At 46.4% G+C, this 288,358-nt stretch overlaps 1 protein-coding gene across 1 annotated transcript; it reads right to left on the reverse strand.

The window, feature by feature from the left end:
* Positions 1 to 16,270: 16,270 nt before the first annotated feature.
* ANOS1 (anosmin 1) lies at positions 16,271 to 237,793 on the reverse strand. Its single transcript, XM_052663363.1, has 15 exons — positions 237,587 to 237,793; positions 194,954 to 195,001; positions 106,827 to 106,889; positions 82,623 to 82,845; positions 69,142 to 69,326; positions 62,137 to 62,266; positions 52,798 to 53,003; positions 49,231 to 49,375; positions 40,296 to 40,442; positions 27,731 to 27,825; positions 25,166 to 25,340; positions 23,830 to 24,056; positions 22,462 to 22,588; positions 18,971 to 19,216; positions 16,271 to 17,181 (listed from the first exon to the last, which is right to left on the reverse strand). The coding sequence occupies exons 1-14, from the start codon at positions 237,791 to 237,793 to the stop codon at positions 19,158 to 19,160; spliced, it is 2,037 nt and encodes a 678-aa protein (XP_052519323.1). The 3' UTR covers positions 16,271 to 17,181; positions 18,971 to 19,157.
* Between the last annotated feature and the right edge of the window lie 50,565 nt (positions 237,794 to 288,358).

Below are 288,358 nucleotides of genomic sequence, written 5' to 3' on the forward strand. Positions count from 1 at the left end.
TTACAATATACACTTAAACTCAACACAGAAATGTACCAGATCTTCATTTGCTAAATGATGTTTCCGTGTTGCTCTCCGGGATCGAAACCACACAATCTGTGTAACAGACATGTTCTTAGGGTCTTAAGCATGCTGGGGGCATAGCGGACGGTTTGGCTGACATCTAGCATAGGTCCACGTCAACTCGCTAAACAGCATCAGAATACTCTGTGAGGCTGTGTTGCATCAGAACTCATGAGGATTGACTAGTCTTATGTTCTAAGTAGGAAAAAGAAATGTGTTCACGACCTAGCAGAGGGGACAGTTAAAACACCTGCCATAATTAGGATGGGAAAGATCGCCCCCCTCTAAGGAAGACGTCTGACTCTGCCACGTGTGGCTAGAGTTTTCCTTCGATCATTAATTAATCAATTTTTTTTAATGACTATACTGGGTCTTTATTGCTGCCAGTGGGATTTCTCTAGTTGCCAAGGAGGGTGGGGGAGCTACTCTTTGTTGGGGCGTTGTGAGCTTCTCACTTCAGTGGCTTCTGTTGTGGTGGAGCATGGGCCCTAAGGCCGTGTGGGTTTCTTTCAGTCGTTTCGGTACTCAGGCTCAAAAGTTGCGGCTCCGAGGCTCTAGATCACGACTTCGGTAGTTGTGGCAGGCAGGCTTAAGTTGCTCCAAGGCATATTGGAATCGAACCCATGTCCCTTGTGTCGCAAGGCAAGATTCTTAATCGCCGGACCACCAGGGAAGTCCCTTTGATTATTCCCGGTGCGTTGACCTGATGGCTGTAAATTACCGGTCCCCCGAAGATTTTGCAGCAAGATGAAAGGTAATATCCTCATCACCGGGCTTCCGTCCACAGAGCACTGGGGCGGGCATCAGGGCTTCTAGTTACTGCTAGAAGGACTTCTAGTTACGGTTGAATCAAGGATTGCTTAAAGCAGGAAAACTGCTGAAACAACAAGACTTCTTTCCGAGGCGAGGGCTTGCAGTGCACCTCGGACAGCAGCCTCGTGGGTTCATCTCCCAGCAGGCTGGGATTGTTTCCACACCCCGGCTGTCTCTGTCTCGTCTGACATCGCCTGCAAAGCACTGTAAACGTTGTCCCCGTGCAGAAGTTAAGAGCTGAGAGGTGAGATGCATGTGGGTTGTGTCAGCTTGCATTGGTAGGGGTGCTGCTGTGAGAAATTCAACTGAACTTGGCAGGAGCCTAGACTAAGTCAGCATTCTCCTTTCTTAAAAGCTGGAGGACGAGCGTTGTTGTTTGGGAGGTTTGTTTTCGGCTGTAAATTGACTTGGCATGTAATTCCAAGCTTTGAGTTTTGTTGCATAGTTCGCAACCAGCTCTGTTGCTGCTTCAAAAATATCTATAGTTAAGCCCTAAAGCACATTCAGGGGAAAAGTAACTAGAATTTATTCCCGCTTAAGACAAGTAACAACCATGTCTAAAGACATTTCAAAACTTTCCTTGGGTTTCCAGTGCTAAATGGAAAACATGGAGTCCTTCATTCAACCCGTGGTGGATTCATGTCAACGTATGGCAAAACCAATACAGTATTGTAAAGTAAAATAAAGTAAAAATAAAAATTAAAAAACAAAACAAAACAAAAACAGGTATCAACACTGCTTCTTTTTTTTCCTCAACAGTGGATGTAAAAACTTACTGGGATAAACAGATAACACTTGAATAAACATGCCCCTGATGGAGAGGGCACATTTTCCCAAAGAACCAACATTTTCCCTCCCTCCATTTTTATCTAGCATTGGTCAAAACCTTCCCCTGCCAAATTTAATTGTGTTAAAAAAAAAAATGTGGTCTTTCTCTGCTCCTTTATGAACAATGGGAAAAAAAGGAAGTCATCCTCTGTGGTTCAGAGTCAGCTCCCTTCAGTTTTCCCCGTGGTGTGTCTCTTGATCTTCGGCTGGACCTCGCAAACACGTTTCATGCCCCTCCAAGGTAGTGTGACTTTTGTTCGAGGCTTCCTGTGGCGTTCCTAGGTTCCGGTGAGAATTAGAGTCTTGCAGCTGTTGTTTAGTACACTTAGCACACTTGGTACCAGTTCCACACTGGCCAGGTCAGTGTTGGTTTCCATCCTTCATTGTTTTTTTCTTTTTTTTCTTAATGTATTTTTTACATTTTGCCTGCACTCCATGGAATATGGGAGCGTAGTCCCCCAACAAAGGATCAAAGCCGTGCCCCATGCACTGAAAGGCAAAGTCTCAACCACTGGACTGCCAGGGAAGTCCCCCTCTCATCCTTCACTCTCTGTTTGTTGTTCTTTAGTCACTCAATCCTGTCTCTTTGCGACCCCCGGGACTGCAGCATGCCAGGCCTGCCTGTCCATCACCAACTCCCGGAGTTCACCCAAACTCATGTCCATTGAGTCGGTGGTGCCATTCAGCCATCTCATCCTCTGTCGTCCCCTTCTCCTCCTGCCCTCAATCTTTCCCAGCATCAGGGTCTTTTCCAGTGAGTCAGCTCTTCGCATGAGGTGGCCAAAGTATTGGAGTTTCAGCTTCAGCATCAGCCTTTCCCATGAACACCCAGGACTCATCTCCCTTAGGATGATCAGTCAGTCAGTTCAGTCGCTCAGTCGTGTCCGACTCTTTGCGACCCCATGAATCGCAGCATGCCAGGCCTCCCTATCCATCACCAACTCCCGGAGTTCACTCAGACTCACGTCCATCGAGTCTGTGATGCCATCCAGCCATCTCATCCTCAGTCGTCCCCTTCTCCTCCTGCCCCCAATCCCTCCCAGCATCAGGGTCTTTTCCAACGAGTCAACTCTTTGCATGAGATGGCCAAAGTACTGGAGTTTCAGCTTTAGCATCGTTCCTTCCAAAGAAATCCCAGGGTTGATCTCCTTCAGAATGGACTGATTGGATCTCCATGTAGTCCAAGGGACCCTCAAGAGTCTTCTCCAACACCACAGTTCAAGAGCATCAATTCTTCGGCGCTCAGCCTTCTTCACAGTCCGACTCTCGCCCATGATCACCAGACAAGGGCAAATGTGGGTGGCCACCATCTTGAAACCTGGACTGCCTCATTCAGGTTCTGGAAGAATTTGCGTGACACTTTTTATCTGTTTGGGAGTCATTGGTTCATTGTTTTCATTCATTCACTCATTATGCAATTGCATCTATCTTTCTTTCTTAATTAGTGGCTGCGCTGCATCTTGGTTGCTGTGTGAGGGCTTTCTCCAGCTGCAGTGGGCGGGGGCCACTCTCCTCTGGGTTGCAAGGCATGGACTTCTCATTGCAGTGGCCTCTCCTGTTGTAGGACACAGGCCCTTAGGTGCTTGCCCTTCTGCACTTGCAGCTCGTAGGCTCAGTGCTTGTGACGTGTCGGCTTAGTTGCTCCGTGGCCTGTGGGATATTCCCAGACCAGGGGTCAAACCCATGTCCCCTGCACTGGCAGGCAGGTTCTTCACCACCAGACCACCAGGGAAGTCCCCACAAATGTTTCTTAAAATGCTAAATTTCCTTGGAGAAAGGGCTCGAGGATTGGGTAAGCAGAATGTGGGCAGCCCTGGACAGCATTCGTGTCCTCATGCCAGAGTTGGTATAGTCTGTGGAAATGGAGATGCCACCCTCAGGCACTTCCTTTCTCTGTACCCCAAGAAGTGCCCTTCCCCCACAGGCCGGAACTGATGCACGAAATGAACTGGAAAATGCTAAAGAGCTTTTTTAAAAGCTCCCCCTGGGGTCATTCCACCAGCAGTCCCAGTTTGGCTGAACTCCAGTGGTGTTATCTAACATAGGGTGAAGTTCATAAGATAATTAATTTGGGTGTAGAAAGTACTAGAACGTCCTTTTATTAATGTTTTATTTCTACCTAACAAGTTAAGAAGAGAAGGCAATGACAACCCACTCCAGTACTCTTGCCTGGAAAACCCCATGGATGGAGGAGCCTGGTGGGCTGCAGTCCATGGGGTCGCTAAGAGTCGGGCATGACTTGAGAGACTTCACTTTCACTTTTCACTTTCATGCATTGGAGAAGGCGATGGCAACCCACTCCAGTATTCTTGCCTGGAGAATCCCAGGGATGGAGGAGCCTGGTGGGCTGCCGTCTATGGGGTCGCACAGAGTCGGACACAACTGAAGCAACTTAGCAGCAGCAGCAGCAATGAGTTAAGAGGGTGACTAAGAAGGAGTGAGTGGTTTTCTTTTTTAGATTCCACGTATAAGCACCATCGGATGATATGTGTCTTTTGACTTACTTCACTTAGTATCAGTCTCTGAGTCCATCGCTGTTGCTGTGAATGGCATGATGTCATTCTTATTTATGGCTGAGTAGCATTCCACTGTGTGTGTGTGTGTGTGTGTGTGTGTGTGTGTGTGTGATTTCTTTATCCATTCATCTGTCAATAGACAAAGTTTTCTTCCATGTGCTGACTATTATAAATACCACGGCAGTGTACTGTGGGGGTACATGTATCTTTTCAAGTTATGGTTTTCTCCAGACACACGCCCAGGAGTGGGATTGCAGAATCAAGACGCAAATGAGCTTATTTACAAAAGAGAGTGAGACTCACAGACAGAGAAAACAAACTTGCAGTTACCAGAGGGAGAAGGTTGGGGGCAGGGAGAGGGATGAAACAGGAGGTGAGGATTAGCACATTTCCCTGGTGGCTCAGACAGTACAGAATCTGCCTGCAACTGCAGGAGGCCTGGGTTCGATCCCTGGGTCAGGAAGATCCTCTGGAGAAGGGACTGCCCGCTCACCCCAGTATTCTCACCTGGAGAGTCCCATGGACAGAGGAGCCTGGTGGGCTACAGTCCATGGGGTCACAGAGAGTCGGACAGGACTGAGCGGTCTGTAGCCCACCAGGCTCCTCTGTCCATGGGTATTCTCCAGGCAAGAATACTGGAGTGGGTTGCCATTTATGTAAAATAAACACCAAGGACCTACCACATAGCAGGGGCGACTATGCTCAGTAATTTTTAATAACCTGTAAGGGAAAGGAGATCAGCCCTGGGATTTCTTTGGAAGGAATGATGCTAAAGTTGAAGCTCCAGTACTTTGGCCACCTCATGTGAAGAGTTGACTCATTAGAAAAGACTCTGATGCTGGGAGGGATTGAGGGCAGGAAGAAAAGGGGACAACAGAGGATGAGATGGCTGGATGGCGTCACCGACTCGATGGACGTCTGAGTGAACTCCGGGAGTTGGTGATGGACAGGGAGGCCTGGTGTGCTGTGATTCATGGGGTTGCAGAGTTGGACACGACTGAGCGACTGAACTGAACTGAACTGAACTGAAGGGGAAAGAATCTGAAAAAGAACCTAAAGACAGCTGAGTAACTCTACACCAGAGTCTAAAGCAGTACTGTACACATAAAAGGTGTATTGATTCATAACATTCAGCCTTATATTGAGCCCTCACTGAGTGCCAAGAAGATGAGGTGTGCCCTTTCCCAGGTATGTGAGATGTCCTGAGGGTTGGTTAGGATTTTGTGCCAGCTGCTGTGGAGTCCGTGCAGATTCCAGCTGACCTCATGTCACAGAGGGGCTGCAGTTGCCCAGTTCACGCTGCCCAGTCCATGGGCAGAACAGAGACCCTGCACCCTGTGTGACTCCCACACGCCCTGTCTGCCCCCCAGCCTGCAGGGCTTGCTTTTGCTTTTTACAGGTACTGGCTTGTCAGCAACTGGGTGAACACCCATGTTTGGCTGCAGAGGACAGCCCAGAACCCATGAACACATGGGGACAAAGGTCCCTGGTGGCTCTGCAGGGGGCCAAAATGCGCCTTTCCTGCCATGGGAACAGAACCGGGCCAGGGCATGGGTCTAGAACAGTTCCCGGAATCCCTGGGAGAGGCTGAGGTACAGGCTGATAGATGGGGCTGTGGTGGCGTTGGGGGGACAGTGTGTGATCACCTCCTGACACCAAGAAGCAGCGTCATGCCCTGACATTTAGGAGGGAGGCAGTGGAGGCGACTGTGACGATTAAGAGGGCACAGGTATGCTTCCTGTCACTGGTCAGTGGTTCCCGGGGCATCTTGCAGCGGCTACCTCTGAGCATCTCTGCTGCCTGGCGAGGAGGCTGCCTTGATGTTGGAGGCGTGACTTCATTTTCAGACTCTGGGGTTCCCTCACTACCTGATCTGAGCCACTGACTTGGTTTCTCACTTGTTCTTCTGAGCTGTAAGATGCTCCCTGCTCCCCTCGCCCCCGCCCCCAGGGATGCTGGCAGAAATGAATGAGTTAATACAAACAGCACCTTTAGCCAAACACAGTATCATTGGTGCTGTCTTAGCTCTGGGGTTGATTCCATGAGCTGTGTCTCTAAAATGCAAGAGCTTCCCAGGTGGCACTAGTGGTCAAGAACCTATATGCCAATGCAGGAGACTTAATGAGACGCGGGTTCGATCCCTAGTTCAGGACGATATCCCGGAGGAGGGCGTGGTAACCCACTCCAGTATTCTTGCCTGGACAATCCCCGTGGACAGAGGAGCCTGGTGAGCTGCAGTCCCTGGGGTTGCAAAAGAGTCAGACACGACTGAAGCGACTTAGCCCGCACACGAAAATACAAAGCCGGGAGGGGGAGGGGGTGGTCTTCGGATCACGCCAGGGCAATTCCAGGCGGGTTGAATCAACACAGGAATGAAGCATGGTTTCCATTATACATAATGAACCTAATTGCCTGTGATGGGATGTTGTTTGAGATGGGGAGGGCGATACTGGGGTTGGAAAGGTCACTCAGCATCCAGTCAGGGTCACACACGAGCTGGTGCTGTAGGTAGGCCCCCCCGGCTCCATCCTAATTGGCTCCCGAGATTGCGTTTAAATCACTCCAAGCTGCCTGTCTGAAAGCTCTTTCACAGCAGCTAGGAAAAACATGCAGTTTCTCCTAACTCACACCCTGTTGCTGTTTAGCTGCTAAGTTGTGTCGGACTCTTGCGACCCCGTGAGCTGTATGTGGCCCGCCAGGCTCCTCTGTCCATGGGATTTCTCCAGGCCAGAATGCTGGAGTGGGTTGCCATTTCCTCCTCCAGGGGATCTTCCCAACCCAGGGATGGAACCCAGGTCTCCCACATGGCAGGTGGGTTCTTTACCGCTGAGCCACTTGGGAAGCCCATACACCCTAGAATATCCCGAACTGTATCTGACTACCCCGTGTTTTATTAGTGTTTCCCACAGTAAATTCACAGTGACGCCCCAAACACAGAATGGGAGATGTCTGCATATAGGAATGCCCACATCCATCTACGCAGCTATACAGCTGCACCCACGCTGAGGTGGGCAGCTGTGTCTTTGTGCATAATTTACTCTGGCATAAAAGTGGGGCAAGAAAGTAGCTCGGGTGCAGTCCCAGTATAGTGCCTTTTCCTGAGACTTTTAACTTCTTCAGCTCCACGAGCAGGATGTTTGTAACAGGTAACAGGGTCTGCAGGACAGGTTCTCACTGTGGGTCCATCTTAGAATTATCCAGGGACGCTTAATTTACTTATTCATTTATTTACATTTGGACTTCCCTGGTGGCTCAGACGGTAAAGCGTCTGTCTACAATGTGGGAGACCTGGGTTCGATCCCTGGGTCGGGAAGATCCCCTGGAGAAGGAAATGGCAAACCAGTCCAGTACTATTGCCTGGAAAATCCCATGGACAGAGGAGCCTGGTAGGCTACAGTCCATGGGGTCGCAAAGAGTCGGACACGACTGAGCGACTTCACTTACTTACATCTTGTGTGGAAGGCGGGGATCTTAGTTCCCTGACCAGGGATCAAACCCGTGTGCCCTGCAGTGTGGAAGCCTGGAGTCTTAACCACTGGACCCCCAGGCAAGGCCCCCGGGGACCCTTGAGCACAGCTCTGATGTCCACGCTTTCACTCTAGCCCTGAAGGTGCTGGAGGACTCTAGCGAGGTCTCCCCTAGAATCTAACCGGCAGCAAGTTTTGAAAGCATCTGGACTGAACTGAGGTTGATATCAACTGGAGGCTGTTGTTCAAAACTCATCTCTTGGAATTATGTTAATCTGAAACAACAGTGTGTTTACTACTTTGGGCAAGGTCTGACCTTCTAAACAGGAATGAACCTCACTTGTTTCCTTTTTTTTTTTTAACTCTCCGTAAAACCCACATCTCAACCATAAATATGCACATACATTCCTCTCAATCCGTGAAATGAGTTTTCAGATCTGTGGATTTTATTTACACAGAGGTTTAGTTTCATTGGACAAGACAGAGCTTTATCGGCAGAACTGGTGGTAGGCATGCAGCTTTAGGAAAACAAGTCATGGCCTGTCACTCAAGACACTGTCAAATGCGTAATGAGCCGATCGTTTTGATAGCATTGAAGTTAACATTGCCCTGAAACAAATGGCATCCAGCTTGAGGGAAACTGCAAAAATACACAATACTTCCTTAAAGTGAATTTAACTAAGTGTGGTTTAGATGTTCTTTTGCTTAGAAAACAGTGCTGTTCAGTTGATTAGCCGTGTCCAACTCTTTGTGACCCCATGGACTGCAGCACGCCAGGCTTCCCTGTCCACCACCATCTCCCAGAGCTTGCTTAAACTCATGTCCCCTGAGTCAGTGATGCCATCCAACCATCTCATCTTCTGTCATCCCCTTCTCCTCCTACTTTCGATCTTTCCCAGCATCGGGGTCTTTTCCAGTGAAGTTGGTTCTTTGCATCAGGTGGCCAAAGGATTGGAGTTTCAGCTTCAGCATCAGTCCGTCAGGATGGACTGGTTGGATCTCTTCGTTGTCCAAGGGACTCTCAAGTCTTCTCCAGCACCACCGTTCAAAAACATCAGTTCTTCGTCACTCAGCCTTCTTTATGGTCCAACTCTCACACCTATACCCGGCTACTGGAAAAAAACCATAGTTTTGACTATATGGACCTTTGTCGGCAAAGTGGTATCTCTGCTGTTTAATGACGCTGTCTAGGTTGGTCATAGTTTTTCTTCCAAGGAGCAACCCCATGCACAGTATGAAAAGATAAAAAGAAACAGTGGCATGTACATACATGTAGTAAAATCACATAGAACTAAATAGACACACACGCACGTGCATGTAAATCCAGAGACATCTGAGTCATCTGACTAAGTTCTCTGGGTGGTGTCGATGGCACCTTTCCGGTTATGACTCTGTCCTGTAGTTTGTTTGAACGACGTTACCGCTGGGGGGAAACCCGGATGAGGTTCTTGGGCAGTGACCTGTTTTGACTATTTTTTCTTACTGTTGAACTGTAGTCGATTTTCAATACTGTGTTAGTTCCAGGGGTACATCAAGGTAATTTCATATCTATGTATATATGTTGTTTCAGATTAATTAGCATTGCAGATGATTCCAACAAATTATCGTTCCCTGCTGTTGTTGGGTCCGTCGTGTCCGACTCTTTGTGACCTCACGGACTATAGCATGTCAGGCCTCCCTGTCCCTCACTATCTCCTGGAGTTTGCCCAAGTGTGCTATACAGTAACTCCTTGCTGCTTGTCTATTTTATATACTGTACTTACCAAAGGGAGAAGGTATCTGTTAAAGCCTTTGACTGTGTGGATCACAACAAACTGTGGAAAAATTCTGAAAGAGATGGGCATACCAGATCACCTGACCTGCCTCTTGAGAAACCTGTATGCAAGTCAGGAAGCAACAGTTAGAACTGACATGGAACAACAGACTGGATTGAAATAGGAAAAGGAGTACATCAAGGCTGTATCTTGTCACCCTGCTTATTTAACTTATATGCAGAGTACATCATGAGAAACGCTGGGCTGGAGGAAGCACAAGCTGGAATCAAGATTTCCAGGAGAAATATGAATAACCTCAGATATGCAGATGACACCACCCTTATGGCAGAAAGTGAAGAGGAACTAAAAAGCCTCTTGATGAAATTGAAAGAGGTGAGTGAAAAAATTGGCTTAAAGCTCAACATTCAGCAAACAAAGATCATGGCATCTGGTCCCATCACTTCGTGGGAAATAGATGGGGAAACAGTGGAAACAGTGTCAGACTTTATTTTTCTGGGTTCCAAAATCACTGCAGATGGTGATTGCAGCCATGAAATTAAAAGACGCTTACTCCTTGGAAGGAAAGGTATGACCAACCTAGATAGCATATTCAAAAGCAGAGACATTACTTTGCCAAGCAAGGAGATCCAAGCGATCCATCGTAAAGGAAATCAACTCTGAGTATTCATTGAAAGTACTGATGCTGAAGCTCCAATACTTTGGCCACCTCATGCGAAGAGTTGACTCTTTGGAAAAGACTCTGATGTTGGGAGGGATTGGGGACAGGAGGAGAAGGGGATGACCGAGGATGAGATGGCTGGATGGCATCACTGACTCGATGGACGTGAGTCTGAGTGAACTCCAGGAGTTGGTGATGGACAAGGAGGCCTGGCGTGCTGCAGTTCATGGGGTCGCAAAGAGTCGGACACGACTGAGCGACTGAACTCAACTGAACTGAATCCCATACTCCTGATCTGTCCCCTTCACTTTCCCCTTTGGTGATCATGAGTTTGTTTTCTATGTCTGTGGGTCTGATGTATATGTTCCTTTGTATCACTGTTTAGATTTCACAGAGAAACGATATCATATAACATTTGTCTTTGACTTAGTTCACTTACTATGATCGTCTCTGGGTTCATCCACGCTGACGTACGTGGCAATATTTGATTCTTTTTATGGCTGAGTAATATTCCAGATTATCTGTGTATGTACACATATATACGCAGAACTGATTCATTAGAAAAGACGCTGATGCTGGGAAAGATCGAGGGTAGGAGGAGAAGGGGGCGTTGCAGGATGAGATGGTTGCATTGCATCACTGACTCAATGGACATGAGTTTGAGTAAACTCCAGGAGTTGCTGATGGACAGGCAAGCCTGGCGTGCTGCAGTCCATGGGGTCACAAAGAGTCAGACAGGACTGAGCGACTGAACTGAACCGAACTGAACATGCATGTATTGACACGTTACACATCTTCTTAAATCAGTTGTCTGCCGACGGGCACTTGGATTGTTTCTGTGTCTTGACTGTTGTAAACAGTGCTGCTGTGAACATTGAGATCCATGTATCTTTTTGAATTCGAGGTTTCATTTCTTTCCAGACACTTGCCCAGCCGTGTGATTGCTGGATCCCATGGTAGCTCCATTTTTATTTTTTTTAAGAAACTTCCATACTGTTCTCCATAATGGCTAGACCAACTTGCATTCCCACCAACAGTGTAGGAGGGTTCCCTTTTCTCCACATTATCTCCAGTATTTATTTGTAGACTTTTTAATGCTGGCCATTCTGAGCTGTTGGAGGTGGTCTTTCATTGTAGGTTTGGAGGTGGTCTTTCATTGTAGGTTTTATTTGCAATTCTCTAATAAATAGTGAGTCTGAGCATCTTTTTACGTGCCTATTGTATGGCCATCTGTATGGCCGACGGACATTTTGGAGAAACATCTGTTCAGGTGTTTTACCCATTGTTTTAATTGGGTATTTTTGTTCCTTGTTGAATCGTGAGCTGTTGTGTATTTTGGAGATTAATCCCTTGTCAGTCTCATTGTTTACGAATATTTCCTCCCGTTGTGTAGCTTGTCTTTTCATTTTATTTGTGGTTTCCTCAGGTGTGCAAAATTTGGTTTGATTAGGTCCCATTTGCGTATCATTGCTTTTACTTCTTTTACCTTGGAAGACTGACCTAAGAACGTACTTCTGTGACTTATGTATGAGAATGTTTTGCCTATGGTCTTTATATTTAGGTCTTTAAAGCATTTTGAGTTTATCTTTGTGTATGACGCGAGGAGGGCTTCCCAGGTGGTGCTGGTGGTAAAGAATCGACCTGCAATGCAGGAACCTCAGGTTCGATCCCTGGGTCTGGAAGATCCCCTGGAGGAGGAAATGGCAACCCACTCCAGTAATCTTGCCTGGAGAAATCCCATGGACAGTGGAGCCTGGCAGGCTATAACCCATGGGGTCGCAAAGAGTCGAACACGACTGAAGCGACTTAGCACACAGCACATGATGTGAGCGAGTGTTCTAACTTCTTTGATTTACGTGCATCTGTCTGGCTTTCCCAGCACCACTGGCTGAAGAGACTGTCTTTCCTCCTTCGTATACTCTATGCAGTGGCTTATTTAGGTGACCATCATGCCTTTCTCGTGTGTTTGCTTTCCCTACTGTTGATTTTTCTCTTTCCTATGGATTCTTGCTTCCTTTTTCTATGTAGAGAAGAACTTTCAATTTGTTTTCCTTTTAGGATAGGCTGAGTATTGCTGTCTTCTTGGAGTTTTTTCTTTTCTCTACTGAGAAATTCTTTTCTCTCTCTCCCATTCTGAATGATAATCTTGCTGGGTAGACTATCCTAGTTTGCAGATGTTTTCCCTTTCTCAGGACTGTGAATAGATCTTGCTGCCCACTGCCCCCGGCCCCACCTTGTGGCCTGTGGGGTTTCTGAGAGACATCAGCTGAATGTCTTGGGCCTGAGCTCTGAGCCCACAGTCACCTCTGAGCTGAGTGCACAGTCCCTCTGATCTTGGCGGGAGTGGCTGGAAGCATGGAGGGTGGAGACCACACAGAGGGGCAATGCAGCTGCCGGCACGTGGAGCTCAGGGCCAGTGTGGACAATGGGTCTAGGGAATGGTGGCCTCGTGGACCGGAGGACCCGATAGGGTTGACGTGGGGTTCCTTGGGGGTGAAGCCTCAATGTTGAGAGTGACTCAGGCAGCTGGTGCAGGGGCTCAGGGGCAGGGCTGCCGTCAGAAGGGGCACTGCCTGAGCCTGGATTCGGGATACCAGGAGTGGGACTCAGAACCAGCACACCCTCCTGGTTAAGATCATGGCCAGGGACATTATTCCTTCAGTGGGATTTCTGCTTGCTTTTCACTTGAAAGGCAGATGGCTAATTCTTTCTGCAAATAAGTTGTATTTGTACTCACACTGGGTTATGATATGTAACCTGTGTTTGTATTTGGAAATTACGTGGTGTTGCTCATATGTTTTTCCTAGTGAAGTTAAGGCTTGCATCGGATAAACTGGACCATTTTAAGAGTATAATTCAGTGGCATTTAGTTCCTGTTGAAAACGCACAACCATCCCCTCTATAAAGTTGCAAAACCTTGTCATCACTTTCAGACATGAACGCTGTCCCCATGAGCACTTACCACCCGGTCCCTCTCCAGTCCCTGGCAGCTAACCCAGGTGTTTTCTGCTTCCATGGACTTTACTGTTCTAGAAAGTTCACAAAAACAGAGTCAGGCAACAGCAGACCTTGTGTGTCGAGATTCTTAGGTGTGGCTCATATTTTTTTTTTAAAGAGTCCATTACCATTGTTTGAGAATTTACTGGGCCAATGACCAGCACAGTCTCTCTAGATGCAGCCGCTTCTGATTATAAAGAAACACAACACAAACGTGTGAGTTTTTTTTGTCAGGAAAATCCCATCATTTTTTCAAGGAGATTAGAAAACAACAGAAGGAAAGGTAGCTGGCTCTGGAGGTCACTCAGGAAGCCCAGGCTCACACCTCAGAGGTCTCGTGTCTCCCTGTCGGTGCCCCACGTCCATCCCTTGGGTAGCCGCCAGCTTCTTCACCATGGGGGTCTCAGCCCAGAGTGATCCTGCCTAAGAACACGGAAGTCAGGACCACACAGCCTCTCCCTCACCCAACGCTCTGCTTTCGTTTCCTCCTTGGGTTTCTCCCACTCTCCAGTTCTGTCTAGTTGCTTTCTCCCAGAAGGATCAGCCCTTGAAGCCCTGGGACCTGCCCTCATAGCCAATATTCCGCCCATATAGCAGGACCACGAAGCAGCAGAAACTTGAAGGACATTCCTGCCGGGTGAACGCGTAGAGAAATAAGTAGGTGATTTGATGGAGACAGAACTCATCTTGGCTTTCGCATGGACCGCCTTCTTCAGGTGGTTTATGGAGTAGCATCCTCCTGAGTCATGGATGGAGATGCCCGTGGGCACAGCAGCCACCCGGTGTGGGGGTCTGCACGGGTGGGAGGGGACCCCCCCTTCTCCGGCCTGCAGGGACTGTGCTGTTGAGAACCAAGGGCTGTGGCTGAAAGCTTATGAGTACAACGCATATCTAGTGACATTTTATGGACAGCACCTGGGGTCGGGAGTGGTAGGGGGGGACAGTTGTTTAAGCCTGTGGACCAATGGATGGAAAATGCCACCCAAACCACTGAGTCATGCTTGTAAATCGCGTGAAAACCGTGACGCACTGATCTGTCAATGGTCCAGAACGCTGTTCGGGACGACGAGCTGCCTTGTGGCATTTTTGGTCACTGTTGTTGTTCAGTTGCACAGTTGTGTCTGTCTGTGACACCGTGGACTGCAGCACCCCGGGCCTCCCTGTCCTTCACCATCTCCTGGAGTTTACTCAGACTCATGTCCATCGAGTCGATGATGCCATGCAACCATCCCATCCTCTGTCGCCCCCTTCGCCTCCTAACCTCCAATCTTTCACCAGACCTTGAGTTCCATTCATACTGACAGGAGAATGAGGCTGTTTCAGTCTCCCCAGCTTCATAGGAAACTGCTCATTTTTCTTTCTAAATAAAAATAAAATGTGCGTGTGTGTTTTCAGGAACATAAGGAGTCCAGTCCACTGGGCAGGTTTAAAGGTCCTTTATTACGGAATCAGTCAGTATGTACAAACTCTACCGTTAAAATAATGAGTGACAGGGATCAGACTATTTACAATGCTTTTGTGTGTGTGTGTGTTTTTTTTACATTTCTCTACAAGATTATTTCTCTCTAAATAACATGAGACACAAACAAAATCATTTTTTATTACATACATACATAGACTTTTAAATGACCTAAGGGACGTGGTTTGCATGAGAGGGTAGCCATTCTGTTATCTGCGCACTACAGTTATGTCAAGAAGTCCTACCAGTTTTGCAGAGAGACCTGTGTGAGTCACTCTGTGAATCGTGTAACTTGCCAAGTGTCCAAGAGAGCTGAGAAGCTGAGTTTGGCCATGCAAAACCATAGACACCATAGGTCACCGGCTTTGTGCATTTTTATCGTAAATGAACGTACAACGCAACGGGTATTTAGCCACTGTGTTCTGGTGACGATGGGCACGTGTGCATAAGCTTAGATTGAGATATTCGCAGTCACAGGACTGAACATGACGAACCCCACGACACGTGGTGTAAGGGCGTTAAGACTGCCATCATCGTGAATGATGCTGCCTGGTCAGTAGGACAAAATGAATATTTGCACTCACATGATAGACAAACTCAGCCTTTTATTCAGGTTCTTCAGTAGAGATAAAAGATACTGCTGAGGTGGTGATGGACAGGGAGGCCTGGCGTGCTGCGATTCATGGGGTCGCAAAGAGTCGGACACGACTGAGCGACTGAACTGAACTGAAGGGCTTTGAGGTCCAGCGTAAGCACTTCCCAGGTATGCCTACTCCACTTGACTCAGTTCCGCTTTGCAGAGGGCAGTTTTCCTCTATTCAGTGAACATTATTACGATGCAGTGATTCTCACCGGGGGCGACTCTGTACCCTAAGACGGTGTGGACCGTGATGACAGAGCGTGTGGTCATCACACCCAGGGTGGGGTGCTCCTTGCCTCTGGTGGGTGGAGACCAGGGGTGCCCCACGCCCCACAGTGCAGAGGGCAGGTCCCGCCCGCTGACAGAGAGCTGTGCGGCCCCAAGTCTCAGCAGTGCTGAGCTGGAGTATGGGTTCTGCTCTCTAGATGGGTTCTGGGTTCTTCCAGGTCTTTCTAGGACAGAGATCTGTTTGTAAACTTTGGATTCTGGAAATTTTACCTGTCATAAACATTATTGTCTCTTGAAGAAAATTTTATTGGGAGTGTAACTGCTTTATAATGTTGTTAGTCTCTGCTCAGACCTAAGTGCACATTTATCCCCTCGTTTCTGGATTTCCTTCCCATTTATGTATATTAAAACAACACTGGCTGATGCGGAGGGCACTCATTCATTTATAAAGATTGCTCCCTGAGCCCACTTACAACAAGAGGATAGCCCAGATAAATAAACCCATCACTGAGGAGTGAATATTCTCAGTAAAAAGACGCACATAGCCTTGATGTGTATCGGGTTACACACCTGTATTTGATGACTTCATGTTTGATGAGCTTGGCTTTTTTAAAGAGTAAATGCTGTCACTGAATATACTTTTTCTCATAGGAGAGAAGTGCATCTAATTTCAATAAAACAGAGAATCAGCTATGAAACTGGTTTTAAAACTAAACAACATAAATTTTTAGACCTTTATTAGGGCAAATTTTTAAAAATTCAAAAAACTAATTATATTTCTGCTCATTTCAGTATTATTGAAATTTATAAAGGAAACTCAGCTTTCTCTTATTGCCTAGTCTTCTCTTCCAATAATACTAATAAAATTTATCAAATGTTATAGCAGGATGAAATGCTCAGAAGACCTACTTCAGGTATTTCAAGGAAGATAGAAGCTTCAGAACCTTGATCCGAACTAAAAATGTATTTGCTCAACGTCTATGACCCAGGCAAAAGAAACGTCATTAAATTATACAAAATTAAGTGTATTTAATAATTTAATAATATTTCGCATCTATGTATATACTCCCGCGTTTTAAACTATACAACAGTACAAAGATGGGCTGGCACAAAGACTTACTGATATCTTTAGGACCAATGAAGGCAGACGATAAACACACAGCCAATAACAATTTGAAGCCTTCCCTTTTGAGATTCTGAGGGTTTGAAAATCCAGATGCTGGGAACGGCGTCTAGGGAAAACCCATGGTTTCAGAGATGAGCTCTGTGTTTGCGCATGCGTCCTCCGTGAAGACTGTCCCTCCCGTCTCCGTGCAGAAGGGGAACCCGCTGACTCTGCAGGGACACTCTGTTGCAGAGTCCACCCCAAACCACGTTAAGAAGCTGCAGAGAAACAGCCCGAAGCCCCGTGAGCTGGCTGCACCCTTGAGATCCCCCCGTAGCCCCTCCTTCAGGCTGCAATGCACCGCCTGCCTGCTCAAGCTTCCAAGCTCATCGAAGACGCAGGAAGTTTTTTTTTCCCATCTGTTCCGTCGGAGATCCATGCGTACCGGCTCCGGGGTTCTCCGGGGAGAGAGGCGTGCGTGTGATAACAGGGGTCGTCTCTCTGTCTGGTGTCCGCACTTAAGAGCTTAGGCCTCCCAGGAGGAGTCGACACCCTCACGTTCTCGGCCTGCGCCGCTCGTTCAACCCCTCGCCGCTCACTGAACCCCCGGCAACCAGGGCGCCCACCGCAGGCTTTCGGAAAGAAAGGAAAACGGCAGGCTCCCAGGCGCACAAGAGCTTTCACTGTGTTCCTCGTGTACATAAAGAGATGGGGACGCCCTTCCTTGTTAAATTTGGAGAGATCGCTGTTTTCTCATAGAATAGACACCGATGGGGAAAAGAGATTACTTGAATGATGTTTAGAGTTGCATCCATCACGGGTGAGCTGGTTAAATAATTATTGCAGCGACTTGTACTCAAGCTACCCACGTGTATATGTGTGCGTCTGTGTGTATGTACTTACACGTATGTATATATTGTATGCTGCTGCTGCTGCTGCTAAGTCACTTCAGTCGTGCCCGACTCTGTTAGACCTCATAGACGGCAGCCCACCAGGCTCCTCTGTCCCTGGGATTCTCCAGGCAAGAATACTGGAGTGGGTTGCCATTGCCTTCTCCATATATATTGTATACCTACCTGGAAATATACAGACACACATACATACATGTATATACACATGGGTGTTCCTTCAAGCAAAAAATATATTAAAACATCTCTAGTTTAAGGGTGCCCCAACATTCCCCTCAACCCTATATACTAACACCGTGTCTTCACTTGAGTTCATGCTATGAGGCATTAGCATGGCGCCTCATAATTTTTCAATTAAAATTTTCATAAAATTTTCAAATAAGATGTACTAGATTTGAAGGCGTAGAGAAAGGTTTCCTGTTTAGTTGCTAAACTGTGTCTGACTCTTTGCAGTCCCACGGACTGTAGCCCACCAGGCTTCTCTGTCCATGGGATTTTCTCCAGGCAAGAATACTGGAGTGGGTTGCCATTTCCTCCTCCAGGGCATCTTTGCAACCCAGGGACTGAACCCATCGCTGCATCTCCTGCATTGGGAGGCAGACTCTTTACCACTGAGCCACCTGGAAAGCAAAGGCAGGTTAGTCCAAGGCAAACAGCCGTCCTTCTCTACCTTCCAGAGTCCCCCTCTGCCTTTTCTACAGTATGGAGAATATTCTACCAAACAAAGAGCTTGCTTTGATTAAGGAAAGGGGAAAGATTTGAAAACGTTCGATAGTTGGGTTTCTTTCAGTTCGAGCAAGAGGTTTTGTAGCGTGTTAAGACACGGGAAAGTGGCCGAAGAAAGCACAGCAGCAGGTGTCTTCCCCATCAAGGAAAAAAGGAAAATATCAATAAAGTATCAGGAAACCTTCTTGTAGGATGAAATATTAAAGCCCCAGGAAACAGTTTTAATTTCTCCAGGGCAGACTCTGGGTAGCAGTGTTGACTCCTGGCTGGGAATGTCTTAACAGAAACTGTCCTTTCAAGGCCAAACTCATCTATGTCTTTGTATAAAATGAAGCTTGAGTGCTTGAAGCTGGAGCATTTTAGATTTAAACTAATGGGCAATATTTCGGGTTTACAGATTTTTCAGTTGAAAAAAAAAAAAAACCCACAGGGGATTAAAAAACATTCATCTTCAGAAATCTCTGAATCAATATTAGGACGTAAAAATCTGGATACTTTTCCATTGACCTGGCAAATCCAATCAATAATGTAATCTCCAAGTGTTCAGTGAGTAACTGTATGCTTACTACGGGCAGGCCTATTATGTGTGTAAATTGCTTCTTTGGAGAATCTGTTGATGTAAATTCGGGCACAACTCAGACCTGCATTGGGAGGACCTTTACCACACAGGCAGGCAAGAATTAGAAGTGGAACAGGGCTGGGCTGCGTGTTGTCTGTTGTCATGGGAACCTGTCCCAACCCCCCAACCCCCCAACCCCCCCTCCACCCCCGCCTTCGCTAGGCTCACTTCGGGTCCTTGGTTTTGGGGGCACGTTTTCCAGGGCAGACAGAGCGTTGAGCGCCCTGCGGTTATTACGCAGGGGCAGGCGGTCTTCCGGGAAGGGCCTGATGCCTCCCAGTGGGCGCTGCCAGTCCTTGGGGGGTTGTGCCAGCTTCCACACTTGCTCAGGGTTCAGACGGGCTCTCAGAGCAGCTCAGTACCTTTCTGCAGGACGCTTGTAGTGGTGGGGATGGCGGTGTTTCAGATGGGGGCCTAGAGACAGAACGGACGTGTCAGTCTGGCCACCATCCCCGGCTAGACCGACTGGAGGAACAGGTGTGTGACTGTGCCCTGCCCTGCCTGGGTCCATGCCACCCAGGTCCGCCCGGACCTGACTCTGAACTTGCAGACACACATCCACCCTGCCTCTCTTTTCTCTCTGCCTTCCCCAGCTCTCTGGTTCGCTCCATAAAACCTTCAAGATCGCAAGAGAAAGAAGACAAGCCCCTTTCTTTATAATAATGTAAGCTGGGCAGAACCCTTTGTATTTCCTTGGAAAAGTTTAGAAATTAACACATCCTTTCATGACACACACACTTTCGGTGGAGGGACATTGTAAGTGATGGGTGGACATGGTCCCAACTTGGACAGGGCGTCACACAGGGCCCTCCCAATGGGGTGGTTTTTATTTGTCTTTAAACTTCTAAGTGCAGAAAGCTGCTGGGGCAAATTTGATCCATCGTTTAAAAATTAAAATAAACCCAGGATCATTACTTCTTATCAACACATAAGCCGTTGACGTGGCTTTTTAAAGTTTAAGCTGAGAAAGCAATGTACATAATCTGAAACCCAACAGGATGCTCTCTTTGTTTTAAATACACAATTGTTACCATTTAGTTTTGCTAATAACTACTTTTTGTAAATACACAATTATTGCCATTTAGTTTTGCTAATAACTAATCTTTGTAAATACACAATTGTTGCCGATCAGTTTTGCTAATAACTAAAATTAGCTTCCGTATGTTTTTACTAATAGAGCAGAGGCTTAAGTGTGTAACAGTGGCGGGGATGGATGTCTACTCTTTCTAGCACATCGCTTACATGCAGAATTTAAAGTGATGGAAGAATTGAAGCAAAAAGAAAGAATCTGATATTTTAAATGATCTGCTTAAAATCAGGAACAGAAATGAAAGCATTGCTCCTAAGATATAGCTGTTGAAATGACTATTAAAAAAAAAATTGGTATTTAGCCACAAGAATTTGGGAAGACATAGACTATTCTCCATGTAGTTTCTTCACACAGCACTTCCCCTGGTCTTGTCCAAGCCTAATTCTCCTCACCTTCCTGATCGCCAGTACACAGCCCCACGTTCAATTACTACCCACATGCCAATGACCTTCAAAGCTTTCAGCACTGGACCCTGCAGTCCCGAAGGCCTTCAGGAAGTCTCCGTCTCACTATCCCACAGGTGACTCAGATGCAGTCGTCTCTACGTTAATCTGACCATCCTCCGTCTCACACCCCAACCTGGGCCTCAAGCACCTTGGACCACGGTTCCAGCAAACCCTATCCTCTTGCACTAAATGACTCTTGGCTTCCTCCCGCACTTATTCCTCTGTGCATACTTTTTGTTTCCAAACACATACGTTTTTAAATTTTATTAGAGTATAGTTGATTTACAATGTTGTGTTTAATTTCTGCTGTAGACCAAAGTGATTCAATTTTATATATACAGTGTGTGTGTGTGTATATACATGGAGAGTACAGTTTTATATATTGTTTTTATACGTATGTACACACTGTATATATTCTTTTCCATCATGGTTCCCTGGTGGCTCAGATGGTAAAGCCCGCAATGCAAGAGACCCAGGTTCGATCCTGGGGTGGGAAGATTCCCTGGAGAAGGAAATGGCAACCGTACTCCAGTACTCTTGCCTAGAAAATTCCATGGAGGGAGGAGGCTGGTGGGTTACAGTCCATGGGGTCGCAAAGAGTTGGACATGACTAAGCAACTTCACTTTCTTTCTTTCTTATCACAGAATATGGAATGCAGTTCCCTTGCTCCATGGAAGGACCTTGGTGTTTATGCATCCTGTGTATACTGGGTTCTATCTGCTGATCCCACACTCCCACAAGTCTGTTCTGTCTGTCTGTGAGTCTGCTTCTGCTTCGTAGGCAAGTTCCTTTGTGCTGTAGTTTAGACCCCACGCGAGTGACATCTATGAAACAAGAACAGACTAACAGACATAGAGAACAGGCTTGTGGCTGCGGAGGGTGGAAGGGAGGGTGGGGCTGGGGGTGGACCAGGAGTTTAGGGTTAACAGACCCAGCAGGTATTCAATCACTGCCAAAGCTAACAGTTCCGGCCCCTGAAGACATCACTAGATATTCCTTCCCGTTTTTTCAGTATCAGCAAACACAGTAGGATGAGGACTCCTTTATGGTCAATAACTGCGACCACTCCCCGGCGTATGTCCTTAGTGTTGCCCGGGAGGCTCTTTGTTTTGAAACAATAGGTGGAAATCATTTTTAATCTACGTGATTTAGCAGGAAGTCAAGTAGACTGATTTGGATCATATCGTGAAGAAAATTTATGTAATATAGACAGTGAAAATGAAAGTTGGCTCAGTGGTGTCCGACTCTCTGTAACCTCAAGGACTATACAGTCCATGGAATTCTCCAGGCTGGGATACTGGAGTGGGTAGCCTTTCCCTTCTCCAGGGGGATCTTCCCAATCCAGGGATTGAACCCAGGTCTCCCGCATTGCAGATGATTCTTTACCAGCTGACCCACCAGGGAAGCCCAAGGATACTGGAGTGGGTAGGCTATCCCTTCTCCAGGGGGTCTTCCTGACCCAGGAATTGAACCAGGGTCTCCTGCATTGCAGGCGGATTCAGGGAAGCCAATAGATTATATACAGTAGAAATACACGTAATAAGCTGCACAGCAAAGTGGTATTTCCTATACAGTTATATTTGAACGTCTTAATTTTTTAAAAAATTTCAGAATGATGAGATGATGGAGATTTTTTTCCCCCTTGTGTGGGCGCATGCTAAGTCACCTCAGACGTGTCTGATTCTGTGCGACCCCATGGAACATAGCCTGTCCAGGTTCCTCTGTCCGTGGGATTCTCCAGGCAAGAAACCTGGAGTGGGTTGCCATGCCCTCCTCCAGGGGATCTTCCCGACCCAGGGATCGACCCTTACGTCTCTAATGTCTACCTGCATTAGAAGCCCTACCTCTTGGGTATTTAAGGTTAGAAGATAGGAAAAAAAGCATGCCTTCTATAGAGCAAAAAAGTAACAGAAGGGGAGGAGGAGGTGCATGGGAGGGAAAAAGGGAGCGTGTCAGGTCGGCTGGGAGGAAGCATGTACAAAGGGGAGGGGGCGCTTCGGGTTCAGAGAACACCCTGTGGGTAGGACCCTGCAATGTTGGATCTATAGATTTCCGTTTTTCACCAAGACTTTCTGTGTGTCTGCAAGCTGGGCGGGACCCCCGCCCCCTGGCCAGGACTCACCGTGCACGTCGGGGGTCCGGAAGGTCCTGATGGTGGCGGGCCCCTCCCCGCCCGCAGTCAGCACCTGCACCTCCAGGCGGTAGAGGGTGGCAGGCCGCAGACCTGGGACCGAGAGCTCAGGGTGATCCTGGGGAAGGGGAGGGAAGGCGTTGGGGCACATGGGTCCGTCAGCTGCTGCCTCTGACCACGACCCATGTCTGGACTCTCCTCCAGAGACTACGCCTCCCTCGCGACATCACCGTGATACGCGCAGTTGCGGTTTGCTTGTTTCCACTCCACCGTGTCCAGGAACCTGAAATCTGTCCATGTTCGCTGGAGACCCCTTACCCCCCCCGACCCCCGGGTGGTCTGGGCAGCAAGGAGACCCCGGCTCTTGGCAGCCAAGAGCTCACATGAGTCAGGCCAGTTCTTGCCGCTCACCCCCACCCCCTCCAGGGGACTGTATTTTCCATTCCTGAATCTAAGACTTTCCCAGGCTTTAAAAGTTTTCATATGCACATCTTGTGATGTGAATTCTTGATAATCCACGTCTCGGGGAAATGCGCCAACTTGCGCTCCTTAAAAGACAGTATCTGTCAGTGCCGGCAGCCAAAAAATGTTTCTTTTTATGCCAACACTTTTTTCTTTTGTTTTTGGTCTTAGAACTCAATAGAACCTAACGCACATACACAGAATAATTACTGTCCAATTCCATGGAATTTTTTTTCCTTCCGGGATTTAAGGTGTTTTTTTTTTTTTTTTCTTCTCTTTTTGGAGCAAGAATTGCATATTCTAAGGGCATTTTGAGAGTTGGTAAAAGCCCACACATGCTTTTTTTTTTCTCCCCCCAAACCAAGGAATTAAGTTGGCCTGGAAGGCACTCCAGCTCATTAAGTGCTCTGGCCAGATTTGAAGGGGAAAATGAAGAGAAAAAACAAGGTTCTTTTTAGCTCTTTTCCCCCCAAAATTTAGCACTTCAAATGGGGCACGTCCGCTTGGCCCAGAAGGACAGGGATTCAAAAGAACAGAAAATGGTGAAACCTTTGCGTTCCATGTGGACAGGAGAGGCCTCCTTAAGAGCTGGTCCTGATCATCACGTTTAGCTAGATGGCAGTTTCTCGGAAGTTTATGGTAATGATAGTTATCTACAGGAACCCTGATGGTGTGCTCCGATTTTTACAAAAGAATTTACTGGGGGCCCACAGGAACCCTATTGGTATGTTCTGATTCTTGCAAAAGAATTCACACAGGAGAAGAAAGCCTACATGTGAGTCTCAACACGTTGCCCCTGCAGTGGGGGTTTGGGGTGCCCGAGTGCCTCCCCCAGGGATGCTCCCTCTGGGTTGGGGGGAACCCACCCTGAGATGGGGCAGGTGGGCGGGCACTCACCGCGGGCAGAATCTGGGACTGAGAGATGATGCTGTTCGGGAGGCTGTTGGGCCGGCTCTCAGTGGTGACCTCGGCCCAGGTCACCTGGAAGCCGGTGGCCGGCCGCGGCAAGCCCGCCTGGTTCACCTTCCAGGAGAAGTGCCCCGTGATGTTGGCATCGCGTACCACGAAGGAGGCGGACAGGTTCTCAGGTTTGGCCTGCACTTTGGGGCGCACGTGACTGTAACCTGCGGGCGCAGGAAGGGGAACCGTGCAGCGGTTAGAGGGGTGGAGAGAGGGCAGCCCCAGAGGACATGGTGTTCAGACTGCCATTCTCTGGGACCCGGGGTCAGCAACCTGACCTCCCTTAGCGGGTGGGGGCGGGGGGAGGTCCCATGGCTGCCTGGCAGATGACATCTGAGCTGGACCCTGATCTCTGCAGCTCTGTGCCCAGTGGCTGCTGATGGCTCGGGGTCATTTGCGACTCCAGCTTGCAGATGGGAGTGGACGATGCAGAAAAGAGTGCTGTGATCTCAGAGGACCCAGCCACTGAGAGGGCAGGAGCGGGTGCTTCGGGAGGGGGTGGGTGGGGAAGGCTGGGGTCGCGGTGAGAGCCGTTGGCAGTGACCAGAACCAGCTCCCGGGTGGGGCCTCTGAGGATAAGTGTCCCTCGATGTGGGCCAGGGCTGCGGAAGGTGGAGATGGGGGATGGAAGGGCTGTGAAGGGTAACGCCCCTGGGGCCGGGCTGAACACGAGTCAAGTGAGGCACCCCAGAGCACCCGCAGAAAGATACCGGCCCCCCATCTAAGGGCTTGGGCTTCCAAGGTTGGGCTTCCCTGTTGGCTCAGCTGGTAAAGAATCTGCCTGCAATGGAGGAGACCCTGGATCAATTCCTGGGTTGGGACGATCTGCTGGAGAAGGGAAAGGCTACCCACTCCAGTATTCTTGGGCTTCCCTGGTGTCTCAGCTGGTAAACAATCTGTCTGCAAGGCGGGAGACCTGGGATCCATGCCTGGGTTGGGAAGATCCCCCTGGAGAAGGAAAAGGCTACCCACTCCAGTATTCTGGCCTGGAGAATTCCACGGACTATACCGTCCATGGGGTCTCAAAGAGTCGGACACCACTGAGTGACTTTCACTTTCACTTCTAAGGGCTAATCCTTCAGCAAAGCCTGTCACTAAGTGCGGCTGGACTTCAGAGGCTAGGCGAGGGTTCGTATACACACGTTCTCTTCAGACAGGGCTGTCCTAGGGCCATCTAGAAAGGGGTGATCCTTGTGGGTTTCAGGGCCTTGTGAATCGCACTTTGGAGCTGTGCCCAGCGACGCGCCTCCTGGGGATTCCAGGCGACACGTACCCTCTTCCGTGCCAGGGCAGCTGAAGTGCTTGTGGGTCTTGCCCTTGAGCGCAGAGCATGGCGGGGTCGTGAAGGACGCGCTCTCCGCCTTCCAGCGGCCCTGGGGCCGCGCGGCTTGCACAATCACCTTGTATTTGCAGGAGAATGACAGGTCTGGAAGAATCATGTAGTTCTCCTAGAGCGAGACGGAGACAGAGAACACGCCAGCTGTAAAAATCTCACGAGGGAATGGACTTGGCAGGAGATGCGATGATGTCCCAGGAGGTTGTCTTCTTGTATGTGGTGGGGGTGGGTGTGTTTGTGCGTGTGTGATATGGCCTTTACACAAAGCACACAGGGTCCTTGCCGAGATGATTTACAACCATGACCTGCTCCTGCGGTGAAGAGGGTCACCCAGGCTCTAGAACAACCGGGTGGAAGTGTTCAGTCCACGGCAGCGCTGTTCTGACTGTCACGACCCACTGTGGGGAGCTGGCTGGACAGGGAGGGTGAGAAGCTGTGAATATCAACCCGAATTGTTATTAAAAAAAAAAGCTGACTCGGGCTTCCTCCCAGACACAGGCTCAGTTTAGACCTGAGTCTTTCCTGAAGGCAGAGAAGACATTCTGGAGGCGTGTCTCTTCTCCCCTTTCTGGAGGGCTCTCTCTGTTGCTTCCGGCCAGAGTGTGATGATTAAACAGAATTACGAGGCCAGACTCAACCGTGGAGGGCTGAGGGGCTGGGAATGTCACCTTACAGGAAGAGGAAGCTGACGGTGATGGTTGTAACAAGCTACTGTACCGTTTCTTTCTCTTTGTGTGTGAGCGTGTGCGTGTCCCCTGTAGGGTGGCGTTGTCGCGGCCTCCTGCACACATATATAACCTTACGGGAACAGGAAAGCTGACTGTGACATTTGTAACAAGCTGGTGCGAGGTTTATCTCCCTTGTGTGTTTGTCAGGATGTGTGTGTCCATTCTAGGTGCTGTCAAGGCCCTGGGTGCACTTGTATAACCTTATACCGACGTGAAGCATGACAGTGATGTTCGTGACAAGCTAGTGCGATGCTTCCTTCCCTTGGTGTGTTAGGGTGTGTGTGTGTGTCCCTTCTAGGGTGTTGTTTTCAGGGCCTTGTATACACGTAAATAACCTGGGGAAAGCTGACGGTGATGGTTGTTAACAAGCTAGTGTGACGTCTCCTTCCCTTGGTGTGTTAGGGTATGTGTGTCCCTTCTAGGGTGTCGTTGTCAGGACCCTGTGTATACTACATATATAACCTTACAGGAACAGGAAAGCTGACGGTGATGGTTGTAACAAGCCAGTGTGATATCTCCTTTCCTTGGTGTGTTAGGGTGTGTGTGTCAATTCTAAGCCAGCAGTTGTCTTAGGGTGTGTGTGTCAATTGTAGGTGAGTTGTGTTAGGGTGTGTGTCAATTCTAGGCAAGCAGTTGTGTTAGGGTGTGTGTGTCAATTGTAGGTGAGTTGTGTTAGGGTGTGTGTCAGTTCTAGACAAGCGGTTGTATTAGGGTGTGTCAGTTCTAGACAAGCAGCTGTATTAGGGTGTGTGTGTCAATTGTAGGTGAGTTGTGTTAGGGTGTGTGTGTCTAGACAAGCAGTTGTATTAGGGTGTGTGTGTCAATTGTAGGTGAGTTGTGTTAGGGTGTATGTGTGTCAATTCTAGACAAGCAGTTGTATTAGGGTGTGTGTGTCAATTCTAGACAAGCGGTTATATTAGAGTATGTGTGTCAATTCTAGGCCAGCGGTTGTATTAGGGTGTGTGTGTCAATTGTAGGTGAGTTGTGTTAGGGTGTATGTGTGTCAATTCTAGACAAGCAGTTGTGTTAGGGTGTGTGTGTCAACTGTAGGTGAGTTGTGTTAGGGTGTGTGTGTCACTTCTAGACAAGTGGTTGTATTAGGGTGTGTGGGTCAATTCTAGACAAGCGGTTGTATTAGGGTGTGTGTGTCAACTGTAGGTGAGTTGTGTTAGGGTGTGTGTGGGTCAATTCTAGGCATGTAGTTGTCAGGGCCACCTGCCCCCATACAAGAGCTGCAGCTGGGAGCGTGTCTGGGACCCTTAACGTCAGAAGAGCACGTGCTGGGGCCGAAGACGGGCGGGTCTTCCACCCCCAGCACAAGCTGGCACAAGGTAGGGTTGTAGCTAAAGGTGAGGCTGAGGGACAGGGTTGCAGAGAAACCCCGGGAAATTTTCCCACTTGCCCTGGGAAAACAAGGCTTTCAGGTCATGGGGCATTCTGACTCAGAATGGAGAAGAGAATTCCGAACTTCTGTGTGATTAAGAGGAAACACTCCCAGGCTGACGCTGTATGCCCTGGGAGTTCCCTGTGAGTTGTGTCTGGAATCTCCGCATCTCAGGGTCCCCCCCCTCAAGCTGACAACGTGCAGGGATGAGGGGTGAGGGAACACGTGACCCTGTGTCTCCTCCCCGCCTGTCCCAAAGGTAACGGGTCGGTGACTGAGTCACCCACAGCACGTTCAGCCTGCACCTCTTCCCGTCCAGCTGCACCCACAGGGCGGGTGTGTCTAAGAGCCCCCAAGCACCCCCATTTCAAGCCTCTTCCTCCTCCTCACCTGGGTCACGGCCGAGGACGCCTCCAGCCTGGCGGATTTGTTGTGGGCGCAGACTTCCGGAAACCACTCCACGTGATATGGTCCGATGCTGGGATCTGTAAGGTGAATGCAATTAAGCAAAAAAAAAAAAAACAACAGTCCGCAAGCGAGAGGGCTCGCGGCCCGACGTTCCTGAAGCTGGAGAGAACAGGAAGGGGGCGGAGGACCCTGCAGGCAATGCAGACGGGCACCCGCCAGGCCGAGGATGGAGGTCTCCCCAAATTCTGCGTGCTGTTTCCTCAAGAGAAAATCAGCTCAGGACTTCCCCGATGGTCCAGTGGTTGGGACTCTACCTTCCCATGCAGGGGGTGTCGGTTCCATCCCTGTCTGGGGATCTAAGATCCCACACGCCTCATGGCCAAAGAACCAAAGTGTAAAACGGAAGTGAACTGCTTCACACGTTCCGTTAAGGCTTTAAAAATGGCCCGTATCAAAGAAATCTTCAAGAACGGAGTCGGGGAAGAGAATGAAGTCGGGGGGAACGTAATAGAGCATAAAAGGAGAAGTAATCTGAGATACGAGAACCAGATAGGAAAAAAAACAATCATGAGGAAAGTGGCAGTGTGACGCGTCTGCAGAGGTCTTGAGCCCAGCCCAGCCATGGCGCCCATGGTAAGGAAACCCGAGGAGAATGGGGGATGCTCAGCGTCCCTCCTCTTGTTTCCTAGGTGATGAGAGAGATTCCACAGGAGTCTCTGAATCCTGCATGTTTCTGAGAAAGCTGGTGGAAGAAATCCTGAAGCCGGGCAGGAGTAAACACCTGGCCCTTCCTCACCCTGAAGGCCTGGCTGCCCCAGTGTGCTCCGTGTGGACTTGGTGTGGACTCTGTGTGTGCTCCACGTGGACTCCGTATGTGCACCATGTGTGCTCTATGTGTGCGCCATGCGGACTATGCGTGTGCTCTGTGTGGACTCTGCATGTGCTTGGTGTGTGCTGTGTGGACTCCGTGTGGACTGTGTGTTCCATGTGTACTGTGTGGACTCCGTGTGGACTCTGCATGTGCTCTGTGTGGACTCCATGTCTGCTCCATGTGTGCTCTGTGTGGACTCCGTGTGTGCTCTGTGTGTATTCAGCATGTGCTGTGTGTGTGCTCTGTGGACTCCATGTGGACTCTGAGTGTGCTCTGTGTGGACTCCATGTCTGCTCCATGTGGCCTCTGTGTGTGCTCCGTGTGGACTCCGTATGTGCACCGTGTGTGCTCTGTGCTCCATGCAGACTGTGGGTGTGCTCTGTGTGGACTCTGCATGTGCTTGGTGTGTGCTGTGTGGACGCCGTGTGTGCTCTGTGTGTGCTGTGTGGATTCCATGTGTGCTCCGTGTGGACTCTGCATGTGCTCCATGTGTGCTCTGTATGGACTCCACGTGTGCTCTGTGTGTATTCAGCATGTGCTGTGTGTGTGCTCTGTGGACTCCACGTGTGCTCCATGTGGACTCTGCATGTGCTCCGTGTGGACTCCATGTCTGCTCTGCGTGTGTTCCATGTGTGCCGTGTGGACTCCATGTGGACTCTGTGTATGCTCCGTGTGGACTCTGCATGTGCTCTGTGTGGACTACATGTCTGCTCCGTGTGTGCTCCGTGTGTGCCATGTGGACTCTGCGTGTGCTCCATGTGTGCCATGTGGACTCTGCGTGTGCTCCGTGTGTTCTCCATGTGCACAGGGTCTCCTCCTCAGGAGACGAGGGTGAGAACAGTGTGCAGTGAGTGCGCCCCAGCCTCGCCGGCTGTGTGAACCCTGCAGAATCAGACCTGCTGCCCCAGCACCCAGAGAACAGGGCCGCTTACGTAACGTCTCCACCTCCAGCCCGAGCGGCGCATTTTCTGTCCGTGTCTTTTCTTTGGGAGATCGACCGAGTGGAAAAAAAGACAAAAGTGCTGCAGAGCCAGACCTGAGTGTGGGAACAGAGGCTGGCAGGGTTTATCAATCACCCAGTGAGTTCCTGGGCAGGCGTGAAAGGCATCGCCCCCTACCCACACCACCCCCACCCCTGCGGTGATTAGCCTCGCATCCCGGCCGCACTCAAACCAAGCGTTTAAACGGAGGTTTTCAGAGCACAGACCCAGAGTGCTGGGTCTGCTGGGAACTTGCTCTGGAGCACTTTGGGAATCAAGAAGAGGACGACTTTTCCACCAGAAAGTAAAGAGATACCAAGCAGGCATCAATGCTGTTTAGCTAAAAAGGGTTGAGGTAACTTCTTACACGGCAGACATCAAGAGCTATGGGTTGACTGGAGAAGAACCGTACATTATACGCAAAGTATGAAGTCAACTGATGAGCGAATTCATACCCTTTCTTTCAACAGGTGCTGCGGCTCAACGCATCGTGCTGAAATGACCTCCCAGAGGCAGCTGGACTTGTGGACTCGAAACCCGGAGGCCTCTGGGTAAGTAGCAGAGTGCCTGGGTGACATCACGTTAGTTTGGACGGAGGTGGGACACAGGTGAATACAGAACGACCTTGACAGAAGCTCAGCGTACTGACAAGACGGTGACGGCGATAACTCGGCGTGGGCACAGCTCACAGAAGGGGTGGGCAGAGCCCTGAGCAGGGCAGGTAGTGGCGGGCAGGGTGCCACCCGGCGCCCCTGTGTGCCCCGATGCAAACTCACTTCTGTACGTGGTGAACCCCTGCGTCCCTCAAGCCCACAAAGCAAATGGAAGCATTTGCTGCTGCTGCTGAAGGGATCAGACTCTTCCTCTTAATGTAAAATCCCACTGGACAGGTGGGTGCCCCACCCCCCCATCAGAGAGCGTGATTCACACCACAGAGAACAGGCCAGTTCCTGCCACGTCCCGAGCCGGGCACAGAGTTCTCACAGTCCCCGGTGCGGAGCAGCCAAGTGGACCCTACTTTGCCACGCTACAGCTGGGTGATGCGCAATTACTACCCATAGCTCCCCCAGGAACCCATGGGTTCCTACAGCACGGTTCACAGGAGCACATACACACATCCCACGGCCCCTCCCACCCTTTAGCTCTGCAAGCTGCCGGCTCTGAGTGCACGACCTGGGTCTCTGGAGACAGACCCCCACCTTGGTGAGGATCTCCGTGCAAACCCAAGGCTTTCCAATCACTTCCCATGGCTGGCTCAGCAGACTCCACATCCTAGATTCCTGCCCCCCGCCCCCCCACATTCCCTCTGCCTTTATTTACCGATGCCTTTGGTTTCCTGTATCTGTGAGGCTCTGACCTCCTGGGGCCTGGCGGGACAGCCCTCCCCAAGATGGCCTTATGTCCAGAGAGCAGATGGCTCACCTGCAGGCATCCGTGTTCTGTGCAGGCCGGCCAACCCAGAGCCTGCACCCCAGCATCCCCTCAGAGGGGGGACCCTCACCCTCGGGGCCACCAGGTCCACCCTCATCAGCCCCCCAGGGCCAGGGAACTGGGGCAGCCTGTGTCCAGAGCCTGAGCTTCCCTGGTGGCTCAGATGGTAAAGAATCCACCTTCAATTCAGGAGACCCGGGTTCCATCCCTGGGTTGGGAAGATCCCCTGGAGGAGGGCAAGGCAACCCACTCCGGTATTCTTCCCTGGAGAATCCACATGGACAGAGGAGCCTGGCGGGCTACAGACTCGCAAAGAGTCGGACACGACTGAGTGACTAAATCACCACCACTTCCCAGAGCCCACTTTGATGATCCAGACCCATCAACCCTGAGAACGACCAGTGTTTCCTGTCCCCTGTCCACAGAAAGCATGGTCAAGGCTCCTGAGCACTGTTTCTGCCTCCTGCCTGACCCTGGAGTCCGCCCGAGAGGCATGGAGGGCCCCCACGTTGGCCGCCAAGAGTCACAAACCATCTTCTCAACGGCAGGTCTCTGTTGATCAGTTGCCTTCCACCACACACAGTTTACACGAACTGCCTGTCTTTCCCACAGTCCTTGATGGAGTGTTTTCTGACACAACTCGCGGTCCAAGCTTTTCCGAGGCGGGTCAAACAGTGGCCTGCATCTCACATCAAGCCTGCAGCCGTCTTGTAACTCGCACAAGTTAGGGTTTTGAAAGTCACCGTGAACACACCATAGCAAATCCTGGGTGGCTGCTCCTTGGCAGAAATGCAGGGTTACTGGATTCTTGTGATGACAGGTATCGTCCGCCCATCAGTAAGTAACCTGTTTCAATGTGTTTGTTTTTTTAAAAAACGTACTATATCTCTCTTAAAAGCATTAGTCGTCCCAGTCATGTCTGACTCTTTGAGATCTCCATGGGTTCACTGTAGCCCGCCAGGTTCCTCTGTCTTGTCTGAGCTTCTCCAGGCAAGAGCACTGGAGTGGGTTGCCATTTCCTTCTCCAGGGGAATCTTCTCCACTCCAGGACGGAACCCACGTCTCCCGCATTGCAGGGGGATTCTTTACCATCTGAGCCACCAGGGAAACCCAAATCTAATCTAAGAGATATTACAATTATTTATGAACTGAAAGAACTCTAGGGAATGGCCATCTGCTCCACCTGGAGAATTCCATGGACAGCCTGGTGGGTTACAGTCCGTGGGGTTGCAAAGAGTCACACGACTGAGCCACACACACACACACACACACACACACACACCCACCCACCCACCCACCCACCCACCCACACACACACACACACCTACCTCTCTAGTTGAAAACATCTTCACAATCCCGGATAGAAGGACAGCAAATGTCTTTTGCCTCCAGCCCCACGGTACTTTAATCCATCGTCATCTCAGAACCCACAAACTTAACCCCTTTTTTACCTTTTTTTGGGCTTCCCTGGTGGCTCAGCTGGTAAAGAATCCACCTGCAATGTGGGAGACCTGGGTTCGATCCCTGGGTTGGGAAGATCCCCTGGAGAAGGGAAAGGCTACTCACTCCAGTATTCTGGCCTGGAGAATCCCATGGGCTGTATAAGCCATGGGGTCGTAGAGAGTTGGACACGACTGAGCGACTTGCAGTGTTACTTTCTGCCCCCTTTTCAGAGCATCCTCACGGGCTCTCAGTGTGACCCCAGCCCCTGACACGTAACCGCAAGCCTGAATCAGGGGCTCTCCTCTCGCTGTTTCTGGACACAGCTCCAGGTTACTACCTCCCTCTCGCTGAGCTCACGGTGCCACAGGCCACACCTGCAGGGAGACGGGCCCGCCGCCCACCTCCATTGCCAGGTGGGGCGTCACCTTCCTCCTGGGGAGCCCTAGGGGGCAGCTCTGCACTCTGGGCCACTTTCACACAGAACAGAACGAGACACACATGGCGTCCACGGTAGGAAAGCAGACCATGCCGACGGTGTGTTCCCGGTTCGAGGGCGGAACCGAGAGGGCAGCGGCGGGTGGGAACGTGGACGCAGGGTCCCTTCCAGCCCAGCACCACGCTCTGCACGAGCATCTCCACCAAGGACCACAAGCACCCCAGGACTGGCGTGTAAACCCCAGTGACTCCACGAATCTGCAAGGACACAGTCCCGTGGGCACACACGATCCACAGCCTGTCTTTCCTTTTCAAACCAGTAGCGTAAGGTAGAGCTTTAAAGACACACAGTCCACAGCACATTCATTAAGCCACTGCGTGCTCAGTCGCTCAGTCGTGTCCAGCTCTTTGCCACCTCATGGACTGCAGCCCGTCAGGCTCCTCTGTCCAGGGAATTCTCCAGGCAAGAATACTGGAGTGGGTTGCCATGCCCTCCTCCAGGGGATCTTCCCGACCCAGCGATGGAACCTGCACCTCTTACGACTCTTGCATTGGCAGGCGGGTTCTTTACCACTAGCACCACGGGGAAGGCCTCCTTTGAACCAGTCTTCACCTCTTGCTGCAAAGATACTGACTCAGCTGATTCCAGAGCCATCACTCGGTGTGCGTAATGACCACATGCCGGACCACGACTCCAGCACCTCACATGCCGTCTTGGGGGGTTCTGACCTCACTTACCCCTTCCCTCTCTGGAAGCCACCCTGGCTCCGCTGGGCCTCTGCCTCAGCACTCCCCAGGGTTCTCCAGTTCCTCTGGGCACTCAGTGTTGGGGTCCTTGGCTGCCTCACCCCGCTTTGTGGGGCTGTTGAGACGGGTCTCGATTCCTCTTCCCTCCGCAGCAGTGGTCCCCGACTTTCATGGTAGTATCAGAGACCCATTTCGTCCACGGATAGGGGTCGGGGGTGGAGGTGGATGGTTTTAGAGATGATTCAAGTGCATTCCTGCAGAAGGAAGTGGCCACCTACTCCAATACTCTTGCCTGGAAAAATCCCATGGACAGAGGAGCCTGGTAGGCTACAAGTCTATGGGGTCACAAAGAGTTGGGCATGACTGAGCGACTTCACTTTCTTAAGTGGCGCTCCATTTATTGGGTGCTTTCTCTTATTTATTCCATCAGCTCCACTTCCGAGCATCAAGCATTAGATCAGAGGTTCGGGACCGCTGCTCTAGGGGATCTTAAGTTCTTCCCTTACTTAAGAACGTATTCTTAAACTCCGACTTACTCCGGTCCAAGTACAAGTGAACCGTGTTTTACATACAATGGTTGCTTGGAGATACTCAACTGCAGGGATTTCTCTTACTTATAAATAATACTACTACCTGTTTCCATATTACTAGTGGAACCGTGAGACCTGTTTTCTAATTACTGGTAAATTGATCACGGAACCTAGAAGAAAGCAAAGAAAAAAGTGCTTCTGACTGATTCTTATTTTGAATAAACAGAAATGAAAGAGGCAGAAAGGAATTTCAAGCAAACATGGTGTCTATAACCATCACTTTCAGTCAACATTGTACTCAAAGTCTCAGCCAGCATTAAGACAGGGCAAAGAAGCAACAATGCGCAAAGCCTGGAAAGGAAAATGTGATTTTCTTATGATTTACTGACAACACGATGATTTTCATAGAAAATGGCAGAGAACAACTATGCTTCAATTGAAAAAATTCTTTCTTTTGGGAGAAAAAAAGAGGGAAAGAAAAATAAAGGAACACGGATGCCCTAGGCTGGATCCTTATGACAGAAATGAAATCCAAACAAAAGCCAGCTGAGAAGCAAAGATGGAGCAATGCCACTCCTGGGATGTAAGGAGGGCACCTGACTGACCCTGTGTGAGGAGAGCGCTCACACAACACACGGAGCCCAGTGAACCTGAAGGAAACAAAACGATGAACTGATCATCTCTTAAAGGAAGAACTATTAAGAAACTGAAAAAAAAAGTAGAGAAAGACTTAGATAAAACCAGGAAAGACCTGGATAAAACTAGCATAGCCAGCTCCCTTCTCCAGGGGCTCTTCCCAACCCAGGGATCGAACCTGGGTCTCCCGCATTGCAGGCACGTTGTTTACCATCTGAGCCAGTAGTGAAGCCCCAAGTGAAAGTGAAAGTCACTCAGTTGTGTCCAACTCTTTGTGACCCCATGGACTATACAGTCTATGGAATTCTCCAGGCCAGAATACTGGAGTGAGCAGCCTTTCCCTTCTCCAGGGCATCTTCCCAACCCAGGGATCGAACCAGGGTCTCCTGCATTGCAGGCGGATTCTTTACCAGCAGAGCCACAGGGGCAGACCAAGAATGCTGGAGTGGGTAGCCTATCCCTTCTCCAGTGGATCTTCCCTACCCAGGAATCAAACCGGGGTCTCCTGCACTGCAGGCAGATTCTTTACCAACTGAGCCACCAGGCAAGCCCAGTGAAGCCCCAAAGTAAGAACTATCAGGAAAGTGAAAGAAATAAAAGTAGAAAGAAACTGAGATGAAACCAGCACAGGACTCGAATACTCCATACATAAAGGACTCTTGCAGGACAGACTGGCTAAACCACCTGGACCGTGTTTTGGAAAAGAGGAGCCCCATCGCCAATAAACTCACGATGAGCTGTTCAACCCCTGGACGAGCAGCAACATGCTAACACAAACAGCAGCGAGCCACCACAACACACGTTCCAGAAGGGCTGAGCTGAGAAAAAGATGGATTCTCCACTTGGGGAGACTGTGTGAAGAAGATCTAAGCCTCCTGGTGGGAGGGTGCATGGTCCAAGCACTGTGCAAGACTCTGCTAGGGCTCAATATCCTCTGACCTAAGAGTCTCACCTCTGGGTGTGGGGAATATGTACGCACATGTGTGACTCAGCAAGTGTGTTCACAGGATGTTCACAACGGTGCTGTTCTTTTCCATCTTTAAGATTCTTTGATGCGGATCCTTTGAAAAGTATCGAATTTGCTACAACATCATTTCTGTTTTATGTTTAGTTTTGCTTTTGGCCCCAAGGCATGTGTGATCCTAGCTTCCTGCTCAAGGACAGAACCTGCAACTCCTGCGTTGGAAGGTGATGTCTTGACCACTGGACCGCCAGGGAAGTCCTCCTTACCAGCCCATCACTGGGGCCAACCAAATCTCCAGCCGCTGTTGACAAGAAGCTTCACAGCTGGAGGTGTCCCGGAGACAAAACGGTGCAGCAAGATGAGTGGATGAATCAGTGCTTCCTGCAGGAGACTCAGTGAGTGTCCCCCATGTACTGTTCACTGCGGGAAGCCAGATGCAGAGCGTTAAGATCCCATCTGGATAAACTCAAGTACAGGGACAACACATGTGCATGCTCAGAAGTCAGGATGTTGGCGGTTTACCCCTCTGTGCCTGAAATGCTTTCATCTCCCGTATGTTCACCTTTTCGTTAGTTGAGATGCTTACATGTTCGATAATAAAACGTGTTATTTCATTAATACTAATGTCATATGGACGCACAATGCTAATTTTAAATTGGTAAGGACAGTCATCCTCCGATACCCACTGGAGCTTGGGACCGGACCCAACCTCCAGTGGGTATTCAAGAATCGGACCCCCGCCTTGAATACCAAATTCCAAGCATGGATGCTGGAGTCCCACAGTGAGCTCTTCATACCTGTGGGCTCTGCGTCCTCGGGTTCAACCAGCTGCTGACCGTAGACAAGAGTACAGGACTCACAGGCCAGTGAATCCGCAGACACAGAACCCGCAGATACGGAGAGTTGACTGTACAAGAGATTAAATAAATTCTATCATTTAATGTTAACTTAATATGAATATTAAAACTAATAAATTAATATTAATTTAAATGTTGCAACATGTATACATAATGTTACTTTAGTAATATTGAATAAATTTAAATTAACATACAATAGTAATAAAATACTAAACCTTATTGGTAATGTTATTTTAGCTACAGAATGAATTTGAGCAGCTTAGAAGAAAATTCCAGAATAAGAGCTCCAGCACCAATATCCCCAAATGGCACATGAGCTAATACACTGAGTAAATAGTGCCTCAGAAAAGTTAAGAATTTTGAAAACTAATTCACGAAACAGTTTGCCTAAAATAGATTTTGTGTCTTAAAATGCATAGAAGTGATAATGTGTACGTCAATTATCTCTAAAAGCAGTATTTCAGTAATGCAAAACAAATTCTCTTAGGAAACAAAACAAAGGAATGAAAGCAATTTGTCTCAAAGATAAAAAGAAAACAGAATCTATTCTAAGGATGAACGTTCACTGTAGTATTAACGATAAAACAAATTCTGAAGGAAGCTTAATGTTTGGCTACAGTGCAATTAGCACAACACACCATCAAGGTAACCATTTCAAAATGTTATTAAAAATACTAACAGGATGTCAAATGCAAATATATTATTTGAAAGTGTGTTCATTTTACACACACACACACACACACACACACACACACACAAATGGCTTCCCTGGCGGCTCAGCCTGCAATCCAAGAGACCTGGGTTAGATCCCTGGGTCAGGAAGATCCCCTGGGGAAGGGAATGGCAACCCACTCCAGCATTCTTGCCTGGAGAATCCCATGGACACAGGAGCCTGGTGGGCTGCAGTCCATGGGGTCAGAAAAGAGTTGGACCCCACTGAGACTACAGTTCAGTTCAGTTCAGTCACTCAGCCATGTCTGACTCTTTGCAACCCCATGAATCGCAGCATGCCAGGCCTCCCTGTCCATCACCAACTCCCAGAGTTCACCCAAACTCATGTGCATCAAGTCGGTGATGCCATCCAGCCATCTCATCCTCTGTCGTCCCCTTCTCTTCCTGCCCTCAATCCCTCCCAGCATCAGGGTCTTTTCCAGTGAGTCAACTGTTCGCGTCAGGTGGCCAAAGGATTGGAGTTTCAGCCTCAGTATCAGTCCTTCCAATGAACACCCAGGACTGGTCTTCTTTAGAATGGACGGGTTGGATCTCCTTGCAGTCCAAGGGACTCTCAAGAGTCTTCTCCAACATCACAATTCAAAAGCACCAGTTCAGCGCTCAGCTTTCTTCACAGTCCAACTCACATCCATACATGACCACTGGAAAAACCATAGCCTCGACTAGATGGACCTTTGTTGGCAAAGTAATGTCTCTGCTTTTTAATATGCTGTCTAGGTTGGTCATAACTTTCCTTCCAAAGGGTAAGCGTCTTTTAATTTCCTGGCTGCAATCACCATCTGCAGTGATTTTGGAGCCCCTCAAAATAAATTCTGCCAATGTTTCCACTGTTTCTGAGAGACTACGCATACATATATAATAACTGGGTGAAACACAAGTATAGGAAACTTACGAAAGCAAGTCTACGAAAATGCTATTTCCGTGAAATACTGGGAAGAGAATTGGTTTTTCTCCTGTCTTCCAAATTATCTGCATTATGGACCTTTTTAATAAACAATTATTTTAGAACAGAGCTTTACAGTGCAAAATAACGACTGTTCCGAGTGTTTTAACACAAGACCAGCTTTCTAGGAAAGAGGTGAAGACAGGTCACTATCCCTGAAATGATGCAAGGTCAGTAGCAGATTTCAGAACGTGCTAACACATTCCTGGGAACCAGGGGCAACCCATTCAAACGTCAGAGCAGCAAGGCATTCGACAAAAGAAGAAAGCGTGCACGCATTTTGTTCAGCCGTTTCCTAAAGAGCAGTAGTGTGGCCTGACGGTGACGTTCGCACAAGCACCCCGACAGCTCAGAACTCTTCAGTGCAAACAACAAACATAAAACTCTTAGACAGAAGCAGAGGCAGAACACTCTCTGCAATAAATCACAGCAAGATCTTTTTGGATCCACTTCTCAAGAGTAATGAAAATAAAATCAGAAAATAAACAAACGGGACCTAATTAAACTTGAGAGCATCTGCACAGCAAAGGAAATAATAAAACAAAAAGACAACCCAGAAATGAGAGAAAATATCTGCACATGACTGATGAAGGCTAAATGTACAAAATACACAAGACAGCGCATCCGCCTCAATACCAACAAACAACCCAATCAAAAAATCACAAGACCTAAAAAGACATTTCTCCAAAGACATGCACATGGCTAAGAGCAACATGAAAGATGCTCAATGTTGCTAATTATTACAGAAATACAAATCAAAACTACAATGAGTTACCACCTCACACCAGGCAAAACGGCTCTCATCAACAAATCTGCAAACAATAAATGCTGGAGAGAGTGTGGAGAAAAGGAAACTTGCCTGCACTGTTGGTGGCAAGGCAAATTGGCACAGCCACTTCAGAGAACAGTCTGGAAGTTCCTAAGAAAACTAGAAACAGAGCTACCATATGACCCAGCAACCCCACTCCTGGACACATACCTGGAGAAAACCATCATTTGAAAATGTACGTGCACCCCACTGCAGCACTATTCACAACAGTCAAGACGGGGTAGCGACCTCAATGTCCATCGACAGAGGAATCCATGTGGCGCACGTGCACACACAATACTACCCAGCTTCATAACGAGTGAAATAAATGCCATGTGCAGTGACACGGGTAGGGAGGTAGAGATGATCGCAGGAGGGGAATCAGGGAAAGAAACAGGATATCGCTTCTCTGTGGAATCTAAAAAAAAATGATACTGACGAACTTATTTACAAAACAGAAATAGATTTACAGACTTAGAAAGCAAATTGACAGTTACCATAGGGGACTGGTGGGGGTCGGGGGGAATAGACTGGGAGACTGGGATGGGCAGGTACACGCTGCTGCTGCTGCTGCTGCTGCTGCTAAGTCGCTTCAGTTGTGTCCAACTCTGTGCGACCCCATAGACGGTAGCCCACCAGGCTCCCCCGTCCCTGGGATTCTCCAGGGAAGAACACTGCAGTGGGTTGCCATTTCCTTCTCCAGTGCATGAAAGTGAGAAGTCAAAGTGAAGTACATGTTACTATATTTAAGATAATCAACAGGGACCTACTGTATAGCACAGGGATCTCTGCTTAATGTAATAACCTAAGGCTTCCCTCATAGCTCATTTGGTAAAGAATCTGCCTGCAATGCAGGAGACCTGACTTCGATTCCTGGGTCAGGAAGATCCCCTGGAGAAGGAAATGGCAACCCACTCCAGTACTCTTGCTTGGAGAATCCCATGGACAGAGGAGCCTGGCAGGCTACGGTCCATGGGGTCGCAAGGAGTCGGACACGACTTAGCGACTAAACCACCACCACCAACAGCTGGAAAAAGAATCAGTCTGTGTATATGTACAATTGAATCTCTTTGGTGTACACCTGAAACTCTCACAACACTGTACATCAACTGTACTCCAATATTAGAATAAAACTCAAAGACAACGATGACTAAGCAAGCATCTGCTCACCTTCGGTCTTCTTCCAGTAGACCTTCACTTGCAGCTGGTTGTCTTGGAAGAACGGAGCCCCGACTTCCAGGAGGCGAGCAGGCCGGCGTCTTTGAAGGGGAGGCTGTGTGTGCATCACGCTTTTTCTACTTTTCCCGAGCTGTTCTTCTACAAGAATGCACAACATTTTGATTTACTGTCTAAAAAGCAACATGGAACCTGATGGTAATCCCAGGGCATCTGATTTCCCTCTGTGATCCTTTCATATTTAGTGCCTGTTTTTTAAAGGAAAATGTAATTCAGCCACAGATTCCTTCCTGCCCAGGTTGACCACACTTCCCCCTTCATCACAGGCTGTAATGCAGACCTTAAAGTATGCCGTGTAGATTACACTGAATTCCCAAATTTAACTTGGTAAGAAACACATATCCACCAACCTTGATAGATGCTCTGATTTCAGTAATAAGTGGAAATAGTATTTCTCACAATACATTAATTTTTTTTGGCACTTGTGAAGAAAGTCAATGAGATAATACTAAAATACCATTTAAACAGTACACTCGATGGGTTTTCGCTGAAGGACCAGCATGTTAGATTCCTCCATCTTGAGAGAGACAGAGGAGAGTTCATATGGCCTAGTAGGAAAGATACCCAAAATTCCTGGCCTCCAATCTCTCCTTTTGCAGCTCACTGACTTTTAGAAGTTGCATTTGTAGAAATAATGTCCTTTTCTGCTTTCAGAATTCCAAGTACTCCTATGAGATATAACACCTCAACCTGTATTGACGATAAACCAGTAAGCAATGTAAAAAAGTTCACTTAAAACCGAGCATTTAGAAAACTAAGATCATGGCATCTGGTCCCATCACTTCATGGCAAATAGATGGGGAAACAATAGAAACAGTGACAGACTTCATTTCTGGGGCTCCGAAATCACCGCAGATGGTGACTGCAGCCATGAAATTAAAAGATGCTTGCTCCTTGGGAAAAAAGCTATGACCAACCTAGACAACAGAGACATTACTTTGCCAACAAAGGTCCATCTAGTCAAGGCTATGGTTTTTCCAGTGGTCATGTATGGATGTGAGAGTTGGACTATAAAGAAAGCTGAGCACTGAAGAACTGATGCTTTTGAACTGTGGTGTTGGAGAAGACTCTGGAGAGCCCCTTGGACTGCAGGGAGATCCAACCAGTCCCTCCTAAAGGAAATCAATCCTAAATATTCATTGGAAGGACTGATGCTGAAGCTGAAACTCCAATCCTTTGGCCACCTGATGCGAGAGCTGACTCATTGGAAAAGACCCTGATGCTGGGAAGATGGAAAGCAGGAGGAGAAGGAGACGACAGCGGATGAGATGGTTGGATGGCATCACCGACTGAATGGACATGAGTTTGAGTAAACTCCGGGAGTTGGTGATGGACAGGGAGGCCTGGAGTGCTGCAGTCCACAGGGTCGCACAGAGTCGGACACAACTGAGTGACTGAACTGACTGTTCTTCAAAGGTAGCAATGCCTAAGTGTGAAATCTGATTTAGATATATGAAAAAAGAGACAAAAAAAGGATATGAATCAGGAACAGCCAGATGGCAGAGCGGCGTGGGATACGGTGGGGAGAAGGGGGTGGGGCTTCCTGCTCCAGGGAGTCCCCCTCCCAGCACGCATTCACCAAGTCCAGAGCCTTCTGAATCCTGGTGTCCGGGGTTTACAGAGGCTTTATTACACAGACGTGACGGATTAAATTATTAGCCACCGATGACTGAGCTGTACGTCCAGCCACTCTCTCGTCCTCAGACGCGGTGGTAGGAAGTGGAGACAGAAAGTTCCAACCTTCCAGTCACCGGTACGTTCCTTTCATGCCCACCCTGCCCTTAGATGCTGTCCCCAAAAAATCACCTCATCCACAAAAGAAAACACACCTTCATGGCTCTCATTGCTTAGGGGATTCCAAGAGTTTCTGGAGCCGTGTGCCTGGAACGGGCCAACACCAATGTCAGCTTCAAGTCACAACATCACAGGCTGTGTGCCTTGCATCCCAGTCTGCAGACCCCAACACAGCAAGCCTGGGGCCCAGAGTGGGGGCAGGGTCACAGGGAACCCACAAGACAGGCACCCAAACAAGCCCCTTTCCAGATGCCACCGTGGGCTTACAGAATCCCTCTGCTTACACCTAAGGCATTGTTTAAAAAGAATTGAAGGTGTAATGGAATATTACTCAGCCATAAACAGGAATTAAACTCTGCCTTCTTCACAGACATGGAGGGACCTGGCGACTGTCATAGAGTGTGAAGCAAGTCAGAAAGACAAATGCATTACTGCATGTACGTAGAATATAGAAAAACAGTGTAGATGAACATATTTGCAAAGCAGAAATAGAGACACAGATGTGGAGAACACACCCAAGGATACCAAGGGGGTTAACAGTCAGGTGGGATAAACTGGGAGATAGGAATTTACACACATACACTAAACTAATGAGAACCTGACTCACTGGAAAAGACCCAGATGCTGGGAAAGATGGAAGGCAGGAGGAGAAGGGGACGACAGAGGATGAGATGGTTGGACGGCATCAACCACTCGATGGGCATGAATGAGTAAGCTCCGGGAGTTGGTGATGGACAGGGAGGCCTGGCGTGCTGCAGGCCATGGCGTCCCAAAGAATTGGACGTGACTGAGCGACTGAACCGAAGGTGAATGAGAACCTACTGTATACCACAGAGGACTCTACTCAATGCTCTGTAATGGTCTATATGAGAAGACATCTAAAAGAGGGGAAATGTATATACATATAACTGCCTGTGCTGTATAGCGGAAACTAACACCAACACCGTAAAATCAACTATACTCCAACAAAAAGCGTTTTTAGAAGGTTTAAGGTTTTTCCACAAATCTTAAATTTCTCACAAGCTCATTTATGCATCTAATTCCTTTAATAACCTGTCATGTTAAGAATTTACTGGCAGATAACCAAGACAGTCTAGACGGTTGTATAACTTCTCTGTGAATATTGCCCTCCTTCAGCCTGTTATATCCCATGGAAATGCTTAGTTTTCACTATGGACGTAAACAAGCGTATGTATTTCAGGATTGAACGTCTGCTGCTATACTGAATGATTTCAGAGTGAACACGCGTGGACACGCCCCCACACACAGAGGACACGCCCCCACACAGAGCGCATGCCCCAGGGGACACGCCCCCCACACAGAAGACACGCCCCGAGAGGACACGCCCACACACAGAAGACCTGCCCTGAGGACACGCCCCCACACAGAGGACACACAGTCCAATCTCAGCCCTGGAGGTCGTCCCGCCCTCTAAGCGTGTCCTCCACTTCCAGCAGGAAACAAAAATGGGATAAAAGCCATTTCTCCACATTCTGAAAATGTATGAGGTCTGGTTTATACTCTTTAATAGTCCTAAATGTTAAAGAGAATTGAGTGACTAGGCCGTTTCTCCACATGTTAGAGTTAAGATGAACTCTGGAATATTCTTCCAGCTCCATGAGGTGACTACATCAAGCACTTGGAAACTGTCACCCCTGAAAATGTTCCTCCTGCCTCCCAAGAGAGCAAGTTACGTTTCTATTAAAGACAGGATTATGTCTTTCTTTCCTTCAAGGGACCCCTTTATAAAACTGTGTGAACACGCACCCTTTGCTTTCATAGAAACATTTATCATGAAAACACCTAGTAGCCTGCAGACCTGGAAAAACAGCATTCAAAAAGTAATTTATATGGTGACATTTACAGCACTGCTTCCTATAAAATATGATTTCCCTTACTTAAACTGGAAAGTTGCAATGATTCTTTACTTCTGGTTGGTTCATGAGGAAAACTCATTGTGTTCCTGTCACAGGCACACATGAGTGTTTATGGGATTATACATCAATGTTGGGTTACGAAGTGTGTCCTGACACACACTCAGCTGTGTCCTGCCTAATCCTGTGTTAAGACAGTCTCTGCTGGAGGCCACCCTGAAACCCAAGTAACATGTATTATGACTGGTACTTTGCAATATTACTTATTTTTTTAATTATTGTTCTGACCCTTCTGACAGGAATCAGTTAATCCTAGAATAAAGTGGCCTTTAGTAGGTTAAGTTATCATATCTCTTTCTTGGTTAGGTAAAATGGTACAGGCATGCTCAGTCATGTCCAACTCTTTGCGACCCCATGGACTGTAGCCCAAAGTTATGACCAACCCTAGACAGCATATTAAAAAGCAGAGACATTACTTTGCCAACAAAGGTCTGTCTACTCAAAGCTAGGGTTTTTCCAGTAGTCATGCATGGATGTGAGAGTTGGACCATTTAGAAAAGCTGAGCGCTGAAGAATTGATGCTTTTGAACTGTGGTGTTGGAGGAGACTCTTGAGAGTCCCTTGGACTGCAAGGAGATCCAACCAGTCCATCCGAAAGGAAATCAGTCCTGAGTGTTCATTGGAAGGACTGACGTTGAAGCTGAAACTCCAATCCTTTGGCCAACTGATGCAAAGAGCTGACTTTTGAAAAGACCCTGATGTTGGCAAAGATTGAGGGTGGGAGGAGAAGGGGACGACAGAGGATGAAATGGTTTGATGACATCACCGAATCAATGGATGTGAATTTGAGTGGACTCTGGGAGTTGGTGATGGACAAGGAAGCCTGGCGTGCTGCGGTTCATGGGGTCGCAAAGAGTGGGACACAACTGAGCTACTGACGTGAACTGAGCTGGACTGTAGCCCACCAGGCTCCTCTGTTCATGGGATTCTCGGTTGTGGGCAGAAAGGCATATTCAATTATGGGACTCGTACAGCCCCTTCGTGGATCACAGCCATACCAGCCTCTAAGGGGGAAGGAACACTTTGTATATGACATATTTGTTTATACTCTAATGCAGTCTATGATAGTAGAATATAGTAACTATTCCCACAATTAGACACAGTTTGAGGAATGAATTAAAGTGTGAAAGTCACTCAGTCGTGTCCGACTCTTTGCAACCCCATGGGCTATACAGTCCATGGAATTCTCCAGTGGGTAGCCTTTCCCTTCTCCAGGGGATCTCCCCAACCCAGGAATCAAACCCACGTCTCCCACATTGCAGGCAGATTCTTTACCAGCTCAGCCACCAGGGAAGCCCAAGAATACTGGAGTGGGTAGCCTGTCCCCTTCTCCAGGGGATCTTCCTGACCCAGGGATCAAACCCAGGTCTCCCGCATTGCAGGCGGATTCTTTACCAGGTGAGCCACGAGGGAAGCCCAAGAGTACTGGATGAATGAGTGTAGGATTGCATTTAAAGAAACTGATGAATGGTGGATACAGCCACTATGGAAAACAGTACGAAAGTTCCTAAGAAAACTAAAAATACAACTATTGTATGGTCCAGCTACCCCATTTCTGGGCGTGTATCCAGACGAAGTTGTAATCCAAAAGGGTACACGCACCTCTAGGTTCACTGTAGCACTATTCACAAGAGTCAACACGTGTGAAACAACCCCAAGGCCCATCAACAGAGGGATGGGCAAAGAAGACATGGTACATACAGACGATGGAATATTACTCAGCCACGGAAAAGAATGAAACGATGCCATCTGCAGTGGCATGGATGGGCCTAGCGATGATCATACTAAGCAAATTAAGTCTGACAGAGAAAGACGAATACTGTACGTCACTTGTGGAATCTGAAATATGACACTAACAAACTTACTTATGAAACAGAAAGAGATTCACAGACATTGAGAACAGACTGGTGATTACCAAGGGGCCAGGGATGGGGAAGGAGGGAGTGGGAAGTTGGGGTTAGCAGATGTGAGCTTTGGTATAGAGAATGGATAAGCAACAAGGTCGTATCATGGGGAACTACATTCAATATCCTGTGATAAACCATCATGGAAAAGAATATACTTTTTAAAATGTACGTATATACATAAGTGAAATAACTCTGCTGTATAGCAGAAAATGGCCACAATGTTGTCAATCAACTACACTTCAATAAAAACTTCTTTTAAAAAATCAATGAAGCTATTAAATGTTCAGAAATGTTTCCATAAAAGTTGTACTGTACCCAGACTGACACACAGCAATAGTGGACTTTTCAAATCCATCTAATCTCCCAAAGGACCCATTTCTGAAATAGGGAGGAAGCTCTGTTTCGAAAACTCTTTTGAAAAACACCGTTTCAAGTGGACCTGCTCCTTTGGACTCCATTATCCTCCAGGTGGTACAAGATAATTAGGGCTTCCCAAGTGGCTCAGGCAGTGGTTAAAGCATCCGCCTGCAAATGGAGGAGACACAGGTTCCGTCCCTGGGTCGGGAAGATCCTCTGGAGAAGAAACTGGCAACCCGCGCCAGTATTCTTGCCTAGAGAATCCCATGGACAGAGGAGTCCATGGGGGTTCACAGAGTTGGACATGACTGAGTGTGCACACAAGCTCAAGGAACATGGTTTTGGACAATCCCTGCGTCTAACTCAGAGGAGCCAGCCTCAGTTCAGTCGCTCAGTCATGTCCAGCTCTTTGAGACCCCATGAACCACAGCACGCCAGGCCTCCCCGTCCATCACCAACTCCCAGAGTCCACCCAAACCCATGTCCACTGAGTCGGTGATGCCATCCAGCCATCTCATCCTCTGTCGTCCCCTTCTCCTCCCGTCCTCGATCTTTCCCAGCATCAGGGTCTTTTCAAATGAGTCAGCTCTTCGCATCAGGTGGCCAAAGGATCGGCGTTTCAGCTTCAACCTACTTTCCTAAATTCTAGACGCTTGTCACACCGTCCTGGTCAGACCCAGGCCCGGAGCCATGACGAGAGGCAGACCCCGCGAGCCTGGGGCAGCAACACTTGCAGAGATGCCTGTGGCCTCTCCCGGGCTGGCCTTCCGTCAGCCTGGCCCCAGGAGGCTCCCCACAGCCCCACCCGCCACTCCCCAGCTATCGGCAAAAGCCAGCAACACCACAGCACCCAACATCTGGCTCAGAGACGAGGGTCTCGTGTGCCCTTCCTCTCGCTGTGCCAAGTTCACAGTAATAGATGAGCCTGGTAACACTGGCGCCTAGGACATGGGCGTGGGCTGACGTGGTCACTGTTCCCAGCGTGCTACTCGGTAGACTTCTGCAGGAATTGTGACCAGTGTGTGAAGCCCACCAAAAAAGGGGTTGAAAGCCTCAAACGCATGTTGCATCTGAAGAGGGAATTAACAGTTTCTGAGAGTTTAGCTACAAGGATCCTCCTCGAAGACCGGTACACATGTGTGAGGACCCGATCGTGTGAACACAAGCGTTTGCTGGAATGAGACACCTTCTTAAGTTTCCATTGTGACATCACAAGTATCTATGAAACAGATAAAAGTCGTACAGAAAACTCCAAGGCAGGGCCTCCCTGGTGGCTCAGTGGTAAAGAATCCGCCTGCCAAAACAGGAGACATGGGTTCGCTCCCCGGTCCGGGAAGATCCCACGTGTCATGGAGCAGCTAAGCCTGTGTACTACAACTAGTGAGCCCGTGTGTCCTAGAACCCGTGGTCTGCAATGAGAGCCAGCTCAGTGAGAAGCCTGGGAGCCATAACTAGACAATAGTCCCTGCTTGCCGCTGCTAGAGAAAAGCCCTCACGCAGCTGTGAAGACCCAGCACAGACATTTAAAAAAAAACTATAAAAAATAAGGACACATTTGCATAATGACCCTGAATCACATCAACATTGGCATCTGCTAGGACGAGACACCTTTTCCTCTGAAGTTTCCATTAGAATAACGACCCTGAATCATGTCAATATCAGCATCTGCTAGGATGAGGCACCTTTTCCTCTGAAATTTCCATTAGAATAAGGACCCTGAATCATGTTGATATTGGCATCTGCTAGGATGAGACACCTTTCCTTGTAAAGTTTCCATTAGAATAAGGACCCTGAATCATGTCAATATCAGATGCTAGGATGAGGCACCTTTCCTTCTGAGGTTTCCATTAGAATAAGGGCCCCAAATCATGTCGATATTAGCATCTGCTAGGATGAGACATCTTTCCTTCTGAAGTTTCTATTACAAGAAGGACCCCAAATCATGTCAATATCAGATGCTAGGATGAGACACCTTTTCTTCTGAGGTTTCCATTAGAATAAGGACCCTGAATCATGTCAATATCAGCATCTGCTAGGATGAGACACCTTTTCCAAAGTTTCCATTAGAATAAGGGCCCCAAATCATGTTGATATTGGCATCTGCTAGGATGAGACACCTTTCCTTCTGAAGTTTCTATTACAAGAAGGACCCCGAATCATGTCAGTATCAGATGCTAGGATGAAACACCTTTCCTTCTGAAGCTTCTTTTAGAATAAGGACCCTGAATCATGTCAACAACAGCATCTGCTAGAATAAGACACCTTTTCCTCTAAAGTTTCCATCAGAATAAAGGTCCTGAACCATGTCAATATTAGCATCTGCTAGAAAGGGACACCTTTTCTGCTGAAGTGTCCATTAAAATAAGGACCCCGAATCATACTGATATTGGCATCTGCTAGGATGAGACACCTTTCCTTCTGAAGTTTCTATTACAAGAAGGACCGTGGATCATGTCAATATTAGATGCTAGGATGAGGCACCTCTCCTTCTGAAGCTTCCATTAGAAAAAGGACCCCGAATCATGTCAATATCAGATGCTAGGATGAGGCACCTTTCCTTCTGAAGTTTCCATTAGAATAAGGACCCTGAATCATGTCAGTATCAGATGCTAGGATGAGGCACCTTTTCCTCTGAAGTTTCCATTAGAATAAGGACCCCGAATCATGTCAATATCAGATGCTAGGATGAGGCACCTTTTCCTCTGAAGTTTCCGTTACGATGCCAAAACACTGCACGCAGAATAGACAGACCGTAAGGAAGATGGCAAGGTAACACGTGCACACGTGCTGGTTCACAGGACACAGACACACACGTGCCGGTAGGAAGACCTGCCCGGTGAAGACAGGAAGTGAGGGAAAGGAGCCGTGCACACTCACTGTTGTGGGCAGCGTGCGCAGATGTGAACCGCAGGGACACCTTGGCGCTCTTGAGGCGCGTCTGCCCCCAGTAGGTGATGGCTTGCAGCTCCACGGTGTAGTCGCAGCCCAGCTGCAGCGGCTCCAGGGTCACTGAGTTCTGAGACTGCAGGCGGAGGGGAGACGAGACTGAGTCACAAGCTGCCCGGACCCTGAGCCTCCCGCCAGGGGTCCCCGGTCCTCAGGGAGCCCGCCAGCTCCCACCTGACCTCCTCCCAGACTAAGAGCACGGAACCTTCCACATCTTTAGCAAAACCAGTTGTGCCGTGGATCCAAATTAACGTCAAGCAAAAGCACCTTTTTCTCTTTTTTTGAAACTGTGTCACTAATCCCATTATTGGATGCTCTGCAGTTATATGAGGATGAATAACTCCTAGAACTCACAGTACTAGGACTGGATGTGTGTTTGAATTCTGTGCCATTGGCAGGATGTGTTTGTGTGTGTGTGTGCGTATATTCTGTGCCTTTTGCAGGGTACGTGTGTGAGTGTGTATTTTGTGGCGGTTCTAGGGCTGTGTGTGTGTGTGAATCGTGTGCCATTGGTAGGATATATGTGTATGTGTGTGTGTGTGTGTGTGTGTGTGTGTATGTGTGTCCCTCAGTCCTTCCTGGACGGCAGCTCACAGAGAAAACGAGAGCCCTTTATAACAGACTAGCAGAGGGTTACGTCAGTGCACACCGAGAGAGACCCAGAGACCTGACATTCACCGTATTTCCCCGATACGGATCCTCCGTCTTCTATGAGAAAATTCCCTCTGAAAGTTGTTAAGAAAAATCAACTTGACAGAATGCTTTTTAAAGCATGTTTTTATGGGCTGCGGGTATGATAATAAGGTCTCTTACAAGAACTGGGAATTAAGAGAAATAAGCTTGTGGTCTCAGAATTCAAACATTTGTCAAAAGGTAGTACACGGGCAGTTCCGTGGTAGTACACTGGCTAGGATTTGGCGTGTTCAGTGTTGGGGCCAGGGTTCAATTCCCGGTGGAGGAACACATACAGCAAGTGGAACAGGACACACACGCGCACACGCGCACGCGCACACACACACACACACACAATGGAATAGGACACATACACACCGTACAAATGACACAGGGTACATATACACACATACCCTGCAAACAGCACAGGATACACACGGCACAGGCTTCAAACACACACACAGTCCTAGAACTGGCACAAAATGCACACACACACACCCTGCAAATCGCACGGGACACACACACACCCTGCAAATCGCACGGGACACACACACACCCTGCAAATCGCACGGGACACACACACACACATCCTTCAAATGGCACACGATTCACACACACACACAATCCTAGAACTGGCACAAAATGCACACACACGCACACACCCTGCAAATCGCATGGGACACACACACGCACACACACACGCACACACACACGCACACACACACACAATGGAACAGGACACATACACACCGTACAAATGACACAGGGTACATATACACACATACCCTGCAAATAGCACAGGATACACATGGCACAGGCTTCAAACACACACACAGTCCTAGAACTGGCACAAAATGCACACACACACACACCCTGCAAATTGCACGGGACACACACACACACACACACACCCTGCAAATCGCACGGGACACACACACACACACACATCCTTCAAATGGCACACGATTCAAACACACACACGATCCTAGAACTGGCACAGAATACACACTCACACATACCCTGCAAACTGCACAGGACACAGAGACAAGCACACACACCCATTCTGCTAAAGGCACAGGATACACACACACACACACACATCCTGCCAGCGGCACAGGATTCAGACACATACACAATCCTAAACCTGGCATGAAATACACACACACACATATACACATATATATCCTACAAATGGCATGGAATACACACATACACACACATCCTGCAAATGGCTGAAGACACACACACATATACACAGCAAATAGCACAAAATACACACAGACACACATCTTGCCAATGGCACTAACACACACACACAAACATTGTGCAAAAGGCACAAGATTCACACACACACACATATCCTGCAAGTGATACAGGATACACACACACCCCCTCCAGTGTCACAGGATACACACACACACACCCTGCAAATGCTAGAGAATACACAGGCATACCCTGCAATGGTGACGAAACACACACACTCTGCACATGATGCAGGATACACACACACACAGACACACACACACACACACACACTGCAACTGTCACAGGACACACACACATCCTGCAGATGAGACAGAATACACACACAGACACCCTGCAAATGGCACAGGATACACAAAGAGAAACATACATATAGGTCCTGCAAATGGCATAGGACACACACACACAGACATCCTGCAGATGCACAAAATGCACACACACACACCTCTCAGATGCACAAAATACACACACAGACACACACACACACAATCTCCTTTCAGTCTAGAGGCCACCCGATACCACACGCACCACAGATACACTATACGTACACTATACGTGCATAGACTTTATCACGTCACATTCTGATTTCCATTTCTGTGATTTCCCACCTTTATCTCTTTCAGCACTTTCTATGAGATGAGCACACATCATCAATTATCACTTGTTGCAGAGTTGTGTGAAGTAAAACCTGGAACTGTCAGAAAGTTTCTTACAAAGAAAACAGCATCACAGCCGGATATCAGTGATGCGGACTGGTAGACGCAAGTTTTACAATCCTCGATGGCACAGATACTGCAATGTTCATTTAAAAAAACTGTTGCTGTCTTTTTAAAGCTTTTTTCAACATTAATTTGTGGAATTCAACCTTATAAATTAGAGAGGAAGTTGTTCATTGACATTTTATAACAACAAGATAAACAGTGTAATAAAAGGACTTTTTTTTTATACATTAAGCATGTCACACAATGCAGAATGTTCAGTGTTATGGAGATCTCATTGCATGAAATGTTTCGGTGAAGCTTTTATTTCTTGGTATGCGGACAGTAAGCCATCCCATGTCCTTTTAGTCAAATAGAAACATATATTGTCAAATGTACATCTTATAAACTGTCTGCAGTTCCAGCAATGACATAACAGATGGGAGCACCTCGCAATACACGACAGAAAAAGTACAAACTTTAACTCCCCACTTCAGAAGGATCACTTAAAAAACAAAAAAAGCAAATGTTAATGTCAAGGACATTTTGAATTGTACCATTTTCAGTGGCTAGACAGGTAAGATGGACATCATTCCAGTCCCTTTGATTTCTAGAGTTTGTGCCGGCCCTTTGGATATCAGTAAGTCAACAGACGACATTCAAGCGTTCTCAACCTGAAATGTCCGAGGCTGAATGGCCGGTGTGGTCCTCTGATCGCTGAGCCTCCTCAGTCAGAGGGAAGCGATGGGAATTCATCCCTCATCCACCCCTCTTGTGGGCTCAACGGAGGCTGCTCTTAAACCAGGCGCCTTGAGTTCAACGCCCCTGAGAGACACCAGGCCCCCTTCCCGGGATGGGCACTTACCCCATCCGTGGTCTTCCTCCTCTTCTTCTTGGTCGGCACAAGGGACTTGCCGCTGACCGTCCAGCTCCAGAAGACTTTGTAGTGGTGCACCGGGATGTCTGGTTCCTCGGGGACATCCCACGCGATGGTCACGGCCACGCTTCCATCACTGTGGACGGTGGAGTTCGCCAGCCGGAGGTTGGCTGGGGCCGGGGGTGCAGACGGATCTGAAATCACAGGAGACAGAGTTCAGTTTTGAGGATGAGCACAAACGCACCATGGACTCCATGGACAGGAGTTTGAGCAAACTCCAGGAGATGGTGAAGGACACGGGAGCCTGGCGTGCTGCCGTCCGTGGGGTTGCAGACATGACTGAGCAACTGAACACCAACCATGGAAGCGCCATTTCTGCACATGTGACAACTGTAGGGTCAGCACAGGAACACTGCCCTTTATATGTAGGATACTTGAAAACAAGCACTTCGGTTCAGTTCAGTCGCTCAGTCACGTCCAACTCTTTGCAACCCCACGGACCACAGCATGCCAGGCCTCCCTGTCCATCACCAACTCCTGGAGTCTACCCAAACTCATGTCCATCGAGTCGATGATGCCATCCAGCCATCTCATCCTCTGTGGTCCCCTTCTTCTCCTGCCTTCAGTCTTTCCCAGCACTAGGAGCCACTTTTTAGGCGTCAAATCGAAATGCAGTCTACAGAACAGTAGAGAAAGTGAAAATCGCTCAGTTGTGTCTGACTCTTTGCAACCCCATATTCTGCAGGCCAGAGTGGGCAGCCTTTCCCTTCTCCAGGGGCTCTTCCAAACACAGGGATTGAACCGGGGTCTCCTGCATTGTAGGAGGATTCTTCACCAACTGACCCACCAGGGAAGTCCACAGAATGGCAAGACACCTGCATTTGGACCATGCTTGCAATCTAGACACTTTCATAACACTACCACCCTGCCAAATTTTCACTGTACTGAAACTGATAAAATTCTGTAAAACCCAGTCAAATTCCATTTAGCTTGGATGGCATTAAACACATCAGCAATGGTGAAATACCTCTGAAAATTCTGAACAGAGAAAACAGAAATCCAGGGCCAGCTCATACAAATAAGTGTTCATCTGAGTGGACCTGGAGCTGAACATCCTTGAGTCCAGAGTTAAGAGCCACATGGAGACATCAGCAGAAACAAAACCAGTTTTTTAAAATCCACACTACGAATGAGATGACAGACGGCTAACATGTTTGTCATCTCACTGTTTCTCGTTTGTTACATAAACCTGGACCTTCTCAGCTGTCGAGAGAGACCAGGTCCTGGAACGACTCCCCCCGACCCCGACAAATCTCCATTTGAGATGTGTATATGAGAATGACTAAGCATGTGTGAACTTGGGGGTCTTTCCCTCATTTTTTGCCACATGCGTGTGTGCATGTTGAGTGGCTTCAGTCGTGTCCGACTCTTTGTGACCCCATAGACTGTAGCCTGCCAGGCTCCTCTGTCCGTGGGATTCTCCAGGCAAGGATACTGGAGTGGGTAGCCTTTTCTTCTCCAGGGAATCGTCCAGACCCAGGAATTAAACCCGAGTCGCTTATGTGTCTCCTGCATTGACAGGTGGGTTCTTGGGAACCCACCTGGGAAGCCCCAGAAATTGAGCAAATATAGATGCCACTCACCACAAATGACTTACAGATGGTTTTGCTTCAAGATGCCTGCCCAATACTTCTAACACCATCTGCATCAGAGGAGCAAAGACGCAAACGATATAAATGAAGAAAACTGGGCAAAATTACCTATGTTTTTATTCTCAGGATGCTTTGCATTTTTGGAATGATGGAAACATGAATTACTGTTTTGTTAAATCTGTTGCTTTCCTCTAAGATAGCTGAGTTCTGGAGGTTTGTGGGTTTTTTTTTTTTTTTTTTTAAGTTTTGTAATTGCTTTTCTAGGCTAATCACTAATCCAAAGTATATTATATGATTTTTTTTTTTTTTTGACCAAGTGGTTCTCAAACAATCAACATTAGGAACCCTCCGGGAGTGCCCAAGACTTATGCTGAGATAATGCTGTTTCAGTGAGTCCTGGGAGGGCCCAGAAATATATTCATGTGAAATATGTTTTATATAAAATAACTGTTGTTGTTTAATTGCTCAGCCATGTCTGACTCTCTGCAACACCATGGACTGTAGCCCGCCAGGCTCCTCTGTCCATGGGATTCTCCAGGCAAGAATACTGGAGTGGGCTGCCATTTCTTTCTCCGGGGAATCTTCCTGACCCTAGGAATTGAATGTGTGTCTCCTGCCTGGGCAGACAGATTCTTTACCACTGAGCCACTTGGGAGACTACTTTGCCAGTCTTGGCCCCTCCAGCCCCTACTCCCCACAACAGACACCCCATCTCAGGAAATGCACAATCCTTCCCACGGCTCCTTCCCCAAACTTCGAGGCTGTATCCTTCCTGAGCTCTCACTGACCAGCTCCCGTGGGCATATCACCACTACAGAGTCTATCTGGAATCCCACTGTCTCTACCAGAATAACACCCTGGGCCCATTTCACCTTCCTCTCTCCCTGATTATTGGGAAGGCCTGTCTGAGTCTTTCTCAGTATGGCAGCTGGTGAATTTTTTTTTTTTTAACTTATTTGGCTTCCCCGGTAGCTCAGCTGGTAAATAATCCGCCTGCAATGCAGGAGACTCTGGTTCGATTCCTGGGTTGGGAAGATCCGCTGGAGAAGGGATATGCTTACCCACTCCAGTATTCTTGGGCTTCCCTGGTGGCTCAGCCACTAAATAATCCACCTGCAATGTGGGAGACCTGAGTTCGATCCCTGGGTCAGGAAGATCCCCTGGAGAAGGGAATGGCTACCCACTCCAGTATGCTTTTATTTTTGTTTATGTTTCATTTATTTTGCTTTTAAATTTATTTGTATTTCTTTGGCCATGCTGGGTCTTCGTTCCAGCATGTGGTATCTTTAGCTGGGACATGGGAACTCTTAGTTGCGTCAGGTGGTACCCAGTTCCCCAAGCGGGGATTGAACCTGGGTCCCCTGAGTTGGGAACACAAAGTCTTAGCTACTGGACCACAAGGGAAGTCCCAGCTGGTGATTCTTCATGACATGACTTCAGAAGCTCTCACTGCCCACCCCTCCCAAAAGAGCTGGCAGTCTCCCCAAGGCCCTGTGCATTCCTGCCATACATAACGTCCCAAGTCTGCTTGGGACTGCTCTTCCTGCTGCTCTGGCCATGCTGGTTCCCAGGTTACTTCTTGGAGATGAAACCAGGAGCTACTGAGGCTCTTCCAATGGTTGTTGAGCCTCAACGACTCCCCCCAAGGAGTCCTGACCTGACTGTTCACCTACTACGGGTCGACCAGATGTCTTGCTATCCAAGTCCATTATATGTGTCCTCCTCCTCTCTCTGGTAGAATATTGCCACAGTTTCCTCCCGCCTTCGTGTTCTCTGAGGCCCTTAGAACCAACTCTATGGCGTGATTCGATCCTGAACCTACACCAGCTCAATGCAGACCCTTCTCAGAGGAAGCTAGCCTTCAAGCTCATCACTGCTTCGAAGCAAAAGCAAAATTAAAATGTGTAAAGATAATCACAGCCATTCACGTTTTCAACGATGCACCTGGATGTCTATGTGCTGAAAAGACACGGCTATGCTTCCAGAAATCCAAAGTTCACAGGAAAAGAGCAAAATCATCTACATTTCTAAAGAAAATTCCCAGTTTAGGAAAGTCAATTGGTGGTGTTTCATCATTTCCTTAATCTACTTCATTCATCCTATCATTACTCACCGCCCTGGAAAAATAGCTCATGCCTTACGTGTGACTGCAATAGTCCAGGACAACATCACCTAGTTTGTGAAATAGGAAACAACCTAACTGATGAAGCAGCACTAGGAAATAACACTTTAAATGAACTAATAGTGTGTGGCTCAAGTTTTCCTCCCTGGTGGCTCAAAGAGTAAAGAATCTGCCTGCAATGCGGGAGACCTGGGTCTGATCCCTGGGTAAGGAATATCCCCCTGGAGGAGGGAATTAACCCACTCCAGTATTCTTGCCTGGAGAGTCCCATGGACAGAGGAGCCTAGTGGGCTACAGTCCATGAGGTTGCAAAGAGCTGGACACGACTGAACAGCTAACTCTTTCACTTTCACCCTGTCTTAAACATAAGGCCCATTTCAGTGTTCAGAATACCAAGATGGCATATTCCCGTAACGAAGATAAGACACTCCAATCTCTTCCTTCCCCCCACCCCCAAATAATCACTTTAAAATTACAGAGCCAAGAGGGAATACCAGAGATGATCTGTTTATCAGCCCCAATTAGTCTCTGTAAACCAGCTTTTTGTTTATCTGTTTAGTCACAGAAGACCTCAGATGAGAGTCTGTCTGACCTGTCTAAGCTGAAGGATTTCAATCAGTCCCAACAAATTCCCACACTGCAGCCATCCATGGCCTTGTGAAGTGGTTTCCTACATTGCGAAATGAAGTATATTCACTTTGTTGAGAGGTACAAGAAATTTTCTTTCAACTTACATAATGTTTCAATTATTATGAAAACTTTGAAATGCAGGTGGAAGTTTGTGGAAAACAATTATATGCATATAGCTGACGCCACATTATGATAAAGCCTCAAAGGATCCTATAAGCTACTTCTTTGGTCTTTTTTTTTTTTCTTAAACAGGTAAGGATATTTCAATCTTTTGACCCATAGGGTTGAACAGGTGAAGTGGCCTGCCCGAGGTCATTCAGGGAACTGGTGGCAGTCAGAAGTGAGAAAGACAGGGAGGGGAGACAGAGGGGCTGAGACTCTCACACTCCGGCACATCTGCATTCATTACTGTAGTAACGTTATGGTTCCCAGGGGGAAGGGTGGGGGAAGGGGTAGTTAGGGAGTGTGGGATGGACAAGGACACACTGCTGTATTTAACAAGGAGAACCAACCAGGACCTGCTGTCCAGCACAGGGACCTCTGCTCAATACCCTGTAATAACCTTATGGTTCCCAGGGGGAAGGGTGGGGGAAGGGATAGTCAGGGAGTTTGGGATGCACAAGGACACACTGCTGTATTTAACAAGGAGAACCAACCAGGACCTGCTGGACAGCACAGGGAACTCTGCTCAATACCCTGTAATAGCCTTATGGTCACCAGAGGGAAGGATGGGGGAAGGGATAGTTAGGGAGTTTGGGATGGACAAGGACACACTGCTGTATGTAACATGGAAAACCAGCAAGGCCCTGATGTACAACACAGGGAACTCTGCTCAGTGTCATGTGGCAGCCTGGATGAGAGGGGAGTTTGGGGGAGAATGGATCCGTGTACATGTATGGCCGAGTCTCTTCACTATCTAGCTGAAACTATCACAATATTGTTAATAAGCTCTACCCTAATACAAACTAAAAAGGGCTTTCTTAAAAGAGCAGCCATAGACTCATTAAAAAAGACCCCAATGCTGGGAAAGATTGAAGGCAGGAGAAGGGAGTGACAGAGAATGAGATGGCATCATGACTCAACGGACATGAGTTTGAGCAAAGTCCAAGAAATGGTGAAGGACAGGGAAGCCTGGCGTGCTGCAGTCCATGGGGTCACAAACAGCTGGACACAACTGAATGACTGAACAACAACAAAAAAATTGACAATATGGAAACAAATGGGTGTGGCTCTGTGCTAGTGAAATGCTATTTGCAGAAACAAGCAGCAGGCCAAACATGGTCCATGGGCCACAGAGTGCCAACCCCAAGTCAGTCTTTCTAAAGCCATGACACCATTTAGTCTCTTGGAACTGGACATAAAATTGTTAGTCATTTAGTTGTGTCCAATTATTTGCAACCCCCGTGGACTGTCGCCCTCTAGGCTCCTCTGTCCATGGGATTCTCCAGGCAAGAATACTGGAGTGGGCTGCCATTTCCTTCTCCAAGGGATCTTCCCAACCCAAGAATCAAACCCAGGCCTCATAAGCGGTGCTTATTTCTAATGAGCATACGGCTGTAGTTTGTTTTTGAAATGTTGTCATCATGTTCCCATTTTACAGATGAGGAAACTGAGGACCAGAGTTTCATTCACTAGTCGGGGAGTGTAGCATGAGAGGGCCAGAGTCACATCCCAAGATGAGAGCTTCTTTGAAGCTTAAATGAGAGCATTTCCCCCATCCCACTTCTCTTTCTGCCTCATCCACTCCCTCTTTACAACCTTCCCAGTCGTCTACAGAAACCCATCTCACGGGGCAGGAAGCAAACACACCCTCACAGATGAATGCAAGAGGAAGGCCATGTTAGCCTCTTTTACAATTTGCGTGATTTCCAGGGCAAGATATATTCAGTATTTAGCAAGACTACCCAAATTCAGCCTTGAAAACAGTTCCTTTTATTAACAACTCTATGTAGTGCTTTTGGCAAAGGAAGATGGATTTCAGAAGAAAGATTTACAGTTTCCTCTCTGAACCTTTCATGATTAATTCCATGAGCAAAAAGCAACAGGCACAAGGATGGAACAACCTAGCGCCTACGATGCAGAAAATGCCAAATGAAATAACTTGTCACCCCTGGAGAAATGAGGTCTATCATCGCACCGACATGAAACCCCATGAGAAAGGAGCCCGTGCTCTGTCCTGCCCGGGGAGAAAGGCCATCACCTCCCGTGAGGCAGGCACCTCCAGGTGTCCCGACAACGCTAATGGTTACATACAGAAACCCACCTCCACATTTGTACAGAAAACCAGTGTGCAAATTGCAATAGAGAGAGAGACCTTTAGATGGTCATAGTGCACAAGACAAGCTCCATATAACACCACTTACATGCAGAACCTAAAGAGCTGATGCTTTCAAATTGTGGGGCTGGAGAAGACGAGAGTCCCTTGGACAGCAAGGAGATCAAACCAGTCCATCCTAAAGGAAATCAACCATGATTATTCATTGGAAGGACTGACGCTGAAGCTGAAGCTTCAATACTCTGGCCCCTTGATGTGAGGAGCCGACTCATTAGAAAAGACCCTGATGCTGGGAAAGATCGAAGGCAGGAGAAGGGGGTGACACAGCATGAGATGGTTGGATGGCATCACCGATGCAATGGACATGAGTTTGAGCAAACAGTAGGAGATGGTGATGGACAGGGAGGCCTGGCGTGGTGTAGTCCATGGAGTCGCAAAGAGTTGGACACAACTTAGCGGCTGAGCAACGACCACAACCCTTAGCCACATCCTGGATGAATCAGCTTCAGCTGCTTAGCGGGTCTGTGTCTTCAGTGAAGACACTAGAATCTATCACGAATTCCTGGCGTGTGTTTTTTGCTTCAGACGTGCACTCTGCAATGCTGAATGCTGGGCACACTTGTCAAACCAAGAAATAGAACGATTTAATGGTGAGTGCAGGGATTGCCCAAACGGTGCACCTTCATTCAACGAAAGCCCATTTCAACTGACGGACACAGGGCTAATCCGAGACCTGAGCGTTGCTCAGATACGCAGGAAGGGCTGGAGCGACGTGGCCCTGCTGTCTCCCCGGGACGCGTGCCTCTTTGGAAGTTGGCAGCCACGGTCATGGGACCACTGCCCAGGTCCCATCCAGCTCCAAAGGGGATTTGTCCTGTGCATGCAGAGGCTGGGCACTGCTGCGCCTCGTGTGTGCACAAGCTGTGTTGATTTGAGAGTGCCAGACCACAAACAGGCAACGGGGCCAGTGGGAACACGGTATGACCGTACACGCCTGGACCACGTGTGAGCTGGTAAAGTCAGGGCGGAGACTTCCCGAGCCCCGTGAGGATCCTCCCCTCTGAACCCACCACTGACTATTTATTCACATGGCCTCTCTTGATCATCGGACCACAGGGAGACAGTCCTCATTCGAGAAAGGTCTCACATCTCTGTTATTTTCCTTTCTAGCTTGCTCAGTGTATTCACCTAGGAGCTGGGTGTGCAGGATATACCTTTCTTAAAAGGGCTTTTCAAAAGAAAGAGTTAAAAAAAAATCTACAACACAGGGGACTTCCCCAGTGGTCCAGTGGCTAAGACTCCACACGGCCGGTGCAGGGGGACCCGGGTTCAATCTCTGGTCAGGGAACTGGACCCTACATGCTACAATGAAGATTGAAGGGTCCTCCTGTCACAACTAACACATAGTGCAGGCAATTAAAAAAAAAAAAGAGTCTGCAATAAACACTGGAATGGCATCCAAAAATTTAAATTATTTGGCTGCAAATTTTCCACTTGAGACCTGTGATTATCTCGGTAAAGGTGTGGCAATATTATTCTAGCAAGATATAACAGACAGACTAGCTGAAACATAAGAGGATGTGTGGGCTCAGCCACGTCTGGCACTTTTGCGACTCCATGGACTGCAGCCCACCAGGCTCCTCTGTCCATGGGATTCTCCAGGCAAGAATACTGCATTGGGTTGCCATTTCCTCCTCCAGGGGATCTTTCTGACCCAGGGATCGAACCTGAATCTTCTGCATTAGCTGGTGGGTCCTTCACCACTGAGCCACCTAGACATCCAAAATGGAAAGGAATTGCAATTTATAGCAGCCAGTGCAAACTTTCCCATCTTGAAAGACATGACTGATGTTACACGCCTCACGTTATTCATTAACATCACAATGCCTGCCTAAAACGAGTCTGAGTGACCTTGTGTCGAGGACGATAACTGCTGATTAGTCAGTGAATAACCTCACTAATCTTCCATGAAAATGGACCTTGTTGATTAGCCAGGCTGACGTATCATTAATTCAGAATGCACAACCCAACTGGAGAAATAAACACAGAGCTATTCTTAATATCCAGTCCAATCATGTCCTTGCACTATCACAGACTAAACCAACCACAAATGGCAAACTGAGTATTCATCACACCCACAGACGTTTTAGAACAGCAGTGAAATGAGAAGGGAAGAAAGTGATAGCTATGATAAAGTGACTCAGGACGGATTTAAACTCTGCCTGTGTGTGAAACAGGAGGTGAACTGACACTCAGCAGAGCCACTATTTTCAAGAGACCTGCATCGTCTGATGTGGCAGACACGAAAGCTTTCTCTCCAAAAAACTTTAAACTGAATGGTGCTTGATGCATAAGAAATGGAGAGACCCAGGCAGTGGAAGCTGACTCTAGAGAACGGCCTGTTTCAAGCTGAGAAAACATCATCGTGATGACAGTTTCCGGAGCCTCGCAGAGGTCAAAACACAGGGATCCTCCCAACCGTGAATTCACGCGGCTCCTCCTTCAGAGGCATCTGGTCCCACTCGCTCAGCACAGCAAAGCCACGTGCTGGCCAAACACACCCATGCCAGCCTGGAGACACCATGGACGTGTCCCCCTATCGCGAGGTGGGTGGGTGGGTGGATTGGAGGGCGGCAAGCACCACTGACCTTTGGAGGAGCGGAAGTGCTTGCTGGGGGCGGTGAAGCCTCGGGTCCCGTGCACGTTCACGGCCGCCACACGGAACTGGTACCACCTGCTGGGCCGGACGTCCGTCAGCTGCACCCGCTCGTCCGTGGTCTGAGGGGAAAGGCACACAGAAGCCTGTTACCCTGATGTGCTCGCTGCGTATGCTTTGTAAACACACGCTCGACTCATCGGTGGACTTGACGCCCTCCCCCTGCCCTCCTGGGTGAGGATGGGCAACCCTGCTGGGTTCCAGGGAGGGCTGTCGGGATCAGGGAATTCCCAGGGGAGGTTCCAGCGGCTGCATGCCACTCATGGGTATTTATTCCCAAAGACTTGGACGACTCTGTGGAAGTCAAAATCTCATGATGAATGCACGGGCTGGTTTTTTACCTCTGATGACTACATATAGCTTTGGAGGGTTTTCATTAATGAAGTATACACACGAATGAATAATGGGCTTCCCCTGTAGCTCAGATGGTCAAGAATCTGCCTGCAATGTGGGAGACCCATGTTCGATCCCTGGGTCGGAAAGATCCCCTGGAGAAGTGAGTGGCAACCCGCTCCAGTATTCTTGCTTGGAGAACCCCATGGACAGAGGAGCCTGGTGGGCTACAGTCCATGGGGTTGCAGAGAGTCGGGCAGGACTGAGCGACTTCACTTCATGAATGAATACATATATGAAGTGATCATTACATTACAGAGACCATGAAATCATCTGTAGATGACAGAAGGAAAATGCCTCCTACTTGAACACCAAATATAATTCTAGAAGTAGGTATGTGAACCCACACACTTAAATTCCCCAAGTATATTGCAACTCAAGGCTTTTTCTTTCTTTTTCAGTTTGAGTAAATCATGTAAGATGCACATAGATTCATGTTTCTGAAGGGTGAGGTGTATTACTATGTTCAGTTCAGTTCAGTTCAGTTCAGTAGCTCAGTCGTGTCCGACTCTTTGCCACCCCATGAACTGCAGCACGCCAGGCCTCCCTGTCCATCACCAACTCCTGGAGTTCACTCAGACTCACGTCCATCGAGTCGGTGATCCCATCCAGCCATCTCATCCTCGGTCGTCCCCTTCTCCTTCTGCCCCCAATCCCTCCCAGTATCAGGGTCTTTTCCAAGGAGTCAGCTCTTCACATGAGGTGGCCAAAGTACTGGAGTTTCAGCCTCAGCATCAGTCCTTCCAATGAACACCCAGGACTGATCTCCTTTAGAATGGACTGGTGGATCTCTATGTGGAGGTGGTTAAATCACTAGGTCATGTCTGACTCTTTGCAGCCCCACAGACTGTAGCCCACCAGGCTCCTCTGTCCATGGGATTCTCCAGGCAAGAACAGTGGAGTGGGTTGCCATGTCCTTCTCCAGGGGATCTTCCCAAACCAGGGATCAAACCTGGGTCCACTGCATTGGCAGGTGGGTTCTTAACTGCTGAGCCATCAGGAGTGGCTGTGTGAATATATCTTAGTCCAATAAAACGTTGCAAAGAAGAAAACTGGACACAGGGACACATCAACAGGGCTTGCTGTCCCTCTGGTTATGTCCCAAGATCTCAGACAACCTGACCATATTGTCACTGCCCCCCTTTGTCAAGCTCAGGGCAATATGCCCACTTCCAACAATGTCCTAGGGCAGACCTGAGAACTTGGCCATGACTCTGAGAGAATCACTTTCTAGGCAGGTGGATGAGAAGTCCAGGGGACCCCAAAGAAAGAGGGATCTGGGGTTCTCGAGGCGGAGATAGGGATCTGGAATTCTCAAGGAGAAGGAAAGGGCAAACATCTTTTTTCTCTAGATTCCTTAGTCTTAGTCACATAAAACATTTGTTGTTGTTGTTGTTGTTGTTGTTGTTTTCCTTTAAGCCTGGAACTGATGATTACACAAAAAACAACTCAGTTTAAACTCTGTACTAAGGATTATATAACAACAATGTATCCTGCTTGAGGACAGTTTCTCCTTCCTGAAAGCTTCTGACTCATCCTGATCTCTTGGACCACATTTTGTCCAAATTCTGATATCTTAGAATGTATATTTTTTCCAGTAGTCATGTATGGATGTGAAAGTTGGACTACAAAGAAAGCTGAGCACTGAAGAGTTGATGCTTTTGAACTGTGGTGTTGGAGAAGACTCTTGAGAGTCCCTTTGACTGCAAGCAGATCCAACCAGTCCATCCTCAAGGAACTTAGTCCTGAATATTCATTGAAAGGATTGATGTGGAAGCTGAAATTCCAATACCTCGGTCACCTGATGCAAAGAGCTGACTCATTTGAAAAGACCCTGATGCTGGGCAAGATTGAAGGCGAGAGAAGGCGATGACAGAGGATGAGATGGCTGGATGGCATCACTGACTCAATGGACATAAGTTTGAGTAAACTGCGGGAGTTGGTGATGGACAAGGAGGCCTGGCGTGCTACAGTCAGTCCATGGGGTTGCAAAGAGTTGGACACGACTGAGTGATTGAACTGAACTGAACTGAAGGATTATATAACAACAATGTTTCCATCTTAAAGAGGGTTTCTCCTTCCTGAAAACCTTCTGACTAATCCTGGTATTTTAGAATGTATATTATGGGAGTGGATGTGGTAGGATCTTTCTATTGTCAAGTTCTAAGGACTTCTCTGCTGGCTCAGACAGTAAAGCGTCTGCCTACAATGCGGGAGACCTGGGTTTGATCCCTGGGTTGCAAAGATCCCCCTGGAGAAGGGAATGGCAACCCACTCCAGTACTCTTGCCTGGAAAATCCCATGGAAAACCCTGGCAGGCTACAGTCCATGGGGTTGCAAAGAGTCAGACACGACTGAGCGACTTCACTTCACTGAATCCTGTTATCCTAAAATGTAAATTGTGGCAGTGGGTCTGGTAAAATTTTTGCAACCTTGAGATATTCTTTTGATTTATTGTAATAACTAAAAGCGATATAGCTCCCTTGCTAACACTAGTGAAGGGGGCACTCTCCATCCCCTTTCTGATGTCTGTCAGAAGCTTTCTCTGTCTATTTTCTTACTTCAATAAAACTCCGCTACACAGAAGCTCTTGAGCGATGAAGCCTGGTCCCTGGTCCCAAAGCTAAATCTCCTTTGGAGATCACGAATCTGACATTGTTCACTGTAGGCTATCAACTCCAAGGGATAAATGTCTGAGTTCTGTGGGTCATCTGGGCCTAATGCCAGCTGAGCTCAAGGAGACACTCAGGGCATGAAACTGGGCAACAGAACGGAACTGAAATCCTTCTAAACCTCAGCTTGTGATAACTTGCTGAAAGGACTGCCACGTGTACTTCGACATTCAAAAGAAGCTAAGTACTTCCACGATTAAAATAAATAAACAGGGTCGTCATTACCGTCTTTCTAAATCCCATATATATGCGTTAATATACTGTATTGGTGTTTCTCTTTCTCACTTACTTCACTCTGTATAATAGGCTCCAGTTTCAGACACCTTATTAGAACTGACTCAAACGTGGTTTTTTTTTTTTTTTAATCACTGAGTAATATTCCATTGTGTGTGTGTACCACAACTTCGTTATCCATTCATCTGGTGATGGACACCTGGGTTGCTTCCATGTCCTAGCTATTGCAAACAAGTGCTGCAGTGAACACTGGGGTACACGTGTCTCTTTCAATTCTGGTTTCCTCAGTGTGTATGCCCTGAAGGCTAGAGTGGGATGATTTGAGAGAACAGCATTGAAATATGTATATTACCATACGTCAAACAGATGACCAGTGCAAGCTCGATGCATGACGTAGGGCACTCAAAGCCGGTGCTCTGGGATGACCCAGAGGGATGGGGTGGGGAAGGGGGTGGGAGAGGGGTTCAGGATTGGGAACACGTGTACACTGGCTGGAACACATGTACACGTGGCTGATTCATGTCAATGTCTGGCAAAAATCACAATAGTGTAAAGTAATTAGCCTCTAATTAAATAAATAAAAAATAAATAATTTTTTTTAAAAAGGACGACAGTGACAAGCGTGGCTTTCTACCTTATCTGGCAGAATTTGAGACGACATTTCCATTGACTTCTTTGTCTAGTTTCAGCCTTCAGTTTAAGGAACTAAAGTCCTTAGCTTAAGGAAGTAAAGCATTCTCAGCAGACACAGAAAGGAAGCATTTCGTGTGGAATTAACCAGTGAACACAGCAATGATAATAGAAATGATAGAGCAAGGTCTTTCCTCTCTCCAAGAAAGAGAATATGAGAAAGTCTTATCATCAGTTACTTTCATAAATCTTCAAACTGGTAATCTGTAAATTCTACACGTGATACCGTAGCACCATTTAGGGGAGCATGCCGTGTAAACCAAACATAATTTTAGGCTGTATTCTGAACATCTTTATGTTTTGTTAAAGCAAAAGGGTTTCACAAGGTAGATATGGAATAAAATTACTAAATATTTCTGACCAGTTCTTTTTTTTCCCCCATTGAAGATGTTTCTTTTAGACGTGGTCCATATATGCAATAGAATATTACTCAGCCATAAAAAAGGGAATGAATCGGAGTCACTTGTCATGAGGTGGATGTACCAGGAGTCTGTTCTACAGAGCTGAATAAGGCAGAAAGAGAAAAAAAAAAGTCAAATATTAGTGCATATATATGGAATTTCAGAAAAGGGTACTGATGAACCTATTTGCAGGGAAGAAAGAGACAGAGACGAAGAGAATGGGTGGACACAGAAGGGGAAGAAGGGAGTGGGGCAAATTCATCAAGTAGTGCTGACTATGCACACTAACAGCACCAACCCTATGCACGACTTTATATGTGAAATAGTAAGCTAGCAGGAACCTGCCGCGTAACACAGGGAGCTGAGCCCGCTTCTCTGTGATGACCTAGAGGGGCAGAAGAGGTGGGTGGAAGGGTCAAGGTGGAAGGGATATTGTACACGTGATTGATTCACTTTGTCGTACGGCAGAAGCTAACACAACATTGCACATTATCCTCCAATTTTTTTTTTAAATCATTTTAACATTTCATTTCTCATTGCTTTTGAGGTCTTTAAATGACTCTCGTGTTTATCCTCTCTGAGACACTCCTGATGAAAAAGGGATTACATTTTTCTTTCAAACACCTGAGTATGGCATTGTAGTTTACATGTAGTGAAAAAAGAAAAAAAAAAAAAAAGTCAAGGGAATCTCGTCTTTGGAGAAACACGGTCTTACACACATCAGCAGAGATTTCCGTATAGACCTACATGTGGGGAAGGCTTGTTTACTTGTTGAAAAGCATGAAGCGGTTTCATACTGATCATTTATTCTTTCGTCGGCACTGGGGAGATGACCCCCAGGAGGGGTGCCGTCTGGTGGCCCATTGGTTGGGGAGTTGAGCAAGAGGAAGGAGAAAGAAGCACTCAGGTAAGATTCGGGACCTGCCCGCTGCTTTCCACCAAGCAGTTTGGTGACAGGATTCTTCGTTCAGCCAGTCAAGTCCTGTGCGGAATGAAAGCTTAAATGTGGGAGTGAGAGAGTCAATTCCTAGGTAGGTTGATAAGAAGTCCAGGGGGTCCCCAAGGAGAGAGGGGGTCTGGAATTCTCAAGGAGGAGGAAAGGACAAACTTTTTTTCCCTCTACATTCCTTAGGATTATGTAACAATAATGTATCCTGCTTGAGGACAGTTTCTGGAAAAAACCTTTCTGGCTAATCCTGTTGTCTTAAAATGTCAATTATGGGAGTGAGTCTAGGAAGGTCTTTACAACCTCCAGACATTCTTTTGATTCACGGTAATAAGTAATTAAAAAGTATATAACTCCGTTGCTAAAACTAGGGAGGGGGTATTCTTTCTGCCCCACTTCTGATGTCTATGTCAGAAGCTTTCTCCATCTCTTTCATACTTTAATAAAACTTTATGACACAAAAGCTCGAGCAATCAAGCCTCATCTCTGGCCCCGGATTGAACTCTACTCCTCTGGAGGCCGAGAATCCCGGCATCTTTCATGGTTCAGCAACAACGTTTCAGGAGCAACACGGGAGAAGACATCAAGACGACCCTATGGCAGGTTAGCAAGTCCTGTGGGTGTTGCGTGTTGCGTTTCCCTCAGTCTAGTGGGTTCTACCTGTATCTCAAGGCTTAAGTGCAGTTCTCGGAGGAAATGAATGTGAGCACGCATCGGAAAATGGCTTCCCTGGTGGCCCAGTGCTTTAAGAACCTGCCTTGCAATGCAGGGGACACCACTTGGATCCCTGTTCTGGGGAGATCCCACAGAGCTCGGAGCAAGCAAGTCTATGGGCCACAACTTCTGAGCCTGAGTTCTAGCGCCCGTGTTCTAGAAGGCACTGCAATGAGAAGCCCTCACACCACAGTGAAGAGGAACCCCCGTTTGCTGCAATGAGAGGAAGCCCGAATGTACTAACAGGGCCCAGCACAGCCACGAGGAAGTAAATGGATATGCTTTGGGACTTCTCTGGAGGCTCAGATAGTAAAGCGTCTGCATACACTATGGGAGACCTGGGTTCAATCCCTGGGTCGGGAAGATCTCCTGGAGAAGGAAATGGCCACCTACTGCAGTATCTTGCCTGGAAAACACCATGCATGGAGGAGCCTGGTAGGCTACAGTCCATAGGGGTTGCAAAGAGTCAGACACGACTGAGTGACGTCACTCACTCACTCACTCACCATGCATCGTGAGCACGTGAAGCCCACTTTCTCGTGGTACCAGGTTAGACACCCACGGAGCTTCTCCTATCTGTCACCCCATGGGATGGGGGGTGGAGGTGAGGTGCATGCATAGCAGTTTAAGTAACTTGCATGCTCAGGCTATTTTGAGCAAGCTACAGCACGTTAACCTTCTCTGTGTAGGTGTGCAGGAGACGTCACCTCCAGGGTGACATCAGGAGACCCAGGTTCGATCCCTGGGTTGGGAAGATACCCAGGAGGAGGAAATGACAACCCACTCCAGGATTCTTGCCTGGAGAATCCCATGGACAGAGGAGCCTGGTGGGCTGCAGTCCGAGGGGCCGCCAAGTGTCGCACAAACAGGGCCCATGAAGCACTCACCTGCGCCATGGTCTGCCAGTGCGTGGCGTCGTCTTCACTTGGATGGATCCCATAATTCCACCTTCTCTGCAGCACGTAGATCACGGGCTCAATGGAAACGTTGAACCTCGAGGACCACTTTACCTCCAGCTGCCCAGACGGCAGTTCCGCGAACCGCAACTCCTTCCTGGGCTTCAGGGGGACACCTGGAACAGAACCACGCCGGTCACAACAGCCTGCACGCAATGCGGACTGTGGTGAACGCTGAGGAAGAAGAGCTGAAGAGGAGATGAAACTCATCTCATGACAAAGGCCCCTCTGTCTCCTTTCTTAATAGCAGCGTCTCCCTATCAGGGATTCAGTCTGAAATCGTATAATGCCTAGTTCAGTTTCACGTTCCTGCTGTTTTATAGGGTCTAAATTGATTCTTGATTCCGAACAAGGTTTTGTCTCCCCAGCTGACTCTGTGATCCCCCCAAGAATGGTAGCCTGCCAAGCTTCTCTGTCCATGGGATTCTCCAGGCAAGAATATTGGAGTGGGTTCTCATTCCCTTCTCCAGGGGGATCTTCCTGAACCAGGGATTGAACCCAGGTTTCCTGTATTGCAGGCAGAGTCTTTACCGTCTGAGCCACCAGGGAATCCCATAACCTCAGAGCAGTTCTTTTATGTGCATTCTTTCCAATAAAAGAAAATGCAAGAACTTTATAGATGGCAGTGTTAGAAAGCACTCCCACTGCAGTTAAAACTTGACAAATGGGCAGATGAAACCTTTTGTAAGGGGAAGAGAAATACCTAACATTTACCATGTGCCAGGTGTGCTTCTGAACCCAAACTGGGTTCAATTTGGTTTGTAATGAAAAGCTGATAGAATTCCCATTTTCTAACGCATAAGTGAACAGGTGGAATTAGGTCTTGACATGTTGCATCAACAGGTTTCCCTGATGACTCAAGTGGTAAAGAATCTGCCTGCGATGCAGCAGAGACAGAATGCCCTGGTTTGGTCTCTGGATCAGGCGGATCCAATGGAGGGGGGCATGGCAACCCACTCCAGCATTCTTGCCTGGAGAATCCCATGGACAGAGGAGCCTGGCGGGCTGCCGTCCATGGGGTAGCGAGAGTCAGCCATGACTGAAGCGCGCATGTACACCACAAGCTGCACGTGGGAGCCTAACGTGGAATCCACCAGAGACGACAGTCATCAGGAGTCTCCAGTCCTTCTCCATGTAACATGCTCCGCCTCTAATGCTATATCTCGGGGTGCTTAGGACACGGTTACCGAGTTTCCTCTCCTCTCCGTCTGAGTGAGTTTTCCTTTTAAGGAAAACATTATAAAGCCCAGTGTCTCATGTGGTCAAAGCATACAAGAATGGTTTCTGAAGCACAGATCTCGTGGATTTCTCCAAGTGATTGCTGGGGCTCTCCCCGCTGACTTGCTGTTTAAAATTGGGAGAAAAAAAAAAAAAGATGAATTTATAATGTTTGGGTTTTGGCACGGGTGAGAGCCTGGCTTCAAAAACAGTCCCTCACAGGTGGCTCGTCGGAACATACTTCATCATTTTGATTTCTCTCTCCCCCCTCAACAGAGCGAGCAAGTTGCCTGGTAACCCAAAGATGTAAGAACCACGGTTCAAAATAGCAGCCATGACGGAAAGGGGAACTTAGAACAAATTCATAATAGCAAAGCGATTGATGGAACCGACCGAATTTAGGTGGAGTGCAGTGCCACGCGAACCAAGTACACCGGCTGCCCGTAAAGCCATTCTACCCTGAGGACGAGCGTTTGCCTAGAGCGCTGATGACTCATTCGAAACAGTGAGCTCTGAAGGCTCCATTTCTTCAGTCTCAGCGGAGGGAAGGCTACAAAGCACAGAGGCGATCTGCCGCAGGTTAGCGGCGTGGCTGAAATTCCAACTCATCTCATTTTGATCTGAACTCACTCCAAGGTCTTCTTATGGTGGGAAATTCTAAAGTCATTCATCACTGATCTGGATGGGGCTGGGTGATTTAAACGCAGCACGTGTGTATCTGCTCAAAAGCTCACTGATGATTTTTTTTTAATTAATTGATTTTAATTGGAGGCTAATTACAGTATTATGGGGGTTTCTACCAACACATCGACATGAAATCAGCCACGGGTGTACATAAAAAAAACAAAACTATTTATGTGTTTATTCATTTCCAGCTGTGTTGGGTCTTAGCTGCAGCTTGCAGGAATCACAGAGTGCAAGCTGCCAATCAACTCTGGTATTCTTGCCTGGAGAACCCCATGGACGGAGGAGCCTGGCGGGCTACAGTCCATGCATCTGCAGAGAGTTGGACAAGACGGGACCACTAAATCGAAACAATACACCACCTGCCTTCAGCAGCCGGCTTCCCCCGACCACACTGCCAGGAGCTCCTTACTGCTATGGTCCGGTCACATGGTCTCCTTCACGCTGAAATCTCTTGCCTTCCGTTTTCTGACATAGACTCTGGGATACGTCCAGGCTCAGTCCAGATGCCACCGCCTCCTCAGCCACCTTCCCTCAACCTGCAGCTAGAAGTGCAAGGCTCCATTGCTTGCTCTGCTGTTCCGCATTGAACCTGTGGCTGTCGACACAGGCATTCAAGTGCCTCTGACCACAGCCAGATCTCTGGATGTCTTATCTTCCCTATGAAGCTCAAGCTCCGGGGGTGGTGTGTGTGTGTGTGTGGTGTGTGTGTGTGTGTGTGGTGTGTGTGTGTCAAGAACTGGGTTCTCCTGCACCCTCCCTAGCCCTCCAACCAATGCTCCCATAAGGAGTGCTCTGCAGAAGCAAATGGTGTGGAACTGTTCACCGAAGAAAGGGCCTAGCCCACTGCATTATCCTTTTCTCAGGAATACGCCTGGAAAAGTAGGAGCAGCCCACTTCTTTATTCTTTTCTCAGGAAGAAGTAGGAGGAAGACATGGCAACAGGGGTAAAAATCTCCACTTGAGAGTCTCAGAGAGGAACGAGAAGGCTCATTGCAGGCGTTCACTGCCACCTCCTCTGGGATCGTATCTATTCAAGGAGCTCGCATCTCCCTCCGCCATCAAGGTCCTGGGACTCAAACATTCCTTTACTTCCTGTTTAAACAGAGCAACGTGAGGCACACAGCAAAAAAGTCTACAAACAATGAATGCTGGAGAGGCTGTGGAAAAAAGGGGACCCCTACTGCGCTGTTGGTGGGAATGGACTTTACTCAAACTCACGTCCATCAAGTCGGTGATACCATGCACCTATCTCATCCTCTGTCGTCCCCTTCTCCTCCCGCCCTCAATCTTTCCCAGCATCAGGGTCTTCTCCAATGAGTCAGTTTTTCGCATCAGGCGGCCAAAGGATCAGAAGGCCAACATCAGTCCTTCCGTACGAACCAGCAATCCTATTACCAGGCATATACCCTTAGAAAACTACAACTGAAAAAGACACAGGTACCCCAATTGTCCATGACAATAGCTAAGCCACAGAACTAACCGTGATGTCCATCGACAGACGGATAAAGAGGCTGTGTTACAGTCACACAGTGGAATACTACTCAGCCATAAAAACTGAATTTGACTCTAGTTCTAGTGAGATGGATGAAACTAGAGCCTGTGATACAAGTAAATCGGAAAGAGAATAATAAATATTGTATATTAACACATGTATATGGAATGTAGGAAACAGTGAAAGTTTAAGTGTTAGTTGCTCAGTCACGTCCGACTCTTTGCAACCCCATGGACAGCAGCACGCCAGGCCTCCCTGTCCATCACCAACTCCCGGAGCTTGCTCAAACTCATGTCCATCAAGTTGGTGATGCCATCCAACCATCTCATCCTCTGTCGTCCCCTTCTCCCGCCTTCAATCTTTCCCAGCATCAGGGTCTTTCCCAGTGAGTCAGTTCTTCGCATCAGGTGGCCAAAGTATTGGAGTTTTCAGCTTCAGCATCAGGCCTTGCAATGAATATTCAGGACTGATTTCCTTGAGGATGGACTGTGCTTTATATATATATAAACATATATATATGTTGTATTGTATATATATATGTGTGTGTGTGTGTGACACACACACACTTAGGGCTGATTCTTGTTGTTGTATGGCAGAAACCAACAAGACACTGCAAAGCAATGATTCCCCCAATTAAAAATATTCTTTTTTTTTTTTAAAGGGACAGAAGATGACTCATTAGCTTCCTGACATCACAGAGCACTATGTGAGACTGCAAACCCGCCCTGCTCCTTGGCCCTCCACGGAGAATCCTCTAGGGTAAATGCAGCTCCAGTAACTGGTCCAGCACTCAAGGACCCTGAACTCAGCGGGGGACCCCTGCCCCCACACCCGCACGCTCTGAGGCCTCGGTCATGAATGTCATCTGACTGCCACGGGCCTCCACACCACATGACTGAGCATCAGGGGGCTGTCACCTCAAATTCCTTTCCTTAAGCATCTCCTTCATTCTGACGGGCAATGGATCTCGCCACTTGCATGTGAAGAAACGGTCTGCATCCATCTGGTCTGCGTTAGAGTCGGCTGGCTGCCCTGATTGGGAGGAACTGCACCCTCTGGGCTGTTAATTGTGTGCAGACCTGGCCCGGCCCCCACCGTTGCCCCTTCCAGGGATCTTGTTCTTGCGAGCTCCCCCAGCCTCCTGACGGCATCCCCAGAGCAGAGGACAGAGATCTGTCCTCAGTGTGGTTTTCATTATGTAAATGACTACCATCTTTCTTTATTGGTTTCAAACAACTTCGTCATCTGAAATGTAAACGATTCCATTAAAAATGTCAAAACGCTACGGTGTAGCATCCCACAATATATGGGGGTGTTTCTTGAAAGCGTAGCAAGTCTTTTGCTGAAATCAAAGGCACGGAAACCCAACACTTAAAAAAAAATGTTCAAAACAGACTGATGGAAAAATCGACGAAGGCTGGCAATCGGCAGTTGCAAATCACCCGAGGTGAGTGTTCATAAAAGGACTTGTCACAAGTCCAGGTGTGAAAACGCACCAAGATACAGAGTTTCAGTGAGTCATTAAATAGTCACTGCATAACGTCTCTCACTTAGCAGCAGCAGCAGCAGCAACAGCAGCAACGTCTCTCATAAAGACAGCTGTACTCAAGGCATCTGGGTTCCTATCACATGAGGGCATGCAGTCACTGTATTCAAACTGCGAGTGATTACTTTGTGAGAAGTGGTCCACCTCGAAAATCCTGAAGTTTACAAATTTCAAATACTGACAGGTTCATGGAAATATTAAAGCAGTGGCGTCATCAGCTTTTTTGAAAAGAAACAGACTGATAGCGCAACTGATTCCAGCTTAGCACCTCCTAAAGATGATCCCTGGATCACGGCCACCTGTAAAGCTGAAGGCCACGGCTACCTGGGATTTTTCTGTCTGGAAAACAAGTTCAGCGTTTCTCTTTCCCTGCCCAAACTAACCGCCGCAGTTGGGTGTCAGGAAAGTGAAAAGTGAAAGTTAAGGTCGCTCAGTCGTATCCTACTCTTTGCCACCCCGTGGTCTATACGGTCCATGGAATTCTCCAGGCCAGAATACTGGAGTGGATAGCCTTTCCCTTCTCCAGGGGATCTTCCCGACCCAGGGATCAAACCCAGGTCTTTGCACTGCAGGCAGCTTCTTTAGCCCCTGAGCCATAGGGAAAGTCCAAGAATACTGGAGTGGGTAGCCTATCTCTTCTCCAAGGGGATCTTCCTGGCCCAGGAATCGAACGGGGGTCTTCTTCATTGCAGGCGGATTCTTTACCAACTGAGCTATCAGGGGATCCATGGGCATCAAGAGAGGCAGTAAAATAAGAAAGCAAGACCTCTAGACAGAGGACAGTTCAACAAAGCTGTTAAGTAAACCAGAACTAAACTAGGGGGGAATCAAAGGAGAGCCCCAACAAAGCAGAGCTTGTGTGTTACCCGCAGAAGGTCAGCTTGTGAACATCCCACAACCTCACAAAGGCGCATGTTTCAGAGACCGGGCCTGGTTCACCCAGAGTAACACTGTGAAGTCTTCGAGGCTTGTAATGGCCTTACGTGAAGGGCGAAGGAAAACCTCACTGCTGCTTTTTCCTTCGTGTCAAACCCCAATACCAGCCTGCAGACGTAACGTGACGCATCAGCCAAGCACAGTTCTCAAAGCACTACCCCAAGTTATGTACTCCGGGGTAATGGGTCACTCCATGGACCATCTTTTCAAAACATACCGTGTCTCTAAAAAGTCAAGTTTCAGGCGTAAGAAGCCTCTGAAGTTATGAGGTCATCCTGCATCTCCTACACACATGGACTGCACAGAAAGGATACATGTGTTTCCATGAATTTTCATAATTTTTCCTTAGCCCCATAAGAGAGAAAGAGGAAAAAAATTAGGGCAGTGGTTGGCCCGTATCAGTCAGTGTCAAAAGTTATGAAAGTGAGTGGTCCACTTAAACACCAGTGTGCGAGCGTGACCACCTCAATGAGTTCACTGCTGGGCCGGGCAGAGGCTGTGTGCTTCAGTTCTGAACGTCAGTGACAAATAAGGGTCATCATCATCAATGTCAGGCAATGCTAGCAACTCCTAGTTTAGTTCCGTTCAGTTCAGTCGCTCACTCGTGTCCGACTCTTTGCGACCCCATAAATTGCAGCACGCCAGGCCTCCCTGTCCATCACCAACTCCCGGAGTTCCTAACCGATGGTCAGTATTCACCGAGCGAACAGGGATCCATACTTGTAGACTGAGCTGACGCTTTAGACCTCAAACTGGGGAAAACATTAAGAAGATGGCCTGTGGGCTTTGCCTGGTGGCTCAGTGGTGAAGAATCTGCCTGGCAGTCTAGGAGACACAGACTCAGTCCCTGATCCCGGCAGATTCCCATGTGCCAGGGAGCCACTGAACCCATGCACCACAGCAAGAGAAACCACTGCAGTGAAGAGCAGCCCTCCCTGCAGCAACTAGAGAAAGCCTGGCAAAGCGACAAAGACCCAGTGCGGTCAAAAAATAGTTATAAACAAAGAAAAATGCTCTTTGGGATTCCCTATGAGATTGACACTTCAGTAAGTTAACAATAAACAAACGAAAACTGAAGAACTTACAGGTCTGTCCAGGAGGGTCTGGTTCTTCACGTGTGTGTGTGTGTGTGTGTGTGTGTGTGTGTGTGTGTGTGTGCGCGCGCGCTAGCTGCTCAGTTGTGTCTGACTCTTTGTGACCCCATGGACTGTAGCCCGCCAGGCTCCTCTGTCCATGGGATTCTCCAGGCAAGGATACTGGAGTGGGTTGCCATGCCCTTCTCCAGGGGATCTTCCCAACTCAGGGATCAAACCTGGGTCTCCTGCATTGCAGGCAGATTCTTTACTGTCTATGCCATCAGGGAAGCCCTTCACGAGGTATATGCTTCATGTCTCATTTAAATACTGAAAGTAGAAAGTGTTAGTCGTTCAGTCCTGTCTGACTCTGCGACCCCATGGACTAGCCCTCCAGGCTCCTCTGTCCATGGGATTGTCCTGGCAAGAATACTGGAGTGGGAAGCCATTCCTACAACTCCAGAAATTAGCTAAAAATTACCTTCAGAGGAAAAAAGCTCCATGTTCTTCATTAGCCTAAAATGACTGCTTAATTACTGATGGTATTAGATTTAACCTAACTGATCCAGATATATCTTTTAACTGACCTATAATATAATAATACAGGGGTGCCCAAAGACAGCTTGAGGTTGAGGGCCCTCTTACAGTAGCTGGACAGAGTCACAGTAGAGATGACAGGACAGCTGGGCAGATGGGATCAGGCCCTGGAGGCGTGTCTGATGTCAACCACCAGATTTCCCCAGAGAGGCCCACGACTGGTCCAGCTCAACCTGTGATGGAGCGTGTTCTTCTTGAGGAAAAAGTCTGCACTTCAGGACCACTGTTATGTATCCCACGTATTTGTGCTAATATACAATACTTGGGCTTCCCTGATAGCTCAGTTGGTAAAGAATCCACCCGCAATGCAGGAGACCCCGGTTCAACTCCTGGGTCGGGAAGATCCCCTGGAGAAGGGATAGGCTACCCACTCCAGGATTCTTGGGCTTCCCTGGTGGCTCAGCTGGTAAAGAACCCGCCTGTAATGCAGGAGACCTGTGTTCCATCCCTGGGTTGGGAAGACCCCCTGGAGAAGGGAACAGCGACCCACTGCAGGATTCTGGCCTGGAGAATCCCATGGGTCCATGGGGGTCGCAAAGAGTCGGACACGACTGAGCGACTTTCACTTTCATACAAGACTTGTCTTTTTCTGACTTACTTCACTCTGTATAACAAGAGTTACACATCACTACACATCACTACAAATGAAACCATTTTGTTCCTCTTTATGTCTGAGCAATATTTCCTTGTATATAGGTGCCACAGGCTTCCCAGGTGGCTCACTGGTAAAGAATCTGCCCATCAGTGCAAGAGACATGGATTTGATCCCTGGGGTGGGAACATCCCCTGGAGAAGGGAATGGCAACTCACTCCAGTATTCTTGCCTGGAGAATCCCATGGATGGAGGAGCCTGGCGGGCAGCAGTCTACGGGGTCACGATTTAGCAACTAACCCAACAACAGCAACATATATGGGCCATGTCTTTACCCCTTTATCTGTTGATGGACATTCAGGTCGCTTCCGTGTCCCGGTTATTGTAAACAGCACTGCAGTGAATACTGGGGTGCGTGCGTCATTTCGAATCATGGTTTTCTCAAGGTACAGGCCGGTAGTGGGGCTGCCAGATCATATCAGTGCATGTATGCAGAGTCTAGAAAAATGGTACAGAGGAACCTACTTGCAGGGCAGGAAGAGAGACTCGGATATAAAGAACTTGTGGACATAGAGAAAGAAGGTGTGGACATCACGTGGGAAGGGGAGCATGGGGTGACCAGAGAGAGAATCACTGACATATACGCACGACATATACACTGACATATATACATGACCATGTGTAACACAGACAGTTAGTGGGAAGTTGCTGTATAGAACAGGGAACTCAGCTCCGTGCTCTGTCATGACCTGGAGGGATGGGACGTTTAAGAAGAACGAGACATGTGTACAGATATACGCTTCAGAGAGAAGGGAAAATATCTCTATGTGTACTTAGACTCTTTTTTTCCCCCCAAATAATCCTCTATTTTCCTTATGCTCATTATGCCAAAATCACTGCCAAGTCAACAGAGCCTGTTTCTTGTCTTGACGGTTAGCTCTCTGTGAATGCCCTCTCTCCACAAACATCCAAGTCCAGAGTTACTGGCAGCAGAGAGGTGACTTCAGCCCTGGAAAAAAATGCATCGTGTGAAGGTTAACGTGCAAGCGTCCTGGGACTTCCCTGGTGGTTCCACTGGTGGAGAATCTGCTTTGCAGTCAGTGTAGAGGGTTGCAGGTTCAGTCCCTGGTCGGGGAACTAAGATCCCCCATCCAATGGATGAACTAATAAACCCGTATGTTCTACAAGTACTGAGCCGGGATGCCTCAACGAGAGAGGCCCTGTCCCACAAACTATACAGAGCCCTGCACCCCCCAAGCTCTGGAGACCACACACCACAACAAGGGAGAATCCACATACTGCAATAAGGAGCACTGCACTGCACCTAAAGATGCTGTTAACTAAGACGGGACACACCCATAAATGAATAAATATAAAAAAAATAAATCGCAGGTATCTTTTAATCATTAATCATGTATGCTGGCCCTCTGGAATATTCCCCTTATTCTCGGTGAACCAGGCATACTTGAAATTCACAGTGACTCTTCACTGCTTTCACACAAAAAGCATAATTTATAGCGCCTCTTTTAACCACCTCACTTTTAAAACAAAAAGGTTTTGCAAATGGGTTTTCCACAATCATTCTAACAGCATCCTATTTTTATGGTAAATGAAAATATTTAAAGAGCAAATGATCTATAATAACAGAAAAGGTTTCCTAAGAGTAGACTGTTACAAACTTGAGTGGTGTGAGATTTTGGTAGAAGTCATCCTTTGTGGCTTATAATAAAAAGCATGGAAATAATAAAACTCAGATCCATTAAAGAAATGTCAGTCTGTTAAGAAAGGGAAAACAGCAATTATTTTCAATTTGAGACAGTAACTGTGCCAGGTTTCCAAGGATCTTAGGGTGAGAAAAATGGAAAATGGGATGGATTATACAGACTTCAGATAAGAATGTTTCCAACAGGAAACTGGAGGGATGTGGTGCAGCTATGCGGCTTCTGGGACACCTGAGTTGTCATCAGTGTAACAATGGACTTCTGAAAATGTAAGTAAGGACTTGGGAAAACGCTCAGCAAACACTGAATTCAAAACCAGCAGTGCAACAGTACCAACTTGATGTGTGACAGCAAGAGAGATTTCTCTTTCTGCTTGTAATAAATAATCCTGAGTGAGTCTATTTTTCTCTTCAAATCACACCCCAAAAAGTAACCAAATGCTACATCTCTCATAGTATACTTTGATGGCATCCAAAACTTGTACATAACACAACAGCATCGGTTTGGCATGAAAGAAGTTGGTCACGTCTGCACGAAGAGTCAAGTAACGCTTAGCATACTAGGGAGTCAAGTGCCCTAGAATCTGCCTATGAAGGCAAACTGTTAAGTCAGCTAAATTGTTTGACAAGCCTCATCCCGGTCTTTTGGAAGAGGGCAATCTTAGCCTCTAGGATCTCAAGTGAAAGTGAAAGTCGCTCAGTCATGTTCGACGCTTTGTGACCCCCCATGGACTATGCAGTCCTTGGAATTCTCCAGGCCAGAATACCGGAGTGGGTTGCCTTTCCCTTCTCCCAGGGATCTTCCCGACCCTGGGATCAGACCCAGGTCTCCAGCATTGCAGGCGGATTCTTTACCAGCTGAGCGATCAGGGAAGCCCAGGATCTCAAGATATTATTCAAAATACTGAAATTCCCTGCAAACACCCTTCTTTTTTTTTTTTTTCTAACTTAAAATTTTTTATTTTGTATTGGGGTATATGCCAATTAACACTGTTGTCATAGTTTCCGGTGGACAGCAAAGGGACTCAGCCATACATATACATGCATCATTTCTCCCCCAAACTCCCCTCCCATCCAGGCTGCCACATGACACTGAGCAGAATTTCCTGTGCTGTCCAGCAGGTTCTTGCTGGTTCTCCATGTTAAATCCAGCAGTGTGTCCATGTCCATCCCAGACTCCCTGACTATCCCTTCCCCCATCCTTCCCCCTGGGAACCATAAGGTTATTACAGAGTATTGAGCAGAGTTCCCTGTGCTGGACAGCAGGTCCTTGCTGGTTCTCCATGTTAAATCCAGCAGTGTGTCCATGTCCATCCCAGACTCCCTAACTATCCCTTCCCCTATCCTTCCTCCCTAGCAACCATAAGTTCATTCTCTGTGAGTCTGTTTCTGTTTAGTAAGTTCATCTGTATCATTTTTAGATTCCACATATAAGGAATGTCATAGGACATTTCTCCTTCTATGTGTGACTTACTTCTGTCAGTGTGACACTCTCTAGCAAACACACCTCTGTTCTTGGATAACGCAAACAGAAAAACCACAATACTCATGCATGCATTGTAGCTTTTTCAAGGGTGCCACCCCTGGCCTATTTCCCAAAGATTTAAACACATTTACTCCTAGGAAGCCAGTAGAGCCTCAGCGGTTTACTCACGTTGGAGAAAAACACACCATAAAGTCCCTGAATTGATGACGGCCTTCCTACATGTTCAATTTCGGCAGGATTCATATAACATAGCCATTATTTTGTAAAGACTTTTTTTTTTAATGTGGACCATTTTGAAAGTAATCATTGAATTTGTTACATCATTGCTTCTGCTTTCTGTTTTGGCTTTTTTCACCATGAGAGGAATGTTAGCTCCTAGACCAGGGATCAAACCTGCACACCCTCCATTGGAAGGTGAAGTCTTGACTACTGGACCACCAGGGAAGTCCTGATAATAACTTTAAATGGAGTATAATGCTTTTTATTATATATATTGTATTTACATATTTTATTATATATATTTATATATGAAATGCTTTATTACATTTATTTTATGTATTTCATTATTTTATTATATTTATAAATATGTAAATATTCATTATATTTATGTTTATATTTTAATATGTATTCATTCTATTAAAATATATTTTATTATATGTATTATATATTAAAATAGATTTTATTATATGTATATTCTATTTTAATATAGTCATTCTATTAAAATATAGTTTATTATATTTATTATATTAAATATAATATACTTTATTGTATTTATATTTTATGAGTTGTGTCCGACTCTTTGCGACCCCATGGCCGTAGCCTACCAGGCTCCTCTGTCCATGGGATTCTCCAGGCAATAGTCCTGGAGTGGATTGCCATTTCCTTCTCCAGGGGATCTTCCCGACCCAGGGCTCAAACCCAGGTCTCCCGCACTGTAGACAGATGCTTTACCGTCTGAGCCACCAGGGAAGGCAAGGGTGAAGGAAGAGTATTATATTTTAATATATAAGCTATTAAAATATACTTTATTATATTAAATATAATATATTGTATTATAATATAGTTGATTATATTAAAATATATTTTATTATATTAAAATTCTGGTCCCATCACTTCATGGGAAATAGATGGGAAAACAGTGGAAACAGTGTCAGATTTTATGTTTTGGGGCTCCAAAATCACTGCAGATGGTGACTGCAGCCATGAAATTAAAAGACGCTTACTCCTTGGAAGAAAAGCTATGACCAACCTAGATAGTATATTCAAAAGCAGAGACATTACTTTGCCGACTAAGGTCCATCTAGTCAAGGCTATGGTTTTTCCTGTGGTCATGTATGGATGAGAGAGTTGGACTGTGAAGAAGGCCGAGCGCTGAAGAATTGATGCGTTTGAACTGTGGTGTTGGAGAAGACTCTTGAGAGTCCCTTGGACTGCAAGGAGATCCAACCAGTCCATTCTAAAGGACTGATGCTAAAGCTGAAGCTCCAGTACTTTGGCCACCTCATGGAAGAGTTGACTCATTGGAAAAGACTCTGATGCTGGGAGGGATTGGGGGCAGGAGGAGAAGGGGACGACCGAGGATGAGATGGCTGGATGGCATCACTGACTCAATGGACGTGAGTCTGAGTGAACTCCAGGAGATGGTGATGGACAGGGAGGCCTGGCGTGCTGCGGTCCATGGGGTCATAAAGAGTCGGACACGACTGAGCAACTGAACTGAACTGAACTGACAATATACTTTATTATATTATGTTTATTATATTCTATTATATTATTATTATACTCAGTAGTTTTATATTGAGTCACGAGGTTGTATACCAGAAACCAATATTGTAAATCAACCGTACTTCAATAAAAACATGGATAAACATTCACATGAACGATTCACGGCACCACAGCGTGAGTTCACAAATTTTCAGATGATTGTGTGACGCAGGGTATTTCTTCCTGCAGCTCTCTGTTTCCTGGCCATCGTCACGTCTTTGACCGATACCCTCTTCCATGTGCACACACAAGCCGCAGTGAGGTGGGCGCCCCTTCGCCCCCGCTCCGCCCTGCTCCTCACCTTTGTACAGAGTCTTGGGCACCTGGCACGTATGCCCGCAGCCGTTGGAACAGCACTTCTTAACCCCGGAGCACTCGTCGTCCGCGTCGCAGCTTTCCACGCAGGCGGCGGCGAACCCGCTGGCCTTCTCTGGGGAGGGGCAGTCTCCCTGCTTCACCGACAGGATGTACTTGAGGAACTCACAGCTGGTCACGCACTCGTAGTTCTTCTTGGGGAACAGAGACTGCGAGAGAGCAGAAATCCTTAAATTAAAGACTCATGGGGTCTGATGTCCACGACATCAGAGAGGCAGGTCAAAATTCTGAGGCAACTTCAATGTCCTTCAACGGAGGGATAGATAAAGTGGACGTGGAACACGTGGAATATGTCCATATACAATGGAAGACTACATGTCATTAAAAAGAATGAAGTCATGTCATCTGCACCAGCATGCACGGACCTAGAGATTGTCATACTGGGTGAAGCGAGTCACGCAGAGAGGCAGAATCATTGTATGACACCCCTCCTGTGAAGAATCTAAAAAGAAATGATACGAACGAACTTATGTACAAAACAGAAATAGATGCAGAGGCTTAGACATGAACTTACGGTCGCTGGGTCAGGGGGAGGATGGGGGAAGGGATAGTCAGGGAGTCTGGGATGGACATGGACACACTGCTGTACTGAACATGGAGACCCACAAGGACCTGCTGTCCAGCACAGGGAACTCTGCTCAATCCTCTGTGATAACCTGATGGTCACCAGGGGGAAGGATGGGGGAAGGGATAGTCAGGGAGTCTGGGATGGACATGGACACACTGCTGTACTGAACATGGAGACCCACAAGGACCTGCTGTCCAGCACAGGGAACTCTGCTCAATCCTCTGTGATAACCTGATGGTCACCAGGGGGAAGGATGGGGGAAGGGACAGTTAGGGAGTCTGGGATGGACATGGACACACTGCTGTACTGAACATGGAGACCCACAAGGACCTGCTGTCCAGCACAGGGAACTCTGCTGAATCCTCTGTGATAACCTGATGGTCACCAGGGGGAAGGATGGGGGAAGGGACAGTTAGGGAGTCTGGGATGGACATGGACACACTGCTAGATTTAACATGCAGAACCAGCAAGGACCTGCTGTCCAGCACAGGGAACTCTGCTCAATCCTCTGTGATAACCTGATGGTCACCAGGGGGAAGGATAGGGGAAGGGATAGTCAGGGAGTCTGGGATGGACATGGACACGCTGCTGTATTTAACATGGAGAACCAGCAAGGACCTGCGGTCCAGCACAGGGAAATTTGGTCAATACTCTGTGATAACTTTATGGTTCCCAGGGGGAAGGATGGGGGAAGGGACAGTTAGGGAGTTTGGGATGGACATGGACACACTGCTGGATTTAAAATGAGTAATTAACAAGGACTTACTGTCCAGCAGAGGGAACTCTGATGGGAGGGGCGTTTGAAGTAGGATGGATACATGCATATGTTTGACTGAGTGCCTTTGCTGTCCAACTTGAAGGTATCACAACATTGTTAATTGACTATACCACAAAAGAAACAAAAAGATTAATAAAAAATAAAATGAAACTATGGTTACTCCTTTTATAAAAGTGATGATCATCTCATAAAGTATCTTTTGTGTAAACTCCTATTTTCATATACAGAATATATTTTAGAATTTAAAAGGCTATCTCAAATCCTTTCTGGAAAAAATGGAATGTAGACAGATTTAATCATCAATACTGTCAAAATGGAAAAAGAGGAGGGATGTGCGTATTTGTGTCTGCATGTGGGTAAGGAAGGAAAAAAAAAATCTTGCTCCATCAGATTTTTCCTTTAATTGTTTACAAAATAAATGTACTTGCTTTCTTTCCCTCTCAGTCATGTCTGACTCTTTGCAGCCCCATGGACTGCAGCCCACCAGGCTCCTCTGTCCATGGAATTCTCCTGGTCAGAATACTGGAGTGGGTTGCCATTCCCTTCTCCAGGGGATCTCCCCGGCCCAGGGATTGAACCCAGGTCTGCTGCACTGCAGGCAGATTCTTTACTGTCTGAGCCACCAGGGAAACCTCAAAGAAATGACGTGCTGATTTTCTAAAGAAGTATAAGCCATGAACTGTAACTTTCTATTATACCCAACAGATACACATCAACCACACACACACACCCACAGACTATGGTTAATCCATTCTGAGTTCTGACACTGTAAACTTAAAGTACAAATTTAATGTACATGTCCTCAGTACTCTGACAAATACCAGGGGAAAATTTCACCCTCTTTAATGCAAAGCGTGGAACACTGGAGGCACTCGGTGGAAAAAGTACAGTCCCAAGGTTTGAATTCAAATTGTAGACGTCAATAAAATTGATTGTTAATAATCAGATATAAAGAGTCGGACACGACTTAGCGACTGAAGGGAAATAACAATCATGTATAAAATTTGAAAATAATATGATCTGACTGGATTAAAATCGCATCTCAACTCAAGAACTATCCAGGTAAGGCAGAAAAAAGGCCACATTTTCAATACTGAAGTAGCAGAAATCTGTAGCTAATTAAAAAAATATAACTTTGTACAACATTTAAAGCATTATCAGTTCTTAAGGCTTTTCTCTCTTACTCAATTTCACAGCTCACTGTTCTCTTACTTTCGAGATCTGCTTTACTTCACTGGCTTTTGAAAAAGTTCTAAATTCCAGTCCAAATCTAAGGAATCAAGGAAGCGTGCAAAAGGATCGGGAACAATTGTGGAGTGTTGGCCAAGTTTCCTCTTACAGCAAAATGTATACATTACATGGGCTGAAACAAAGCCGTAAAGTTACCCAAATTGCTGGCCCCTGCAACACAGGCTGAGCTTTGCAAGTAGAAATGATTTTATTCAAGCTGGCAAGTGTTTACTGCTGGCTAAGTTAGCAATCACAGGGACTTAAGTGTGTATTATGGTATAATCAAATCAACTGAGTGCAAACTTGTTCACATATGAAAACGAGGTGTAACTTGGAATCAGAAAACAAAGAAAGAGCTCTCTGTCCACGTGAGTCTAATCACCCATGTACCAACCATCATGCCCTTGAACCAGGACAGAAGAGAGACCGCTGTCTCCTCCTGTTGCTAGTTTACTCGCCGGGCTAACAGATCAAAGTTAAAGACAAACACAGTCGGGGAGACAGATCTGGAACGTTTGTTCCCACTGAGAGCGAAAGCAGAATGATCAGGAAGTGAAAGTGTTAGTCGCTCAATCCCGACCGACTCTTCGCAACTCCACGGACTGTAGCCCCCCAGGCTCCTCTGTCCATGGGATTCTCCAGGCAAGAATCCTGGAGTGGGTTGCCATTTCCTTCCCCATGGACTGTAGCCCCCCAGGCTCCTCTGTCCATGGGATTCTCCAGGCAAGAACACTGGAGTGACAATGTAGGGCAAAACCAATACAGTATTGTAAAGTAAAAAAATTAAATTAGCATTAAAAATTTTTAAAATAAATAAATAAAAAATAAAAATAAAAAAGAACACTGGAGTGGGTTGCCATTTCCTTCCCCATGGACTGTAGCCCTCCAGGCTCCTCTGTCCATGGGATTCTCCAGGCAAGAATCCTGGAGTGGGTTGCCATGTTCTCCTCCAAGGGATCTTCCCGACCCAGGGATCGAACCTGCCTCTCTTACATCTTCTGCATCGGCAGGCGGGCTCTTTACCATCTGAGCCAGTACGGAAGCCCTGATCCAGGCGGACGGCAGGACTATTTGCTACTTAGTGAGCTAAGTCGCCACAGTTACCATGTGAACTATTGTTTCATCAATTGCTCCAGAGTGTAGCCGCTGTGAGAAACCCTTAACAACATTCCTTTTTAAAAAAGAAAATATATAAAAATGTTTTGAGCGTGTCATCTAAATTCAAGTTCATGGTCTTCTCAGTCTTTTTATTTAATTCTCTTTGATTCATGTGTGTGTCAGTCGCTCAGTCGTGTCTGACTCTTTGCAACCCCATGGACTGGAGCCGGCCAAGGCTCCTCTGTCCACGGGATTCTCCAGGCAGGAACACTGGAGTGGGTCGTCACTCCCTTCTCCAAATGACCATAATTTGCACAATAATTTGGATCTTCCAGTGGATGTGAGGGTTGTTCCATGCAATTAAATACGTCTCCTTTTTGAGAGGCTTTCACAAACGTGATTCTGCGGAAGGGTGATTGTCTTGAGGTCCATGGAAAAGCGTTGGGAAAGTTCCTGTCTGCGCTGGAGCTTTCTAGACTGGTCCCTGAGCTTGTCATGTTGCAGACGAGATGATGAGGATTACGAGAGACTGGGCACACAGACAACTGGGCAATCCCGTGCAGAGCAGGTCACACCAGCTACTCAACAGGACTGGACCCACGGACGTCCCTTTTGCTTCTCCACTGCTACAGATTTCCTGTGTGACATTTCCAGATTCTTCTGTTATTCTGACCAAAATGCTACAGAGGCCAGAGCAAGAGTTGCTTCCCCAGTGATATGACCACCCACGAGTCTCCAACGTGCCCCCCTACGAGGCCCAGCCCTGAGACCTCTAAGGAGGGAATTGGGCCCCCTTGTAACTTCTAAGAAACCGTCTGTAGTCTTTGAACTTACATGAAGACCGTCTCACACATCTGTGGATTTAATAATCTTTCAGAGGCGTTCTACTGAACAGTTCCACTGTTTACACGCACTGAAGGCAAATTTTTATGTTCTCTGTCAATTATCTTTCAGAATTTCCACAGTTTATTGTGATCCACACAGTCAAAGGCTTTGGCATAGTCAATAAAGCAGAAGTAGATGTTTTTCTGGAACTCTCTTGCTTTTTCCATGATCCAGCAGATGTTGGCAATTTGATCTCTGGTTCCTTTGCCTTTTTTAAAACCAGCTTGAAAATCAGGAGGTTCACGGTTCACATATTGCTGAAGCCTGGCTTGGAGACTTTTGAGCATTAATTTACTAGCATGTGAGATGAGTACATACCAGACCACCTGACCTGCCTCTTGAGAAACCTATATGCAGGTCAGGAAGCAACAGTTAGAACTGGACATGGAACAACAGACTGGTTCCAAATAGGAAAAGGAGTACGTCAAGGCTGTATATGGTCACCCTGCTTATTTAACTGCTATGCAGAGTACATCATGAGAAACGCTGGGCTGGAAGAAGCACAAGCTGGAATCAAGATTGCCGGGAGAAATATCAGTAACCTCAGATATGCAGATGACATCACCCTTATGGCAGAAAGTGAAGAGGAACTCAAAAGCATCTTGATGAAAGTGAAAGAGGAGAGTGAAAAAGTTGGCTTAAAGGTCAACATTCAGAAAACGAAGATCATGGCATCCGGTCGCATCACTTCATGGGAAATAGATGGGGAAACACTGGAAACAGTGTCAGACTTTATTTTTCTGGGCTCCAAAATCACTGCAGATGGTGATTATAGCCATGAAATTAAAAGACGCTTACTCCTTCGAAGAAAAGTTATGACCAACCTAGATAGCATATTGAAAAGCAGAGACATTACTTTGCCAACAAAGGTCCGTCTAGTCAAGGCTATGGTTTTTCCAGTGGTCATGTTTGGATGTGAGAGTTGGACTGTGAAGAAAGCTGAGCACCGAAGAATTGATGCTTTTGAACTGTGGTGTTGGAGAAGACTCTTGAGAGTCCCTTGGACTGCAAGGAGATCCAACCAGTCCATTCTGAAGGAGATCAGCCCTGGGATTTCTTTGGAGGGAATGATGCTGAAGCTGAAACTCCAGTCCTTTGGCCACCTCATGCGAAGAGTTGACTCATTGGAAAAGACTCTGATGCTGGGAGGGATTGGGGGCAGGAGGAGAAGGGGACGACCGAGGATGAGATGGCTGGATGGCATCACGGACTCGGCGGACATAAGTCTGAGTGAACTCCGGGCGATGGCGATGGACAGGGAGGCCTGGCGTGCTGCAATTAATGGGGTTGCAAAGAGTTGGGCACGACTGAGCGACTGAACTGAACTGAACTGTCAATTATCTTGGACAATCCTCTTGGATTCGGTTGAAAAATATTACTGGTCTGAGTGCAAATGAGAGAACATTTGGCATCTCTACAAAAGGTGTCCTCTCACATCTTTCAGCATCACTTACTAAGCATTGATGAGTTCAGTGGAATAAAGACAAAAATGCTTACAGGTGACAGAAAATGGCGTCAGAGCAAGAAAACGTGTCAGTGTCAGTTGCTCAGTCGTGTCCAACTGTTTGCGACCCAGTAGACTCTAGCCAGGCTCCTCTGTCCATGGAATTCTCCAGGCAAGAATACTGCAGTGGGTTGCCATCCCCTTCTCCAGGGGATCTTCCCCACCCAGGGAGCAAACCCAGGTCTCCTGCGTGGCAGCCGGATTCTTTACCACCTGAGCCACCAGGGAAGCCCAATACATTCAAAGAAGGGCTCAGAAAAGCAGTGCACTCAGGGAAAATGCCATTGGATGCACTGGATGAAGGGGAAAACACTTCTATTTTAATCAATACTCTTTAGAATATTAATCAATTCTTATACATCTCTCCTACATCCCCACCTCTTAGCTCAGAACTAAAGTTGTGTTTTCAGTACCCCACCTGCGCAACAAGCTAAGATCAACTTTCTCGTGGCCAATGGTGAAACGAAAATGAAACCCTGACAACAGCGCCTAATGCTTCTTGGATGCTTTTTAAAAAGACACCGTTGTCTTCATTTTGGTGTAAAATGCAAGACGGTGGTAGTGGTGGAGTAGTTGCTAAGTCGTGTCAGACTTTCTGCGACCCCATGAGCTGTAGCCTGCCAGGCTCCTCTGCCCATGGGATCGCTTCAGGCAAGAATACTGGGGTGGGTTGCCATCACCGCACATTAAAATAATTAGTGTGGAAACCATGGAACGATGAACACAGACACATCGAACTCAGTAAAATAAGCAAATGGGCAAGAAGTCCCCTAAATAGGAGGTCTCAGTTTCTCCCTGACTCCCCTGTAGCCCGAATGGTAAAGACTGCAGGAGACCCGGGTTCGATCCCTGGGTCGGGCAGTTCCTCTGGAGAAGGAAATGGCAACCCACTCCAGTGCTCTTGCCTGAAGAATCCCATGGACGGAGGAGCCTGGCGGGCTACAGTCCGCGGGGTCGCAAAGAGTTGGACGTGACAGAGCAAGTAACACGCCTGCGTACACTTTCTCCCTGGAAAACTCTGCACTTGGTATTTGGCCAAGTTCACCAGAATTGCACACGAGCCAGCCCTTAAGTACACAGCCTTTGCAGAGAGCAAGGGGCCAAAGGGTTCTCTCCTTGCTCCAGCCAACACACACACACACACAGAGGCAGCTTCAGCATGGGCCCCCGGAAATGAGTTCTCCACCATTACCACCACCATCTCCCCACGTCCTCACCAGTGATGAGCTGAGGGACCTTCCACGGCAGGGCAAACTCTGACAACTGCTGAGGGTCCCCCAGACCCTCACCCCCACTTATATGCCTCCCCAGGCCCCACAAGCAGGATTATTTTCACTTGGCAGATGAGACCCTCAGGTAGGCTGCAATTTACCCCAAATTGCACACAAAGAAGCGTTGGGAGGGTGGGCCAAGCTTTATCTCAGGGGTGCTCCGTATCTCAGGGTAAAATTAAAAGATGACTAAGGCAGGGGCTGTAAATGTGCCTCCTGCTGGGATTAACTGGGGGTTTCCAACACTCTGGAAATACCAAGGACAAGAGCAGAGAGGGAAAATGCACATATATACACACACACAAATATGCGTGTGTCTATATACAGACACACACACACACACACACACACAGACGCATGTAGATCATACATGGGGCTTTCTAGGCGGCACTAGTGGTAAAGAATCGACCTTCCAATGCAGGAAACCTGGGTTTGATCCCTGGGTCGGGAAGATCTCCTAGAGAGGGAAATGGAAACCCACTCCAGTGTTCTTGCCTGGGAAATCCCATGGAGGGAGGAGCCTTGAGGGCTACAGTCCATGGGGTCATAAAAGAGTTGGATATAACTGAACACACACACACACATAAATCAAATATATGTTAAGTCAAAACAGCAGTTATAGTCCAGGAATCCTGACAAGAATGAGCAACACTGAGATACAGCTTGCACTACTGAACTTCAAGAATAAAAATAAAATTTTTCAGGCATGTAGGTAGAAAAGGCAAGTTGATTATGATGGGGAAAATAAGCTTTCTCTTGGGTTAATTTCTCTCTATCAAATTTAATGTGTGAAGCCAGTAGAAAAATATATAATACTAAATATATATATATATAATATATAACTATATAATACTAAAGAATATATAATAGTATATAATACTGAAGAATATAAAATAATACTCTATATACTATATAATATCAAATATATATAAATACTAAAGAATATAAAAAATAAAATGAAGTCAACTGTTATTTAAATGTACATGTGACAGAAATATTCTCAAAGACATAAGGACTCAGAGGATATAACACTCATGAGTCTTTCTTGCCAAACTATGGCATGGTAAAATTCAGCTGTTCCACAATTAACAGAGATAAAGAATAGGCTGGCTAGCACAGCACCCCCTCCCCCAAACAGAGCATAAACACACAGGTGTACATGTAGCACTTCCTGGGTGCTGCTAGTGGCAAATACCCACCTGCCAATGTAGGAAACTGAAGAGACACAGGTTCGATCCCTGGGTCGGGAAGATCCCCTGCAGGAGGGCCTGGCAACCCACTCCAGTATTCTTACCTGGAGAATTCCATGGACAGAGGAGCCTGGTGGGCTATAGTCCACGGGGCCGCAAAGAATCGGACACAACGGAAGTGGCTTAGTATGTGCATATCTATTATGTGAGAAAACGAGTTTGTGCAAATCAATTTGGACTTCAGGTATAACAGAAGGCAGAATCTGTCATGAATCATCTCAAAGAAAATGGTGTCTTTTAAAAGACACCCAGACAGGATCCAATTTAGAAAGCCAGAAATACAGAAATTAGCATAAAAGAATTACTAATCATGTTCTCATCCACATATATGGGAAACCAAAATGGAAACACTGAAGGCAGGAAAAGAAGGGGACGACAGAGGATGAGATGGCTGGATGGCATCACCGACTCGACGGACATGAGTTTGAGCAAACTCCGGGAGTTGGTGATGGACAGGCAGGCCTGGCGTGCTGCAGTCCATGGGGTCACAAAGACACAACTAAGCAACTGAACTAAACTAAAAATGGAAAAAAGTATGAATGACAGTTTTTTTTTTAAAAAAGAGGACATGATATAATAAAGAAAACTAAAAATAAAAGAGTATGTCTTTAAAACTTTGGTGGCTTAGAAGGAATGGGGCAAGAAACCTTGAACTTAATTTTAGGACCCCTGTACTCAGGGCTGTGATGGATGGACTGCAGTAGGAAGGTCCAGAGCAGAACAGGCAGAAGGGACGGGCCCGTGGGGAGAAGTCCAGATTGAAACGAGGTGGCGGGTCTCACATTAGAGCCACACAGGACATACTCAACCCGTCCAGCCGCGAGTTCTAACAGCACGTATGGAATGCTGTCATCCAGAGAAGACCTGGGCGCAGGCCTGAGGCCCAGAGTTCTTGTGGGAAGCTGGTCACTGAGGTTCCTTCTGCCCAGCATGGACCAGAATGCAGACTTGCACAAGGGAACAGGGGCCAACAGTTTAGGAAGGGCGAGCCCTTCTTATCAGTGAGGGGTGGGTGGGAAGCCCTCCCTCCAATTCTTAAGTTTCCAGAAGCCTGCCAAGGGTCAACCTTTTAAGCAGGAATTTCTAAAGGCAGTTTTGCTATGGTTGACACCTCTGTGCAGGTAATCATGGCTATTTCTGGATGGTAGTTGTTGTTGAGTCGCCCAGTCATGTCTGACTCTTTGTGACCCCATTGACTGCGGGGTGCCAGAATTCCCTGTTTGTCACCAACTCCTGGAGTTTGCTCAAACTCATGTCCATTGTGTCAATGATGCCATCCAACCATCTCATGCTCTGTCGCTCCCTTCTTCTCCTGCCCTCAATCTTTCCCAGCATCAGAGCCTTTTCAAATGAGTTGGCTCTTCCCATCAGGTGGCCAAAATACTGAAGCTTCCATTTCAGCATCTGTCCTTCCAATGAGTATTCAGGCTTGATTTCCTTTACGATGAACTGGTTAGATCTCCTTGCTGCCCAAGGGACTCTAAAGAGTCTTCTCCAACACCACAGTTGAAAAGTATCAACTCTTAGGCGCTCAGTTTGCTTTATAGTCCAACTCTCACATCCATCCACGACTACTGGAAAAACCATAGCTTTGACTAGAACAGACCTTGCCAGCAAAGTGATGTTTTTGATTTTTAATACATTGTCTAGATTTGAGAATTTGGAATGAAAGTTAAGTTTCACTCTCTTGTGCAGTTTGTTTTACCAATGTTTGCTCATATACAATTTCCAATGCTCATATACAATTTTTATTACAAATAAATACATTAACCTGTTTAGACAAAACAACCCAAACCACCAGCTGCATGTTTCAAAGAAGGCATCCAGTGACTAAGTATTCGTGAAGTCGGAAAAAGAATTCTCAATTCAAACATTTCTAACCTGGACTCGGAAATGCAATTATGAGTTGCTTAGAAACTCAGTTATATATCCTAATGGATTAAACGTGATGAACATTAAATTGCTTCCCAGGCAAACTAGACCATGGCCATGAATGCTATCAAGTTAGGAGAAAATCAGAAACACGTATTTTAAGAACGCCACTTTCCTACTACTACTCTGATAAAAGTGACCCTTACACTTTACCAGAGCTGTTCAGATAATGGCCCCCAGGTTGCCCAGGGCTGTGTTCCCTGAGAGCTCACACACATGCGTTGACCCCAGAGATGACCGAAAATGCACGCCTGGAGGCAGGCTCAAGTCCATGGGGCCCAGCCAGATGTTGACAGGTGCTTCTGAGTTGAGAAGAAAGAGATCAGAGTTTGAGGAGGCTGGGACTTCCCTGGTGGCGCAGTGGATAAAAATCACCGCCTGCCAATGGCAGAGACGCAGGTTCGATTCCCAGTCTGGGAAGATTCTCTGATGCTGCAGAGCAACTAAGCCCCAAGAGCCACAGCTAATTGAGCCCGTGCTCCAGAGCTCCTGAGCTGCAACTCTCAAGCCTGAGTGTTGCAGTTACTGAAGAAACGTGTGCCTAGTGCCCGTGCTCAGCAACGAGAGAAGCCACCACAATGAGAAATGGTGTGCATCACAAATAGAGAGTAGCTCCCACTGGCTGCAGGTAGAGCAGTTCAGTTCAGCTCAGTCACTCTTTCCCAGCATCAGGGTCTTTTCCAGTGAGTCAGTTCTTCGCATCAGGTGGCCAAAGTATTGGAGTTTCAGCCTCAGCAACAGTCCTTCCAATGGACACTCAGGACCGATTTGCTTTCGGATGGTCTGGCTGGATCTCCTGGCAGTCCAAGGGACTCTCAAGCGTCTTCTCCACCATCGCAGTTCAAAAGCATCAATTCCTTGGCACTCAGCTTTCTTCACAGTCCAACTCTCACATCCATACATGCCCACTGGAAAAACCATAGCCTTGACAAGATGGACCTTTGTTGGAAGTAGAGCAAAGTCTGTGCAAATCAATGAAGGCTCAGCCTAGCCAAAAGAGTTTGAGGAGGCTGAAATGTGTAGGTCCTGTGAGCAAAAAAATCAGGAAGGATGGAACTGAACAAAGAAACCCAGATAGGTGTGCGGGACCCCCCGGGGTTGGGCTGAATACTGCTTTTTGAATGTGCACGTGGTGAAAGCTCAGAAGAACAGCAGAAAGCACCAGAAGAGAAAGCCCCAGGGCAAAGCACGCCTAGACTTCCAAGGAGCCTGCTGCTGCTGCTGCTAAGTTGCTTCAGTCGTGTGCAACTCTGTGTGACCCCACAGACGGCAGCCCAGCAGGCTCCCCTGTCCCTGGGATTCTCCAGGCAAGAACACTGGAGTGGGTTGCCATTTCCTTCTCCAATGCACGAAAGGGAAAAGGGAAAGTGAAGTCGCTCAGTCATGTGTGACTCTTAGCGACCCCATGAACTGCAGCCTACCAGACTCCCCCCTCCATGGGATTTTCCAGGCCAGAGTACTGGAGTGGGGTGCCAGTGTCTTCTCCATCCAAGGAGCCTAGCACCTCCCATTCCAGCCTTCAGAGCAGAGAGGATACAGAATACACACGGCATCGGACAGAGTCCCAAGAGAAGTATCACTTTACTGCTCAGTGGCTCATTCATGTCTGACTCTCTGCAACCTCATGGCCTGTAGCCTGCCAGGCTCCTCTGTCCATGGGATTCTCCAGGCATGCATACTGAAGTTCAGTGCCATTTCCTTCTCTAATCACCTTAGTAACAGGGACACGTGAGCCCCGGACTAAAGGCTGCTCTGACTCGGCACTAAGAAAGTTTAAAAGCAAGTCTCTGCAGAAGAAACTGATGTCAAGCAACTCTCTCCATGCCAGAAGAGTCTAATGCTTTTCACAGAAATACAGCAGAATTGAGAACACGCAAAAGTGACATCTAGTCAAAAAATCAGCTGGTGTGCAAAGAAGCAGGGAACTATGACATGCAAGCAAAAGGGAAACAGAGTCTAAAGGTGATGTCATTGGCAGAAAAAGACATGAGAAGAAAAAGACATGAGAGGATATTATAAATATGTTCTGTATACCTTAGGAATATATAAGAAAACATGGACACAGAGAAAAGAGAAACAGAAGATGAGAGAAAGACCTGCATGAGGCTTGCAGAAGCAAAGATGGAAACACAAAAAATATACCAGATAGGATTTTAAAAGTGTCAGACATTGCAGAAGAAAAGATTCCCTGATGGGAACTTGAAGTCACAACGATGAAAATTATCAAAATGAAGCAGAGAGTGGGTGTAGGTGGGGAAATGAACACCACCACCAACAACAACAAAAAAAACAAGATCAGAGAGTCTCTGATGAGAAGACCGTATAAGTCTATCATATATATAATCAGGTCGCTAGAAGACAGGACATGGAGGGTGTTAAAAAAAAAAACCTTGATGAAAATTATAAGCCTACAATTAGAAGAATCTTACTCACCCCAAACAGAATACACATAAAGGCTACCCCATCAAGGTATACCATAACCGTATTACAATCAGACACAGGAAAAAAAAGAAGTGAAAAGCATACAGTGAGAGGGCTTCCGTGGTGGTCTGGTGGTTAAGAATCTGTCTTGCAATGCAGGGGACGCAGGTTCGATCCCTGGTCGGGGACCTAAGATCCCACATGCCTTGAGACAACTAGCCCTGTGCACAGCTAGACAGGTCGCATGCCTCAGCTACGTAGCCAGTGCTCCAAAATGAAGACCCAGCACAGGCGAAAGAAAGGAAAAAAAGAGAAAGAAGGAAAACTGTAAGAACAAATACATCACTTCAAGTTTAAAAAAAAAAAGGCAGAAAAATAAAAAGATAATTTATATACAGCTTTAAAAAAAAAAAGCAAGTCAGAAAATTTTCAGAAAATATTCAAGACAAAAGTAAATGAAGAGCTATTTTTAAATCACTAAATTTTTTAAAGAAATTATTAATATTTCACTGGAATTCCATACCCCATTCAAATACCTTTCATTTGGGGGCAGAGACAAGGCGACAGTTGTAACTCTGCATTTTAAGTGATGAGAAGAGTGAGGGTTCCCCCCGCCACCTTGAAACACCTTTATGAGTCATTGCATACTGTCTTTCTATGGAATACCAGAGAGGATAATGGCAAGACTTCATCAAGTCGGCAGGTGACACAAAGTGAGCGCTTACACGGAACCCCAGGATCTGTGAGGAGCATCCGCACGCACACTTGCTTGTCCTTGATCAGCCTCACTGGGACTCATGGACCCTGATGCCCACAGCCCACACCTGCTGGGTCAGGATCTGCACTTTAGCAAAAACAAAACAAAACAAACAAAAAAAACCTCCAGGTGACGTGTGTGCAGCAGGACCAAGTCTGGTCCCTGGAAGCTGTATGGAGAAGCCGTCTCTCTCTCATCTCTGCAACTGAAACGTGATTCAAAAACCTCACCTGTGACTCCAGAAATCTGGGCTTTTGCCCAGCCCATCTCCCACTGCACACTCCTGTTCATCTCCCCTTGGCTTGTATTCAAGCTTTTCCAAGGTGAGAACACACAAGAACCATCTCCCCAGAATGAAAGCCCCTGACCACAGCCCCTTGTTTCTCGTCTTTCCCACCCAGGCAGTCTTAGGAAGGAAGTTAAAACCTAGGAACAGACTTGTGTGCGTTTGCTGTGCATTTCCATCTGTGTGTTTGCATACTGACTAGTGATCCCTGGGGGGTCAGATGGTAAAGAATCTGTTTGCAATCTGGGAGACAGGGGGTTCAGTCCCTGGGTTGAGAAGATCCCCTGGAGAAGGGCATGGCAACCCACTGTAGTATTCTTCCCTGGAGAATCCCATGGGCAGAGGAGCCTGGCGGGCTACCATCCACGGGGTTGCAAACGAGTCGGATGTGATTAAACAGTGCACACTTTCACTTCTCTACTGTTCAGTGGGACTTTATCAAGGAATCTTCAAAGCAATGACCTTGTACTTCGCCTTCATCATAAAAACACCTACTATTTACCCCTTCTCTGTTATGTCCTGTCACTGTTTAAGTGCTTTGATGTATGTTTTATCATTTACTTAAATTAGCTTTAGCAATTTCCAAGACATTCCACTCCTCGTGTGGCTACCTGCCTAGTCCTTCTTCTCAGACAGGATAAGTCTTTAAATCATTTCAAATGGCCTCCAGTCTCAGTCTGTTCCAAATTTTCAAACCTCATCGGTTCTCCTCAACAGAGTCTCGTATAATTCTATAATCCCCAGTGCCACATAAAAATTCACTGAAAATTGAGCCTCACTGCTCGGGGAGAGAGAAAAAAAAAAAAAGACTATATTCCATGGAGAACATGTTCCACCCAGTGAATAATTCACCCAATGACAACAAAACATCATTCACTATTCTTGATATCCTCATTTTGCAGGACTGTGAAACTGGTTCTAATGAGGACAGCTTCTTTTATAAAGCGATGGTAAAGGAAATCTCATAGCGATTATAAAATTCTTCTCCATTCTGCGAACCATTTCAGTTCCATGACTTCCACCCCAAGTTGAAAACCTGGACCAAATCTGCACCTTACCCAAAGATCACGACCCAGAATCTCTCGCCCACACATTTCTTTACTATAAAAATATAAAAGGTAAACGTCCAGCATTTGTAAAAATAAAACCTTATTCGTTGTAGTAATAGGAGCTAACACTTTCAGAAAATGTGCAGGCCCTCCTAGCCACCACTGCTCTCAGCAAACCACTCCCTTACACCAACAAAAGAACACTTCCACGCATCCCCCTTCACACCCACCCATGCCCGGAAGCTGGGCCCACGTGCCTTCAGTCCAGTTCAGTTCAGTCGCTCAGTCGTGTCCGACTCTCTGTGACCCCATGGACCGCAGCACGCCAGGTCTCCCTGTCCATCACCAACTCCCGCAGTTTACCCAAACTCACGTCCATGAAATGTTCTTATAGCCCCCCTCCTCTCTGCAAGCCGCCCGCCCACCCCTCTGGAGCACATCCAGCAAGCTTTCTCTGCAGCCACCTTCTAACTCTGCCCTTATGAAGGGTGCCCATGTCCCGTGCATCACGGCACCCAGTGATCAATTTTCAGACCTCCCCTGTCTTGCAGACACCCATTACTGCTTCCTTCTGGGGATTTCCCTGGTAGCTCAGATGGGAAAACAATCTGCAATGCACGAGACCCAGTTTTATCCCTGGGTCGCAAAGATCTTCTGAAGAAGGGAAAGGCTACCCACGCCAGTATTCCATGTGCCTAGAGAATTCCATGCACAGAGCATGGGGTTGCAAAGAGTTGGACATGCTGCTGCTGTTGCTGCTAAGTCACGTCAGTTGTGTCCGACTCTGAGCGACCTCATCGACGACAGCCCACCAGGCTCCTCTGTCCCTGGGATTCTGGACATAACTGAATGACTGATAGTTTTCTTGAAAAACTGTTGCCGTGTGTCCTTTAGACCTCCACCTTGGACTTTCTCCTCTGGGAGCACAGAGTCTCAGCCACTGGACCACCAGGGGAAGCTCAACCTTCTCCCATCTTAACAGCTTCCCTTAGTCCACTGCGGTGTTAGAGAAGACTCTTGGACCGCAAGGAGATCCAACCAACTAACTTATTCTAAAGGAAATCAGTGCTGAATATTCATTGGGAAGACTGATGCTGAAGCTCCAATCCTTTGGCCACCTGATGTGAAGAACCAACTCATGGGAAAAGACCCTCATGCTGGGAAAGACTGAAGGCAGGAGAAGGGGAGGACAGAGGATGAGATGGTTGGATGGCATCACCAACGTGATGGACACGAGTTTGAGTAAGCTCTGGGAGTTGATGACAGACGGGGAAGCCTGGTGTGCTGCAGTCCATGTGGTCGCAAAGAGTCGGACACGACTGAGCAACTGAACTGAACTTACTCCACTTGCTGGTTTTCCTAGGCTCCCATCATTGTACTACTGTGGTTCAGGGCATAATCCAGGAAGCTCCTGTCTTTCTACCACTTCATCCAGCTTTATGATTTTAAATACCGTCTATCCACCATGATGTCTGCATTTCCAGCCTGATCTCTACCACTTCATCCAGCTTTATGATTTTAAATACCGTCTATCCACCATGATGTCTGCATTTCCAGCCTGATCTCTCCCCTCAACTGCAGACTCATGGATTGGTAGTGTGCCCATAATGCGTCTCAAGTGGAAGTATGGTTTGCATCTCAGACACAGTATGTACAAACTTTTAGTATATCAGTTCAGTTCATTCACTCAGTCGTGTCTGACTCTTTGCAACCCCATGAACCGCAGCATGCCAGGCCTCCCTGTCCATCACTAACTCCCAGAGTCCACCCAAACCCATGTCCACTGAATCAGCGATGCCATCCAACCATCTTATCCTCTGTCGTCCCCTTCTCCTCCTGCCCTCAATCTTTCCCAGCATCAGGGTCTTTTCCAGTGGGTCAGCTCTTCGCATCAGGTGGCCAAAGGATTGGAGTTTCAGCTTCAGCATCAGTCCTTCCAATGAGCATTCAGGACTGATTTCCTTTAGGATGGACTGGTTGGATCTCCCTGCTGTCCAAGGGACTCTCAAGAGTCTTCTCCAGCACCACAGCTCAAAAGCATCAGCACCAAACTCTACCTGCACATGACCCTTCACAGGGATGTTCTAGTCAGGTCAGCTACTGTTCTGATACACTGAAGCCAAAGACTGCTAACGTGCAGCAAATTCTATGGGCCGATCTGCTGTGTATGCACACACCTGGGCCAGATTATATAATTTTATCTGTTTAGCTCTCATCCGTTTCTTTCAGTACCTTTAACTCTTACAGAAACACACCCAGACAGGTGAGGGCTCTGCCTGAATTCCTCAAGTGATGCACATTTACTTAACACCCCAGGTCGGAAGACAACAGAACTGGGTTGTGGGGGAGCAGAAGGAAGACAAGGTCTGCTGGCAAGAAGTGGGGTGTGATGAACACCACAGTTTTGGAGTCTGATGAACACCACACTTTTGGGGGTCTGTTTCCAGTCATGCTGGAATATCCCAAGGCCAAGGAGACCCTGAAGTTAGTGAGGAACCTTGCTCTTCGTTTAATTCCTTGAAGGACCTTGAATGAACTCTGATTTTGCACCCTCAAAGCTTCCTTCTCATTTGAGAGCAAGTCTCTGAACACACTAATGGTTGGGACAATGACTTTCCCTAAGAGGCTCATTCTGTACTTTCTGCTGAGGGACGTAAAACTCTTGTCTTCCACTCTGGGCATTGTGACATGGAGCAGGTTAGACAGAGGTGCCTGGGGACAGAGGGTGGCGGGAAAGAAACATAACTAGAAATCACACGCCCTTGATTTTACATCTCATTTCTCTGCCTCTCAACAATGTCATCTCATTTTCTCCTTGCATGTCAGCTTCATTGTCCACAAAGTTCACCTAGCGAAATTCAGACGTAACTTCTCCTGAGAATTGCCATGAAAATCAAATGGAGTGAGATGGAAAAAAATATTTTGAAAATCAGAAAGCACAAAGAAATAAATCAATGTTGCTGTCTATGGCAATGTGCCAGCCTCGTTTTGGTTCCTATTTTTACCCTGACCAGGACCGGATCACCAGGCAGACCGAATGTCAAGTTCAATACCACCCAGGGACGCTTCTCTCACTGACTCACACGTGATGTAGGTGAGCTCTCAGCTTTCCAAGACCCCTAGTGCACAGTTCAGATGGCCAGTGTTGACTGTCAGCTGACATCCTGCTAGACTGGGCATGTTACGAAGTCAAAAACATCACAGGCAAAGGTGGGAGGTGTATCGTCACCAAGAAGGCCCTGTGTAAACTATGATGTATCCTGCGCCATCAAAAGTAAGGCAACAACAGCTCTAACACAGATGATTATCTTACATACTGCTAGCAAGGAAAAAAGATGCTTTCTCTTATAATCAAGATCCCATCAATCGTAAGAAAGAACATTTAAACGTAGGAAGACATGCGTTTTATGACTAGTAAGACAAACTTTCATAATTTACCATGGTTCTTAGGATTTTATAAAAGCAAGAGGAAGGGAATAATAGCTAATAAACTAAAGCAACAAAGTACAATCTATCCATGTTCCTATTGTGGGGGAAAAAAAACCACATTTCATAACACTTGAGAAATCATCCGTTAAGACCCACAGAGAGAGTCCTGAAAGATTCCTGTCCTAATACATTTAACTTTTTTTTGTTTAAAAAATAAGATTGCTAGCTTTGCCTGTAGCCTGAAATGGTAGCGAAAGCAGAACGGTATCCATAATCAAATGAGAAGTTGAAAGGGTCAATACATGAGAAGGTGATGAATCGGTTCTATATATATATATACATATGCCCCTGGGGGCTTCCCTGGCGGTCCAATGGTTAACAGTTCGCCTACCGATGCAGGGGTCATGGGTTCCATGCCCTGAGCCTGAGCTCCGGGGCTGCATGCTGCCACTAGTAAAGCCCACACGTCTCCAGCCCATGCTCTGCAACAAGAGAAGCCACCGCAATGAGCCTACACCATACTTCAACAAACAGTATTTTATCCTCGCTGCCGCTAGTGAACCCCGGTGCCCAGCAATGAAGACCTAGCACAGCCAGAAAGCAAACAAATAAGATGCCCCTGAAAATCTTTTCCATGCAGGATAGTTTTAAGACCAAACTTACCAAGAACAATGGTTTATGTTTAGACATGGGTGCTGGTGATACAGATGAAGACAGGATGGCAGTCTGACTGGGTAGGGGCGTTATGCGGGTATCATGATGCCTTGTGGTTCCTCTTCCCTGCTGGCTCAGAAGACGGTAAAAACATCTGCCTACAATGCAGGAGACCCTGGTCTGATCCCTGAGTTGGGAAGATCCCCTTGAGAAGTGAATGGCAGCCCCACTCCAGGACTCTTGCCTGGAAAATCCCACGGACGGAGGAGCCTGGCCGGCTACAGTCCACTGGGTCTCAAAGAGTCGGACACAACTGAGTGACTTCGCTCAGAGAGTGGGACATACTTTCTGGGAACGGTCAGATTTTCGCCAAAGTTTCAGCTTTATGGACCACACGACATGTCACAACTACCCAACTCTACTCTTGCAACACAAAAGCAGTTGTATACATTAAAAAAAAAGACTGTTCTGACTACGTTCCAATAAAACCTGATTTACAAAAGCAAAGGACAGACTGGTTTTTGCTCTTCAGGATGTGGTCTGCAAGCTCACGCCTTTGAAGATAAAGCTTGGACCGCATAGACGGAAGAGCTACAAGTGAATACATTAAATCAAGTGTCTCTAACTGTCTAGTTGTTTCTGCCGTAGAAGCCTAAAATCTGGAGTCGTCCTGGACTCCAGAGTCGTCGGACTCCAGAGTCGTCGGACTCTTAGAAAGGGAAAGCTTAGGTTCTTGACAATATGGAACCTGGATACCTTCTCAACACAAAATGTAATAACCAGAAGGATGGACAGGTCTTCTCAATGAATGCCTAGCCTTGAAAACACTGAACCAGGAATGAGTCCTTCCAGGATTCAGTCTCTTTAAGCAAAAGTCAGACATTTATTAGCACAATAAAACAGGAGCAAAAACAAAAAAACAACCCACAGGAATAAGAACAATCAAAGCAACTAAAGTTGAATATTAAGGCTTGAGCTTTTGGACCATTGGGCTGGGAGCTCTCTACAAAGTTCCTCATGTTAAGTAGCCTCTCTTTTCCCCACCTTTCAAGTTTCAACAAACCTTTCTGCCACAGCATATCACAATTTGGACACGCATCCCATTTTTAAAAAAATACTTATTTTTGGCTGTGCTGGGTCTTTGCCGCCTCACGGGCTTGCTTAGTTGCGCCTAGCGGGGCCAAACGCTAATTGTAGAGGGCAGGCTCCCAGTCTCATTTTAATAAACCAGACGTGGTTCAGAAGCCCCCACAGTTATTTCAGACAGAACGAGATTCATAGAAGCCCACTCCTGCCGCTGCTAAGTCACTTCAGTCGTGTCTGACTCTGTGTGACCCCAGAGACGGCAGCCCACCAGGGGGGATTCTCCAGGCAAGAACACTGGAGTGGGTTGCCATTTCCTTCTCCAGTGAAAAGTGGAAGTGAAGTTGCTCAGTCGTGTCCGACTCTTAGCAACCCCATGGACTGCAGCATGTCTGAAATGGCACGGAGAAAGGTTTCAAATGACCTTCAGTTGTATTTCCTGTTTCAGGGATCTGACATAAACCTACTACCCCAGACTCAGGGATGATAACGGATAATGTGTTTCTCAAGCGAATAGCACATCTTGTTCCTCTAGAATTGACAGCGGCACGTTTTTGTTCCTATGGATGTGTGGTCTGTGTGCAGAATCGAACACAAAATAAAACCAGAGTGCACGTTCCAGAACATAGGGCATGCAGAGGCGGCCTCACGCCCCTGGTCTTTGCACGCATGCATTGGTTGGCTTTACTGCTCCACTTCTGATCAGGGAGCTCTGTGCTGCGTCTCAAGAGACCTGAATCTCCTCTTTTTACCTCCTTCTGTATTAGACACACGTTTCCCTGGTGGCTCAGTCCATAAAGAATCCACCTGCAATGCAGGAGAGCCGGGTTCAATCCCTGGGTCGGGAAGATCCCCTGGAGAAGGACCTGGCAACCCACTCTGGTATTCGTGGACTGCAGCCCGCCAGGCTCCTCTGCCCATGGAATCACAAGAGTTGGACATGACTTAGTGATCAAACCGCCAACTCTCAATCAGACATGGCACAGAGTGGGCCTCACTGAGTCACAACCTGTCTGATGTCATCACCTCCCGTGTGTGTGTGTGTGTGTGTGTGTGTGTGTGTGTGTGTGTACACTTCTAATCAACACAACACGGCTGAGGTTAAGCACTGTCACTGCTGAGATTATGTGGTGTCACATAAAACTCTGTCTCAGCAGGCTGGAGATCAGGATGCCACTGCCAGTCTTAAGAGAAAAGCTCTTTTGTGATCTGTTGCTGAAGGGGCCACACAGGGAGGTACCACAGGCACCTCCCAGGAGCTCAGAGTGGACCCCAGCCACCCATCATCAACACAAGAGGCCCACAGTCTCATCACTGCAAGGAAATGGATCCTACCAATGACTGCGATGAGTTGAGACCACACTTCTCTCACAGTCGAGCCCCTAGATGAGACGGGACCCCAGGCAATACCTTGACTTCAATCACGACAGATGTGGGGCAGACAGTGCAGTTAAGCTCTACCCAAGCTGCTGACCCAAAGAAACAGTGGGATGAGATACTGGTGTTCATGAACAGAATGTTAGAGTTCTAATTAAAAAAAAAAAAAAACATCAACAGGCAACAGAAAAAGTTTATAGCATAGAGAACTGTAGTCAGTATCTTGTAATAACCTATGATGGAAAATAATATGAAAAATGATGTACGTGTTTAAGTATAACTGAATCATTGGGGAACCTGAAACACTGTAAGTCAAGTATACTTCAATAAAATATATATATTAAAGAAAAAAAAAAGCCAGCAAGTGAACAAAACAAGATTCGGGTGTGGATTCAGCCAGTTAAGTTTGAGGGTGATCTGTTGTGAGACACGGGGCATGTAATATAAACACATATTCTACTGAGGGCTTCTCAGGTGGTAAAGAATCCACCTGCCCAGGCAGGAGACCTGGGTTCAATCCCCAGCTTGGGAAGATCCCCTGCAGAAGGGAAAGGCTACCCACTCCAGTCTTCTGGCCTGGAGAATCCCGTGGACTGTATAGTCCATGGGGTTGCAAAGAGTCAGACACGACTGAGCGACTTTCACGTTCACTTTCTGGGCGTCTGCAGTGGGTGAGCCCAAAGGCTTGAAAATTTCCAGCCTCCACTCTTGCACAGTTCACGCACAACTCTGATGACCTTCACGTCCATCAGAAGGTCAGATGGTACTGGGAACGTGAATGTATCTCATGGACCTTAGAACTGCAGGGGCTGTTACGATGCCAGGTCCACAGGCATGTCTTCAGGACAGAGTCTGCGTGCCCTCTGAGGTGAAACTCAGGCAACAGGACCATACTCACAAGGTGGGGGGAGGTCTTGGGGGGGGACCAGACCGCTGTGATCATCTGGAACAGCTCAGAAGTTCTGATCGGCCCTGCTTCCACCTGGAGCAGACCTGCAGCAGGGTCGCCCTCTGAGACCACTCAGGCACATCTCTGCTTCCTTCCCCAGCCCTCCACGGTGGTGCTCTGCTTCCCATGTGGGCCCAACTCACGTCCTCGAGGCCCCAGTGGGCTTTCTGACTCCCCCTACACTGAGTGGCACTGTGTGGTCAGACTGTCTGCTTCACAGCAGGGCCCCTGGTCTGCCCTGGAGAATTGTTCTTGTTCAGTTGCTAAGTCACGTCTGACTCTTTACAACCCCATGGACTGCAGCACGCCAGGCGTGTGGACTGCAGCACGCCAGGCTTCCCTGTCCTTCACCATCTCCTGGAGTTCACTCAAACTCATGTCCATTGAGTCGGCGATGCCATCCAGCCATCTCATCCTCTGTCGTCCCCTTCTGCTCCCGCCTTCAATCTTTCCCAGCGTCTGGGTCTTTTCAAATGAGTCGGCTCTTCGCATCAGGTGCCCGAAGTACTAGAGCTTCAGCAGCACTCCTTCCAATGAATCTTCAGGGCTGATTTCCTTTGGGATGGACTGGTTGGATCTCCTTGAAGTCCAAGGCACTCTGAAGTCTTCTCCCTGCCCTGGAGGATAGAGTGCCACAAAGCAGCACCTTCTTTCTTTGGCACAAGCAGTGACTTTAGACAGCAGTTACCCAGGACAGGAATGCTCTGTTATCTAACTGAGAGCAAAGGGAAAGGAAGGTGCCTTCTGCAGGAAAATGTGGGCCAGCCTCAGCCCGGGGATGTGGCCAGCCCAGAGGAAGATCAAATGATCTGAGAACCCCGCCACTCATAAAACGTGGGTGAAGTGAAGTGAAGTGAAAGTCACTCAGTTGTGTCCAACACTTTGCAACCTCATGGACTGTCCATGGAATTCTCTAGGCCAGAATACCAGGCAGGGTAGCCTTTCCCTTCTCCAGGGGATCTTGGTCACCCAGGGATCAAACCCAGGTCTCCCACATTGCAGGAGGATTCCTTACCAGCTGAGCCACCAGGGAAACCCATAAAACGTGAGGCTCCTTCCAAAAGGCACGGGCATTCCAACCTCACGCCAAGAGCCACCCAGAGAAGAGTCATCATGTGAGGTCACTTTTTTTTAAATTTGTAGTAAAAAAACAAAAATAATTTTCCTGCCTAATTAATAATGGAAGCAGTGAGTGGCGAGGCTTTAAGTGCACGCAAAGTCACTTCAGTCGTGTCCAATGCTCTGTGACCCCATGGACTGTAACCCGCCAGGGCCCTCTGCCCATGGGATTTTCCAGCTTAAGAATACTGGAGTGGGTTGCCATTCCCTTCTCCAGGGGATCTTCCCAACCCAGGGATCAAACCCAAGTATCTTAAGTCTTTTGCGTTGGCAGGCGAGGTTCTTGACTAATAGCACCACCTGGGTTTTTAGACGTCTCAACAATTTTGTTGACTGTGAATTTACACACACACACACACACACACATACACACACACACACCCCAGAAGTAAACTGAGCCTCCCAGCCCCAGAAGGACATGATGCCCTCCCTGGATGCCCAGGACTCCTTGGTCCACAGCTCGGCCTGTGGCCGCATGCACACCCCTTACCTCGCAGAAGCTCTGGCATTGCTGCTTTCGCAGGTCCCAGGACACCTTGCAGGGCTCCAGGCACTGGGAGAGAGAACGGTGAAGACCAATCAGTGGATACAAGTGACAGACAAGGCCCCTAAGGAAAGGTCCCCACTGTGCCCACCCCAGACTTTTCAGGGCCAGCGTTTCTGAGTGACTCTGGGAGATCCAGCTAAACCTCACCCCCTCTCAAACGTGCATCCTGGGACGCTGAAGGGATTCCTTGCAAAAGACCCTGATGCTGGGAAAGATTGAAGGCAGGAGGAGAAGGGGATGACAGAGGATGAGGTGGCTGGACGGCATCACTGACTCGATGGACATGAGTTTGAGTGAACTCTGGGAGTTGGTGATGGACAGGGAGGCTTGGCGTGCTGCAGTCCATGGGGTTGCAGAGAGTCAGACACAACTGAGCGACTGAACTGAACTGACCTCTTAAATATGATTTATACACATGATTTAATAAATCAAAGAGAGTAGCCAGGATCCATTGTTCAGCAACAATTTTAATAAGAAATAATAATATTATGGAATAAACAAGGTCTATATACACATAAATGCACTTTGCTATATATATGTAGTACTACTTATATAACACATAAAATATACATTATCTATATATCAAAATGAAGAAGAGGTAACAGTCAGGCCTCATGATCGAAATCAAAATGATACTTTCATATGAATGGATATATGATTCTCAAAATATATTTTAATGCAACAGTTAATTATTAACTTATCCATTATTAAATATTCATTATGTCCGGTTAAGTGCCCGTTATCTAAATGTTGGTATGCTCATGGCTCCCATAAGCTCGTGATTATCTCAGAGCTTTCATATACTCAAAACTGCATATATGAAAACCAACCACTGGTGGTATCAAGTGGCAGTCTGTCACAGGACTGCTCTCAATGCATGATCAGTGACCAGTAACAGGAGCGTCACCTTGCAGGTTATCAGAAATGCAGGCCCACGACTGGCCCCTATACCAACAGAGTCAGCTCTCTGGCATCAAAACCCAAGATCCTCTTTCAGCAATTTCGCCTGGAAATCTCAGTGCTGACACTGATCTTTAAAAAGAACTACGTTAGTGTGGTAAACATTTTCCCATACACACATGTATCGAATCTCACACTGTATACCCTAAACTTACACAGTGTTATATATGTCAATTATATCTCAATAAAGCTGGGGGGGGGGGGAACTGCTATAGGATTTGATAACAAGTCTTTTTCTTGTTCCATGTAGACTTCAAGGGGCACGCTATTTCTTCTGAGAATATTCTAGATTTTATATTCTTTAATACTGAATATAAAAGATTCATTCTTGGTTCCTTAATGAAAAAAAATGTTAAGCTCATCAGTGCTTTTCCAAGACCTGTACAAGCTTGTCCCAAGTTTATCAGTGTTCACCTCTCCCAACTATGTTCTAAAACAAATGTATAGATTTTCGTCAATATAGCAATTCTAAAAGAATACCATTTCCAAACAGTAATGAAATAATTTAAAAATTTAAATGAAACAGTGTAAACACTTGTCCACCTTACATATTTTATAAACTCCCTAAAGAGTTAATTTGTTTGCTAAACCTTAAGTCCTATGCTTTACCCTCTAAGCTGTCTTCATTCTTTTCAGGACTGTGACTCCTAGCCAAAAAAGTTGGTGCTTAGCCATTTAATAAATATGTTTAGCCCAACTCCTTCTCAAGACTACTCAGAATGAACCAATGGCACCCTTTAAAAATAACCTGCAATTTTTTTTTCATCTGAAAAAGTGTCATATGATGGAGAAGGACCACTCCACAAGACCAGGGGATTTCTCCCAGACAGAGGCTCAGCTCCTGACAAGTTAAGTCTCCATCATCTCATTTGGGAAACATCCAACAAGCATTCATTCCATATAAAAACTGTTCAATGCAATGTGGCTAAAATATATCGCAAAATAATTGTGTGAATCTTTCTGTCATTGCTGAATGCGTAAATTAGGAAAACAAGGTATTGTATGTACACACTTGCATTTTCACAATATAGACACTAGTGTATTAAAAAGTCAGTCCTCTCTAATGTCCATATTACCAAATAACCATAATCCAGACAACCTGTGGAAAAAATACCTTACAGAACACAGACATCATTCACAAAAAGAGGCATATGTCTGAAACACTCATGGCAGAGATACCTGTGTGTTATGTGTTAGTTGCTCAGTTGGGTCCGACTCTTTGCGACCCCATGGACTGTAGCCCACCAGGCTCCTTTGTCCCTGGGATTCTCCAGGCAAAAATACTGGAGTGCACTGCCATTTGTCCTCCAAAAAGGCTGATGAAAGTGTGTAAAATGAAGGAACTACATTTATCTTCTTTTTAATCCACAGTCTCCATCTGTCAAATCTAGCATCAGTGTATGCAATTTAAAGCTCTATTTTAATTGCATGCTTGCTTTTCCAATCACCACTACTCAGAAGCATTTAAATAAACACATCAAAATATTATTAATGACAGGCAACATTTTCTTTTAGTAATCTTCCCTGTAGATGGTAAACAACCTGCCTGCAATGCAGGAGACCCATATTCAATCCCTGGGACAGGAAGATTCCCTGGAGAAGGGAATGGCAACCCACTCCAGTATTCTTGCCTGGAGAATCCCATGGACAGAGGAGCCTGGTGGGCTACAGCCTGTGGGGTTGCAAAGAGTTGGACACGACTGAGCAACTAACGCTACTGCTACTACTGTGAAAATTACAAGAACAACCTAGATGTAAACATTTGAGTAAACCTTTGCAGGATGAGTTTGTCAAAGCTCTGTTTCTTTATGATGCTACCAGCCAGATAAAATGATTTCAACAAAAGCAAAAGATTTTTTAAAAAAAGACAGCCATTTCTCTCACACTTCAAACAAGAGTAGAACACTTCCTGTTTCTCCAAGCAATAATAACGATAAAAGTTTGCCAAAAAAAGGTAGCCCCCAAACGTCTCTTCCACGTGTGAAGGGAATTGTTGCTCAGTCATTAAATTGTGTCTGACTCTGCGACCCCATGGACTGCAGCAGGCAGTGAAGGGAACAGAAGACAAATAATACTATAAACAGATGACTGCAACTTTAAATGCCCTGATCATATACTGCCTCAAGCTATGAATTAATCAATAAATAACAGCAATCAAAACGAATGTTCTAACAAGTGTCTCAGGCTTTCAAGTTTTAGGATGATTAACTGTTTGAAATCATTTCTTTCTAGGCTACTGATTCAAACTAAATGAAGACAGACTTCAAATTTCAAAGAAACCAACCAAAGAAGCTGAGTGAGCTAATCACATCGATCGTCATTTGGAATGGAGCTATGGATTTCTGTTTTTACTTAATCTAGAAAGATACCCAGTAGTCGTGTATGGATGTAAGAGATGGACTATAAAGAAAGCTGAGTGCCGAAGAATTGATGCTTTTGAACTGTGGTGTTGGAGAAGACTTTTGAGAGTCCCTTGGACTGTACGGAGATCCAATCTGTCCATCCCAAAGGAAATCAGTCCTGAATATTCATTGGAAGGACTGATGCTGAAGCAGAATCTCCAACACTTTGGCCACCTGATGCAAAGAGCTGACTCATTTGAAAAGACTCTGATGCTGGGAAAGATTGACGGTGGGAGGAGAAGGGGACGACAGAGGATCAGATGGTTGGATGGCATCACTGACTCAATGGACATGAGTTTGAGTAAACTCTGGGAGTTAGTGATGGACAGGGAGGCCTGGTATCCTGTGGTCCATGGGGTTGCAAAGAGTCAGACATGACTGAGTGCCTGAACGGAACTGAACTAGAAAGATATGATCACAGTATCGCTTGCTCAGATGATAATTATATATTACATTACTGTTTTAAGATATACAATAATACAAGACATATTAATAGAATATTCCCCTCATGGAACAGTGGGCAACGAGACTCTGACATTTATTACATTTACTACACTACTCTCAGCATTGGGTAGCAGCTCAATAATCTGACAAAGTGAAATGTTGAATAAATGCATTGATAAATTGAAATACTTTTATAATCAGTACTTAGGGTTGGGACACCCAAACACCAATCCCAATGAGTAAGAGTGAAGGGGGTATATTGTGGACAACTGGAGGTGACAAAAAGAATCGTCAGCTGGAGAGGTCAGCCAATTATCTAGGAAACAACTGCTCTTCATGGCCTTCTGGTCATTTTCCAGAATTGCCTTGCACTCAGACTTTATACAGAAGCCATCAATGGAGAATTTACATAAACCCTTCCAACTTTTAAATATATTGTATGACACAGTACAGGCCTCCTGGGTGGCTCAGATGGTAATGAATCTGTCTCCAATGTGGGAGACCAGGGTTCAATCCCTGGGTTGGGAAGATCCCCTGGAGAAGGGAATGGCAACCCACTCCAGTATCCTTGCCTGGAGAATCCCATGGACAGAAGAGCCTGGTGAGTTACAGTCCATGGGGTCACAAACAATTGAACACGATTGAGTGATTAACACACACACACAACACTGTACAGGTCTCTTTACTGTAATTTATTTATAAGATACTAGACAACTTATTTTCATTGCTCTAAATATGTGGTTCTGAAATGGGAGTGATTTTGCATTCCTGGGGTGAAGGGTTACTAATACACACACATACACACATAAACACACACACTGTACAGGTCTCTTTACTGTAGTTTATTTATAAGATACTAGACAAATCATTTTCATTGCTCTAAATATGTGGTTCTGAAATGGCAGAAAGTGAAGAGGAACTAAAAAGCCTCTTGATGAAAGTGAAAGAGGAGAGTGAAACAGTTGGCTTAAAGCTCAACATTCAGCAAACTAAGATCATGGCATCTGGTCCCATCACTTCATGGGAAATAGATGGGAAACAGTGGAAACAGTGTCAGATTTTATTTAGGGGGGCTCCAAAATCACTGCAGATGGTGACTGCAGCCATGAAATTAAAGACGCTTGCTCCTTGGAAGGAAAGTTATGACCAAACTAGATAGCATATTCAAAAGCAGATACACTACTTTGTCAACAAAGGTCCGTCTAGTCAAGGCTATGGTTTTTCCAGTGATCATGTATGGATGTCAGAGTTGGACTGTGAAGAAAGCTGAGCGCCGAAGAATTGATGCTTTTGAACTGTGGTGTTGGAGAAGACTCTTGAGAGTCCCTTGGACTGCAAGGAGATCCAACCAGTCCATTCTGAAGGAGATCAGCCCTGGGTGTTCTTTGGAAGGAATGATGCTAAAGCTGAAACTCCAGTCCTTTGGCCACCTCATGCAAAAAGTTAACTCATTGGAAAAGAGTCTGATGCTGGGAGGGACTGGGGGCAGGAGGAGAAGGGGACGACAGAGGATAAGATGGCTGGATGGCATCACCGACTGGATGGACATGAGTTTGAGTGAACTCCTGGAGTTGGTGATGGACAGGGAGGCCTGGCGTGCTGCGATTCATGGGGTTTCAAAGACTCGGACACGACTTAGTGACTGAACTTACTGAAATGGGAGTGATTTTGCATTCCTGGGGTGGGGTGTTACTAACACACAAACACACATACACAAATACACACACTGTACAGGTCTCTTTATTGTAATTTATTTATAAGATACTAGATAAATTATTTTCATTGCTCTAAGTATGTAGTTCTGAAATGGGAGTGATTTTGCATTCCCGGGGTAGGGGGTTACTCACACACACACATGCACAAACATACACACTGATACAGGTCTCTCTACTGGAATTTATTTCTAAGAAACTAGACAAATTATTTTCATTGCTCTAAGTATGTGGTTCTGAAATGAGAGTGACTTTGCATTCCTGGTGTAGGGGGGCATCTGGCACTGTCTGGAGTCATTTTATTTGTTTTGATTAACAAGAGAGGTACTGACTTCTTGTGGGTGAGGCTATAAATACTGTTTAAACATCATACAATATCCAGATAGCACTCTCGTGATAAACTTATCCAGCTGCAGATGTTAACAGTGCCAAGGCTGAGAATTTCTTAACAACAGGCAAAGTGACCGTGGTAATAGATTTGGTCCTGAAAAACAACCTTCCCAGAGTGGAGGAGAAAATGCTACTTGGGACTCTGACCTCTAATATGGAACCATTCTACGTATCTTGGACACATTCATCTTACCAAGTCATGGTTTTGAAGATCTGAGGTCACTGGTACCATTCAGTTCAGTTCAGTTTAGTCTCTCAGGCATGGACTTTGTGACCCCATGGACTGCAGCACGCCAGGCCTCCCTGTCCATCACCAACTCACAGAGTTTATCCAAACTCATGTCCATTGAGTCGGTGATACCATCCAACCACCTCATCCTCTGTCATCCCCTTCTCTTCCTGCCTTTAACGTTTCCAAGCATAAGGGTCTTTTCAAAAGAGTCAGTTCTGATACAATTAGTCAATAATTATTCAATCTAACCCAGAGTAGATGGGTTTACATTCAAAGTGAAGAAAAAGTGTTAGCAACTCAGTCGTGTCTGACTCTGTGCAACCTCATGGCCTGTAGCCCGCCAGGCTCCTCCGTCCATGGGATTCTCCAGGCAAGGATACTGGAGTGGGGTGCCATTCCCTTCTCCAGGGGATCTTCCTGACCCAGGGATCGAATTTGGGTCTCCTGTATTGCAGGCGGATTCTTTACCATCTGAGCCACCAGGGAAGTGCTTATATTCCAAACACCTGGTCAACCAGCAAATCCTGCCCAATTAACACTTTCAATATCCTATGAATGGCTTCCAGTGAAGCTAGTTGCTTTTCTGTTCCCTAAACCCCAAATCCTTTCTAACCCCATTTTTGTTATGATATGTCTTCCTTAAGTGCTTCCCTGGTGGCTCAGGGGACAAAAACTCTGCCTGCAATACAAGAGACCACGTGCAGTGCAGAAGACCCAGGTTCGATCCCTAGCTTGGGAGGATCCCATGGGAAGGAACTGGCAACCCACTCCTGCAGAATTCTGGCCTGGAGAATCCCATGGACAGAGGAGCCTGTCAGGCTACAGTCCATGGGGTCACAAGGGTCAGACATGACTGACAGACTAAACCAACCTGTCTTCCTTGCAGACAAGCTATGCTGTTCCTCTGAACTCAGACCAAACCATCTATTTTTGGCCACTGCTGTGCACAAAGCACAACTGATTTCCCCTCTGTGCAACCAGGTAGGATTTAGAGTTTCCCCCAAGAATGCTCACATTGCTGACTGGTGGGAGTCTATGATTCATACTGAAGTTATAGTATCTCCAAGTCCTGGTGAGGGAGGAACGTGTCTGCTAACCCTTACGTAACCCTTCACAAGGCATGTGGGACAGAGCATGCCCTCAGAGAGTACCGTCTACGGAAGAAGCCATGGGCATCATGGAAAGCAAAGTCTTGGTCTGAGGCTAACTTGACCGTGTGTCTACTCTACAACTGAGAAAATCACACCAACTATTCAGTTTCAGCTTGCTAATTCAACCGCTTCATGGATCACAGCCTTGACGTGGCAAAGGGGCTTGTGCAACTCAGTGGAGCTATGAGCCATGTCACGCAGTTCGCCAAAGATGAACGGGTCAAAGTGAAGAGTTCTGACAAAATGTGGTCCACTGGAGAAGGAAGTGGCACCCAACTGCAGTATTCTTGCCTGGAAAAACCCAATGGACAGAATGAAAAGGCAAAAAGTCAGGACAACACTGGAAGATGAGCCCCCCGCCACCCCTGCCAAGTGGGAAGGTGTCCAATATGGGGAAGAGCGTATTAAAAAGCAGAAACATCACTTTGCTGACAAAGGTCCGTAGAGTCAAAGGTATCGTTTTTCCAACAGGCATTTGCAGATGTGAGAGTTGGACCATAAAGAAGGCTGAGTGCCAAAGACTTGATGCTTTTGAACCATGATGTTGGAGAAGACTCGAGAGTCCCTTGGACTGCAAGGAGATCAAACCAGTCCATCTTAAAGGACAGCAACCCTGAATATTCACTGGAAGGACCGATGCTGAAACTGAAACCCCAGTACTTTGGCCACCTGATGCAAAAAGCTGAGTCAGTGGAAAAGACCCCGACGCTGGGAAAGACTGAGGGCAGGAGAAGCGGGGTTGGGGTGGGGGTGGGGGGTGTGGGTTACAAAGGATGAGATGGTTGGATGGCATCACAGACTCAATGAACCAAAATCTGCATAAACTCTGGGAAACTGGGGGACAGGGAAGCCAGACACGCTGCAGGCCAGGGGGTCCCACAGACTCAGATACGACGTAGCAGCTGAACAACAAGAATGCTAATTCAAATATGAGAACACAATCATCCACGTCAACTTGCTACAGTCTTGCTGAATGAGAGTGTGCCCAGATCTTTACAGACTTATGGAGCACGTTTAAAATGATCTGTTCAATGGAGCCTCATGGCAACGAATCAATGGAGGTAACATTAAATACTACTATTCTATTTTAGAGAGAGGAAACTTCTGTTTGTAGAGGCTGAGGAAAGAAAGCAAGTAAAGATAGTTGAGACTGTGGGAACTGGTGTTTGGAAGCACGCTCTGGCCCACTCAAAGGAATGTTATTTCCACTATAAAGCACTGCCCTATTTCTGCCATGAGCTAGAAGGGCTTAATGAGATGATATATGTGAAAGGGATTTTGAAACTGAAAAGTACTCTGTCAATCATGAGATTACTAACTTATTATGATCCCAAGGAGGATTCACTTCCAGAATGCCCTAGGTGCTAAAAATTCCAAAGATTTTATGTACACCACAGATAAAGAGATCCACCTCTCATGAGCCGAAGTACTGACAAAGAGAAAAATTATTGATATTGCTTTGGTGAACCTCCATCTTCACAGTATTTAGCCCAAAATCCCATACCTCACAGTCAACCCAAAACTTTCTCAAACGTACAGGAAAGGAAATTATATTACCTAAACAGCAATCAGAAAAAATTTCTGAGACAAAAGCGTTCTGATGAAATTCAAATTTTCATACATACCCCATTCTCAAGGAAATAGAACCCATAAATACATTATGTTAAATAGATAGACAGCCTCCCAGGGGGCACTAGTGGTAAAGAATCCACCTGCCAATGCAGGAGACACAAGAGACGCAGGTTCAATCCCTGGGTTGGGAAGATCCCCTGGAGGAGGAAATGGCAACCGACTCCAGTATTCTTGGCTGGGAAATCGCACAGACACAGGAGCCTGGAGGGGTTGCGAAGAGTCGGACATGACTGAGTAACTGAGCACAAATAGATACAACCCTCGTAAAAATAAAGCAGCCATCATTCTATACAGTTCAACCTGTTCAAACTAACATCTGCTAAATCAACAGACACGGATTCATGTTTCCTATGTTCTAACTGCTCATCTACTCACCAGGATGGGGGTAAACATAGTTGAAATTTGTCCAGCCCTGAGGCGGTCTGTAACCTCCATGGGAGAAAAGCACACAAATGTATCAGCCTATAGCAACAAATGCTGATGCTTTTGAACGGTGGTGTTGGAGAAGACTCTTGAGAGTCCCTTGGACTGCAAGGCAGATCCAACCAGTCCATCCTAAAGGAAATCAGTCCTGAATGTTCATTGGAAGGACGGATGCTGAAGCTGAATCTCCAATCCTTTGGCCACCTGATGAGAAGAGCTGACTCTTTGGAAGAGACTCTGATGCTGGGAAAGACTGAAGGCAGGAGGAGAAAGAGACGACAGAGGATGAGATGGCTGGATGGCATCACCGACTCAATGGACGTGAGCTTGAGCAAGCTCAGGGAGTTGGTGATGGACAGGGAGGCCTGGGGTGTTGCAGTCCATGGGGTCGCAAAGAATTGGACACGACTGAGCAACTGACCAACAATAACAATAGCAAGAATGTGTACAATAAATGACAGAAGAACATCCCATGAGAAGCCAGAGAAGTGATATGTTGTTCCATATGCGTTAAACGGAGAAGGTTTCACAGAATGAAGAGCACATGAATCAGCTTAGAAGGATGAGGACAATCTGATCCCTGGTAAGCAGGTTTGGGGCCTGAATAGGACTGTAAATATGTGGAGTATGAAAGCTAAAAAAGAGAAGACGCCATAAAACACACGGCTAGAAAGACGGCCCTTGGAATTCAACAAGAGCCACTGACAGTCTTACTGGGTTGGCCAAAAAATTTGCTCAGGGTTTGCCATGAGATGTTACAGAAAAACCTAAAAGAACCTTTTGGCCAACCCAACAGAGCAGAGTCGCTTGCCCCAGTTCATGCTTAAAATGACTCAAGTGTTAGAACAGGAGGTGGAGCAGGGAGGTGAGATACACAGGACACCAAACCAGAGCAAAAATTATTATAGTGTCTCGCAAACGTTCTCCCTACCGCTTGTAGTGTCGACATGCCATTTGGATGGCAGACGACGCTCAGTGAAAGGCAGAGAAAAATCAACCCATGGACGGCAAAGTCGGAGAAATGAGAATGGCCGAGGCACCCAACTTGCTAATCTCCACCCGAAGGGAGCTGAGGGTATCAATAAGATGAAGGGTGCACAGGGAAAGGGCTGGACGTCACCATGTAACACGATGAGTCCGAGGTGTTGAGTGGATATACGGGGACGGTTGCCCACTGAACTGCACAACCGTGGATCCGCAGTTCTGCAGAAAGGTAAAGCAAGTGAGAAACATTTACAGCATATGTTTTCTCTTTCTTTCTACATCACTCGTTCGTTCTTTTTTCATAAACATACGCTGCATTCCATTACCACCGTGTCATGCGAAGCGGTGGTTCTGCTTAATTTATAAACTATACACACACACACACACACACACACCCCATCTTCAAGTTCTTCACAGTCTAGAGAGGTAAACAAGTCACTTAGAAGCAAAAAGCTAAGATTCACATCAAAAGGAAGCAGAGGAAATGTGAAGATGGTGTGTAAAGGATTTGGGGAGCTGTGACATGTGAGCGCTAGAATGGCAACACTGGAGGTCTCATGGTTCCACAGAGCGTTCTTGTGTGATCTATCGTGTCCCCTCTTTTTGTTAAATTAATGTTTATTGGAGTATAAAGGCTTTACAATGTTGTGTCAGTGTCTGCCGTAGGTCAGAGCTGGAGAAGGAAACGGCAACCCACTCCAGGATTCTTGCCTGGAGAATCCCACGGACAGAGGAGCCTGGTGAGCCACAGTCCACTGGGTCACAAAGAGTCAGACACGACTGAAGCGACTGAGCATGCACCCACGTGCGGCACAGTGAGTCAGCTGTTCAGTTCAGTTCAGTTGCTCAGTCGTGTCCGACTCTTTGCGACCCCATGAATCGCGGCACGCCAAGCCTCCCTGTCCATCACCAACTCCAGGAGTTCACTCAAACTCACGTCCATCGAGTCGGTGATGCCATCCAGCCATCTCATCCTCTGTCGTCCCCTTCTCCTCCTGCCCCCAATCCCTCCCAGCATCAGAGTCTTTTCCAATGAGTCAACTCTTCGCATGAGGTGGCCAAAGGACTGGAGCTTCAGCTTTAGCATCAGTCCTTCCAAAGAAATCCCAGGGCTGATCTCCTTCAGAATGGACTGGTTGGATCTCCTTGCAGTCCAAGGGACTCTCAAGAGTCTTCTCCAACACCACAGTTCAAAAGCATCAATTCTTCGGCACTCAGCTTTCTTCACAGTCCAACTCTCACATCCATACATGACTACTGGAAAAACCATAGCCTTGACTAGACAGATCTTTGTTGGCAAAATAATGTCTCTGCTTTTGAATATGCTATCTAGGTTGGTCATAACTTTTCTTCCAAGGAGTAAGCGTCTTTTAATTTCATGGCTGCAATCACCATCTGCAGCGATTCTGGAGCCCAAAATATAAAGTCTGACACTGTTTCTACTGTTTCCCCATCTATTTCCCATGAAGTGATGGGGCCAGATGCCATGATCTTCGTTTTCTGAATGTTGAGCTTTAGGCCAACTTTTTCACTTTCCTCTTTCACTTTCATCAACAGGCTTTTTAGTTCCTCTTCACTTTCTGCCATAAGGGTGGTGTCATCTGCATATCTGAGGTTATTCATATTTCTCCCGGCAATCTTCATTCCAGCTTGTGCTTCTTCCAGCCCAGTGTTTCTCATGATGTACCCTGCACATACATATACATATATCCCCTCTGTTCTGGATTTCTTCCCATTCAAGTCACCAAAGAACAGAGTAAAGTTCCCTGACCTATACAGTAGATTCTCATTAGTCATCTATTGTATACACAATAGTATGTATATGCAGACTTAAGTCTTCCAATTCACCCCATGTCCTTTTCCCCACTTTGGTATCCAAAACGTCTGTGTCTCTGTTTCTGCTTTGCAAATAAGTTCATCTGTATCCTTTTTCTAGATTCCACATATAAGCAACATTATTCAATATTTGTTTTCCTCTGACTTCCTTCACTCTGGATGACAGTCTCTAGGTCCAGCCACATCTCTGCAAATGGCACAAGTTCATTCCTTTTCATGGCCGAGGAGTATTCCACTGTGTATATGCACCATTTCCTCTTTATCCATTACGCTGTCCATGGACATTTAGGTTGCCTTCATGTCTTGGTTACCGTCAACAGTGCTGCTATGAACCTTAGGGTACATGTATCTTTTTGAATTATGGTTTTCTCCAGATATATGCCCAAGGGTCAGGTCATATGGTCATTCTTTGTTGAGTTGTTTAAGGAACATCCATATGGTTTTCTATAGTGGTTGCACTAATTTTCATTCTCACCAATGGTTCAAGAGGGTTGCCTTTTCTCCACACCCTCCCCAGCATTTACTGTTTACAGATTTTTTGATGATGGCTATTCTGACTGGTGTGAGGTCAGAATATTGTTCTATATTCATGACAGTTTTGATTTGCATTTCTCTAATAATGAGTCACCTGAGCATCCTTTCATCTGTTTATCCCCTCTTTTTGTATTAGTGCATGGGGAGGCTGACACAGGAGGAGACACCAAAAAGAAGAGACCAGAACCTATTAGCAGGTAAAAAGAAAGGAACCGATGGAGGTGGTCTGACTGAAGGGCTACGAGAAACACGAAATCAGAGAATGCTTCAGGGGTTACAACATGGAAACAGAATTTTAGAGAGGCAAGTATCTCTGGTGGCATCGAACCCAACCATGCCTCTTGCAGATTTGGGAACTAACACGTGTTTACAGGAGCAATGGCTGGGTAGCAGGATTTATGTCCACGGCTCCATCTGTGATTGGACACAAACCATTCAATTCACTGCTGAGCTTAGAGGATGTGAGAATCTGGATGCAGAGAGAATGGTCATGAGAAGCACACTGTGTCCACAGCTTTCCAATATGGTGGGAAAGCGCTAATGACCAGACGTGTGTGCCTTTCTAGCTGCAAGTCTTGTGACTAAGCTTGAGAGGTCATGAGTGGAAAGGTAACACAAAGTGAAGGACTCAGAAATGGATGGTTCCAGGCAGGTCTGAGGTTTCTGATACATCAAAGAGTAACATGCACTGTGGCCCGCCAGGTTCATCTTGTCCCTAGAGTTCTCCAGGCAAGAATACTGCTATGGGTTGCCATTTTCTCCTCCAGGGGATCTTCCCAACCCAGGGATCAAACCCATGTCTCCTGCACTGCAGCTGTATTCTTTACCATCTGAGCCACTGGGGAAGCCCCTGCTACTCCCACAAAAGAGAAATACTTGCCTTAGAAGATTCTTGCTAAAAAAGAGATTTGTACAGACAACATTTTTAAATGCCCACACAGTGGTGGGTATTCAGGAAATCTGATTCTCTTCCATTTCTAAAAGACCCGTAAGGAGAATTTATTTTCATTCTCTCGGATTTCCTTGATAACTGCTTTTTTTTAATTAAAGACATGAAAATTTCTTTTAATTCTAGTCTCTCAAGCCTGTTTCAGTAATTGTTTCAAAACTGCCAACTTCTTAGCCCGAAGTCCAACAGCTGTGGTTGGGTGAGGTGTCAGGTTCTTTGGTGTGGCTGGAATCAGAAGGAAAATTTTGGCACCAGAGCACTGTACCATTTATAGGATATATAGAATGCTCTCATACACAAAACATTTCTGTTGAATAGTGATATATATTCATTTTTGCCTGCATGTAAAAAATAAATTTGGAGTTTCACATACACACACAAAAAATCCACTTTTCATTTCACACAGGTATATACTCAAAAAGTGGATAATAATGCTCTCAACAGACATTTCCAAAGACCTTTTCTGTTTTCTGAATTAAGGGCAGCAAGTTTCCTTGGAAAACTATGGATCTGTTTTTTTTTTTTTTTTTTGTCCCCAATGGAAAGCATTTCCCACCCCCCCCAATATATTTCCTAAAATATGTGTACTGTGCTGGCTTTAGAAGTCTACATGGACTCTCTCCAACTCTAAATTGGTAGAGAAATTGTTGCAATCCTGTTTGTTGAAAAGTGTACTGTGTCTTGCCAAAATAATGAAATCTTTTGGCGGTCGGCCCGCGGACGCACAGCTGCACAACCAGCAGAGCCTAGACCCGAGAGACCAGCCCGGCTCTGCCATGCCACGCCACCTCCCACATCTCACATCAGAGAAAGTCAGCTTTGTCTGAAACGCTCAGAGGAGAGTCACTCTCCCACCGTGATGACTATCGAGAAAACTGGGGTCTCATGTTATCACAACAACTGAACCCAATAAAGGGGATTCTAACCATCAAGAGCTCTCTTAGTTGCAATGAAAACTGAAACAAACAAAAAACTAAAAAAAAAAAAAAAGTGAATCGAGGTAGCTACTATCAGAAAACCACCATCTCACTGTCCTTTTTTTTTTTCAGGTCAACTGTGCCAATAGGCATATCATCAAGTCTCTTCAAACAGATCCGTCAGGGGAATTCTGTTTATTGATGACCAAGCATACTTTCTTAGCAGCCGGATTCTCCACCTGCTCCTTTGCTACGGCATTTTTTGGCACAGTACTGAAAGTCCCAATAACAGCCCATGGTTACTTCTCAAGTTAAAAAGATATTATGTATACTTGGAACTTGGGCCTCCATGATAGCTCAGCTAGAAAAGAAGCTGCCTCCAATGCAGGAAAACCTGGTTCGATTCCTGGGTCCGGAAGATCCACTGGAGAAGGGATGGGCTACCCACTCCAGTCTGCTTGGGCTTCCCTTGTGGTTCAGCTGGTAAAGAATCTGTTGCAATGCAGGAGACCCGGGTTTGATTCCTGGGTTGGGAAGATACCCTGGAGGAGGGAAAGGGTACCCACTACAATATTCTGGACTAGAGAATTTCATGGACTGTATAGTCCATGGGGTCACAAAGAGTTGGACACGACTGAGCAACTTTCACTTTTTATACTTGTAACTTACATAAGGTTGTACATCAGTTCAGTTCAGTCGCTCAGTCGTCTCCAACTCTTTGCGATCCCACGAATCGCAGCACTCCAGGCCTCCCTGACCATCACTCCAGGAGTTCACTCAAACTCACGTCCATCGAGTCGGTGATACCATCCAGCCATCTCATCCTCTGTCATTCCCTTCTCCTCCTGCCCCCAATCCCTCCCAGCATCAGAGTCTTTTCCAATGAGTCAACTCTTTGCATGAGGTGGCCAAAGTACTGGAGTTTCAGCTTTAGCATCATTCCTTCCAAAGAACACCCAGGGCTGATCTCCCTTAGAATGGACTGGTTGGATCTCCCTGCAGTCCAACCATAGTCTAATTAAAAATATTTAATATGCTAAAAGATATTAATAATGAAGATAAAGTGACAGCTTTACAGTGGAGAAATCTGGATATAACACCTTAACTAAGTGATAAAGGAAACATCTCCAGGGGAACCCCACGTGGCATGCCCCTAACATGATGCGCGGGTAAAAACACAGCCTCACCACCACCCAAGTCGCATCCTGAATCTTAATGGAACCACCAGGAAAAAACCTGACAGATCCAGAATGAGGTGCCTTCTGCAAAGCCAAAAGCCTCTAGTCGTAAAACATACCAGTGTTGTGAGATGCAAAGGAGGGCTGAGGACTGCTTCTTGATGAAAGGAGATGGAAGACCCGTAAGAGCTGAACATAAGGAGTGCTGGATGGGCCAGACCCTAAACCAGAGGAAACAATGCTGGATAGGACATTACTGGCACAAGCAGGAGAAGGAAATAGCAACCCACTCCCACGTTCTCGCCTGGAGAATCCCAGGGACGGGGGAGCCTGGTGGGCTGCCATCTATGGGGTCGCACAGAGTCGGACATGACTGAAGTGACTTAGCAGCAGCAGCAGTGAAATTTAACAGCAGACCAAATATGAGATTATAGGGCTATACCCACGTGGAAGTCTCTGAATGTGATCATTCCACGGCAGTTACGTACGAGATACATGCTAAAACACTGAAGGGTGAAAAGCCGTGATGTCTGCAACTTATTGAAGAGATACATGCTAAAATATTAAAGGATAAAAAGTCATGACATCTGCAACTTACGTAAGAGATACATGCTAAAACTTTGAAGGCTGAAAAGTCGAGACGTCTGCAACTTAGTTTTAAATGGATGGAAAAATGAACAACTCTTAAGTATATACATACACCTGTATCTGTATCTATCTATCTAGAGAGAACGTGATAAAGCAAATAAAAGTTAATAAATGGTACATATGAATTATGGTCAGAAGCTAGAAACCAGGGACCAAATCTGAATCACCAACTGTTTTCGCAAGTAAAATTTATGGGAACACAGCCACACCCATTCATTAATGTATCGTCTGTGGTTGCTTCTGTGCTGCTGCTGTTGCTGCTAAGTCGCTTCAGTCATGTCCGACTCTGTGCGACCCCAGAGATGGCAGCCCACCAGGCTCCCCCGTCCCTGGGATTCTCCAGGCAAGAACACTGGAGTGGGTTGCCATTTCCTTCTCCAATGCATGAAAGTGAAAAGGGAAAGTGAAATCGCTCAGTCGTGTCCGACTCTTAGCAACCCCATGGACTGCAGCCTACCAGGCTCCTCCACCCATGGGATTTTCCAGGCAAGAATACTGGAGCGGGCTGCCACTGCAGCTGAGTTGAATAGTTGCAACGGTTTGTACGGCTAAAGAAAGTGAAAGTCGGTCAGTTGTGTCCTACTCTTTGCGACCTCATGGACTATAGAGTCCATGGAATTCTCCAGGCCGAAATACTGGAGTAGGTGGCCTTTCCTTTCTCCGGGGGATCTTCCCAATCCAGGGATCGAACCCAGGTCTCCAGCATTGCAGGTGAATTCTTTACCAGCTGAGCCACTAGGGAAGCCCTTTTATGCCCAAGAAAGGCAAAAACGTTTACTAGTCTTTGTCAACACGGTTGCTGTACTCTGATTCAGGAGAAAGGTATATGAAAGTACTATTCTCAAACGGTTTCTGGAAGTGTTCTAAATCAAGTTAACAATGAAAACATCAAAACAAGGCCTTCTTGTGTCAGGAAGTATTTAACAGGAGGCTTCCTGTGCGCTGTTTTGGATCTGTCAGGAATTCTCTTTTCCTCATTAATTGGAATTAAGAGGAGAGGCAAGCCTCTCCCAGGACTGAGGAATCCAGGCACTTCCTTCTTAGTTTTTCTATATGGTGATAAGTACCCTCTTCCTTTTTCTGAACCATATGGTAAAAGTGGTTATTTACAACTCTCTTCTTTCATATGGATGATCTCATGTTTTCTTGATAACCTGTAAGTTTTGATTTTATCTCTGCTGAAAATAGCTATCTTGTAAGATAGTATAAATACCTACACAATGTTGAATAAAACGCCTTTGTTCCATCAGAGCGCTGGTCACTGTGTCTTTCTCTCTCTCTCTCTCCTTCTCTTTTTCAGGCTGATCCCCTGGAGCACAGAGGCTCTCTGAGTTCATTTTCCTGCCTGGGCTTCTAAGACCCTCTCAAGAAGGTGCTCTGCACCTTCACCCCATCGAGAGGGCGCCTGAGGCCTCTGTGAACAGAGCAAGCCCCGTGCAGGGGCTTTATTGGCTTTCTGTGTAAACCAAGGAATATCAGCCTCTTTCTCTCCTTTACTTTCTTATCATCGACTCTGGATCACCAGGTTCCAGTCCATTAAAGGGCCTCAACATTCTTGGATAGCCGCAGGGAAGTATATTCAATATCTTCTGCTAGAGCATCATGGAAAAGAATATTAAAAAATGTATATAGGTGAATAACTGAGTCATTTTTCTCCATAGAAGAAATTAAGGCAACATTGTAAACTAACTGTACTCTAATTCTTTAAAAAATGAATATATCAAGTATTCTTAAAACTACTCAGAATCACAAACTTTGCCTGGAAAGTCGGACAGGACTGAGCGACTAAACGACAACCCATTTTCTATAGCAGGCATCACGGAAATCTACTATGGACATAGATCTGTTGGCAAAAGGTGATTTAAAAATAGTAAAGGGGTGATGGGAATTTGCTACATGACTCAGGAAACTCAAACTGGGGCTCTGTAACTACCAAGAGGGGTGGGATGGGGAGAGAGGTGGGAGGGCGGTTCAAGAGGGAAGGGACATAGGTATAAGTATGGCCAATTCCTGCAGATGTTTGGCAGAAACCAAAAACACAACGCTGTAAAGCAGTTATCCTTCAATTATAAATAAATAAATGTAATTTAAAAAATCAAGATAGCAAAGTGGCTATGAACAAGTTGTGGGAAGATATGGAGAGTCAAAGAAGGAGGCTTGGGACCCGAAACCTCGTACTGACGGGAGGGTGGGTCTTCCCACACAATGGTTCACAAGAACCTTCCAGGCTCTGCAAAGGTGTATATAAAGGTTCTGCAAACAGCTGTTTTTTAAAATCTTTTTATTTGTATTGGGGTACAGCCAATTATACAGCCAATTATAGTAATGCCAAAGAATGTGCAATCTACCACACAGCTGCACTCATCTCACATGCTAGCAAAGTAGTGTTCAAAATTCTCCAAGCCAGGCTTCAATGTGAACCACGAATTTCCAGATGTTCAAGCTGGTTTTAGAAAAGGCAGAGGAACCAGAGAACAAATTGCCAACATCCGCTGGATCATGGAAAAAGCAAGAGAGTTCCAGAAAAACATCTATTTCTTCTTTATTGACTATGCCAAAGCCTTTGACTGTGTGGTTCACAATAAACTGTGGAAAATTCTGAAAGAGATGGGAATACCAGACCACCTGACCTGCCTCCTGAGAAATCTGTATGCAGGTCAAGAAGCAAAAGTTAGAACTGGACACAGAACAACAGATTGGTTCCAAATAGGGAAAGGAATGTGTCAAGGCTGTATATTGTCACCCTGCTTATTTAACTTGTATGCAGAGCACATCATGAGAAACGCTGGACTGGAAGAAACACAAGCCAGAATCAAGATTGGTGGGAGAAATATCAATAACCTCAGATATGCAGATGACACCACCCTTATGGCAGAATGAAGAGGAACTAAAAAGCCTCTTGATGAAAGTGAAAGAGGAGAGTGAAGAAGTTGGCCTAAAGCTCAACATTTAGAAAACTAAGGTCATGACATCTGGTCCCATCACTTCATGGGAAATAGATGGGGAAATAATGGAAACAGTGAGATACTTTATTTTGAGGGGCTGTAGATGGAGATGGAAATGGCAGCCCACTCCAGTATTCTTGCCTGGAGAATCCCAGGAATGGGGGAGCCTGCTGGGCTGCAGTCTCTGGGGTCGCACCGAGTTGGACACGACTGAAGCGACTTAGCAGCAGCAGCAGCAGATGGTGCAGATATAGGTGTTCACTGCAGACGGTGACTGCAGCCATGAAATTCAAAGACGCTTGCTCCTGGGAAGAAAAGCTATGACCAACCTAGACAGCGTATTAAAAAGCAGAGACATTGCTTTGCCAACAAAGGTCTGTCTAGGTAAAGCTATGGTTTTTCTAGCAGTCATGTATGGATGTGAGAGTTGGACTATAAAGAAGGCTGAGCACTTAAGTATTGATGCTTTTGAACTGTGGTGTTGGAAGAGACTCTTGAGAGTCCCTTGGACGGCAAGGAGATCCAACCAGTCCATCCTAAAGGAAATCAGTCTTGAATATTCATTGGGAGGACTGATGCTAAAGCTGAAACTCCAATACTTTGGCCACTTGATGTGAAGAACTGACTCATTTGAAAAGACCCTGATGCTGGGAAAGATTGAAGGCAGGAGGAGAATGGATGACAGAGGATGAGGTGGTTGGATGGCATCACTGACTCAATGGACATGAGTTTGAGTAACCTCCAGGAGTTGGAGATGGACAGGGAGGCCAGGCATGTTGCAGTCCATGGGGTCGCAGAGTCAGACACGACTGAGTCACTGAACTGAACTGATAGCCAATTAACAATGTTGTGATGGTTTTAGGTGGACAGCAAAGGGACTCAGCCTTACATATGCATGTATCCATTCAGGCTGCTACATGACATTGAGCAGAGTTCCCTGTGTTGTCCAGCAGGTCCCTGTTGGTTACCCATGTTAAATGCAGCCATGTGTCCATGTCCATCCCAAACTCCCTGACTATCCATTCCCCCATCCTTCCCCCTGGGAACCATAAGATTATTACAGAGTATTGAGCAGAGTTCCCTGTGCTACACAGCAGGTCCTTGCTGGTCACCCATGTTAAATACAGCAGTGTGTCCATGTCCATCCTAAACTCCCTGTCTCTTTCCCCCATCCTTACCTGTCAAACAGGTGTCTTAACAACAGTCTCAGGAACCCTGATGGTGCCAGAGTAGCCTTGTCAACCTGGAGTCCTGGGGTAACTCCACGGTGGGTATGTGATGACCCCAATCACCCCTTCCCTGTCTGGGTTTCCAATTATAAACGCAGGGAGCGATTTCACTCAGCCCTATGGTCCAGTTTGCCTCTGAAAATGTGCCTCCCTTCTTTGTACCAAAGAAACCCTCTACTAACATCAAAGCAAACTGTCTCACAGTGAAACCAGGAAAGAAGGATAAGCCACTTGTTGCACTGCTGCAAACCACTCGATGATCCATCCCATGAAATTATCAGCTTTCAGTAGTATTTGCCCAAGCTGCCTTAAATTCATACCTAAATTCTGAAAGTGGCAGAAATCAGCCCTTCCCTATCACAAGTCCAGTAATAGGAAAAATTGATACTGCTGTTTGGCCAAAACAGGGGCATAAGAGAAGGGTGATTTCATTGATTTTTCAATCCGCCCCATTCCTCATCCTGACATCATCAACTCCCTGAGGGCAACGGACTGTAGACACGGGCGGTCCCAGCAAACGACGTGCATGAGAAGACAGCCTTTCCTCTGGGAAAACAAAACATGTATATTTCATCAGCGTGGGCAGAAAACCAACAACGGCTAAGAAATATGACCTCTACGTCATTTCAAAGCCAGAAAGACACACATATACTCTCACGTGCAACAGATATTTTTTAGTAGTTTGGTTATAGGCATCTCTGTCTTCTGCAGGCTACCAAATCAACCAGTCCTCATTCTCCACAAAGGACCCCCAGGTAATCAAAGTAACTCGGGAAAACCCATCACCGCCATCAGTCAAGATTTCACAGGCTGAGAACCGTCCTGTGCTTTCATTCAGTCAGATCCTCTGCACAACTCGACGGGGATGCCCAGTCACAGCATCCCGAGAGCTTAACCAGCCGGTCCCCCGACTCCGTGGTGAAAAGCCAGAGTGTGTAATCCGCCCAGCATGCTCCTGACAGCTCGGAGGCCAGGTCTGAAAACCCTCCTGACATGCCACACGCCGAGCGAGATTAGGGGCCCCCCTGTCTTCGTGTGATGCTGAGATGTGAAGCTGGTCCAGCAGTGATCCTTACCCCTGAACATATATATATTTTTTCATCTGCACATTTTCTTAACAATGCACAGATCTTAGGGAATCATGTCATCAGCGGTGTTGGAGAACCGTGTCAACGGTATTCCCTCGCCAGGTGGTCTGCGTTTGTCTGCTCTTACAAAAAGTGCCTAAGTCAATTGAATGAGTCTGCATGGGGCCCTACGTTCCATCTCATGGAGCAGCTTTGGAACTTATATATATACATAGCATATGTGGTGTGAGTTAGGAAGATTATTTATATGAGCAACGCCTAGGTGGATGGACACTGCAGCCACTTAATTTCAAGCAGTTGGATGTATCTGTCTGGGAGGTGACTGACTGTTGTAGCAGGTCTCCAGCAAGGACAGGGGAGCAGAGCAAGTCCTTCCATTTGCACAAATCATCGGGAGCATTGGCGTTAATCCTTTGCAGAGAGAAGCAGCCTGTTACCACTGACGGCTTAATCTGTATCCTTGTGGTCAGGCTGTCTGACCACATCCAGCTCCAGGAAGGCATGGCATGCTCCTGAAAAGACTGGGGAGGCAAGCAAGGTTCGTGAGGACTTCTGTGTTTCTCCCATGCCAGCAGGTCAAGTCAGCCCAGCTTTGTGGACCAAGACGGGCCTCGAGCACATTACGCCATCCCTGAAGAGACCCATTCAAGGGGGGCTGCTTGAACTTGAGTGAGTCGTAATATCTGTAACTTTCCAGAAGCTGAAAGCCCCGGAGAGGGGGGATATACTTTAGTGATGTGTGGGAGACCCTGTTTCTATAGAACCCATTCTGCCCTTAACCCAAACTCAGAACACGCCGAGTTTCACTTGGGTGTTTCATTTCGTTGTCCTTTTACCTGGAAAAGAGTGGTACCGAGGTTCTTCTGTCCAGTGGAACTCCACCCTGATAAAATAACAATGAAAGCTACCTCTATCCATCCACGATGACTGGAAAAACCATGGCTTTGACTATGCACACCTTTGTTGGCAAAGTGATGTCCCTGCTTTTTAATACGCGTCTAGGTTTGTCATAGCTTTTCTTCCAAGGAGAAAGCATCTTTTAACTTCGTGGCTGCAGTCACCATCCACAGTGATTTAGCAGCCCAAGAAGATGAAATCTGTCACTGTTTCCACCTTCTCCCCACCTTTTAACTTTTGCCCCACCTTTTAAAAACCTTGGAGAGTGTTGAAAGTACAAGAGTGCACATTCAACACCCATTACACACTTCTCCTGGTGGGGAAGGAAATGAAAACTACATTCCCCAGATGACCCTGTCACAAAGACTCGGAACACCACTTAGCCGTGCAGGTGAACCCACCGAGGCCACCTCTGAAGGAGGAAGACGCTGTTTCCTTGCCTGCGCGCTCCCCAACCCCCATCACCGTTTCTGCTGTACAGAACGTGTGACCTGTCCAAGATTTGTACTGTCATCCTCAAATCTCTGCTGCTCAGTTTCTGGCTATCTGGAGAGTCACAGGGGAAGACCCCAAGGCCTGAGATCGTTGTTCCAGAGAGATCTCTAGAGAGACCAAGATGGTCAGCTCTGTACTGTTCTCAATGCGCCTCTGGAGGTTTAGTGGACAGCCTAATTCCTTCTGCACTTACATTTTAGAAGCACTTGATTCCCTGGATTAAACTCCTTCCAGTGTGTATTTAACTTCTATGCAGACTACATCATGAGAAACGCTGGGCTGGAAGAAGCACAAGCTGGCATCAAGATTGCTGGGAGAAATATCAGTCACCTCAGATATGCAGATGACACCACCCTTATGGCAGAAAGTGAAGAGGAGCTAAAAAGCCTCTTGATGAAAGTGAAAGAGGAGAGTGGAAAAGCTGGCTTAAAGCTCAACATTCAGAAAACGAAGATCATGGCATCTGGTCCCATCACTTCATGGGAAATAGATGGGGAAACAGTGGAAACAGTGTCAGACTTTATTTTCGGGGGCTCCAAAATCATTGCAGATGGTGAAATTAATAGACGCTTACTCCTTGGAAGAAAAGTTATGACCAACCTAGATAGCATATTCAAAAGCAGAGACATTACTTTGCCAACAAAGATCCGTCTAGTCAAGGCTATGGTTTTTCCAGTGGTCATGTACAGATGTGAGAGTTGGACTGTGAAGAAAGCTGAGTGCCGAAAAATTGATGCTTTTGCACTGTGGTGTTGGAGAAGACTCTTGAGAGTCCCTTGGACTGCAAGCAGATCCAACCAGTCCATTCTGAAGATCAGCCCTGGGATTTCTTTGGAGGGAATGATGCTGAAGCTGAAACTCCAGTCCTTTGACCACCTCATGTGAAGAGTTAACTCACTGGAAAATACTCTGATGCTGGGAGGGATTGGGGGCAGGAGGAGAAGGGGATGACAGAGGAGGAGATGGCTGGATGGCATCACGGACTCAATGGACGTGAGTCTGAGTGAACTCCGGGAGTTGGGTGATGGACAGGGAGGCCTGGAGTGCTGCGATTCATGGGGTCGCAGAGAGTCGGACATGACTGAGCAACTGAACTGAACTGAACTGAGTGTGTGCACCTGGCCTGGTTGCTTCTCTTGACTGACACTGGCTGACCCAAGCCACCAAGATGATGGATGTGCATTCAAATCTAACCTTGATGCCATCAACAACGCAAAGAACAGAGCCATGGCTTTACAAGTCATCCCTGTAAGTGGATAACCACTCTGGTACCTCCCTACCTCCCCTGCATACTATTTGTTGGGCCACATCTGTGTGTCCAACACCCAGAGACATAAAGAGTTAGTGGACACACGAGACAGACAGCCTGCTTCGATGGTGAGTGCGATGGAGGAAAAGTTAATTAAGTGTAACGCTTGGGATCGATACCATGGAAGAAGAAGGGAGAAGAGACACACACAGACACAGACAGGAGCTACATCACCCTAGCATAAAGCTGGACAGAGCTCTCTCGATGAACGGATATTCAGGCAGCAAACAGAATGCCAAGTGGGAGGAAAATGAGTAGCAGGAGCAAGTGGGATGTTCTCGTTGGATCCGACCTTCAGAGGCATGAAGATAAGGTTGTAAATTTCAGCAGTATGGATCCACCCCCAACAGTTTCTGCTGGTTTGCGAGAAGAAAGACATAGATGATTTACAACACACAGGCTTCTCAGAGTAAACTTCAGCTGTTGGCAAGTGAGAGCTGGGGTCTTAGCTGTCGTTGGAGTAATTGCTGACTGTGTTTCCAGAAACACAGCAGACATGATGTCAAAGTGTAAAACGGAGGCAAGAAAACGACTCTGTTATTACAGAAATTTATGCTCCCTTTATCGAAGACAAATGATCTAGCTTCCGTTCCTCCAAACACCCAGTGCCGTTTATAGAACCAATTGTTTAATCCTCTAATAAAGACAGCATGGAGAGTGCTGCTCTATGAAACAGGAACGTTATTAAGTAAGAGTCTGCACGCTTGAAAATAACGTGTGTTAGGACACTCCTATATTACAAGACACATGTGTGGTGCTTGTGACAAAGCTGGTATATTAAGACTGCTTCTTCGATTTTAGGGGAGCTTAAAAATGGTCTCCTTCACACATGAGAGTGTTTCCAAATTTTAGATAAGGTGTTGTTGCTCAGTATGTCATGTCCGCCTCTTCAAGCTCCTATGTCCTGCAGCACACCAGGCGTCCCTGTCCTTCACTATCGCCTGGAATTTGCTCTAACTCATGTCCATCAAGTCGGTGATGCCATCCAACCATCTCATCCTCTGTCGTCCCCTTGTTCTGCCTTCAATCTTTCCTACCATCAGGGTCTTTTCCAATGAGTCGGCTCTTCCCATCAGGTGACCAAAATATTGGAGCTTCAGTATCAGTCCTTCCAATGAACATTCAGGACTGATCTCCTTTGGGATGGACTGGTTGGATCTCCTTGCAATCCAAGGGACTCTCAAGAGTCTTCTCCAACACCGCAGTTCAAAAGCAGCAATTCTTCGGTGCTCAGCCTTCTCTATGGTCCAACTCTCACATCCGTACGTGACTACTGGAAAAACCATACCTCTGACCATACAGATAAGGTGCACAAACCCCACAAATCTGAGTTGGCAGCTCAGTATAACTGAGACCACTCACTCTGGTAGGATAAGTGGCTGCAGACACACAAAGGGAAAAGCAAAGGCTATTTCTTCCGCAGGTTCTATTATTTTCCGTGCAACTCCTTCAGCTTATTGTCCACCTGTTATTTCCTGAGAGTGACCGAGAACACGCTGCACCTGCACAGTGACATCGCAGCGACCTCAGCCAGGACACTGCTGGCTGATGGTCCACGGAACCACATCACGGACGGCCGACCACTGCTTTATTCCTGAGCGCACCGAAGGAAGGCACTTCCACACCCTGAGGAATGCTCTTCTTCTGTGTCTTTTCATATGCTCTCAACATCTCCACGTGTTGATACAGAACATTAGCACCTTGCACCCGAGTCATTAACTTTACCCGGGGAAATGTGAGCGACTCCAACATACACTTGACTGCAAAGAGCACTCCGGCCACTGCGGGAGGCACAGCGTTCTAAGTACTTTTAGACTCAAGACTTGTCTTTTCCATGAAGGGATGAGCTCCTCTCCCTTCTGTTATTTTTATTATTATTTTTTTTGGAAATGAAGTTGCCGCTGCTGTTTGTTAATGAGACGAAGCTAGGGACCCTCCGGAGCAGAGAACCAGATTCCTGCTGCAGCCCACTCCCACCCAGAGCGACCAAGGGAGAACAGAATGTGCTTGTGCCCCACCCCGTGACGGGTCCTCAGGAGCTTTGCAGACCACCTAGCAATCCAAGAAGGGGGATGGAGGGCCCGGCCGCCTTTGTGTGCTGGTCAGTATTCTCTGTGTCCATTCTCCCTTCCTCCCTCCGGGGGCAGCAGCATCGTTATCACTGCCCTGCATGGTTAGGCAGCCGGAGGCAAAGGGCTTTTCTCTCCGAATTTCACGGCCTGATAAGATGCTGGGGGCTGTTTCCCCCGGGGACCTGAAAGCCCTCCTTTGTGAGCTGCCGGAGGGTCAGGTTAAGCCCTGCGTTTTGGCAGCAGGCATCTGTTTGTCTTCAGCAAGGTCTCCTAAGGGGAGGGAGAGAGGGGAGGCGGGGTAGGGGAAAGGAAGGGAAGTCCTCTCTGAAAGCCGTCTTCTGGGTGGGGAGGTGCAAATTCCCTCCTGCCACTCAGCAGGAATCGGGCATATGTAAAAGGGCTGCCCCCCACAAGGAGAGCCCCCCAACAAATCAGCTCGATTAGGTGTGATGCCCAGTCTTCGTCCTGCAGTCTCAGCCCTCTCTTCTTGCTCAAAAGTGATAAGTGAGGCAGAACCTTTGCTCAGACTTCTTAATCAGCAAGAACTGCAGAAAATAGTATTGGAAATACTGAAGATGCATTTCTTAGGGTATTTTTTTTTTCCCGCCGTTTGCAATAAAATCATACATAGAATTTGGAAATGAAGTCTCAATTCAGGAGCCCTGTTGGCCGAGGAAGAAATATTTGCTATGCAAGGTTAACAAAGAGGCCATTCTATCTAAAGACAGTCTCTATGAGAAGAGCTTCACAGGACGTGGTTAATATTGAATTATTTCTGTAAGTTATAGCTGGGGCTTCCCCAGGGGCTCAGCGGTAAAGAATCTGCCTGCCAGTGAAGGAGACATAAGAGACGCGGGTTCGATCAGCGGGTCGGGAAGATCCCCTGGAGGAGGGCAGGGCAACCCACTCCAGGATTCTTGCCTGGAGAATCCCATGGACAGAGGAGCCTGGCGGGCTACAGTCCATGGGGTCAGAAAGAGTCAGACACAACTGAAGCGACTGAGCAGGCATGCACGCGTAAATTAAAGCTACAATTTCCACTGCAGAAAGAAACTAAAGGGGAGAGATGGCCCCCTAAAAAGTTAAATCGCTGAATATGACCCAAACCAGTAGTTCAAAAATAAGAGTTTTCTGAAGTCATTATAATCAACAGAGCAGTGTTTTTCCCATTTTAACAGGACTGTACTTCTTTCTTTGATGTTAAGGCTGTACTTCAATAGCTCAGCTGATGTGAAGAAAAAGAAACATTTTTAAATTATGAGAAAGCTACCAGAAATAAGTAGGTTAATCAGACATACAGAATGCCCAAAAAGCAAAGAATTTTACAGGGAAGAAAGCAATATAAATTACTATATTTTATGAATCTGAAGAGTCATTATATATATATACACACACAATTTATATATATATAAACTATCATGTATAATATAAAGCGGAAAAGGCAATGGCACCCCACTCCAGTACTCTTGCCTGGAAAATCCCATGGACGGAGGAGCCTGGTAGGCTGCGGTTCATGGGGTCGCCAAGAGTTGGACACACCTGAGCAACTTCACTTTCACTTTTCACTTTCATGCATCGGGGAAGGAAATGGCAACCCACTCCAATGTTCTTGCCTGGAGAATCCCAGGGACAGGGGAGCCTGGTGGGCTGCCGTCTATGGGGTCGCACAGAGTCGGACACGACTGAAGCGACTTAGCAGCAGCAGCAGCATAATATAATGAAATTATATTATATTATAATATATTATGTATATTTAATAATAGATCATTTTATATATCATATTATATATAATCATATATAATATAGTATAATATATAACAATCACATACAATGTGTATTATAATGTAATGTATATTATAATCATATATAATATATGTATATGACTATAATATATAAAGTATAGTATTATAATAATATAACATAATTTATATATCATATATAAGTGAAAGTGAAAGTGAAGTCGCTCAGTCGTGTCCGACTCTACGACCCCGTGGACTGTAGCCCACCAGGTTCTTCCGTCCATGGGATTCTCCAGGCAAGAATACTGGAGTGGGTTGCCATTTCCTTCTCCAGGGCAATCTTCCTGACCCAGGGATTGAACCCAGGTCTCCCGCATTGCAGGCAGACGCTTTAACTTCTGAGCCACCAGGGAAGCTCTATCATATATAATGTAATACAATTAATATATCATATATAATACAATACAATATAATATAATATAGTATAATAATATACCATGTATAATATATCATATATTATAATATATATAATTATATATATATATAAAACCATACACACACACACAAAAATAAAAGCAATACACTGCCAACTATCTAATTTGCCCTTGGTGAACAAGGGAGTGATCAATAATCAGATGTGTGAGAAGAGAAGAGTTTTCAGGGAAGTGGTCAGTGAAATAAAAGAACGATCCTTACATTCACCTTTTCAGCACACTATTCTTCCCTAGGATCCTTTCCCCCCATTCACTGAGGTAGATGCAATTATTCCACCAGTCTTTTTAAAAGAAAGGCAGTATCAGTGGAAAATCGATCTCATTTACAGCTGTGCTCCTTCCCTGATTCATTAGAATACTATGAAGTACAAGACCCGAAAATCCAAAGAATGAAAAGCGAATAAAACACACCGGCAGGCACACAGAAATGCACACACTAGTTTACAGGAAATCACTGCAGACACACCAGAGCCCGCAAGATACAGCTCAGATACTAAATGCAGACCCCAGGTACGCCCGTGTATTCAAGCGAATGCCACTCTGATGGAACCTGGGTGTGTGCAGGAAGTCTACTCATCGTTTCTCAAAGAATTAAGTGAATTTCCTCCAAAGCTGCTTTAAGGTTAGTGCTTAGTGCTCCAGAAAGACATCCACTCTGGGTTTGTTTTGTTACTGGTTTTTTAAATATTTTATTTTATTTTAATTAATCTATTTTTTATTGAAGGATAATTGCTTTACAGAATTTTGCTGTTTTCTGTCAAACCTCAGCATGAACCAGGCATAGGTATACATATATCCCCTCCCTTTGGAAACTCGCTCCCATCCCACCACTTAAAATCTTATTTTATTTTTAACTGCAGGATAATTCCTCTACGATATTGTGATGGTTTCCACCATACATCAGCACGAACCAGCCATAGGTAGACATACGTCCCCTCCCTCCCAAACCTTGTTATTCTTTTGATATTGGGCGTGAGTTTTATTATGTCAGGAATTTACAATGGGGGTAAAGGGTGAAAAAGGTCATCTTACTATTATAACAGGCAACTCAAAGTATAAATTTATTGCAAAAATTTCCGGATAAAAATACGTCTAATAGGTTTGTAATTCCATCCACACCACCCAAAATTTGTACACAGATGTTCGTGAGAACACTACTCATTAATAGTCAAAAAGTGGATACCATCCTAACGTGTATTAACTGATGAAGGAATAAATACATGAAAATGCACGGTGGAATATTACTTGGCAATGAAAAGGAGCGAAACCCTGATGTGATCCATGAGACAGCAAAGATGAGCCTTAACAATATTGTAGTTGGTGAGAGAGGCCAGGCACAGCAAACTACAGACTCTGTAATGCCGTCTTTATGAAAAGTCCAGAAGGAGCCAGTCCACACAGGGACAGAAATTAGACGAGAGGTTCTCTACGACTGGGGATGTGAGAGAGAGGGCAAAGGCAGTGACTGCCAACATCTACGGTGCTTTTCTGGGGCTGGTGTTGGAAATATCCCGTTACTGTGCAACTGGTTGCAGAAGTCTGTGGGTACACGAAAAACCAATGAATTCTGTAAATAGGTGAACTGCACGGCATGTGCATCATATCTCAATAATGTTACTATTTCTTAAAAATTATGCTCATAAATTCATCAGTATATAATCTTTATTGAATAGTAATTGAAAATGAAAGTCCTGTAGGTTGAGGTTTGCCAGAAAACAGTAAGATTCTGTAAAGCAATTATCCTTCAATTAAAGTAAAAACAAAAAAATAAAAAATGTAGTGCCGTTTGTCCCATTTTGAACAGACTCATACTGGCAGCCACCTCCATTCCCTTCCGTGGACTGAGCACGCACATCAATCTTTCTCAGTGTGGGGGCATGGTCCTCCCATCCCCACACCTCACCAAGACTGGGGTTCAGTCTGAAGGCGCACCCCAGAAGAGGTGTCAACGGGGACTCCGCGGTGATGCTTACGCAGGCCGCACTTGAGGACCAGGGCCCAGATGATAACCGTGACTTCAAGTCACACCCAGTCCAGAAGAAAACCCTGGCCACACAAAACTGGGGCTCTTTTGGGGACTTCTCTGGTGGTCCCGTGGTAAAGAATCTGCCTGCCAATGCAGGGGAAGTGGGTTGAGTCTCTGGTCTGGGAACAGCCCACATGTTGCACAGCAACTTGGCTTGTGTGCCAGAATCACTCTGGAGCCTGTGCTCTGAAACAAGAGAGGCCCAAACACCGAAACTAGAGGTTATCTCCTGCTAGTCACAACTAGAGAAAGCCCGCACAGCAACGGAGACCCAGCACAGCCTGAAATCAATAAATAAAATTTTCAAGTGAGATTAAAATTTTTAAGTGGGATTAAAATCCTTAAATGTGTCCACTTCCACATTAACTTTGGAATAACTTTTTTTCCTCCCCATGCAACATATTTAACCACCCTCAAGCAATCAATCTAGAAAATGCTAGAAAATGAAAACATTATCTCAAGTATTACAGGGCAGTTGAAACATTTTTTTCTATTTGTCTGTCACCTAGGAAAAAATGACCTCTTAAAAACGAAATGACCTGTTGAAAAAAGAAATTCTAGACATACCAATGCCAAGACTCAGCACTCATTCATGGATTCCTGACATTGCAATATGGTATCCGGAAAAGGTCGTTGCAATGAAACAAAATAAAAGGTGGGCTTCCCTTGTGGCTCAGACGGTAAAGCGTCTGCCTACAATGAGGGAGACCTGGGTTCGATCCCTGGGTTAGGAAGTTCCCCTGGAGAAGTAAATGGCAATCCACTCCAGTATTCTTGCCTGGAAAATCGCATGGATGGAGGAGCCCGTAGGCTACAGTTCATCGGGTTGCGAAGAGTTGGACACGACTGAGCTACTTCACTTCACTTTGTAACTTGCAATCCTTGGAGTCTTTCCTCATCAGTGTAGCAAAGTGACGTACCATCCTGAGATGTTCAGTTCAATTCAGTTCAGTTGCTCAGTCGTGTCCGACTCTTTGCCACTCCATGGACTGCAGCACGCCAGGCCTCCCTGTCCATCACCAACTCCCGGAGTTTACTCAAACCTAGGTCCATTGAGTCAGTGATGCCATCCAACCATCTCATCCTCTGTCATCCCCTTCTCCTCCCACCGTCAATGTTTCCTAGCTTCAGAGTCTTTTCCAATGAGTCAGCTCTTCACATCAGGTGGCCAAAGTGTTGGAGTTTCAGCTTCAGCATCAGTCCTTCCAATGAACACCCAGGACTGATCTCCTTTAGGATGGACTGGTTGGATCTCCTTGCAGTCCAAGGGACTCTCACGAGTCTTCTCCAATATCACAGCTCAAAAGCATCAATTCTTTGGCGCTCAGCTTTCTTCACAGTCCAACTCTCACATCCATACATGACCACTGGAGAAACCATAGCCTGAGATGCCGGTGGCTACAATTTGGAGCTCAAATGCCCCACTGCACTAATGAATCAGGCCCTCTCATTCTAAGTCATGTCACTGTCCTGTTCTGCTTCTGTTGAAGATGTAGGTTGAAGGAACTGATGCTTGTGACATAACTTTCCTCCTCAACACTGTATCAGATGGGTTTTCCAGGTAAAATTTTGAAGTGATAAGCTTTTACTATAAACAGTACAGTACTTTTTGAATGCATGTTCCTTGACATGGAATTCAAGGCTCCTTGGAGAAGAAATACAATGAAGCATAGGAGTAACTGAGCGCCGTGCACAAACTCCCATTGATGGAGGGAGGTCAAATGTCCAGGAGAAATGTCCACGCCCGCTGGACCCAGAAAGGTGACCCAAAGGGCCTTCTGCAGAGGTTGGCGAAGCATCAGCTGACTGAGATTTCCAACTGCTGGTTTCACAAAAGGAAGACTTGGGTGGACCCTCAGTTGCTACATTCAACACAGTCGGACTTTCCAGGGAGCTTAATTTTCAACTGACAGCCATGCTGACCTAATGCACGATAGACTTAGATGATTGCACTCCGCGTTTCTATATGGTTCCCCTTATTACACCTTTCCACTCACCTTCAAGTGCACTATCCTTACCCTCTTCTGTTTTTTTTCTTCCATTTCTTTCAAAATTCATCTTCTCTTTATCTCCTCGGTGAAGAAACACGATCTCAAACATTGCCTGAAAGTTGAGTCTACCTGATACAGCTCCATAGGTGTTTGCGTCTTTTAAAAAAAGAACTGGGGTGTGGGGAGGTGATTATATACAGACATGCGGACTGTCTCTGATTCTGCAGACTGTCTCTGATTCTGCAGATTGTTTAGAACTACCCATAAAGAGGGCTTCGTGAGTGATTCAGTGGGGAAGAATCTGTCTGCCCATGCAGAGGACACAGGTTTGATCCCTGGTCCGGGAAGATCCTACACGGTGAGCAGTAACGAAGGCCATGTACCACAATGACCGAGACTGTGCTCTAGACGCTGGGAGTTGCAACTACGGAGGCCTGTGCTCAGAAATACGAGAAACGACAGCCCACACACCCAACTGGAGAGAAGCCCCCGTTCGCTGTAGCTAGAAAAGCCTTCACACAGCATCGAAGACCCTGCACAGCCAAAAATAAAGCAGTACATATTTTAAGAGCCTCTCCTAACTTACTTTTTCAGAAGAGGCAAGAAAATCCTTAGCTGGACCTAGGTGTTCAGCCTTATGGGAATCTTCACCTGGGGAAGGTGAGTAATAAATACAGTGAAATATGTCTTGCACAGATTCTACCTTTCAAGGCAATAATTAAGAGGAAAGGACGAGCCACTGAGTTCAAGAATAAGGGTGGTAAACGTGGGACCCTCGAGGAAGAGATCTTCAGGCAGGTGAAATCTGAATTCTGTGGGCCATCCTTGGCAACTGCTGCCAGAATACTGAGGATACGCTTTAAGAATTCAAGAATAAGGGTAATAAACGTGGGACCCTCGAGGAAGAGATCTTCAGGCGGGTGAAATTTGAATTCTGTGGGCCTAATGAGTTTGGCAACTGGTACCAGAATACTGAGGATACGCTTTAAGAATGGCCACATGGACAGGACACTGTCCTTCTCAGCATGACTATTAATGGAAAACATCACGCCCATCTTCCACCTTTACTTGGCTGTAACAAAAGCTCTGTATCTTTTCTCGACTGCAATTATTAGTAAAGGCTACCCCTCCCCCTGCCCACCTGAAGGGGAAAGTCTTTCAAAGAGAATTTTAGGAGAACATGTCATGTGGCATTTGGAGAAACCAAGATTGAGGGCTTGACCCCCATGTGACACGATCTCTCGTACAAAGACCGAACTCTGTTCTTGAAGAGCTGCGGGAGACTCCCGAGAGTGCCTTGGGCAGCAAGGAGATACAATCAGTCCATCCTAAAGGAAATCAACCCTGAATATTTATTGGAAGGGCTGAGGCTGAAGCAAAAGCTCCAGTACTGTGGCCCCTTGATGCAAACAGCCAACTCATCGGAAAACACCCTGAAGACAGAGGCAGAAGGAGAAGGGGGCAACAGAAGACGAGATGGTTGGATGGCATCACTGAGTCGATGGACATGACTTTGAGCAAGCTCCGAGAGTTGCTGATGGGCACGGAAGCCTGGTGTGCTGCAGTCCGTAGGGTCGCAAAGAGTCGGACCCGACACGGAACGGCAACAAATCACAGTTGTCTCATTAATGTTTCTGGGGCACTTTTGAAACATTTATGTAAAGAGGTCACATCTGTTGGTCTTGAAGTGAACCAGTGCATTCCCTCTTAGCTGTAAGCAGTAAGCAAGCAGAGTTACTCTGTTCCACATTGTTCAGAAAAGGCCTAAGAACTCCAGAAAGATTAAGGCCATGGGGAAAAGTGAATCGTTACACTACTGAAATTCCATCACTACGCTCAGATGAGCCAAAGGAGTGCTTTAAAGGCACACATTCTGATTGCATCTCATTTGGGCACTGTGTTTTCTCCCACTCAGCCTTCTAATTGAGGGCAACAAATACCATCAAAACTTTCCACTTCTATAGTACTAAGCATCGGAAACCTGGTGAAGTTCATTAAATTGTAATGATGTCATAAACTGTTAGATGAGCCAACTGAAATAATGCCTCTTAAATTAATCTTCAGAATGGGAAATACTTTAAATGTTTCTTTGAAAGTGGACCAATACAATATATTAAGATAATTATATAAAGAGAATTCTATTACAAAGGAAACAAATTTAATCAGGTCAAGGAAATGCTAAAAGAAAGCATTCAACAAACGTGCAAACTAAGCTCCTCTTGACTGTAAGTCTGGAATCTAAAGTAAGCAAAATAATTTGGAAAGGAGAAAGCTGCTCTTTAAAAATCATTTTGCTATACCTAAGGCAAGCTGAAGAATAAAACTTCTTAAATATATACCAACTTTACATTCTGTGGGCTTCCTTGCTGGCTCAGACAGTAAAGAGTCTGCCTGCAGTGCAGGAGACCCGGATTTGATTCCTGGGTTGGGAAGATCCCCTGGAGGAGGGCGTGGCGACCCACCCCAGTATTCTTGCCTGGAGAATCCCAGGGACAGAGGAGGAGCCTGGTGGGATACAGTCCATAGGGTTGCAATATAATGTCACTTTGCAAAATTAAAGAACCATAGACACTTGTCACTCTACTTTTATTAACGATCTAATGTTTATTAATTACTTTTCATTAGAGTATAATGGCTCTACAGTATTTCGTTAGTTTTTGCTGAATGACAAAGTGAACCAGCTCTATGTACACATATATCCCCTCTGCCTTGGGTCCCCTCCCACCACCTCCATTCCACGCCTTCAGATCATGGAAACTACTCCTAGTAGGGAAGTGGCTCGGTCGTGTCCAACTCTTTGCAAAGTCATGGACTGTAGCCCGCCAGGCTCCTCCAGTCATAGGATTTTCCAAGCAAGAATACTGAAATGGGTTTCCATTTCCTTCTCCAGGGGATCTTCCCGACCCAGGGATTGAACCCAGGTCTCCCACATTGCAGGCAGACTCTTTTACTGTCTGAGTCAGCAGGGAAGGACTCTTCAGGGATCTCTAAAAGGACCAGAGTTTCTCAACAGCCAGTTTTAACATACACGCTCATTTCCTTATTAATTTTCTTTTTAATTTCGTTTCCAGATATGTTACTGAATAACCCATTTTAACACAAGATCATTTATTTTTAATTAAATTTTCAAAACATGATAGCCTGTTTTAACACATTCTTATAGACCTATGGGGTTATGGTCTTTTGAACGATATCACACAGGACCAGGTGCTCTCTGCATGTTTAATAAGTACACACTGAACCCAAGACTGAACACCTTCCTTCAATATAAAGAACCAAGGAAGGAGTGGCAATGTCTGAAGTCAGCATTGCCTTTACCACCAGTTCAGTTCAGTTGTTCAGTCGTGTCCGACTCTGCGACCCCATGGACCGCAGCACGCCAGGCCTCCCTGTCCATCACCAACTCCCAGAGCTTGCTCAAACTCATGTCCATCGAGTCAGTGATGCCATCCAACCATCTTATCCTTGGTCGTTCCCTTCTCCGTCAGACCCTCCCTTATCACCAGACAGTTCCTTAAGAGGGTTCCAACAGAGGAACGTTTAAAGCCATGAAAATCCACTCGAAAATAAAAATGCTGTACTGCCGCAGTGTACGTCTCTCCCAGGAAGAACACCTGAATTACTTGAGCACCCCAGTGAATTTACAAAGGGGCTCATCCTTAACTCCAAGACAGTTCATAAAGTACAAAATCCAGACGATCCCAACGTGTCTGATGGGAACAGACGTGGCTGGGATCATCAGAAACACACGTGAGATGGTGAAAATAAAGAGGAAGAGTTCTCAAGTCACAGGATCCATCCAAAAGAGTCTACGGGACGCCACTTTCCTGCTGAGGACTTGACGGCCCAGGGAGCTGACACGTGTGAGGAACTCAAGGCAACGTGTGGTCTCAGGACAAAAGGTGGTCTCATGAGAAACGCAGGACTGGATGACTCATCTCCTAGCCTGCCTGCCAGTGCCCCCCAACCTCCGCCTCCAACTGCTCATCAGGCTCCCCAGTGCTCACTCAGCCACCAGGCACAGCATCTACCTGAGCCCATGTCTGTCTCCTCCTCACTTGACCTTCTGCCGTGGCCCCACCAGCCTCTTCTCTTGTGCTCACAAACAGAAGCCTTCTTCTCTTTATCCCCAGATGTGCTCTGCATAAGCAGAGCAGGCATCCCAGGAATGAAGGTAGCCATCACATTCTGGCGCCCTGGACTGTCACAGGACCAAGTCCTACAAGGTAAAGTTTGTCATGCACAGGAAAGGTCAAGTTGTTGATCAGTCACTTAGTCCTGTCCAACTCTCTGCGACCCCATGGACTGCAGCACGCCAGGCCTCCCTGTCCATCACCAGCTCCCGGAGCTTACTCCAACTCGTGTCCATTGAGTCAGTGACACATCTTAGCCTTCCTCGCACACAGTGGGGCTCCCGCAAGAACCAGCAATTTATGAGGTACACCTTCTTGGGACAGCCCTCATTCTCCAGGCACTTAAGCAAATTCCCCAGGGTGTGCCTGAAGTTCAAAGCTCAGGGCTCTTCACCCACCATGAACCCTCTCAAAGCCCTGGAAGAAGTGCACGTACAAAATTTACAAAACTAACAAATCTTCATTCATTTTTCTTAACGATATAAGGAGATCAAACCAGTCAATCTTAAATGAAATCAACCCTGAAGGTTCATTGGAAGGACTGATGTTGAAGCTGAAACTCCAATACTTTGGCCACCTGATGGGAAGAGCTGACTCATTTGCAAAGACCCTGATGCTGGGAAAGATTGAAGGCAGGAGGAGAAGGGGACGACAGAGGATGAGATGGTTGGATGGCATCACCGACTCGATGGACATGAATTTGAGTAGACGCCAAGAGTTGGTGATGGACAGGGAGGCCTGGCGTGCTGCAGTCCATGGGGTCGCAAAGAGCTGGACACAACTGAGCGACTGAACAACAAGAAACTGCAGGATGGCTTCTGTTTCACACAGCTCTATCACATGACGGGGACAGGCTTCATTTCTGGCAAAGGGTCGGTCGGTATCAAGTTTGATCTGCCACGCACAACAGCTGCCAGGGTATTCTGCCACAGTCCAAGCATGGAGACACGCAACCGCGTCTTCCAGAGGACCGAGGTCTCCAGGGTCTGTCCTGGTGTGAAACTGTTCCCTCTGTCCACTTCGGCCCTTATCCATGTGCCCTTTATAAAAACACCCTCAAGGTCTCCTGAACGATCAGAAAGAGACACACGAGAATCAGAAGGTGTCAGACCACGTTCTACTTGTAAAGACAGAACAACGTTGTCAGAATGGAGAGGCAACCAGAAGATGGGGTAAATAGGACAACTGTGTGTGTGTTCATGTGTGTGTGTGTGTGTGTGAGAGAGAGAGAGAGAGAGAGAGAGAGAGAGAGAGAGAGAGAGAGAGAGTCGCTCAGTCTTCTCTGACTCTTTGCAACCCCACAGACTGTAGCCTGCCAGGCTCATCTGTCCATGGGATTCTCCAGGCGAGAGCACTGGAGTGGGTTGCCATGCCCTCCTCCAAGGATCTAGCTGACCCAGGAATCAAACTGCGGTCTCTGGCATTAAGGGCAGATTCTTTACCATCTGAGCCACCAGCGAAGCCAACTGCACCATTACAGAAAAAAAAGAAGAAAGAAAAGACACAGCCAACAAGAGCGGCTGGAAGACATACTCCTATGGGACACAGTCTGATGATGGTAACTGGTACCTTCAGAAGTCTGTCCTTTTAAGCACAGGGCCAAGTCCAAGGAGAGGTACAGACAGGCGGGGGGTGAGGGGGGATGCAATTTGTAATCCCAGAGGGAGGACTGCGTGAAAACTCTGTGAAAAGGAGTCAAGGCTTAACAGCACTAGTTTATCAATGGAAGACATTTCAAAGCCCTAAAAGGAAAATCGCTAATGACCATTGCTAATGAATCATTCCACAGATTCTCATGCAAATGTCCCCGGGGTGGCTTTGATCCACACTGACACCTGAAAGAAAGCGCGCAGCCTCTGCACACTGGACAGATGACTGGGAAGGAGTGGCTCGGCCAGGACACAGAGCCCCGCGCCGCCTACCCTGGGAACGCCAGGGCGGCTGGTGCGGGGTGGCTGGGCACGGGGGTCCTTCCCAGCCCACCCGAGGGACTCGGAGATGCTCAGAGGTGGCCCGACCATCTCTCAAACCGCAAAACACGTAGCCTGCTCAAAAGCAGACGGCCTTCTCACGCCCTCTGTCTTCGAAGCAATGCAAATCACTTCCCAGGACCCTCCAGTAGTACTCTCGCCATGAAAAGGATCCCAGAATACATTAACTCCTCGAACTGGGGGGAGAAAACGTGAAGTAAAATTCGCCAGAGAGTGGTGAAGTGATAGGACTCTAGGGCGAAGAGAAGATTACTCGGCAGGAATCAGAGAGAAATCCTTTTCCAGGACCACATTCTCAGCTGATAGGTGGCCAAGAGGCCTGAAATTTATCATTTTTTTTTTTCTTCAGATTTTTTAGAACAAGAGTGTGTCTGAGGGAGGGGCTGCTGATTTGTGAACTACGCCAAGTGGGTGCTCTAAAAACCATTTAAAACAATATTAAATCAAGAAACAATTTCCCCAGCCGAGATTTCTGCACTGGCTTCCCACAAGGTCACCCAATAAAACACTTCCGAGTGGAGAACGGTGCAGAGAGAAAGGACTCAGATGGCTGTGCTCTTATCTACGTGAAATAAACTCCTGTCAAACCAGTGGTTCAGCTGGAATTGCATTTCCTGTCCTAAAGGTTCCATCATAATTAGTGAGGCAAGGGATTGGGGGTCGGGGCCAGGCTGAAACATGCGGACAGACACGGTGGACAGTAGCCACAGGCAATGGGGATGGGCCACCAGCAGCGACCTGGCGGTACCTCACAGCCTCAGGCTTTCTTTTTAGCAGTGATTTTCAATTATACATATATTCATAAAAAATAGAAAAATGACCTACATTGGATGCCAATGAGAAGAGATAAGAGGAAATGAATCATGAAGAAGGGTGAGAGCCGAAGAACTGATGCTTTTGAACTGTGGTGTTGGAGAAGACTCTTGAGAGTCCCTTGGACTGCAAGGAGATCCAACCAGTCCATCCTAAAGGAGATCAGCCCTGGGATTTCTTTGGAAGGAATGATGCTAAAGCTGAAACTCCAGTACCTTGGCCACCTGATGCGAAGAGCTGACTCGTTGGAAAAGATCCTGATGCTGGGAAAAGCAGAAGGGGATTACAGAAGATGAGATGGTTGGATGGCATCACCGACTCAGTGGACATGAGTTTGAGCAAACTCCAGGAGTTGGTGATGGACAGGGAGGCCTGGCGTGCTGCCGTCCATGCAGTGGCGAAGAGTCAGACACTACTGAGCGACTGAACTGAACTGATACCAAATTAAACCCTGTGGAGGTCTTAACACAAATACTGGTCTCAGCTTTTGACCAGTCAGCAGGAAAAGGAGACCCTGATCAGTCCATACAATTCGAGAACTCAGAGGTCAGAAGCAAGAAGTAGGCTGCAGGAACAATTGCTCTCAACACAGATACTAAAAACAACGTCCCAATACCGTCCACGAGGAGCCCCTTCTGGTGAGGGGGCTTACACCACAGTATCCTGGGAGGGCTTCCCTGGCGGCTCAGTGGTAAAGAACGTGCCTGCCAATGCAGGAGGCATGGGACCGACGCCCCTGGTCAGAAAGATCCCCTGGAGAAGGGCATGGTTACCCACTCCAGTCTTCTTGCCTAGAGGATCCCACGGACAGAGGAGCCTGACGGGCTACAGTCCATGGGGTCACCAAGAGTCAGACACGACTGTGAGAAAAGTGTTTAGCCAGGGACCTTTTGCTAAACAAACACTCCCTCCCCCAAATCCATCTCCCCCAAATGTGCCTTCGGTGTTCTCCCTTGCTCTCGCCAACCAGCATAATTTAGATTTGCTTCTTGCCTGTCTTGTTTCTCCTCCACCCTCGATGGACCTCCATGAGGACGTGGAATGGTGTGCACACTTTCATCCTGGAATCACCAGAGTCCCGCACAGTCTCGGGCACAGAGTAGGCACTCAACACTCGTTCAATGCCAGAGTGAGGAGTGAACGGATATGGGGCCATCTCTTTGTTCTCCAGCTGAACTGGTGAGTGCCAAGCAGGGTGCCAGGTGCTGGGTGATTCAATGGGCACCAAAATAGACATTGCTCAGCTTCCAAGGGGACTTCTCAGCTGGCTCCTTGGGCACTGGCCTCAGTGGCATGAAATTCAAGGCTTCGCATTTCAGCTTTGGCCTCAGATCGTCTCTGGTCTCACTTTCGAGGCCAAACCATCCAGGCCCAGGGCCAGAGCTGACACCTCTTTTGCCAGCCGTGTGCCCTTGAAACTGACCTTGTGTGTTTCCCCTCATTGGTCTGCATTGAGGGAGGCAGAGGTTCCTGGTACAGGATGCCAGTATTGGCATTTAGATATTTATAAGCGACATTCAATAAAATGGAATACAACCACCCCCCCCCCCCAAAGAAACCTGTCCTTGTCTAGCAGGAAATATCAATGTAACCCCCATAAAAGAAAGAACAGCTGTGGTCCCGGTGAAGGTCGGTCTCTACTCTGTCTGCCCAACAGCAACAACATGAAGGTCGGTCTCTACTCTGTCTGCCCAACAGCAACAACATATATTTCTGACCTTTTGCTACAAATTCACCATGATGAGGATCAAAAAAAAAAAAAAGAGTCCATGTTTGATGCTTTCGAACTGTGGTGCTGGAGAAGACTCTTGAGAGTCCCTTGGACTCCAAGGAGATCCAACCGTTCCATCCTAAAGAAGATTAGTCCTGAATATTCATTGGAAGGACGGATGCTGAAGCTGAACCTCCAATACTCTGGCCACCTGACGTGAAGAGCTGACTCATCGGAAAAGACCCTGATGCTGAGAAAGACTGAAGGCGGGAGGAGAAGGGGACGACAGAGGATGAGATGGCTGGATGGCATCACCGCCTCAATGGACGTGAGTTTAAGCAAGCTCCGGGAGATGGTGAAACTCAGGAAGAGAGTTGTGCTGCAGTCCATGGAGTCACAAAAAGTCAAACACGACTGAGCAACTGAAGCACAAGAACAAAATATGTGTCTGATCTTTTGCTACAGATTTACTATGATGACAAAAAGTCCATGTTGAGCAAACAGACAAGAGTTGCTATTCTTGATTCTTGCTTTTTATCTCCATTTAATCCACCAAGTGGGTCAGACAGTAAAGAGCCTGCCTGCAGTGAGGGAGACCCAGGTTCAATCCCTGGGCTGGGAAGATCCCCTAGAGAAGGAACTGGCAACCCACTCCAGTATTCTTGCCTGGAAAATCCCCCAGACGGAGGAGCCTGGCGGGGCTACAGTCCATGGGGTCGCAAAGAGTCAGACACAACTAAGTGACTTCACTAATCCACCAAGTACAGGAATTGTCAGCAGATTTTTAAAGAACTGAACACAGAAAGCCTTTAATGTCTGTCTAGGAGCAGAACTTAGCCCAGAGCCTGAGCCCATCTGTGTCCCGTGACCACAGAGCTCACTACACGGGGCTGACGTGACTCGTCTCCTTGCTGATTCCTCCCCTAGAATCCTCAATGAGCTCCTTAAAGCAGGGGCTGGCGTGGTCATTCAGGGCTTGGCAATGTCAGGCCAAACTAGTCTGACACCTGTTTCTCTACAGTCCACGATCTAACTGCAGTTTGTTTTTCTTAAATAATGTTTTTATTTTTATTCTGGGCTGCGCTGGGTCTTCACGGCTGTGTGGGCCTTTGTCTAGCTATGGCACGTGGGCATCTCATTGTGGTGGCTCTCTCTTGCAGCGGAGCCTGGGTTTCAGGGCACAGGGCCTCAGCAGTTGTGATGGAAGGGCTTTTAGCTGCTCCTCGGCATGTGGGATCCTCCCAGATCAAGGATCCAACCTGTGCCTCCCGCAGTGGCAGGCAGATTCTTTACCACTTAGGGCCACCATGATTTAAAAACATTTTTTTCTAGTTTGTTTATTTTAATTGGAGGCTAATGACTTTACAGTATTGTAGTGGTTTTTGCCATACATTGACCTGAATCAGCCACGGGTGTATGTGGCTGCAGGGATGTCCCCGGTGGTCCAGCGGTTATGAATCCACCTTCCATGTAAGTCAGAAAGAGAAAAACCATCATATATTAACGCATATGTATGGAGTCCACAATGATGGTACTGATGAACCTATTTGCATGGCAGCAACAGAGATGCAGACATAGAGAATGGACACAGGACGGGAAGGGAAGGGTGGGTCAAGCTGACAAAGTAGCATTGAAACATACACACTACCATAGGTGGAATACAGCAGTGCAGTTCAGTTCCGTTGCTCAGTCGTGTCTGACTCTTTGCAACCCCATGAATCGCAGCACGCCAGGCCTCCCTGTCCATCACCAACTCCCGGAGTTCACTCAAACTCACGTCCATCGAGTCGGTGATGCCATCCAGCCATCTCATCCTCTGTCGTCCCCTTCTCCTCCTGCCCCCAATCCCTCCCAGCATCAGAGTCTTCTCCAATGAGTCACCTCTTTGCATCAGGTGGCCAAAGAATTGGACTTTCAGCTACAACATCAGTCCTTCCAATGAACACCCAGGACTGATTTCCTTTAGGGTGGACTGGTTGGATCTCCTTATAGGCAGTGGGAATTTGCTGTATGACTCAGGGAGCTCTAACCTGGTGCTCTGTGACAACCTAGAAAGGTGGGCTGTGGTGGGAGGTGGTGAGGAGTCTCGAGAGAGAAGACATAAGCCTACCTATGGCTGATTCACGCTGACGTATGGCAGAAACCAACACGATACTGTAAGGCAATTATCAGCCAATCAACAATCAATAAATTTTTTTTAAAAAAAGACAACATGAAGATGGAGGGTACGTGGACTCCATCCCTGGGTGGGGAAGTAAGATCCCACATGCCATGAGTAAGTCCGCACAGGGCAGCTACTGACTCCAGTGCCTGCAACTAGAGAAGTGTGCACGCTGAACTAAGACCTGATGCAATGACACAAATTAATTTTAAAAGTAAATGTAATCTTAAAATTAATTAATTTTACGTATATTTAATATAATTTATAGTTATATAAATATATATTTATATGTGACTAAGTGAAGTCGGTTAGTCATGTCTGACTCTCTGCGACCCCATAGACTGTAGCCTACCAGGCTTCTCCATCCATGGGATTTTCCAGGCAAGAATAGTGGAGCGGGTTGCCATTCCCTTCTGCAGGGGATCTTCCCGATGCAGGGATTGAACCTGGGTCTCCCGCATTGTAGGAAGACGCTTTACCGTCTGAGCCACCAGGGAAATCGATATTATAATATACATAATATATTAATATATAATGTAATACATAATATATTTTATATATTTATATTTTAACATATTTATATAATATATAAAATATATAATTCATATAATTAAATTTATTTCATTTTTAAATTTTATTTTAAAAGAAAGGTAATTTACAAAATAAATTAATGTACATTATAGATTAATATACAATATAATACATAATATATAATATGAATATATATGTGAAATAATATATTTCATATAATTAAATTGATTTCATTTTTAAATTAATTTTAAAAAGAAAGTTAATTTACAAAACTAATTAATTTTAAAAACAAACTAACTTAAAACAAATTACTTAAATTTCAGGAATTTCATTAATAATTAGATTTAATACATAAATTAATTTAAAAGAAATTAATTCAAGAAACAAGCTAATTTTTAAATAAATAAAATGGTTGAAAGAGATCACGTGAAGAACTAGAATTTCACAGTATCTGACAATTACGTGGAAATCCAACGTCAACGTCCAGAACCCAGGTGGGACTGCCACACAAGCCACACAGTTCCCACTGCCCACAGCTGATTTCAGGTGGGCAGGACTGAGTAGGTGCAACGGGGCATTCAGCCCCACAAAGCCCCAAATCCCTGTTCTCTGGCCGTTTAGAGAAAAACGTGTCAAGCCCTGCCCTAGTTCATCACTTCTCTCCATGCAACAGCAAGAACCTGGGACACGGCCAGTCGTCCTCAAATCTGTATCAAATTCACATGGGCAGTCGTCCTCAAATCTGTATCAAATTCACATGGGCAGTCGTCCTCAAATCTGTATCAAATTTACATGGCCAGTCGTCCTCAAATCCGTATCAAATTCACATGTGCAGAACTCTCACCTCTGGAAACAATCTGAGACCTCAGAATCGTTTTTCTTTTATCGCACAGCGTTAGTCACTCAGTCGTGTCTGACTCTTTGAGACCCACCAGGCTCCTCTGTCCCTGGGATTCTCCAGACAAGAATACTGGAGTGGGTGGCCATTCCCTCCTCCAGGGGATCTTCCCAACCCAGGGATTGAACGCAGGTCTCTTGCACTGCAGGCAGATTCTTTACCGTCTGAGCCACCAGGGAAGCCCCCCTTTCAGTAGCATCAACACAGCAGTGCCCTAGTGGGTACAAAGCAAGCTGATCACCTGTAGGAACTTCCGTGGCCAGGAGAAAGGAGAGAGAGTGGTGTTAATCTTTGGGCATCATTTGGCCCAGTCCTGCAACATCAGTGGAGTTGGCATAACTGGGAGGGAGGTTCCCTCGGTTTCATAGAACCTGAGAATCGATACTCAAGCCCGCAATCACGGACACCAATACATCGTCCCTCCCCCAACATGGTCCTTCCCCCCAAGAGCAGCACATGTGATGAAGGGAACAGAAGTAAGCAATCCAGGTACTCAAAGAGGCCTGCGGGACGCAGGTCTGCAACACCTAACCCACGCCCTCCATATTCCCAGCACCTTCATAAGACCTCTTATTGCATTTCTGCAATTGCCTCCAATGGGAAGAACCAGCCCCCACCCCTTATACAATAGCAGGGTTTCCCTGGTGACTTGCCCACCAATGCAGGAGACATGGGTTTCATCCCCGATTCAGGAAAATCTCCTGGAGGAGGAAACGGCAACCCACCCTAGAATTCATGCCTGCAGAATCCCAAGGACAGAGGAGCCTCGCAGGCTAAGGTCCATGCAGTCGCAAAGGAGTCAGACACGACCAAGTGCCTAAATGACAACAAGCAAGGAGGCTCCTGCCACCAGGATACTCTGGACCCAGCAGTGCTGGTGAAGAACACAGGCTTGAGGGAGTAAGAAAGCCCCGCCGGGAAATGCCGTGTGAACCCGGCAACTTACATAGAGGTTCCCTGCCGCGGTTTTCTGATCAATACCACGGGGGCAAAAAGACTCCTCCTGGTCCTGCCCACTGCTACGCAAAGCACCCACCTTTCTCAGTCACCCTAGCGAACGACCTAGCCGCACCCTGTTCACCTAGCTCAGCCCTGGGAACTCTGCATCCCCTGGACCAGACCCTGGTCCACAGTTTGAAAGCATCAGTCCTGCGGCGCTCAGCTTTCTTTAGGGTCCGGCTCCCACATGCGTTAGAGAGGAGGAGTGTAAGAATTCAGGAATTCGGGAGTGCGTGCACCAGTGTCTGTGACGTGCTGAGCACCTTGAGAGGGAATGGTGTACATTCTGCAGTGGGCAGGAGCGAACAGCAGATGAGCTGGTTTAGTACTGAATGAAACCGTGGCGTCTCTCCAAGACGTGGAGATTGGCATCGCTTGTGAGAAGTGCCCTTCAAGCTGGTATTTCCTCCCAGCCTCCAGACATCTTGATAACTGGAAAATTCGACCTGCAGGGGCTCCGTTCAACCTTAGGAGCCCTGGGATCATGGCCAGGGATCCTACCCAACAGCTGACACCATCACTGCATGCCGGCAATCCGTTTTTCGCTACCCACCCCGGACAAACACGCCAACTGTTCACCGGAGGACCAGACTGGGAGAAAATACATCTTGCTCCAGGACATCCAGGCGCGTGAAGAGAACTCAAACTCTAGTCGTCACCCACAGGTGCAGAACTGTATAGAGACTCTGAACAGAAACTCCGTCCATATTCTTCCACCAAGCCCTACCCCATCAGACGCTCTCATCGGTTGCTGACCCTTTCCCTCCAAACCCCAGGACACATCTAGGAAAATTCAAGTCTAAAATGAAGAGGAAGGTGAGTTTACACTTTGTTCGGAAGAGATTCAAGCCTTCCTGACGGCCTCCCTCATAGCTCAGTCGGTAAAGAATCTGCCTGCAAGGCAGGAGACCCAGGTTCGATCCCTGGATTGGAGAGATCCCCTGGAGAAGGAAATGGCAACCCACTTCAGTATCTGTGCCTGAAGAATCCCATGGACAGAGGAGCCTGGCAGGTTACAGTCTATGGGGTTGCAAGGGTCGGACACGACTGAATAGCTGAGCACACGCAGTGGAGGGTGTTTGATCCCACACACCAGCAGAGATTAGGGGAGCTTCTTTGGGGGCAGAGTGGGTGGAATTTAAATAATTTTCGTTGCCAAAGACCAGAAAGGTCCAATGGTTTTCTAGAAGGTTGTCCCTTAGGTCAGTCTGGGTCAGGAGAGCAAGATTGCAGCTATGCATGAGCGGATGGAAGCTCGGAGCATGGGCTTGTTGGGCCGGGTGTCCTGGGCTCGGATCCCATCTCCCCCCCATTCTACAGTCAGGAGATAAAGAGTACCTTCTAGTTGATAACACTGCAGTGGGATCTGGACAAGAGTTTCGACTTGCCAGGTGCTGGCAACTGCCAGGAACAGGGAGCGAAACGTGATGAGTGTGGGGAGGGGGAACTGGACCCCAGGCTGACTCAGCCTCTGGCCCTGCCCTTTGGGGTCACAGCCCTAACTGTCCGTGATGCTGAGTCCCTGCCCGCCTTCATGAACACAAAGGTGCTTGTTAAGTCACCAAGTTGATGGACACTCTCTCCATGCATTCAGAGTGCAACAGCCCAGAGGTCCTCCTGCTGCTGCTACTGCTGCTAAGTCACTTCAGTTGTGTCTGACTCTGTGCGACCCCACAGATGGCAGCCCACCAGGCTCCCCCATCCCTGGGATTCTCTAGGCAAGAATACTGGAGCGGGTTGCCGTTTCCTTCTCCAACGCATCAAAGTGAAAAGTGAAAGTGAAGTTGCTCAGTCGTGTCCGAACCTCAGCGACCCCATGGACTGCAGCCCACCAGGCTCCCCCGTCCATGGGATTTTCCAGGCAAGAGTACTGGAGTGGGGTGCCACTGCCTTCTCCAACTGCAAACACCGTGCGGTCACGGAAAGCACAACTTCACGTCTCTCGTCCCACGCTCTCCTGAGCCGGAAACCTCAGACATCTTAGCCTATGAGCTCAGTCTGTCACGTCCAAAAGGGAGTTTCCATGTGGTCCAGCCTTCCTCGCCCAATAAGGAAGAGCATGTACAGATGTGAGGGTTGGACCATAAAGGAGGCTGAGTGCCAAAGAATTGATGCTTTCCAACTGCGGTGCTGGAGAAGACTCCTGAGAGTCCCCTGGACTGCAAGGAGATCCAACCAGTCCCTCCGAAAGGAGACCAGTCCTGAATGTTCATTGGAAGGACTGATACTGACGCTGAAGCTCCAGTACTTTGGACACCTGATGCGAAGAACTGATTCATTGGAAAAGATCCTGATGCTGGGAAAGATGGAAGGCGGGAGGAGAAGGGGATGACAGAGGATAAGATGGTTGGATGGCATCACTGACTCAATGGACGTGAGTTTGAGCAAGCTCCGGAAGACAGCGAAGGACAGGGAAGCCTGGCGTGCTGCAGTCCATGGGGTCGCAAAGAGTCAGACATGACTGAGTGACTGAACAATAACAACAATCAAGGTACCTGTTATGTGGGAGACACTCTCAATTCCAGAACACGGAGGTTAAATACCAGACTCTCACTGATATTTCCAATTTGAGGCATGTATACAAGGTCAAATAATCTACTTCAAGGAAAGATGTTTTCATCTCCATGAAGGGAAATGGCTTAATTTAAATATTTAGCATTCAAAATATATATATATATTTTCCCCAGAAAAGTGGGTCAAGGCATGCAGAGATCAGATAAAAGGCTATTTGTAGAAAGGTGCAAATTACATTTCCTCTCTGGTTGTTACTGAGGGACACAGTGCTAAATTAATCTTCTGAACAGTAATTTCCTGCTAATTTGTAAAGAGAGAAAAAAAAGAGAATGTAGTTGTGAACCTTAATATGGGGCTGGGATATTATGTGTGCTCCTCTGATTAAGGAAAGACTTCTGCACACTTATGAAAACCAACCTTGCCTCAAGTAAAGCAACATGTACCCCTACTTGATATTATGATGGTACATATTATGTGTTTATATACTATGTGTGGTGAAGAATCCGCCCGCAATGTAGGAGATCCCCTGGAGGAGGGCATGGCAACCCACTCCAGTATCCTTGCCTGGAGAATCCCAAGGACAGAGGAGCCTGGAGGGGGTTACAGTCCATGGGGTCGCCAAGAGTCAGACTTGACTGAGCGACTTCCCCATCACCGACTATGTTTGTATGAAAGGCCATTCAAAAAAAATCCAATGACAATTTAATTTCCTTGAATGGATTAAAATAATCACTTCTGCAGAGAAATCGCACGCGCGCGCGCGCACACACACACACACACACACACACACACACACACACACACTCCTGTTTGCATCACATGGCTCTCCAGACCTTAGAATTTAAATTTGGACCCACCCCATTGACAATGCCAAGCAGAGTTTGAAACCTTACTTTTTAAGAGGAAAATGCCAGGCAGGTAAACTGAGGGCTGTATGTGGGATCCACCTGCTGCCCTAATCTGTGCGTAAAAAAATTTCAAATCCATCAGCTCACCTCCAATGAATGGTGTGTTGAGGCTTGGCCAGAATCAGTGGGAAGTGTCCCACGATGCCACAGTACACTCCCTGACAAGTGAGTGCGGGTCAGCTGCTCATCCATGCTGGGGTCTGGGGATGTCCTTGCTCCCAATGTGGGAGCCGAGCATTGCTAACAAGCCTGGCTACAGCTGGGCACCGTGGCTTATTCCCTGGCACCCGGAAGAGGACCAAGAGAGCTAGACGGCTTCGCCCTCAACTGGCCCATGACGGGGCCAACCAGCCTGTTAATTCATCAACTAGGCTCTTCAACCTGAACACCAGTCATATCCTGACTGTAACAGGAAAAAACTCCTCACTCAGAAGGTGGCTGGTCGCTCAGAGCAGGAGAGAACCGTGGACCTTCCCGGTCTTCTTCCAGGAGGCAAAAAAAAAAAAAGGGTGTGAACAGGGGGGTTTCTGAATTGCTCCAGGGGACATAAAAATAAGGAAGACCTACTAAAATAATAAAGCCAGAGAAGTCAGAGGTTCACCAAGGTAAAGTGAAAAGTGAAAGTGTTAGTCGGTCAGTCGTGTCTGATTCTCTTGTGACCCCGTTGACTTTAGGCCACCAGGCTCCTCTGTCCATGGGACTCTCCAGGCAAGAATACTGGAGTGGGTTGCCATTCCCTTCTCCAGGGGAATCTTTCTGATCCTGGGATCAAACCGGGGTCTCCTGTACTGCAGGCGGATTCTTTACCATCTGAGTCACCAGGGAGGCCCACCTAGGTAAGCACAGAACTAAATATTACTCACTATGAAGAATGGCTGTATTCAATGCTCTTACATCTATTACAGAATAAAACAGAACCGTGTGGCTATTTTTTTAACACTGAAATCGTTTGTTAGCTTATGACAACATTTGTTACCTTACCTTCAACATAAAAATAATGGGGCTTCCCTTGTGGTCCAGTGCTTAAGAATATGCCTGCCAATGTAGGGGACACAGGTTCGATCCCTGGTCCGGGTGGATCCCACATCCTGCAGAGCAACTACGCCCGTGTACCACGGCTACGGAAGCCCCGTCCTTCCAGAGCCTGTCTGCCACAACAAGAGAAGCCGCTGCAAATGAGAACCCCTTGCAATGCAACTGACAGTAGCCCCTGCTCGCCGCAACTCGAGAAAGCCCCTGTGCAGCCAGGAAAGCCCAACACAGCCCAAAATAAAGTTAAAAAATTAAAATATGAAGGTGATGGAACCTGATTTTAAGACAAAACTCTGATCATCCATTCAGCTATGGGCATTCGTTAGGTAAATGCTTACTTAATGCTTCCTGCACAACCACCCAGGGGGTTCAGTGGTAACGCATCCACCTGCCCATGTTGGAGACTGGGGTTCGATCCCTGGGTCGGAAAGAGCCCCTGGAGGAGGGCATGACAACCCACTCCAGTATTCTTGCCTGGAGGATCCCATGGACAGAGGAGCCTGGTGGGCTACCATCTATGGGGTCACAAGAAGTGACAACCCAGTCTAGTATTCTTGCCTAGGAGAACCCCGTGGACAGAGGAGCCTGGTGGGCTACAGTCCACGGGGTCAGAAAGGGTCGGACATGACTGAGCGACTAAGCACAGCACAACCACCTACCACCGTCTCATGGACTTTTAAAACTGGCGTGGAACACTCAGCTTGGCTCTCTTCTGTGTCCCCTGACATCATAAGCAATGACGCCCCGGTGTTCTTTTTCAGAAACTGACAAGAGCTGTCAAACCACATGACGGAGCTTCAGAAACGACGCTGGGGCGATGGAACTTGGCAGTTGCACGCGTTTCTCTTCACCACGATTACAGTCTTCACGGAAAGGGGAAGTCTCTGGCAGACAGAGCAGGGGAGGTTTCCCCAACGCTGTCCAAATCAGAAACCCCGGCTCGTACAAAGAGAGCAGCCTGTGGACGCGCCAGATGCTCCAGACCCAGGACGCCACAGGCGCTGATGTCACCTTACAGGTGGGTCTCAGGCGCTCCGCTGAGGCACCCTTGACAACCTGTCTCCAGACCGCCCTCCTCTATGTCCGCATTTCAGGAGGGATAAGAAACGGACAGTGGGACTTCCCTAGTGGCGCAGTGCTGAACATTCCGCCTGCCGGTGCAGGGGACATGCGTTCGATCCCTGGTCCCGGAGGATTCCACGTGCCCAGGGGCCCGCTGGGCCCGTGAGACACGCCTACTGAGCCCGTGTTTCACAACAAGAGATGCTGGAGACCTGTGGTCCACCCCGACCAGGAAGCACAACCGCTGGACCACAGCTGCAATGAGAACCCTACACACCGCAGCTAGAGAAAGCTGGCGCGCAGCAGTGAAGATTCAGAGCAGCCAAAAATAAAATCAATACAAATGTAAAAAAAATAAGAAAATAGAGAAACGGACAGTGGGTTCTGTTCCGCCTTGAAGCGTTAGAAGTTAGCTCATATTTTGAAATGACCGTTGTGGGATCCTTACCCCGGAACTGCCCCAGAGATGATGACACTTAATCCATTTTCCAGGCTGAGTGTCGTCAGTGTTTCAGTGAGATGGACAGGCCAGAAGGGCAAACGCCCGGGGAACGTGACCAGCAGGGCAAACGGGGTGTGGAGGATGCTGGGTTGAACCTGACACGCCCAGGCAGGCAGGCCGGCCTCACAAGGAGCCACCCCACTCCCTCTAACCCCCCCCAACCCCCCCACCGGAACTAAGATCTGCCCTGCAAGGCTGCCTGTGGTCTCCCTCTGTCCAAGGTGTCAACCAGCCCATCACCAGGCTCCAAATGCCGGCAGTAAAGGAAACTTCACAGGCTCCCGGGAAGGGACCCATAAACAAAACGCAAGCACCTTTTGGCTTATTTCTTTACACGGAGAAACTCTCAGTCTCGATTTCTTTTCTTTCTTTTTTTTTAACATGGGAAGATTCTGCAAAGCCCCTTCACTTTTATGTGATCGAAAAGGGAGACACATTATCTCCAAACTGCAAAACTAAGAATGGATTTCCTCAGGGTCTCAACCAATGCCTGTTTCAAATATATTACTCTTATTAATTTCTTTTAGAAATGCTAAGAATGCCTACTTGTTTTGTAGTTTATGTTAACATTTCTGTGATCCCATTTAAGTCAGACTTATAAAATCAACAAGCCTCACAAATAAAACCACAAATGTTACTGAGGGATGGGATCACTGTATCTGAGTGTTCATTGAAAGGACTGATGCTGAAGCTCCAATACTTTGGCCACCTAATGGGAAGAGCTGACTCACTGTAAAAGACCCTGATGCTAGGAAAGATTGAAGGCAGGAGGAGAAGGGGGTGATAGAGGATTAGATGATTAAATACCATCACCAACCCAGTGGACATGAGTTTGAGCAAACTCCAGGAGACAGAGAAGGATAGAGGAGCCTGGTACGCTGCAGTCCACGGGGTCGCAAAGAGTCAGACACGAGTTAGCGACTGAACAACAGCAATTGCTTTATCTCCTTTCTGAGGTCTTAAAGACATAGATGCCTCAAATGACGAGCATAAAACTCTACGCGTGACGAGTTCCTAACAAAATGCATATGCCTCACTGATGTGAAATTCACCACTCACACACAGAAATCCCTGAGTTGCCTCTAAAACGTGCGGGATCCCAGGAGCAATAGAGGAATTGCAACAGGAAACCGTGGCATCCGTACATGAGACTTCCCGACGTGGCCATCTCTGCCCCGTCTCCGCAGTCAGCTCCACGTATTCTAAAAGCAGGTTCTCACTTCCTCGGCCCTGTTTCGACAGCAGGGTCACTCCTTCCAAAGACGATCTGAAAGACGTATATGGGCCACAGAAGGCAGTCGAGAAACTGAGTCTCGCATGCGTAGACTGCCATATACCCCATCCCAGAAAGGAACTTCTCAAAACCCACAAGCTATGAATTTGGCACCGCTCAACAAGAACAGAAACTGCCTTTCAAAAGCTGGCACCCCTCAATGGGCACAAAAGTTAGCAGAGTGAATCGCCCCGAGTATTCTGTAAACATAATATACTGCACATTTTCCCCAGGCATTGTTTTGAGGCCAAAACATGTGCTAATACATAAATACAAAAACTGATCATATGCTCCCCGCAACTTTCAAACCATAGGAGAGAAAGATCTCCTCAAAGGAAAGGCATGGGAACCATTTCCCCAGAAATCTCCTCCTTGCTGGTACATTGAGAGACAATCCGTCCAGTTGCCCAGTGAAGTCATAAGAAATGGAGACAGTGGCAGTCTCCATATCTGAATGTGCTCCTAAACCAGCTCTGGGTCTCAACCTCTGGGAGAACGCAAGCATCAACATATGTAAATATAAGAAGCCTTTGTCTTTGGTCTCTAAAATCATACATTTCGACCTCAACAGTCCTGTTTGTTTAGAAGTGGTTAGGAGGAGTTTCCCCTTGGGTGTCCTAGCTTCTGTTACTTGCTGTTTTGACTGATTTTCATTTAACTCAAGTGGTAAACTAGCCAGGGTTGTCTATGGGGTTCCTTTATAACTGGTTCAATAACATATACTTTGATTTCCTCTCCAGAGTCACTCACTGGGTTGAAATGGCATAAGTGTAACTCTGTGAAGACATTCACAGCTTCCCTGTTGAAGAAAACAAAGAAAGCATAAGAAAATTAACAACTTTCCCTTTGAGGGAAACAAATCGTAAGAAAATTCAGTTGAGTTCAGTCGCTCAGTCACGTCCGACTCTTTGCGACCCCATGAACCTCAGCACGCCAGGCTTCCCTGTCCGTCACCAACTCCTGGAGTTTACTCAAACTCATGTCATTGAGTCAGTGATGCCATCCAACCATCTCATCCTCTGGCATCCCCTTCTCTTCCTGCCTTCATTCTTTCCCAGCATCACGGTCTTATCCAATGAGTCATCTCTTCACATCAGGTGGCCAAAGTATTGGAGTTTCAGCTTCAACATCAGTCCTTTCAATGAATATTCAGGATGGATTTCCATTAGGATGGACTGGCTGGATCTCCCTGCAGTCCAAGGGACTCTCAAGAGTCTTCTCCAACACCACAGTTCAAAAGCATTAATTCTTCTGTGCTCAGCTTTCTTTACAGTCCAACTCTCACATTCATACATTACTAAGAAAATTAGGTACATGCATATGCTATCTTTATTTGCATAAGCTAATCTGGGGGAAAATGATCTTTCCAAAGATGAAAAATAAAATGATACTTTTGGGAATACGGTGCATCATTCATCGTTAAGTTCCACTGAAGCTGGGCTGGAAGGGAGGGATGTCTTCTCTTCTTATATTGAGATCGTACAGTAAAATATATATTTATGAAAACTTGATTTGTCAATTGAAGAAGATCCATAGCTGTCTTATGATTGTTCAGTGAGGAGAAAAAGAACCGCATTGTCTTGATATCTTTCTTTCCCTTCCGAGATTGACCATGGAAAAGTGAGATGCAAAAATGACTTGGGATTTGAAGAGCTGGCCTATTTCTGAACATCATACACTGACTACTTCAGACTGCTTTCTCAAAGGCAGCGGTGGTGGTGACAATGTAGAGAGGGTGTCAGCTCTGAAAGCGGGAGACCTGGGCTCCACCCCTGTGGTACGGGGGTGAGCCAACAGGTCTTCTGTTGAAAATGCATGAGTTCATTCACATATGAAGACGGTCAGAGGCTTCGCTTCACACTCTCGTTTTTACACATTGGTTAAATGCAAAGCTGACCTGTGTTGCTGCTGCTGCTGCTAAGTCGCTTCAGTCGTGTCCGACTCTGTGCGACCCCACAGATGGCAGCCCACCAGGCTCCGCCGTCCCTGGGATTCTCCAGGCAAGAACACTGGAGTGGGTTGCCATTTCCTTCTCCAATGCATGAAAGTGAAAAGTGAAAGTGAAGTCACTGAGTCGTGTCCAACTCTCAGCGACCCCATGGACTGCAGCCCACCAGGCTCCTCCATCCACAGGATTTTCCAGGCAAGAGTACTGGGATCTATGTTAGGCAACTGCAAAACTTCAATGAGACAGTTAATAGTGAAGTGACTGTCATCGTGGATTACACATAACAAGGTTGAACATTACTAACATTACTTACAGTGTGACTTCAAGGAGGGTCGTCGTCTCCCAACACTTAAGAAGAGATCGTCTACGGAAAAGGAATCCAGGGACTTCCCTGGTGGTCCAACATAGGGGACACAGGTTTGATCCCTGGTCCAGGAAGGTCCCATATGCTGAGGGGCAACTAAGCCTGAGCTCCGCAACAGTGAGAAGCCCGTGGACCTCGGCGAGAGAGTAGCCCTGTGCTTGCTGCAACTAGAGAAAAGTCTGCTCAGCAACAAAGACCCAGCACAGCCAAAAATAAAGGTTTTTTTTTTTTTTTTTTTTTAAAGAAAAGAAAAGGAATATAGACTCTGCAGTACCTCGTTCAGAGAAATCGCCTTTAGAAGAATACCACTTCCCAGCTCTCGCCCAGAGAGTCACTATGAGTCACGTCTCCTCTCTCACCTTAGACAGGGCGGTCCAGCAGAACTGGGGGAAGTGGGGTGGGTTTGTGGGGGGGATGTTCTCCACTTCTCCAAACACACACGGCAGCTTCCAGCTGTGAGTGGTCACTGAGCCCCTGCAAGAAGGCACGTGGGGACTCTTTCTACTTAAGTGCTACTGACATTTTGGGTCAAAGACTTCTTTGTTGGGGGGGCTGCCCTGCGCACTGCAGGGTGTTGAGGGCAGCACCCCTTCCACGCTGCAATTGGATCCCAGCACCACCTCCTTCTCCCAGTGGGGATGACCAAAGCTGTCCCTCCCTAGACACCGCCAGACGTCCCCTGGGGAAGCAAAACTATCTCCCTGTTGAGAACCATGGGGTTACTGGAACTGAATTTCTAACTGCATTCAACTTAAATAGCAAACCTTGAATATACATTGGAAGGACTGATGTTGAAGCTGAAATTCCAATACCCTGGGCACCTGATGAGAAGAGCGGACTCACTGGAAAAGACCCTGATGCTGGGAAAGATTGAAGGCGGGAGGAGAAGGGGGCAACAGAGGATGAGATGGTTGGGTGGCATCACCGACTCAATGGACATGAGTTTGAGCAAACTCAGGGAGATGGTGAAGGACAGGGAAGCCTGGCGTGCTGCCATCCCTGGGGTCGCAAAGAGTCGGACACGACTGACCTACTGAACCACTGCAACAAATGTGTTGAGCAGCTACATTTGGACAGCAATATCTTAAAACCCATGACATTATTATAAAAAGCTAGACTGACAGTCAACAAATATGATGGGAAGTTTAGGATTTTTTTTTTTCCCTCTGAAAGGGCTAAAGATTAAAAACAATAAAAACTTCCACTTAATTTGCATAACAATTGTTTTTTCTGCTGTCTTCAGCTCAGGGTACTGAGAGCAATGGCAACCCAGCAATGTGTGAAAAAGGTACAAGATTCATAACAAAAGAGGATCTTTAAAAAACCACCACAGGTTGTTCTTTTTTTTTAATCCCTACCTGCCACCCAGGGAGGGAATAATGAGATGAACAGAGATCCCACAGTAGCAGGGGCCTGAACCAAAGAGAGATCCCACAGTAGCAGCGGCCTGAACCAAAGAGGGAGTTAAGAGCCGTGACCACCCCAAGCTGTTCCTGCTGGCTCTCACTCCCTTCTTCGTGAATAATCCGCCCCCCCCACCACACACACACACACACACACACACACACACACACACACACAGCACCACCCCCGCCCCAAGCCCACCACAGTCACCCCACTTCCACTGCTGGACACTGAGCTGACGCCAGGGCCTTTCAAGTGGGGTTACAAGGGTTCATCCGACACATGGGAAGTTTAGAGACATGTATGCTTTCATTTGGGCAGAGAGGACAATACCCCCGGGGACAGGAGATGACTGTGTCAGGTCGGAGAACCCCGGGAACAAGAGTGAGACACCCCCCCCCCCAGATTGAGTCCAAGTTCAAAGGCAGAAGCTCAGAGAGCAATCCAACTCGCTGGAATGTCGAAGGCAACTGACCAGCAGCAGCCCTGAAGGCTGAAATGTCTCACCTCCCAAGCCTACATCCCAGGAAACACACGGGTACTGCTGGAAAGAAACAACACATAGTGTGGTGAAACACGCTAACATTTGATGATTTCCTCCCAAATGCTCGGAGGGGACATCTACTCAACATTTCTGCTGCCAGCAACACCCAGTTAAAGTCCAAAGGAACACGGGCTGTAGAGACAAACAGTCCTGACATTTAGCCCACAGTCGGCCAGTTTCGGGGACCTCAGACAAGTCATGATTTTAGCCGAGGTCCAGCTTTCTGAAGTGCAAAAGGAGAAAAATCATAGCCACTTCCTGAGGTTCCTGTAAAAACTAAGAGAGCATCTTGCAGAGTGTGCCAAGCCATACATTTTGCCCATTTCACATGCCCTAACTTCCACTCTCCTTTCACCCAGAGTAGTTTTTTTGGGTGTTCTTGTTGCTGGAAGATACAGAAAAGAACAGAGTGCCCCGCCCAGCAAGGCGCTCACGGAGCCCCAGACACCGTAAGCACAGTCTCCACACTCCAGGAGACAGGCACATAAACGCCGCTGGAGATGAAAGAGAGACATGGGGGGAACACACCACTTACCGTCGGAGCAAGCCGGACGCCACGCCTCATATACTTTGGAGAGGAAATGCCCCCTAAGTGAACAGCTACCAAAAGGGAGCAAAATAAACAACTCTCTTTAATTGTGAAACCGAAAAAAAAATGGGGCGGGGGGGAGGGTGTCTCAGGAATCTGTGAGTTTCAAGAGCTCTTCCAAGGGGACAAATAGTTCATAACCCATTCATTCAAACAAGTCCTTAGTCAACTCAAGAGTCCTAGACGTTAAATGATGACACTGCTCCCAACAACTTTTGTTTAGACAATTCAGATCAGAGGGAAAAAAAAGAAAAATGAGGATCAACTCAGCAACAACTTGATTTTAAAAGGTGTGCATTCAGACATATAGAACAGACTCTTCTTGACTGCTGAAGGGGCAAGGGTTGGGAGAGGGATGGAGAGGAAAGTTGGGGTTAGCAGATGTGAGCTTTGATAAATATACAGGATGGATAAACAAGTTCCCACTGTACAGCACAGAAAACGGTTTTCAACATCCTAAATAAACCAAAAGAATACTTTAAAAAAGCATGCATATCTACGTATGTATAACTGACCACCTTCCTGTGCAGCAGTAATTAACACAACATTGTAAATCAGCTAGACTTCGATAAAAAAAATTTTAATTGAAAAAAATTAAAAGATGAGCATTAGAGAGAGGGAAAGGAGTTGGACACAGAACGACCGCATGATCTCATTCATATGAGGCTCGGAGAGCAGTCTTGTTCATGGGGTCAGTGGGTGGAAGGGTGGGTGTCAGGAGCTGCGGGGTAGAGAAACGGGGAGTCAGGAGCTTGGCAAGTGCAGAGTTTGGGTTTGGGATGATGGGAAGGTTCTGGAGATGAATGGTGGTGATGGCTGCACAACCCTGAGTGTGCGCTTCATGCCACCGGACTGTGTGCCTCAAGGTGATTTACCACGGTAACTTGTTAACGTTATGTGCCTTTTATCACAATCAAAAGAAAAGATGGGGACTTCCCTGGTGGCCCCGTGGTTAAGAACCCACCTTCCAATGCAGTGGACATGGGTTCCTGGTCGGGGAACTAATATCCCATGTGCTGCAGGGCGGCTAAGCCAGGGCGTTCCAACAAAAGAGCCGCCTGCTGCAAGATCTCACGTGCTGCCACTGAGTCCTCAGGAAGCCAGGGGGATAAATACGTAAATTTTCTTAAAAAAAGGAAAAGAGAAGATGAACAGCCCGGTTATGCAGCACTCCTAGCTATGAGGCAGCTGTGTATACACACATACAGACACAGGCTCACACACACACACACACACACACACACACACACACACACAGAGGGTCACACTTACACACACACAGGCTTACAATTACACACACACACACAGGCAGATACACACAGAGGTTCACACTTACACACAGAGGTTCACACTTATACACACACAGGCAAACACACAGGTTCACACACAGACACAGGTGCACATACACAGGTTCACACTTACACACAAGCTCACACACAAACAGGCTCACAATTACACACACACAGACAGGCTCACACACACACAGACACACACACAGAGGGTCACACTTACACACACACACAGGCTTACAATTACACACACACAGAGGCAGATACACACACAGGTTCACACTTACACACACAGGTTCACACTTATACACACACAAACACACAGGTTCACACTTACACAGACACAGGTACACATACACAGCTTCACACTTACACACAAGCTCACACACACAGGCTCACAATTACACACACAGACACAGGCTCACACACATACAGACACACACACACAGAGGGTCACACACACACACACAGGCTTACAATTACACACACACAGGCAGATACACACACAGGTTCACACTTACACACACACAGGTTCACACTTATACACACAGGCAAACACACAGGTTCACACTTAGGCACAGGTGCACATACACAGGTTCACACTTACACACAAGCTCACACACACAGGCTCACAATTACACACACAGACACAGGCTCACACACATACACAGACTCACACTTACACATGCACAAGCTCACGATTACACACACACAGGCTCACAGACATACACACAGAGACACAGGCTCACTTACACACATACACATTTATAGACACAGGCTCAAACACACAGACACAGGCTCACACACACACATACAGGCTCAAACACACAGACACAGGGTCACAGGCACACATACAGGCTCACACACACACACACAAGTTCACATTTAAACACACAGAGGTTCACACACACAGACACAGGCTCACACTTACACAGGCTCATCCACACAGACACAGGCTCACACACACACACATACAGGCTCAAACACACAGACACAGGGTCACAGGCACACATACAGGCTCACACACACAGACACAGGCTCACACTTACACACACATATAGACACAGGCTCACATATGGACACAGGCTCACACACACACATGCAGACATGGGCTAGCACCTACACACACACACACATACATAGACAGAGCCTCACACTTACACACACACAGATTCACGGTTACACACACAGATACAGGCTCACACACACACACAGGCTCACATTCACACACACACACAGACACAGGCTCTCACTTACTTACACACACACACACACACACACTTGGCACCTATGGTCCCCTTGGAGTAAAGATGGGAGATCACACACTTGGCACCTATGGTCCCCTTGGCATGGAGATGGGAGATGACAGCAGAGAAACCTCTCACTGCCTCTCAGGGCACACTGCACTCACAGGAAACAAATAGCCCTGAAAACGTCCTGGGACAGGCATCTCTCCAGGGGGTGAACCGCAGAGCCGGTGCTGAGGGCAGAACGCCAGATGACTCTCCTCGCGGCAGATATGCTGCTGGAAGTGCCTCCCTGTCTCCTGCGGGAGGGGTTTCCTGGTGGCTCAGTGGTAGAGAACACGCCTGCAATGCAGGAGACCCAGGGTTTGATCCCTGGGTTGCAAAGATCCCCTGGAGAAGGGATTGGCAACCCCCTCCTGGAGTCTTGCCTGGAGAATCCCATGGACAGAGGAGCCTCGCGGGCTACAGTCCATAGGGCCACAGAGAGTCGGACACGACTGGGCGAGTTTCACTTTTACTTTCTTTCACTTCAGGTTAGTTAAGGGGTTCCCTGATGGCTCAGATGGTAAAGAATCTGCCTATAATGCAGGAGACCCAAGTTCAAGTCTTGGGTCAGGAAGATCCCCTGTAGGAGGCAATGGCAACCCACTCCAGTGTTCTCGCCTGGAGAATCCCATGGACAGAGGAGCCTGGCGGGCTACAGTCCATGGGGCCACATGACTGAACATGAGCACTTCTGCCCGCTGCCCGTGTCCTGAGGGTGGAACGTGACCCATTTGTCTTGTGACCACATCAAACAAGTTTTTTTGCTTGATGAGCGAGCGGCTGACCACAAGAAAAACATTTTTAAAATTCCTATTTTAGGCAAGTATCTCCTTCTCTAATGATAGCAGAAGTTCCTGGAACTCAGTGTGTCTGGGTTACTTTCAGTTTGTGGAGAAATATAGTCCAATCATGGCATAGGAAACAGAAACATTTCCATTAGGAGCAAAAAATAAAAATAAAACAAAAAAGATAAACCAGGTGTAACAGTAAAAAGGAAAGTTCACCCAACTATGTGTCATAACCTTTGCCCACTAATGGGATATTCTAGATATGGTGCTACCCCCCACCAAGGGCTGTGATGTTTACAGTTAATTGGTTAGAGCCTTGCTACTCGAGCTCTGGTCCACAGACCCACAGCCTCGGCATCACCTGAGAACCTGCTGGAAATACAGAGACTTGAGTCTCAGCCGGACCTGCTGAACCTGAATCTACATTGGAACAAGACCTCCAGGTGATGCAAACCAAAGCTTGAGGAATCCCATCTAGGTAAGCAGGCCCCCCAAACAGGGTCTTAACACATGAGAACACTGCATTACATGGGTGACATAACTCCAGTAATTTGTGGTCTGTAATAATAGCAACAACAGTTGTCAAGGTCAAATAAACACATGTGTCTTGCTTGGCAAGTCGGACACAGTTGTGTCCGACTCTTTGCGACCCTGTAGACTGCAGCCCACCAGGCTCCTCTGCCCATGGGATTCTCCAGGCCAGAATCCTGGAGTAGGTTGCCTTTGCCTTCTCCAGGGGATCTCCCCGACCCAGGGATCAAACCCAGGCCTCCTGCATTGCAGGCAGATTCTTTACCATTGGAACCACGAGGGAAGCTGGAATACATGTGGGCAAATCCGTGTCATCTTTCATCTAAAATGAAAATCTCACACGTTTGCCTTTCTCTGTAAGGTTCCCTGGCCGGGAAACAAAGTCAGGGACAGGGAGAACACAGTCAAAGCCAGCAATTTCCCTGGCTGCACCCCTGGGATAATCAAGCGTTATTAAGACATCAAGATGTTACGTAGCATAACGTGAAATAATCCAAAATTTTAGCTGATAGAAAAGTTGTTTCCAGCAGAGTATATTATGCATATGCGTGCATGTTCAGTTGCTCAGTCATGTCCAAGGCTCTGCGACCCCATGGACTGTAGCCCGCCAGGCTCCTCCGTCCATGGGATTTCCCAGGCAAGAGTACGGGAGTGGGTTGCCATTTCCTCCTCCGGGGGATCTCTCTTACCCAAGGACCAAATCTGCATCTCCTGCACTGGCAGGCACATTCTCAACTGCTGAGCCACCTGGGAAGCCCCATGATCAGTGTACATTAAACACTGCATGGGAGTTTTAAGAACCGTCCCAAGAGTCTGCCTTTTTTTCTTTACCCTGCACCTCAAAACTAGCATACCTGTCAAGTTCAGCCAACACATCAAGCTGGGGAAACTGAGAGGGTAGAGGAAATGTTGTCCTTATATGCTAGTCTAGGCCCCCAGCAGCTATATAGGAGGCAAAGATCAATATCCAAACGAACTAAATAGAATGTGAGGAGGAATGTTTACTCATATACATTCAAGAGAATATAGCTAAATCTATCGTTTTTAAGAGATTGTCCTGTTTCTCAAAACCCCGATTCCCACCTTTATTGTTTTCCTTACGGCCAAACTACAAAACGAAGGGGGCCCATAAAGAGCATCAGATCTCCTCCTTTGCACGTTTTCAATGTATTCGCAGTCAGGTTCTTGTCGTCCAGGCTCCCCTGTCCTCTTTCCCTCAAGTTACCAAGGACACAGATGTGAGTCCCCTGTGCCCACAGTCTTACACACTAGCCTCAACACACGGAGGGGGCTGCTCCCCGTACCGTGCCCTACACAGCAGTCAAAGAACGTCAGTCCTTCCCCTTCTCTGTTCAGAAAGATGCTTTGAAAAGCAAATGGTATTAATTTCTGTGACGACGTCTGCAGGCTGTAAATCTTAACCAAATGAAAGATCTGAACGTCAGGACTGAAGATCAAGCGAAAGTCACCAGCAACACATTTCGGGAGCAATCTAGAAGTAATATAAATGTCAACTTACCAGCAACACACGTTAAGGAAGTGAAAGAATTCTGCTGATCAGAAGGTACTTCTGAGAACACAAAACTGAAGAATTCTGATCGGATGATGAAATTTATAACTAACCCTTCTCCTCATCTTGCTTGACTCTCCATAAGCACTGGGCCAGGCACACAGATATAACACAATTCAAGGTGAAATAATGGAAAGGGCGTGAAGAGGGATAAACAAACTATAATAAAGGAGGTGAGGGTAATAAGGTTCCATACCTTGAGAATCTTGGGTTCCATATGCAAACACACAGGAAAAAAAAACCTCCAAGTGAAGACAGAGTACACAAATATCAAATTACCACTTACATGTGGAAATTAAAAAAAATTCAAAGGAATTTATTTCCTAAAGAGAAATCAACTCACAAACATAGAAAACAAACATGGTTATCAAAGGGGAAAGAGGTGGGAGGGATAAGCTAGGAGCTTGGGATTAATTATACACTGCTGCTGCTAAGCTGCTAAGTCAGTCGTGTCTGACCGTGTGTGACCCCATAGATGGCAGCCCACCAGGTTCCCGTCCCTGGGATTCTACAGGCAAGAACACTGGAGTGGGATGCTATTTCCTTCTCCAATGCATGAAAGTGAAGAGTGAAAGTGAAGTCGCTCAGTCGTGTCCGGCTCTTAGTGACCTCATGGACTATAGCCTTCAGGTTCCTCCGTCCATGGGATTTCCCAGGCAAGAGTACTGGAGTGGGGTGCCATTGCCTTCTCCAAACTGCACACTAGTATATGTAAAACAGGTAAACAACAAGCACCTACTGTATAGCACAGAGAACTATATTCAATATCTTACAATGTGCAACAGAAAAATATGAAAAAGAGTATTATATATCGATGTATATATGTAAACTGAATGACTTTGCTATACACATGAATCATCACAAACCAACTAGCGTTCAATTTTTTTAAAAAAAGAAAAAACAGGAGCAAAGAACAAGAACAAACAAAACAGTATCAAATATGATAGATATTAGCCCAACTAAATCAGTAATCACTGTAATGTCTAAACGCACCACTTAAAAGACACTGATTGTCAGAATGAATCAAAAAAAAAACAGACCCAGTTATACGTTATCTGAAAGTCTGCCTTAAACATGAAGACACATATACATTAAAAGGATGCTAACATTCAGAAAACGAAGATCATGGCATCCGGTCCCATCACTCCATGGGAAACAGATGGGGAAACAGTGGAAACAGTGTCAGACTTATTTTGGGGGCTCCAAAATCACTGCAGATGGTGATTGCAGCCATGAAATTGAAAGACGCTTACTCCTTGGAAGAAAAGTTATGACCAATCTAGATAGTATATTCAAAAGCAGAGACGTTACTTTGCCAGCAAAGGTCCATCTAGTCAAGGCTATGGTTTTTCCCATGGTCATGTATGGATGTGAGAGTTGGACTGTGAAGAAAGCTGAGTGTTGAAGAATTGATGCTTTTGAACTGTGGTGTTGGAGAAGACTCTTGAGAGTCCCTTGGACTGCAAGGAGATCCAACCAGTCCATTCTGAAGGAGATCAGCCCTGGATTTCTTTGGAAGGAATGATGCTGAAGCTGAAACTCCAGTACTTTGGCCACCTCATGTGAAGAGCTGACTCACTGGAAAAGACTCTGATGCTGGGAGGGATTGGGGGCAGGAGGAGAAGGGGATGACAGAGGATGAGATGGCTGGATGGCATCACCGACTGATGGACAGGGAGGCCTGGCATGCTGCGATTCATGGGGTCGCAGAATCGGACACGACTGAGCGACTGAACTGAACTGAACACTAATTATAACAAACCATGAGTAGCTATATTAATTTCAGAGAAGATTTCAAAGCAATAAAGTTATCAAAGATTAAAAGAAAAAGAGCATTACATAATGATAAAGTGGTCAATTCTCCAAGAAGATGTAATGGTTCTTAACAAACTCCATGAGACAAAACCAAGTAGAACCACAAGGAGAAATAGAATAGATGTCTTCACTATCATAGCTGGAGACTTCAACACCCTCCTCCCAGCAACAAACAGATCCAGTGGGCAGAAAATCAATAAAGACAAAACTGAACACAACTACATATATGCCAAGTCGCTCAGTCGCGTCCAACTCTTTGCAACCCTGTGGACTGCAGCCCACCAGGCTCCTCTGTCCATAGGGACACTCCAGGCAAGAATACTGGAGTAGGTTGCCATGCCCTCTTCCAGGGGATCTTCCCCACCCAGGGATCGAACCCAGGTCTCCCACATAGCAGGCGGATTCTTTTACTGTCTGAGCCACCAGGGAAGCCCCAACTGCATATAATTGATGTCAGATGTACATAATTGATATTATATATAGACGACGTCCTTCAACAACAGCAGAATACACATTTTTTTCAAGCTCACATGGAATCTTCATCAAGAGAGGCCACATTCTGGGCCACAAAATACACCATAACAAATTTAAAAGAAGAGATATCCTATAATGTCTGCTCCCAGATTACAATGGAATGAAAACTAGAAATTAGTAACAGAAAGATCACTGGAAAATCCACACATATGGAGAGTGAAAAACACATTTCTAAATAACACATGGGTCAAAGAAGTCTCAAAAGAATTCAAAATTATTTCAAACTAAATGAAAATAAAAACACAACTTTTCACAATCTGTGGCATATAGCGGAAACACTATTTAAGGAAAAACAGACAGCATTGATTCTTATATTAGAAAAGAAGAAAGATCTAAAATCAATAATGTAAATTTCCAATACAGAAAACCAGAAAGAATAAGTTAAATCCAAACTGAGGAGAGGAAAAGAAGTAATAAGAATTAGAATAGAAATAAAAGAAATTAAAATAGGAAGCCAATAAAGGAAATCAACAAAACCAAAAGCTATTTCTTCAAAAAAGAGCTATAATATCATTAGGACTCTGGTCAAGCTAACAAAGAAAGAGAGGACACAAATTCCTACTATTAGCAATGAAAGTGGGGACATCACTATGGATCACATGGAAATTCAGAATATAATAAAGGAATATCATGAACACTCTATGCCCCCAAATTCAATGACCTAGATGAAATCCACCAACTCCTTAAAAGGTACCATCTGCCAAAACTCACAAGAGATGATCTCAATACAACTGTATCTATGTTAAGACAGTGAGTCAGTAATTAATAAAAAGCAGCAAGCCCAAATGGGTTCACTGGTGAATTCTACCAAACATTTAAGGAAGGAATGATGCTAATTCTCTTGGAGAAGGAAATGGCCACCCACACCAGGATTCTTGCCTGGAGAATCCCACAGACAGAGGAGCCTGGCGGGTCACAGTCCATGGAGTTGCAAAGAGTCAGACACGACTGAGTGGCTAAACATACTAATTCTCTACAGTGTCTTTCAGAGGATAACAGCAGGGGGAATACTTCCTCATTCATTCTATGAGGCCAGCATTAACCTAATACTGAAAGCAGCTAAAGACAATACAAGAAAGCTGTAGAAAATATCTCTTATTAACAGATGCACAAAAATCCTCAAGAAAATATTAGCAAACCAAATCAAAAAATGTATGAAAAGAATTCACATTTGACCAACTGGAATTTATCCCAGCACTGAATGTCATAAGGGTTCAACACTCAAAAAAAAAATCAGTTAATATAATTCATCAGGCTTCCCCAACAGCTCAGTTGGTAAAGAATCCACCTGCAATGCAGAAGACCCCGGTTTGATTCCTGGGTTGGGAAGATCCCCTGGAGAAGGGATAGGCTACCCACTCCAGTATTCTTGGGCTTCCCTTGTGGCTCAGCTGGTAAAGAATCTGTCCACAATGCAGGAGACCTGGGTTCGATTCCTGGGTTGAGAAGATCTCCTGGAGAAGGGAAAGGCTACCCACTGCAGTATTCTGGCCTGGAGAATTCCATGGACTGTGTAGTCCATGGGGTCGCAAAGAGCTGGAAATGTGTTAATTCATAATATCAACAGCCAAACAATGAAAAGCACAATTATATTAATAAATGCAGAAAAAATCATTTAACAAAATCTGACACTCATTCATCAGAAAGACTTTCAGTAAACTAGGAATACAGGCGAACTTTCTCACCTTGATAAAGACTACCTACAAAAATGGTTTCTCAGGTCAGGTGAAGTCACTCAGTCGTGTCCGACTCTTCGCGACCCCATGAACTGTAACCTACTAGGCCTCTCCGTCCATGGGATTCTCCAGGCAAGAACACTGGAGTGGGCTGCCATTTCCTTCTCCAGGGGATCTTCCCGAGCCAGGGATCGAACCCAGGTCTCCCACATTGGAGGCAGACGCTTTAACCTCTGAGCCACCAGGGAAGCTGGTTCAGGGATAAAGATCCTGCCTGCCAACGCAGAAGACATGGACGTGATTCCAGGGTAAGGAAAAACTGCTGGAGTAAGAAATGGCAACTCACTCCAGTATTCTTGCGTGGAAAATTCCATGGACAGAGGAGCCTTGTGGGCGACAGTCCACAGAGTTGCAAAGAGTCAGACATGACTAAGCACACACATAGACACACACACACAGACAGAGGCATCTAAGAAAATACCTATAGTTATCATCAAACTTAATGATGAAAACCTTGATTCCATGGACAGAGGAGCCTTGTGGGCTACAGTCCACAGAGTTGCAGAGTCAGATATGACTAAACACACACATACACACACATACACACACACACACACAGAGGCATCTAAGAAAATACCTACAGTTATCATCAAACTTAATGATGAAAACCTTGATTCCATGGACAGAGGAGCCTTGTGGGCTATAGTCCACAGAGTTGCAGAGTCAGATATGACTAAACACACACACACACACACACACACACACACACACACACACAGAGGCATCTAAGAAAATACCTACAGTTATCATCAAACTTAATGATGAAAACCTTGATTCCATGGACAGAGGAGCCTTGTGGGCTACAGTCCACAGAGTTGCAAAGAGTCAGATATGACTAAGCACACACACACACACACACACACACAGAGGCATCTAAGAAAATACCTACAGTTATCATCAAACTTAATGATGAAAACCTTGAAGCTACCCTGGACTGGCAACACCAGAATCCAGGGGAAGTCTCTTAGAAATACAGCATCTCACACCCTACCCAGACCTACTGAATCAGCATCTTTGGAGGTGGGGCCCAGGAAACTGTATCTGAGCAAGCTCGGCAGGAGACACTTGAGCAAGCTGATGTTTGAGAAGCCCTGCTCCAAGAAGTCGGGGTCCACAAACAGTAGAGCTAGGGAGAAAGTCATGAGATGAGTGTGTTTCAGAGACAACTCATGTGTGAACCAAAGAGAGGATGGCAAGTTAGCTCAAGACACGAATCTCAAGAGCTTCACAGAAAGACGGGTGAAAAGGTAAAGGAGAGGGTGGCCCTACAGAGGATTTTGAGTTTTTAGGCTGAATGACTGAATGAATACTCATGTTTTTCATTAACATGGAGAATCCAGGGAGAGGAATTGGTTTGGGGAAGGCAAATAAGCAACTTGGGCCAGGTCACAGAGTTTACAAATCACATCCTCAGGCCAGCGGCCCAAAGACCAGACTTGCCACACGCCATCCACAGCCTCTCATGCACAGGGCAGAAGAAACGCGTCTCACTCAGGGCACAGCGACTTAGAGGGCTTTGAAAGAACCGTAAATCAGAACTGATCGACATGGAGCTGAATCCACACCTCAGGAGAGAAATACTGTTTCAGGGAAGAACCTGTTTACGTTAACCTTTGCTTCCCGGTGCTTTTACTAAAAGGGTACCTCTGTACATGAAGGCCTGCCTAGGGGAACCCTGCCCTCTGCCTGAATGTTAACACATTGCCCTTCCCAACTCTCCCCAAGGCTGGCCATTCCAGGAGATATTTGCAAGACCAATGGCTTTTTAAGCTTTACTTCCTCATCTCCCGTCTCTGTGTGTTCTATAAAAGAACCTGGCGTCCAGACTCCAGTAAGACAGTTATTCTGAGACATTAGTCTGCCATCTTCTCGGTCTCCCGGCTCTCCCAACAAAGTCATTATTCCTTGCTGCACCACCTCGTCTCCCAACTTACTGGCCTGTCTTGCACTCAGCAGAGCAAATTTGGACTCAGTAAGAATATGGCGGTGGTTTGTGCACATATGGACAGAACAATATCAGAAAGAATGAGGCAGGTAAAGAAAGGACATTTCATTGACCAAAAATGACGTTCTCATTCTTCCTTCCAAATATCAGAGGGCATGTACCACTGTCCCATTTCCATTAGACATTAGTGATTCAGAAAGAGCCTTCAACTCCATGCATTAAGGGTCTTAAGGCTTGATTTATACTACTATAAAGGCATTGTTGGTGAACTCTCACAAGTGTAAGGAACATGCAGGCCGCCTAGCCTTGACTTCCTCCTGAGCAAGACACAACCTATCAACGGGATGGCAGCTAATGTGATAACACGCAAGATTTCTGCACAGTGGCTCACAGAAGCCTGGAGATGGGACTCACCCAAACTAGGTTATTTTTTTTTCCCTCCCAAACTCTGTCCAAGGAGTGAGCAGAAAATGATTTAGAAGTCAAAGAAAAGAGCCTCCGAGTGTGCATAATTCAATATTCCACCAGAGTTCACGTCTCCTAATAATATTCTCCATTACCAGTTGGAAAACAAAAGTTGTAAGGAGGTTCATTGTCTTTTTGTCTCCAAGTGACAAAGAGATGAAATAAACATACGTGGGATGCCAAGCACAAAAGCGGAGGATGGGTGCAGGACGGAGCTGCATCCCAGACCTTTTTTTTTTTTTTTACAGCAAATCGATATGTTGGTGGCAAACCTGCCATGGGGTCTTGAAATTAGTGTCTGTCTTTAAAGCAACAGGCTTTCCTGGGGAACGGGACACTTTTCGATGTAGTTTCACGCAGCAGGTTGGGGATGGCCAAGATTTACAGTTGATTAGCCTGCATAGCTGAGTTGCTTTCTCAAAGGCTTCTAGGAAGGGATTACTTCTGTGCCCAAAGAGCCCAAGAGAATAGGGAGGGCGGCTCGCGGCTGTAATGTGCATTCCCCAGGCTCCGTACACTGTGCTCATTGAAGCAGATAAAGCAAAGTTAAAGAAGCATTTAGTTCTTCAGAATGGCAGCCTTAATAAGTATCTTTTTTTTGTGGAAGGATTTAGGAGGAGGGGAGGGTGAGCCTTAGTGCAGGCATTATTTCCTCATACAAAAAGGGAAAATGTGCATACAGTGAAATGTATAAAAAGCCAAAATGCGCACAGCTCCCCTCTCCCTCCCTCCCCCAAGGAAAAGATGCTGAACACACACTCCCCAAACGCCAGAGCATGAATCTTCACAGCTTAATAGTCCCGGGGCCATTGTGCACTTTCTCCTGGGAAAGGCAGCTCATTCATCTGCAACCGCCCAAGTTCAACCTTTTAGCTGTGAGAACCAGGGTAGGGTGGGGGTGGGGGGCACATGGCCCTCCAGAGTCCCACCGTCTTTAGCAGGAGGAGGCCAGAAGAGTTGCTGTGTCCGTCCAGTCGTGTCCTGAGGAAGAACGGCTCAGCTACCCTGGCCCCTCGTCACAATGCTGCCATCGAGGCACGGGAGAAGAGTCTGCGAAAGGCTGGGCCAGCCCCACCTGCAGGCAGCCAAACCCTCAAAGTGACCTTCGCCTGCACAGTGCAAGGCCTGGGAGCCTCCATGGCTCTCATCGTAAACAGCCTTCCCGACATGGAATCTGACAAAGAATCAGTCCCCTGTAGTGAATTCAAATGCATGCGGTTTAATAAGGCAGTGGCTTATGATCCCACTTCTCCTTCTCAGCTCAGCCTTACCCACAATCTGTCTTCCAACACGAAGAGACCTTAACAGGAATGGAGCCACTGGTATAACGAAAAACGCATCGGGGTTGCAGCACCTGTCCCTTGAGTGGGGTTTTCCATTTAGCTAAACAAGGTGATTAACCCAGTTCATCCACACCTGTGTCTCAATGCTGAAAATTTTCAAGAGGGACTTTCCATAACCTAAGGCAGATTGGGAAGGTTTGTCTTTGAAGTTCACAGACAGTTGGGACTATAATAAAAAGAAGGAAGGAAGGAAAGGAAAAAGGAAGGAAGGGAAAGAGAGAGGCAGAGAGAGAGAGAAAAGAAACAGGAGAAAGGAAGGAGGCAAGGAAGGAGGGGAGAGCGAAGGCAGGCCATCCTTACAAAGTGCACACTTGAAGTCGATGCATCCCTCGCACCAATGGAAAATGAACTCACCCACACTGGTCGCTCCGCTCTGAAAGGACGCAGTTGAGAGAAGTCCTTTCTTTATTGTGTGGTTTTAAAGACTATTCTTTGACCTCTGCTATTTATGACTTGAAAGCTGTGAAGACAGGGCCAGACCCCTTTGGCTCCAAAAGGCGCTCACAGACAAAAGCTTTTCACCTTTGTTCCACTTACCTCATTCCGCTGCCCCCCACCCCGCCCCAGCTCAGAACATGTCCCTACCGCAGCCCCCTGGTTTCACAAACTGAAATCTCCCCTTTTCTCTGGCCCAGTTACAGCCATTGCCGAGCTGACAAGTGGCCACCTTCGCTCCTTCGCAGGGAAGGAAGCAAGGAAGCCCTAGTCATCACCACCCGGCTGAGAGGGGGTCTGGTAGGAATATAGATGTCTTGTCATCTCATGTCAATTAACCATGAAATTGTAGACAGAATGGTTCAGGAAACTAAGCAACGCACGGGGGCAAGTTTCAGCCACAGTGTGGGATTTCTCGAGTTACTATTTTACGATTTATGGACTCATCTGTTGCCTTTCTCACTCTTAATGGCATTCGAGACAGTTTTCAAAGTTCCATCGGATATAGCCAGAAAAACAGATAAAAACTGGACAATAAAAAGTGGAGTCAGTGATAAAGCGAGTTCCCAAAATACATGAGATAAAGTTCAGTAACCTTGCTAAAGTAAGTGATTTTCTTTATCGTTGAGCCTTCCAACAGCCAACTCCAAGGGAAAAATACAGTGTCCAAGGGCTAAAATATATACCAGTTTCTAGGGGAAGAATAATTACTATTGATCAGATGAACATGCCTGAAGGAGGCATGGCAATCCACTGCAGTATTCTTGCCTGGAGAACCCCACGGACAGAGGAGCCTGGCAGGCTACAGTCCACGGGGTCGCAAAGATTCGAACATGACGGACTGACTGACTGACTAAGCAACAAGGTGAAGACAATGAATGCCCCCCCCCGCCCCCGCCCAAGTTTTCTCCTAAAAACGGCACAGAATAACAGACTGATGTCCTTGGCAAGTTCCTCAGAGTATTCCCCAATGACTGAGTTTCTGAGACAGTCTCTGAGAATATCGCATGCCTTGCATTGCAGCAACATGGGGTTCAGTAAATGTCATTCATTAAAGGACAATTTTGAGACAGTGAAGGGACATAGTTTAGTCCTCTAACCAAGGCATGGATGGTACAGCATCTGGAAACTCTATATGCATGAAAGTGAGAGTCGTTCAGCTGTGTTTGACTCTTTGTGACCCCGTGGACTATACAGTCCATGGGATTCTCCAGGCCAGAAGACTGGAGTGGGTAGCCTTTCCCTTCTCCAGGGGATCTTCCCAACCCAGGGATCGAACCAGGATCTCCTGCACTGCAGGCAGATTCTTTATCAACTGAGCTATCCACGAGGCACATACAAATGTTGGTGCTCTGGATGACTTTCTGTACTGCAAGGATACAAAAGGTTTGAGCTTCTAGCCCTTGGCAGGTACCAGCAAAGCAGTGGCGTGTGGGTTTTCACTGTCATTTCCCAGGCAGCAGAGGTGCTGTTAGCTCCGATACCTACAGCAAAAATTACGTATCCTAACGAGGATGATTGTTTGGATAAGAATGTCACCCTAACTCTGCCTACACACACATCAAAGAAGGTGAAGGAAGTACCTGGTCAAGATCCTCCTTAGGAAATGGTATTTTCTCTTCCAACATGGAAGAAACCAAAAAGGTACAAGCTCAGTGGGACATCCTATCCGTGGCTGCAGTAATTTTAGGCTGAAAGAGAGTTTAGAACAAGTCCCCAGCTTAGCCATCAAACACACACATACACACTTCATACTGGAATCAAGCAGAGCCCTATGGGACTTTCCCAAGATGGACCTTCCCTGTGTCCTCTGACTTCCTCCTGATTCTTTGAAAACTTTAGCCTCCTAGGCCTCCCCTGAGATCCAAAAAGCAAATTTAATCTGAAAAGTGAGAGAATGCAGAAAGATGGGAAAACGGTCAAGGAAGACACAATAATAACAGTTCATCCATTAAATGAAATCAAGGATGGCTATTTCCTCCTCAGGGGCTACAGATAATATTCTGAGCCGTGTCCTTGAGCCGTTCTGCAGATACAGAAACCCCACCATGTGAAGGAATTTTACTTCAAGTTGACCACAAGCATTCCAGACCCGATAGAACCAGAAGCCCGATAAGGTTGACTCCCAAAATACCACTTGGTTACCTCACCACCAACCAAGCAGAATAATGTCCATAAGCTGATCACACACCTGCAACCCCTCTCCCGCACCCAGTCACTAATAACATTTCCCTGTACACTATGACATCCCTGATATGTAGAATCTATAAAGAAATTATGCAAGTGAACCTACTTACAAAACAGAAAGAGACTCACAGACTTAGAGGATGAACTTATGGTTGTCAGGGGGAAGAGAGTTAGGGAGTTTGGGATGGACGTGTACGGACGTGTGGGATGGACACGTTATATTTAAAACTGATAACACCAAGAAACTTCTGTTGTCCAGCACAGGGAACTCTCCTCAGTGTGGCAGCCTGGATGGGAGGGGAATTTGGGGAAGGATGGATAGATGTATACGTATGGCTGAGTCCCTTCGCTGTTCCCCCGAAACTGTCACAAGATTATTAATCGGCTATACACCAAATCAAAATAAAAAGTGAAAAACAAAAAAATTCCCTGAACTTCCTTCATGGTCCCAGGTCACCGCTCCGTGTTTTCACTGCAAGGGGCACAGGTTCAATGTGCGGCCCACTGGTTGGGTAAGTGCCACTTTCTGGCTAACTCAAACGTTGTTGTTCAGTTCCTACGTCCTGTCCGACTCTTTGTGACCCCATGGAATGCAGCATACCAGGCTCCTCGGTCCCCCACCACCTCCCAGAGTTGGGCTCAAATTCACGTCCACTGAGTGGGTGATGCAATCTAACCTCTGATGGAACACACTACAACTTCAAAACATCAGGCAGACGATCATCACCGTGTAACGCATGCTGGCGGAGATGTTTCTCATATGTTCCGCGTGGAATCCCTTTCTCAAGTCAGCTTTCAGGAACCCTTCCTCAGTCATGGCCCAAATAAGAGACTTCGTGTGTGTCTCCTTCCATGAGACGGGAGGAGAAATCGAGGACGAGATGCGGAAGAGGTGGGGATTACGAGTTACACGGAGGTGTTTTTTCCCTTCCCCGTGTCTTTGCTTTGACGTTTACTGCAGGTGGAAATTCTTTCATCGCCGTAAAAACTGATACAAAACAATCAGAAACACATTGGGCTAATCGCATGCCACATGCTGGACTGGAATCCAAATAAGAACCTGTTCTTTTCCTTAAATATTGATTTTGCTACTAGCCAAGTGTTACAAGTTACTGCAGCACACAGGCTAGTTTCTAGGCTAAAAAAAAACTTCAGAATGTTCCAGCTACTGCTAGCTAATGATGCCCCAAAGCACACTAATATGTTTGATAAAAGTTCCCAGCGTGAAGGCGGAAAACACTTACCATAAGAATGATGGCGTGAGGGAAAGCAAATCAATGACACTACTATAGCCTGCCTTCCACGCTAGAGGCTCCAATTAGAGCTCTGAACCTGCGTTCCAGGAGGCTGCGTCAGATGGAAGCGTGCCTCAGATCTCTCGTTGTTAAAACCATTAACTCACCAATCCACCTGCCAGGCCGCACAGCGACCCTGCTAAGAGCCTTCAGCACTTACGACTTCAGAAACGAAGCTCTGAAACGAGGTATTTATTTAGCTGCACCATCTGCCTCAACCTGATGCAAAGAGACCACTCAGGGGAAAAAGATCCTTGATGCTGGGGAAGATTGAAGGCAGCAGGAGAAGGGGGTGCAGAGGATGAGGTGGTGGGATGGCATCACTGACTCAATGGACATGAGTTTAAGCAAATTCTAGGACACACTGAAGGACAGGGAAGCCCGGAGTGCTGCAGTCCATGTGGTCGCAAAGAGTCGGACATGACTTTGCAACTGAACAGCACACAACCATCTGTAATCTGTTTTTGATTTCACGGGCTCCACATTCTGCCACTTCGTTCATACTGGTGCGGCGATACTGGATGGAGGCAATACTGAACCCTAATTCAGACTTGCTGATTGTGTGATTTGCAACTGCATGGACACCAGGAACTCTAAGAGCTCAGGTCTCCCAGAGCTCAGGTCTCCCAGAGGAGAGACTTCATCACTTGGCGAGCACTCAGCAGTCTTTGGGGTACTCGAGATTATGCCATTTACTGACACGGTATTATAGGACAGTCTGACAAATGTGCATTCAACGGTTTTTATTCACGCTGGCACAATATTGCATTACAGACCAATTTCTCAAAAGAACAGTAGCCAAATTTTAATACACCTCACGATTTCTTTTCCTATGCATTCCATACACATTTTAACTCCACCACTGGTTTAAATAAATAGAATATCTCTCTTCCTAAATTATCACATCCCATTTACTTAAAAATGAAGTTATAATCAAGGGGGTGGCAGAGGATAAGATGGTTGGATGGCATCATTGACTCAGTGAACATGAGTTTAAGCAAACTCAGGGAGACGGGAAAGGACAGGGAAACCTAGTGTGTCCATGGGGTTGCAAAGGGTCAGACATGACTTAGCAACTGAAGAACAACGTCATGATCATTACTTACGAAAATAACAATGCTAATATTAAAAATAAAGGGAATTAACTATAACATTGCAGAAGTTTTCTACTCTTGCAGCAGCATATACCTACAACTTCTCTTGACATGTCAGTGGGGACTGTATTTATGAAATACTTGGTAAACTCCCAAAAGATACCAATACGTTGGACAAGAGATGCTCGATATACATCAACTTTGTCCTTGAAGTGGATATTTATACAAAGTCAGGGAAAACTGCATGAATATCAGTAAGTATTACCATAGGTTTTAAGTGTTTTGAAGTAAAAGGAACAACTGAAATTTCAAACTGTTGCATATTACAACACTGCAAAAGATAAACTGTTCAACTTTGGTTCTTTGGCTATTTGGACATAGTGCATTTCCATGGGTGCCTGAGTTTTCATTTTCCTCCGTAAGATGTATTTTCCTGGGGCTCTATGGACTTACAGTCATTACCACATAAATCATGGGAAGCATCTAACACAAAACAAAAGCCTCCAACAGTCACATTCAGTTATGTTTCTGGGGTTTGACCTTTATCCAATAAATTTCACAGATGCAAAATGAAGCCATCCAGATGTTCATACGAGCAAAACCAATCTTCCTCACCTCCAAATTTGGCTTCAGAATAAGCCTGGAAAATCACTAACAATCCAGAGTTATGGCCCTTATAAGAACAGAACTCCCACTGAGATCAAAGCAACAGGCCACCACACCAAGATTGAGCCCCGAATTACTGCTTTTCAACTCAAAACCTCACAACCAAGTGGGAAACAACCGTCAACCAAGACAGTTACAACACCCAGAAGGAGAAGAATGAGCATGCATGCACCCCAGATGGGTGGTTGTCACCCAGAGTGCCAGTCTTAGGCGCAAGGTTCAGAGAGGTAACGGAGCATAAGGTCAAAGCATACTCATCTTACAAATGCATGACTCTCGTGCAAATATAAAATGAACAAGCGTCAAATACTGAACTCATGAAATACTGCCAGGACCAGGAATATCCTACATTTGGTTCAAAGGAGACATCCAAGAAATACAGACATACTGATACAGAGAAAGGATTGCTCAACTGGATTTACAAATACGCACAAAATGGTCTGTTGATGGGGAAGCTTCAGTTTGCAGTCCCCTGCACACAACCATTTGCATTTCCACGGACAAGAGTCGTCTGCATTCGTATCAGCCTCCTACCATTTGCAGAGGAAGAAAACAGCTCAAGGATACGGAGAATGTAGATAACCCACAAGATGCGAGATGGAGAGCATCCAGCCACCTTTCAGTTTGCCCCTTTCGAAGCCCTCCACAAGTCTTCCTTGTGGCAGAGGATGAGCTGGTTGGATGCCATCACCGACTCAATGGACATGCGTTTGAGCAAACTCCAGGAGACAGTGAAGGACAGGGAAGCCTGGTGTGCTGCAGTCCATGCGGTCACAAAGAGCTGGACACTAATGACTGAATAAGTCTTACTGGGATTCCCAGGTGGCGCTAGTGGTAAAGAACCCGTTTGCCAGTGCAGTAACAGACATGGGTTTGACCCCTGGGTCGGGAAGATCCCCTAGAGAAGGACATGGCCACCCACTCCCATATGCCTGCCTAGAGAATCCCATGGATAAAGGAGCCTGGCAGACTCCAGTCCATGGGGTTTCAAGAGTCAGACATGACTTAGTGACTTTGCACACACGCACAACTCTTACTGGCTCTAATAATCACTGAATGTCCAAAAATTAAATGTGATTTAATATTTTCTTCATATTGTTTGGGCTTCCTTGTGACTCAAACGGTAAAGAATCTGCCGGCAATGTGGGAGACCCAGGTTTGACCCCCGGGTCGGGAAGATCCCCTGGAGAAGAAAATGGCAACCCACTCCAGCATTCTTGCTTGGAAAATGCCATAGACGGAGGAGCCTGGTGGGCTGCAGTCCATGGAGTTGCAAAGAGTTGGATACGACTGAGAGACTTCACTTTCATTTTCCTTTCCTTTCCTTTATTTATCATTCCTTTCCCTTGGACTGCAAGGAGATCCAACCAGTCCATTCTAAAGGAGATCAGTCCTGGGTGTTCTTTGGAAGGAATGATGCTAAAGCTGAAACTCCAGTACTTTGGCCACCTCATGCAAAGAGTTGACTCACTGGAAATGACTCTGATGCTGGGAGGGATTGGGGCCAGGAGGAGAAGGGAACGACCGAGGATGAGATGGCTGGATGGCATCACCGACTTGATGGACGTGAGTTTGAGTGAACTCCAGGAGTTGGTGATGGACAAGGAGGCCTGGAGTGCTGCGATTCATGGGGTTACAAAGAGTCAGACACAACTGAGCGAATGAACTGAACTGAACAGTCAACGAATCCTCAGAAGCTGATCAACAATCTTCCACACGAGGTGTTATTAACGGTCCATTTATCAGTTTCAATACATCAAGATATGTCTTTGTATTGAGAGAAAAACACTACTTTACGGTGTGGTTTTTGCTTGCTTTTGCCCATGGGGATGCCTTGGCAGACAAAAGAGGTTGGCAAACTACAGCAAGTGGGCAAGCCCAGCTCAGCACCTGTTTTTGTACAGCTGGCGAGCACAGAATTGTTCTTACTTTTTTAAATGTGGCTGTCAAAAATAAAATGTCATGATATGGAAGTTATATGAAATTCCAATTTCAGTGTCTGCACGTAATGTTTCATTGGAAAACAGCCGCTTACCTTCATTTATCTCCTATCGATCACTTTTTTTTTCAGGCTACAATGGCCACAAGAGTAGTTGCCACCGAGATCTGAAGGACCACAAAGATGAAAATATTTACTATCAGATCCTCTACAGAAACTATATATGATGAGAATCAGAATTCCTAACATTATAATGGACCTCTGAAAGGTGCTAGGTGCATACCACATGGTCAGTAAACCATGTGTTTATTTCCCTTCAAGTCATAAAGTAAAACTTCTGAGAATAGAACTGTGTTCTTCAATTCTTTTTGTCGTTGTTCAGTTGCTCAGTCGTGTCTGACTCTTGGGGACCGCACGGACTGCAGCACACCAGGCTTCCCTGTCCGTCACCATCTCCCGGAGCTTGCTCCAATTCATGTCCATTGAGTCAGTGAGGCCAACCAACCATCTCGTCCTCTGTCATCCCCTTCTCCTCCTGCCTTCTCCCTTAATTATTTTTATAACTTGCAAAATGCACAGACAAAGGCTTCGGAACCTCTCTTGGCACTACTGAGACTGAAGCCAGGCAGCTCCTCACCGTGAGGGAGTCCTATACGTTTTACGGTTTGTCAGCACCCCTGACCTCCACCCGCTAAATGCCAGTAGCCTCCCATCACCAATAGTGACCACCAAAAATGTCTCCTGCCATTGCCAAACATCCCCTGGGGAGCAAAGTCGCTCAGGCTGTGACCTCAAGCAATGCTGGACAGTAAGTCACTGTTCCAAATTACGAAGGAGCTGAAAGCTGCTAATGAAACCTGACTTCATTAAAGGAGGAAAAATTTCCTAATTAATAATAAATGATCTTTATTATTAATTCAGTTCAGTTCAGTTCAGTCGCTCAGTCATGTCTGACGCTTTGCAACCCCATGAATTGCAGCATGCCAGGCCTCCCTGTCCATCACCAGCTCCCGGAGTTCACTCAGAGTCGCGTCCATCGAGTCAGTGATGCCATCCAGCCATCTCATCCGCGGTGGTCCCCTTCTCCTCCTGCCCCCAATCCCTCCCAGCATCAAACTCTTCTCCAATGAGTCAACTCTTCGCATGAGGTGGCCAAAGTATCAGATTGTCAGCTTTAGCATCATTCCTTCCAAAGAGATCCCAGGGCTGATCTCCTTCAGAATGGACTTGTTGAATCTCCTTGCAGTCCAAGGGACTCTCAAGAGTCTTCTCCAACACCACAGTTCAAAACCATCAATTCTTCAGCGCTCAGCCTTCTTCACAGTCCAACTCTCACATCCATACATGATCACTGGAAAAACCATAGCCTTGACTAGACGGACCTTAGTCGGCAAAGTAATGTCTCTGCTTTTGAATATGCTATCTAGGTTGGTCATAACTTTCCTTCCAAGGAGTAAGCGTCTTTTAATTTCATGGCTGCAGTCACCATCTGCAGTGATTTGGGAGCCCAAAAAATAAAGTCTGACACTGTTTCCAGTGTTTCCCCATCTATTTCCCATGGAGTGATGGGAGCGGATGCCATGATCTTCGTTTTCTGAATGTTGAGCTTTAAGCCAACTTTTTCACTCTCCTCTTTCACTTTCATCAAGATGCTTTTGAGTTCCTCTTCACTTTCTGCCATAAGGGTGGTGTCATCTGCATATCTGAGGTTATTGATATTTCTCCCGGCAATCTTGATTCCAGCTTGTGTTTCTTCCAGTCCAGCATTTCTCATGATGTACTCTGCATAGAAGTGAAGTAAGCAGGGTGACAATATACAGCCTTGATGTACTCCTTTTCCTATTTGGAACCAGTCTATTGTTCCATGTCCAGTTCTAACTGTTGCTTCCTGGCCTGCATACAGATTTCTCAAGAGGCAGGTTGCAAGAAGAGATAAGAAAGCCTTCTTCAGCGATCAATGCAAAGAAATAAAGCAAAAGAACAGAATGGGAAAGACTAGAGATCTCTTCAAGAAAATTAGAGATACCAAGGGAACATTTCATGCAAAGATGGACTCGATAAAGGACAGAAATGGTCTGGACCTAACAGAAGCAGAAGATATTAAGAAGAGATGGCAAGAATACACGGAAGAACTGTACAAAAAGGATCTTCATGACCAGGATAATCACGATGGTGTGATCACTCACCTAGAGCCAGACATTTTGGAAAGTGAAGTCAAGTGGGCCTTAGAAAGCATCACTACGAACAAAGCTAGTGGAGGTGATAGAATTCCAGTAGAGCTATTTCAAATCCTGAGAGATAATGCTGTGAAAGTGCTGCACTCAATATGCTAACAAATTTAGAAAACTGAGCAGTGGCCACAGGACTGGAAAAAGTCAGTTTTCATTCCAATCCCAAAGAAAGGCAATGCCAAAGAATGCTCAAACTACTGCACAACTGCACTCATCTCACACGCTAGTAAAGTAATGCTCAAAATTCTCCAAGCCAGGCTTCAGCAATACGTGAACCGTGAACTTCCTGATGTTCAAGCTGGTTTTCAGAAAGGCAGAGGAACCAGAGATCAGATTGCCAACATCCGCTGGATCATGGAAAAAGCAAGAGAGTTCCAGAAAATCATCTATTTCTGCTTTATTGACTATGCCAAAGCCTTTGACTGTGTGGATCACAATAGACTGTGGAAAATTATTAATTAGTAAATAATTAATTACCTGCCTCCTGAGAAATCTGTATGCAGGTCAAGAAGCAACAGTTAGAAGCAGACAGGGAACAATGGACTGGTTCCACATTGGGAAAGGAGTCCTTCAAGGCTGTATAATGTCCCCCTGCTCATTTGACTTGCAAGTAGAGAACATCAAGCAAAAAGTCGGGGTGGATGAAGCACGAGCTGGCATCGTGACTGCAGAGGGAAAGAGAAAGATCAACAGCCTCAGATATGCAGATGACACCGCCCTTATGGCAGAGAGTGAAGAGGAGCTAAACAGCCTCTTGATGAAAGGGAAAGAGAGTGAAAAAGCTGGCTTAAAGCTCAACATTCAAAAAATGAAGATCATGGAATCCAGTCCCATCACTTCATGGCAAATAGATGGGGAAACAACAGAAACCGTGAGAGACTCTATTTTCTCGGACTCCAAAGTCACTGCCGATGGTGACTGCAGCCGTGAAATTAGAAGACGCTGGCTCTTTGGAAGAAAAGCTTTGACAAACCTAGAGAGCATATTAAAATAAAAAATACAGAGACATTACTGACAAAGGCCCGTACAGTCAAAGCTAACGTTTTTCTAGTGGTCATGTATGGATGTCAGAGTTGGACCATATAGAAAGCTGAGTGCTGAATAACTGGTGCTTTTGAACTGTGGTGTTGCAGAAGACTCCTGAGAGTCCCTTGGACTGCAAGGAGATCCAACCAGTCCATCCTAAAGGAGATCAGTCCTGAATATTCATTGGAAGGGCTGATGCTGAAGGTGAAACTCCAATCCTTTGGCCACCTGATGCAAAGAGCTGACTTATTGGAAAAGACTCTGATGCTGGGAAAGACTGAAGGCAGGAAGAGCAGGGGACGACAGAGAACGTGATGGTTAGATGGCATCACTGACTCGATGGACATGAGTCTAAGCAAGCTCCGGGAGTTGGTGATGGACAGGGAAGCCTGGTGTGCTGCAGTCCATAAGGTCGCAAAGAGTCAGACAACTGAGAAACTGGACTAAACTGAATAAACTGATCATGCTACATTACTCAGGTACAAAATGGATTATATTAACCTTTTTTTCCCTGAAGGTAGTACAGTAAGGATGTACTTTGGAGGAGGGAGAAAGTGTAATGTATACATTTCACTCATGGATCATTCACAAACACTTAATGAGCACCAGCCAGAATGGCTACCATAAAATATATCCATAAACAGTAAATAATGGAGAAGGTGTGGGGAAAAAGGAACCCTCCTGCACTGTTGGTGGGGATGTAAATTGGTACAGCCACTATGGAGAACAGTATGCTTCTGCTGCTGCTGCTGCTGCTGCTAAGTCGCTTCAGTCGTGTCCGACTCTGTGCAACCCCATAGACGGCAGCCCACCAGGCTCCCCCGTCCCTGGGACTCTCCAGGCAAGAACACTAGAGTGGGTTGCCATTTCCTTCTCCAATGCATGAAAGGGAAAAGTGAAAGTGAAGTCGCTCAGTCATGTCGGAGAACAGTATGGAAGGTCGTTAAAAAACTAAAACTAGAGCTATGGCCCTGCCCCCTGGAGAATGAAATGGCAACCCACTCCAGTATTCCTGCCTAGAAAATGCGATGGACGGAGGAGCCTGGTGGGCTACAGTCCATGGAGTCACAAAGAGTCAGACACGACTGAAGCAACTTAGCATACGCACACGACCCTGAAATCCCACTCCTGGGCATATATCCAGAGGAAAACCTGATCCAAGAGGATACGCACACCCCAGTGTTCAGTGCAGCGCTATTCACAGCAGCAAAGACATGGAAATGACTCAAACGTACACCAGCAGATGCAAGGATATAGACACTGTGGCACATATATAAAGTGGAGGATTACTCGCCATTTCAAAGAAGGAAGTCATGCCATCCGCAGCAACATCTATGGACCTAGAGCTTGTCACGCTAAGTGAAACTAAGTCAGATGGAGAGGGAGAAATACACTATGACCTACCTTAGATGTAGAATCTACAAAGAAATTATACAAATGAACTTGCTTACGAAACAGAAAGAGATGAACAGACCTAGAAAACAAACTTATGGTTGCCAGGGAGAAGATAAGTCAGTGCGTTTGGGATAGACATGTACTCTGCTATATGTAACATAGAGAACCAGCAAGGACCTGCTGTCCAGCACAGGGAACTCTGCTCAATACTCTGTAATAACCTTATGGTTCCCAGGGAGGAAGGATGGGGGAAGAGATAGTCAGGGAGTCTGGGATGGACACGCACACACTGCTGTATTTAACACAGAGAACCAACAAGGACCTGCTGTCCAGCACAGGGAACTCTGCTCAATACTCTGTAATAAACTTATGGTTCCCAGGGGAGAAGGATGGGGGAAGGGATAGTTAGGGAGTTTGGGATGGAGATAGACACACTGCTGTATTTAACATGGAGAACCAGCAAGGACCTGCTGTCTAGCACAGGGAACCCTGCTCAATCCTCTGTAATAACCTTATGGTTCCCAGGGAGGAAGGATGGGGGAAGAGATAGTCAGGGAGTCTGGGATGGACACGCACACACTGCTGTATTTAACACAGAGAACCAGCAAGGACCTGCTGAACAGCACAGGGAACTCTGCTCAATGTCATGCGGCAGCCTGGATGGGAGGGGAGTTTGTGGGAGAATGGATGCATGTATACGTATGGCTGAATCACTTCAGTGTTCACCTGAAACTATCACAACATTGTTTGTTAATCAGCTATACCCCAATACAAAATAAAAAGTTGAAAAAAAAAGACAAATGCTCGGTCAGCAATGACTCCATACCCAAACACAGTTCTAGGCTTCAAGATCCCACAATGAACAAAGCGCGACACAATCAATGGCTGCCTGAAGCTTCTTTTCTGGTGAAGGAGACAGAATCGCAGAGGCAAAGAAATAGGTATATAAAATGACAAGGGTGTAGTATGGCCGAGGACACTGTAAAGGGGTGGGAGGTGATACGGGAGGGCAAGGTTGAGGAGGTGGTATTTTTGCTGAGATGTGAATCGGGGCGGGGGCGGTGGTGTGTGGTGAGTTGGGTGTCTATGGGAGAAGCTTTCTGGGAGGAGGTAAAAGACATGTTGATGGGGACTGAACACAGGAGGAAGTGGAGACAGACCACAGGCAGATGAGACAGTGTTTACACTGAAGGAGATGCTTAGATAGTAAAGGGTGTGAGTCAAATGGCAGCATGATTCCGATCACACATGTAAAGGGTCTTTCCAGCACCCGCATGCACACAGTAGAATGTGGGAGACCCGAGAGCATGCTCACAGACTGGTCCAGACAAGAGATGCTGGTAGGCTGGACAAGGCTGGCAACTGCATGGGAGGAAGAACCCATGTCCTAGAAAGATCCTGATGGTGACCAACTTTGCAGACGCAACCAGAACTAATTAGAAACTGTGCACTTTCTATAAAAAGCAGAGACATCCCTTTGCCAACAAAGGTCTGTATAGACAAGGCTATGGTTTTTCCAGTAGTCATGTGTGGATGTGAGAGTTGGACCATAAAGAAGTCTGAGCACCAAAGAATTGGTGCTTTTGAACTGTGGTGCTGGAGAAGACTCTTGAGGGTCCCTTGGACTGCGAGGAGATCCAACCAGTCCATCCTAAAGGAGATCAGTCCTGAATATTCACTGGAAGGACTGATGCTGAAGCCGAAGCTCCAATGCTTTGTCCACCTGATGTGAACAGTCGACTCATCGGAAAGACCCTGATGCTGGGAAAGATTGAGGGCAGGAGGAGAAGGGGACGACAGAGGATGAGATGGTTGGACTGACTCAATGGACATGAGTTTGAGCAAACTCGGGGAGATAGTGAAGGACAGGGAAGCCTGGCGTGCTGCAGTCCACGGGGTCGCAAAGACTCGGACACGACTTAACCACTGAACGACAACTTTCTATGAAATATTACATAAGCTTTATCTTTTAACATACACTCAGTTACCTCATCAGCCTAACTTTTTGACTTGGTGAGGTTTTTTTTTAACTCTTCTGTCCCAATATTTGTTCAAAACGGTTTTTAAAGCTGTAGATCTTCATTCAAGACCACAATGGAGACAGCATTCCCAACTTGAGTTGCCTCTATCAGTGTGCTTGCCTGGGAAGTCCAATGGGCAGAGAATCCTGGCTGGCCACCATCCATTGGATGACAAAGAGTCAGGCACGACTTAGTGACTAAACAACCACCACACCCGGTTTGCTGAGTTATTTCAGGACCATTATCCAATATGTGTGTGCCTGATTTTCCCCACGTGTAAAATGGAGTTATCATTGCTTACCCTTCACTCCATTAACCAGAAGATCAAGGGGAAAAGCTTACACAGTGCTTCAAGTCTCAAAAGAAATGCAAACTATCTGCAAATGTACCCAGTGATAATATCCAAAGGAGGTAAACTTTGATTAACATGTAAGGTTCATCCCCACGGATTCAGACTCAAGACAACCCTGAAATTTACGTCAGCTTTGTAATATAGTCCAAAGGTTCTGTTGGAATTAGCCGTGACTTACTGATTCATTTTTGCTTTCAGGCAAAAGGAACTGATTTCTGTTCTTGTGAAATTCAGTCTCTCATGTCAGCCTTGATCATTCAATTATGAAATATGGTTCATCGATCTGTATTCCCCAGAGTTGCAATGTTCTTTAATTAGGGTATTTTAGAAGCAGTTCAAATGAATCTCTCCCATTCAAATTTCAAATGTATAAAAAAGAATTAATCTCTTGATGGGGTAAGGATAAAAGGGGTGCTAAGCACAAATAATACAGATACAAAAAATTACCATCATGTGAAGGAAAGTTATTACCAACCTAGATAGCATACTGAAAAGCAGAGATATTACTTTGCTAACAAAGGTCCGTCTAGTCAAGGCTATGGTTTTTCCAGTGGTCACGTATGGATATGAGAGTTGGACTGTGAAGAAAGCTGAGCACTGAAGAATTGATGCTTTTGAACTGCGGTGTTGGAGAAGACTCTTGAGAGTCCCTTGGACTGCAAGGAGATCCAACCAGTCCATCCTAAAGACCAGTCCGGGATGTTCACTGGAAGGACTGATACTGAGGCTGAAACTCCAATACTTTGGCCACCTCATGAGAAGAGCTGACTCACTGGATGGTGGGAGGGACTGGGGGCAGGAGGAGAAGGGGACAACAGAGGATGAGATGGCTGGATGGCATCACCGACTCGATGGACATGAGTTTGGGTGAACTCTGGGAGTTGGTAATGGACAGAGAGGCTTAGCGTGCTGTGATTCATGGGGTTGCAAAGAGTTGGACATGACTGAGCAACTGAACTGAACTGAATACCCAACCAACAAAACTGGGGGAAAAAAAAAAACAAACTAATTATGAAATTTAGTCGCGTGGCCATATTTTCTTACACACACACACAATCTTTTTCTGTAATGATGACAGAAACAAATTCAACACTAGTTGAAGAACAATTAATATAACAGATATCAGAAAATGTCTTCTCAGGGCCAATGTTTACGATACTATATAAAAAGGAAAAGGATTGCAGACCAGACATTGCGTTTCTGCCCAGAATCTAGAGTCAGAGGTAAGCAAAGCTTGCTTTCACCAAATTATTTCACGTTCACACGATTATACGATTTTGACTGTAAAATAAAAGAAGGCTTTACCTTTCAGTCTAATACTAGCACCCACGAAAGACATTTCAGCAAACTCTACGATTGCACTCTAGTATGTGCAGCAGGCTTCAACTGTATTCACTTATACTATCTGAATATAAAGCCAACTTTCAGACTAGAGCTGAAGCAAATGGGGCATGTCTAATACATACATACACACATACAGATTCTTATAGCTTATGATGCTTTCGGACTGAGAAATGTATGCCGTCAAACATATGACTGAGAATAATGTGAAACTTGGAACATGGGTGTGCAACAAGAAATACGCAGAAATAGAAAAGAGGCTGCTTGCTTAAAGAATCGAATTACTTAACGACCAGTTCCTGCACACAAAGTAAACACATACAAAATAACTTCGCTGTAGGTCGAATGCAGGAAGTCTTCTGGTGGAATCAGAAGATGTGTTCTCCTTAAAAACATTTCTGACTAAAATAGCTAGAGAAGGGAGAGACAAATAAGGTAATACATAGAAATACTGATACATACATCTTGATTGCAGCAGTGACTACATTAACGGAATCTGTCCAAGTGATAAAAACGTTACAAAACTATATTCATACATCCCTTGCACCAATGATGATTATCTGCTTTTGTCACTGTGCTACGAATATATACGGTACACACATTGGTGGAAAGAGAGTGAACAGTACCTGTGATTTCTCTCTACTAGCTTTGCAGGTTCCTGTGACTCTACACTTTTTCCAAAATTAATTAAAAAAAAAAATACTGATACAGTTGTAGGGCACATACCTTTGAACATTGCTTGTGATTCTGGCACCAAACCAGGGAACCATTGTTCTGCAAAACGAGAAAAGAAACATTGACTCGTTAGATACTTTTCTATTTGAAAACTGCATACACCTGTGTGCTTTAATATAATTAAAAAATATCAGCCCTAATGAAAGACCAACTTGCCACCCTGCTATGTCTTTCTTCCGAAAACAAAAAAGCGGGTTTCTAATGGAAATCGTGTTTTGCCCTTGACTTCGTGATACAAATACATATAAAATAATGAAGAATTTCAAGCTGTTCTGGGAAGGAAAAGTGTGTGAGCTATCTCTCAGGGGTGTGCTGAGTGATCAAATACAGACCAGCAGGAAAATGACCCGCAGAGGTGTCTTCCTGGAGGCTTTTCAATTTCAACTAATCAGTAAAAAGAGTTTGAGCCTGGAAGTCAGATACCATGTGAAAAATGTTCTCTCTCTCTCTCTCTCTTTCTCTCTCTTTCCCCCTTCTCTGGATGTGTGACTCTGGACAAGGGGCTTGTCTGTCCCTCAGTTCATCCGCCTGTAAAGCATAAAGACATTAGCTCTTGCATGTGGTCAGCGCTATAAGTAGGTGAGGGGATACGCACAAACCACTCAAACACACCAAATGCCAGGATTAGGATTTATTCAAAGTCCAATTTATTTTATTGAAGTATAGCTGATTTATAATGTTGTGTTAATTTCTGCTGTACAGAGTGACCTTGTTATACATACATATATATATATATACACACATATATACACACACATTTTTTTCATATTCTTTTCCATTATGCTTTATCAGAGGATATTGAGTGAATGAGGACTGCTGCTGAAGCTGAAACTCCAATCCTTTGGCCACCTGATGCAAAGAGCTGACTCACTGCCAAAGACCCTGATTCTGGGAAAGATTGAAGGCGGGAAGAGAAGGGGAGGACAGAGGATGAGATGGTTGGATGGCATCACCGACTCAACAGACATGAGTTTGAGTAAACTCGGGGAGTTGGTGATGGACAGGGAGGCCTGGCGTTCTGCAGTCCATGGGGTTGCAAAGAGTCAGACATGACTGAGCAACTGAACTGAACTGATTGAGTATAGCTCCCTGCGCTCTACAGTAGAACCTTGTTTATCCATCCTATATATAAATGCGTGTTTCCATCTGCTAACCCCAAACTCCCAAGTTGTCCCTCTCCACCACCCCACCCCCTTGACAAATATCAGTCTGTCCTCTACGTCTGTGAGTCTCTTTCCACTTCATAGGTAAGTTCATTCGTATCACATTTTAGATTCTACATGTAAATGACAGCTTTCTCTGTCTGACTTATTTCACTTACGTGATGATCTCTGCATCCATCCATGTTGCTGCCATGGCCTTATCTCATTGTTTTCTGTGGCTGACTAGTATTTTATTCTATATATAATTTTCTTTACCCACTCATCTGTTGATGGATATTTACATTGCTTCCATATCTTGGCTATTGTAAATAGTGACACCATGAACACAGGGGTGCACGCATCTTTTTGGAAGTACAGTTCTGTAGGACTATGATTTATTATCCTTAGATTCTGAATTTCTGTCTGAAACTTGTCCTCGTACATGACTAAAATTTTGGTTGGATGATGATACTTTACATCAGACTGTGCTAGGCTGGGATAGGTTGGGAGAGCTAATGGAAACGGTCACCTGGTAATTAAGACGCTGTGACCTCCTGTTCTCTGAAGTTCAAAGTTAGCTACGAGATTAAAGTAGCCCATTACCTATGGCTGAATGCCTAAACTTTTAATTTTAAGAATATCATAGTGAATAGAATAGTATTGCCTTTGTTTGCACTCAAAAGAACACTGAACCAATAATATACCTTTTGAAAAATATTATTACAAAATTCTGATACATAATTCACATATGCAAAATTCACTCATTTAAACTGAAAAATTCAGTGGTTTTTAGTAGAAACGCAGTGCCACCATCATCACAAATTGTTGGACTTTTTCATCACCTCTGACACAAAACTGTCCATTTTGCAGGCCCTCTCCTCCGACTCTGACAGCCACTAACATCCATTCTTTCTCTAGAAATTTCCTTACTCTGGACACTTCGTGTAAATGGAACCAGAACATACGTAGTCTTCTGTGTCTGGATCATTTCACTTCATCATGTTTTACATTGTGCTCTTGAGAGTCTCTTGGAGACTCAAGGAGATCAAACCAGTCCATCCTAAAGGAAACCCATCGTGAATATTCACTGGAAGGACGGAAGCTGAAGCTCCAATACTTGAATGCAAAGAGCTGACTCATTAGAAAAGACCCTGATGCTGGGAAAGATTAGAGGCAGAAGGAGAAGTGGGTGACAGAGGATGAGATGGCATCACTGACTCGATGAACATGAGTTTGAGCAAGCTCCAGGAGAAATAGGAGAGGACAGAGAAGCCTGGCATCCTGCAGTCCATGAGGCAGCGAACAGTCGGACACAACTTAGCAACCGAACAGCAGTCTTTTTGCCTCACCCCCACTGTCACATACATCAATACTTCACCCATCCTTTTTTTACTGTCAGACTCTATTCTATGGATGTCTGCTCTTCCATTCACAATAACACATCTTCCTAATGCAGGAGTCTCAAAATCACTGGGTAGATCTCCACTGTTTAGGATTAGAAATTTCCCTCTTCTATCTAAAAATCATTGGGCTAAAAGATCTCCGTCCGGCAGGAAAGCTTTCCCCATTAAGTGTCTCTGTCGTACTAACTCGAGTCTCCTTTACAAGCTTAACTCCCCCAAATTGCTGAAGGCCCCTAACAATTTTAGATAATCTGGTATTAACCTCCTTACCCCCTCGCTGAGCTGCACTCATCCTCAGTGGGCACTGATATCTCCCTACATTATCAATGCCTACCAATCCATCAATAAGGGCTGGAGCTGTCTATGAACAGCCTGGACTGAGGTCAGGCATGGTCTTTTGTAGGCTTGATATCAGAGAAATAAGAATTTAATAGACTGGGTGGGGGCCAAAGCTGGACAAACAGTGGACATGGTTTCATTACTGGCAATAATATGTTCAAGAAAGAGGCCATTATGGGAAAAACCCAGTGTTTCATAAAAACTGGTGACAATGTTCACAAGGGCTTTAGGCAGATCAAGGTATTGGTCACAGATCAAGGTATTGGTCACAAGCCGACTGTACTGTGTTCGGACATGTCTCAGTCATGTCTGAGTCTTTGCGAGCCCAGGGACTATAGCCCGCCAGACTCCTCTCTCTGTGAGATTTCCCAGGCAAGAATACTGGAGTCGGGTAGCCATTCCCATCTCCACGACATCTTGCTGGAGATACAGGGATCGAACCTGTATCTCCAGCACTGACAGATGGGTTCCTTACCACTGAGTCACCTGGGAGGCCCATAAAGAGGGTTAACAACAGCAACAAGAAGCAGGGGCCAAACGCTGAGAAGTATGTTGTTATGGCAATGCTGGGGGCAGGGTCTGGGGCATCGGGAGAACTTCTCTCCTCGTCGTCCTGTCTGGGAAGGGTGTTTGTCGCCTGTCCCATGTGGGGTTGAGTCCTGCTAGGACTTCCAAGGACCAGGTCTGGCAGACCACAGCCTGACCCCAACTTGAGTGCCCTGCGCTCATGCCCCAGATATGGGAACCAGTGAGGTTCCTTCCAAAGAGACACAGGGCTAAAGCAAATGGACTCCCAACCTTGGAGACTAGGTCAAGGCCAGATCTTGACCACCTCCTTCAGCAGGGTCACGGTCTGAGGGGGCCTTCCCTGGTGGCTTAGATAGACCAGAATCTTCCTGCCAGTGCAGGAGACCCTGGGTTGGGAAGATCCCCTGGAGACGGGAAAGGCTACCCACTCCAGTGTTCTTGGGCTTCCCTTGTGGCTCAGCTGGTAAAGAATCCGCCTACAATGTGGAAGACTTGGGTTTGATCCCTAGGTCAGGAAGATCCCCTGGAGAAGGGAATGGCAACCCAGTGCAGTATTCTTGCCTGGGAAATCCCATGGACGGAAGAGCCTGGTGGGGCTATGGTCCATGGGGTTGCAAAGAGTCGGACACGACTGAGCGACTCCATGACAACAACAGTGTGGTCTGAAGACCTTCGGCCTCCCTGAGTCAGGTCAGCGCGTCCTGCCCCTTGCCCTGGGATCCCTGACCTGGGACCGGTGTCCACCAGCTTCCCCTCCTGGTCTTCTTTCTCCTGGACACATGGGCAGGCCCTCTGCAGTTCTGCCTCTGCTCTGGAGAGATGCATCACACACCCTCCTGCTCTAGGACCTCTTTTCCCTGCCCTGAGTCTTAAGCTCCTCAATGGGAGTGTGCTCCTGGACACAGGGATTCCTGTTTCCGATCCGCTTGAAACCTTCACGCTGGCAACTGGGCCAGCTTCTTAGGCCAATTGCAAGGGTGCCCAGGGCTACAGAAGCAGGCATGGCAACTGCTCCCTGCCCCCAGTGATGGGCTGACAAAAATATTACCAGCGGGGTCATATGCCACTGACCTGAGTATTCTCGATAAATAGCATGATTGAGACAGTACAAGCATCTGCTCTGGTTATCTGTCATAGTCACCTACATGATCAATCCAGAAACTCAGCTATGAGTGCCATGGTGAAGAAAAGCGAGGGAGACAGACAGAGAGACTGAGAGCAGGCTGTGAATGAAATCTCCAGATGGATAAACCACAAGGAGAGTAGGAATCGGACCAGAGAGCTCCCAACATTGTAAGCTCAGAGAATATCAGGTCAGGTGGGGCGGCTGGAGCAGGGAATAGGCGAGGAGATGGGGTGAACACGCAGGAAGTGGAGCCGGTTACAAATTACTGGAAAGAACACTTTTCACTTAGTATATGTCTTAGGATTAAAAAAATAATAACAACAACAACATAGATTAGAGCTGTGAGAAGCTCCGTTCATGGCACATCTTGGTTAGAATCCTTCTGTTCGCTTTGGAGGTAAAATGGTCAAACCTCAACAACAGACGAATCCAGGGAAGGGTGCTTTCAGCCGCCTGACAAACGCAAACACGACTGCCAGCCCCAGGCTGAAACACACATTGATGCCGGTCCCATTGGCCTGCACACCCTATCCCAGCAGCCACTGAGCCCATCTATCACTGACATTTTCCTGGGATTTAATACCAACACATTTCCTCCACCGAAGCACTTTCATTTGAGGCCAAATTTCCCATTAATCACAAAAAATGAAACGCTGTCCTTAGAAAGAAATATTGGGGGCAACAGCAAGCAGGCATGAGAGGTTTATTATGATTATAATCGTTAACTTTTTTATTACAAAAGATAGGATGTCATAGCTTGCTGGGGAAGATTAAAAAGATAATCCACGTAACGAGTTTAGCAAAATGGTTGGCACAGAGTTAGATGTTTAAAAAAAAAAAAAAAGATGATTGTGATTATAAATTTTACTATGTTTGCCATTATTTTTGTTCTGAGAAGTAGAAGAGTAATTCTGGACTGTGAAACTCCCAGCTCCCGTGTATAACACGCATCCTATGCTAACTGGTTTCATCTTATTAGTGAGGCTCAGAGGGTGAGGGGGTTTGGGGTACTGAGATGGGTCGGGTTGGGGTGGGAAGAACCATGTTTTCTTCCCTTCAGTTCAGTTCAGTTCAGTTCAGTTCAGTCGCTCAGTCGTGTCTGAGTCTTTGCGACCCCATGGACTGCAGCACACCAGGCCTCCCTGTCCATCACCAACTCCCAGAGTTTACTCAAACTCATGTCCACTGAGTTGGTGATGCCATCCAACTCTCTCATCCTCCATCGTACCCTTCTCCTCCTGCCCTCAATCTTGCCCAGCATCAGGGTCTTTTCAAATGAGTCAGCTCTTCCCTGAGTGGTAGCAATTTTCCAACATTGGTCAACGTGATGAGAGGGCAACTGCTTTAATTGCCTTTGATTTGTATTTCCTCTACGGTGAACTGACTCTTCATTTTACCATTTCTATTTTGGAGAGTCCACCCTCTTCTTAGATACTGTAGCAGCTATTAGTACCCATTAGACTTAGTAATAATTTGCCTGTTACTTACTGCTTTAAATAAAAGGTTTCCAGTACACTGTTTGTCTTTTGAATTTACTCATGGAGTTTTCTCCACGTAGAAGTTTTCTACACACACACACACACACACACACACACACACAGACACATTTCCCCACCCAAAGTGTCTCTATTTCCTTTTGGGATTTTGAGATTCCTGTTTTCTTTAAAACAATTGCCCCCCGCCACCCCACCCATGACAAGGTTTTGCAGCTGCCCTATGCTTTTGGTTTTATCAATCAGCATCTTCCACACAATTTATCTCTACAAAGAACTTCTAAGAACACTGCCTAATGGCATGGCGGATGTCTGTAAACCCCCGATTAGCTGCAGCCACTGTGTTTGGGCCAGGTGTGCGTGGACACCCCACCATCCACCTATGCAGCTTACCTGGAATGCTCTCTGAGCAGAGGAGCAATGGAAAAATATAAAAACCCAGAGCATTTCAACATCCTGCCCAGGGGGAAGTTTTTAGCCGGATTACAACAGCATTCACCAGTTAAGCCACTTGACAACAAAAAATAAAATACAGTATCTGCAATAAAGTCTCACTCTGGCTGAAAGCCAGCAAAAATAAAGAGCCAAAGTACATTAGGCATGAAAGATATTTGCCTCTAGAATCATCACTTTAACCTCCAGGTAGCATCAGACAGTGGGACTTTGGTAATCATAGAAAGATTACATCCGTATTTTATTGGTTTAACGAGATCAAACATGAATGCCAGTCAGTCCAACTTTCAAAGAGTTTACGTAAGTTCAGTCAGCTGCACCCAGACACTATTTCCATGATATTTTCAAAGCCGCTTCATTTCTAGCCTTTTGATTTTTTCCCTTCAAAAAAAAAAAAAAAATTCTTCAAAAGCTTCAAGTAAAGAAAACACTTCACTCAAAGACGACCCACAAGGGAAGGATAAAGACAGATGAAAACTAGCTATCTCAATACAGTCATTTGCCGAGAAAAAAAGAGAATTAGAACAGATCCCCCTTGTTTTGGAGGTGATGTTGTGGCGTATGCCATAAGGACTAACCAGGGTGCAGTTTCAGGAACGTGACACTAAACGAGTGCCCAACAGCCAAGACGGAACATCTGACCTGAAACCATTCCAGACAGCCCAACACAGACCGAAGCTTAACAGATCAGCCCTTTGAAACCCCAATATCATTAGCTGTGACTCAACTGATTTTCTTTTCGTGGAAAAAAGAGGGCATGGATTGAAATTTAGGAATTTCCTTTTAATCCAGAGTATTTTTCTATGACCTTGGAATTAAGAAATAAAATACTTGATTTCACTCATTGTTGCAAGGATATTCCGTTGTATTGTCGATACACTCACAAGTTCCTCATATATTCAACAGCAGCTAACAGGGGTGTTCAGGAGACTTCAACTGAGACTGAACATTTTCATGGCTCAAAGTATTAAAAACATTTTTTTAATATTTATTTATTTGGCTGCACCCGTTCTTAGTTACAGCAAGCAGATCTTTAATTGCAGCATGCAAACTCTTAACTTGGCCCATGTACGAACTATTTCCCTGAGCGGGGATCAATCTCAGGCCACTCGCGTTGGGAGCGCAGAGTCTTGGCCATTGGACCACCAGCAAAGTCCTTCAAAGCACTTTTTTTTTAAATGAGTCTTTGCTAGTAATCATCACAACTATACATTCATTCTAAATGTGTCTCAAGAAACTTAAACACATATTGCTAAGTGAAAGAAGTCAATCTGAAAAGGCTACACATTGTATGATCCCAGCTTTGCAACGTTCTGCTGCTGCTGCTAAGTCGCTCCAGTCGTGTCTGACTCTGTGTGACCCCACAGAGAGCAGCCCACCAGGCTCCCCCGTCCCTGGGATTCTCTGGGCAAGAACACCGAGTGGGTTGCCATTTCCTTCTCCAATGCATGAAAGTGGAAAGTGAAAGTGAAGTCACTCAGTCGTGTCCGACTCTTAGCGACCCCATGGACTGTAGCCCACCAGGCTCCTCCACACATGGGATTTTCCAGGCAAGAGGACTGGAGTGGGGTGCCATTGCCTTCTCCAGTTCCAACGTTCTAGGAAAGGCGAAACTATAGAGACAGTAAACGGATCAGAGGTGGCCAGGGGTTGCGGGGAGGGAGGGATGAACAGGTAGAATACAGAGCATTTTTAGGGCAAGGAACCAACTCTGTGTGACACTGTCGTGGTGGACACATGTCATTAGACATGTGTCCAACACTCACAGATTGCATAACAAGATGAACCCTGATGCAAATTGTGGCCCTGGGGCGATGACAGTGTGTCAGTGAAGGTTCCTTAGCATAGCAGATGTACCACGAGGGTGGGATGTTGGTAATGAGGGAGGCTGTGCATATATGGGGTCATGGCGTGAAAGGGAACTCTTGGTACCTCCTGCTCAATTTTTTTGTGAAGCTGCTGTTGCTGCTGCTAAGTCGCTTGCTTCAGTTGTGTCCGACTATGTGTGACTCCATAGATGGCAGCCCACCAGGCTCCAGTCCCTGGGATTCTCCAGGCAAGAACACTGCAGTGGGTTACCATTTCCTTCTCCCTTTGTGAAGCTAAGAAGCTCTAAAACAAAATCTACTTAAAGAGGGAAAAAAAAAAAGCTCAATGTTTATATTTGTTGTTTATAGTACAAGTTCTTTTGTTATGGATTATCCTCAGTAACAGAGAAGGCAATGGCACCCCACTCCAGTACTCTTGCCTGGAAAATCCCAGGGACTGCAGTCCATGGGGTCGCTAAGAGTTGGACTCGACTGAGCGACTTCACTTCACTTTCACATCCTCAGTAAACAAGCAACCTTTTCATTAACCCCTCCCCATAAACTTCCCTCTACATTTGACAACTATCTCCCAGTGAACTGAATTCTACAGGAAAACAGTATCTGACCACACAAACCTACCCCCTCAAACGCCCAGCCCTCCCCTGTGGCCCCCACCACTGGAACCAAGGGTCTGGCCACGTTCTCTACCTCATTTCCTGACACCTGGCATCCTGTCCAGGAATGAAAACCTCTGTAAGTGCGGTTCTCCCATCTGGGACTTGTCTGCTCCCCAAGGCTACTTCCATGCCACTTCTTCCAGGAAGCCCTCCCTGATGCCCGACTCCCTGACTACGACAGCTCCCCAGTGGCACATGCCCTGGGCCTCCCTGCACTTCTGTTCCAAAGCACTCTAGATGGTGGTCAAGTATAAATGTATTTGCATTGTTTTTCCTTAATGATCATCACCACCCCACCACCCCCGCCTATGACTTCCTCAAATACAGAATGTGTCTGCATTCCCTCCTCACCACTGGCTTTCTCACGATCTTAAAGAATACTGGCTGAATGGATAAATGAATGGAATAGGGAGTCATGAATGAAATTACACTCTAATCATTAGGTCATGAGGAACTGAAAAGAAGGAAATAAAGAGAAAGAGATGAAAGTGTTCATCTTCACTAGGTAGAGATTTCGTAAAATGGCTTTACTAGTTTGCTTCCTATAGAGAAGAGATTCAGCATCCTAGAGATTCAGCCTGAGAATATGAAAAACTGAATGAAGGCTTGTATAGAGTCAAGTGTAAATTATTTAAGAAATAATCGTGCTAACAATCTTTTCATAGATGTAAATAAAGTCATCTAAAGAAAATTTATAGAACGGCAAGCGTTAGACAATGCCATATGGGAAAACATTCCTTTTATGAGCACTTGACTATGAATTTTAACAAGGAACATGCTTACAAATTCCATCTTGGGGAAAGGACTGCATGCAACTTTTATTACTCACTCTCCCCGATGGAATAAGGGGGACCACCACGGAGTTACAGAATTGGAGGTACCGGCTTCTGTCAGCACATCCCAAGGAACAGTCTTCCGACTTTAATCTCCTCCAAGAAGATGTGTTAATTCTGAATTCATCCTTGCCACAGCTGTGACTGCAGATATGTAAACTACATTTGGTATTCAACCTCAGAAGAAAATTCTGATAAATCGTGCCCTCTACACGAAAATCACATTAAGCCCTGAAAGATATTTCAAGACAGAATAAGTGACTTGCGCGGAAAGAAATCCAACCTTCGGGAGGTTGAGAGGGAGCGTTAAAGGTAATAACTAAAATTGAGTTAATGACTCGTATTACAAAGTAAGGGAAGCATGAGCAACAGAGCACCTACATAAATTAAACAACGACGGCATTGTTCCTGGGAAACCTAAAAAAAAATAAAGAAACGTCTGTATAAACCTCACTCTCTTCCCACCTCCTCCTTCACAGCGGAGACAAGGAACAGGGATGAACGCAGCCTATAAAGGCAGGCGTGCTCAGACATCGCTCTCAAGTTCTTGCTTCGCTTGTAAATTGTGTGGATCCTCCCCGTTCCAGGAATTTCTCCCCCATCGCCATACCTGCTTGTAGAGAAAGTAAACAAGTATCTATGGAATAAAGTGTCCAGGCTGAAAGCGCAGAGATGTGGCATTCCTCAGGTTGGAATGACCACCGAGTTCAAAGTTCTGGAAGGGTTCTTTCCAAGGTGGGACGGCCACACACTCTTGCATTTCTAACCCTTACTTCAAAGTGGCCCCAACTTCAGTCTGAATCACCTGTGTGGGTCTCAGTGTTGGTGGGAAAGACGAGACTGGGAAGAGGAGACGAGAAAGAGCCATAGGGAGGAAGCAGGAAAAACAGGGAAGAAAGATAGAAAAGGTCCCAAAAGTCTGATGTAAAGGGCATACTAGGTCCCAGGGCATAATTGTGAGATGTTAAAACCCCTTTGAAATAGAATATTAAAGACAGACTTCATTTTCTTGGGCTCCAAAATCACTGCAGATGGTGATGGCAGGCATGAAATTAAAAGACGCTTTGCTCCTTGGAAGAAAAGCTATGACCAAACTAGACAGCATATTAAAAAGCAGAGACATTACTTTGTTGACAAAGGCCCATATAGTCAAAGCTATGGTTTTTCCAGTAGTCATGTATTGATGTTAGAGTTGGACCATAAAGAAAGCTGAGCGCCGAAGAAGTGATGCTTTTGAACTGTGGTGTTGGAGAAGACTCCTGTGATTCCCCTGGACGCAAGGAGATCAAACAAGTCAATCCTAAAGGAAATTAGTCTTAAATATTCATTAGAAGGACTGATGCTGAAACTGAAGCTCCAATCCTTTGGCCACTTGATGCAAAGGAGTGACTCATTGGAAAAGACCCTGGTGCTGGGAAAGACTGAAGGGAGGAGGAGAAGGGGATGACAGTTCAGTTCAGTTCAGTTGCTCAGTCCTGTCTAACTCTTTGTGACCCCATGGACCCCAGCACGCCAGGCTTCCCTGTCCATTACCAACCCCTGACTCATGCCCATCGAGTCAGTGATGCCATCCAAGCATCTCATCCTCTGTCGTCCCCTTCTCCTTCTGCCTTCAATCTTGCCCAGCATCAGGGTCTTTTCCAATGAGTCAGTTCTTCGCATCAGGTGACCAAAGGATTGGAGCTTCAGCTTCAGCATCAGTCCTTCCAATGAATATTCAGGACTGATTTCCTTTAGGATGGACTGGTTGGATCTTCTTGCAGTCCAAGAGACTCTCAAGAGTCTTCTCCAATGCCACGGTTTCAACAAAGGTAAGTAGATATGAGCTGTATTTCTCGGAGGAGATGAGGGTGGTGAAAGCATTAACCCTGTGCTGGGAAGACCCAACAGGAGTATGGAGGGGTAGCCCCTTCGGTGTGGAAGAGGAATGTAAGTTCACACGAAATAGGAGATAAGCAGGTCACCACTTCCGCCCAAAGACACATCTCCCCATTTCAAGCCCCAACAAAGCTCTTCCTCAATGAACCAAGCTAGTTTAGGGGGCACTGCAATTTCACTGGAGGTTAAGATATTTTTCCTGAAACTAAGAGAATCATGGTGTTTTGAGCGTATTCACCAAAGAACATATTGTTGTTCCAATGTGTTTTGACTCGTTATTGGCAGCTGCGTTCTTCTGTACTTTTGTGTGAGCCTGCGTACCAAGCAACTGAAAGGAACAGTGGAAATATTGTTTAAGAAAACACGTCAAAGTCCCTGTGAAGAATTCAAACCACGATCAAAGGAGAAAAAAATGCAAGAGCAATGTGGAACAGCAATTTCGAAACATAACTTTCCACAACAGTTAATTACATCTTTCACTACTTTCCTCTGGAAAGACAGTGATGTGGATATTCGCAACTCGCTAAAACTTGAGGTCAGCAGGTGAAGGGGGCAACAGAGGATGAGACAGTTGGATGGCATCATTGACTCGATGGACATGAGTTTGAACAAGCTCCGGGGGATGGTGAAGGAGAAGGAAGCCTGGCGTGCTGCAGTCCATGGGGATGCAGAGTCCAACACCACTGAGCAACTGAACAACAATAACAAAAATACAATTTAGGCAGCATTAGAACACTAGTAATGTCTAGAAGTCCTCCTGGGCCTTTTCTTTCCTTAATTATTGTTGCTCTTATGTTTTTATTGCAGGCTGTTTTATAGGTGAACAAAACAGGAAATTAGGAGACCTCCTAGCAAAAACTAAAGGGACATAGTCAGCTACTAAAGCAATGACTTCACTAGATTTCTGAGCTACAGTGGGATTTAATCTTGTCCTGCCTGGGAAGGGTAGTGTACAGAAGCTGCTGTTATCTGTAAGCAATTGAAAACCAATTTTTTTTTTTTTTTTTTTTTTTTTACTGTATCAAAGGTAACTGAGGGCTCTTAGAATGCTGACTCTGCACAGTTTGCCAAGTGAGTCAAGTGGGATTCCAGGACTCTCTTCAAAATTGCTACCAGGTGGGCTTTCCTGGTGGCTCAGACAGTAAAGAATCTGCCTGCAATGCAGGAGACCCAGGTTCAATCCCTGGGTCGGGAAGATCCCCTGGAGAAGGGCATGGCTATGCACACCAGTATTCTTGCCTGGAGAATTCCATGGGCAGAGGAGCCTGGCAGGCTACAGTTCATGGGGTCGCAAAGAGTCAGACATGACTGAGCGACTAATGGTTTTTTCACTTTTGACTTTTTTTCAGGCTTGCTTTCTTTTTTTTTAAATCTATCATTTTCTGTCTCTTGAAAGTCATATGCAGAGGTATAGGTTTGGGGCATTTCTGCCACTTGTTCAATGAGCTCGTGGACCTGAAGTTTTGTGTCTGATGGCTTCCCTGGTGGCCTGGTGGTTAAGAATCTGCTTGTCAGTGCAGGAGACTTGGGTTCATTCCCTGGGTGAGGAAGGCCCCACATGCCCCTGAATAGCTAAGTCGGTGCGCCACAACTATCGAGGGTCTGCTCTAGAGACCGGGGGCAGAAACTACCACGCCTCTGCTGCAACTGCTGAAGTCCAAATGCTTTAGAGCCCTGTGTGGCACCGCAATGAGAAGCCACCGCAATGAGAAGCTCACACACCATGACTAGAGAGGAGCCCCAGCTCTCCGCAACCAGAGCAAAACCCATGCAGACTCGGCATGACCAATAAATAGATAGATTTTCAAAAATCACTAACGGTCACCTTGCATCACTGAGCATCTCTGTCCATCTCTGTCTTCAGAGTGTTAAGATCTATCCCACACTAGCACCAAGCCTGTGCTCTAAGTACAAACAGGACAAGGAAAAGAACCCCCACCATGACTCCAAACACCCACTCGAAATGTTTAGAAACTGCAGGATTCTGAGTCAGATGCTCCCAGTGGAATTATAAGTCAGAGAAGACCTTTGAGGGTCATGCAATCCTTCTTCTTGCTGAACACAAGACACATGTGAGCTGTGAATGACATGTCATTGTCTTATAATACAGGGAACTTTGCAAAGGAAAGAGGTTACAGGGCCCCAGTTAACCTGTAAGCCTGTCTCATGGGCTTTTCCAACCCTGGAATCCAACTCAAAACTCTCAAATCCATTCAAGAGCAGAGGGGTGAGATGTTATTAACTTTCAGACCTTCTGCCTGCTAACATTTTATCCTCTAATAAACTAAAGCCTCTAACTGTTGTTGTTTTGTCGCTAACTCATGTCCGACTCCTTGCGACCCCCTGGACTGAAGCCCACCAGGCTCCTCTGTCCATGGGATTTTCCAGGCAAGAATACTGGGGTTGCCATTGCCTTCTCCGTGGTATTGTCTCAACCCAGGGATCGAACCCTCATCTCCTGCATTGCAGGCAGATGCTTTACCACCGAGCCACCAGGGAACCCCAACACCTCTAATAACTCTCTCCAGAACATTCACAGTGTCCTCGCAGAAAGGTCAAAAGCAGATGAGAAAGACACAACACAGTCCATTCAGTGTGAGTCCTAGGAGGGAAGATCACAGAGACCCATGGTACTCAAGGGTGGGAAGACCACGGAGACAGACGGTCCTCAACCTCACTATCAATAACTCAAGGGCCAAACCAAGATGATGATGCAGATGAGCTGCATCCTGGGCACCACCGTGAAACAGGAAACCTGAGAAATGCCCAGCAATGTCTGAGGAGAAGGGCATTCTCAGAAAGGCTGGGGAGGGAGGCTGTTAAGTCCAGCAATGGCACAAAGCCCAGAAGGACCATGCCGGGGACTGTCTGGCCACGCGGGTCACTCATTATCATGGATCTGAGGGACCCATGCAAGTCATGAGCAATGCTGGTGACAGCAGGTGCTGAAGGAAATTCTAGATCCAGGAGAGTTCTGACAGGTAAGAGAGACTGAGGATCAACGTCCTCTCTTTAGAGACCCAGAGAGTAGAGCCTAGGAAGTAAAAAAAAAAAAAAAAATACGGAACACCTTGTGGATTCCAATCAAAATAATTTTCATAGAAAGCATACCCACACAGAGTCAAAAAGACCCTACTTCACATCCCAGGTTACCTCTCCATCATAAATTGTGAGCTCTTGAAAAAATGAGTTTCTTCTTTTCCTAAAATGCGAGGAAGAATGTTTTTATAAAGATCATCACAGAGATGTTTACGAAGACACCCTGGGATCATCTAAAGTCAAGGCTGCTGTCCAGGTCCTGCACACTCAGTCACGTCGGAGTCTTTGCAACCCCAGGGACTGTAGCCCTCCAGGCTCCTCTGGCCATGGGATTCTCCAGGCAAGGATACTGGAGTGGGTTTGCCACTTCCTTCTCCAGTGACTGTGAACCTCAGTGCAGAGTATGGAATTTTGCAGGCAAGAATACTGCAGCGGGTCACCATTTCCTACTTCAGAGGAAATGTGCAAATCAGTGGTCATGTCTAGGTGTCAACATGCAAATCTCTCAGGCTTCCCTGGTGACTCGGTGGTAAAGAATCTACCCCCAGTGCAGGAGACACGGGTTCCATCCCTGATCTGAGAAGATTCCACATGTCACGGGGCACCTAAGCCCGTGTGCCACAACTATTGAGTCTCTACTCTATATACTCTGGAACTGCAACTACTGAAGCCCACGTGTGCCCTGGAGCCTATGGTCAGTAACATGAGAAGCCACTGCGATGAGAAGCTCTGCTGGCCTCAACTAGAGAAAGCTCACGTGCATCAAGGAACAAACATTGTTCCAGTAAATCTTTGTTACCAGTACGGCGAAAAAAAAAAAAAAACTGATGCAAATCCATGTACAGGAGAGTTCTCAGCACAAGGAATGACTCTTAATAATGTAGAAGACGTTCACAGAAAGTTCTGGAGTCCTGCCTGGCTCACATGATTGATGGACTGTGGAGAAGTCAGAATTCTGAGAGCCCTCAATAAGATCTGATGTAATGATAAAGAAAACGATTTTCCACTTTTGGGGAATAAGGTCAGTGTTATGAACGGCTACGTTACTTGGCTCTTTGGAGTCCTAAAGACACGTGGTCTGTGAAAAGCTTAGAATCAGAACACCGCTTCAGTGCAGAGCTGCACTAAAATGAAATCCATAACTTATAGCCCCATTTGGGGAAACATAAAAGTCTCATATCAGCAAACACTATTTCTTCGGGGTTCCTGGACCCAAGCCCAACATGCATGCTGCCAGGGAGTGGGAGGGGTGGTGGTTTTCCCACACCTCCATGCAATTCGCTTACACCAACAGGGGACTTGATTCCGACACTGTCTACCCTGAAACAGCTCAGAACTCATGGGCTAAGGGCTCAACCCCATTGGACTGCCCCTACCCCACCTTCAGATGCCAACAGCAAGCCCAGGCTACCATCAGAGCTTTTGAACAACCAACTACAGATCGGAGATTCCAACGAGCCCTGTGGTGTGCCAAGTCACTTCTGTCATGTCCCACTCTTTCTGACCTTATGGACCACAGCTCACCAGGTTCCTCTGTCCATGGAATTCTCCAGGCAAGAATACTGGAGTGGGTTGCCATGTTCTCCTCCAGGGGATCTTCCCAACCCAGAGAGCAAACCTTTGTCTCTCAGGTCTCCTGCATTGACAGGCGGGTTCTTTATTACTAGCACTACCTGGGAGGCCCCCAACAATCCCTCCTAGGCTTTAAACACCAGCTGCAAGTCCAAGTTGTTACCTGTACTTGTGGCCAACTGTCTACAGCAGATGTTCCCATGACCTCTTTTGGGTTTGACTGGATTGGATTGGATTAACTTTTGATTTACTTGCTGGAGCAGCTCCCAGAATTCAAACATTTCACTTCCCAGATTACTGGGCTAGAACTCAGGACCAGAGCTTCCCAAGTGGTTCAGCAGTGAAGAACCCACCTCCCAATGCAGGAGACGTGGGTTCAATCCCTGGGTCAGGAAGATCCCCTAGAGAAGAAAATGGCAACCCACTCTAGTATTCTTGCTTGGGAAATCCCATGAACAGAGAAGCCCGGCAGGCAACAGTCCATGGTTGGAAAGAGTCAGACACAAACTAGTGATTCAGCAACAACAACCTATAATGAAGGTTGGTCAGTACAAGAATGTAGGGGCAGGAAGGCAGAGAATGTAATGTGTCAATACTTTGAAATTGGCACAAGTCACTAGGCAGAGAAAGACATCAGAGAGAAGCCCTAGAGCATACATACCACCACAGCAGTGGTTCTCAAAGTGGGATCTTGAGACCAGCAGCATTGGCCTCACTTGGAAGCCTGTTAGACATGTCAGTCTTGAGTTTCACCCAGATCCACAGAATCAGGTGCTCGGAGGGTGGGTGCTGAGAAATGTATTTTAACAAGGCTCCCGGTGATTCTGATCCTCACTGAAGCTTGAGGACCTTGCTGGAGAGGAAGAAGGCAGTCCATCGTACTGGGCTACACGGGACCTCAAGGAACCACGCAGAACCAGCGCTCCCAATGTTGGCTCCATCCCCCTCCCCTCTCAGAGTCTTCTGAGCGCTTCGTGTAGCTCTTCAGGTATCTCCTTGTGATCCAGGTATTGAGAAAGACAACCCTCTTTATCAACTAATAAATAGATCATTGGATGCACGTGTGTGCATGTATCATTTTCCACTAGTTCAAGTCCATTTCTGCTTCTCAGCCTTCGGGCTGATCTCCCTCGGGGAAGCATGGATTGCCCAGGGCAATGACCCCCAGCGCAGTCTAGGCCCCTCTGCCCTCCACTCTGTCTCAGCGTCACCTCGGTCTCCATAGAGTCAACAACTGCAGGAAGATGCTATGTGTTGATGGGGATGACAGTGAGGGTGGAAACACAGCTGACTCTAAACGCACTCTCGAGTTCCCTATTATTCTTCAAAATAGACGCTTGGCAGCTGTAAAGCTCAACAGGGCGATCCGTGGTTCATAATAAAAAGTTCCCACGAGGCGCATGATGCTCTGGATTCTAGCATGCTGACCAGCAGAGGTTAAGGATTAATTTAAAATTGTCAAGCTGATTACTCATAAGCATAAACAGTAACCACAGACAATATATCGTCAGGCAATATGAACTGGATTCTCTTCTATTGCTGTTATCAACCAGTTGTCATTGTTCAGTTGCTCAGACATGTCTGATTCTTTTTGACCCCGTGGACTATAGCACTCCAGGCTCCTCCTGGAGTTTGCTCAGACTCATGTCCATTGAGTTGACGATGCTATCCATTATCACCACAACCATTTTAAAAAATGTTACTTGAAAAAATATACAGTACCCCATAAATGAAAAGTGTTTGCATTCCTTCGAAATAGTTTAGTATCCCGTCTGGGAATACAACAAATCTTAGAAGTACTTATTTTACTACGAAAGCAAAATCTACCACCTTGATAAACACACACATGGGATGGAAGATTCAGGACTGGTTTAGCTGACTTTCATTTGTAGTGGGGAAAATCTAGGCAGGAAAGAACAATGGCTAACTGTAGTACATGGCTTTCCCATTCTACTTGACTTTACTAAGTCAGATTTCTGTTGCTTGGTTTTCTTGTGATATATGCTTCTTCACAGTGCTAATTTATGTGTTATTCATTAGCGCGTACAGGATAATTAATCAAGTTAAAACAGAGCAACTCATAGTCCATGATACCCTGGCTCATATGGTATTCTAGCCCATTCATCATGATACTGAGTTATTTTAATACGAAGTTCAAAAGATAGCCTGTTTTAATGAGAGATCACTTGAGAAAACATGATGAATTAAATCGGCTGAAAGAGAAGGAGCAATAACCCCAAGACAAGACCTCGATTTGCAGAAAAAAAAATTAATTGCAAGAAAAAAAAAGAAGTCGTATCTGCAGATTTATAAGCACCCAGCATCTGGAAAGGCAGGTTATGTTTTCCTAACAGAATAGATGACCTAGAATTCAGTGGCCTTTTCTCCTTATACAATAGGTAGGCAGGACTTCAAACTACAATTTAAAAATCTACTTAAGCTATTCCCATGCATCACACAGGAAAAGAAAATCTTTAAGTGGCGAGAGTGCATAAGAGATCTGAATTGCATTCTCTATGGGGAACTAGGCGCTTTCCAAGAAACTTCAGAGGGTAAGGTTTTCAAATTAAATAATAAATTAAAAAGCATTTACTTTTCATTTTTAGAGCAATTTTAGGTTCATAGAAAAATTAAAAGAAAGGCACAGAGAAAGGCACTCATATAGCCCCCTGCTCCCCGTCACTCACAGCCTTGCCCATCATCAACACCCCCACCAGTGGCTCATTTGTTACAAGTGATGAACCTACAGTGAAACATCATTGTCTCCCAGAGTCTACAGTTTACTCCACAGTTCACTCCTCGTTGTGCATTCTAAGGGTTTGGACAAACGTGTGACTACAGAAATCCGCAATAATAGTATACAGAGTAGTTTCACTGCCTGAAAAAAAAAAAAAAATCGTCTGTGCTCCACCTGTTCATTGCTACCCACCCCAGCCCCTGCAACCACTCATCTTTTCAATTTCTGCATAGTTGTGCTTTTTCTAGAAGGACATACAGTTGGAATCCTGCAGTGTGCAGCCTTTTCAGACAGGCCTCTTTCACCTGATAATATCCATTTTAGTTTCCTCCATGGCTTGACAGCTCATTTCTGTGTAGTGCTCAGTAACAGTCCATAATCTGGATGGACCTCAGTTTATTTATTCTATTTATCCTTTCAGCTACTGGAGGACATCTTGGTTGCTTCCAAATTTGGACAATAATCGATAAAGCTGGTCTATACATTCCTGGGCATGGATGTCTGTTTCATTATGTACAGACATTTTAAGCCCATTTGCACAAATGCTGAGGAGTAAGGGTATGTTTTGTTTTGTAAGAAACTGCCTGCCCCGTTTTGCATTCCTGGCAGCAAGAAGGGAGAGTTCCTGGTGCTCCATCTCTTCAGCATCATCTGATGTTGTTAGTCTCCCGGATTACGGCCACTCTAACGGGCATGTGCCAGTATCTCGCTGTTGGAATCTGTCCTTTTCCTAATGACATGCGACGTGGGGCATCTTTTTCATATGTTTCTTTGCCATCTGTCTATTTTCTTTGGTAAAGTGTCTGTTGCTGTGATTCCTTGGTTAGATTGAGTTGTTTAAATTTCCTTGCACTGCACAGAACCAGACACGACTGAAGCAACTTAGCAGCAGCCGCAGGAGCCCTCACTTCACAGACCAGCCTGTGAAGGACTGAGGGGTGCCCAGTATTCATTTTTGCATCCCAAGCCCTTCAGCACCAGGGCCTCGCTCATCTTAGCAACAGCAGCCAAGACTTCTGCAGAGCTGAGGATTGATACATGTGAGGTTCTGACCCAGGTGAATCATGTGGCATCGTAGCAGGGTCCAGAGAGGCAGCGTTACCACGGCCACCACTTTCCAGGTGACACACACTTGATATAAAGAGCACACAGAGGGCTTCCCTGGTGGCTCAGTGGATAAGAATCCACCCACCAGTGCAGGAGACGTAGGTTTGATCCCTGCTCCAGGAAGATCCCACGTGCTGCAAAGCAACTAAGCCCATGCACCGAAACTACTGCGTCTGTGCTCTAGAGCCTGGGAGCCACAACTACTCAGTCCACAAACTCTATAGCCCGTGCTCTGCAACAAGAGAAGCCACAGAAATGAGAAGCCTGCGCACCGCAACTAGAGGGGAGCCCCTGACCACCTCAATTAGAGAAAAGGCCGTGTAACGACAAAGAACCAGAACAGCCAAAAATAAATAATTTAAAAAAAAAAAAAAGCATGTAAGAAGGCTCAGAGACAAAACGTTGCTTGAGAAAGGCAAAGAATTTACTTGCCAAGAAGTCACAAGGGAATCAGACTTTAGGACCCGTTCATCAAATTTTAAAAACATAGTGGATATTTAAGGGAAAAGATGTTCCATGATCAACTTCACATTAGCCTGCTCATGGCTGGGAAAAAAAAACCAATTTTCTTACAGGCTATCACATCCACATATACCATGACCCATCTCCGGAATCATCACTGCTGAGGAGAGACATACAGCTGTTTGCATTCAGGAGAATGAACTGCTATAGAATGGGAGCCAAGCATTTTTTTTCCTCATTGCACTTTGTAGAAACAAGTACCTCATGCCTTCCTAGAATCTCAAATGACAGAAATGAGCATGTTTCCAAACTCCCATGTTATAAGGGAAAAGTGAGAAAGTCGCTCAGTCGTGTCCGCCTCTTTGTGACCCCATGGACTATACAGTCCGTGGAATTCTCCAGGCCAGGATGCAGTGGGTAGCCTTTCCCTTCTCCAGGGGATCTTCCCAACCCAGGGACTGAACCCAGGTCTCCCACCCTGCAGGCGGATTCTTTACCAGCTGAGCCAGCAGGGAAGCCCAAGAATACTGGAGTGGGTAGCCTATCCCTTCTCCAGAGGATCTTCCTGACCCAGGAATCAAACTGGGGTCTCTTGCATTGCAGATGGATTCTTTACTGACTGAGCTATCAGAGAAGGCTAAGTGAAAAAAGAATGTTGTTACTGCAATCAATCTACTGGCTCCTGTATCTAAGTTTACCCTTTTAAGAAGATGACTATATGTCATAGAAGACTCATACATATACATTTAGATATGGATATACATCTGAATACAGATACTGAACTAGACACGTGTTGATCAAGAGAGATGTTAAGTAACAAGAGAGACAACTAGATCAGTGGTTTCCAACAGGGGTGACTTTACCCTCTGGCACAGATTGTAGTATCCAGAGATATTCATGTGTCTGTGTGTATGTGAGTGTCATGATTGGGGGTGGGAGGAATCTACTGGGTAAAGACCAGCGGGTTGCTCAGTGCTAAAGAATCCATCTGCCAATAAAGGAGATGCACGAGACACAAGTTTGATTCCTGGGTCAGAAAGATCCCCTGAGGGAGGAAATGGCAACCTACCCCGGTATGTTTGCCTGGGAAATCCCAGGGACAGAGGAGCCTGGTGGGCTGCACAGTCCATGGGGTCCCAAACAGTCAGACACGACTAAGCATGCATGCTGGGTGCTGCTGAACAGCAGCAATGCACAGGACAGATTCCATAACACAGAATAATCTGGCCCCAAAGATCAACAGTGTCAAGGCTGAGAAACCATAAACTAGACACTAGTGGGTAATATACATACAGACATAGATATGAAAAAAAAAATTGGGGCCCTAATTTCATACAGTTGTTCCAAAAGGAAGAAAAAAACTAACTTCCTCCTTTTTTTTTTTTGCAAAATTGTGGAGTAACAAATGAGATCAGAGTATACAAGTCTTGCCCAAGAAAAACAGGTTTAAAATATTATACAAGTCCATGGCCTCCGAATAACAGAAAGATCAAAATACAAATGGAGATCTGTTCTCATGGAACCTCACCTCTACATGTTTTTTTTTCTAGTGATAGTTAACAAGTAAATATATCCTGCACAGAAGGTTTTTTTTTTGTTTTTTAATTTCTCTGCAGCTGTGAAGACATTATCTCATAGCTCCGGATACAAAAACGTGGAAACAACAACAATGGAAAATGTTCCCTACTTTCTTTTAGATTCTGGCCCAATGGGAAAAATCACTTCCCAGATGTTGGCCATTTCTGGAATGATCAGCGAATGGGTTTGGCTGTGCAGCTTTCAAAAGGGGACAGCCAAGTGTCAAAATAAAGAAAGGAGAGGAAGGGAGGAGGGAGGTGACAGAGAGGGAGAGAAGATGCATTTCTAGTCAACGATGCCTCGGGGGATATTCGCCAAACCCCTACCGTGGGCCTATCTACGTCTAAAAGAGGAAGAAAGGAACGGGGGTACCTATCTTAGTTTTTAAAGGCAAAGTTTCAGTTCTACCTGGCTATGATAGCCCAAAACATGGAAGAGAAAATCATTAGAAGCCAAGTAAGTGCCCACCTTCAACCAGTGACTATCTTTAATTGTGGCGAGCATCTCGGGTGATGCTCTGCACTTTCTTGCCACAGAAGAAATTTAAAACAACTGCAGTTACCTATACATCTCAATGGCAACCGGCAGCTCAAGGTTTCTGAAAGTCATCAGTAATTTCTACACATACTTGGCATTCTTATCATTAATAAACTTCCACTCCAGAAAGTGAGCTCCAAGCTGGGATATACTGTGGCCTGTAACTTTACCCCTATTTGACTCACCCATATGGGAGGACTGCAGAGGAAGAATGGACCACCCCAGATGCCTGGGTTGGGGGCGGGTCTTCTGATCCTTGTTTCACACCAGGTTTCTCCTCTGTGGTGAGCAAAACCCTATTCACTGGGGGAATGGCCATCAAGGGAGGACTGACTTCAGTACGCAGCAGCCAAGTGGGTAGCCCCATCATGACGTGTAAGGTGCGGAAATCTGAGTCTCTCAACAGAATCGTTCGCACAGAGATCTCTCAGGGAGCAGTGTCACACTTCCAAACGTGGGGATGTCGATGACGAAGATGGGAAGATGGGGATGATGATATGATTCTGGGGATGGCGGTGATGAAGATAATGATAGTGATGATGGTCATGGTACTACAGTCACGATGGTAACGCTGGTGATGGCGGTGGAGGTGATGGTGGTTATGATGATAACGATGGTAGTAATGATGGTCATGACGATGGTGATGGTAGTGATGATGGTCGTGACGGTGATGATGGTGGTGGTAGTGATGATGGTCGTGATGGTGATGATGGTGGTGGTAGTGATGATGGTCGTGATGATGATGGTGGTGGTAGTGATGATGGTCGTGACGGTGATGATAGTGGTGGTAGTGATGATGGTCATGACGATGGTGATGGTAGTGATGATGGTCGTGACGGTGATGGTGGTGGTGGTAGTGATGATGGTCGTGACGGTGATGATGGTGGTGGTAGTGATGATGGTCGTGACGGTGATGATGGTGGTGGTAGTGATGATGGTCATGACGATGGTGATGGTAGTGATGATGGTCGTGACGGTGATGATGGTGGTGGTAGTGATGATGGTCGTGATGGTGATGGTGGTGGTAGTGATGATGGTCGTGACGGTGATGATAGTGGTGGTAGTGATGATGGTCATGACGATGGTGATGGTAGTGATGATGGTCGTGACGGTGGTGGTGGTGGTGGTAGTGATGATGGTCGTGACGGTGATGATGGTGGTGGTAGTGATGATGGTGGTGGTAGTGATGATGGTCATGACGATGGTGATGGTAGTGATGATGGTCGTGACGGTGATGATGGTGGTGGTAGTGATGATGGTCGTGATGGTGATGATGGTGGTGGTAGTGATGATGGTCGTGATGGTGATGATGGTGGTGGTGGTGATGATGGTCGTGATGGTGATGATGGTGGTGGTAGTGATGATGGTCATGACGATGGTGATGGTAGTGATGATGGTCGTGACGGTGATGGTGGTGGTGGTAATGATGGTCGTGATGGTGATGATGGTGGTGGTAGTGATGATGGTCATGACGATGGTGATGGTAGTGATGATGGTCGTGACGGTGATGATGGTGGTGGTAGTGATGATGGTCGTGATGGTGATGATGGTGGTGGTAGTGATGATGGTCGTGATGGCGATGGTCATTATGATGATGGTGATGATGACAGTGTTTGTGGTGGTGGTGGTACTGATGGTGATGATTATGATGGTGATGGTGGTAGTGATGATGGTCGTGACGGTGATGATGGTGATGGTAGTGATGATGGTCGTGACGGTGATGATGGTGGTGGTAGTGATGATGGTCGTGACGGTGATGATGGTGGTGGTAGTGATGATGGTAGTGATGATGATGTGATGGTGGTGGTTATAATGATTATTATGGTGAAGATGGTGGTAGTAGTGATGATGGTCGTGATGGTGATGATGGTGGTGGTGGTGATGATGGTGGTGGTGATGATGGTCATGATAGTGATGATGGTAGTGATACTAGTCATGATGGTAACGCTGGTGATGGCAGTGGTGGAGGTGATGGTGGTTATGATGATAACGATGGTAGTAATGATGGTCATGATGATGGTGATGGTGGTGGTTATAATGATTATTATGGTGAAGATGGTGGTAGTAGTGATGATGGTCGTGATGGTGATGATGGTGGTGGTAGTGATGATGGTCATGATGGTGATGGTCGTTATGATGGTGGTGACGATGATGGTTGTGGTGGTGACGACGATGATGGTGGTGGTAACAATGATGCTCATGATGATGGTGGCGGTGGTACTGATGGTGATGATTATCATGATGGTAGCGGTGGTAGTGATGATGGTTACGATGATACTGGTGATGGTTATGATGGTGGTGGTGATGGTGGTGGTGGTGATGATGGTCACGACTGTGATGGTGGTGGTTATGATGATGATGGAGATGGTTATGATGATAGTGGTGGTGATTCCCCCACAATTGGAAATGGTCTTGGTATTTGCATCCTGAAGGGGTCTGTTCACTGGTTGGAAAGCAAGCTAATGATGCTGAGATGCCAGTTTCCTTGGCATCAACGGTTGGAAAGCAAGCTAATGATGCGGAGATGCCAGTTTCCTTGGCATGTTTGCTTTTTATAACAGCACCGAAAAACCTGTCCAGGGGCTAGGGTGTCATATCACTTGTAAGATGTGAGTCCTCTTCAAAATCTCTCCCTCACTCTTCTAGGTTTGAGAGTCTTTTATCAATTTTGCTTCCATTACGCCAAGTACAACAAACAGTATACATTCATTCCTCTAGTGCAGGCATTTAAAGACAAGGGCTGAGACATCTATAAGACTACAAACTGTCATCTCTTTCAATTATGTCTTATCAGAGAATGAAACAAGAGTTGATAAACTGACATCGGAGGGACCGTTTGTGTGAATCCAATAAGGACACCATAAGTAATCGGTAAAAACCACGTTTAACCTGAAACTTTTACTTTTTGTTTGTATTTAGAATTTCTTGACTGTTTTGGTCTTTCTTTGAGAGAAGCTCTCCGTCACCTCCCAAGAATGTGCCTCATCTGGCTTGTTCTTAGATAAGAACATCACTTGCATTGGAGGGAGAGAGGAAGAACAAAACACTGTGCTGTGTTTCAAACATGAATTATTAACGCATTGGAACAGTACAGTGGGATGAAAAAAAGGTGCACACTGAGAACATAGGATGGAGAAGAGAGCTGTAAATTGCTTACGTACATGAATTCCCCACACTTCTGTTGCCCCCAGGAGTGGCATGATTGATGACATTTTTTGAAGGTGATGGATTACTTGGCAAAATTAATGTTTCTTGCTTCATTAAAAGGACTCTGTTTTGCGTTTTCATTTATGGACTTATAAAATTGTCACTTCTTTGGCTATCATCAGAAATCAGCTATGAAATTTTAAAAGTCATCAGTGATGATTAGATTCAAGACTAAGCGGGGGGAGGAGAACATGTATTTTTGTTCTCTGATGGTTCTTTGAGGTCCTGCACGTGCCAATAGGACCATGCACTTCCCTACAGTGAAGACGCTGATTACCAGCCACAATATGACTCTTTCCAGTGGAGACAGCTTATCTCCTTTATCTTTCAAAGAAAGAAGGTACCAGGGAATACGAAATTATGTATTTTGAGGTCACTGTAACAGAGCATCATTTTCTCCAGTTGGCAGGGTATTAATCACTTGGAGACCAAAAAGCTTACTAAATGATAGAAGCTACAATTTAAAATGAAAGGATAAATAGCATGTGAATGAAGAGTTTTATATTAGTGTTTTTCCCCCCCTCTTGATGAGCCATTGTTCCTCAGGTTCCCCTGAAGATAGACTGTTGGACTTAGAGGGGGGGTTACAGAATCCTAGGTCATCACCATTTTCTTTTCACGTGCAGCCTGGAGAATTTTCTACTTTCTTTCTCAGAATTCCTTATTGTCTAACGTGTATGTATTACAGTGAAGCTGGAAAGAATGATCAAGTGTAAACACACACATACACACCGTTCAAAGCAAAAGCAAAAAGCTAGTGAACGAGCGCATGACAGGTCTTGGAAGTTGCTATTCACATACCTACAAGCTACCATCACCACTGGCAAATACTCCGAATATGTCAGAACAGCAACAGCAGCCAAGAATGAAGGTCAAGGCTGAAGTCCTGAGACCTCTAGGATTCCCAGACAACAAACTCATCCTCTATGACATCAAGAAGTCCAGCTGTTCGTGCAACATTTCTGCGAGGATCATAATACTTCTCTGCTATTTGGCTAGACAAGAGGAATTCTGGGTGGGCCTACACAAACAGGACTTCCCAGTTGGCGCCAGCGGTAAAGAACCCACCTGCCAGTGCAGAAGACATAAGAGCCTCGGGTTCGATCCCTGGGTCGGGAAGATCCCCTGGAGAAGGAAATGGCAACCCACTCCAGTATCCTTGCCTGGAGAATCCCACGGACAGAGCAGCCTGGAAAGCTACAGTCCATGTTGCAAAGAGTTGGACACGACTGAAGTGACTTAACACGCATGCACACAAACTCCATTTATGAGGGAAAAGTCTTCATCTAAGAGATTATGACTGTGCATCAAATGGCTGTATAAAAATTTAAAAGATGATTAATGATTATAATACGTTCTTCACTTCCACAACTGTTTGCACAAATGTCTATCAGTTTCTCTCTCTAGTAGAAAATAATTCTTCTGTGGGTGGGAATCACGAGACACTTACGCTGGGTCCTCAGAAACTAAGCTACTTGAATGATAACTGCGTGTGACAGATTTGTGTTGGTTGGAAGAACTAGGGTAGACTAGGGCACACGGGATCTTGTTGATGGAGTGATATTTTTAACATATCTTTTTCTTCTATCACACCAACAACCTTTCCCTTCAATACTTCGTGATGCAATGGTGGTTCCAGGAGGCAATGAATCCATGTCCCCCCAGACTCAGTGATTCCTGATGATATTACAGCTGACATATTAACTCTGTCTTCTCGCACTGTTAACATGTTGAGAAGGGGGTCATTTAGTACAAATGTCTGGCAATGTGACAATTAGGGCTTGAGTTTCTGCCATGAAGCCTTGGTTATCTCATCTTCCGATGGCTTTGGTTGTCTTATTTATCAAAATAACGCTCCTGACCTCAAAGGAGTTGCTGTGAAGGTCAAAGAGAGATTTTATGTGAAACTACTCTGTCAACTGCAGATGGTGATTGCAGCCATGAAATTAAAAGATGCTTACTCCTTGAAAGAAAAGTTATGACCAAACTAGACAGCATTATTAAAAAGCAGACACATTACTTTGCCAAAAAAGGTCCATCTAGGCTATGGTGTATGGATGTGAGGGTTGGACTATAAAGAAAGCTGAGTGCCAAAGAATTGAGGCTTTTGAACTGTGGTGTTGGAGAAGACTCTTGAGAGTCCCTAGGACTGCAAAGAGATCCAACCAGTCCATCCTAAAGGAGATCAGTCCTGGGTGTTCATTGGAAGGACTGATGCTGAAGCTGAAACTCCAATCCTTTGGCCACCTGATGCAAAGAGCTGACTCATTGGAAAAGACCCTGTTGCTGGGAAAGATTGAAGGCAAGAGGAGAAGGGGATGACACAGGATGAGATGGTTGGATGGCATCACCGACTCAATGGACATGAGTTTGAGTAAACTCTGGGAGTTGGTGATGGACAGGGAGGCCTGGCGTGCTGCAGTCCATTGGGGTCACAAAGAGTCGGACACGACTGAGTGACTGAACTGAACTGAACTCTGTCAACACCAAGGCTGCATAAAAAACAATGAACGCCAAATAACCTTCTAACCTGTGGCTCGGTTGTTCAGCAGAGATTCTGCTTTGGATCCAGCCCCACCAGTTCAGAACTGGGATCCTACCATAAGCCAAAGCATGATCGCAGGGAGAGAGGGAAGGCAGTCCGTCCTTTCTTTTTGATGCTTAGCTGGGGCTTTTCCTCAGGAGGTGATGGCAAGGATCTCCAGAGAGATCAATTCAATACCCTAAGGGTAACTGGTGGTGGAGCACGAGGTTCAACCAGATCAGCAAGAACCAGGAAGACATCGCCAAGTGTGATGACTTGCTCTCAACCTGTTCTGCAGAACAAAGGACTTGAGCTTTGTAACAGCTCTCATGAAAAGTCCCCAACGCCTGTCTGCTGTCTGGGTGGGCTGACGCTGCATCCTGTCCATCACGAGCCACCAAGAGGCCCCCAGCAGACAGACTGCACTCCCGCAGGACTCTGCATTGACTCACGTTGGCTATTCTACATTGGAAGAGCCCGCGGTGGCTGTGTTTAGCTTGTATCATCTCCCTTGGGAAACATCCACTCAAGCAACAGGACCCCTCCTCCGAGATCTCACACAAATAACTCTCCCCAGCCCCTCCCTGGTGGACTGCCATGGTCTGTTTACAAGTCTTAGTCCTTATACCAGACTCTAAATCCCTCAGGATTTTACAGCCTCATCTCTGAAATTGCAGCAATCCATCGATATCAGCTGAAATAAATGGAAGTGATTAAAGTGATGTGCTTTTTCTTTTTTTTTAAGGGAGAAAGAGATCCAGCATCCACAGTCTGACGTTTACATGAAAATGAGCCATAGACAAGGCTTGCATCAGTCACTCTTTACTTGTTGGCTCTCAGGGATGGTCACTTTTATCCAACCGTCTGTCCCAGCGTTGGGGAAATGCCTCAGCTCACCACTTTGAAACCGTGTGCATGTCAAGTCTTTTAAAGATATGGAGGGGACTCGGGGTCCCTGGTGGCTCAGCGTAAAGAATCCACCTGCCAGTGCAGGAGATGCAGGTTCCATTCCTGGGTCGGGACTATCCCCTGAAGAAGGAAGTGGCAACCCATTCCAGTATTCTTGTCTGGAGAATCCCATGGACAGAGCAGCCTGGCAGGCTACAGTCCATGGGATTGCAGAGTTGGACACGTTGGAGTGACTAAACAGCAACTAGGTCCTGGAGGGACGTGGCACCCTTGGTCACTTGCTGAGTAAATCCAGAGCTGTGTAATATCTGAACTAACCGCTCTTCCTTGCCACCTTCTTAGACCTGCTGGGGGTACTGAGGTTAATGATGTCCCCTGACGCTATCTACTGTCCATCTCTCATACACTGTTTCAAGCTGGCTTCATAGTACAGTTGTCCCTTGGGGACTGTGGGCTTCCGGGACCCCCATGGGTATCCAAATCTGCGGACACTCAAGTCTCATACACAGTGGCAGAGTACAGCTGGCTCTCTGTCTCTGCAGGGTCCTCATCCCCAGATTCAGCCAACTGCAGCTGGCAGAACCAGCACACACACAGTGCCGACTACATTTATCAACATGGATGAGTGTGTGCATTTGTGTGTATTTCACAAGGCAGTGAAGAAGCATGATGTGTGTGTGCGTGTGTATTTCACACAGGCAGTAAAGAAGCATGATGTATGTGTGTGTGCGTGTGTGCGTGTGTATTTCACACAGGCAGTGAAGAAGCATGATGTGTGTGTGTGCGTGTGTGTATTTCACACAGGCAGTGAAGAAGTATGATGTGTGTGTGTGTGTATTTCACACAGGCAGTGAAGAAGCATGATGTATATGTGTGTGTGTGTCTGTGTGTATTTCACACAGGCAGTAAAGAAGCATGATATATTTATGTGTGTGTGTGCATGTGCGCACACATGTGTATATTTACGGGGTTCTCATTTCCAGATTTAACCAACTGCAGATGCCAGAAACAGCACACACATAGTGAGATGTGTGTGTGTGTGTGTGTGTGTGTGTGTGTATTTCACACAGACAGTGAAGAAGCATGAGATGTGTGTGTGCATGTGTATTTCACACAGGCAGTGAAGAAGCATGAGATGTGTGTGTGTGCGTGTGTGCGTATTTCACACAGGCAGTGAAGAAGCATGAGACGTGTGTGTGTGCGTATTTCACACAGGCAGTGAAGAAGCATGATGTATATGTCTGTGTGTGCGTGTGTATTTCACACAGGCAGTGAAGAAGCATGATATATATATTTATATGTGTGTGTGCGCATGCACATGTGTATATTCACAGGGTCCTCATTCCCAGATTCAACCAACTGCAGATAGCAGAAACAGCACATACACAGTCACAACTATACATATGTGTGTGTGTGTGTGTGTGTATTTCACACAGGCAGTGAAGAAGTATGATCTGCTTATGTGTAATGACCTACATGGGGAAAGAATCAGAAAAAGAGTGCATATATGACTATGCATAATCCATGCACTCTGCTATGCAGCAGAAACTAACAGACCACTGTAAGTCAAGTATCTGAAATGCCCCACCCTTTGGGACCCCGTGGACGATACAGTCCACGGAATTCTCCAGGCCAGGATCCTGGAGTGGGTAGCTGTTCCCTTCTCCAGGAGATATTCCCGACTCAGAGATCGAACCCAGGTTTCCCGCATTGCGGGCGGACTCTTTACGAGCTGAGACAAGCAGACGTCAAGTACACTGAGCTGAGTCAGGTATACTTCAATCTACAATGAACATTAAATAAAGGGGACAGTGGGGAAAAGTCTGAAGTGAGAGTTGTGAAAGCTGGGTCATACTTTTACTGCTACAGTCTATTATCTGTACATGACTGAATGAATCATTCTGATAAGAATCAAGCTGTGTAACCTGCAGGAGGAAGGGGCTGAATTAGAAGAGGTACCTGAAGGGAGGTGTCTGAGGCTGGGCTTCCTGAAGGCAGAGGCAAAAGGCGGCGGGGGGTGGGGGGGGCGGGTCTCTGTGAAAGTGATGGATCGGGGAAGCTCTCAGTGGAAGGGGAGGGAAGGGCAGAGGTGAAGCAGGCATGCCACCTTGGGGAGAGCCCTGAAAAGCTTGGCCCCTCGCAAGGCTGCAGAGCATAAACTGAACCAGAACTGATCCCAGCAAGAGGGCTGGCCTCCCAGATCCCCCCCGCGGTGAGCCAATGACCATGATTTGCCCTCATCAAGGAAGGAGGATGCGCTACCCTGCTGGCAAGACGGTGCCCAGGGGCAAAAGGTCAGTCTCCAAGGGGGAGCAGCTGTAAGCTATTAGCAGCTGATCCAGGGGTCGGGGTGGGAGGGGCGGCAGACTGGGGGCCAGAAGGTCACCAACAGCATCTCCTGAGATGGTATAGGCGTCTACGCCCCACATCCATTGCTTCAGGGAAGCCGAAGGAAATTACACATTCTCTTTAGATGGATGGTGCAAAAAATAACAAGGTCGACAATATCCGTTTTATCGGTCTACCTCGGTAATACCGGTGACCTCACACTGATCTGAAGTTGGAAGGACTTATGGATATCTTTGATTAATGGGAAGAGGAAAAACTAGGTCACACTTAATAAATGCCATATGTTGACAGACAACCAGACTTTCAGAATATGGAGTACAGGATGACTGCAAAAGAAATGTGGAAAGGGGGCTGACTTCAGAACTCTCAATCAGGGCTTGGTGCTCATACAGTGCATCAACAGTGCTCGGAGTTATGGAATAATTTGAAAAAGCATCCCAATGGTTCAGTTCAACTCAGTTGCTCAGTCATGTCCGACTCTTTGTGATCCCATGAACTGCAGCACGCCAGGCCTCCCTGTTCATCACCAACTCCTGGAGTTTACCCAAACTCATGTCCATTGAGTCAGTGATCCAACCATCCAGCCATCTCATCCTCTGTCGTCCCCTTCTCCTCTTGCCTTCAATCTTTCCCAGCATCAGGGTCTTTCCTAATGAGTCAGCTCTTTGCATCAGGTGGCCACAGTATTGGAGTTTTAGATTCAACATCAGTCCTTCCAATGAACACCCAGGACTGACCTCCTTTAGGATGGACTGGTTGGATCTCCTTGCAGTCCAAGGGACTCTCGAGAGTCTTCACCAACACCACAGTTCGAAAGCATCCATTCTTCGGTGCTCAGCTTTCTTTACAGTCCAACTCTCACATCCCTACATGACCACTGGAAAAACCATAGCCTTGACTAGACAGACCAGCATAGACACGCTATTTCCCCCAGTACTACCGTTCAGATACCAAACATCTGTCGATAATAAAGATATGCTTCACTGATCATCTTCCCAAGCCCAACCCTCAAAATTGTTTAAGAGTCAGATTTCTGGAAAGCAATGACCAAGTCACATGTAGGGACTTCTCCATTTCTGAGTTAATACAAGCAATGCCTGCAGGCATCTTACAAGTTTCTTTACCCAGCCTGAAAGTTGTATGCCAACTCACTGAAACACAGCAAGGGGGGTTATGCAATGAAATCTGATGAATCTATTTTTTTAAAATATAATCAGTTCAGTTCAGTTCACTCAGTTGTGTTCGACTCTTTGCAACCCCATGAATCGCAGCACGCCACACCTCCCTGTCCATCACCATCTCCCGGAGTTCACTCAGACTCACGCTCATCGAGTACGTGATGCCATCCAGTACGTGATGCCATCCAGGCATCTCATCCTCGGTCTTCCCCTTCTCCTCCTGCCCCCAATCCCTCCCAGCATCAGAGTCTTTTCCAATGAGTCAGCCCATCGCATGAGGTAGCCAAAGTACTGGAGTTTCAGCTTTAGCATCATTCCTTCCAAAGAAATCCCAGGGCTGATCTCCTTCAGAATGGACTGGTTGGATCTCCTTGCAGTCCAAGGGACTCTCAAGAGTCTTCTCAAACACCACAGTTCAAAACCATCAATTCTTTAGCACTCAGCCTTCTTCACAGTCCAACTCTCACATCCATACATGACCACAGGAAAAACCATAGCCTTGACTAGATGAACCTTAGTCAGCAAAGTAATGTCTCTGCTTTTGAATATACTATCTAGGTTGCTCATAACTTTTCTTCCAAGGAGTAAGCGTCTTTTAATTTCATGGCTGCAATTACGATCTGCAGTGATTTGGGAATCCAAAAAAATAAAGTCTGACACTGTTTCCACTGTTTCCGCATCTATTTCTCATGAAGTGATGGGACCAGATGCCATGATCTTCGTTTTCTGAATGTTGAGCTTTAAGTCAACTTTTTCACTCTCCTCTTTCACTTTCATCAAGAGGCTTTTGAGTTCCTCTTCACTTTCTGCCATAAGGGTGGTATCATCTGCATATCTGAGGTTATTCATATTTCTCCCGGCAATCTTGATTCCAGCTTGTGTTTCTTCCAGTCCAGCGTTTCTCATGATGTACTCTGCATAGAAGTTAAATAAGCAGGGTGACAATATACAGCCTTGATGTACTCCTTTTCCTATTTGGAACCAGTCTGTTGTTCCATGTCCAGGTCTAACCGTTGCTTCCTGACCTGCATACAGATTTCTCAAGAGGCAGGTCAGGTGGTCTGGTATTCCCACTCTTTCAGAATTTTCCAGTTTATTGTGATCCACACAGTCAAAGGCTTTGGCATAGTCAATAAAGCAGAAATAGAGGTTTTTCTGGAACTCTTGCTTTTTCCATGATCCAGCAGATGTTGGCAATTTGATCTCTGGTTCCTCTGCCTTTTCGAAAACCAGCTTGAACATCAGGAGGTTCACGGTTCACGTATTGCTGAAGCCTGGCTTGGAGAATTTTGAGCATTACTTTACCAGCGTCTGAGTGCAATTGTGCAGTAGTTTGAGCATTCTTTGGCATTGCCTTTCTTTGGGATTGGAATGAAAACTGACCTTTTCCAGTCCTGTGGCCACTGCTCAGTTTTCTAAATTTGCTGGCATATTGAGTGCAGCACTTTCACAGCATCATCTTTCAGGATTTGAAATAGCTCTACTGGAATTCTATTACCTCCACTAGCTTTGTTCATAGTGATGCTTTCCAAGGCCCACTTGACTTCACATTCCAGGATGTCTGGCTCTAGATGAGTCATCACACCATCGTGATTATCCAGGTCGTGAAGATCTTTTTTGTACAGTTCTTCTGTGTATTCTTGCCACCTCTTCTTAATATCTTCTGCTTCTGTTAGGTCCAGACCATTTCTGTCCTTTATCGAGCCCATCTTTGCATGAAATGTTCCCTTCGTATGTCTAATTTTCTTGAAGAGATCTCCAGTCTTTCCCATTCTATTCTTTTCCTCTATTTCTTTGCACTGATCGGTGAAGAAGGCTTTCTTATCTCTTCTTGCTATTCTTTGGAACTCTGCATTCACATGCTTATATCTTTCCTTCTCTCCTTTGCTTTTCGCTTCTCTTCTTTTCACAGCTATTTGTAAGGCCTCCCCAGACAGCCGTTTTGCTTTCTTGCATTTCTTTTCCATGGGGATGGTCTTGATCCCTGTCTCCTGTACGATGTCATGAACCTCATTCCATAGTTCATCAGGCACTCTATTTATCAGATCTAGGCCCTTAAATCTATTTCTCACTTCTACTGTATAATCATAAGGGATATGATTTAGGTCATACCTGAATGGTCTAGCGGTTTTCCCTGCTTTCTTCAATTTCAGTCTGAATTTGGTAATAAGGAGTTCATGATCTGAGCCACATAACCTCACATAATTTTTTTAGAGAGGGAATGACTGCACAAAGAACTTAAATTTAGCTTTTAAATGGAAGTCTCTAAACATACATACATGTATGTTTTATATTAATATGAGTGAGTGAGTGAAAGTCACTCAGTCATGTCCAACTCTTTGGGACCCCATGGACTGTACAGTCCATGGAATTCCCCAGGCCAGAATACTGGAGTGGGGAGCCGTTGCTTTCTCCAGGGGATCGTCCCAACCCAGGAATCAAACCCAGGTCTCCCACATTGCAGGTGGATTCTTTACCAGCTGAGCCACAAGGGATAATATACTGAAATGTATATAGATATATACTACATGCAATATATAAAATATATAAATATATTTCTCCTCTAATGATACAGAGCACAAAGAAATCAATAAGTCCACAAGTATTTTCCAATGTAGTTTTATAACGTCCTATAAGAGCCTAAATAAGACAGACTTTTAAATCATGTTTATTGAGGGATGGAATGAGGAGGGAGGTGAGAGGGGGGTTTGGGATGGGGGACACATGTACACCCATGGCTGATTCATGTCAGTGTATGGCAAAAACCACTACAATATTGCAAAGTAATAAGCCTCTGATTAAAATAAATAAATAAATCATGTTCAATGAGAAACAGCTTATTAGAAGCAAGAAAATTTGCCATGCATAACCTAATGTTTGGGCTTCCCCAGTGTTAAACAATCTGCCTGCTAATGCATGAGACCCAAGAGACACAGGTTCGATCCCTGGGTCGGGGGGAGGAAACTGCAACCCACTCCAGTATTCCTGCCTGGGAAATCCCATGGACAGACAAGTCCAATGAGCTACAGTCCACGGAGTTGCAAAACTGAGCGACCGAGCATGCATGCAAACCACCTACTGTTTAGTTTTGGGTCAAAGTTAAAAGTTCTTGGAGACACAGCTAGAGATCCAGCGACCCAGGCCAGGATATATGAAGGTGAAACTTGACGATGACCTTTCTTCCCAGAGACTTTCAGCATGTCACTTCGACCTCACTGCAGGCCCAGCAGACACACGAAGACTTGAGTATATTCACCACAAGATCGTTGCTTCAAAACTCCGCCAGCCTGGGGCTGATTTGTGGCTACCGAAGGCTTCCGATGCGCTAATTATTTGCTTACTTTTTCTGAGAGCAGAGGCTAGTCCTCTGCGCGGCATGAGCTAATCACCAGCTCCATTCTCTCTTTTGCCAAAACAAACAGCTTCCAATTACTGCTAGAAGAAAGCCTCTGATCTCTACTCAGTTACCTAAACCAGGCTCTCAGTGGTACTTGGAAGAGTGAATAATGTCCCATTAAGCAAGAATCTCTTCGCACTAATAAAATCCTAGAGCCCGAGGATCAAGGCCGCCAGCAACCTGCTACTTATCTTCCAAGACTCCATCCACTTCCCCGCATCAGGTCCCAAAATCCGGCCAAGAAATAGACTCACTCAGACTCTTTATTCCACTCGGGCTATTTTCCCTCAAGCCCTAGTCTACTGTGCCTCCTTTGAGAATACCCAGGAATAGGAAGAGCAGTTTGCAGGTTTGCTAATATTCAGCGACAGGACTCCTCTCTGCGAGGCTCTGAGGCTCAGCTCCATCACGGCCGTGATGCACAGAACCTGGGGAGACAGGCAGGGTGGCCACCAGGAATGTCCCAGCACAAGCAAGGAATTCACTCAGGCAGGATACACGAGATTCACCCAAAAAGACACAGAGCTTCTTTCAGGCTTAGTATCCCTCTTCTTTCATCTTCTAGTGAAGGAAGCTCTAGTACTTAAGCTACCTGATGGGAAGAGCCGACTCACTGGAAAAGATCCTGATGCTGGGAGGGATTGGGGGCAGGAGGAGAAGGGGACAACAGAGGATGAGATGATTGGATGGCATCACCAACACAATGGACATGAGTTTGAGTAAACTCCGGGAGTTGGTGATGGACACGGAGGCCTGGTGTGCTGCAGTTCGTGGGGTCGCAAAGAGTCGCACACGACTGAGCGACTGAATTGAACAGAGAAAATAAGTGCAGGGCCAGGTTACTCCCAAGTGAACATGTCAGTTATCAGATCTCTGAACACTAAGGACAACCTATGAATAATCCCCAGGACTAGCGGGCGTAACCGCTTCCAGGGGTTGAACAATCCAAACCAGGGCCAGCCCCAGGGACACAGATCCGTGCACGTGGTTCAAGCTCAGAAAGAGCCCTGCAGCTTGGGGGTGACTGCGCCAAGACCACCCTATTGGAATTCTCAGTGATCTCGTCTCTGAGTCTGGATTTTGCGATGTGGAATCTGCTGGGATGCTGAAGCGTGTTCTGGAGATCTCCGCAGGCATGATGCCTCTCACCTCCCTCTCCTCTCCAGCGAAGGTTCTGAGCTGCCTAACACTCTGGGGGCCCCTGGAGCCCCGGTCCTCCCCAACCTCTCCCTCCTGCCCCCCCATCAAAGTACTGTCACACTCTGCCCCCTGCAGCCACCTGAGAGCGGGCACAGGGAATGCTGGGGGGCACGTGCACGCTTTGACATCCCCACAGTTTTGTGGCAGCCATGCCCGTCCCACACTGGGACATGCAAGCTGTGCTTGTGGACGACCAGCCAGAGGCCACAACGCCACAGGAATGAGCTTGTCACCCACTCCTGGTGCAGGCAGCTAACTGCTTCTACTAAGGGGGTCTGAGCACCCTTGGGTGGGGGGGGGGCCTGCCCCCCCACTGTAGGTTGAGCAGGAGGAAGGGGAGACCCCTGGTTCAACTTCCTGAAGTCGCTCAATCATGTGTGACTCTTTGCAATCCAATGGACTGTAGCTTACCAGGCTCCTCTGTCCATGGGACTCTCCAGGCAAGAGTACTGGAGTGGGTTGCCATTTCCTTCTCCAGGGGAACTTCCCAGCCCAGGGATCGAACCTGAGTCTCCCACATGGCAGGCAGACGGTTTACCCACTGAGCCACCAGGGAAACCTAACTTCCCGAAAGTGAAAGGGAAAGTGGCTCACGTGTGTCCAGCTCTTTGCGACCCCATGGACTATACAGTCCATGGAATTCTCCAGGCCTGAATACTGGAGTGGGTAGCCTTTCCCTTCTCCAGGGGCTCTTCCCAACCCAACCCAGGGATCAAACCCAGGTCTCCCGCACTGCAGGCGGATTCTTTACCAGAGGAGCTATGATCTAGCTAAAACAAGGTCCAACTTATTGGCCCAGCAGCTGGCAGGAAAGGACACCAGGCGAGTGCCATGCCTAAGCAAGTGTGTATGCTTGTCAGATTCTGGGTATCCATGACGGTCTACACACATCCTGCGATAGTCCCTTATGGGGCACCCACTGGGTACACCCCCACACAGGGCACTTGGGAAGTGGGCTTCACTGGTGACTCAGACGGCAAAGAATCTGCCTGCAATGTGGGAGACTCAGATTTGATCCCTGGATCAGGAAGATCCCCTGGACAAGGGCCTGGCAACCCACTCCAGCATTCTTGCCTGCAGAATCCCATGGACAGAGGAGCCTGGCAGGGCTGCAGTCCACGGGGTCACAAAGAGTCGGACCCGACTGAGCGACTAACAATACCTCTGCCTCCTTCCCACCTTTCTGAGTCTGGCCCCAGCTTGGCCCTCGAGGGATGAGCCAGGAAATCCAGGTTGTGTACTGCTGGTAATTCCAAGTGAAACCTCTGATGTTTGGGTGTAACACAGGCACTGCACAAGAGAAAGATGAACAGTGAAATCCACGCGAATGACGTCATCTTTAAATTATTCTTTACCGAGAACAGTGCTGGAGAGCAAATTTAAAACACCACGGAGAAGCCAAGAGAGAAGGGTCACAGCAGAAAGAACAAGTCTGATAGTTCAGTTCCTTCCACAACACTTCTTACTCTTTAGTCACGGACAGCACGTTTCTATGTGGCCCGGGGGCCAGAAAAAAAGGCAGCGGGTTCTGCCTTGGAAGAAAAGCTGTGACCAACCTAGATGGCATATTAAAGAGCAGACATTGCCTTGCTGACAAAGGTCTGTCTAGTCAAGCTATGGAAGTGAGAGTTGGACTATAAAGAAAGGTGAGCGCTGAAGAATTGATGCTTTTGAACGTTGGTGTTGGAGAAGACTCTTGAGAGTCCCTTGGACTGCAAGGAGATCCATCCAGTCCATCCTAAAGGAAATCAGTCCTGAATGTTCATTGGAAGGACTGATGCTGAAGCTCCAATCCTTTGGCCACCTGATGCAAAGAACTGACTCATTTGCAAAGACCCTGATGTTGGGAAAGATCGAAGGCGGGAGGAGAAAGGGACGACAGAGGATGAGATGGTTGGATGGCATCACTGACCCAATAGACATGAGTTTGAGCAAGCTCCGGGAGTTGGTGATGGACAGGGAAGCCTGGCGTGCTGCAGTCCATGGAGTCGCAAAGAGTTGGACACGACTGAGCAACTGAATCAAACTGAACTGAGAGTCCACACGCTTGTCTGGCCTCAAGGCTGCGGGCAAACCTTCCTCCAGCCTTACAAGCAGGCCAGGAACCACGCAAGAGAAACTGGGAACCACTACCTGCACCAGAGACAGCCTTCCGCTCCAGTTTATTTGCACAAGTGTGTGGGTGGCTGGGGTATCCCTGATAGAAGGCACCTTTCTCCAGCCCAGCCTTTCCCACCAGTTCACAAATCCCATCTGCAGTTGCCCCCTGCCTGATACCTCAGTTCAGTTCAGTTCAGTCTCTCAGTCATGTCTGACTCTTTGCAACCCCATGAATTGCGGCATGTCAGGCAACAGTCAGTTGTCCATCACCAACTCCAGGAGTTCACTCAGACTCACGTCCATCGAGTCCGTGATGCCATCCAGCCATCTCATCCTCAGTCGTCCCCTTCTCCTCCTGCCCCCAATCCCTCCCAGCATCAGAGTCTTTTCCAATGAGTCAACTCTTCGCATGAGGTGGCCAAAGTACTGGAGTTTCAGCTTTAGCATCATTCCTTCCAAAGAAATCCCAGGGCTGGTCTCCTTCAGAATGGACTGGTTGAATCTCCTTGCAGTCCAAGGGCCTCTCAAGAGTCTTCTCCAACACCACAGTTCAAAACCATCAATTCTTCAGTGCTCAGCCTTCTTCACAGTCCAACTCTCACATCCATACATGACCACTGGAAAAACCATAGCCTTGACGAGACAGACCTTAGTCAGCAAAGTAATGTCTCTGCTTTTCAATATGCTATCTAGGTTGGTCATAACTTTTCTTCCAAGGAGTAAGCATCTTTTAATTTCATGGCTGCAATCACCATCTGCAGTGATTTGGGAGCCCCAAAAAATAAAGTCTGACACTGTTTCCACTGTTTCCCATCTATTTCCCATGAAGTGATGGGACTGGATGCCATGATCTTCGTTTTCTGAATGTTGAGCTTTAAGCCAACTTTTTCACTCTCCACTTTCACTTTCATCAAGAGGCTTTTTAGTTCCTGTTCACTTTCTGCCTGATACCTCAGCATCCTTCCAATTATTTAAAGAGAGGAGGGACAGGGAAGCTTGAGGTTTCATAAGAAGCGTGCGACTCTGTCTTTTCAAATCTTAAGAAAGCTTAATCCCTGCAATTTAGATAAATCAGATAGGCATTACCAGGTTAGGGTTAAACCTCCAAGAATGGCTTTGCAATTGATTGCAGAAACAGCAGTTATTAAGTCCTAACTGAGTAATTTGCAGCTTGGTTCACCCCCCACCCCAGCTAATTAAAATGTAATCAGGATTGTCTGGCAATGTGTATTCTGTCAGCAGTTTTTTCTTCCGAAGAGAAATCATGCCAAGAGACCACAAGAAAAGCCTTTCACGGGAATTGGCTTGATCTGCGCTGTTTCTTTAGGCGCTGAAACTGTAAAACAAATAAATTACAGCGACTGACAGTTCGATTTAAAGAAGGAAGGAAGGGAAGAAGAAAAAGAAAAGATAGTCTTTCTCCCCGGGAACAGGATGCTGTTTTATGTCGTTGTTTGAACAATAGGGTGGCATTGCCTCGGAAGAGCGACCGCAGGGCAGGGGCAGGGGGGCAAGAATCCGGGTGGCTGGGAGGGACCCTCTCCAGGGTGTCCGCGGAATTTCAGCGCAGGAGACCACACCCCCCGGTCCCTTCCCTGAAGACCAAGGGGGATCGCGGAGTTCTCTGAAACCTACGGATGCCCCTTCTCTGCGAACACGCAGAACCGCGCGCACTCGGGCGCGTGGAGGCTTGGCCAGCGGGTTCACTCTGTGCACATCCCAACTTTTAGCTCTCCGTGGGCTATTCCGGGCAAGGTTTCATTAGCTCTCTCCCGCCAGAATGAACGGGACTTAAAGGCTTCGGAGATTCGTCCCAAACTCCACGGTCACGACAATGGCTCCCATCGCAGCTTAGTGCCCGGGGACCCTTGGAAGGCCGCTTTGACCCCGCGCAAGCGCGAGAGGCGCCTCGTTTATTTCAGAGGGATTCGGCTTAAAAACCCACCGAGGAGCCGCGCGGCCCCTTTCTGGGAGCCGCAGTTTTCCCTGCGGCCAGAAGTTGGGATCTTGTAACAGGTGAACTACTACAAGGCTAGAGAGGAGGCGGCGAGGGCGAGAAGCGAGCACACGAGAGGAATTAGGTTACACGCGTGAATGATTGCAGAGTGCGCGCGCTCGGATCAGCTGGGGACCGCGGCTGCGAGACGAGCCTGGGCACCCAGGGTCCCTGAGTCACTCCCCGCTGTGGTTCCTCTCAGCATCCCAGCCATCTACTGGCATCAAGCGTCCTGTCCCCTGAACCTTCTACACACGCACACGAGCCCCTATACCCCGAAGCCGGCAGAATCTACGACGGTTGGAAGAGATACCGGCTCCGGGAGTCCTCTCGGAACATCCGAACTTGACGTCTCCAAGTCCCTTATCCGTTGCCATCTCTTCCCTTAGTCTCCCCGCCACTCGCTGGCGACACCTAGAAGCTCTGGGGCTCCGAACTGGGGCGGCACAGTCACCGGCAGTAACCAGCTCCCCACCCCCAACACAAACTCGCTGAAAGATACGACCCTTGGCTGGGGCTCCAAGGGTGGACCCCGAGCTCTCGGCCCGCTGAGTGCGAAAGCAAAGCTCGAGAGAGACAAAAAAGTCCCGGCCGGCGGGCACCTGCGGCGCCAGGGCTGGTCGCGCAGGGTCCGCCGGCGCAGCGGAGCGCGGGCCTCCCTCGCTCTGCCCGCGGTGCGGAGGGCCGGGAGCGCCGGGGGACTTTGCGGAGAGACTGGCCCCCGGCCCGCAGTCCCGCGGCGGAGGTCCCGGGGCAATTCACAAGCCCACAGCCCACCCCACTCCATCCCTGGAAGCCACAAAACCGCTCTCCCTTCCCAAAGGAAACCCCCTTTCGGTTTTCCCCGGGGAAGAAGGGAGTTATGTCGGGAGCCGGCGAGGGGCTGCAAAGGGGGGATCGCCCACCGCCCCCCCTCCCCGGAGGTACAATCCACCCCGCGCGTAAAGCCGGACCCCGGCCGGCTGCCGCTGAGCGAGAAGTTTGAGCGGCGAGGCTGGAAGGCGCGCGCCCCGCAGCGCCAGGGGAGGACCCGGGCGCGCGGCGGTGCGTACCTGGAAGTGCTGGAAGAAGGCGGAGATGCGCGTGATCTGCAGGCTGAGGCACCTGGAGGCGCAGCGGGCGCGCTGCACGCTCCCTGCCGCCAGCGACTCATCCAAGCGCCGGGCCGCGGCCGCGCCGGAGCCGGCCGCCAGGCAGCCCCCGGAGGCCGCCAGCCAGAAGCAGAGAGTCAGGGCCGCGCCGGGCGCCCCGGCTGCCATGGCTGCGGGTCGGAGCGCGCGCGGGCGCCGGGCGCTGGCCGAGGCTCCCAGCTCCGCACCGCCGCCGGGGACCGCGCGGCCGCCGCAACTCCGCTGGCAAAGTTCAATCAGGCCACTCCCGCCCCGCGGCCTCCCCCGGCCCCGCCTCCGGGGGGCGGGGCGAGGGTGACAGGCGGCCGCGCCATTGGCTGCGAGGAAAGTGAGTGACGGGGTGGGCGGCACGGACGGAGGGCCGTGGCAGGTCCAAGGGAGCCAGACGCGCGCCCGCCTGCCAAGCGCCTCTGCTGCGGCCCTCTCCTGCGGGTCCGCTTCCCCGCACTCTGCCTGCGCTCCCTCCTGCCCCCCAGCACCCCCTCGCCAATCGGAAGTGAACAGCAGGCCCCGGGCCTGGGTGTCAAGTGCTGACCTGGGCATCAGCGCCTGGGACCCCCACCTGGACGTGAGAACAGGTTAAGGATAGAGGGAAGCGCCCCCCGAACTTGTGGGCTTCCATCCCTGCTTCGACTCCAGTGGTCCCAGGTCCTACTCATATGCTTTGGAGTATTTGGATTTTCCCTTTTCTGAAGAGCAGAAAGGAGCGAATGGACAGAAGTGCGCTGGGCGCAATAAGAGGAGACAGGCAGGGACGTTTGACGCCCCTTCTCCCCGTGGATCCCTCCTCCCCTTCCTCCGTTCCTTCTTTCCTCAACCTTTGCCCTCTTTCTTCCTGCTTGCTTCCTTTCTTCTTCCCTCTCTCCTTCAACTGCGTCCATTGAGACCTTTCACTAGTCCTTTGCTTCCCTCTTAACGAGCATGCATCACCTAGAAATCCATCCAGGCAGGTCGCTAGCAACATTTATGGAGGAGAAGGGGACGACAGAGGAGATGGTTGGATGGCATCATTGACTCGATGCACATGAGTTTGAGCAAGCTCCAGGAGTTGGTGATGGACAGGGAGGCCTGGCGTGCTACAGTTCATGGGGTTGCAAAGTGGGACACGACTGAGCTACTGAACTGATGACATGGTCACACATACCTCGTCTCCGCAGGTGTAAAGCCTTACCTGGCCTGCACGAGGGACCTATTCAAGTTGGCAATCTTTCCTGCATCCTTCTCTGTGGGGCCCTAAATGGGAAACCTTAAAAAAGGGCTGGCTTTGCCATTTACAGCTAAGATGGCGCCTGGCGGAAGAGATGAGGGCGTGGCGTAAGTTGTTTGTTAAAACTTTTGATTGGCTCGCTTAATTTCCGTGCACCTGGACAGAGCGTGATCACCATAGACGCCTATTACAATGAAGCGCATGATGACTTGACCTTTAATGTGATTGGTGCAACTATGGTATATTAAGATTTGACCTTTAACGTGATTGGTGCAACTATGGCATATTACAATTTGACCTTTAACGTGATTGGTGCAGCTATGGAAAGTCCCTCGCAAAACCCCCTTGCTTGCCTATATAAACCAAGAGTTTGTGGCAATAAAGTGGAACTGCTTAGATGGAGCCCTTACCGCTTCTGATTGTTTCTAGCTCTCCGAGGGGCTGGGTTGTGGACAGCAGGCTCACCTCTCCTCGGGACCCCTCGGCTTTGCTGAGGGAAGTTCCACTGCCTCTCTCTTTCTGCGGAGCGTTTCCCCCCGCACTTCTCCTCTTTGCCCCAAGTCTTTCGATTTGGCCCGTTGAGCAGCAAGGCAGCCACTCCCTCACCTCCTGTATTCTGGCCTGGAGAATCCCCAGGGACAGAGGAACCTGGCGGGCTACAGTCCATGGGGTCGCAAAGAGTCGGACACGAATGAGCGACCAGGCACAGCACACCACACCTCTTGTGATCTTTTCCCACGTTCTTTCACCACCCACGCTCTCTATCCAGAGGTGGACACGCTGCATCGTCCGGACTACACCCCATCCCTCTGACAAAGCTCTGTACTTCCCGGAGCTCCACAGGGAAGGGACAGTGCTCCAGCCCTTTGCGGGTAGGAGACCCCCACAGACAGCTGGGGTCTGAGGAAGGCTGTGCTCCACACCTGGGACATTTATGTAACACAGTTGAATCTGGAAGACCCAAGGACACTAGCTGGGAGGCAGGGCAACGGGACTGACATTCCTGTGCACTGACACGAGCTGGTCCTCGTGCAGGACTGCACGCACATGTTCTAAAGGAGGGGCCTCAGCACACCACCAAATGCAGCGGCAGTTCGATCTAGACGCACCCAACCTGCTCAAAGACACAACGCGAAGCTGGAGTCCCCTTCCCGTAGAGCCCACCCTTGTTCCAATTTCCAGTTCTCTCTTCCTAAAATTCCCCACAGTTTCCACCCTGACATTCTGAGATCTTCCTGCAAAATGATAATGACAATGACAACCGTCTGCTGTGATCCTTTCATACCCCCCCTTTTTTTTTACATCATCTTGTGTATATATTTCTTCATATAGTTCAAATCAGCAGGGCCAAGAAAATTTACTGTTTCCCCCAGTGGGTTTTAAAAATCAGAGTGCTTTGTGCAAAAGGCTCTGTAGCCAGAGCTGGTCTCATGGCTTGTGTGACCTTAGAAGGATCCACACTTTGTTTAATGTTCATCTGTCACAATCTTGATTTTCATTTTCGACATGGTTCCCTGAATTTTCCTTTTGCCCAAGGCCCTACAAATGACACAGCCAACCTCATCGGTAGCTTTTAGCATGACAGTTCTAAACATGAGCCGGAACCATAAAAAGTTTAGATGTGGGCTCACGTGAACTCATAAGTTTGTTGAAAAGATGTTAATAACTGTGGATGGAAATCTTTTGAAAGTATGTTAAACATAACTTCCTAAAGGTCATCAACCCTGAATATTCATTGGAAGGACTGATGCTGAAGCTGAAGCTCCAATACTTTGGCCACCTGATGCAAAGAGCTGACTTGGAAAAGACCCCAATGCTGGGAAAGATTGAAGGCAGGAGGAGAAGGGGACAACAGAGGATGAGATGATTCGATGGCATCTCTGACTCAATGGGCCTGAGTTTGAGCAAACACCTGGAGATGGTGAAGGACAGGGAAGCCTGGCATGCTGCAGTCCATGGGGTAGCAAAGACTAGGACGTGACTTAGCAACCAAACAACAACAACAAACACACTTAATAAATATTGACTAAGAGCAAAGAAGAGTATCTTCTTGGAGACCTCAAGCAGGAAGGTGTGTTGAGCCTTAAGTCGATGAGTGGAGAACAAACATCCGAACACAAGAACTGTCTTCTGAATGTTACCACTTTCATCTGGGAATTACTAAAAACATTTCCAAAAGCTGTAACGGATTCTGGAGTTTGCATTTTAAAGTTAAGCTAAAACTTGTCTCTATGAAGGCAAGGATATCATGCATGCCTGTATTTTCTTAAGGTATGTTTGATTTATAACTCTGCATGTTATATCATTAAATTTATATTCTAGAAAGTGCAGTCACAAGGACAAACATGCTGAGCTTTTAAGTATTCAAAGGGATGACTGTATTTTTTAACAAAGCAATATGTTTGCTGCTTCTATGTGTGACCTAGCATATTCATTTCCATGAATAAATGCATTTTATGATACACTACAAAAGAACATCTAGTGAGCTGCACAGGAAGCTTAGGTTTAAACATATAGGGTCTGCTTTCTTAGCATATGTTACAATAGTACTTGTGGTTATATAGCTTTCTTCTTTTAGAAGTATCACAGACATTCTCTATGATTATGATAGTCTTTTTCATGTTATTTTAATTGCAGTTGAAAGTCACTTTGAAAAGAATGCATTCTGGTAAAGTCAGAGTAATACTCAAAATCTAGTAATTTACTCTGTTCACCTTTGTTCAATTTATTTTGCAGCTAACCTTTTGAGTTAGCACCTGCGTGCATGCTAAGTCACTTCAGTTGTTGTCTAACTCTTTTCGACCCCAAGCACTGTAGCCCGCCAGGCTCGTCTGTCCATGAGATTCTCCAGGCAAGAATACTGGAGTGGGTTGCCATTGCCCTCCTCCAGGGGAGCTTCCCAACCCAAGGATCGAACCCATGTTTCTTACGTCTCCTGCATTAGCAGGCAGGTTCTTTACCACTAGCGTCACCTACAAAGCCGGAGATTCTCTAACTGTTGACATGACTGTCTAAGCCACACCCTACGTTAGTCAAGACCAAGTACCTGAGAGGGGAACCTGAAGTATGTCTGGAAGGAATGATGACTGATAAATAGGTGAGTGGCAATTGTCCAGACGCATTAGTAAGAAAGCGCTTAGTATGTCTTTCCTCAAAGCCAAGGTGGACCTGATCGTCCGAATTTGTCTGGAGAAGAAATGAGCCTTGTAATCACTTCAGTGGGACTTGGACAAAACACCCAATCTACTAAAGAGAATCCAGAAGAAACCCTTGATTAACTCCATGAAAAAAGCAGAATACATGGCCTGTCTCAGGTTACCGATGAAACGGAAAACAAGGCCCCCATTCCCAGTTTCCAAAAAGTTAGCAATGCTTTTCCTTGCAACTGATTTTAGGTTACCAGTCTCTTCTCCTCTTTTTTACCTGTTTTTTTTTTTTTTAAATCCTTAATCAGAGAGGCTTGCTAAAGGTGTACTCCAGGACTCCCATTCAGAGATTCTGGGTCAGCCTATGTGAGATAAAGCCGCCGTGGGCTCTCAGCTTTGAAACACCACCTCCTGAAGCTACAGCAAGTAAGCCAAGGGCCGGTTTGGGAGGAAACTGAGTCAGAAAACACACGCCCCATTTAAAATGGAGCAGAAGCTTTGATTGCAAGAGCATGTGTTTCTTCATTTTAAGGACCTTCTTGAGGTGTGTGTGCTGACATGCCTGTCGACTTCTTAGTAATCACACTGATATATTTTCCTCCAGAAACGTTTAGCCAAGACCCTCTTAGACTCATTTTTGGGGGCCAGCAGCTTGTCTCCTTAAAGGCTTTTCAGTGGCATTCAAGAAGGATAAACTGGGTAGGAAACAGTCACACTCTTTTTCTGACGTTGCCCTTTTGGAAAAGCCAACTGAGAATGTGCTTTAAACCTGGAGAAGACCAATGCTTTAATTTGATGGCGTTCATGAGCTGTAATGTGAGTGTGGTCCACAGTCATTGGCTATGGGTTATAGGGGACAGTCAAGTGCAGGCAAGAAAGTGGCCCAGGGTGCCCAGTTTCCTTCTTAATGGACGCTTTTCTGGTGGCACAGATGGTAAAGAATTCGCTTGCAGTGCAGGAGACCTGGGTTCGATCCCTGGGTCAGAATGATTCCCTGGAGGAGGAAATGGCCACCCACTCCAGTCTTCTTGTCTGGAGAATCCCATGGACAGAGGAGCCTGGCGGGGCTACCATCCACGGGGGTCTCAGAGACTGAGGCCACTTTTCCTTTTTCCTTCCAATGGCTTTCATTTCATGATGCAAGAACAAGCCTCTTCTCTCAGAAAAGGCAGTCAATGTCCAGAGAAATTAAGGTTGCGTTTTAAAGATTAGAAATTAGCATCACGAGAAGAACCAGGAAGTGAGCTAGGCCCACACTCAAGCTCCACGTCTGCGTGCAGAGTTGTTAGGATTCGGCGGCCAGATCTCTTCTGATGATCACTCTTCAAGGTGTGCCTTTCTCTTCCTATCCAGATTTCACTCTCTTCTGCTCAGCTTTGCACTTCAAAACAAGAGTGACGTGAGGTGCTCAGATGCACTTAAGAACTGAGTGGATGAAGAATCAAATCTACCCAGGACATGGAAGCAACCTAGATGTCCATCAGCAGACGAATGGATAAGAACGCTGTGGTACATATACACAATGGAGTATTACTCAGCCATTAAAAACAATACATTTGAATCCGTTCTGATGAGGTGGATGAAACTGGAGCCGATTATACAGAGTGAAGTAAGCCAGAAAGAAAAACACCAATACAGTATACTGACACATATATATGGAATTTAGAAAGATGGTAATGATAACCCTGTGTGCGAGATAGCAAAAGAGACACAGATGTATAGAATGGACTTTTGGACTCTGTGGGAGAGGGAGAGGGTGGGATGATTTGGGAGAATGGCATTGAAACATGTATACTATCATGTAAGAAACGAATCGCCAGTCTAGGTTCGATACAGGATACAGGATGCTTGGGGCTGGTGCACTGGGATGACCCAGAGAGATGATATGGGGAGGGTGGTGGCAGAGGGGTTCAGGATTGAGAACTCATGTACACCCGTGGCGGATTCATGTCAATGTATGGCAAAACCAATACAGTATTGTAAAGTAAAATAAATAAATAAATAATAAAGAGCAAAAAAAAAAGAATCAAATCTGCACGCTTTGTAACACGATTTCAGGCAAGGATGGGGTGACCCCCCCACCTCTGGTGCTGTAGCAATCCGCTCCCTCATGGCAGATTTAACCACTGACAAATGAAAATTATAGCTTTCTGCCCCGGGTCACTGAATATACACTCTGCTTTTTGGGGCAGGACAACCATGTCTGTCTGCAATGGTCTGCTTTCTTTTATCATCTTGCAGGGGAAACAGCCTACTTGGAAATAATTTTAGCTTCCTTTTTCCTCTTCGGCAGGATTATAAAAATTCAGCTGCAATACACATAGGTTTAAAGGTATTGTTTTTAATACCTTTAATTATAAACCTCAATGTTTACTGAGATGTTACTGAAAAGCATCAGAAACGTGTTTGCTATTACTTTTGTGGGCAAACGCATATTTTAAGATTTTTGCAAAATATACAAAGAATTGTCAAATATCAAGAATTTGTCTGCTTGCTTTCCTCCCTTCCCCCCAAAACACCATCAATCCATCGATTAGTGTTAAATTCGATACCTGTTTTGTAGTCACGCTAAGAGCCTATTCTAGATTAAGTGATTGCTACGCTTTTATTTTGTCCTTGCCATAGTTACTAAAATTTGATTACAAAAAAATAAAGTGTGTTGGAGTGCGCATTTTTACATTTCAAGGATCAGTTGTATGGCGATGAAGACGCTCACCTGTGAATGCTTCTTCCCTCCCAACCCCTCCACCCCAGGAGATTTTAACTTTAGTTTATTTGAGGACTTTTGTTGATTTTAAGTGTCTCATTGAGCATAACAGCTTCTGGATCTTACAGGGAACACAGTTTTTTAAAACCCAGTGGTTTCAAAGAATGTTCAATGTCAGTCAAGTTGAACGCTTGTCTCAGTGACCAGGCAAATTAACTGATTTTTTTCCCAAATTTTAATGCTGGCAACACTACAGTGTACAACCAGAACGAGCCAGGGTCCTCATATCTGATTTTACATCTGAACCGCAGATATTGAAAACCATACACAAAGTCATAAAACAAATGTTATGTAACAGCCAAATGCAGGCCACTAAAATATAAAAGGTGTCTTTTGTACTTCAGGTTCCTGACCAAAATATTACTGGTTTGCTCCCAAACATACTAGCAAATTAGTAGAAATGGAAATTATGCAGTTTTAACCAGAATTACATAATTTGGGCTTTCTTTGTGGCTCAGCTGGTAAAGAATCTTTAATCTGGGAGACCTGGGTTCAATCTCTGGGTTGGGAAGATCCCCTGGAGAAGGGAAAGGCTACCCACTCCAGCATTCTGGCCTGGAGAATTCCATGGACTGTATAGTCCATGGGGTCACAAAGAGTCTGACATAACTGAGTGACTTTTTTTTTTTAATGGTATAACTTTTTCGTTTCTCACTTCTGAAGGGCCTCCTTTTCATGGGAAAAGAATAATGAATTTCTCAGTAAAATTCCTATTTAACACTTGGTAAAACGAGACTCCTTTAGCTTTTTGAAATGAAGCTCAAATAAATAATCATACTTTTTATTCTGATTTTCATCCGAAGACATGAAAGAAATCCACACAGGTGCTCTTTAGAAATACTGAAGCTCTGTTCTGTTGACAGACTTAAGTGGGACCGTTCTTTGATGCTGCTAAGCCCATGGAAATTTACATTGAGCCATGTAAATACCAGAGATTTGGACAGACTTAATCTGATAAAGAAACGAACAAGGCAACTTTCAACAGGAAACAGCGCCACATGGCGGCCATCGGAGTAAAACGCGACAGTTAAGGTCAGCTGCTCAGTCGTGTCTGACTCTTTTGCAGACTCCCACGGACTGACTGCACGCCAGGCTTCCCTGCCCTGGCGTCAGCAGTCAACAATCCAGTCTGATAACTTAGTTTTGAAGACTGCATTGTCAACTATAAAGCATAAATCCAACTGGCGTCATCATGCACCCTTCTCAACTAGACTAACTCCACTGTGGACTTAAGCAAGGGAAAGGTTTCCTGCGTAACTACAGTCATGCTGAACTAAACCGGGGAAATGTGCAAAGCTGTCTTCAGATTAATTTTAAGCACTCCTCTGTTCACTGCAAAAGTAGACGACAAAGGCAGACAGTGTGTGAATTATATCCAAAGTAGCGCCTCTGCAGCTCAGACATCACGTGCTTGTTCAGATTGTGGATAAAATTCAAGGCCAGGGAAAACTAAGCTGAGCGGACAGGTTTTATCTTCGGTGTCAGCAAAAGGAAAGAAGAGCCAGACACTGCCTTTCGTCACTCTGTGGCCACTGCACGCAAGATTCGCAACAGTCAGGAGGCCAGAATAAACACATTTGGGGAACTCAGGGAAGCACCGTGACACCCTGGAGCCAAGGGGAAAAGACCAATGAATGTGACTAAGGCCTGAATTAATATTTTTCTCTTCTAAATCCACAAATGCTAGTCACTCAGTTGTGTCTGACTTTTTGCAACGCTGTGGACTGCCAGGAGATCCAACCAGTCCATCCTAAAGGAAATAAGTCCCGAGTGTTCATTGGAAGGACTGATGCTGAAGCTGAAACTCCAATACTTTGGCCACATGATGCGAAGAGCTGACTCACTGGAAAAGACACTGGTACTGGGAAAGACTGAGGGCAGGAGAAGGGGATGACAGAGGATGAGATGGTTGGATGGCATCACTGACTCGATGGACATGACTCTGAGTAAACTCTGGGAGTTGTTGATGGACAGGGAGGCCTGGCATGCTGCAGTGCGTGGGGTCGCAAAGAGTCGGACACGACTGAGCGACTGAACTGAACTGAACTGATGGACTGTAGCCCACCAGGCCCCTGGGTCCATGGGATTCTCCAGGCAAGAATACTAAAGGAGGGGGTTGTTATTTCCTCCTCCAGGGCATCGTGTCAACCCAGGCATGGAACCCAGGTTAGCTGCATTGCAGGCATATTGTTTATCATCTGAGCTACCAGGGAAGGCTTATGAATCCACAGAGGCTTAAAAAAAATTTAAAAAAAAAGCACATCCTGGGACCAAAACTAAACAAAAATGTTTTGGGGTAAGTGCAGAATTTTCTATCGTGGCTAACTGGAACCAGCTGGAGAATACTCTGATCCTCTCTGGGTGCTTCCAGGAGTCCGAATCCAAAGGTCATTCCCTCTCCTCCTCTGTCCACCCAGCAGCCTCTGGACCACGGGTGCCACCTTCTCACACACAAGGCTGACTTTGAATTCCAGACGAGGAATGCTAAGCCCTCTTCGGTTGGTTCTGCTCTGTTTTCTCAGCAATCTGTGCTTCTCCGGGACACAGGCTGCCAAGAGTGGGCTCTCAAAGCTGGTAAACGGGGCTCCCCCTCGTGTGTGAGTGGTATTCCTAGTGGGGCCGTGTTCCCTGCAGCCCTTCTGGCTATTGAATCACGTAGAGCAAGTCCTTGTTGACACAGCAGCCACTTCTCAGCTCAAGAAGAACTTAAGGGAGGGTAGAGACAGGAAATAATCCAACCCTTTCTCTTCTCCTGCAAATACTTAGTAGCTACCATTCCAGATGATTCTACAGACACCAGTCACCCTAGAGATATTTATTTTCAGCATCTTGGTATTCATCCTGCTCTTTATAGGTGAGGCTAGGAAATGTTCAGTTCAGAGCAATGTTGCGGGTGGACGTGTTCCTGGGTCACGGATGCAGAATAAGCCAGTTGAGATGAGACTGTGATGTTAAGAGCCGGCTGACTCTGCCATATTAACGGGATCTTACTAAGTGAATTACAGTTTCCTGGCGTTACTACGGACAATGAAAGAAATGAAAGGGATCTAAGCCCCTTTCTGTTTTTAGAGAATTAGGCGCATATGTTCAATGTCAGTTTGATGCCAAATCTACATAGAGGTTTTTCCCTCTCTGCCAAAGTAATTAACTAAAATTATACCTCTATCTACAAAAATTTTGAAGTCATGACTTCATAATCGCCTTTTCCGATATCAAGGGATTATGAGAAATGACGTAGTGTGAAGACTCAAAGGAATGAAAAGTATCAGTTCGAAATCAACCTGGGGTTGAAATCTCAGCAGGAACAATGAGGGATGTGCTACCCACACAAATTCCTTCACTTCCCTTCATTTCTGTGTCTTCGCCTTGTTAAACAGATCATAACGGAAATTATCTCTCAGGGTGATTCTCAGGTAATGGTCAAGAATCCGCCTGCAGTGAAGGAGACCAGGGTTTGAGCCCTGGGTTGGGAAGATCCCCTGGAGAAGGAAGTGGCAACCCACTCCAGTGTTCCTGCCGGCAGAATCCCCATGGGCACAGGAGCCTGGTGGGCTGCAGTCCATGGGGTCACAAAGAGTCGACTAACACTTTCACACTTCTACTTAAATACTTCAAAAAGATTAGGTACAGACCTTCAGTTAATAAGTGCCCAAATCAGGCAAGGTAAATATAGCACTCACGGTATTAACCAATGGATTTATAACATATGTTTTGGTTTTAACTATTCTTTCAGTGCCTAGAGAATCCCACGGACAGAGGAGCCTGGCAGGCTACAGTCCGTGGAGTGTCAAAGAGTAGGACGCGGCCGATCGACTTTCACTTCTTCTGCGATATTTTTGTAAAAATTTCATACCTAGGTTTCCCCCATGCTGCAGTCCATGGGGTCACAAAGAGTCAGACACAGCTGAGCGTCAGTTCAGTTCAGTGGCTCAGTCGTGTCCAGCTCTTTGCAACCCCATGGACTGCAGCACGCCAGGCCTCCCCGTCCATCACCAACTCCTGGAGTTTACTCAAACTCATGTCCATCGCATTGGTGATGCCATCCAACCATCTCATCCTCTGTCGTCCCCTTCTCCTCCTGCCTTCAGTCTTTCCCAACATCAGGGTCTTTTCCAGTGAGTCCCTTCTTTGCATCAGGTGGCCAAAATATTGGGGTTTCAGCTTCAGCGTCAGTCCTTCCAATGAATATCCAGGATTGATTATCCCAAATAATCAGTTTTCCAACCTCAGCACTATTGACACTCAGGGATAATTTCCCATAGGGAGCTAATCTGGCTTCTACCCGCTAGATGTCAGTAGCATCCACCCCATCCCCCAACAGGGACAGCTAACAAAACCGTCTCCAGATAGTACCATGTGTCCCCCAGGGGGCAAAATGACTTCCAGCTGAGAACCTCTGAGTTACAGCAATGCCTCTTTAGTTTGGAAGAGTCAATTCCCAGTAATGGAAAGGTAAAGATGATTTTTAAATGAGCACTGAAATGAACATTAGCTTCTGAACAGAAAAATGAAGTTCACTTTCCAAAATGATTTCTTAGAACAACTCATTTGAGATTCATGTTGATGTATGGCAGAAATCAGCACAACGTTGTCAAGCAAATATTTGGCAATCAAAAATTTTTTTAAATTAAAAAACCCGAATGGCTCATTTGACAATGTGTTTGTGGTTCAGTTGCTAAGTCATGTCTGAGTGTGATCCCAGGGACTGCAGCATGCCAGGCTTCCTAAATGATGACAGACTACAAAGAAAAGCAAATACCCAGGTACAACTCACAGGTGCCCGTCCAGAGTGTTCAAGATAAGCAGTCCAGCCACAGATATTATCCAAAAAGAACCTGCGCAGCAGACATGAACACCAGAGTCACTTTACGACACCTGGTCAAACACTCTACTTGACTTTAAACACCCTCTCTTTAAGTGCTTGCAGTATAAAATTTCATCCTTGTGGAATTAGATCATACATTTTTCCCCCTTTATTTAACTCTTCACTTCTCAGTCAGTTTTATTGAGGTATATTTACTAAAATAGAATTAACTTACAGAAAATAACAATTTGTAAATTTAAATGAACAATTTGACTGTGAAGACATAATTTGCCTTAAAGTATGCAGTGGTATGACTACCAATTCGACAGTCATCTAGAATATTTCCAGCACCATACACACTTCTCTTCCCTGTCTCCTGTATCAATTTCCTGCCCTCACTTCCTGCCTCTGGCAATCTGATTTCTGTCCTTCCATTTCTGTGTTTGCCAGACGTCATATAAATGATGGAGGGCTGCAGTCCATGGGGTCGCTAAGAGTCGGACACGACTGAGCGACTTCACTTTCACTTTTCCCTTTCATGCATTGGAGAAGGACATGACAACCCACTCCAGTGATCTTGCCTGGAGAGTCCCAGGGACGGGGGAGCCTGGTGGGCTGCTGTCTATGGGGTCAGACAGAGTCGGACACAACTGAAGCGACTTAGCAGCAGCAGCAGCAGCAGCAGCAGCAGCAGCAGCAGCAGCAGCAGGCAGTGTTGTGTCTGGCTTTTTTTTTTCTTCTCCCCCCCCCACCCCCACCCCCTCACTGAGCACAATGAGATTCATGAAGCACAATGCTTCTGAATTCAACACATTCAGGGCAGGAACAATTTATTCCTTTATTCGTGTAAGGCTTATTTTTACCATTTTTATTTCTTTCTTTATGGCGGTGCCGGATCTTCTTTCCTGTGCAGGCTTTTCTGTAGCTGTGGAGTGTCGGGGTGTGAGCTACTCATTGGGGTGGCTTCTCTTGTTGCAGAGCAGGGGCTCTGGAGTGGGTGGGCTCAGTAGTTGCGGCTGCGGGAGGAGGGCGGTGCTCTAAAGCACAGGCTCAGTAGTTGTTGGGGCGGGCGGGGGACGGGGAGCGGGGTTCAGTTGCCCTGCAGCACGTGGGATCTTCCCAGACCAGGGATCGAACCTGTGTCTCCTGCATTGGCTGGAGGATCCTACACCACTGAGCCACGCGGGAAGCCCCTATACAAAGTGTTTGAAAATATGATGGGGGGCGGGGTTTGGGGCAGGGCTCTGTTTACTAACAGCAGAAGAATTAGGTGAAATTCTTGACACCTGAAACAAATGGAAATACACTAAGCATCTGCTTCCCAGCATGCAACTGGGCTGATTTAAAAGCAGCAGCCCCCCTGGCCACAGCTGCCTGCAGGGGGCAGCAAAGGGCTGGGAGGCAACACCAACCTTTGCGCTCAGAGTCAGAGGGCTGGAACCCCTGGAGGGAAGCTCTTTCCCTGGGGAAACTACTTCAGGCTCAAAGCTTCAGAAGGCAACACGGATTCACCCTCCAGCAAAACCTGAATTAGGCTCAGGGAAGTGAAGAAGTACTCAAACCAGTATCTGACAGGAGAGAACAAACCTGGGGTTAGATCAAAGATAAATCCTGTAACAAACACCAGACAAAATACTCCTTCAATAAAACACACAATGCATTCACTTAAATGAAAGATATATGCACTTGCATTAAAAATTACGACACAGTGTTCATCAAAAATGTCTTAGAGAAAGAGGTTCAATACAAAGTAGAAGAAAATATTTTCCCAATACAACTGACAAAATACTAGAATGAAAACTAGGGAATGAATTCCTACGAATCAATAAAAGTAGAATAACAGACCAAAAGGAAAATAAGCAAAAGTTATGAAAAAGCACGCACAGATGAAGAAACACGTATTTTTAAAAGTTAAATGAAGAGATGTTCAGCATCACTGATGACCAGGAAAAAAAATATCGAATATAAGACCAAAGTGAAGGGAGTTACTTGGTGGTCCAGTGGCTAAGACTCCACCCCCCTGCCAATGCAGGAGAACTGAGTTTGATTCCTAGTTGGGAAGCTCAATCCCACATGCCACAACTAAGACTTGGTCCTGTCGAATAAATAGATAAAAATAGATATATTTTTTAAAAAAGTGCAGAGGGGATGTGATCTCACGCCCTTTCTCTCGCTTACAACTGAAATCCTGCCCAGGTTACCTCTTAAAGGGTAGATGCCTCTGGAGAAGCTTTTATCCACGGCTGGTGGGGCTGTAAAGTGATATAGAAAAGATTAGGGAGAAGTGTCAGGCCTCCTCTTAGACAACCAACCACTCACATAACTGATGATCTTGTTACTGAGTCCAAGCTCACTCTGCTTGCTGCACGAGAAGCCAATGAATCTGAGAGAGAGGTGTTGAGGCAAGAAAGAGACTTTAATGGGGGAGCCGGCTTGTTAGCAGAAGCATACTGATTGAAACCACTCACCCTGGCCAGGCACCATAGTAACCATTTGCATGAGTTGTTTTAAGACGAGATCCTGATAAGGAATACGGAACTAATAAGCCACCACCAACCGGAAGAGTTCAGGAAAGGTTTAAAGGAGACACCACATGTCCGTCCACTTCCCAGAATCCCTCTCGCTAGCATCCATCTTGGCTGAGCGATGCGAGTGCCACAAGGAAAGACTCTGAATTAGAATGATTGGCCAAAGACCACTCGGAAACTAATTCCATCGCCATAAAACCTCAGACTGGGAGCCACGGGGCAGAGCAGTTCTCCTGGGTTCCCTTACCCTACTGCTCTCCCCCCGGGTCCCCTTTCCCTGCCGGGGGCCAGTGTGAGGAGCTCCGCCCAGGGCAGAGGTCATGAGGAAGGAGGCTTGGCATACGCAAAGGCGTGATCACGCCTCAGGAAACCCCCTGTTCCCGAGCATCTACCCCAAAACCAGAGTCTGTTTTATGCTCTCACCTACACCTCTGACTTTACGGGGGGCTCTCCCCCATAACCGTTTCTCTCGGAGAAGGAGTAAACGCCCAGCTCCAAGGCAATAAAAATTCCTGGGCGTGACAAGACTGTTTCAGCTTACGGACTGCTCTGAAGGTTATCTAGCCCGCCTGTATAGGTTCGTCCGGCCACATGTGATTGTTTACAGCCTCCCAACCTGAGAGGCATGAGATGTTTTAGACTTACTAAAGGCAAATTCTTTTGGGGAGTTAGAAATTATTAGTATAATGGGTTGGTTAGGAATTATATTGGTGAAGGGTTCTTCATTTGTTGTGTCAATAATTGCTGCTAATTCCCTGCTCTGGGTGGGACAAGGATGTCTCAGGTCAAACCTCTCTGCTGACAGACTAGCTTGTGTGACAGGATTATCCATATTCCTGCCACTATGCACAGGATTGTTTACTACCTCTTAACCTTAAACAGCACAGAGAGTTTTGGAGTATTTTGAGAGTCTTAATTAGCATAGGGCTTTTTCTTCTTGTTGAGTCAATGATTGCCGCCCGGCCTCCATATCCTTAGGCACCTGGGAATATATTAATCAATGTATTTGGACTATAGAAAAGGAAATATAGTAGTTTTTGATGTTAGCAATACTAGACTTTTTGAGTGAATGGATTTTCTCTTTTGTAATAGATCACTGTACTTTGTTATAAATCACTGTGTCCTTGTTATGTAAAAATGTAACTTTATCATATCTTAAGACTAAATAGATCTTAAGGGGAGCATTGGTGAAAGGATTTTCATTTGTTGGGCTAATGTTTGCTGCTAAATCTCCATGTTCCCTACCCTTATAATGAAAATAACTAGCATATAGGAAGAAACAAGTATTAACCTTTAAGCATATAGGAGAAATAAGTATTAACCTTTAAGACTAATCATGTTAACCTTAGGTTAAATAAATTCCTTTCCTGATTGTAACTCACTACATCCTCACCCTATAGGAATGTAACTATTTGGAGGGTGGTGCCTGGTTTAAGAAAAAACACGCTTGGAAGAAATAAGTTTTTTGGTTATCAGAAAGAAAGGATCATAAAATGTCAGCAGGTCTCACTCATGGCCAGAAGATGATGTAATATCCCTAAGACCTTTTTTTATACATTTATGTGAAGCACCTGATTTTGATAAAGGTCAGGACTGCTGACCCCTGCCTGACTCTGTATTCATCCCTATGTGTAACAAAAGGTATATAAGCAAACCCAAAAATAAAGAAATCGGATCAGTTTCTGGAAAGACTGATTCCCCCATGTCGCTTCTTTCTTGCTCCCGTTTTTCTGGCTGAATTCCCATCTGGAGCATGGATGCTATTCCACGTAATCCAAGTTATTCAGCCTCTTTTTCTCCACTAATCTTCCTACTACACTATCCATTTCTAATCTCCCTATATCTGTGATTAAATATGTATTTTTCCAAAGACGCCGACTCCGTCCCCACCTTCGAATCACCCTGGATCCACTGGGGCTGGACCCCGGCATTTCCCAATAAAATCTCTTGCTTTGTCAGCACATCTGTCTCCTCGGACAATTCATTTCCAAGTGTTAGACAAGAGCCCAGTTTCGGGCCCTGGAAGGGGTCTGCCTTCCTGTAACAGGCTGACCCCAAAAAGATGTCAGGCTAGCACCTCAAAATAACCCTTTCATGGAAGCTGGTTGCCAGATTCTTTTATAAATCAGAGATGGGGGGAGGTGAGGAAGCAAGGTGAAAAGCCCATTCATCTTGCAAACACCTAGAACGGCAAGCCTCAGGCAGGGGATGCGTTAATTTCCTCCTTCCTGCCATCTACAGGTAGGCAGGGTTCTGAACAAAGGCACTTTAGTTTAACAGTCAGGCAGAGGGGCAGGGTCCTTTTAAGCAGGCCATTATGTACGATTATAATAACAAAACCAACAGAAGAGCAAGTCAAAGAAACAGTTCCAGCATGGAGTCAGAATTGGCTTCTCTGCAACAGTCAGTCACAGCCCTCTGCTACCCAACGGAAGCTAGTGCGCGTGTATTGTAAAAACTACAGACAAGTCAGTTTTTAACAGCACAGCTTAAAAGGAGCAGGACCTTGAAACCCAATAAAATGTCCACCCATGGAACAAACTGTCATGTATTCACGTGATGAAGTGGTATATAGCTGTCACAACAAATCAATTACTGAAATGTATATGCTAAAGATCAACCTTAAAAATGTAGCAGGAAGGTGAAAACCACCACCACGAGATTAATATGGCAGGCTATCGTTTTGATAAAGGTAAAGATAAGTAGAATACACATTACTTAATTAGTAAGCATGCATATGCCATAAACCTACATTAAAAAGAAAGAAAAGGGACTAGCTGACATAGATTGCAGAGTTACGGTGAAGAAAGCAAGAGGGCTGGTTATTTGAAAAAGACCTAGCTTTTGTTGTTGGCAATAGGCTTTTCTTGTGTCTGATATACTCTTTAAGAATAACTAATTAAATAGCTAGCTGAAGACATAAAAGGGGCTATATCTGGAAAATGGTGAAAACATCGTGGACCAGAAAGTATAATTCATCCAACTCCATGTTCCTGAAATTTAATTTTAAAAATATAATGAAGTAAAATTAACAGCGCCAGATACTAGATGTTTATTTAAGCAGCAGTTCAGAGCCCCAGGCCTTCTAGAGCAATATTAAATGTACTCTTTGTTGAAAGAAAGAGTCAAAAAGCAATTCTTTTCTTCCGAGTGCCAAGCCAGAGAAGTATAAGCCTTAGTCGTCAAATGTTATTCTTGGGGAAAGTGAGGAACAAAAAGGTAGCGTTCAAATGACTGAAAGTTGACCCTGAGAATTCAATAGCTCCCTCCAGACTTTAGAGGACTGTTTGCAGTCCCGAGGAAAGTGATATGTCAGTGTGAGAAAAACCTAAAGGAAAATAGTACGAGAGTGTGAACTGGCTCACAGGAAAAGACTCAACAACAACTGAGGTTTCAACAACGAGCAAGCGCAGGCCAACACCCATGACACGGTCTCCTCTGCACCTCCCCCCTGCCTACTGACGGGGACACCTTGCTTCTAAGCTCTGCATTCTCGTAATAGAGGAAACGTTAAGGCTACTCATGAAACAGAGGATATTTAAAGCCATGGGCTGAATGAGGTCACACAGGGAGCAAGGAAGGGCATATGTAAAAGGGAAGAGCTGCAGGAATTAATTATGAACTTCCCCGGTGGCTCAGAGGTAAAGAATCTGCCTGCCAGTGCAGGAGACTCAACAGACTCCTGGGTTGGGAAGATCCCCTGGAGGAGGAAATGGCAACCCGCTCCCAGTATTCTTGCCTGAGAAATCCCATGGACAGAGGAGCCTGGCGGGCTACAGTCTATGGGGTCACAAAGAGTCGGACATGCATGAGCAACTGAGGACACGCACATAAGCACAAGTGTTAAAGACCACCATGATCCAGAAACACAGTTCCTATAATAACAAAGCCTTCCCAAGGCTCCTTGATTGGTGATGTCTGGAAACCCCAGACCAGTAATCCAGAGCAAGTCTCCAGTTATGTAATATTAGGAAAATATATGTGCCTAATTATATCTGAATCAGATAGAACCCATGCTTAGTTGCTCAGTTGTGTCAGACTCTTGATGACCCCATGAACTACAGCCCGCCAGGCTCCTCTGTCCATGGGGATTCTCCAAGCAAGAATACTAGAGTGGGTTGCCATGCCCTCCTCTAGGGAATCTTCCTGACCCAGGGATGGAACCCAGGTCTCCCCCATTGCAGGCAGATTCTTCACTGTCTGAGCCAGCAGGGAAGCCCCAGATATAAACTAACCTAATCTAAATCCTATCAGATTTGTGAGGGTTTTCCATTACTGTGATATTACTAAGCTGTTTTCTCCATGATTCTTAGACTTATCTTTCTTTCTGATTACTTGAGTTTTAGGAAAAGACTCTCTTCAAACATGACCTCTCTCATCCTACTGGGAGACCATTTATTAATACGATACAGGAACTGTGATGGCTAATTCCATGTGTCGACTTGACTGGGCTAAGGGAGGCTCAGATGGGTGATAGAAATGTTATTTTGGGGGATTTCCCTGGTGGTCCAGTGATCGAGACTCCAGGCTCCCAATGCGGAGGGCCCACGTTCAATACCGAGTCAGGAAACTAGATCTGGCATGCTACAACTTATATATATATATATATATATATATATATATATATATATATCTCCTGCATGCTGCAATGAAGATGGAACATCCCACATACCACAGTGAGATCCAATGTAGCCAAATAAATAAAATAAATACTAGAGGGGAAGAAGACCCCTTAAACTGAGGCTATGATTATTATTATAATGTGGTCATTATTTGTTTCCAACCTCCCAAGATTTCTAGAAGATAGTTTAAAAGCCATTCTGGAACCGCCACCCCATACTTTACAATGACACTCACTGACTGTATTGATTTTAATTTTTCATGCTAAATAGACTAGTCTAGCAACTGTGAAATGTAAGTGAAAAAGAAACTGTGGGTTCAAAACAATGTAATGAAACTCGGGACACAGAGATGTTGGTGGGTGGTTATTAGCTGGGTTTCCAAGCCTAGCAACCCACTCCAGTATTCTTGCCTGCAAAAATCTCATGGATGGAGAAGCCTGGTAGGCTACAGTCCATGGGGTGGCAAAGAGTTGGACATGAATGAGTGACTTCACTTTCACTTTCCAAGCCTAGCAGGAAGATTAACATGACCTACGAGGAAGGACCAAAAGAAAAGGCATGGCACTTTTTATGATTCTCTGATATTGTCAATGCTTACAGCTGCAAAATGTTAGGTCTGTAGTTATATCTATTTATGAAGCACTGGTAGATGGTTTAAAACATTTTGACTCCTGTGACTGTGATGTTCCGACTGTATGTATTAAAAATCTCCATCCTTATAGAGCTATTCACTACTTCTGTCTCTGTATATTGATATGGCATTTAAACTAAGGGCTTCCCTGGTGCCTAAAGAATTGGTAAAGAATTTGCCCACAATATTGGAGACCTGGATTTGATCCCTGGGTGGGAAAGACCCACTGGAGAAGGAAATTGCAACCCACTCCAGTATTCTTGCCTAGAGAATCCCACAGACAGACAAGCCTGGCAGGCTACAGTCCACGAGGTCCCAAAGAATTGGACATGCCTGAGCAATTAACACTTCCTTTAAATCTTTAGAAGATGTGGTTTCCCTGCACTACCGCTTGTATTTCCTAAGAATAACCCATTAGTTGACTATCTCTTATGAATACATACTTACAGTTTAAGTGCTTCATTTGCAAGTAGAACAGTCAAATTAAGGGGTCACTGGAACTTTAGGAAAATATTACAAAACAGTAAACTAATAACTGGAGGTTTCATAAATCTTAACATTTTCTACTGGGTTCAGTGATTTGTTCAGTTTTCTGATTTGACTTGTTATATCTTAAGGAAGAAATCCTAAATTGCTGCAATGCCTGGTACTTTGGTACTTTAGGGTTATCATTTAATGTTAACTAGGATGCGAAGGAAATATCATTATCTGAGTCTTACAGATAAGGAGATGAATGTGCACAGAAATCAATCAATTTCCCAATTTGCACAACGGTAAGTATGGAACTCTTATCCAAACCCAGGTCCAGCTACTCCAAAGTTCATGTGTTTTGCATCAAACCATCTTCGCAGGGACCGAAAATAAACAAAAGATTTCAGTGGAAAGAAGAAAGTCATTGGAGGCAGAATTAACACACCCACGGCTTCACCTGGAATAACCTGAAGCTAAAGGCTAGCATCAAAATCTTATGCAGAAGTAAAAGATTACTAATCAAAAAGTAAACACTAAGAACAAGGGTATTATTCTAGTGAACTATGAAAAGGATCATCTGAGTCAAGAGATTAAGTGAACCTACAAGGCCAGGTTGTGCTAATGGTAAAGAGGCTGCCTGCCAATGCAGGAGATGTAAGAGATATGGGTTCAGTCCCTGGGTCAGGAGCATCTCCTGGAGGAGGAAAATGACAGCCTGCTGCAGTGTTCTTGCCTGAAGAATCCCATGGGCAGAGGAACCTGGCAGGCTACCGTCCATGGGGTCGAAAAGAGTTGGACACGACTGACTGACTTAGTAAACACACACGCACAAGTGAGGAGTCTGGATGGGGGTGCGTACCGACTGGGGCAAAATGTCCTGTAGAATGGATCCTTGGAAACATGAGCAGATTACTTGGCCACAGTCTCTTGCATGGACCAGACATCAGGAAATGTTACTGGTGGTCCAACGCTCTAAGGTAGGGAGGTAGGTTTAGTTGCTCAGTCGTGTCTGACTCTTGCAAGCCCATGGACTGTAGCCCATGAGGCTCCTCTGTCCACGGGATTCTCCAGGCAAGAATACTGGAGTGGGTTGCCATTTCCTTCTCCCCAACACTCTAAAGCAGCTAACTGAATCCTGCCTGCCCTCTCTTGGTGCAAAAAAAGTTTTACTGAAACACAGACACTTCACCAGCATAATGCCTACCACTGCTTTCACATTACAGGGACCGATGTGAGTAGCTGTAATAGAAACCATATGATCTGCCCAGCTCCGAAGATGGACTAGTTAACCCTTTATGGAACAAGTCTGCCCACTCTGAGTACAAACCGGGGGCTGAGTGTGTGTGGGGCAAATGTGTTCTCAACGTGATGGAAGTGCCTGGCTTCCCTCCTGCCTGTGTGCTCTTGTTCGAGTCTTTTGCAACAATACCGTGTTGCACAGCTCCAGATACACCTCAGACACATCTGACCTCCCCTCAGGGTACTCTTTCTGTTCGCTGCTTCCAGAGCTGTTGAGGGGGCCGGGGGTCTTCTTCTTCACCCCTGCCCTTCATAGCAACTTCAGCAGCTGCTGAGTCACTGAGTCGTGTCTGACTCTTTGAGACCTCATGGACTGTAGCCCACCAGGCTCCTCTGTCCGTGGGATTCTCCCAGGCAAGAATACTGGAGTGGGTGGTCATTTCCTCCTCCAGGGGATCTACCTGACCCAGGGATCAAACCCATGTCTCTTACATTGGCAGGCGGATTCTTTACCACTGAGCCCTCCAGGCACAAAGCAGATGATGGATCTTTCCTCCTTCGAATCCCATGGACCCCCCATGACTTGTAGATTACATTCAGTCTCTCTTCCCTGTCCTCTAGTCGGTCCTGATTTGTCCGGCCTCCCTCTGGTCTTCTGTCCTCTCTGGATCTGTTGATTCCAGCCCCACCACTCACCCTGCTGGACTTCCAGCTTGTCCCTTCCTCCAAAGACAAGCAAATACTTCCAGAGCCAAAGACGTTTTTACACCCAGTCAGCCAGCCCTTCGTCCTCCAGTACCCACTCATGTCTCACCATCACTTTCTTGGCTGCAAGGAAGACAGTTCTGAAAAAATTCCAGCAGAAATAACTCTAGTCTTTACGAGTATTGCATTTTGAATGTCACTGAACAAGAAATGGCAAACATCCTCAAAATTCTCGATACATAAACCATGGCATATAAAAAGAAAAAGGAAAAAAGAGCATGGCATATCAGTTGAATTTTGTTTCCCTGTCATCACTATACAAAAAAAGTTGTAAACTCGCTTGTAATAAGCCAAGAAAAATATGTTTTTGTTGAGTACTCATTTGTCCATCTCTAGTCCTGCGTATCAGAGAAGGCAGTGGCAGCCCACTCCAGTACTCTTGCCTGCAAAATCCCATGGACAGAGGAGCCTGGTAGGCTGCAGTCCATGGGGTCGCTGAGAGTCAGACACGACTGAAGCAGCTTAGCAGCAGCAGCAACAGCAGTCATGTATACAGTCTTAATCCCATCACTCACTAGACCCTGTTTTACTTTTCTTCCTGACATTTATCTCTGCCTTAAATTCTATTTATTTGTGAAAGTGCAAGTGTTAATCTCTCAGTCATGTCCAACTCTTTGTGACGCCCCATGGACTATAGCCTGCCAGGCTCCTCTGTTCATGGGATTTCCCAGGCAAGAATACTGGAGCAGGTTGTCATTCCCTTCTCCAGGGCTTCTTCCCAATCCAGGGATCAAACCAGGCTCTCCTGCACTGCAAGTGGATCTTTACCATGTGAGACACTAGGGAAGCCCATTTTTCTTTTTTATTCAGTTCAGTTCAGTTCAGTCGCTCAGTCACGTCCGACTCTCTGCGACCCCATGAATCGCAGCACGCCAGGCCTCCCTGTCCATCACCAACTCCCGGAGTTCACTCAGACTCACGCCCATCGAGTCCGTGATGCCATCCAGCCATCTCCTCCTCTGTCATCCCCTTCTCCTCCTGCCCCCAATCCCTCCCAGCATCAGAGTCTTTTCCAATGAGTCAACTCTTCACATGAGGTGGCCAAAGTACTGGAGTTTCAGCTTCAGCATCATTCCTTCCAAAGAAATCCCAGGGCTGATCTTCAGAATGGACTGGTTGGATCTCCTTGCAGTCCAAGGGACTCTCAAGAGTCTTCTCCAACAACACAGTTCAAAAGCATCAATTCTTTGGCGCTCTCCTTCTTCACAGTGCAACTCTCACATGCATACACGACCACAGGAAATTAGTACAACTAGTTAATTAACTTAGTTGCTTGCTCTTTGTCTCCAATCAGAATGTAACTTTCATAGAAGCAGGGTTTGATGTGTATCAAACTTACCGTCCTTGGCACATAATAAGAACTCAATATTTATAAAATATTGGGTGGGACTTCCCTGGTGGCCCACTGGCTACGAATCCATCCACCAATGCAGGGGACGCTGGTTCTACCCCTGGTCTGGGAAGACCCCACATGCCTCGGGGTCTTCTAAGCTTCTGCCCCACAACTACTGAGGCCACATGCCACAGCTACTAAAGCCTGTGCACTCCAGAGCTCTTGCTCCACAGCAAGAGAAGCCACTGAGACGGGAAGCCCTGAACCGCAGCTAGAGAGTAGCTTCCACTACTAGTCGGAGCAACTAGAGAAGGGCCAGCGACTTGTAACAACGATGACCCAGTATACTTAAGAATAAATATATACTTTAAAAAATAAACCATTAAGTGACCTGTCCGTGATGTCGGATAAAATAGTACTTTATAACAGGCAGCTGGGAGACGATAAGTCAAGGCCAAGGAGGGGCGGATTCAGACTAGGGCACTAATCCACTCGTGAAGGCTGCAGCCCCACGACCGAATCACCCCCAAGGGCTCCACGTCCTAAGAGCACCACACTGGGGGAAAGCATTTCAGCAGATGACTCTGGCAGCGGGAGGGGGCACAAACAGCCCCTGTGTTGCGCTGGCCTCCCTTCCTGACACCAGGGAGTGTCCCCAGGCTCTCCAAGGAGCCCACAGCAGGTGACCCCCCCCAAGAGGCTGTGTCTTCCATGAGATCCCAGCATCTCCGTGGCTCCAGCTCCCAGCAGGCGGCACAGCCCCTGGGTCTGGAAATCACTGCTTCCTTCCTACCTTCCTTCCCTGAGCCCCACTCAGGGAACAGGATCTCAAGGGCCACAAGTGAGAGCTCATGGGACTTGCAACTAAAATTCCCTCGTGCCGTGACAAAGACCGACGATCCCCTGTGCCACCACGAAGACCCAACTCAGCCAAATTAGTAAATAAAAATAAATATTCACCAGAGATGTCACTTTGCTGACAAAGGAGGTCCATATAGTCAAAGCTATGGTTTTTTCCAGTTAGTCATGTGAGAGCCGGACCATAAAGAAGGCTGAGCGCCGAAGAACTGATGCTTTTGAACTGCGGAGAGGACTCTTGAGAGTCCCTTGGACTGCAAGGAGATTCAACCAGTCCATCCTAAAGGAGATCAGTCCTGGGTGTTCATTGGAGGGACTGATGCTGAAGCTGAAACTCCAAATACTTTGGCCACCTGATAGGAAAAGAAGACTCATTGGAAAAGACCCTGCTGCTGGGGAAGACTGAAGGCAAAAGGAGAAGAGGGTGGCAGAGGATGAGATGGTTAGATAGCATCACCGACTCAACGGACATGAGTTTGAGCAAGCTCTGGGAGATGGTGAAGCTCAGGGAAGCCTGGCGTGCTGCAGTCCATGGGGTCTCAAAGAGTCAGACATGACTCAGTGACTGAAGAACAAAATAGTTATCATTACATAGACTATAATAATTCTGTACAATATAATTACGAGTAATATAAAAGGCTGATGGTTTAGCAGGTCTCTCTAAAAGGCAAGCTTCGACAAGTCTTCCTGGAGATTGCTCTCTGCTTTCTCTTCCCACCCCATGTCGCCCATCACGTTCCTGAATTGTGTTTCCTCTGTTTTAAATACTCAGAGTAGTTTTTGTTTTCCTGGAAGACTCTTGAAATACACACTCACATTTCTTCTGGCTTTTAACACCTTCTCAGAAGTCAGGTCAGAGAAAGCGAAGCGAGGCAGTGGTTGCCGACACGCTCATGACTCACTGCAGACCGAAACCAAGCGACTTAGCTGCTCAATGGGTTTAGCAGATAAGCTCTGGTTTAATAGGTTTCCTCCATTATCACAAGAGAGATGCTCTATAAATCACCACTGTAGACAAGAGCTATACCCCCGTGTACCGTAGAATCGCAATCTACGGCAATATACGGCAAAGTCATTCATCATGTGATTTTAATTATATGAAGAGACACATTGGATTCATCTCTGCGTCCTCATCATCCACTTCAATGCCTGAAATGTTAACAGATATTTGATAAATGCTCATTTAATGGTGAAATGGATGAATGGAAAATATTCCAAATTACACACGCTGCGCTTTTCACATTTTCGTATAAGACGACACAAGAATTCTAATAAGCGACGAGTATATGAATGAGGAAAAATCTTTCTGGAGTTTGAAGCAGGAGCAGCTGAGGGCAAATGCTTGTGCTGACGCGTGGGAATCACAAGAGGAAGGATCTCAGGGGGCACCTACCTGGCAAACGGGCTTCCCTGGTGGTTCAAACAGTAAAGAATCTGCCTGCAATGCAGGAGATGCGGGTTCGATCCCTGGGTTGGGAAGATCCCCTGGAGAAGGGAATGACAACCCGCTCTAGTATTCTTGTCTGGGAAATCCCATGGACAGAGGAGCCTGGCGGGCTACAGTCCATGAGGTCGCAAACAGTCGGACACGACTGAGTGACTGACCGCAGGTGGGGAAGATGTGTAATAACCACACCGCTGGTCACTGCCTTTTCCACGGTCCCTGGGCACCTTGGAACCAGCCGCGGAGACTGACTGACATCCACGATGGAGACGGGAGTCCTCAGAAACCAGACCCGTAGGGGGATGGTCACTCCCACGTGCGGGCATTCCAGGCACGTTTCAGGGCACCGGGCTGTCATGGACAGGTGCTGAAATCGATGCAGGACATAGACCAGGAGATGGGGGGACACCGCACAGGGGAAGCTAGTTTATCCAGTTATCTTGGGCTTTATCCCCTTTTCTAAATCGGTAGCAGAGAGAGAGAATGCGGATTCACTAAGTTCTGGTCTTGGTTTCACGAGCACACACTCCTGTGTAATCATCAACACTCTTGAGACAAGGCTGGCTGCAGAGACTCCTTGGAGAGTTACTACCGTTAAGAGTTATGACTCCTATGCATGAGACAGGGTGCTCAGGGCTGGTGCACTGGGATGACCCTGAGGGATGGGATGGGGAGGGAGGTGGGAGGGGCGTTCAGGATGGAGAACACATGTACACCCATGGCTGATTCATGTCAATGTATGGCAAAAAACCACTACAATATTGTAAAGTCATTAGCCCCCAATTAAAATAAATATATTTTTTAAAAAGAGTTACGACTCCTCTTACTACCATAAGAGCTGCTGAGAGATTCAAGGGGACCCCGGCTGTGGAGTGGTGGGTACACAGATTCCTTCCCTCTAACACCGACGATTCTCAGTAGGAAACGCTACATGGTGGTACCTGAGCATCCTGCGTGTCCTGCCTAGTGGCCAAACACACAGAGCTTGACCACGCTCTGACCCACATCATGGTGAGATGTCCTGCTATTTCATGGGGAGCTCCAGACCTCTGCCATCTGCCTGCCTGAGTTCTCTGCTACCGGCTGGGACCCGATTCACAGGGCGCTGATGCCAAGCTGACTGTGCGCTTGCTGCCTGTGTAAGTCACAGCTCTCTGCATCTATCTGGGTGCCTGATGTCCTCAGTGGCCAAATCCATGGAGCAGTGGCCAGCACTGACCGACCAGTAGACACTGCAGGCCAGTGCGTAGCAATGGAGAACTGCGAGGCCTGGTTCATCTCCTCTGCACCCTCTGTTAACAAACTCCTTAAACCTTTTGTTTTGCATTGGAGTACAATTAACAATACTGTGGCAGTTTCAGGAGCACAGCAACAGTACTCAGCCACACACACACACACACACACACACACACACACACACCCATTCTCCCCCAGAGAAGTTGAACAGTTCTATGATGACCTACAAGACCTTCTAGAACAAACATTAGAAAAAAAAAAAAAGACATCTTTTTCATTATAGCCCAGTTGGTGAAGAATCTGCCTGCAATGCAGGAGACCCCAGTTCGATTCCTGGGTCAGGAAGATCCTCTGGAGAAGGGATAGGCTACCCACTCCAGTATTCTTGGGCTTCCCTAGTGGCTCAGCTGGTAAAGAATATGCCTGCAATGCAGGAGACCAGGGTTCGATCCCTGGGTTGGGAAGACCCCCTTGAGAAGGGAAAGGCTACCTACTCCAGTATTCTTGCCTGGAGAATTCCATGGACTCAGTCCATGGGGTCGCAAAGAGTCAGACATGACCGAGCAACTTTCACTTTCACTTTCATCATAGGGAACTGGAATGCAAAAGTAGGAAATTAAGAGATGCCTGGAGTAACAGGCAAGTTTGGTCTTGGAGTACAAAATGATGCAGGGCAAAGGCTAACAGAGTTTTGCCAAGACAACGCACTTGTCATAGCAAATACCCTCTTCCAACAACACAAGAGACGACTCTACACATGGACATAACCAGATGGTCAACACTGAAATCAGATTGATTATGTTCTTTGCAGCCGAAGATGGAGAAGCTCTATACAGTCAGCGAAAACAAGACCGGGAGCTGACTGTGCCTCAGATAATGAACTCCTTATTGCCAAATTCAGACTTAAATTGAAGAAAGTAGGGAAAACAGCTAGACCACTCAGGTATGACCTAACTCAAATCCCTTGTGATTATAGAGTGGAAGTGAAAAATAGATTCAAAGGATTAGATCTGATAGACAGCATGCCTGAAGAACTATGGACGAAGGTTCGTGACATTGTATAGGAAACGATTATCAAAATCATCCCCAAGGAAAAGAAATGCAAAAAGGCAAAATGCCTGTCTGAGGAGGCCTTACAAATAGTTGAGAGAAAAAGAGAAATGAAAGGCAAAGAAGAAAAGGAAAGATACACCCATTTGAATGCAAAGTTTCAAAGAATAGCAAGGAGAGATAAGAAAGCATTCCTAACTGATCAGTGCCAAAAAATGGAGGAAAACAATAGAATGAGAAAGACTAGAGATCTCGTCAAGAAAATTAGAGATACCAAGGGAACATTTCATGCAAAGATGGGCACAATAAAGGACAGAAATGGTATGGACCTCACAGAAGCAGAAGATATTACGAAAAGGTGGCAGGAATACACAGAAGAACTATATTAAAAATGTCTTAATGACCTGGATGGCTTCCCTCATAGCTCAGATGGTAAAGAATCTGCCTGCAGTGCAGGAGACATGGGTTCAATCCCTGGGACAAGAAGATCCCCTGGAGAAGGAAATGGCAACCCACTCTAGGATCCTTACCTGGAAAATCCCACGGACAGAGGAGCCCGGTGGGCTGCAGTCCATGGGGTCGCAAAGAGTCGGCACGACTGAAGGACTAACACTTGTGACTTGTGACTTGACTAATGACCTGGATAACCACGATGGTGTGATCACTCACCTAGAGCCAAACATCTTGGAGTGCCAAGTCAAGCATGCCTTAGGAAACATCACTACAAACAAAGCTAGTGGAGGTGGTGAGCTATTTCAAATGTTAAAAGATGATGCTGTTAAAGTGCCGCACACAATATGCCAGCAAATTTGGAAAAATCAACAGTGGACACAGAGCTGGAAAAGGTCAGTTTTTATTTCAATTCCAAAGAAAGGCAATGCCAAAGAATGTTCAAGTGAAAGTGAAGTTGCTCAGTCGTGTCCAACTCTTTGCGACCCCATGGACTGTAGACTACCAGGCTTCTCTGTCCATGGAATTTTCCAGGCAAGAATACTGGAGTGGGTTGCCATTTCCTTCTCCAGGAGATCTTCCTGACCCAGGGACTGAACCCGGGTCTCCTGCATTGTAGGCAGACGCTTTACCGTCTGTTCAAACTACCACACAATTGCACTCATTTCACATGTTAGCAAGGTAATGCTCAAATTCCTTCAAGATAGGCTTCAACAGTATGTGAACTGAGAACTTCCAGATGTTCAAGCTGGATTTAGAAAAGGCAGAGGAATCAGATCAAATTGCCAACCTCTGCTGGATCACAGAAAAAGCAAGAGGATTCAAGAAAAACATCTACTTCTGCTTCACTGATTAAGCTAAAGCCTTTGACTATGTGGATCACAACAAACTGTGGAAAATTCTTAGAGAGATAGGAATACCAGACCACATTACCTGCCTCTTGAGAAACCCGCATGCAGGTCATGAAGCAACAGTTAGAACTGGACACGGAACAATGGGCTGATTCACAGTTGGCGAAGGAGTGCATGAAGGCTGTATATTTTCATCCTGCTTACTTATATGTAGAGCACATCATGCGAAATGCTGAGATGAATGAGTCACAAGCTGGAATCAAGACTGCCAGGAGAAGTATCAACAACCTCAGATATGCAAATGATGCCAGTCTAATGGCAGAGAGGGAAGAGCACCTAAAAAGGCTCTTGATAAGTGTAAAAGAGGAGACTGAAAAAGCTGGCTTAAAACTCAACATTCAAAAAATGAAGATCACAGAATCTGGTCCCATCACTTCATGGGAAAAAATGGAAGCAGTGACGGATTATATTTCCTTGGGCTCTGAAATAACTGCGGACAAGGACTCAGCCATTAAATTAAGATGCTTGCTCCTTGGAAGGAAAGCTATGACCTACCTAGACAGTGTATTAAAAAGCAGAGACATCACTTTGCAAAAAGTGCTCTGATTTTTCCAGTAGTCAGGTATGGATGTGAGAGTTGGACCCTAAAGGAGGCTGAACACTGTAGAATTGATGCTTCCAAACTGTGGTGTTGGAGAAGACTCTTGAGAGTCCCTTAGGCTGCAAGGAGATCAAACCTTTAAGGGTTAAAGGTTGAAGTGAAGCCGCTCAGTTGTGTCTTGACTCTTTTCCACCCAAGGGTACTGGAGTGGGTTGCCATTTCCTTCTCCAGGGGATCTTCCTGACCCAGGGATCGAACTCAGGGCTCCTGCATTGCAAGCAGACACTTTACCCTCTGAGCCACCAGGGAAGCCCCTACCTTTAAGAGTCAATCTTAAAGGAAATCAGCCTTGAATATTTATTGGAAAGACTGATGCTGAAGCTGAAGCAATGACCTACATTTATGCAATGAGAATGAATACCCTTCTGGAACATTGGGCAGGAGGCCCCAGCTCTCACCAAGCAGGTGGCCTTGACAAATTCTACAGGACAGTGAGCAACACAGGGTAGCCAAGCTCAGAGCTGAGACCCTAATCCACGGCTGGGGAAAGAGGGGCACTGAGAGACTGCTCCATTTCTCCTGGGTGTTTCTCCATGTCCATTATTGCGGAAGTCCCCCTCCTCTCCTGAAAAGGAAATACCACCATCCATTTCTCCATCATTTTCCTGAATACCAAGAGCAATCACAGTGTGTGTAAAGTAGTGGTTACCTTCTACTAGAATTTTGACACTTGATGTGGGTTTTTCTTTTTTCCTAACTATTAAAATTTCCTAAGTCAAGTGAACATTCCGTAATTTAGTTATCTGTCCTCTATGAGATTTTTGTATCTTGTGGCCAAGGTGCTCCTTAGACATGAACAGCATTTCAACACTTACAGAGGCATTTGATCAAACAGCTAGAAGATTGAGATGTTTTTTACTGGATAATTTATTCCATGTGCACCCAGAGGCAAGCATTTGGCAAGAAACCAACAGGTATGATTTAGAAAGCCTGAATAGCTCATATAGGAAATAAGTAGCTGACAGATAAAAGGAAAATGGCAACTTTATGCCGTAAAGGCAACGTGTAGTATCTAGAAGGGACATTTATCAGTTCAACAAGGATCGATTTTCTTCCACTCTCAACCCTTGGAACAAATTTGTCCTCTGAAAAGGTAGGCTCACTGGGCCTGGTAATTGATTTGTTTGTGTATATAAATAGCCCATTTCGAGACATCCTATAAGACATCTCTCTCTGGCACATATTTTATCTTGATCCTGGGTGGAAGATAATAATAACCGAGTGACCTGTTGAACAAGGCACCCTCGGAGTTCAGGGAATGAGACGTGATTTAATGTGCATTAACACTCATCAAGGCAAGTCTCGTCTGAACACTCAGACAGGGAGGCAGACGGCCGGGCGACCCGGGCTCCTGAAAGAGACGTGAACTCTTTGAACTGCCTGATTCTATCCCCCTTGATATTTTAAAATGATGTAAGGCAAAAGAGGCATAACTTGTTAACTCGTGAAAATCTCCAAACAGAGCATTTCTGGTTAATTCACAGAAAACGGGAAGTTTGAACACATTTCAAGACAACGTTTTCCCTAGGGGGCAGTTAATTCTAGCATGAGCTGAACACACAGAGAATGGAGAGTTAATGCTTGGTCAACATTATCCAATTTACTCCTTCGATGATCAATGATTCATTTAGCAAATGTTTATTGCGCTCCTCTCTACGCCTGGATTCCAAGAATAAAACTATGGATGCAATAAAAGTTTCTCCTGTTAAGTAAATAACAGCCATAATACGTGGTCTGAGGGCTATGGAACCAGTACACAGAGGACAAATTCCATTTTGTTTGACAACCAACAGACAAAGGTGCTAGAAAAGGTGAAGGATAAAGGTCTGAGGGCTATGGAACCAGTACACAGAGAACAAATTCCATTTTGTTTGACAACCAACAGACAAAGGTGCTAGAAAAGGTGAAGGATAAAGTGATTTCACTTCCTCGAATGAAACAGGAAGTTAAAGAAAGAAGTCTCTATAGACAGAGACTATGATGTCTGTATAGCCAGTTATGATGGTGAAACATCAACTATTACTCACTATTTATGACGAGGCAAAATACTTAGCATTCTATTCTCTGTCTTTATGCCCGTAAAATAGAGATACTAATAATACCTAATTTACCGGCTATTAACGGATCAATTGAGAAAATAAGCCTTGAGAAGCATAGCCCTTGGCCAGGAAAGGCGGATCTTATGGTGCATTCCAATTAGGTTACCACCCCTTCCTAAAGGTTCTCCTCTCTTCTCCCCCAGAAGGCAACTTTGAAGACAGCACAGAGCAGGAAATCAAAAGTTCTGTTCTTGTTTAGGAGAATCAATTCAAAGCTATCTTCAGTGGCTCCCTGGATTTTACTGTCCCTCGTATCTCCAATTGTTCTATCCCAGAAGTTCTTGTCATCTTAGAATTGATTTTTCTACACCATCTCTTATGGGCAAAAGATTTCACATGAGGTCGAACTATGGTCAAATCCCATCCCTCTTTAGGGACCGACATTTTTGCTGCTGTATGCTTGATCTCAAATTTCTCTTGAAGTAGTTCCAGTTCCCAAATACTTCATATTTTCTGGTGGTTTGGTCACTGATTTATAATCTTATGGGATTAACATTAGCGAAGGGGAACCATATACAGTTGCTGGCTTTTTGCGATTTCTACTCCCTCCTACAAGAGGCTTCCCTTGTAGCTCTGTTGCTAAAGAATCTGCCTGCAGTGCAGGAGACCAGGGTTCGATCCCTGGGTGGGGAAGATCCCCTGGAGAAGGAAATGGCAACCCACTCCAGTATTCTTGTCTGGAGAATCCCATGGACAAAGGAGCCTGGTGGGCTGCAATCCGTGGGGTCGCAAAGAGTCGGGCACGACTGAGTGATTAACAGTTACTTACACTCCTGACACTCGTGTGTGGCTTCCCTCTGGGTTCATTCTTGGTTCTAGGGATGTTGTTGGCCCTTTGAGATGTAGAAAGAAAATGAAAAAGGGAAGACCCTGGCCATCCAGGGGTTAGGAATCCGCCTCGTAGTGCAGTGGACTGGGATTTGATCCCTGGTTCAGGAACAGAGACCCCACATGTGTTTAGTCCGTCAGTCATGTCCGTCTCTCTGTGACCCCTTGGACTATAGCCCCCCAGGCTCCTCTGTTCATGGGATTCTCCAGGCAAGGATACTGGAGTGGGTTGCCACTTCCTCCTCCAGGCAAATCTTCCTGACCCAGGGATCGAACATGGGTCTCTTGCATTGCAGGCTGATTCTTTACCAGCTTAGCCACCAGGGAAGCCCAAACTCTCACATGCCACAGAGCAACTAAGCCTACAAGCCACAACTAGTGTGCCTGCATGCCACAACCAGAGAGTCTATACCCTGCAAAAAAAGATTTGCATGACACAATAAGAATCCACACAGTACAACTATGACCCGAAGCAACCACATAGATACAACAAAAGTGAGGGCCAGCCCATGGTCGTCTCTCCTGGGGAAGTGGGACGCACCAGCTGCACCAGTTGGCCATCGGAGACTCCTCCTGGTTCCCTGGCAGATGGAAGAGGCGCTCTGTGTGTTAGTCATCCTCTTAGTACCCAAGTCTGACCCATGGTACCTGCGCAGTAATATTCCGTAAGTAAGCGAATATTTATTCTGAATCTCCTGCAAGGAGCCATGCCTAATTTTATAACATCTTAACAGAATCAGAAACCAAAAGTAAAAGGATCTTTTGACAACTGTCATCGTTTTTGGACATTTAATGTATTCTACCGGTCCTCTGGCAGGTTTGAGGGCAGAAGGAGAAGGGGACAACAGAGGATGAGATGGTTGGACGGCATCACAGACTGGATGGGCATGAGTCTGAGCAAGCTTCAGGAGATGGTGAAGGACAGGGAAGCCCGGTGTGCTGCAGCCCATGGGGTCGCAAAGAGTCAGACGCGACTGTGTGACTGAACAGCAACCGGTCCTCTGTTGACGAGTGAAGGTATTCCGACTGCTCCCTGTTATCAGTGAAGTACTTACCGCAGCACAAAGACAAAAGTATCATAAGCATGAGTTCCAAGTTAAAAAAAAAGCTCAAACACTGAAAAAATATGAAAGTATGATTATAGTTCTTCAAGTAGCCAAATGTTCTGAGAAACTATCTCATGGTCTAACAACATCATTAGACTTGAAAAGCCAGAAGCGAGAAATGAAATATTAACTGTGGCATTGCTTAAAGTAATTTCCTCTTCTTGTCCAAGGGTTTTTAGCCCAAACACAAGCTACCAAAGGCAGCCAGAGTGAAAAATGTAGCAGTATTTCAAGGAGTTGAAAGGAAAGACAGGAGCTTTGTGCGTATATCATCAGACACTTTTTTTTTTTTAACTTTTACTGGTGACTGAGTGATAGGAGAAATTGAGGTTTTCCAAATGCCCTCAATATGTCTTTGCCTCGCGCTATTCATGTATGTGTGACAAAAAATCTGCAATATTTCAAAACATTGGAACCAGAGTGAAGACTTACATGAAGAAAGCTATTTACTTAACTGGGATCCCTAACTGTACATCATGACACATTATTAGCTGTGACTGGGAACTCTGACAAATGAAATGAAAATTGCTGGATTAGATGATTCTTCAAAAACAATCACACAGCTGGGACTTCCCTGATGGTCCAGTGGTTAAGAGTTCGCCTTGCAATGCAGGGGACTCGGGTTCAATTCCTGCTTGGGGAACTAAGATTCCACATGTCGTGGGGTTGTAGAGACTGTGCTCCTTAATAAGAGAAGCCAGCTCACTACAACTAGAGAGAAGTCCCCACACTGTAACTAGAGAAAACGCACTTGAAAAAGTATATATGTGAAGTGAAGTTGCTCAGTCATGTCTGACTGTAGCCTACCAGGCTCCTCCATCCATGGGATTCTCCAAGCAAGAATACTGGAATGGGTTGCCATTCCCTTCTCCAGAGGATCATCCTGACCCAGAGATTAAACCTGGGTCTCCCACGTTGTAGGCAGACACTTTACTGTCTGAGCCACCAGGGAAGTCCCCAAAACAGTATATAGCTCCCCTGCTAGGACTAGCTGTAACAGAAGGGAAAGGGGCAGGGCACAACTTCTGAAAGAATGACATAGCCCGAGGACGCAACATAAGCCAATTAGAATCCAATGGGACCAAGATGGCAGATGAGCCTAGACCTTGATCCTCAATCAGCAAGTGAAACGACACACTCACAGGGGCCATGGCAGTTCCAGTTCAGTTCAGCCGCTCAGTCCTGTCCGACTCTTTGTGACCCATGGACTGCAGCATGCCAGGCCTCCCTGTCCATCGCCAACTCCTGGACTCCACCCAAACTCATGTCCATCAAGTTGGTGATGCCATCCAACCATCTCATCCTCTGTCGCCCCCTTCTCCTCCTGCCCTCAATCTTTCCCAGCATCAGGGTCTTTTCAAATGAGCCAGCTCTTCGCATCAGGTGGCCAGAGTACTGGAGTTTCAGCTTCAACACTGGTCCTTCCAATGAATATTCAGGACTGATCTCCTTTAGGATGGACTGGTTGGATCTCCTTGCTGTCCAAGGGACTCTGAGAGTCTTCTCCAACACCACAGTTCCAAAGCATCAGATCTTCAGTACTCAGCTTTCTTTATAGTCCAACTCTCACATCCATACAAGACTATTGGAAAAACCAAAGCTTTGACTAGATGGACCTTTGTTGGCGAAGTAATGACAGTTTCAAGACACTGTTAAAAGACCAAGGAGTGAGCAGTGACCCAGATCCTGGCAATGTCCTCCCCTTCACAAAAATAGTTGGAATAATCCTCCCACTCATTAGCATGTGAAAGTGCCCAGCCTATGAAAACAAACCACACCACATGCTGCAGCCGCACTCGCCCTCTGCGATGGCCCACACGCTGTGCGTGGAGGGTGCTGGCCTCTGAATCAGAATAAATCCACTTCTCACCTACCACTTTTTCTCTCACTGAATTCATTCTGTGATGAGGCATCAAGAACCTGAGCTTCATCAGGTCCTGAAACCAGGTACCATGGATTTTGGCTGGGTTTGTGTCCAGCCACATGGGTTCAAGTCCCAAGCAAGGTTTTGTCTGGGTTCAAGTCCCAATCTGTGGTTTAATAGCAAGGGGGCCACTCTCCATCCCCCTTCTGATGTCTATGTCAGAAGCTTTCTCTGTTCCTTTTTATACTTTATTTTAATTTTATTTTTTTTAATTTTTATTTTTACTTTATTTTACTTTACAATACTGTATTGGTTTTGCCATACATTGACATGAAAACTCTGCAAATTGCTAAATTAGCATCCAAGACCCAGTGAAGCCAAAAAAAAAAAAGTCACATAGCTATGAAATTAAGTAGGATCACTATTGGTTCTCAGTTCTCATTTCCCTTAAAAGTTTCCATTATGTCCTCTGTCATAAAGTTCTTTTAAGTGCTTCACAGAGAAAATTAAAATACTTTTTTCCCTTGTCTTCAAATTGAAATTAATGAGGTTTTTTTTTTTTTTTTTTTTTCTGTTTTATGAGATATAACCTACATACACAAAATCCGCCATTCTAAAGTGTACAGGCCAGGGATTTTTTTTTAGTAATTAATTAATTAATTTTTATTGGAGGCTAATTGCTAATGTGTACAGTATACACAAGACAGTGCAGCCAACACGTCCACTGAACTGACTCCCAAAAGAAGCCCATACCAATTAGAAGTCACTCTCTACTCTCCTTTCCGCCCAACTCCCAGCCACCAAAAATCTCCTTTCTGTCTCTACGGATTTGCCAGTTCTGGAATTCAATCCTAATCAAGTGATCCAACAGGTGGTGTCTCATGCCTGCTTCTTTCACTGAGCAGCACATCATTGAGGGTCATTCATGTCATAGCAATAGCTTTCAGTGATACGTGAATGATGTCAGATTTGTGATCTCTGAAGAAGAAGATTTAGCTTCAGGACCAGGGACCAGGCTGGATCACTCAAGCGCTTTTGTGTAGCAGAGTATTATTAAAGTATACAAAGGGACAGAGAAAGCTTCTGACAGACATCGGAAGGGGGACACAGGGTGCCCCCCTCAACAGTCTTAGCAAGGGAGCTACATACTTTTTCAACTGGTTATTACAGTTAAATCAAAAGAATGTCTCAAGGTTGTAAAGGTCTTACAGACCCACTCCCACAATTTACATGTTAAGATAACAGGATTAGAGCTAACAATAGAAAGGTCTTGCCAGACCCACTCCCACAATTTATATTAGAATTAGTCAGAAGGTTCTTAGGAAGGTGAAACATATCCTCAAGCAGAATACATTGTTGTTATTTAATCACTGGTACACAATTTAAGGAAAAACATACCCTTGAGCAAGAAGACACTTGAGAGTCCCTTGGACTGCAAGGAGATCCAACCAGTCCATCCTGAAGGAAATCAGTCCTGGGTGTTCATTGGAAGGACTGATGCTGAACCTCCAATACTTTGGCCACCTGAAGCGAAGAACTGACTCATTTGAAAAGACCCTGATGCTGGGAAAGCTTGAAGGCAGGAGGAGAAGGGGACGACAGATGATGAGATGGTTGGATGGCATTAGCAACTCAATGGCCATGAGCTTGAGTAAATTCCAGGAGCTGGTGATGGACAGGGAGGCCTGGCGTGCTGCAGTCCATGGGGTCGCAAAGAGTCGGACACGACTGAGTGACTGAACTGAACTGAAGAAAATAAATAAAAGAATATTACGTAGGAGACCTCAGAAGCTCTCCAAGAAAATCTCACCTGCAAGGTCAGCCCTTGGCTGGCAGCTGGGAACGTGGAGCTCAGAAAGTTTGCTGTCAATCTTGTTAAGAAGGGCTCAGTGAGCTACACGTGGTTTAATATCTGCTCCCCTGAGAGTCTGGAATTTTGGTAGGAGCTGCGGACACAGAGGGTGTGGGCTTCCCAGGTGGTGCGATGGTAAAGAACCCACCTGCTAATGCAGGAGACTCAGGAGACCCAGGTTAGATCCTTGGGTCAGGAAGATCCCCTGGAGGAGGGCATGGCAACCCACTCCAGTATTCTTGCCTGGAGAATCTCATGGACAGAGGAACCTGGCGGGCTACAGTCCATGGGGTCGAAAAAGAGTTGGAAATGCCTGAACGACTGAGCATGAGGCAGAGGGTACCTATGTGACTAGCCCATGATGCTTTAATGAACTTCCCTGGTGGATGGCATTGCACAAATGCTGTCTCAAATAAGTAATTCTCTCTCCCACGAGCACACACACGAAAGAAACAAACAAAAGTCTTCACCCCTTTCATTTATAAAGTACAGAGGCCGCTGCAGGTTTAGAAGTGATAGACAGTCACCACTTCATTATGAATTAATAAAAAATTTTCAAATGTGGTTTAGATAGGTGAGAAAAAAAAAAAGACACTTACTCTCCTTAATAATGAGAAAGAACTTTGAAAACTACTTGTGGTGCAAAACCTTTTGAACAACCAAAATATTTCTGTCATACAGCAGAGACTTTTTTTAAAAAAATGTGAATTTCATTCCACATATAAGGAGTATTTCAAAAAACCCTGATCATGAAAACAACAGGCAGCATGTTAAAATGAAGGAGTGTTTTTAACCTGGTCTATTGACTTTGGCATAAGCTGATTACCTCAATGCTAGAAAAATCACAGCCTGGTGTATTGCTAGATAACGACCTGTGAGAAGAGAACCCCAGCCTTATTATTCACTGACATTACAAAGCAGCGTTCCCTTGTTTGCTCCATTACTCTTCCAAGCCGGGGGATCATTTTTAGGCAAACGTCCTGGATCACGAGTCCCTTTGGTTGATTTTATGATACAGGGAAATAAATGTTCTGCTGTCTTTAGGCCGAGGGGAAAAGATGACCTTCACCAAATTTGTAAATGTCAGCTTCTTGCAAGAGCAAAGTCCCTGGAAGCCTCCTAATGACTTCTGGCATTAGCCTTCAGACAAACAGTGGCAATCCCTCTTATTTTAGGAAACAAAAATCTTTTTAAAGTGCAAAAATAAATCCATTTCCCATCCCCAACTCCATTTTCCATATTACTATTATACTGTATTTTTTCTTTTAAAATTACTTTTAAACATTTTCCCTTCTCTGTATGTAGTGGCCCCAAAATGCTTTCCATATGAGGACAGGTACATTTTAAATTGTATTTTTTTTAAAGATAAATGATAAAATAGAATCTATATTCTTAGAGTTAGTCTTTCTGTTCAAGCTTCATAAGATCTCACAATTCTTACTAAGTACTGGAAGTCTAAGCATCATGGACTCAATGGACATGAGTCTGAACAAACTCTGGGAGAAGGTGAAGGACAGGGAAGCCTGGCGTGCTCCACAGGGTCACAAAGAATCAGACATAACTGAGTAAGAACAACACCAAAGCTAAGTCAACATGTGTGTACGTGCTAAACCTTCAAAAAGCGTTCACATATGCAAAAACTACAAGCTTCGGAGAAAATAGGAAAATGTGAAAAGGCCACTGTGGTGTAACCCATGAAATCAAAATGTATATGAAAATTCTAAAATGCAAACAAAGCCAAGATGGTGTTTTCTAACACCAGGGGATAACTCCTCAGCGTTGCAATAGTTTTAATTTTCCACCACTGGACAAGATATCATGAGGAGCTCCCGCCTTGCTGTGGATATCTTTTACTGCTTGAGAAATGAAGAAACATAGATTGCAATGAAAGCCCCAAATAAGCTCCTGATCCATTTCCAGTAGTTCAGACACGTGAGCAGTTCTGGAGAGGAAAGCAGAGGACAAGAGCTAGTTTAGGTTACAGCGGCGTGAGAAGGACAGGAGACGTGAGCTCGTGGATGCAAGCAGCTTTTATCATCTTTGCGAGACCTCTGGCTGTGGATGTATACAACACACCCAGAATCAGAAGAGAGGGAGAAAGCAAACTGGGGCTTGCCAGGCCAGGGGTTGGCCAGGGCTCACAGTGACCACTCATGGTTACAGGGGTTCCTTCCGGAGTAATGAAAATATTCTGGAACTTGACAGGATATTCTGATTGCTAAACGCTGTGCCTGGACTAAATAAATGCCACAGAACCATGCACTTCAAAATGGTTGAAGACTGGGCTATGCACACACTGCTGTATACCAACTAGGTAAGGAATACGGACCTACCGTACAACACAGGGAACTCTGCTCAGTCCTCTGGAATAACCTTGTGGTTCCCAGGGGGAAGGATGGGGGAAGGGACAGTCAGGGAGTCTGGGACGGACATGGACCTACTGTTGTATTTAACATGGAGAACCAGCAAGGACCGGCTGTCCAGCACAGGGAACTCTGCTCAGTCCTCTGGAATAACCTTATGGTTCCCGGGGGAAGGATGGGGGAAGGGACAGTTAGGGAGTCTGGGAAGGACATGGACACACTGCTGGATTTAACATGCAGAACCAACAAGGACCCGCTGGACAGCACGGGGAACTCTGCTCAATCCTCTGTAACAACCTGTACGGGAAAAGAATCTAATAAAGAGTGGATATGTGTATGCGTCTAGCTGAACCACTTTACTGTACAGTGGAAACTAACACGACATCAGTTATACTCCAAGAACAAAATCTCTATAAAAGAGATCTCGATTTGAATACTGAAATGTCTAAAATAACCTGATAAAGAAAGCGTTTAAATGACTTTTAAAACCCAGTAATAAATCATGCCTAAAAGAATAATTAAAAGGAGAGTCTTCCACTTGGAAAAAAAAAAAAAAAAGGTCGAATTCCATTTTCGAACGGTTAAAATGGTTATTTTATGTTGTATGTGTTTCACTACACACTAAAATACGATTATGAAAGGAGAGACAGATGTGAGGTGATGGGAACACATTTGTTTGTTTGTTTCCCCAGAAAGGAGATAATTGTCCATTTGTATAGGGTTTCCCTGGTGGCTCAGATGGTAAGGAAGTTGTCTGCAATGCAGGAGACCCAGGTTCTACCCCTGGGTCGGGAAGATCCCCTGGAGGAGGAAATGGCAACCCGCTCCAGGATTCTTGCCTGGAGAATCCCATGGACAGAGGAGCCTGGTGGGCTACATACAGTTTGTGGGGTTGCAAGGAGTCGGACACGACTGAGCAGCTAAGCACTTTCACTGTCATAGGTTTTCATAGCTTGAAGCAGCAGAGACACTGGAGCTGGAAGAACTGAGAGTGGGTGCTGAGAATAGGGCTCTGGGCTCAGGCAGGGAGATGACCTTGACAGGCAAGAAACAGAAGGGGCTCAATAAGCAGGCCCAGTCAGGTAGTTCTGACTTGATTGTTTCTCCCTCTAGAATAAAAAGGAAACTAGTTATCGGAGAAGGCAACGGCAACCCACTCCAGTACTCTTGCCTGGAAAATCCCATGGATGGAAGACCCTGGTAGGCTGCCGTCTATGGGGTCGCATAGAGTCGGACACGACTGAAGCGACTTAGCAGTAGCAGTAGCAGTTATCTGAGAATCCAGGGAAGCAAGAATTGAAAAGGATGCCGAAGTGAGCAGTAAAAATGGTGCTTAAAACCACCTTGGGTACTGTCAGAGGAAACTGTGAAGAAAAAAGTAGGAGCATCTCTCAGTGGTACCCAGCTGCTGCTGCTGCTAAGTCACTTCAGTCGTGTCCGACTCTGTGCGACCCCATAGACGGCAGCCCACCAGGCTCCCCCGTCCCTGGGATTCTCCAGGCAAGAACACTGGAGTGGGTTGCCATTTCCTTCTCCATTGCATGAAAGTGAAAAGTGAAAGGGAAGTCGCTCAGTCGCGTCCAACTCGTAGCGACCCCATGGACTGCAGCCCACCAGGCTCCTCCATCCATGGAATTTTCTAGGCAAGAGTACTGCCATTGCCTTCTCCCAGAGCCCAGGTGAAACTGGAATTCACAGCAGAGCCCACCGGCACCCACTGGGGCGCTCTGCTTGGTTCCTTGTATTTATTTTCACGGCAGGGCACGGTTGTCTCATGCTGGATTGGAAAGAGCAGATGGTTGTTTCAGTGTAGGGCTGGGCTTGGCAAAGTGGCCAGAACAGGAAGGCAATGCGAGATCTCGAATTTCTGGCAGGACAATCCAGAAATGGCAGGATAATCGAAAATGCTTTGCTGGATCTTGCATATCCTGTGGTCGGAGTTTCCAGAATTGATGTGCTATTTTTGATAATCTTTTCCAGTTTTGTCAAGGCTTTTGGGGGAGACGGTTTGCTAAGCCCATCATGCACACATTCTGGAAGTCTCCCCACTTCAGCCAAAGAGGTTTTGGCCACTTTAATGCTACTGCCTCTAGATATTAGTAAACATTATTCAAAATTAGGTTTCACTGGGCCTGTTACTTTAAGAAATGCTGAGTGACAATTAATTAAGAAGAGAACTATCATATGCCCCAGCTATCCCGCTTCTGGGTATTTATTCAAAGAATATGAAAACACTAAAAAGACAAATCCATCCTCGTGTTCATATGACAGTATTTGCAACAGTTGAGATATGGAAGCAAAGTGCACATCAATGGATGAATGGACTAATTAGATGTGATATACCCCATCCCCACCAAAAAAAAAACAAAGCAAAAACACACCATTCAGTTCAGTTCAGTTCAGTTCAGTCGCTCAGTCGTGTCCGACTCTTTGCGACCCCATGAGTCACAGCACACCAGGCCTCCCTTTCCATCACCAACTCCCGGAGTTCACTCAGACTCACATCCATCGAGTCGGTGATGCCATCCAGCCATCTCATCCTCTGTCGCCCCCTTTTCCTCCTGCCCCCAATCCCTCCCAGCATCAGAGTCTTTTCCAATGAGTCAACTCTTCGCATGAGGTGGCCAAAGTACTGGAGTTTCAGTTTTAGCATCAGTCCTTCCAATGAACACCCAGGACTGATCTCCTTCAGGATGGGCTGGTCAGATCTCCTTGCAGTCCAAGGGACTCTCAAGAGTCTTCTCCAACACCACAGTTCAAAAGCATCAATTCTTCGGCATTCAGCTTTCTTCACAGTCCAGCTCTCACATCCATACATGACCACAGGAAAAACTATAGCCTTGACTAGACAGACCTTTGTTGGCAAAGTAATGTCTCTGCTTTTCAATAAATGGGGAGGAGTGGGCCAAGAGCAAAATGGGTAAACGAGGTCAACGGTATGGTGACAGACAGAAACTAAATGTGTGTGGTAAGCACACTGTAAGGTGCAAAGAAGGAAGAAAAATAATATTGTACACATGAAACTTATATAGTGCTATGAATCAATGTTTCCTCAAAAAAAAAAAATTCTTAAAGACAGAAATGCCTACTGAAAAAAATGAACAGGTTTTTTTCCCCCTTGCTCCTTTTCAGATTAATGTGAGATTATCGTACTTAGTGAAGTCAGTCAGGCAGAGAAAGACAAATACCATATGATATCACGTATATGTGGAAAGATGTAGTTCGTATATACAGTGGAATATTAAAAGTGAAAGTCGCTCAGCCGTGTCCGACTCTTTGTGACCCCATGCACTATATAGTCTGGGGAATTCTCCAGGCTAGAATACTGGAGTGGGTAGCCTTTCTCTTCTCCAGGGGATCTTCCCCACCCAGGGATCAAACACAGGTCTCCTGCATTGCAGGCAGATTCTTTACCAACTGAGCTATCAGGGAAGCCCACAGCGGAATACTACTCGGCCATTAAAAAGAATGAAATGATGCCATTTGTGTTGGGAAACCATCGACTGAAACCACCTGCCCGGGCCAGGCGCAAGAGTAACCACTTGCACGAGCTGGCTTACAACAAGAGGTCCTGGTGTGGAATGCAGCACTGATGAGCCACCACAGACGAAAACAGTCGTCAAAAGGAGAGAGGCCAGTCCAGACATCCTACTAGCCTCCCAGAACGAGTGGTGCGCCACCAGGAAGGACCCTGAGTCAGAACGACGGGCCAGAGACAGACAACCCAGAAACTAATTGCAACTGAGACTGTGAGCCATGTGGCAGAGAAGTTCTCCTGCGTTCCCGCCTGCTTTCCCCTTCGGGCGCCCCTTTCCCAATAAAGTCTCTTGCTTTGTAAGCACATATGTCTCCTTGGACAAGTCATTTCCGAGTGTTAGAAACAGCCCACTCACTGGCTGGAAGGGGTCCCCTGCTTCCCGCCACATTTGCAGCACCGTGGAGATGACCATCCTAAGTAAAGTAAGTCAGACAGAGAAAGACAAGTCTCACGACATCACTTACATGTAGATTCGAATAAAAACTATGTAAATGAACTTGTTTACAAAACAGAAGCAGATTCACAGACGTAGCGAACAAAGCTATGGTTACCAGCGGGGGGGGGGGGGGGGGGGGGGGCGGGGAGGAAGGCTGGAGGGTAGGGGTAGATTGACAATTTTGAATTTACATGTACACGTCAGACATGACTGAGTGACTTCACTTTCACTTTTCACTTCCATGCATTGGAGAAGGATATGGCAACTCACTCCAGTGATCTTGCCTGGAGAATCCCAGGGACGGGGGAGCCTGGTGGGCTGCCGTCTACGGGGTCGCACAGAGTCGGACACGACTGAAGTGACTTAGCGTTGCTATATTTAAAATGCATAACCAACAAGGGCCTACTGTATAGGACAAGGATCTCTGCTCAATATGCTATAATAACCTACATGGGAAAAGAACTTGGAAAAGGACAGATACAGGTATAACTGAATCATTTTGCTCTATACCTGGATACTGTTAACCAACCATACTCCAGTATAGAGTAAAAATTTTTAAAAAATGAAAAAATGTAAGTGTTCTGATATTACAGTGAAATAGATTAAGTGCAGACCATCTAGAGTAGTGTTGAGCCCGCTTCTAACTCGCTGTGCGACTTTGGGTAAGATAATAAAGTTCAAAAGCTTCTGTGACGTGCAGGGGCCTGGACTGACTAATTTAACCTTCAAAGTCCCATGAAATGATGAGGTCATGGACTATAGCCTTCTGGTCTTTATTAGGAAACTATATATCAATTTGCAGGATTCCTTTACCAGGTTAAAGGATTTCTCTTTCCTCGACCACATACTATATTTTAAACTGTTCTCGTAACTTCTCTCTATTTCTGTTTTGTATTTGAATGACACTCCACTCACCCAGATTTTTAAGAGAGCATTGCTAAAACTCTCAGGAGATTAGGCTGGCAGGCATCATTTATAAAATACTTACAGCATCTCGTAGAACGCTGTGACTAATAAATGTCTTCTGTTTAAATGATGATAGGCTATTTAACATTTTCAACTTGGCTTTTTCAATAGATGCAAAATATTCTCAATCTCACTTGACTTGTGATCTTACTCTTAAAAATATCTCTAATGAAATATGTAATTTTATAATCTTATCCATAGACAATTTTTAATGTATATTTTTGGTTTTGCTTTTCTGTTTTATGAGTATAATAAGGAGGGATCTCCAACAAAATCAGTTCTGTTAGATTAAAGTTGAAAGCCTCTGGTTTTATTTTTGAAAAGCCACGGCTATTCTGAAATGCATTATTAAGTTGTCGGTAATGATATGTAAAAGCTAGAGGAGTTTAATTCCACAATAGCTGTTTTATTTTTAAAATTTGACACATCTTCGGTTTATGTAACATGTTGGAGGCTGCACAGCTGTTTTTATTTATAGCCTAATGGGGGAATTTCACTTGTCAGAGACGCTATGAGAAATAAATGTCTTTGTGTGCATTGCATTCTGGGACACAGTTCAGTTACAAGCCAACAAAATGTCAAGGAATATGATGAAAATCCTTTTGGCTGCAAAGAGACTCAATTATCATTCTTCTCAAGTTCTTCCTCTTCAAGGACTATTACCGGAGAAGTTCACATGCAAAAGAGGCGATTAATTTGCATAACATGCCTACTATTTTTAATTAAGAAAGTCAAAGTCGTCTTCAGACCTTACTATGAGCAACATCCATCACTAGTAACAGGAGGGCAATGTATTACAAGGATGCAAAGACTCTGATAACCCAGCAGGCAGAGAGGAGGTGTTTTTAAGGAGTTCCACTGAGGAGTGATGGGTTTGCCTAGAGGAGAGATACCTGGTCAGCCGCCTTCCTCTGTCTGATGTGGGTTACATCCTCGGCTTCTGTCAGAAAGCTGCCCAGTACAAAGACTGTACATATTCTAGGGACTTGCACAGCCACTTGGCAACTGCCTGGCTCTCTTACCAAGCACACATTGGATTTATTTTCCTCCCTGCAAGCACACGATCGATTGTTATTTCAGAGCAACGACAACTACAAGATACCACATGGAAGAACCTCTGCCATTTCTTCCTCAATAAGCCTCAGCTAGTTTCCTGCTCATCCTTCCCATTGAAAGCTGGCCATAGGAACCCAGAGCGACCTGGGTCTTCCTTCTCCATGCCTTATAGCTGACGTGCTGATGGTCAAGATTGTTAGAGGAAACACAGATTGAAGCTGCTTACCCTGCAGGGCACCCTAGTTACCACTTGCATGAGTTATTTTACGGCAGGATGTCCTGGTGAGAAATACAGAACTCACAAGCTACTACCACCAACTGGAAGAACAGGGAAAGGTCAAAAGGAGATGTCATGTATCCTACCACGTCCCGGAAGCCTTCTCGCTGGCCTCCATCTTGGCGGAGAAATGCATGAGCCACCAAGAAGGACCCTGGGTCAGAATGATTGGCCAAAGACAACCCAGAAACTGACCCCATCACCATAAAATGCAGGATTGTGAGCCATGTGGCAGAGTAGTCCTCCTGGGTTCCAGTTACCTTGCTGTCTCCACCTGGGCATCACCTCCAAATACAATGAAATCTCTTGCTTTGTCAGCATGTATGTCTCCTCGGAAACTCATTTCCCACCTCCAGTGTTGGACAAGAGTCCCCTTTTGGGCCCTAGATGGGGTGCCCCTTCCTGCAACTTGGGATGCACCTAAGTCAAGGTTTTTTTCAGGATCAACATGGTCCACATGCCGTGGATTGGTGGTCATTCCGTGCAAGACTAACTGAAGAGGTAATTACAATTCATGTATCTTTATTTCTCTCTCCCTTTGCTTGGCTTGTTTTAAAGTGCAATTCTGCTCATAAATATTTTGTCACCGAAGTTTTTTGGAATGTACAAGGTGTGTTACCTCATTGTACGTCTTTCATGTTTGAATCTGTGGGAGCTCTGTTGCAGTGCTTTAGGCACAAAGAAGAACCAGTCTTTGGTCAGTTCAGTCCAGTTCAGTCGCTCAGTCATGTCTGACTCTTTGCGACCCCATGAATCGAAGCACGCCACACCTCCCTGTCCATCACCAACTCCAGGAGTTCACTCAGACTCACGCCCATCGAGTCCGTGATGCCATCCAGCCATCTCATCCTCTGTCATCCCCTTCTCCTCTTGCCCCTAATCCCTCCCAGCATCAGAGTCTTTTCCAATGAGTCAACTCTTTGCATGAGGTAGCCAAAGTACTGGAGTTTCAGCTTTAGCATCATTCCTTCCAAAGAAATCCCAGGGCTGATCTCCTGCAGAACGGACTGGTTGGATCTCCTTGCAGTCCAAGGGACTCTCAAGAGTCTTCTCCAACACGACAGTTCAAAAGCACCAATTCTTCGGCACTCAGCCTTCTTCACAGTCCAACTCTCACATCCATACATGACCACTGGAAAAACCACACCCTTGACTAGATGGACCTTAGTCGGCAAGGTAATGTCTCTGCTTTTGAATATGCTGTCTAGGTTGGTCATAGCTTTTCTTCCAAGGAGTAAGTCTTTTAATTTCATGGTTGCAGTCACCAGTCTTTGGTAGACAGTAGTAAAACCACATCAATGTCTCATCAGTATTGGGAAGACTTTTAACAAGTTGACTGCCTTTGACAACATGAATAATGGGTTTGCTATTCATGGTACGAAACAAAAATTTATTACAAAGATAAGTCAGACATGACTGTGAGCAGAAAGTTCTGTCTGGCTACTCTTCTTCATACGCCTTGCGAAATACCATACTGTGCAACTTATTCAGATATTTTGAATTCAGTAAAGTGGTCAGATGTTCTATTACTTAAAAATAGATTACCTGAATTATTTCCTGCCTTTTCCTTTAACTTCTTATTTCACATTGTTCTTTTTTCATTTGCTGCTGAGAGTTGTGTTTTTATAATAAGGGCTCCCTTTTCTACAGATTTGGTCTTGTTATGAAATTATTCCACACTACTTTTCTAATTCTCCAAAATATGGACAATAAACATTTTTTTTTAAATTTAGGGTGAATTATTCATTTCTCCCCAACAGCACGACAGCATTCCGGCACTTGGGAAACTGAAAGAAATGGTGGGATTGCGAGCAACGATGATACATACACCTGTCAGAGAGGTACAAGGTTGACTAACAGACATCACGCCAAAGCCCCTTCTGTCAATTCATTTCAGAAAAAGCAGTAAAAGTTGCTCAGTCCTGTCCAACTCTTGGTAACCCTATGGACTGTACAGTCCTTGGAATTCTCCAGGCCAGAATCCTGGAGTGGGTAGCCATTCCCTTCTCCAGGGGATCTTGCCAACCCAGAGATCAAAAAAGCAGTACACTCACCCAACCCACTCTCAGACAGAAGTCTCTTTCTGATTCTTCAGCAGCGACGTTGTTGAGTCAGAGACCAAGGCTTTCCATTAAAAATTTCTAGCCTCCAAAGTTCCTCTAATGCAAGCAATATCAGCATGTCTTTTCTCTCCCTCATCTCAAACGAAAATAGCACTGTATTCCACAGCTTTAAAATAGAAAATTTCCATCTCTAGTGGCAGATGGACTTGCCTGAATTTATATGAAAATATCTATCGCTCTATTTTCCAACTTGCTTCATTGTATGAATGTGGAAGCCATCTCAGTGAGACAAGTGTTAATTTTAGTAATTACCAAAAGCTATCTAATGCAGACTCCTCATCAAAACACACATTGATGTTTTTAAAAAGGTATTTGAGTGTTGAAGAATAAAGCTCCACCATGATCTCTGGGATTTATAAAAAGATGGCAAAGAATGGATCGGTGTAAGCTTGCATCAGTCAGTTCAGTTCAGTCGCTCAGTCATGTCTGACTCTTTGCAACCCCATGAACTGCAGCACACCAGGCCTGCCTGTCCCTCACCAACTCCCGGAGCTTACTCAAACTAATGTCCATTTAGTCAGTGATGCCATCCAACCATCTCATCCTCTGCGGTCCCCTTCTCCTCCTGCCTTCAATCTTTCCCAGAATAAGTATTGGTATAAGATAAAGTATTATCACTGTCGTTCAGCCTATAAGTCTGTCCAACGCCTTGAGACCCCATGGACTGCAGTACACCAGGTTCCTCTGTCTTCCATTAACTCCTGGAGTTGGCTCAAATTCATGTCCACTGAGTCAGCGATGCTATCCAGCCATCTCATCCTCTGCTGCCACCTTCTTCTTTTGCCCTCAACTCTTTCCATCATCAGGGTCTTTTCCAATGAGTCAGCTCTTCGCATCAGTTGGCCAAAGTACTGGAGCTTCAGCGTCATCATTATCATAAAGCTTCTCATAACGACTTAGCAGCATTGCTTCAACAAGATCGTCCAAAGACACAGAAATGATACAGATGAAAATAAAGAAACTACAGAAGTCGAATCCTGCAACTAAGCTGTGAGAACCCAGTCCCACCACAGGGAAGCTGAATAGAATGCAGAATACCCTCTGAACACCTCGGAAACGCCTGGCACATAACCCAACATTGAAATACATTCTGTGGGATGCCAACCAAAGTTCAATCTCTGAGTGCCCTTGGTTTCTGCAGGATGAACCCACTTTTTTGCAAATCCTGAGTATGCTGATCCCATGTCTTGCCCACACTTCTTTGACAGTAAATGACGTGGGGACTTTCTTCAACCATCAGCAACAGCAGGCAAGTCTCGTAATTATTCAGGGCTCTGTTTGGAATTCAAGCCCCTCTTTCTAGTTTGCTGATGGCACTGGGGACGGAACTTCCACAGAACTGTACTTGGTCCAGCGCACACAGAGTCCCTCCTCGGAACTACAAGAGAAGCTGAGCTGTGCCTATGAACACAAGTTTGCGACCGCCCCCCACCCCCACCACCCCCACGAGGCTGTGGTTAACTATCAGCGGGCATCAAAGGACAAAGACAATAGGAAGACTTTAAAGCAGTTGGTTTCTCACGAGGAAAAACATATCATATGACCTAATGATTCCCTTCCTTTGTGTATGTTACTGTATATAATGCGGCCTTCAGGGCTGTCAAAGCAGACCTCGGAGATGGGGGGAAGGCTGACAGGGGGAAAAGCCACACAAAACAGCTCCGCTTTTTTTCAAGGACTCGGGGACTTCCAGTTCAATTATATTTCCTCGCTGTCTAAATAATGGGCTGCAGTGACCCATCCAGCCAGAGGAGAAAATACATCAACACAACAGCGTCCGAAGAATTTACTCCTTTTCCTATCTGCCTCGCTTCAGCCCATTCCACTTGAATTTCTATTACTGGAATCGATGATAAATACATTGAATGCCGTAGGGTGAAAGTAACAACCTCTTTTAGAGAAAAGATCCAGTTTTCATGGGCCACAGACAACCAATCTTTTTTTTTTTTTCAAAGACTCAACGCCAAGCAGTTCACTGAGGTCAGACATTTGCCATCATCTGTCCTTGGTTTAAAACCCTTAAATCTTTGAGGCCTGGTGTCCTTGGGGATCTCTCTGGAATGACACGTGAGGGAAAAACAAGAGTCATCAGGAGGGAGGTCCAGGCAATGCGGAATTAACTC

The sequence above is a fragment of the Budorcas taxicolor genome, chromosome X, assembly GCF_023091745.1.
Source record: "Budorcas taxicolor isolate Tak-1 chromosome X, Takin1.1, whole genome shotgun sequence".
Taxonomy (NCBI): domain Eukaryota; kingdom Metazoa; phylum Chordata; class Mammalia; order Artiodactyla; family Bovidae; genus Budorcas; species Budorcas taxicolor.

Coding starts and splice junctions, on each gene's coding strand:
- ANOS1 (XM_052663363.1), bottom strand. CDS start 237,793: ATGGCAGCCGGGGCGCCCGGCGCGGCCCTGACTCTCTGCTTCTGGCTG. Junction 195,002..237,586: donor CCTTCTTCCAGCACTTCCAG/GTACGCACCGCC, acceptor CTCGTTTTGCAG/AACAATGGTTCCCTGGTTTG. Junction 49,376..52,797: donor GGAGGAAGACCACGGATGGG/GTAAGTGCCCAT, acceptor CTCCGCCTGCAG/TCTCAGAACTCAGTGACCCT.